At 43.1% G+C, this 288,358-nt stretch overlaps 2 long non-coding RNA genes across 2 annotated transcripts; both read right to left on the bottom strand.

Annotated features, from left to right (window-relative positions):
• Positions 1 to 53,570: 53,570 nt before the first annotated feature.
• On the bottom strand, positions 53,571 to 221,247 carry LOC132249908 (uncharacterized). The gene is made up of 4 exons (XR_009461387.1): positions 221,184 to 221,247; positions 65,661 to 65,769; positions 61,619 to 61,802; positions 53,571 to 54,242 (listed from the first exon to the last, which is right to left on the bottom strand). It is a non-coding gene; the product is annotated as an uncharacterized LOC132249908 (long non-coding RNA).
• A 40,511-nt stretch (positions 221,248 to 261,758) lies between these two features.
• Positions 261,759 to 284,248, bottom strand: LOC109281440 (uncharacterized). The gene is made up of 5 exons (XR_009462121.1): positions 283,451 to 284,248; positions 280,467 to 280,755; positions 279,854 to 280,208; positions 275,577 to 275,690; positions 261,759 to 266,019 (listed from the first exon to the last, which is right to left on the bottom strand). It is a non-coding gene; the product is annotated as an uncharacterized LOC109281440 (long non-coding RNA).
• Between the last annotated feature and the right edge of the window lie 4,110 nt (positions 284,249 to 288,358).

Genomic DNA, 288,358 nt, shown 5'->3' with positions numbered 1-288,358 from the left:
AGGCACACATGCCAATAAAGAACAGCAGTCAGAGAGCAGTGATAACAAATACAGCAACTAAATCATAGTCATGGCATTTGCAGGGCTATTATTAAAGCTGTATTCATTTTTCTATTTGCAGGTCCATTTTAAGGGTTGATAGTTGGCTTTCAAAAGGCATTCCAGACATGAACCCATGAATTAATATATTTTTTCACTATTTAAAAAACTACATTATTATAGACACACACGTGTACACATGCATATATTACAGCATAAGGTATATGCTGATGAACAAAGTAATACCAAACTGGAATAGATCCTTAGTTCATGTAAACTGCCATAGGTCTCCCCACTTCAACAGACCTACAAAAGTTTTGCACCCCTGTGGGATCCACTCTACTTTCCAGAAATCCAAAAACTAAAGAAATACTAACCCCCGCTTGAATATACCACATTCCTTACAGCTTCCCAAAGAAGACTTCTTTCCGTAACTTTCTACTCCTCTGACCTCTCAAAAACCTGCTGAGTGGGAAAAAACAAATCTATTATGATATATTAATGCAAACATCTATATGAGAAAAGTTTATCTTTTTATACCCAATGAAGGATTGTAACTTGTGCATTTCCTTATAACTTATTTTGGATGATCTAGTCCATTAATTTATTTCTTTTGGTATCTAAGCACCATTCTTGTTAAAACCAGCAAACTGTTCACCTACAGAACATATGTTATAATTGCTTTTAATTTAAAGTGTTATTGTAGGACCCATGCAGTAAATACATGTTGACAAAACAGACTTAACTCAGAAGGAATTGTCATGTCTTCTCAAGAAAACAGTTTTACAGATGTATGTTACTACAAGACTTCCCCATATGAGACACGATGGGGTCAAGTTGAGGAGTGATGGGTTTTTAATTTCTATCATTAGACGAGTCTGACCATGCAACTGTTTTAGAGTTACTAGATTATCTAACCATCAAACTGAGGCAGGCAGATGCCTTATGGTGCTAGAATAATATTCAAAGCAATTCAATTCCAGGAAAATTCATCTCTGAGTTGCACAGTATAAATGCAGCAGCCTTCTAAAAAAGACCTGTTAGCATGTGGCATCAAAGGAAGTTTTTCCTACACAAACAGAAGTCAATTTTATTCCCCATTCAAATCACTTAGGAACTTATCTCTTCTACACAGCAAAATAGCAATAGCAACTATGATCAGAGAGAGGTAGTTAGCCTGTGTCACAGAGCTCTGACCTTCTATACCAATGGTTCAGAGGCACGTACTTCAGACTGTAAAGTATTTGAAATGGCAGCTTATTTCTTCTCTTCTGCTTATTACATGTACCTGTTGTAAAGGTCTGCTCTTACACCCTTTTATTGTACCACTGGCTTTGCCAACACACCCTGATTAGTTTCCAATCCAACAACCCAGTCCCTCTGCATTGCATTGTCAACCCCAAGTGTAAAATGGGTTGAAAAAAAAGGAAGAAACCTGGGGAATTCTGGTTTGTTGATATTTTGTCTACTGCTCCATCAGAAGCAAACACCACCTTTGCACAATTTTACTTGGATACTGAAAACTATGTTATAGCACCCAGGTACTCTGCCATCAGCTGTGAAGATTGGAAGCCACCCAGACAGCAAGGCAAGGATGGCATCCTGCTGACCAAGTCCCTTGGAAGCAGAGGAACATACCCACCCACAAGCAGGGTAACAGGGCAGCCAGTAGCAAGATGGGCAGAGAACCAGCAATAAGATGGCCAGGCCACCTGCTTACCAGCTGAGCAGCTGGCCTTTCTGCCTGCCTAATTTTCTGCCAGCTTGCCAGCCCCACCAACTGGTTGGGTCAGCTGGTGGATGGGCAGGTTGCAATTTGGATAACAGAGAACCAGAGAGATACTCTGGCTAAACAAGCCATGCACATGGTTTATGTCTGTCAAAACTTTTTTCATGGGCTCAACACATTTCCAAGGAAGGCTTCAATTTTATCAAAGCAGCATTCTCCAACACTGAACTGTTACTTTGGAAAATTTACAAAGCCAGTGATCTCTTGTTAATCTCCTACATAAACATCTCTATCTTCTACCTATATTCTGGTTCTACATGTCTATTTTATTGGTGATAGACTGGTCCAGGCTAGGGAAGCAATGATATACTTGATAGAGAGGTAGGTAGATGTTTTGGCCTAAGTCAGTCAGAAGGCAGGACAGATACACACCTTTATAGACTAACTAGATATTAGTCTATAAAAGGTACATATCTCCCCTGCCTTCCTACTTGATAAAACAGTAGGCCACCTTCAGAGCCCTGCCCCACTTAATTAAAACATAAGAATATCCCTAGGTTCATAGACTACGAGGTGAGACCAGATCACTAGAATCACCAGGTCTCACCTCCTGCATTAACCTGGAATCAAGCAGGCCTTTCAGAAGAGTATCTAATTTCATTTTAAATGAAAGCAAAAACAAAAACCATATCATCTCAAGTAAATTGTTCAAATCCAAGCACACGAATCAGACCTACAATCTTCAGAGTACCAGATATGCCTTCCAACACCCACTTTCCATGAAAACATGTTGAATAATTCCCAAATTAGCCATTCCATTATTTTAGCTGGATTGACATCAGGCAAAAAAGTCTAGAGAGTTCTTTAGGTTTCATAGTGCTTAGGGTCAGAAGAGACCTAAACAGATCATCAGGTGTGACCCTCTGCCCCAGACAGGAATGAGTGCTGGGGTCATAACACCCCAGCCAAATATCTATCCAGCCTCCTCTTGGTAGGAGAGACCCCCGAGGTAGGAGAGAGCACCACCTCCCTGGGGAGTCTATTCCAGAGCCTGGCAGCCCTAACCATAAAGTAATGCCTCCTGATGTCCAGTCTGAACCTTCTCTCTAACAATTTGTGGCCATTAGTCCTAGTAACCCCCGGTGGTGCCCAGGGGAACAGAGCCTCCCCCAATTCCTGCTGGTCCCCCCTGGTGAGTTTGTAAATAGCCACCAGATCCCCTCTCAGCCTTCTCTTGTGGAGGCTGAATAGATTCAGGCCCTTTAGCCTCTCTTCGTAGGGCCTGACCTGCTGTCCCTTGACCATGCGAGTGGCCCTCCTTTGGACCCTCTCAATGCTAGCCACATCCCTCTTGAAGTGCGGCATGCAGAACTGGACACAGTACTCCAACTGCAGCCCGACTGACACCGCATCTAGGGAAGGCTCACCTCCCTGGACCTGCTAGTGATGCATCATACACGACAAGGTGTGGTTAGCCTTACTGACCACTTCCTCGCATTGGCAGCTTATGTTCATCCTGGAGTCAACAATCACTCCAAGATCCCTTTCTGCCACTGTGTTGATAAGAAGGGTTTTCTCCAGCCTATAGGTGTGTTGCTGGTTCCTACTCCCTAGATGCAATACCCTGCACTTGTCTGCATTGAATTCCCTTTTATATTTTTAAATACTGTTAAAAGTTGGCAGTCCTCACCCATCTTCTGAAATATAATAAAAAAACAACAGCAACTTTAGTAGTAGTAGTCAGGTTGTTTTGGTTTTTTATTTTTAGCAAACCTGCCTAATATTTTCATTTGTAATGGAAGGTAAGCTTTCTAGTCTGTCCACATCATCGCATGAAATGATGATGCTATCAAGAAATTATTATGCTATTCTCTAAATACATAAAATATTTATTAAATATTCCTCTTTATAGATCACTGATTAGTTTTACTATCTGTATCAGGCAATGGGCCTATATTACTCTCTAGCCTTATACGTTTAGCCCTATTAGCATAGAAATGTCATGGATTCCTTATGCTTTTCTTGTCATAGAATCAATGGACCAGAAGGGACCTGGAAGATTATCAAGTCTGGTCCCCTGCCATAGGCAGGAGGTTAATGAGCTCAAACTACCTCAACAAGGTGCTTATCCAGCCTGCTCTTAAACACCTCCAAGGATGGCGACCGCACCACCTCTGCTAGGAGTGTTCCAGGTTCTTGTTACCCTTACGGAGAAGAAGTTCTTCCTTACGTCCAGCTTAGATCTTCCCTTTGTTAGTTTGTGTCCATTGGTCCTCATTCTCCCAAGGGTTGCCTTCCTGAAGAGTTGCTCCCCTGGATCTTGGTACTCCCCCCTGACATACTTGAAGGTGGCTATTAAGTAACCTCTCAGCCTTCTCTTACTCAGACTGAACAAGCCTAGTTCCTGGAGTCTCTCCTCATGTGGCCTATTCTCCAGCCCCCTGATCATGCAGGTGGCCCTTCTCTGCACCCTCTCAAGCTTATCCACATCCTTCTTGAAGTACATTGCCCAAGACTAGGCACAGTACTCCAGCTGTGACCTCATCAAGGCTGAATAGAGAGGGAGGAGCACCTCTCTGGATCTGTTGGCAGTGCATCGGCTGATTCACACCAGAGATCTATTCGCTTTGCTGGTGGCTTCATTGCGCTGTTGGCTCATTCATCTTCCGGTCAATTGTGACCCCCAGGTCCCGTTCAGATCCTGTGCCAGCCTGTGGGCTGCTGCCTATCCTATAGTTATAGTGAAGGTTCTTCCTACCCAGATGAAGGACTCAGCATTTTTCCCTGTTGAACCTCATCTGATTCTGATCAGCCCATAGAAACAGTCTGTCTAAGACATCCTGAATCCTTCCCCTATTCTCCGGTGTGCTTGCATTTCCTCACAGCTTGGCATTGTTGTCAAACTTAATCATAGAGCATTCCACCCCTTCATCCAAGTCATTAATAAATATGTTAAAAAGCATAGGTCCAAGCTCAGTGGTGCCCTGCAGGGATCAGGAGACAGCCCTCCATGAAGATCTCAATCACAACTCTCAGGGACTGGCCTCTGAGCCAGTTATCCACCCACCTCACCAAAGGCTGGTCCCTATGGTCACCAGTACCCTCCAGTTTAATTGAGATAATTTCATGAGACACAGAGTCAAAGGCCTTACTGAAGTTGACGTAAAATGATGTCTACCTCATGCCCATGGTCCAGTCACCTACTTGTTTTAACTTGCAGTATATTAATTGCTGTTAACGTCCCCTTTTTCCTACTGTCTTATGTACTGATTTTATTTATCACTGCTTGCAGATTTCCTGTTAATGAAGATAGCATTTTTAACTAGTAACTTTGTTTGCAGAATTGTGGGGGGTTTGGGGCATTATGTTACATGTGCATAATGATTCTCTATTTTTGTTAAGGCTTCCCATTTTAAGTGTATGCATTCAGTTCATTTAGACTGGCGATTTTTTTTACACTTTTTATAATTCAAAGTATATACACTTGACTATGTGGTACTATATGCTGTTTGTACAAGTAAACCTAATGAAATCACAATTGCTGGCATACAGGCAACTGCTGGAACATGGGTCAGAAATGAACATTTCTTTGGTCTAATATTGAGAGCAGGATTTTATGTAAGAATTAAAAAAAAAAGGTTTTTTTTTCCTAAAATACTGTTATTAACAGCATGAGCTTCCTAGCAAACGTGTATGTGCTAAAGTCACTCAGGATAGCAGACTTTTCCATCCTGCACATTATAGACAGGTAGGAGCAGCTCCTCCTGTTCTCCAAAGAGATTTTGCAGTCTATACCCCTTTTTTCCCTAGTTCATAAACATCTAACATGCTGAATGATGACAACTGTGTAACAAATTAGCATCTGAAATAGCGACACACCCACATTCCATTTTCTCATTGCATCCTCATGAAACAAAGTTGTAACAATTGATTTTAACATTCGTGTTATAGAGGTCATCCTACCAAATATCAATAATATATTTCTTCTCATACATCAGTGTCTCCAACTCCTCTTATTACCTATACTCCTCATCTAAAACAATTTTAGAAATGTGTTCCATACATACCCCTTTGTGATTGGATTAGTCATATGAATTATGTTCTCCATATTTGGTTATTTGTACCATGATTGACATATTATCACAGCTAGTTTTAGGCTCTTCTGGTTAACATAATCAGTCTATTACAAAATAGAAGTACATAGCTACTACAAAAATAAAAGCTGTCAGAACTATAAAGTTCAGTCTTCCTCAAGACCAATGCTTTGCACCTTATACCACCTGCTTAATTTACTCTTCATTTCCAGTTATTTTCTCTCTTCTTCCTTTTCTAGCTCAAAGGAAAATAATGATTTCCAAGAAGATCATCTGGATATTCCTCTCCATCAGCTCCCTTCCCAGTTCCTGAATTTTTCAACAAGCCATGAAACACCACCTAATGCAGTGGCACCAGTGCCCAAGTGTCTCTCTGACTGATCTTTGATCTTCTCTATTCTTGAAGTGATGTCTTTGCCCTTGGTGCTGTAAAAGGCATCTGCCCTTCTAACTATATACATAATAGTTAGAAGGGCAACAAAGCAGATGCCTTTTATTCACTATATATTTAAGTCAATGAACAGCCCAAACACATCTTTATGCTTTGGTAGAAAGTGCTAAAAATGTAGCAAAGGGTCAAAACTAACATTCAGATCTCCTGTTAGGCCAGGGGTGGGCAAAATACAGGCCACAGGCTGGGTCCAGCCCAACAAGGGATTTTATCCAGCCTGCAGTGGACCCCTCAGCCCTGCCTGGCCCAGGAACAGGGGGCAACCTGTCTCATGGCACATGTGGCTGGTCCCACCGCCCATGGGCATACAGCAGGGCTGGAGCAGTGCAACAGCCAGATTCCATTTCCTGGCAATCCAAGCAATGGTGGATCCTTTTGATGGCTGCTGATAGCGTTGTTGCCACTGGACCCAGTCACGTTGCCCAGGCATTCTGGCCCATCCACCTCACACCCACCATTGGGGGCAGACAACAGAGTAGGTGGGTGGGTCTCTATGGAGATGGGCCCAGGACCCCTGTGGGTGGGGTACACTCAGCTGGGTGGATGGAATGAGGCCACAGGCCAGCAGAGAGCAGCATCTGGGAGCAAAATGGGTGGGTGGGTGGGTGGGGCTGGGATCACAGAGCAGTGATAGTAGGGGGCTGGAGCCAGGGCAGAGACTTTGCAGACATTCCTGTGATGGGTGCCGGTTCCACAGGCAGGGGTGCGTGGGGAATGGATTGCGGCTCTGCTTCAGGCTCCAGCACTGCACTGTCACCACCGAGTGATCCTGGCCCGTGCCAGCCTGTCCTGCTCCTGGACACTACTCCCTGCGCACCCACAGACCCATGCCATCCATCTGGCCAAATACTCCCTGTCCACAGGTGTCTCAGGCTGGCTTCCATGGAGACTGAACCCACATGCCCTGATAGGATCAATTGCCACCCCCTGCCTTCCGCTGTGCCAGGTCAGCACCACCCCACCAGCCCACAACAGCTCACCAACTCCTTAAAGTAGCCCTTCAGCCCAAATAATTGCCCAACCCTGTTTTTTAGTCCTATCAACTACTGCTGGACCCTATCAATCCAGTAACAAAATTTAACCTTTGCATTGTTTAATACACATGAAAAAAAGTGGCTAAAGATTTTTCGTAATAAATGCATGGATATTATTGTCTCGTTTTCACAGATGATGTAAACAGACAGACTAGGAGGGAGGCAAGTCCTGGGTTTTGGTCCCTGTTCTCAGATTTCTTTTTTCAGTGACTGTTGAATATAAAATGCATTCAACAGGCATGATGGTAGGGACTGAGACCTAGGATGAAAACTTTCCAGTTCAATGTCCTTAACAGTTTGTTACAGAGTGCCTATTGTTTCACTACCTTTTAGCCACATGAACCTTGCACTTGTTGGTACAGTGTCCCAAATTCACCCTGATGGATGGTGGATGCCCTCACAGGAATAGATGTGGAAAAAACTGGTTTGAATACCATCAGACTGTGGAAGGTTTGTTACATAAAAGGAACCATGGCACAACCACTTCTGGCTACATTATATATGCACAAGTCTTGTTCATCTCTTTCAAAGAATATTTGTAGTTACTTACTCTTGGGACTGAATTCCAAGCTCTGGATTCCAAGTGTGCAGAGATATCTAAGGTACAGCCCTGACCCAGATACCTCAGCTCCCAAGAGCTCCATTCCTTAGCTCTTGGCTAGCTCTAGGTAGCTCCCTTCTCAGTTTTCAGGTTTGGGAACCACGCTTCTGAAGCAACTAATGTACCCCAAGTATTGTATAGTCAGTGTTTATCCCAAACACATACATTCTCAGTTTTGGATTTCAATACAAGAGCTGCCACCTAAACTTAGCCATTACAAGCTAAAATCCTACTAAACTCTTTTGTTTTTCTAGTTTTCAAGTAGTAAATTTTAAGAGATTATTATTAAATACTATTTCTGAACTTGAAATTGACTGCTACATCATCAAAAACTACCTATGGCTCACATGCGATTTTCACTGCCACATAGAAGAACAAAGAATAATGAGACACTTTGGGGCAAAAGAAAAAAAAAAGCAATCATTAAATCTATTAATCTCTAAAAACATGTTTAATTAAAATGTTGAGGAAATGTTCTAGTTGTCAGTGATATGTAAATTAAAAGTATCGTAACAGCTTTTCTCTCCCCCTTCTTTCTTTTTTCAGTTAAAAATAAGACCAGCATTTCTCATAAACTAGTTGCAACTTTAGCTATCTTTTTCATGGTTAAAGAGCCAAGATCAGAATGCTTCTTCCTCTGCTCCAAACACACAGGCTTCTACCACTAGTTGAGGAAAACACAAACCTCTATTATGTTCAGAAACACACTTATGCTCTAAAGTACAACTGGCTAATGATGGAATATGCTCTCTCAAACACACTAATGCATGTAGCCTGGTCCGTTTCCTACTTACATAAATTACAAAAACTCTCATTGCTCACAATGGACCACAAATAGCTCAAAACAAAAGTACCTTTTTATCATTTGTTTTCTGCGAAATATATTCAATGTCTAAGACTTCATACACACACAGTTTCTCCTGGGAGAGTCACTTCACTCCCAGGAAAAACCATGAGTGTATAGATGTTCAGGCTTTTTCCTCCAGAATAAAAATGGCTTCTCCAGGAGAAAACTAACTTGAGTACAACCAGGGTTAAACCATTCCCAGGAGAGTGGATTTTTTGTTTTGTTTTTGGTTTTTTTCCCCCTGGGAGAGCTAATGTGTATACATGTCAAGTTAGAGGCAGTTTAGTTGAGGCTTTTTGAACTATCAAGTGACAAAGTGTTAAATCCAATCCAAGGTAAATGTTTAAATGAGATGCAACTCAAAAACCAGGAGCAACTTTCTTTAAAACTTCAGAAATATGTTCTATTGTCCTTAGAGTAAATCCAAAAAGTTTCATATACAATTAGTTGAAACTTATCTATGAAGAAGCTACCAACCTTGCAAAATGCATAGGCTAAACATTCTAATAAAGTACCTAAATTAGGTCCCTAAATCCATATATAGATACCTAAAACACTGGTCATAGTTTCACTTATGTGGAGCACCCTTGCATTCCTTTATTATCATTGGGAAGTGCAAATGCTTAAGAACTTAGAAAAAAATCAAGCCATGTCTGCATATGACTACTTATTATGGTTGGTTACCTTTTTTCGTTAAAACGTTTTTGATAGAAAATTGATTTTACACAAAAATGAAACTCTTTTTTGCTTATTTAATCAAAACCCATTACCCAAAAATTTCAGCTACTGACAATTAGCTAAGCAAGTTTCAAGTTCTGGAACTTGTTTTATTCTCTTTAATAAACTCTTGAAATTTTCTGCTAAAATATAGATGGAAACAAAATATTTTAATTGACCTTTCCTATAGAAAGCATAGCTTTCTACTGATCAACTCTGCTACTAGTAACTGAGACATTTACCTCTACCTGTTGCATATCTTCAAGAACCCAAGTATGAAAGTCCCACATTTTATGTATAACATACATACTTTCTTATACCAGGAACCAGTGATAAAATCCTGTTTTTTATTATTGATCTTTATTGCAATACTTTGAATGTGACTTCCCTTAAAATGTTTAACATATACTCTTTCCTTTTCCCATATTTTACTTGCTTTCTCCATTCAGCTTTATCCTCTTGTATATTTTCCTTTCTAAGTGTTTGCTTTCCTTCAGATCCTTCTTCTATGAGATGCATTATTTCATTTATCAGATTTTTCCCCCTCAACTATTTATTTTTTATACTGAATTTACATTTTCTGACTTTGCTTATTTTCATTTTTTTCTAATTTCTTCCACATTCCCCATGTCCTCTCATATTTTCCTTACCCTCACATCTCTTCTCTGGTGATCTCTATTTAGGTGCAAGATTAATTAGTTCTCTACATTTTCTGGGATGAGAAAAGCAAGGGGAAGTCTGAGAAGCAGGGTTTAGTTGGAGGGTGAAGCCAGGAAAATACTAGTTATGGAGCAGAACAAGGAAAGATCCTTTTCTAGAACAAGAAAAGGAGCCAACAAGCTTTTCCTCTAATAAGCACTGGATAAGCACATTTCTATAAACTGATATTATTATACTTCAAATTCTCTTGTTATCCTGTTCCTTCATTAAATCCCTTCATCTTTCTTTTAAATAGATTTCTTTCAACTCCACTTATCTTTCCTCTTCAAAGTTCTCTAATCCAGTAAACGATGAACTATATAACCACAGTACTCCTGCTTTCCCATTCACATTACTTTAAAACTAGAACTTACTTCTTGTATATCCATGAATTGTAGAAAATTCTCCCCTTACTATGTTTCACCCACAATCTAAAACATGAAAGAGCCTTTCAATACCTGAGCATATTCATGTACCATCTCACAGCCTAGCTCCTTTCCCTGGCGTATGCCTCTTAAAAGGATACATCAGTGGTTCTTGGTAATAAAACAGTGATAAAGCCTGCACACCAATATCACTGTCATGTTCTCCATGAGCTGAATTGATGAACTGTTGAACATAATTTTATTAAAAAGAAAGGTGCTTTATAGATAAATTGTATAGCCGTAATTTCTAAAATGCATGGTACTTTTTCCAGTGCTGCCACAGCACCTGCTGCTAAGTACAAAGATGATTAGCCACAAACTAACCCACTGCAGAATTATTATCAGTATATATTTGTGCGATGAAGAACTAATGGGAATTATGCAGATTGCATTTCCTTCCCTGCTGAAGGCAACCAACCTTCACCATCAATAGCAAAATGAAAACAGAACGCAGCTGTGGAACAATAACATAGGAAGAGATTTTATTTTATTTTCAAATATGTATTGTTGATTATTTCAAGACTTTAAGACACATGTTTCTTTTTCATGTAATTATATGACAAGTAGCCCAAGCATCATTTTTAAAGGCTCATAAAATTTACTATGCATGTTAATACCTTTAAATATGTCTGAACCATACTGCTATATGTAACATCTAGTAAACACACATCAAAGGAAACTTTGCGAATATAATCAGTATGTAGTGAAAATCACTTGACTGCCATAATCAGATTAGAAGTGCTGCTTTAAATGCTTTCTTTATAGTTAAAGTATTACCATATTTTCTTACATATACCCTGCCTGGAAAATAACACACCTAGTTTTTTTTTTTAAAGGGTAGCATGAGGAAAAAACAATCATACCAGGGGTGAGTAACTAAATAGCACCAGCTAGGGAGCCAAGGACCTGTCCCATACTTTGAGATAGAGGTGATGTAGTGGTCCAGCTGCAGGCTGACCCTGCACACCAACCTATTTGGTGCACCAGGTCTGGCGCCATAAGCCAGGTCTGGCCCCACATGCTAGGTCTGGGACTGCTGGCATTCTGGATCTGGGGCCACATGCTGGATCTGACCCCACCCACATGCTGTATCTGACATGCCAGTCTGATGTGGCATACTGGGTCAGAGTCCAGGCATCAACTCCAACTCCACATGTCAGGTCCAAGGCTGCACAAAGTGTCCAGTGGTGGATTCACCCTGTGAGTCAGCTTCACCTGGCATAGAGCGTCATGTCATCCAGCCAGAGGGCTCTGTATGAGTACAGAAATTTTCCCACAGCTGATTTGGGAGGTAGAGCATGCATGTTTTATTGAGAAAATATAGTAAAAGCCAGTTCTTGGCCCACTTCAGGCAAAGAAACTTCCTTTTCTGTAGGTCTCCTGGGGTGTTTCATATCCATCAACAACATTTTAACAGCTAAATCTTGTATAATCTGCAGTCTGATTTGCTTTTGATAGAGGGGGCTACACAAGGGGCCAGGGACACTCCCTTGCTCTGCATTCCTACAATGGTTTGCACAAAGGGGCCTCTGATCTTGGTATGGCTCTAGGTGTATGGTAATACAAATAAATATTAATTGTTCATGTAATATATCCTTATGCATTTTTGTTTGATTTTAATATAGTGCCGTAAAAAAAAATGAATTGCTGTGAATCAAGTAAAATAGATAAGAAACACTGAGCCCCTAAAAATGGAACAGTGGTATAAAGAATCCTGTTAGTAAATTCTTCTCCTAAGTAGTATTATTGAAGAGAGTGGCTGCTGGGTTTAGTTTGATCAGTTTTGATTTTCTATATCTTTAAACACATGCCAAAGGTAACTTGAATGCCAGATTAACACTTTTCAGGGGCGGGGGGTTACTTTATAACAGAAATAAACAACCCCCTCCAAATAAATAAATAGAAATACATCATAACATTCTTGAAAAACTGGGTTAAAAAGCAGTTATTTCCTCTCTCTCATATAAATAGCCACATTAAGAAAATTGTATATCTTTCTTAAAGAATTACTTAGAGGAATTGCAAGATGAAGAAACATTTTTTATTCACATGAAGAGATGTGTAATCAGTGGTTTTCTTTTGTACTGTAATTGATGTTTCACAAAATACATTTAGTTGAGTACCGGTATTTAATGTTTTAGCCTAGAAAAACAAATAGGAACAAGCAAAAACAAACACAGTGAAACACAAATCTTGAAAGTCTTAGTTGGTTGCGTAGGTCCTCTATGGTTCACTTGAACCAAACTAAATGCTTGAAATAACTTGTTTAATTCTAAAACACTTCACTCCAGTAATCTGAAGCTTTTATGCTCATTGTACGGGGCAAATCAGATTATTTAAATATATCCTTAATGAAAGTTGACTCAGGATTCCTTTAAATGGGGTTTTATAAAGCAGCATATTTAAAAGTAGCTGAGAATAATTTACTTTATTGCAGTCAATGCATCAGTTCATTATATTGTATGTACAATTTAAATTCTTTAAATAAAAGTACTGTTCTTTAGTTTAGCCTGAACTCTTTAATGACGTACAGCAACTAGAGAATGCTTTGCATATTCTGAAAACACAGACTGCTTACTGGAAAGGAAATCAAATATGCGTTTGATTAATTGATTTTGTCACGTATTAAAAACTTTTGCTTCTTATCCCATTAAAAGTAACACTAATGAGCAATGGCTGTGACCTTCAAGTAGAAAGCCACATGTGCCTCAACCCCTCAATATTTACCACCCAAATTTAATCTTTATAATGGACACCTTAAAAGGAATCTGATAGAAAATACTAAGAGCTGCTCCAAAACTAAAACACTTAAGGAAGATTTTGATTAATGCCTTGTGATTAATCAATTGATTAATATAGTTTTCAATACAGATGTTAGGACACTGTCTACTTTAATCAACCATTCTGAAAACAGTGAAGACAAATGATCTATTTTTGTGTCGATTAAAAAAAAGAGCCTATTTTAGCAGTTATGTAAATTACAACGCAAACCTTACTTAGCATGCCCAAATTTTCCCTTACATTAAAACCTTTAAACATTGGAACTGTTAATTAGATAACTGTCAACCTTTTTGGCAGGAACTTGGTATGAACCTTAAAAGGAAAAAAAAAAAAAAAATCACATTCAGCCAAATGTGTTCACTTTAGTTTTTAAAGAAATCGTTTTAGAATTACTCTATAATCCATATTCAAACTCCCTCCCATTTTTTTTATTCTGAGACTGTTTCTAATTTGTGATTATGCGTTCCACCATACTAAAACTGAAATCTTTATTCCAGTCAAAAATAATCACCCTGTAATTACTGTGACAAACTGCCCAAGCTGTATCATTGTGGCCATTTCGACTAATGATATTGTATTAGAATGCCTAGCAATAGACTTCAAATGGAAAATATAATTATGTGCATTAGTTTGTCTAAGCATTTATAAGATCACATATCTATCAGTTATCAGGTCTCATAAAAAAAGCCATACATCACTGTCACTGCTAGTTTTGTTATTGGAAATGTGGGCCTTTATGAACTCAGCTTAAGATGTGTGTCTTAAATTTCAGTTATTCTCTAGTCCAGTAAACCCACGTAAGTTGAACTACTATAAAACGAGCAGAATTTTCAACTGATAGCATAGAAGCAAACTATTGGATGGTGTAACCAAACATGAGCAAAATGTTTAAGGATTAAAGCTGCTGTATTGCAGACACTAATGCATGAGCTTAACTTTATGCACTGTCAACAAGACTAGTCAGACTACAAAGTTTCATATATGAGTACATCTTTGGAGGATGTGACCTAAACTCTTGCCTACTGAAGACTGACATTAGCAAAGGAGAATCTCTCAGGATAAGTTCCCTCTCTCCCCACCTCCATGCAACACCACCTTCCTTGGGGAGTTTAAACTGAATATTTTACATTTCAAAATGAGAATGCTTTAGCTTCAAAATTAAATGTCATTTTGTTTCCAAAAAATCCAGCCCCCAAAGTGGAAAATCAGTCCCCCCTCTCCCCCACCCCCCCAAATGGCTAGCATTAATATTTTCCTACAACAAACATTAACTACATCTTCAACTTGGAAATGTTTTCAGTCAAAAATACTAACCACTCTAAGGCGCTTTTGTCCCACCAATCATAAGCGTCAGATATAGGGGTACTTTTGTAAAAAGTTGTGTATATTTTTAACCTTAAAGCAATATGGTCTAGCAGCATGAATATGCTAGTAGGAAACCAGTGACAGGTCAATTCCCACCTCTGGCATTCTTGACCCTGGGTCACCAAAGCTAAGTCACAAGCTGTCTGTCTCTCTTCCCTCATTTCCACAATACACACAACATTCACATGCCAGCCAAAATACTGCAGGAGACAGGATCAGTTAGTTACATGTTGTTCTACTCTAAGTTTTTGGGTTTTGTTTTTTTACAAAAAGATGACCCAGTGGATAAGGTGTTAAATTATGGCAACCAGGTTGAATTCCCTGCTTCCATCACAGACTTCCTGTTCAGCTATGTCATTTAATACATATGTAAAATGAGGATTGATAATAGTATTCCCTGACCTTTCAAGGAAGCATTGGGAATTAAGTATGTTAAAGTTTAGGAAACACAAAGTGATGACAGTCATATAAGCACTAAATCTGAATGTCAATTTTTCTGAACTTTGGGAATTTAAATCTATGTTATTTAGTTTAAACACACCAAACAATTTTTTAAAAGTACACAGATATTTCCAAATTCTCTTTTAGATGGAGTGCTTAAAGCAAAACTGGGTGTTTCTCTTAAAGATATTCTCTGGTTCTACCATAAATTGTTGGGCTAAATGAAGACATTAACTAGGAAAATCGATGGCCTATGTTACAAGGGAAGCCAAAGTACAATTAGGTCCTATAGTACACTATGACAAAGTAACGATAACTGAGCCAGCTCTAAGCCTGTTAGCATGGTTATCAGAAGTAGTTGGTTGCCATAACATGGGGTGCTACCCAAGCTAATTTGCCTCTTCCAACTTACTTGGAACATATCTCAGACATTTCAGTATGTCTACTTCTACATTGCCTTGTTCTGAGTATACAGATGTAGGTTAGCTATAGCAGTTATTTCTAGTTTTTAAAAAAATAATCTAAACTTTGTACAGCAAATACACTATAATTAAAGCTCATTTAAAATGCAACTATGAGCTGTACTACAATTTACCCAAATGAAAATTAAGGAATACTTTGGGGTAGGCAGTATATAATTGCCCAAAATGGAATTTGAGTAACCAAAGCAACTTTAACTTGCTAAGAGCAGGTTGTGTACATTATTGACTGTGAAATGGAGGACCTTAATTTTTGCATCTCCCTAAAAGGCAGCCCAACTAAATCATCACTAAATGACCCCATACTGAAAAGAAAAAAAGTACCACCTTGTGAATCATCAACACCACTTTCTGCATCACCTTCTAGGAAATCATTTGTTCAAATACTGATTAGCAGGGATTCTGATTTTCCCAGATTAAAAACAATAAATAAAATAAAAAAAAAATCACAAATTCTCTGATAAAACCCCCCAAATCCATTATTAAAATTAAAAAGCCCCCACAGCCCCTTCCCCCAGCCCTGCTGGTACCCCTCACTCCACCCCCACAGCCCTGCTCATGCCCCTCACTGCCCTCCCTCACAGCCTCCCAGCCCTGCTCATGCTCCTTGCCCCACACCCACAGCCCCTGCCCCCCCCCCAGCCCTGCTGGAGGAGGCCTCCAGCTGCCAGGGCTATGGGGCCAAGGACCCAGGTCTGCAGCTCCCTGCCCTCAACAGAAGGCAGTAGCTGCTGCAGCAGAAGGAGCACAGAGCAGGCTCCCCCACTGCTGCCTACTGTGGGCTTGGGCAGGGGTGGGGCCAGCTCTCAGCTGCAGGGCACACTTTCAGGGGCCAGGGGGGACCCACATCCTCCAGATCTGTGTGGATGCTGGGGGTCCACACTGCAGGCTCATGCTCTCTGCCCTGCTGCCCTCCCCTGGGGCCTCCACAGCACAGCATGTAAGCTCTGCAAGCTCCACGCTGGCCTGGCTACACTTCCCCTGAAGACAGTGGAAGCAGTGAGTGGCACAACCCTGCACTGCTGCCGCACTGACCCTGTGCTCACAGGAGAAGTGTGGCCCAGGTAGCATGGAGCTTGCAGAGGCAAGCAGGTTTCCTGCATGGTCCTGCTGGGTCACACATGCATGCACTGCAGAGACCATAGGGGAGAGCAGCAGGGGAGGGCAGTATAGTGCACACCCACCCCGCCTCTGCCCCACACACAGATCTGGGGGGCGTGGGTCTCCGCTACCTCCCAGGAGTGCATGCTGTAGATAGGAGCCAGCCCTGCCCCCAGACAAGCCCAGCATGGCAATAACATGCCACTCCTGGTCCATGAGCCACTGATCAGCACTGCATGTGAGGCTTCCCCCAACACCTTCCCGCTCCCTTAGCCCCCAGCCACACATCAATGCCTTGCCCCCCACCTGCCCACTGGCTCTTCCCCCAGCCCTAGCAGTCACTCACACACATACCTGCCACCCAGCCCCCCCAGCCCTGCTGGTACCTCCATCCATGACCTGCAATTCTACAGCCCTGCCAGAGGTGGCCCCCAGCCCCCTGCAAACTCCACTTACCTTAGGCTCCAGGAAGAACAGTGAGCCTGAGCCAAACCTTTCCCTTTGGAAAGGCCAAAGGCCATACCCTTTGCCCCTCTCCCTCCCTCTTTGGCCAGGGTTGGGGGGTTTCCAGCCTTTTTGCAATTAGCTCTTGCAGGCTGGAACTCTGCCCATCTGCAAAAATGGGAAATCCACAGGTATCTCTGCTAAAAGGGAAAATCCATTATTTCTTTGATAAAATCAGGAAATCAGTGGTTTTCTCTGATTTTTTGTAGGAAATAGAAAACCCATATCCCTGCTGATTAGTCTCAACTCTGCTTACCTGTTGTCATGCATTAAACTTAATCCATACTAACTCTGTGGAATGTTGAGCCATGTTGATGTTCGAATGTGCTGTGAACAGTCACATATTAATAAAGGTTAATACCATTTCTTGCCTGAAGAGCTCAGGCTTGCAACTAGAGGGAAGAGGACAGCTGAGCTCTATCCGTGCTCTGGGGGGGGGGGGGAGGGGAGGGAGGCTGGGAACAGTGTATTTTGGGATCCTGAAGGACTGCATGAGCAAACTGGAATTAGCCTAACATGAACTAGGTAGCACAAGCCAGAAATAACCCTTGTCTGAAGTGGCATAAGTCTGAGACACACAGAGGGCACTTAGTGTGAGTTAATGAGCTTTAACACATAGATGCTCAAAATTTAAGTACTCTTAGTATGCTCCAAGTCAGGAACAGGCAATTATTTTGGGTGGAGGGCTCCTTACCAAAGTTGTGGCAAGCTGTTGAGCTTGGGTAGCCCTGCCCCTTGACAGGTGCCCTGCCCCCTGGTCACCATCTTGGGACCAATTTAACATGGCCAGCAGAGGTGGGGGCCAGAGCAGGGTACAGGCTGGCAGGGGTCTGTGGAGCCAGGCTGGGCTGCACCAGAAGAGAGAGGGGAGCTGACCCAGCTCCATAGAGCACCTTCCAGCTGGGATCCTGTACTCCTGCCACCCTGCTCTGGGCCCTGCTGGTGGTGGCCCTGGCCCTGGGACACGGGTGCAGGCCCTGCTCCCGCACCCACTCACCCCCAGTGCCCCCAGCCCCATAGTACAGGCAGGGGGCAGCGTACAGGCCTGACCCCCTGCTTGCAGGCAGGTTACAAGCTGGTGCTGAGCACAGGTGAAAGGCAGCCCCTTGCCCACCCCATGGCCCATGCTCCCTGCTGCAGCCACTCGTAGCCCATGTGAGGCTGTCCAGAGCAGGCACAGGCAGCCCCACACAGGCTGTGAGCAACTACAGAGTGGGGCACCAGCCACGGGGTGGGCAAGGGGCCGCTTTCCCCCCATGCTCAGCACCAGCTTGTAACCTGCCCCCACTGCCAACCTGGGCCCCGAGTGGCTCCAGGCTTACCCGTCAGGGCTGTGCATGGTGGTGGCAGCTGCAGCCCCCCCCACTTGCTGCGCTGGGCAGTGTTGGCTGCTGCTGCCGGTCCAGAGCTTGCACACTGAGCACCAGCAGCAAATGCTGCCCAGCATGGCAAGCAGGGGGGCCACAGCTTCTGCCACCACAGCACAGCCCTGATGGGTGAGCCCAGAGACAGTGCGGGGCCCAGGCTGGCAGCAGGGGTGGGTTACAAGCTGGTGCTGAGCACAGAAAAAGCAGCCCCACATCCACCCCATGCCCAGTACCCCACACTGCAGCCACTTGCGGCCCACCTGGGGCTGCCTGTGCCTGCTCCAGACAGCCCCGTGAGGGCTGTGAGTGACAGCAGCAGGGAGCTCTGGGAATGAGGTGGGGGAGGGACCACTTTTCCCCACGCTCTGCACCAGCTCGTCCCCTGCCCTCCCCCCTCCCTTTACCTGAGCTTCCCATGCCAGGCCAGCCACATGGTCCTAGGCCAGAATCCCCTGCTGGGGCTTCCGGCTGGGGGTGGGGGACCAGGGTCAGGCTCCCTGCTGTTGAAGGAGCCCTCCAGGGCTTCCCCTGGGTTCTACTGTCCTTGGTTCCTGTCATCTTTGACAGGAACCAAGGACAGATAAATTTTAATTTTCTAAATTTTTTAGGGGCCCTGCACGCCAGATAGAATGGCCTCACAGGATGGATCCGGCCTGCGGGCCATATTTTGCCCACCCCTGCTCTAAGTATAATGTCTAACTTCATCCTAACACAGTAGGAATGGTATCTGAGGATGCCCAGGTAAACCATCTGTTAAGGAAGGATTTTCCAATTACATGACATCACATGATGGCATAAGCGAGAAGCATTATTAACAGTTAACATCTTACAGTTCATTTCCATTTCCAATGTGTCAAATACCTATCTAAGCTTCCAACCCTATACTTGCTGTATTTGGTGCCTGTATAAATTTAAGCCATCCAAACAAAATTGTATATTTGAAGTGACAGAAAGTAAATTATTTGCATATGGCATAACTGATGGTCATCTCAAATCCTTGGCATATAATTCATTGGTAAATGTTTTTATGAATATCTCTTTACTCATGCCCAATTTGCTATCCAAGGATATGGCCAGATTCTTGCTTGAACATGGCAAGATGCAATCATTCTAAGAATGTTCCTCTCTGAGAACTGATTAAGCAATCAGCAGTGCTTCAGATAACTCAGACTAGAACACCATTTCCTTGTCTCTGAGGAGAAGCAAACCTTCATAGAAAATAATCTTTCGTAAAACAAGAGCTTTGTATAGGGGCTTCTTTGTTTTATAAATATAAATACATTTTAATCAATGGTTTGATGAGTCAGTAGGGAATAGCCAAATAGTCAAAATCTTCCTTTTAAAATTGCTCTTAATCTGTTTCAGAAATTTAATTTGACTAATTATTCTGCTATCTACATCTACATCATTGCTTTTCGAACACCTTCAGTATAATAACAGCAGCATACTTACAGAGGTATCCTGACATCATGGGTCTGGTTCCTCTCATGTCATTACCCTGAAGCTGCCCCAAACAACCTCTATAAAGACTGAACTGTAGAGAGATCTTTTTTGTTAGAGAGTAACCATTATCTTTTGACTCTTTCCTTAAGTATATCGCACATAACCAGCTTCCCATTAGCAGTATCAGTTGTAGGGGAAATCAAGTTATTGCTGTGGGTTACTGTAACTTTAAGAAGGGGTGACTTACACCTGTAGTAACCTAAGACTAGATTAAGGAGCAAATTATGTATTAGTCACACTTTCTCTACTTATCCCATGTTGCTCTAAGGAAGAGGTAAATTATTCCTCCAATTATACTGAGCCAATGAGAAGTAAGACAGAACTAGAGCTGCATCTATCCCTTTTTCCTTTCTCTCTGGTTTCCCAACACATCTACATGCAAAAGGGGAATATCATTTAAATAAAAGAGAAAGATAGTCTTTACCTGGAATCATAGGATAATAGAGAAATAGAGCTGGAAAGGAAGGGACCTCTAGTCCAACCACCTGCCTGAGGCAGGATCATCTCTATCCAAACTATCCCATACAAATCCTTCAGGAATAGGTGACAGCTTCTCTTTACCTGGCACTAGTTAGGTCTCATCTAGACTGTTGTGTGAAATTTGGGCTCCACATTTTTAAAAGTATGTGGAGAAATTGGAGAGGGTCAGGAGTCCAGTGACAAATTAAAGAGTTTTGAAAGACAAGCCATGAGGAGAGATTAAAGGAAATAAGCATGTTCAGCTTGCTATGAGCTAGCTAGACTGTAACTTTGAGAAGTGGTACCATTTAGATGTAATAAACTAGGAGCAGACCAGTGGCAAAGTATCGATTAGTCACTTCTACACTCCCTGAGTTAAAATCATAAAATCTTAGAATTCTTTGTAAAACAAAGAAGTCACTATGCAAAGCTCTTGTTTAAAGAGATACTATTTTATAGGAAAGTTTGCTTCTAATCAGTGATACGGAAATTGTGTTCAGGTTTATCAGTTATCCGAAACATTGCTGCTTCCTTATTCTTTTCTTAGAGAAGAGGATTCTTAAAATGATTGCTTCTTGCCTACTAACCTATTACTAAAACTACACAGTCAGCTTTATCACACAACCACAAGGAACAGCACTCTAACCTGCCACAGGTAAAGCAGGAAGACAACAACAATCAGTGTCCTGCTGCTGCAAAGGTTTATAAATATTTTTGTTTGAGAGACCCAAGGAAAAGGGCCACATCACCCACTGAAGAAAAAGGCAAGAGTATGGGGCAAAATTACTTCCTAACCTCAAATGTGGCAATCAGTCTAACCCTATATGAAGGGGCAAGACTCTCTTGCCAGAAAACTCCAGGTTTAGTTCCAGCAGAAGTATTAGTACACCCCAAACCAAATCTCCAGCTCTGACTGTAGCCAACACCCAATACTTCTTAGGAAGATGAAACCCATCCCCAACAAGTGTAGGAGGGTAAAAATATTTCTTCCCAGCTCCATACGGCAACAAGCAAAGCCCAGAAGGATGGGAAATAGCCACATAGCATAGGCATAGCTAACTGCTAGATCAAGGGTGGGAAATTATTTTGGCTGGAGGGCTGCTTACCGAGTTTTGGCAAGCCGTCAAGGGCAAAAAGGGTAGCCCTGCCCCTTGACTGGTGCCCCACCCACTGGTTGCCACCTTGGGACCAGAAGTCCCACCCCCTAATCCCTGACCTTTGCCACCAGAAGCACTCCTTTCAGCAAGGGGGTTTGTCATCTTGGAACCAGAAAAATATTGCATTCTAGTCTAAAAACCAAACATCTACTACAACATTCATTAATTTGATTTCAAAAAATATTATTGTCCAATTTATGTGTTTGCATAGTGTACATAGAGCTGATTGTATAATAGCTTAAAATGAAGTCTTACTCTTGTATATTGTGGGGGGTGGGGGTATGGGTGGGTACATATAGGTTTGTGGGGGGCTGTGGGGCTGTGGGGTAGGATGTGGGTGTGTGCAGGGTTTTGTTTGGGGATGGATAAGTGTGGAGGTATGGGGGGGTATGTAGGGTGGGGGTGCATGTGTGGGTGTGTACGTGGATGTGTGTGGTGTGGGGGGATATGGTGTGGAGGGGGAGGGTTTGCCCACAGCAGGCAGAGCCCCAGCCAGTGCTCCTCCAAGCCCAGGCTCTGTGCTCCTGCTGCTCCTGGCCCTGGGGCAGCAGTGTAGAGCCCATGCTCCCACTTCCCCCTACATCTGCCACTGCTGCCCTTCTCTATGCCACATAGAGGGGAAGAATCACCACCTGCTGCTTCCTTTTTCCCCCTCCTTGCCGCTCTGGCACTATGTCCCAGCTGTACAACCAAGACCACAGGATGCAGGAGGAGCCAGACCGGCCTGGCCAGCACTGTGTAGAGTCAGCTGAGAATTGCAGGGGCCAGACCAGCTCCTGCTGAGCCCTGCAGCTTGACACTGCAGCTGGGAGCCATGTGGTGCCAGAGCAGGGAGTGGGCAGGGGGTGGAGGGGAACTTCAGCAGTGGCCAGCAGAAAGTGGGGAAATAGCTCCAGCAGGCGGTGGGGGAGTGGCACCAAGTGGGTGCACGGAGCACAGTGAAAGCTGGATGGGAGGGCAGGTCCCACACCAGTGCACTAGGACCAGGGACAATAGGGCAACAAGAGTGCGGGGCCCAGGCCACCTGGGGCTCTAAGGAGCTGGGCTGATCTGCACCAGCAGGGAGAGGGGATGCCAACCCGGCTCCAGAGCTCCTGCTGGCCTGGGCCCCAGATTTCTGCCTGCTGCTGCTCCCCACCAGCCCCCGACCCAACACTGCTCTGGCATCATGTGGCTCCTGGCTGCAGCACCAGGACTGCTGGAGCCAGTCTGGCCCAGCCCTGAGGACTGGGGTGATCAACCTCAGTCCTCACCTGCCTTCCCCCCCCCCCACCTTCTTATCTGAATTTCCCTCATTGGCAGAGAGAAGCAGGAAGAGCCCCTGGGTCCAAGGCCAAAGGCTTCTGGCTCGGGGTGGGTGGGAGGAGGGCCAAGTGGGCCTTTCTTCTGTGGCTGCTGGGTCCTGCTGCCCCTGGGTCCTGGTACCTTTGACAGGTAGTCAGGGACAGATAAATATAAATTTTCTAATTTTCAGGGGCGGGGGGCACAGGACAGACAGAATGGCCTGGCATGCTGGATGCCGCCTGCAGGCCATATTTTGCCCACCCATGTTCTAGATCATCCCTAACCAATGCCTACCCAATTTCTTTCAAACATCTCCAGTGATGTTCCACACCTTCCCTCACTACTCTACAGTGAAGAAGTTTTTCCTGATATTCTGTATATACTTACTTTGCTGCAACTCCAAACCATTACTCCTGCTCCCTGAAACAAGAGAAAAAGAGAGTTTCACTTATAGCAGCCCTTCAGATATGTGCAGACTGCTGTCATGTCCCCTCTTAAGCACCTTTTCTGCAAGCTGAATATGCCTATTTCCTAAACATCTTCTTCTATAGTTTGCCTTCCAAACCCTTTATCATAAGTTTGTCCATCTCTGCACCCTAACTTCTGTGTCCTTTGTTAAATACAGCACCCCAAACTGTACACAATACTCTAGATGAGGCCTAACTAGTGCCAAGTAAAGAAGCACCATCACCACCCATCTTGCACCAAGCACTTCTACTGATCAGCCCATCACATTTGTTATTTGTGCACTACAGACTCCTATTCAGTTTGTGATGCACCGAGATTGCTAGATCATTCTCTGTAGTGCTACCATCCAGCCATTTGTTACCCATTTTGTATTTGTGTTTTTGATTTCATAGATTTCAAAGACTTCTAGGGTCGAAAGGGACCTATTAGAGTCCAACCCCATACTCTGGGCAGGAAAGAGTGCTAGGGTCAAGTGACCCCAGCCAGGTGCTTTTCTAATCTCTTCAACACCTCCAAGGTAGGGGAAAGCACCACCTCCCTTAGAAGTCCATTCCATATTTTGGCAACCCTCATCATAAATAATTTCTTCCTGATGTCCAATCTAAATCTACTGTCCTTCAGCTTGTTTCTAGTAATCCCGTTGTTTCTAGTAACCTTAAGGGGTGCCCTGGTAAACAGAGTATCCCCTATTCCCTGCTGAAACCCCCCCTCTCTCCTGATGAGTTTGTAGACAGCCACAAGATCACCTCTCAGCCTTTTCTTGCAGAGGCTGAAGAGATTCAGGTCCCTCAGTCTGTCTTCATAGTACCAACCTGGTTCTGGCAACAGGGGATGACCTAATCAGCGACCTAACAATCGAAGGGAAGCTGGGTGACAGTGACCACGAGCTGATCACCTTCACCATCCACCGTAAAGCTGGCAAGTCAGTCTGCAATACAGAAGTCCTCGATCTCAGGAAAGCTGACTTCAGGAGGCTTGTCAGTGAGGCCATAAAGGGCCACAACCCAAAAGAGGATGGGAGTTCAGGACAAGTGGTTACTCCTTAAGGGAGCAATCCTGGATGTGCAAGCAAAGCCTATCCTGTCTCAGAGGAGAGGCAGCAAAAGGGCACAGCAGCCCCCTTGGCTCTCCAGGGAACTAGCAGACCTCCTGTGTCTGAAAAGAAAGACCTACAAAGGATGGAGGACAGGACCCACCTCCAAGGAGGAATATTCTGCACTGGTCCAGACCTGCAGGGAGCAAACCAGGAAAGCCAAGGCTGTGACAGAACTCGAACTAGCTACAAATATTAAGCACAATAAGAAGTCCTTTTTTAGATATGTGGGGAGCCAGAGGAAAAGAAAGGGCAATGTTGGACCCCTGCTAAACCAGATGGGACAACTGACAACCAACACCCAGGAAAAAGCAAACTTGCTAAATGGGTATTTTGCATGTTTTTCACCAGTCCCATGGGACACCCGTGCCCATTATGGGACAGGGAGGCCCAGGTGAGAGAGATTCCTTACCCACCCCCATCAATGCTGACCTCATGAAGGAACACCTTGAGAGGCTGGATACCTTCAAGTCAGCTGGCCCTGACAGTTTACACCCCAGGGTAGTCAAAGAGTTGGCTAGCATCATAACTCAGCACCTGGCATGGATCTTTGAGAACTCCTGGCGTTCTGGTGAAGTGCCCAAAGATTTGAAGAAGGCCAATCTGATGCCTATCTTCAAGAAAGGGAGGAAAGTGGATCCAGCTAACTACAAGCCCATCAGCCTGACCTCTATCCTGGGGAAGGCCTTGGAAAAGATCATCAAAGAGGCCATTCTTAACAGACTAGCTGATGGCAACATCCTGAGGGATAGCCAGCATGGATTTGTTGTGGGTAGGTCTTGCTTGACCAATCTCATTTCCTTTTATGACTAGGTGACCTATCACATGGACAAGGGAAAAGAGATTGATGTCATATATCTTGACTTTAAAAAAGCCTTCAATCTGGTATCGCATGATCACCTCTTGGCAAAACTGGCTAACTGTGGCCTCAGCCTCACCACAATCTGTTGGCTGGGGAATTGGCTCTGTGGTCAGACCCAGAGGGTGGTGGTTGATGGAAGTCAATCGTTGTGGTGGGCTGTGACCAGTGGGGTCCCTCAAGGCTCTGTCCTAGGGCCTATACTATTTAATATCTTTATTAATGATGTAGACATTGGTGTGAGAAACAGCCTGGCCAAGTTTGCCGACAACACCAAACTCTGGGGTAAAGCATCCACACCTGAGGACAGGAGAGTGATCCAGGCGGACCTTGACAGGCTCAGGAAATGGGCAGATGAGAACCTGATGGTGATTAAACACCAAAAAATGCAAGGTTCTCCACCTTGGGAAGAAAAACCTGCAGCATGCTTATAGGCTTGGCAGTGCTACGCTGGCTAGCACTACAAACGAAAGGGACTTGTGGGTCATGATTGACCACAAGATGAACATGAGCCTTCAATGTGATGCTGCGGCTAGTAAAGCAAGCAAAACGCTGGCTTGTATCTATAGATGCTTCTCAAGCAAATCCCAGGACGTCATTCTCCTTGGCCTTGGTGAGGCTGCAGCTGGAAAACTGCATCCAGTTTTGGGCTCCACAATTCAAAAAGGATGTGGAGAAGCTTGAGAGGGAGCAGAGGAGAGCCACGCACATGATCAGAGGTCAGGAAAACAGATCTTACGATGAGAGGCTGAGAGCCACGGGACTCTTCAGCCTGGAAAAGCAGAGACTCAGGGATGATCTGGTGGCCACCTATAAATTTATCAGGGGTGCTCACCAGGATCTGGGGGAATGTTTGTTCACCAAAGCACCCCAAGGGATGATGAGGTCAAATGGTTACAAACTCCTCTGTGACCGATTCAGGCTGGACATAAAGAAGAATTTCTTTACTGTCCGAGCCCCTAAGGTTTGGAATAGACTGCCGCTGGAGGTGGTTTAAGCACCTACTTTGATCGCCTTCAAGAGACATTTGGATGCTTATCTTGCTGGAATCCTATGATCCCTTCTGAATTAATGCCCCTGGGGCAGGCGGCTGGACTTGATGATCTTCTGATGTCCCTTCCAGCCCTAGTGTCTATGAATCTATGAATCTTACCTGCAGGGCCTCAACCATAAGAGTAGCCCTCCTCTGAACCCTTTCCAGGTTATCCACATCCCTCTTGAAGTGCAGCGCCCAAAACTGGAGAAGGTTGTGTAAGACTCTCAAAACTCTTTCTGAAGTAAAAACACATTGTATCTTCTGCATTCCCTTCCTCCTCCCAAGTAGTTATCTTGTTGAAGGAGGAGATTAAGTTTGCTTGGAACAATCTGTACTGAGTAAATCCACATTGGCTGCTGATGTTCAGCCTTTCCTCCTTCAAATACTTGTAAATGAAATCCCTTATGATATGCTCCACTAACTTCCTGGTATCTAACTGGTGGAATTAATTCATCTATAATTTCTCAGGTATTCTTTTTCACCTTTTAAAAGAGGGACACTATGCTGGCCCTTTTTCAGTCCTCTAGTATCTTCCTCGTCTCCCACAACTTCATAAATATTATTTCCAAGGGCTCTGAGATCCTTCTGCTTATTTTTTCAGTATTCTGCATTCAGTACCCAGGGTTTAATAAGCCATGCTGAGTTGAATTCATTTAGACCCATCAAAAGATCTCTGATTGTTTCTTTTATTAATCTTAGCCCTCAGCTTGTTTTAGTCCTTATCCAAATAATCCTTATTAGCTGTCTGGATGCAGCTTAATTTTTTTTTCTAAAGACTGAGGCAAAATAGTTATTGAACAGGTCCAGTTTCTTTGCATCTTCTGTTAAGAGTTCCCCCCTGGCTAATTAACAGTGGACCCCACAGCTTCCTTGACCTTTCTTTTCTCCAAAGAATCTGGTTTGGTTTGGTTTTGTTTTGTAACTTTCCTCACCAGGGGAAGGTCTTAAAAAACAACAAAACAAACAGACAGACAAAAAACCTTTGCCTTCTCTTCATTGCATGCATCCTTTCCTTTTTCATTTGAAGAATCATAGAAGCTTCTTGGTGCAGCAACATTCATCTCATGCCATTCTTTTTGTAATCCCATTGTGTTGGAACAGCTTTTTGTTGGCTTGCCAATAGTGTGCTCTTCAGAAGCCTCCAGCCATCCTGGATACCTTTATTCTTCAGTCTGTCCTCCCATGGCACTATGTCTATTATCTTCCTGAGTCAGTCAAAATACACATTTTTGTATCAAGTGTCTTAATTTATGCTGACTTGATTCTTTCACCATCTCAGGATTATGAATTCTATCATATCATGATCACTTCCTCCGAATTTTGCCAATACCTTCAGATCCTCCACTAGTTCTTCCCTATTGGTCTGGACAAAATCCAAGACAGATAATCCCCTAGTTGTATCCTCATTTTTTTGGAGCAGAATGCTGTCCTTTACACAAGTTAAGAACTTGCTTGACATTTTATGTTTGGCTATATAGTTCTTCTAGAAGACGTCTTTAAAAATTTAAGTCTTTCATCAGCACCATCTCATAACTTTTGGATAAATTTTGTCAACTCCTTAAAGTTTGCCTTATCCATCTCCACTTTCACCCTTTATCTTCACCCAAATACATATTTTGATCTACTCCAGAAGCACAGAACAAGTGTAAGCATTATCAACATACTAGGCAATGCCACCACCTTTTCCCTCAGGCCTGTTCTTTTGAAGCATTGTGTATTTCTCAATGTTGACATTCTAGTCATACGGTTGTCCCACCAAGTCACATACCAATCAGATCATATTTTTTTTCACAGGCTGTGAATTCCATATCATCTTGTTTATTCCCCATACTTCTTGCATTTGTATACATACATCAGTCTTATTTTGCATTCTGACCTATTTGTTTCCTTTTTGCATCACTTATTGCTATCCATGGCATTCTTGCCTTTTCTGAGGGTTGAGGTGCTTCTTCCAGCTTTTTCTCTTCTGGACTGTTTGTTCTGTTGCTAGGGGGGTTTGTCTGCCATCCCCCATGGGACTTTGTTTAAAGCACTCCTTACTTGGTTGGCCAAACATCCAAAGATGCTCTTTCCAATTCTTGTCAATTTCGTCTAACCTGTTGATAGCCACGGTGCCCTCTAGAGAACATCTGCTCTCTGTCAAAGAATCCAAAGTCTTCACATCAACATCTCCATCTCAGCAATTTGTTTACTGCAATAATACAATGGTGCCTGTCTGGGCTCCTGCTGTCCATTGGGAGGATTGATGAGAACACCACTTGTGCCCCAGTTTGTCTTAAATATATTTATTATTAAAAGTCTTTTAATTATTACTTATTTTGAAGACTGATCAGAAATCCACAAAAACTTCAAATTATTGAAGTATGTTTTTCTAGAGAAACATTTTATTGAGTATAGCCAAGTTGTTAACGAAAGTTGGGTTTCATCTCCTGTTCAGTATCCTCTTTTAGGGAGAACAAACTATTCTTCTAATAACAGGTAATTAAAGTCTTATAATAGAATAGTTAATAAAAATAATATATTGTATTTGAGCTGCTATTGTGAAATTGATTACTTCAGCAGAAATATGTACAGATCTACCTGCTCTACCCCAACAAAGAGATTGGGGCCACTGTTGACAGGCTCTAGGATTTGTCTTCTTTACTAAGGGAATGAATTTAAATAGGCAATATAAATCTAAGAAATTAATTTCATATTAAGTAGTCCAGATATTTTGGGTACCTTCCTGACATTTCTCAAAATCAGAATAAATTGCACTTCCAAACCAATGTAACAGATATAAATACTAAATAAATTGCATAAATCAGAAATTTTGATGATAAAATTAAGGTGATGATATTTTAATGTTGGTACACAATCAAAGGGGCATGGATAATGCCTTCTCCAGTTCCAGTGTGATTCTGTCCTTTAATCTCTGTTCAAGAAAAAAATAGAGCATAAAAGAGAATCATTCTGTAAACAGAATGTGCTCTAACCTCGAAGGAAGTTGCTTGCAATATATTTGCACTGCTTTGCCCAAGGTGTTGAAGCAAAGCAACTAACATATTGAGGACCTGGGGTCAGAACTAGTCCTTCTTACAGTGCAAGTGTGTTACTAATACCCTAAACTGCTGTTACAAAAGATCTACTGATCTGAAAAATAGTACTGATATATTAGAACAGAGGTTCTGAAACCTTTTGTTTTTTGCATACCCCGTTCTAGATTTACCAGCTGCCCATATACCCCTACCAGCATGTTTTATACTTTAAACCCTTAAATGTCAATTATTATTTTAATGCAAATTAAATCTGCCATTACACAATTTCTCCCAGGTACCCCCCAGAGATGTCTTTATACCCCAGGTGTACACATACCACAGTTTGGGAACCCCTATATTAGAACAACTTAGCAGGCATGTGTAATGGCCCTGCCCTGTTACTAGGAGTTTGGGGGAGTGTGAACAGCCCCATACCCCAGAAGCACCTCTGCACACCCACCCCAGACCTGAGAGAATTCACCAGGGACTGGTGAACCAGGTCCTGGGATGTAGTGAGGTCCCTCAGCAAGGGAGCTGACAGGTGTGGGGAGTGAGTGAAGATTAGCCACCTGCATCTGGCCAAGGAGCAGAATGCCTGGAGCCTGGAGTTACCAGGGGTTAAGCAGCCACCAGGAGAGCCCAAAGCAGGGCTCTTCTCTGTTTGTTTGCTTGATCATTTGCTTTGTTGCACAAGTGTGCAGGCTCTGCAAAGCCTCCAATAGATACGAGGCAACCATAAGTTGAAGCCTGGAAGAACTACTGGAAGACAGCTAAGTGCTAGCTTATTTAACTTCTTCTGTTTGTTTTTCTTGGCTAACAAGCCTGGGTGGCCTCTGGGTATTAGCTACTAGCCTAGCTGCAGCAGAGGCAAGGGCTCTGAACAGTGGGTCCTCGGCCAAAGCCAGCAGCCAAAGTAAAACTGGTCAGCTCAACTAGTGTGACCAAACATACCATGCTGTGATCTGCCCAGACTCTGCCCATAGCAGCCTACAGCATGCAACCTAAAGTAGTGAGGGAAAGAAATCATGCTTGCCTAAAACATAAGTAATCCCACTGACATTGAATTTAAAGCAATCAGAATTTCACCCAAGATGATTGGTGAACATGCTATGATAAAGCATAAAAATAGGAAAGAATGAGATGTGATTTAATTTATTACTAAATACTAATTAAAAACAAAGATAATAAAAGTAAAAGAAAAAAAAAAAAAGAACCCAATAGGTCTGATCTAATGTTCCTAAATCAGGCAGAACTCTTTTGGCAGAATTTTTAATAGAAATGAGAGATGTATTGAATTCAGTGCTTGTTGGGTTCCTACCTGTCAACAGAGGTCTTGAAATTTCCACCCTTCTGGTTCAATATGAGTTGACACAAAAGGAAGAAAGGAAGGAGCAGGCCCTACTAAATATCTGCAAATGAACCAATGAAGAAGAGCTGCTTCCTCCCTAGTGACCTTTTAGATTGATTGTGAAAGGACCTCATAGATAACTCAGCTATGCTACTGTCATCTTCAGGTTCATCACAGAACACTTTCTGTGCTGTATCCTGCCTCTATGTCATGTCCCATGAAATTCCTTTTGTAGAGCAAAAGACTCAGGAGAAAACAACACAAAGTACATAGAATCCTTGAGTACAGGATTTGAAGCCCTCCTCCTACCTCCCCATTTTTGCTAATGAATCATTCTTGAGCTTCTATTCAAGTATGGTGGCTTCCAAAGTTTCAGTGGAAGAATTACTGAGTAGAACGCTTAGGGAAAAGATCTTTCTATGGCCTCCCTCAGTAGAAGAAGAAAAAACTCTTTGCCTTATTGTGCTTTTGTCAATCAGGAATTCTGCAGGAAAAAGTATTTACATATTAATTCTTCCCCCTTGTCTCCAAAAGATGAGAAGTAGAACTTACCCTCTAGAACTTCCGGATACTGGACATACCTAAGGAACATAATATTCTTAATGAATAACCATGGGAAATTTGGATTTTTTTTGTTTGTTTATTTTTAACTGATCAGGAACTGGGATTTGTCTACCACTAACAACAGAGAAGGGGGCTCGTCTTCACATACACAATAAAAGTAGCTATCTTCTTAGTAAAAGTTGCAAATCTCATGCCATTGCAAGACTAGAACTATCATCCTGTTCTGAAAGTGGTCAAAACCAATTAATACTTTGATACATAAAATGGCACCAGTTGCATAAGAAATATAAGTTGCTATTATGTTTTAAAGACAGAAAAATTTTAAGTTGAGAAAAGGTAATTAAAATGTTACAGCAAGAATTATTTTCTTCCATTATTCCAATGGAATAGCATCACAATATCTCCAAGTCTCCTTTCCGAAGCAGATATACATACCCAGCACCTTTTGATAAGACTAAGTGGAATGTATCTATTAGAAGCTATTTGAAATAACATGCCAAAGCTTTTTGGGGGGAACACTGCATAGAAGTGACTTGAGCATTCTTTGTTCAGAAGGGAACTACATAGATCCCAAAGCATCTGGTATACCAGATGTTAAGGTACTAATAGTGTCAGAGAAAGGTCATTGCGAAGAGGCTGACAAAGAAATAGAAATTTTGAATGTAATCTTCAGAAATCCTTTCAACAGTTGAGGACCCTCAGCTTTTGCTTACATTTGACTCTCAGTAAATTCAGCCTGAAGCATATGAAGATATTTAAGCAATACTGCATTTGCAACCGAGGAAGTAGTGCGCAAAAAAGGCTATCATTTATAGACTCAAAATTTTGTCCATTTCCTGCAAAGTCTACATGTTCTTTTAAAAAAAAATGCCCACCTTTCTGTTGCTTTCACATTAAACCTTAGTTTCTTATATTTCAACATCCAATTTTGCATCTTTTAATGCAAGTTTCCTGTATCCAGTCTGTGTATGTGTTACATACATATAAACACACATAAATGGCATACACAAGATATTGAGGAAAAAACTCAACCATTTGCCTCATAAGCTATATTTTTTCAAAGCCCTCTAAGAACACTAAACTCTTATAGCACTACAGCACATTTCAGACACTACAAAAGCACTCTGAACTGTCAGCATATTTTCAACAGATTGATGACTTTGAAGACCTCCAGTGTAGAGGGTAATGTTAAGGATCTGCAGTTACTCAGCTAAAGTTGAGATGAGGGATGCCTTCTTTCCAATCTTGGTTATTGAATTTGAAAACCCTCATAGGTTTTTCTGTCAAAGTTGTTGCTTAAAACAGACTGTTATAGGAACAAGTTAAAAGGGAAAGATTGGAAAAAGTTTAGAGGAAAGTGAAGATATATCTTAACTATCTCTTTCAAGTTAAAGGAGTGACAAAAAATACAGTTTCACAGAAAAGTAAAAATAATCATTGTATTAAATTCTAGTCCTTAGGATAGCTATTTCCACAGTAGAACATTCCTTAACATCAAAGTAGTGTTCCAAGTCATTTTTTATGTGGTGCTTCACATAAAGCCAGGGTTCTTGCAACTGCAAAACAAAAAAAGTATACTTGCTCATTGCAATGATAATCTGGGACTTTCATCCTCTTTCAAAGTAAAGAGCTTCTTTATAGTTCCAGACAATAATCATTATGTTAGAATTTAGATTGTAAACAAATATAAATAAAAATATACCTACAGAAATGGTAGCAATAAAAAACCCAACCTGTTTACAGTTTAGTAAGTTCTCCACTCACTCTCCCTCATCTATCCAAATCCATTTCTCTTACATATATAAGGTACAGACATCTACCTTTCCTATCCCTTGCATTCCTTCATTTATCAAATTCACTTCACTCTTCACATCACTTCTAAATTTGGCCTTCATAATATAACTCACATGCACATGGCAGAGAGTATCTTGGAAATAGCAGTACCAATTCCTCTATCAGAGTGCAATTAGTGTAAAAATGGCAAAAACTGGAATCAGAACAGATGATAAATGCTGGAACAGCTAACATAAATCTAGTACATATGCCGTGGAGCTGCCCATATGTCTATAAGTTATGGGGAAATGTAGTTCTAAGAAATACTAAGATAAATATCCCTCTGGAGACCTATGTTGTTATAATGGAAAACTAAAGATTTGTTAAAAGATAAGCAAATAACAAGTAGTGTTTTACTATGAGAAGGGAAAGTGGCCAAAAGAAGGTAATATTACTGAAGTGGAAACCTTCAGGCTAATAGGAATGATCTCAAGAAGTTCTTCTTACTTCAAGCAGCCATCTACTTTCTTAAAAATGGAAGGCTTCAGGGATTCCCTTTAACAATAAGTGCACACCTAATTTCAGATAATCAGCTCACTGTCACTTTCCAAGACTCTGATTCTGCTTAAATCTAACTCTTATTTAAATAAGAGTATTTTTAAAACAACTGAAATTGTCTCACAGGAAAGCATGGCGTTTCCTAAGGTCCTATCCAAATTAATTGTCCGGGGGCAAGTCTATTGTACAAAATGCATGTTAAGAACTAATTGATTTCTCTCTCTCTGTCTCTCACCTACAAAATGAAAAGAAAATATGTAAGTCAAAGGAATAAGCAGGTGAGAAAAAGATGAATGGAAGAAAATGGTTTTGGAAAACACTTAAGATTCATATTTCAAATCAAATGGGATTTGACATATCTTTCAGTACACTGCAGTGGAAAAATAAATTGGTGGCAATGGGACTAGTATAACAGTTCTGTTCTGTGTCCTCCTATCTGTGGTCAAAACTAAATACAACTGTAGAACATTAAATTGATTTTTATTTTGCTCACACATCAATAATCAAAAGTATGACCCAAACAAAAACCAGAGAATAGGTTATAGGAACAGATAGTCCTATAAAAAAATTGAGATATCAAAAACTGTCAGGGGCTTTACATGATCAGTTGATATACTTTGCTCTGATTATTTTTAATTTTGTTTTCTTCTTACTACAATTGGATTTACTTCTAAACACAGAAGCTCAAAGGTGATCTTTCTATTTTGACAAATATCATTGTGTCTTTGAAAAAAAAATTATCAAACTGATCTTTTCCTGTTAACTCTTTTGGCCTTGATTAATCAGAATTTTTCACCAAAAATGTTTCATCAGAAAATTTTCAAGCACCACATTCCAGCTGCACGATTTTGAAGTGACTGGGAAATGGAGAAAAATATATATAGACCATTTAGGTGAGTTTGCAACTTTGGCAATTAAAAAAAAAAAAAATATTCAAAAGTGACTAGTAAGTTTGGGTGATCAGAGGGCAGGAGAACAGGCCCTATGATGAAAGGCTGAGAGCTATGGGACTCTTCAGTATGGAAAAGCTCAGGCTCAGGGGGGACCTGGTGTCTGCCCATAAGTATATAAGGGGTGTACATCAGAACCTGGGGGAATATTTTTTCACCAGAGCACCACAACGGATGACAAGGTCAAACAGTTACAAACTCCTCCAAGACCATTTCAGGCTGGACATAAGGAACAACTTATTTACTATCTGAGCCCCCAAGGCCTGGAATAGACTGCCTCCAGAGGTAGTGGAAGCACCTACTCTGGACTCCTTTAAGAAACATTTGGACATTTATCTTGCTGGGATCCTTTGACCCCAGCTGACTTCCTGCCCCTGGGTCAGGGGGCTGGACTTGATGAACTTCCGAGGTCCCTTCCAGCCCAAATGTCTATGAAATCTATGAAATCTGTGCTGAAACTGAAATACTTTGACAGAGCCTGATTTTCAAAGGGGAAAGCTTGGGTCTTTCTAGCAAGCAGTGTCTGCAAGTGTCAAGCAGTGACACTGGACGTCTCTCAAGTTGCACTAAAAAATGGAGACATCGTGTGTGTGTGTGTGTGTGTGTGTGTGTGTGTGTGTGTGTGTGTGTGTGTGTGTGTGTAAAGTCATCACGCTTTCAGGATTATTTAAGAACATGTCAAAAACGAAAATTTCAGTTTGAAATTGAAAATGTTTTGTATGCATTTCATATGACTAATCATTCCCACAGGGAGACTTAAAGTGTCAGCTATTTTAGTGTAAGTACATGCCAAGAAAAATATAATTTCTAAACCCCAAAAATAGGTTTTGCTAATGATGCACACATTACACAGAAAAATAAAACAAAAAAAAATCTGCCTTCCTTTTAAGAAAAGAATACATTTCCCTGAAGGCTGATTAAAAATATTTGTGAATTTGAATGGAACTTGTCATATCTACAAAAATTTTCATTTCTTCTGTGATCAAAATGAAAATTTCAGCTTGAGAAAGTTGCTTTTTACCTCTAACAGATTTGCATGGACACCAGAGAAAATAAACATCAGCAGGATGCCCATCAGCTTGAATTTTTTCTTAAATTCTGATCATTTATTTATTTGAATAACACTGCTAAGGAAAGAGAGCTATAGCCACTTCTGATGTTTTCAAAGAAATGAACTTAAACATACAGTTTAGATTTCCTTGTACAGTAGCTTAACCTGCAGAGAATACAAAGGTCTTCTGGGACCTCATCCAGAATAGCTCCTACCTAATAACTTGTTTAGCAAGAATTTACATTGCTCACATCACCTCTTCCATTCCTCCATTTCTCCCCCTGTGTTCTCCAAGGAAATGCCCTTGCATTATTCAGCCACCCTAAATCTATCTCTGGTTCACAAGTACAGAAAGCAAAATGTGCACAGTATTTTCAACTGGAGAGAGTACAGAATTTCCATTGTGCTTCTTGAAGACTTCTATCCCTATTCATTCAGACACATCACATTTCAAGATATAAACTTACATAATTTCTTAAGATTATTTACTACATGTTAAGACACCACAGAGGAAGAGAGTAACTGAAAAGCTTTGATTACAGATCATTGTTAGCAATCCCTCAATTCGAGAATGATCTCTACTACTGTTCATTGATGGGTCTTGAGGTGACTTAAGAGTTCAACCCTTGTGTCACAAACTCACCTGCAGAATTTGCAGGTCCCCAGGAAAGAGTAGGCCATCGCCTGGGATTTCTCTCCTTTTTCTTCCTCCACTCTTCCTTTTCTGCTTTGAGTGCAAGACAGATTACCTCAAAGCAGACTGCTATTTGGTTGAAGTTGCAGCACTACTGGAGTCAGGTAGCAGCCAACTCCCAACTCTTGATGTTTGTGTCTGTTTCCTTGAGGTATGCCTTCAATATGTCCTTGTAATGTTTCCTCTGGCTGCTACAAGATCCCAGGCAGCAACTAAGTTGGGAGTAGAGTACTTGCACTAGGAGTTGAGTCAGGCATCTGCACACAATGTCCAGTCCAGGAAAGTGCTTGAGGATCACTGACTTGGTGCTAGTATCATTGTATCCAGAAAATCCTCTGCATCAAATGGGAAGATTGCCACACAAATGCCAGCATCCTTGTTGAAGACATTGTTAGTGCTATCTGGGCTTGAGCTGACAATGGTACATTACCCATGTTTCACATCTGTAGAGGAGAATGAGTTTAATGACTGCATTGTAGACCTGAATCTTGGCATCTTTCTGGAGATTACAATCAATAAAAACATGCCAAAGCAATTTCCTGAAAGAGGTGCTGTTACACTGGATCCTGTGATGGATCCTTCAGCAATATTTGCTCTCTGAGATAGGTGACTACCAAGGTAAGGGAAGTGCTAGACTAATTCCAGGGTCTTTCCCTAATGGGAATTTTTGAGGTCATATTCATGGCATGAAGCAGGCTGATAGAGCACTTTAGTCTCCACAATATTGAGAGAGGCCCAAAGCTCAGTAGGCTTCTGCAAATAAATCCAGGGTGGTTTGCAGGTTTTCCTCAGTGTGTACAAGCATGGTGCAGTCATCTAATTAAAGGTAAAGGACAATACTTTTGGATTCAAGCAAAACATCCCAAATTGAAGACCTCTCCATCTGTTAGGTCACAGAACTGAATATATGGATATCCAAGTTTTATTCACAAACTAGGTCAGTGGTCAGGAGTAGGGCTGTACGAAATTTCACCAGCTGTTTCATTTTGACAGTGTTTCAACTTGTTTAGAGTTCGAAACAGCAAAATCAAAACAGAATGAAGGGCTTCAAAAGCCTCAAAATGAAATGAGGGCAGTCAAAACATTTTGAAAGTTTCAAAATGTTTTGAGTTTCAAAGCTGAAGCTGGGCTTGCCTGCAAGGAAACAGAAAGTAAGGAGAGGGCAGGGAAAGAGAGGGGAAGGACTGCTCTGATACTGACTGTGACTGGTTGGCTGCCTGAGATGCTGCTGGTGCTACTGGGCTGCTAAGTTATTATCTGTTGTCGTTTCAAGTAGTGGTAGTGAGCCAGACTGGGGCTGTACAGGAGGAGAAGGCCTCATAGGGGCACACTACTCTGTTGTGTAGAGGCCCCAGTGCCAGTGAAGGCATGCCTTAACACACACACAGTCACACGTCATGAGTTTTGCTTGTCAGCAGCTTGAGGTGCAGTTTCCCAGAAACCCCTGCACCCATCTCTTTGAAACTTAGCAGGTTTCATGCCCTCAGAAGGGCCTATTATATATCTCAAAAATGAAACACTGTCCTGTTGAAACAGCAAAATGGAAGTCAAAATGAAAAAAATGCATTTTCACACAGGCCTAGTCAGCAGTCTACAGCCCATACACTGGATCCAGCCTGCAAAGAAGTCCAAACTTGCATGACATGGCACAGGGGGTCAACAGCACATAGCTGTCCCATGCCACCCAACCCCTCTGTAGCACCACCTGCAACAGCACCCTTCATGGGCAGATCTAGGATTTTGAAAAAGGAAGGTGCAGATGGTGTTGTACATTGCCACATATAACACAACACATTTTCTCCAATTAGCAAGAAACTAGATGGTTTACTAATGTGCTAGGCAGTTAGCACCATATTATTCAGTTTAAGATGAAAGCAAAAACAAATATAACTATTGATATGTGTACTATGTTGCTAAATTACACATAAAGCTTTAAAAACACACAACTAGGTTAAAAAAAAAAAATCCAAATAGGCTGTGGCAGTACCTAGAGGGAAAGCAAATCCATCACAGTCCATCCTGCTGCCCCAAGCTACCAAGCATCCTCCCAGTCCCACCTGTCTACCACACCTTGTTGGGAAAAAGAGTTGATATGGGAGGTGTCTTACCACTGCTTAAAGCAGAAAACACCTAAGGCTGGGGCTTAACACCTGGAAGAGCTCCCAGTGTTGCACAGTAGCCTCGATATCCAGGTTAGGCCATTGCCTTGCCAGCTTCCTCCTTCTCTGCCTTGCAGTCTGATTCCTTGGCCTCTACCTCTCAAGTCTAGGGCCTCAGGCTCTGGGCTACTCCAGGGTTTCCACCCCTCCAGAGTTAGAACCCAATTCTTTGGGGTCTTGCAGCCACCTTACTCAAGGTCTTGCACCACTATAGCAGGTCCCTGGGTTATTGCCTGAGCTCCAACCTTCCTTCTGGGAATAAGGTTAGACAGAGTGTTGAAATACCTTGTCCTGTGGCCTCCACATCTCCCCTTACAACTGCTTCTGGTCCACCAGGTATCCATCAAACAAAAAAAGGGAGAGGGAATCCAACTTAAAGCTATTCTCTGTCTCAGGGAGGCAGATGCAGTTCAGTTATAGGGTTTGCCCCCATGGGCCCATGATTTAACAAACCAGGAACAAAAGGATCAACCACAACAAAACCTTCCCACCCTCCTAGAGCTACTTACAACATCCATACAGCCTTTTTCTCCTTCAGGCAGAAATGAGCTGGCCTTCTTGGCTGTCAGAACTCAACTAACCCAGCAGAGAGAGAGGCAGTAATCTGGTTTGACCATTCCCCCCTTCCAGTCATGTGGTTTACTCAACCACACATGGCCCTTGCCAGTCCAAAAGGTCCTTGTCTTAAGAGGATCAGGCCCCTTTTCTGGCCTTTCTCCTTCATTGTTCATAACAGGGACTTGGCTGTCTGTTACATAGTCAAAAGATATTGTGTCATTAGTCCTGTTCACTGACTACAGTGTTTACATCTCTTCAGATTCATAAAATAAATTCTAGTCTTTTTGAGTGCCTTGACAGTCCAATACTTCACTGTCAGACATGTTTACACCTAAATTAATATTACCATACCCAAGTAAAGGTCTTTAGCTAGAGCTAAAACAGTTTGCAAGGCTGTGAAATGGAAGAGAGACATTACCAGGAATGACTAAAAGACAACAAAATTGCAAAAGAAAGAACAGTTTGACTAGTGGAATATCAAGACCATTAAAAAAGAGAGAGGTTCATTACACCTGTGGAGTGAAGAGAGATACCAGGAATCAGGTAGATTATAATGAGTCATGAAGTCATTCGCTTTTCAGAACTGCCTGATTAGGAACGCTACTGCCCCTCCTACATAGTTGGTTTTATAGCCCCATGCAATCTTATGTAATTCACTGGACCCCCCTGGCTCTCAGTTTCCTATTAAGGGGTGGGGGGTGGGGAAGGGAAGGGTGACATACTGCTAAAGGACTAGATAATCCTTCCTTCCTTCCGAGGAATGCTATAATAAAGGTTTACCTGAAAACTTTGTTTGGACCTTTGAGATTTTCTGATAGTTGCAAACAAAATGCCAAGTACTTTATTCATAGGACAATTACAAAGTTAAATAGCACTTTAGTCTCTATGCTAACATAAGGACAGAATTCAGGCCCCCAAAATATAGAGCATGGAATTGGGGGGAGGGGGATGTATATGCAACTACCATTAACTGGAACACAGATCACGTGGCTAAAACACATTTACAGTGCTTTGGTAGGTTACTTTTAGTGAAATCCTGATTACTGAGACAATAAAACTGTTGCCATGAATTCCAGTGGACCAGGATATCACCCTAGTTTGTGTCTTATTTGCTTGATAAAAAGATGGCTGTAATGAAAACAGACTGTCTAACTGAGCTTTTCAATGAGTTTTTTGCCTCAGTGTTCCTGAACAGCGCTCAAGATAATCTCCTAACAGGTTCTTAGATGGGCATCAGAGGGATACCAGCCTATCAACTGTTGATGCTGACTTAGTGCAGTCACTTGGAGGAACTGGATGTTTTCAAGTCAGCAGGCCCAGATGAGCTGCATCCAAGGGTACTGAAGGAATTGGCCGGTGTCATAGCAGAACCACTGGCACGGCTGTTTGAGCACTCATGGTCCTTGGGTCAGGTCCCAGAGGACTGGAAAAGGGCCAATGTAGTCCTTATTTTCAAGAAGGGGAGCAAGGAGGATCCAAGTAATTATAGACCAGTCAGTATCAGTTCCATCCTTGGAAGCATCTTTGAAAAGATTATGAAGGATCATATTTGTGGGAGTTCAGTGGGAAAAATAATGCAGCAGGGAAACCAGCATGGATTTTTAGCAGGTAGATCATGCCTGACCAATCTGGTTTTGTCTTATGACAGAGTCACAAAATGTTTAGATGCAGGAGTAGAGATGGATGTTGTTTTCTTGGACTTTAGCAAGGCCTTTGATATGGTATCCCTTCCTATTTTCATAAATAAATTAAGAGGCTGTGACAGAGATGTTTACACAGTCTGGTTGGTGGCAAATTGGCTTAGTGGTCACACCCAGAGAGTGATAGTAGATGGTTTGGTATCGACCTGGAAGGATGTGGGTAGTGGGGCCCCTTAAGGTTCAGTCCTTGGACCTGTCCTCTTCAATATCTTCATCAGTGACTTGGATGTGGGTGTGAAGTGTACTCTATGTTTGTGGATGATACTAAATTGTGGGGTGAAGTGCACACTCTGGAGGGTAGAGAATGATTGCAGGCAGACCTGGACAGGTTAGAAAAGTGGGCAGTACACAATAGGATCAATAGGATGCAGTACAAGAACAAGTGCAGAGTTCTGCACCTAGGGCACAAAAATATCCAGCACATCTACTGGATGGGAAGTGACCCTTTCAGCACAGAAGTGGAAAGGGATCTTGGAGTCATAATGGACTCCAAGATTAACATGAGTCGTTAGTTTCGGGTGCCATATTTCAAGACCAACGTTGATAGACTCGAGAGTCCACAGGAGGGTCACTTGTATGGTTAGGGGCTTACAGGACAAGCCCTATGAGGGAGAGACTGGATCACCCTGAGAGGTGATCTTGTGGCCGTCTACAAATTCATTAAGAGGATGCAGCAAGGGATCAGAGATGCTCTGTTCACCAGGGTGTCTCTTGGGGTAACAAGGAATGATGGTCAGAAACAGAGAGAGCAGATTTAGGCTAGATATCAAGAAAAACTTCTTTATGGTAATGGTGGCCAAAATTCAGAATGGGCTTCCAACAGAGGTGGTGATCTCCCCTACCTTGGGGGTCTTTAAAAGAAGGCTGTAGCGGCATCTGGCTGGGGTCATCTGACCCCAGTACTCTTTCCTGCTGAGGCAGGGGGTCAGACTCAATGATCTGTTGAGGTCCCTTCTGACCCTAGCATCTATGGATCTATGAAAACCACAGTTATTTGTAAGCCCAAATATTCATTATTCAGTTGTCACTATACTAGGGTGCAAACAAAACACAGTCTTCATCGAACAGATATTTTAATTTGTAAGTAAAATATAGAATTAAAAATTCCTGCCTATTTTTTAGAAAAAAATATGTATAACGGCTTGCAGACACTGCTGTGCATTCATTTGCTATGAACCTATTAGTTCCAATCAAGATTTATTTTAAAATCTCATTAAATTAAGAAATGCTGTTCCCCACCATAAGATCTAGCAAGGAATATCTCCCCTCCTGGCTCTCACTTTGAGAAGAACAGCAGCTAGAGATACTGACTCCCCAGAACTATTGCCAGAGGGAGATCTGGAAGGCTTTCTTTTGGTTAAGGGAAGGTTCATACCATAAGAAATATAAGCTTTAGTGAAAACATACTGAAGAGAGGTTCTACTGTTCTATAAAATAAATGTAGTTTTGCTGCAGGTAAAATGTATCGTTTTTACAAGCATAAGATTTTTTTACTGGGACCGCAGACTTTTTTGCTTTTTGTACTTCTTTTGTTTGCTTGTGTTTTTTTCTTCTAAGGTTTTATAGATCATCATTTACTAGGACAATGTTATATTGTGTTACATCACATTTGGGCTCACTTCTGCTATATTTGTTCTTTATTCACAATGGTTCCAGTTTAACAACCATGGACAGATGATTTCACTTGTCAAAGCCTCTTGTTCCTCCCCCAACTTTTGTCTTATTTAGCCAATTTGCAAGCTGTTTAAGACAGCCTCTCTCTCTTTCTGTGTTTATATAGGGTCTCCCATAATAGAATCAAATGCTTTTAAATGATGCTGGAATATTATATTTTCATATATTTAATAGTCATTTTATGGGAAATGGAATGTACTTCTCGAGTTCATGATACCCATTTTCCAAAAAACATTCCCAAAATTATAGGCATGTAAAAATATTTGAGGAGGTCAGATCGAGTTAAAAATGGCCAACCACTCTAAGGTAAGTCAGGATGGGAATGGCTTTTGGGGGGACTTGGGAGGATCAGGGGGGCAAGCAGGGTCTGTGGGGGGAGGTTGGGAGAATGTGGGATCCACGGGAGGGGATCGGGGGCATTTGGAGTCTGCAGTGGGGATCAAGAGGATCAAGGGTGCAATCAACAGGATCAGGGGGCAATCGGGTCCACGGCAGGGATCAGAGGGCCAAGCAGAATCTGCAGAGGGGGTGGTGAGGACTTGGAGGGTTTGGTTAGATCAGTAGGGAAAGGCAAGCAAGATCCACAAGAGGTTGGTGGGAACTAGGAGATTTTGGCAGTGTCCACATTGGGGGAGCTAAGGGGAATTGTGGGGTTCTCACCTGCTGGACTAGGAGTTATTTTTATCCCCTCACACCTCCCCCAATTAACCTACCTCCCAATCCCACCCCAAATTATTTCAATCAGCTCCCAGCACTGGGCGCAGCTTGCAGGATGGGAGGTTTGGTAGGCTCGAAAGTGGAGGGCTGGCTGGTCCACTGAGAGGGGAGAGAGACCACGGGCCTAAAAATAGCCCCATCCTAGGGGGCAGGTGTAAAAAGTGCAACCCTGGGAAAGTGTCTGAGCTTTCCCAGCCCAGAGACTGCACTTGCAACTGACCCTATTCAATTAGATCAGTCTCACCTGATCCAATTGAAGTTAAACTACCTCAGTAAGGTATTTTAACTTAGGTTGGATCAGCCATTTTTAGACCAATCTAAACGTTCTGAATGTCTATGCAGTTCTCACTTAGATCTCTAGTTGGTCAATCTAAATGTAAAGTCCACACCTGGGCAAACTAAGTTAGATCAGGTGGCCATTTTTAACATGATCTAACCTGCCCACAAATCTGTACCTAGCCTGTTAGTACTGAAAAATCTTGTTGGTAGAGTGGCATAAAAAAAAAGAAGTTAAGGACTTAATCTAGAAAGTTCAATATGCTCATACAGGTGTATCCTAAATCATAAAGATGCAGTGCAATGAGAAATTTGCATTGCTGGTAGCAATAGTGCATTTATTTTACAAACTATGGACTTTTGAGCTGACATTCAACACAATTGACTAATACTGACTTTAAAAAAATCACTATTCTCTGTATCCTACTCTCTACGTATACCTTATATACAACCTCTATATAGGCTTTAGTACTTTATGCCCATGTTACCTTCTCATGTACTTTGCTGTAATGAGTAGTAAATCTGGACAAAATCTGACAGGGAGATCAAGACAGAGAGCAAGTGTGCACATGAGAAAGCATGTGTGCTAGAGAGAGAAAAAGATAGAAAAAAAGGAGAGAAAGCAAGAATGTGAGAGAGAGAAAGAGAGAAAGTACATGCAAGAGAGCACATACAAGGCAGTGAGCAAGACTGAGCGAGTGAGGGCAAGAAAGGAAGAGGGCAAGAGAGCAAGAAAGAAAGAGTGAGTAAGAGAGGGTGCATGCATGAGAAGGCACGTGCACAAGAGTGCGAGTGAGAGAAAGCATGAGACAGAGCAAGGCAGAAGAAGCAAAGCAGAAAGAGCAAGGGTGAAAAAGGACACAGTGAAAAAGGAAGAAGGGGGGGGATGCATATAATACTATGTTTAAAACATAGCTGTCTACTGCTTTTTGTGATTTATTAAGTGAATATGGTATTGTCATATCTAGGAGCAGTGAGTCCTTGACCTGTGAGCTTCTCTCTCTTTCCTGCTCTTTCACTCTTTCTTACTGTCTCTCTTTCACTCTTTTGCTCTCTCTCATTTGCTCTTTTGCAATCTCTTTCTCTCTTCCTTCCTTTCTCTCCCCCTTTCTTTCACTCCATGTCCCTGTTCCTCTCCCCTTCCTTCCCTCCTCTGCAGGGGAAGGAGAGCAGGGCAGAGAAAGTGCACGTGCAAGAAAGGGAAAGAGAAGGAGAGCACAAGCAAGTGAGGGGAGAGGAGAAGAAAGGAAAGGGGAGAGGGAAGGCAGAGAGAACCAAGTGAAAGAGAGAAAAAGAGAAAGAGTGTAAGAACAACTAAGAGAAAGAAAGAGCAAGAAAGAGAAAGAGGGAGAGAGAGAGAGAGAAGAGAAAGAAGCTTACAGGTCAAGAATTCACATACTAATCTTAGATATGACAATACCATATTCAATTAATAAATCACAAAAAGCTGTAGACAGCCATGTTCTAAACTTAGTGTCTTATATACTAAGAGAGCAATTAATTTTGATTTACTGAGGCTGTTATAGCATGTAAATTAGATAGCATTTTTAAGTTTAATAGGTATATTTAAGTTTAATAGGTATATCTACATTTTAATTAGTTATTAAAGCAAGGATACCTATTAGCAGACAGCATATACAATTAATGCATCTGGTTACAAGGACAGATGCTCTCATCCATTTTACTCTACTTATTAAAAAATCCAGTGAAAACCTCTGTTTGACTCGTGTAGTAGTTGCATGATCTCTGGATGCGGCTATGTACAGGTGATGTACTTAACTTTCTTAGTGAAAAAGAACAATTATTGATTAAACAATAGATTTTTATACAATTGTGTAACATTATAAATAATTTTCATTTCACCAAATACATCACTATGTGTACAATGTAGTAATGAATTCCACCCCCTCCCCACTCACCCAAGTCACTTTAATAAATATATACCTCATGCTCATGATTTTCAATTCCATTTCATTTTAAAAGACATATCAGACAAGTTGGAATTCCCACACAGTTGCAGGACTAGGTTAACCCATGACCACAATTAGGCTATATAATTTTGAGTTCCCTCCTGTACTGCTACATTCTTTAAATTTGTTTAATCATGTTCCTAAATGGTGCAATGGACATAATTCAATGATTAAATGGCTTTCAGACTTTCAAAATGCTACATCAAATCTCTTCTAGTTATGCAACTCTGGTGCAACTCCCATTACCTACTATCACGCACTGCTCCTCTACCATGTTAGAAGTTCTAAACCAATCTGACCAGATTAACTGGCTAAAAAATTGCTGGATCTCTTCAGCATTGCCTTGTCTACCAAGGTCCCTTTAGTTTACATTCTCTGCTGTCCTATTGCCCGAAATAAGCATACAACACTACTCTTAATTTATTATAATTAGTAAGAAAAAAACCTGTCAGGTGCTTAAATTATGGAAGAATATTGTTTCTCTGAAGGCAATCTGCATATTTCCCCACAAGATCTCTTGCCCTGCCAAGGTCCAAAGATGACAAGAAGGAAACAGAAAATTATTCATGTAGGAACCTAAAATATTGGGAGACTCCTTCCTTTAGATATAAATTGACTGTATTTCCAGCTTAATGATTCTTTTTTTACAATGTAAATAATTTTTAACAAAAGTTATCATGAAGGGAGAATAAACTACTATGGAATATAGCTCTATTGCGGATTAAATTGATCAATATTCATAGAAACAAGATACCTTTGGAAAGGTTTGCTCTCTCTAATGACTTAACTCTGGTAAAATACTGGAGTATTGAAGCAAAACATGCAAGAACACCCAAAGTTGCCCTACTGGAACTATTCATTGCAGTGGAACACTAATCCCAATGACTAATTTCTATGACTTTGTTAATGTTTCTCTAATTTAATCAAGTGATGATTATGCAAAACTGCTAATATCCTAGCCTATCAGAGTAGTTTGAAAAAGGCATTAGCCCTTCATCCCCATCTAGTCCCTGTTAGTCTCATTCAGTAAGGAAGTCAGATGCTTTCAACTGCACACATCCCTCAGAATGTAAAAACAAGCAATATTCTGTGTCATATGGTGACAAGTACAGTTCAAAGTACCATTATCACTTGTTCTCATGGTGATAATTAATCCCATCATCATTACCATAATGAGAAACCATGTTCAGAAAATTCTGATTGAAAGACTCCAATATAAAAAATACAAGTCACTCACTGCCCTATCAGCCAAATTGATTCTTATATACTTGCTGCAGATTAGCAGTCTTCCAAATAATTTTATACCCCTATCCAAAAACTTTTCTAGTGTTCTTGTACTTCGCTTCATGATTTTTTAAAATATTCCACTCCAGATGAAGTGCTAGGATTATACATTTACTCCTTAATTTATGATTAATCTTTAGTCTTAATCAGAATCTTTGCCTGCTTTTCCTCTCTTCCGATAACGTGATCCACCCCTGAAATGAAAGAAAGAAGTCTTTAGTTATACAAGAAATGCTAAAATCCATGAACTGTCATAAATAGATATACACTTACATACTTTTCAAACAAAGAACTGGATAAAGCTGAGGATGAAACCCTCATCTCCATTCTATCCCCTTTACACAAAATAAAAGGGTAATTGTAACATAAAAGGATTATAAAAAGAGACCTACCTATTGTTGGCACTGGATTTATGACCCAGACACCTTGTTCCGGTCAGACCCAAACCCTCAGACCAACTATGACTTCATCCATTTGATAACAGACAAATGTTATTGATACACAGCGATAGCAGACAAGAATAATGCAGGCAAGGCAATCAAAATAACCCCTCTCCCTGATTCTAAATCTATTAATCCTAGGGTTCACAGAGAAAGGTACGTCCGATCAGTACGCAAGCTTCACCCTGTGGTTCTTTCTTGAATGTCAGCAGTCTTAGAGGTTGAAGGCCAAGGCTCAGCCCCCACCAGTGAGGTGGATGAGACAGGCTGGTGGTGTTCCCTCTCTCCATGGTGGCCTCAGGGACCCTTTGCTACTCTGAAATCCCTCCTTTTGTATCCTTTTTCTCCTCTGATGACTCTTCATTCCTGGGCATCATTGATTGGTCTCCCTGTGGTCATTGTACTGTCCATGTTCTGTTCTGTTGTGTATTCTTTTGTTTCCCAACCCCACCACATGCACACATTTTAATTTGGTCATTTGCTGGTTTTTTAATTTGGACATGCCCAGCCTCCTAACTTGGTCCATCCACCAAAACCAGAAATTCCCAAGGGCTCTGTAGTTGGGCACTGTGACCTGGTACCAATGCTTTAGAGTCCCTAATCTCTATTATGGGTACACTGTGCAAATTTCCCAGCCTGTTATGTCCACTCCAGACACAGTAGGCCTTAAAGGAAATGGTCACAAACAGGCTTTTGGAAACCAATTAACCCTTGCTGTTCCTCTAAACCATTGTTCTAATGCAATATCTACTTTACCTACAAGGCAATTCCCGGAAGCAAATCTCTAAATATCATTTTGTAGCCATCACCTACCTAGCCATAAGAGAATTCCTCCACTTTCAGCACATTTGATGACAGACTATACAGAACTAGGATTAGGTCTGTTTACTCCCTGTGTGACATTTAGAGGTATGCAGAGGCTCAACAAACAGCTGCATGGGACTATCGATGTGTTTTAGCTGTTTGCTGGGACTTATTTCAAAGGTGCTATTTCATCAATCAGCTGCACTGGACCCCTGATGAGCTCCAGTTGATGGGATAAGCAACACCCTTTGAAGTAAAATTTGCAAGCAAACAACCTTAATTCAGCAACCTACTGCTAATCACATGGGTTTATGAAGCACCAAGATACAAATATTCAGTTCTACTATACTTTATGAACTTTGGAAGAGGCAGGCTAAGGGTGTGCGAGGGATGACTAGAGATATCTGAGTAATAACAACTGCAGAGATTCTGTGTATGGTTGCCACCTATATGGCAGCCTTTGGAAGCTGCTGTAACTAAGGCCATGGATAGACATTACATGTGTACAGCAAATTATTCTCTTAGAGTGCTATAAAGTGTGTGTGCAGCTGTTTAAGCTGTTTGTAGAACTACAAAGGTGCTGAAGTGCTACAGCATATACTTGCAAGAGTAGCTTCTTGGTAGGGCTACATTTTGTAGCACTACTGTAATACCTGTCCAGTTACATAGCGCTAAAGGGGTGTCTAGAATGCCTTTGGGGGGGAAGGAGGGAAAGGAACTGGCTTCTTGACAGATTGTCCAGCTATAGCAGGGGTTTTCAACCTTTTTTAGTAAGTGTACCCCTGGAGGCCAGATGCAGAGTGGGTGGAGGGGGTATACTGCTGTGTGCAAGCTTCCCACCCCCCCCCCATCATCCAACCGGCCAGGCAGTGCCTGTGCAGCCTGCAGACAGGTGCCACTGCCCTCAACCCACATCAGCCCTGCCCCTGGAGGCTGCAGTGCTCCATCCCTGCCCACGCATACTCCCTAGGGCCTTCCCGCATACTCCCGGTTGACAACACTGAGCTAGTGAGCTGTTAAAGAGCCCTGATTGGACCTGTTTTCCCCCACTGGAATCCCAGGAAAATCTGTTCTTTCCACATATATAGCTCTTCCCACTGCCACAGGATGTCCCACAGGAACATCTGGATCACTTACAAGGATAGTGGGGCAGAGTGGAAACCAATCTCCTCTTTCTCCCCCATAGATAGCTATGGGCTGTGCTGGATAGTCCCAATAGTTGCTCTGGGATAGACACGAGGTCCAGGGCAGCAGCTGCAGTGGAATTCACCTGCAAGGGGTGAGGGGCAGAAAGCATACAATCTCCCCCACAAAGGATGATTAGGGGCTTTCAGCTCTGGTTACAGTACTGGACCTGGGGCAGCAGCCAGGGGTGCAAACAGATACCCCAGGTAGCCCACAGGGGTTGCAGGAGTGAAATTAGGCCATGTCAGCTCCACAGGTAGCCAGGGGCTGCCTAATGCTTGAAGTTCCTTCCAACCGATGCTCATATGGTTTCAGATGGAAAGAGCCTCCTTTTCTTCTCAGTGCCAGATAAAAGTGGATATTTGAGATGGCTGGAATATCTATCTGTCCCTACAAAGCTATACTTTTTGTAATGCTACAAAGAGCTGAAATGTTTTGTAGCACTACAAATCATTTCTAGGGCTGTGCGAAATTTCACCTGCAGTTTCATTTTGACACTGTTTTCATTAGTTTCAAGCTCGAAACAGCAAAATCAAAATGAAACAGAGAACTTAGAAACAGCCTCAAAATTAAATGAGGCAAGTCAAAATGTTTCAAAATTTTCAAAAGGTATTCAGTTTCAAAGATCAAGCTGGGCTTGCCTGCAAGGAAACAGAAACTAAAGTAAGGAGAGGCAGCAGGAAGGGTGGGGCAGGAAGGAATGCTCTCATTATTGACTGTGTAGATGGCCAGTGACTGTCATCCTTTCCTGAAGTCCCTTCCAATCCCAGTGCTCTGGGGGAGGGATGGAAAAACTGCATAAAAGTCAGCATTGTTTGAACTGACCTGCTTTCTGCCTTGGTATCACATGAGTGAGGGCACACCTTAACACATATACTGTATCACCCACCAATGTCATGAGTTTTGCCTGCCAGCAGCCAGAGGTGTAGGACCCCAGAATCCCCTGCATCTATTTCCTTGAAAGGTAGCAGGCTTCATGGTCTCAGCAGAGGCTAGCAAGCCTGCAGCTTTCACCTTGTCATGCCTTAACACACACACTGTCACCCATGTCACGTGGTTCTCTTGTCCACAGCTTGAGGTGTAGTTTCCCCCAAACCCCTCTACCTATCTCCTTGAAACTTGGCAGGCTTCATTGCCTCATCAGGGCCTAGCAAGCATGCAGTTTTGATCCTGCTGTGGCTTAACACATACACGTGACATGAGTTTTTTTGCTCTCAAGACATTGAGGTGCAGTTTCCCTGAAACCCCTGCACTTATCTCCTTGAAACTTGGCAGGCTTAATGCCCTCAGAAGGGGCTATCATTCCTGCATGTTTCATCCAAACCAGGCCAGAAATTATAATGTTATGGGCTGTTTCAAGCTTCCCCATAATAGCCTATGGGTAAAACGGTGAAACAATGTTGAAACAGTAAAACTGTTTCAACGAAACAAAACGAAACAGCAGTTTCAAATCAAAATGAAATGTTGTTCTATTGAAACATCAAAATGCAAGTTGAAACAGAATGGTGCCATTTCACACTGCCCTAGTGAATGCCTCTCCATACCCTAAGAGGTCTAACCAAGCCCATTCAGATAGCACAGTCAAAATATGCCAGGTTCTGTAAACAACAGCACACAAGGGAGTAACTAGAACTGCATGCTGAGTTTAATGCCTCCAGGATGACCCGGTACCCACAGACAGCTAGGTGGAATGGGCACAGTCTTTGATAGGAATCTCAAGCAAGGCTTGAATTCATGTCTCTGAACCTAGGGTGAGACACCTTTTTACCTTTTTGTCCCTTCACCAATCACATAAATGTTGCCATCTGACAAACTAGAAATGGTGCATGAGTAACTAAATCATCATAAATTACACAGTATGTACTTGAAATGATTGACTCAAAATGTGGACCCTGGGACCAAATTTTGTGGGCTTGCCACAGCCCTGGGCTCTAATTTCATGGGAGATTTCAGCAGACACCATCTATGCTCCTGATTGACTGGGGGAAACAGCAGACATATGTGCCACCACCATCCCACTTCCCTGGCCTGGCCCCACTCCCCGCTTAGCCCTGGCCTGTACAGTGGGAAAAGCCAGCCCTCCCCAGCCCCAGGGACAGATTGCTGCCTCCCCACACCTCCCTGTCCCCACACAGGGATGGGCTGCCCTAGCCAGCCACACACACCCCCCAGCCTGGCTCGACTCTCCTCGACCCAGCCCCACTCCCTCCACGACAGCCTGGCTATGCTGCCCTGCGCCCCGGCCCCACTGGCCCTTGGCCAGCCCTGCTGAGCCCCATCCCATCCCACCTGGGCCATGCTGCACTCCACCACCCCGGCCCTGCTTTGCTCCACTCAGCCACATCCCCCACCCTCCGCAACACCCACTTGCCGCAGGATGGGCCCAGCTCATCTAAGTGACTGTGGCTGCTGAGCAAAAAAGCAGGGCTGAGCTGACCGGGCTGCAGGGCTGAGCTGACCGGGCTGCAGGGCTAAGAGATTGCATGAGGACTCTTGCCCAATTGGCAGTTGAGGTGGCGGCAGCAGCCAGAAGAGAGAAAAAGGAAGACCATTTATTTTTACATGTAGCCCTGCTTTCCCCACTTTTTGTGTGTAGGGGGTGGGGTTTGTTTGTTTTGCTTTTGGGTTTTGTTTTTTTTTTAATTACAGAAAATGCCTGATTTTGCATTTTCTGTGAAAATCACAAAAGAGTGATTTTGATCTGTCCCTAATTGTAACATTTCATAGATTTAAATCTCAACCACAGCTGCATCACCTTTTATTATGTCCCATTCTCCTGGGACTTATTCTAAGTCCTTGAGCTATTTCCAAAGTCATCTTTGATAAAAAAAAAAACACAAAACTCAGCCCACAAAGGAAATGTTTCCTACATCCATTCACATAAATGTTTTCTTTTTCCCCCCAGTGACTGCAACCAGCATGTTTATTTTTTTTTTAAATGAACACTGTGGACTATAAAATTTCCAACCAGTTCTACCAATGTTATTTTTTCTAGACCTAAAAGAAAAAAGAAGGGGGAATTAAAAGTCTAATAGGTCATGAAGGAACAATGATCTTATGGGCTGAGATAATGGATTAGGATTCGGGCCACCTAGATGCTATTCCTGCTGCAGCCTCCTGATCTTGGACAAGTCATTTCATCCCTCTCTAACTCAACCTTGGGTTTGATATGGTTAAATGTTCTTATTAATGGCTTTGATACAAAAATTGCAGAGTTAAGGACATTCACTGATGACACAAAGTTAGGAGCCTCTGAGACTACAACATGGGATCAGTATGTAACAAGAATTAGATGACTTTCAAAGTGAGTAAAAGAAATATTATGAAGCTTAAGAGCACAAAGTGCAAGGTCAAATAGTTTGGAACTTGTAAAAGAATTTATGCTATAAGCTGGGAACTCAGTTGGAAACAACAGAAGGAGAAAGAGACCTGGGTATATTAGTCAAGCACATAAAAGCTGAGTCAATGTGATGTAGCTGTTAAAAAGGTAAATGCAATTTCAGGATGTACCAAGTAAGACATTTCTACTGAGATAGGGAAGTATTAAGGCCATTGAACAAGACTGCTAGCACCTTCCTGGGGATATTATGTATAACTCTTGTCACATATTTTCAAGAAAGATAAACAAACCAAAAATCACTCAAACAGGTACAGAGAGGGGCTACTAAATGATCAAACAACAGGAGATTCTTAAAGGAAGAAAAACAAAGCTTTTGGATTGTTTAGAGTAGCAGAATGAAGGTTGGGAGGAGAGGAGATTGCTCTTCACAAATACGTCAAAGGGTAAACATGAGGGAAGAAGTAGTATTTAAATTAATATAGAGTGCTATTATAAGTAAAGATTGGTATAAAGTCAAGGGAATTTAGACTGGAAATTCTATGACTATTTCTAACCATCAGAGTGAGGTTCTGAAACAGCATTCTGTGAAGAGTATGGGGGAAAACAATAATTAGTTTTACGATGGAGCTTGATCTCTTTGGGGACAAAATATATCATGTGGTTTCCTGTGACAGCAGAGGACTTAACTTGATAGCCCAGGAGGTCCTTTACAATTCTATCTTATGTTCCTAATTGAGTGCCCAGTTCCCAGTGACATCAATGGAGCTGGCAGCCTCACTCAGACTTACATTCCTTTAAAATTTCCAGCCACATACAAAAGAAATAGCATAGTTTAGTATAAAGTTTTCATTGTACTTGCTTGCATTGATGTGTGTCTTGACTATGTCATTCAGAAATAATGCAAACATCACAAAGTCATTCTAATAAAACCTTTATAACCTACCATATGCATATATATACATATACATATTACACACACACTTACCAGGATACATATACATACAATAAATATAAACAGAATTCACATAAAAGTCTCTATATTAGTACATTATTAATATTAGTAGATAGTATTTGTAGAAGAGTATATTTTTCTGTGTTTGCCAGTACTTTGAACAGATTTAGGTATCCTTCAGGTCTGATGCTATTAGGAACAGTTATCCAACCAGAGAGTACAGACAACCATCAACTTTAAAATAATTTTTGTAGGACTAAAATCTTCAGTGCTTTTTTCTGCAACTTACCTCATTTCCATGATCATAAGAAACTGTAATATTAAATTATAACAACAGCAATCAAAGACATGGGGAGCAAGAGGATTCTCAATTGCAGCCCATGCATCACTCTCAATATCACCATAGAAGAGATTGAAAAGCACATCAATTCACATAACTTCCTACCAGTGCCCATTGTCTTTTCAGTTCCTAATGATGCTCAAGTGTCTCCATGATTAAAATTTAAAGGTTTCCCAGTAACCAAGTAATTTGCCCAAAACTCCTTATCCAGCACTCACCATGAACACTCTAATTTTAATATACTATTAATCAAGCTCCAGCCAAGTTTACTACTGATACTTTCAATTACAGAGGAACTAACTTCATTCTTCTCAGTGTGTCAGTGAGAGACCACTTCCTTGATTAGCCATACACCCTAAAAACAGATGGATAAGAGACTCCGGGTAGATACATTTTACAGAAGGGGCAATCTGTTGTGCATTAGAGTAGAGTAAACAAAATCAGGTATTTCTATGGTGTGATAAATTACTATATGACCATAAAAGACTGACTTTTTTTTAACTTTCAAAATGTGATATTAAAATTGGAATTTATTTAATTAAATGAATTAATAAAATGATTACTTCAACAAACTAGATTTAAAAATCAGAATACATTTGCATATACGTCTAAATGTATACAAAGCCACAAATATATGCTTGATTTAAGCAGGTGGTAAGACCCACCAACTTCAATGGGGTTTCTCATGCTCAAAATAAGGCATGTGCAGATGCGACTGCAGGATCAGTTATCAGAAAATGATTCCCAGTACAATTTGTCAGAATTCCAATAGATTGCAAATAGCTATGATTTGTCACACAACATCTGGTCTCCTCCATCCACAATCAAATGGACAAATAGGGGAAAAAAAAAACCTAATACAGACTGTGAAACTGCTGCTTGTAAAAATAAAATAAATAAATAAATAAATAAATAAATAAAGTGGAAGTCACCCATACCTTCCATTGCTTCATTGGAGAAATGTACCTACTCACAATACAGGATCATCTGCTCTACTAATGAAAAATAATTTGTTTTGAGTTTAAGTTTGGCTGGGGGGGAGGGGGGGGGGAGTTGTTGGGTGTTTCTTTTTTACAAATCAATAGCTAAAGCCAAAATTTATAACCATCTACAGTCAGAGCATTTTTACAAATATTGCTGACGTGGTGCCAGGCCCTTTTACTTAGTGAGCCATGCTAATTAAAAGCAACTGTGCATCACGTGCATTGATGGCTCAGCGCATCCCCATGGTGGTACGCTTTGAATTAAAGCGCACTGAACAGACTCATTTAATCAAGTCTGCTCTGATGCACTGGATTTCCAGCACATTGGAACAGGCTCCCCAAATGTGTGCAAGTGCCCTCAGTGTTCAGGAAAAACTTAAAACTAAACAGGATACCCACCCTTGGTAATACAGGGAAAAGAACTTCAGTATTTCCCCAGGACAGAGAGTACTTGGCAAATCAGCAGCATTCAAACATGTCATAAGTTACATGTTGAACAAACTCATTTGTTTAGTTCGATGACAGAAATATTTAGGCAGAATTGTTTAAATTTACTTCCAACAAAGTTGGTTGAGAATGTCATTACATGAGTTCTAGTTCTATTTTCAAGTTGCTTGACTAAATATTTTTCAACAGGAAAGCTTTATAACACCTTCACATCTACACATCATTTTCCCAACATGTACACAGAGGAACCTCAAGCACAGACTATCCTTATCCCATTCCCATTGGCCACAGCTGGGTTGTAAAGCCATCTGAGAGGTTATACTTATAAGCATTGACTATAAAGTTCATAGCTGAATAACAGAACTTGAAGCCAAATAATAAAAATCACTTCTGAAATAACTGTTTAAATAGTCTCCATTTAAACAGTAAATTAAAAACCTTTAGGAGTCACAAGATAGCACTATGGAGAGCTGATCTGGCTATCTGAGAGCAAAGATAGTACCGGCCATGTTGCAGATTATACTTGTGTTAACTGCACTTAAAACATCAGTGTCCATGCATTCAAGCAGCAAAACGTGTGATAAATGTAATCACATCAGAGCAAAGTTACAACTTGTCATAGGAGATCTCCAGATCACGTTAAGTAATGTGTTCAGCTACCATCAGACTGCTGCACGGAGCTAATACAAGCTCAAGACTAGTGCTGGTGTGGGGCCTGGCACTCATAATCAGCTGATTGTCAGTTCTAGCCCAAGCACTGCACCAGATCCATTTCAAGACTGCCAGCAGCAGAGACCCCAGCTCATCCTGAAGATCCAGCAGCAGGTACAAATACAGCAGCAGAAATGACACCCTTTCCCAGACTCAGCTCCCCATGCCCCACTCTGCCTGCCACCAGCAGCAGAAGCCTGGCTCACCCTGGCATGTCAGGGGCAGGTGTTCCCAGGCTGGGCAGTGCTGGGCACACAGAGGGGAGGGCACAGACTCCAGGCATGGGGGCTGCATATCCTCATGTACAGACATGAGACCTACAATACCCAGTGTCAGGGTAGTGTTGGCAGGAGTGGGGCTACAGATAGCAGTAGCTCTACCCAGAGCAGGCTGAGATTTTACTAAGCATTATACCTGTGCTCTAACTTTCAATGCAGCATGGTAATGCTTACTACTACCAAATAAAACATGTACTTAGTGTCCCATGCAACAAGGCCCTGAGAAAAATGTATTATGGTGCGTTTCCTTTTCAAAGATTAACCTATTATCAATGTCTTGTAATTAAATTGGAGTCTTACTGGCAATTATTATGCATATAACTGTCTCAAGTATCCACATGTATAGGCCGTGTATAGACGAAAAAAGAGACCTGTGTGCACAACACTTTGAAGAGGGTTAAATGCTTTTGCACTACTTTAATGGTGTTGGTGTTTGCATGTGTCGGTGGCATATTGTGCAGTAATTCCAGCTGCTGTAGCAAATTCAGTGGCATAATGTGCCTTAAATGACTTGAGGCACAGCACCCTAGAACTCCCCCAAGGAGTTTTAGTTTGCTGCCCTACAGCCGCAGAGTGAAGCACCAGGCACCATGCAGCTCAGGGGCTCTGCAGGAAGCCTGTACAGGCAGCCTGGCAGCAGCCTGGGAAGGCAGGCTTTACCTTTTTTCCCTGGAGCCTGCCTGCCTGCCTGAGCTGCGTGGGGGCTCACTGCTTCCCTCTACAGCTGCAGTGCCCCCCAGGACTGCCCGAGCTGGGTGCCTGTGGGCAGGTGCCACCTGGGGGGGGAGAGGGGGGCACTGCTGCTGTGGAGGGAAACACCAGCCCCACCCCCTGCAGCCCAGGAACTGCTGTGCCCACCAGCAGCTCGCCCTCCCCTCCCTGCCACCAGACACGGGGGGGGGGGGGGCGCAGTTAAATTGAAGCGGTGTTTTTAAACACTTCAATTTAGGGCCCCCTGTTTTGATTACACAGACCACAAGCTACTTATTGGCAAAATAGTACATGTTATTAACTTTGTGACAGCAGGTTTCACATATATAACCTCACGATCAAGCATGTTTCAATGAAAGGGGGAATATTGGCCAAGATACCTGAATCAAATATGCAGCATTGTTGACATTTGGGGGAAAAAAAGGAAGGGGGGCAATAATGGGAAACAGTACATGTGCCTTGAGTTAGGCATGATATTAACAGAAAATTAAATAAAACAGGAGCTTTGGGAGGGTTTCATTTTTGCCTCACTCTATGGACACCTTTGTGTAACTGAACGGCACTCCTGCTGAAGATCCTTCAATTTCTGTTTGCAAGTACTGTGCTGTTCTAACATAATTGTCAAAAATAATTAGAGCAGTATAAAAATAGATGGGGTCTCAACAGCAGCCCAAAATTTACATCAATATCAAAAATGTTCCAAAGTTCAAGGATGTCTGAATCTAGATTTGATTCAGCCCATAATAGTTACAAAAGCCAGTTGTAAAGTATGAATCCATACAATTCTTCTTTTCAGTCCAATCTCTAAACCCATGTAATGCATTTAGATGTTTGTGAATCAAGAGCTTTTACAAGACCATCTCTAATTCTGGAATATTAATATTAGTTAGTTAAATCTTCTTTCTTTGTGACAAGTGATCAAAAGAACAGCAAAATTACTTTAAACAACAGTAAATTAAGACCACCAAAATACTAAGTATGGAGAACATTCATGAAACAAAAGATCTTGGGCAGATTTCTCTCAACTATCAAAACTCAAGTGCCATCCTGGGACACCCTAATTTGGTTCAGATTAAGCCAATGAAAACTGACTATTGGCCCTCTGAGCTAACCAAAACTCTCTTTAAAGATTAAAAATATTTGGGCAAGATCCGTCTTCCCAGTAATCACACCTCTGTTCATATTTACTAATCACAGGTTAGAGACTGAACGCAAAAGGTTCTTTTGGTGTCCCTGACCAACTGTGAAAAATCTTCTCACTAGGTATTTGGCCCAATTTTGGAGAACCATCAAACTTGGAAAAAATTAAGTAAAAAAGCCCAAGTTCTTGGTGTTTATCCAAAATCAGATTCCCAGGTTTTGAAGGTGCTTATTCCTTTTTTTTTTTTTTTTTCCAGAAATTCAAATGAACTCTCTAAAAATATAAGATGCAAGAACATTAAGAATAATCACTCTAAAACATGGAATGAAATTTTACTTTACCACAAACACATATTACCTTGGTTGCAAGATTTACAATGTTAACCAATTCTTTTCTGTCAACCAGCAATTTTTTGGCAGATCCCTGTTGCATGATTCATGAAGGACCAGTAAAAGGCTAATTGTTCAAATTAATTTGCGTAAATGACTAAGCAAGAGATAACAAAATTACATCTGCACTTGTTTGGCAAAGATTCAATAGCAGCGGCCCTGTACTGCCAGCTGCTTCCAGACAACACTCTTGCAGAAATTAAAAGCTACAAATATTAATTAATACACTTTTTTGGTACGTTAATTTGCACTGAAAGGTTCCGGAGTGCAAAACTGCTGAGAAGATGAACCATGATAATTAGAATTAATGGGATGGATGCATGTTTTTTGCAGCTGAAGTTTTAAAAACCCATGAATGGAACTGGGAACTTGAAACTGACATTCTCATAAATCTCTATGATAATGCAGCTATTAGTATTAGAAGGATTAAGTACTGTGGCTCCAGTGTTATCCATCACATGACACATTGTATCCCATCTGTCATTGCAGCAGCTAAGACATGATAGCTGTCCTTGAGGAAGCCATATGAAAAGCTTTGGGAATTCAAGGAATTGTGGTGCTGAGTGTCGGACTACAAAATGAATAGCTCAAACCTCTGACTCTCAAACAGAAATAATGGCCAGTACTCTGTACTTGTCAGCTTAGTGCTTTAACAAATACTCTAACTATGCTATCTGTATTTAAGTTAAGTTAAGCAGCCTGAATTATAGATAAATTAGGCAGAAAAAAATAACAGTTAAATGTCACAGATTTTATCTTGAATTCATTTTTAACTTTACAGGTTTGATTTCTCCAGATTAATTTTTACTGACGCCTACCTTATTAACTCTGCATATATCTCTTAGACATTACTCTACCTCTATGAAAATCATTGAAACAAGGCTAAAGTTTGACATAAAATTACTAATCACAATACTTACCTCCTTTCACAGTGTTGTGAGGATGTCTGCATATTTGAAGATGCAAATACCTACACAGATGCTTATATTATAGAAAGATTAGCAGCAAGACATAGTCTGACTTCCATTAAATCTAAATTTAATTTTAACATCTTCAAATCCTTTTTAAAATATAGTGGTATAGCTCCAGCACCCATTTATTTTTAAAATAATAAAAATAGTATGGGCATTCTTTCACTTATTTTGTGAATTAATATGAAGAATACTTATTATAACTTGGAAATAGAAGTGGGGAAAAACTTTAACGGATAAAGGAAGTCTCAAAGCATGTTTTTATTTCTATCTCATAATATTGCATGCCTGTTCAAAGTGACTAGAGACAATGCATGAAGAAGCTGAAAGACAAGGAATACTTACAGAGCGGGGGAAAAAAGGTTGAGATTGCCTTGGGGATGCGTAGCTCTGTATCACTGTATGTCTAAATATACAGTGCCCAGATCTTCAACTGGCATAAATAGGGGAAATTTACTAAGGAGCAATGAGCTTGTATTGGTTTGCATAGCTGGAAACTGAGCTTAAATGATACAAAAACCTTTAACATCTTTAGGCAGAGTGTTTTAAGGAAAGTTATTCAGAGATATGCTCCCACTATGAAACAGAAAACTTTCAAATGTTCATGGCTTGCCCATCACTAATGGACAAAACTTCAGAGCTCCCATAAAACTGACAGCATCATAGCTGAAGTCAGTGCAGTGAACTGAACACTTTACAATTCATGGAATACCAACTTTTTTTTAAAGGTAGCTGTAAAGAAGCATCATCAATTCTCGATGATTATTAAATATTGGACTGCACTGCCATTATCTGAAGATCACACATATTATTATTCCATTTTTTCCAGAATATAGAATAATCAGTCTTCGTCCATAATGATATATACCTATATTTATTCTTTATTCTTCTAAATTAAAAAATCTTGGAATATTCTATTTCTGATGTTTTCTTTCAACCAAATAAAAAAAAAATTATCCTGACCTAATGTGGGTCATCAATATTATGCAGTCAGATATGGCACAATCTTACATCCAGGAAAGTCCTTCCACTGACTTCTGAAGGCACTGGATCAGGCACAGAGCAAAGTTTCTTAGCTATAGGCTGTTCAGTGTAATGACCCATCCACAATCTGGGAGCAAGACCTCAGAATCTCAAGACATAGTCTTGTTAAACTTGCCTTAATACTATAAAAGATCCATCATAATCTACTAATAGAAAGAAATACCCATTATATGACTATCTGGACCTTCTTCATCTGTAAAAGTGCCATAATATCTGCATTCCATACTACACATCCAAAAATATATTATCTAGTAAGCTTTTTAAATTGCCATCATCTCTCCCTATACATTGAAATAACTATTTATGCTGCATTACAGTAAAGAGAGATTCAGGGGGGAAATCTTTTATATAGGAATGCAACTACCACATGGAATAAACCATTAAGAGATTTTGAATCAAGCCATACCAATAATTAAAAAGAAAATTGAATCTGACAAACCAAGAGAAAACAAGCATATGGATAATGAAAAAGAATGAGAAATAACAGTATACATCATAGAACTAATTCTTTAGATGATCTAGAATCTATTCAAATAGTTTATGAATCTATGATGTTATTGTTTTAAAATGAGTGTTTTGCATGAATATAGCATCTTCCAACCAAGGAGTTAAAAGTACTTTGCAGACATGAATTACATGAATCCAATAAAACCACTGTAAAATTATAGCAGTTTTATGGGTAGAAAGGTGGCACAGAAAAGAAAGCAATTTGCCCCAAATTGGTTAGCAAGTCAAGAGCAAAACCAGGAACTGAATTCAGGTGATCTCTTGTATTTTAGTTACACAATGAATCTCTATTTCATTGTTGGTAGGCCTGGGCAACAAATGGGTTCTGAGGCCTGGGTTTTCCTGTTACAAACATTTTTGAGTTTTCAAATATTTTCATTTCCCACATCAAAATCAAACTGAGCACCTTCAAAAATGAGAAAAAGACTCTCAGCTCTTCTGAAATAGCCAAGAACCCCGTAATCTGTTTACTTGCTCAAGGTGTGGGAGACAGAGCTCAAGTTCCTGCTACAGTGAATATTTAATTTATTTGGTGGTTAGGATACTTACTTGGGTTATAGAAGACCAAAGCTGAAATCTCTATTCTGTCTTATTCAGACCAAGGGATGTCTCCCACATATAAGGCGAGTACTTATCAAAGGTAGATCAGCGTCTCTGAATGCAAACAATAATTCTCTCTCGGACATGAGGAAATTTTTAATGAAAGATGTTTCCATGAAGAGATTGGTGTTTTCTAACAAGAAATTGTACAGGCAGACAGACAGATGAAAAACCCAATCGTCTTTAATGATAGGGTTCACAAACACAGCAACTTAAAGATCTACTATTTAATTAAATAAACTTCCTTTAAATTATAATAGGACAAGACTGAGCAGCCTTAATAAAGAATGCTTAGACTATTATTTGTCTCCTAACTTTTACTGAATCCCTTTTCTTTCCCTGAAGACAGTCCATACCTCTCCCATTTCATCAGCATCACATCCTGAAGTAGGACACGAAGCTTGTCACAATTAGTCTTATCCTCTGCTTGATGCAGATTGCAAGTTTGCTTTAACCTTGCATAATGGCAGTGATTTGTGCATTTCTCATAGCAAAAAGCAACATTGGTTATAAATACAGAACTGTCTGTAATTCAAGTAGAAATACCTTCTTGCTCCGTGCACTAACCAGAAGGAATAAGAGCTTTGGAATTATTAAACATTTCCAGAGGTCTGATAGTAGACAGTATGTAGCTGTCATCTGAAACTAGGAGAATTTGTGCCACAAGGCAGTTATGAAATAGACTACTACAGTAGTCAGTGACAAATAAGTAATGTACCTAAATATACCCATTCAATTCAGAGAACCCTTGGATGCTATGGAGATTCAGTGTGGGTGCACGGACTGATTTCTTAGCAGGAGGTTCATGGCTAAAGGCCTATTCCTTTTAGTTTAATTTTATGTGCTTTAGAAATATGCCCTGACACCAAACACAAGAGCATGATTCAAAATTCAACAAGAGAATGGAAGATCACCTATTTAAATTAAAATATATTGTGCCTAGGCATTTTTCATAAATGAAATATAAATAGGGACACATGAAGAGGAAAAAAAAAAACCTTTTAAAAACTGAAAATGCTTTGTGAAAGAGGTAAAAATAGGAAAATGTTGAACATTTTGTTAGGAATTGAGGATATCTTCCAGTTTAATAGCAACAGTTATAGATGCATACAAATTGGGTATAACTGCACATATTTTAGGCAACAAAAACTTTTCAGTGTCTGTGTAAGGTCACGTTGTCAGTATCTCATTTAGAGTTTAAGCACTACATTTTTAAAGTGGTATGAGAAGGATGTGCCTTTTTATTTTTAAATTACCTCTTTCATATAGGCATATCTACATGTCACGTTCTACCTGTTAGCCAGGGAATTAATTTCTAAAATGTATTTTCCATTCCAATTGCTAAAAGACTCACTCTTGTAGCATCACCTACCAAAGAAACAGCATCCAAAATATTGATTTATTTTGGATGCTCTGGCCTGTTACTGTCAGTCATCAATCACCCTGAACACTGGCTTGTATTTTGTTCCCTTTTCCCCACCATCACAAATCCATTTTTAGATTACAAGTCCTCCACTGACTCTTCTACCAATCTACCTACCTAATCTATGATATATCTGTACACTGTCTTATGCATTTTGTGCTCTATTATTATACTAACAATACAGTGCCAAGCTGACAGCCCTGGAAAATGAAGTTCTCTATTCATACACAAAACAGATGCAACTTTCATGCCAGCAGTTTAAGCTTCTCCAAACAGCTTACATGTCTCAATCCTGTTCTACAGGGACAGTGTCTGGGGGTGGGGTGGAAGAAATGAGCCTAGGTCCTAGGATTTATATTTGTGCATCAGACATTCTAATTCCCTCATGCCCAGTTTCAACAGAGAGACCAAGAGCTTTTGAAATATGTTGCTAATTATACATCTTATCAAAGGCTCAAACACTTATATTCATGATGAGCACAAAGCACTTGTCTACCCCACTACCTATCCCTTTCTTGGGTTCTCCTTTTTAACCATCTCTTTTATAAAGACAGTTGAGTGCTTAAATATTTTACGTCTACCAGTTTAAAAGATGTAAAACATTAAAAAATGCAAAATAGATATTTTTTTCTTCATCACTCAAGTAAAAAAAAAAATAGCGAAAGTTTTCTTAAAAAGTCTCTTTAGAGTACGAATGCCAAGTTTTAACCAAGAGGGAATTTTATTGCAGTTGTAAAGCCTTGAATATCAGGATGTGTGTGCATTTGTGTGTGTGCATGCGTATCTATCGAGAGAGAGTGAGCAAGCAAGCGAGCAAGCAAGCAAGCAAGCGAGTGAGCACGTGCGCCTGATAAACTTTAACTGTGACACTGCTACTAAGGGCTGCTATAATATCTGATGACAAAACTGACAGATTATTTCTGATGAGGATGTGGAACTCTTTTTGTTTTTAACCTGACCCTGAAGACATGTCATAACATTTGTAATATCTGCAATAAAGTGTCAACTATACTGCTGTAAGATTGCTGGAGCTCAGAGTTAAGCATTCAGTTTAGTGCTTCTATAGCTTTCAATTTAAAAGAAAAGATTCTTATTTTCCTTTTGGACAGTACAAACTTAGTATAGCCCTAATTTATCATGGTAAACATGAAGCAGTTATAGGAGACAATGGCTGCAAAAACAGAAACCCAAGGGGGAGAAGACAAAGAGACTGAGACAAAAATGTCAGCAACCTCTAAATAAGCCTCAAACATAAAGTATATTAAAAAGAGTTTTTAAAAGGACCTTGCAGTGAAGTTCATGTCAATGGCCACTTCAATAGCTGGTCTGACTTGATTTCAATCTGCTGTGAACTAAAATTCTACTATGACCGCCAAGCTAAGCAAGAATCATGTATTTTAAAATCCGTTCACGAAAGATAAAAATGTCAATAACATCTCCCATTCCCTGTAGTCTGATGCAATATTTTGCAGTCCAATAATTCAATTAGGGAAATAGATTATACTGCTCTGGTCTTACTGAACTCCTTATCTTCCATGTTTTTTTCAGTCTTGTTGTGTACCACATCAGTCACCATGATGGTAAAGAGACTAATACTTGCTGTTGATATAATATCTACTCTTTTGACTAACAGATGGTATTTCTAAATGTGTGCAACACAGAATAAAACACTCCCTCTAACCTGATAAAGTTGCCTCAGTGATAATACTTTGATATCAAAGTTACTATTGTGCAGAATTACTGGGGGGGGGGGGGGGGGGAGGGGATGAGGGGAGTTGATGGGACTCTGTTGCAATTAATATGGGCTGATTTCTTTTAATATATCATAGACTAAAAAAAAAAACTGAGCTTCATTCCCCTAGAGATAAAACATTTCATTTATTTGTGTAACTTCCTCAGACTTTATATTCTCATGTGTTTCAGGACTTCAGTAGTTGCCTTCTTGTAATATTTCAGCTTTTAAGCTGTTTTCTTGCCTCACTGAACTCACATAAGATACATCTGAAAGCTTTAGTACAAATTTACTTCGAATAAAGTCTTCAATTCATTTTCATGGCACCAAAAAGACAGCTTTAATAACTGCAATGACAAATAAACTGGAAATCATTCCAGGCCTTTTCACTTAACTGACAAGTAGAACACTCTCATAATGAGCCGCAGGTTTTACGTTTTCTCTTTGACCATAATAGCTTCATTTAAGAGCGTCAGACCCTGACACTTCATCATTTATCTACATTATTTCTCATCTTCTTTCAAATAAATTATGGAATACTAGACTGAGCACATAAAAACAAAGTGACTTGTTATCTGTAAACAGCAAGATAAATTGTCCAGAAGTTCCTCATTTAGTTCCTTTTAAATTTAAGGGCAAGTTATTGGTTGTACCTTTTTTCTATCCCAATTTTTTGCATTTTCTTACAGCCATCTTATTTTTGTTGCCAGTGGCCTTTGTTCAGTCATCCAAAGCCTGATGATAGTGCAGAAGGCATAAAATAATTCCATTATCCCAGTGTTGGCCAGTATAGTATAGAGAAGGAGAGAGGGGGAAAAATCAAACAAACAACTTACATAGATTTCTCTCTCCTTCTGTAAAATTCCTAGTCCATAATATGTCTTGTCATACTAGCAAATGTGACACATCCAGAGTAATGAAGAGTGGATCTGTAACTCTTTTAGCCTGTAGAGAGATAGCACTGATATTTACCTCTAGCATAAGGCCCCCTCCTCTGCTGAAATATATTAATGTCTGAAAGTTGTGTTGAATATTTTACTAAATTTACATTAATTTTATTTTAAAATCACATTGTTTAAAATGTAATTAGCAGTACTTCAGCAATTACATTTTAACTATTTGTGACAGGTGAGATGCAAAAAGTTTGGTTTAATAATTTTGTATTTTTAAAGCACCCTCCCCCATCTGAGAATGCTGTAGAACTACCCAAGCATTAATTAATTAACCCTTCCCATAGCCCTGTGGAAACATTTAGTTGTAATAATCCAGTTCTACAGATAGGGAAACTGAGACAAAGAAGCTAAATGGTTGGCCCACGAACACACAGCAAGTCAAGAGCAGGACTGGGAATTGAAATCAGATATCCTGACCATCAGGCCTGAGATTTTGTCTATTAAAATCTCAATGGTAGAATAACAACCAAAACACTGAAAGGACCTTTGGAATCTCTTCAGAATCAACTTCCTTTAATTTGCAAGGCTTAACTAAAAATCTCAGGCTCTCTTGAGATTCCTGCTATATTACCTTTTCATTCAATTACGTATAAAGATTGAGTTTTGAGTGGCAATTTTAGGTGGCTTTTTATTTTATCAAAAAAACTTTTTACATTCCTGTTTATCACCAGCTCTTCTTGATTAGCTCTTCTTTTTTGTGTATGCAATCATAATAAAAAACATAAGAACAATGGAAGCCCCAAAGATCCTTAAGTGAATAAACATGAAAGGTTTAGTTGGATCAAGAAAGATGACTTTCAAACTGGGCAAAAGAGACAGCCAAAGAGACAGGTAAACTAACCAAAGAAAGCGAGATGCTGAGGGACATTAAGAAATCAAGTTTTTGAAGAGGAGTGTGTCTGTATATTGTAAAAAATGTAATTGACATTGAAACTTAACTACTTAGCACTTACTGGCCTATGAAGGCATATATACATCAACCTAGCTCACTCCATGTCCATCCTTCCTGTCTTGACACACTCCAGTACATTATTCCTCACCTCTAACTCTACAGAGCTGCTAAGTTCTATAGGAGGGAAGTCCAAGTCTTAGACATGACTTGCCCTCTCAAGGCCCTTGCTGCTGTGACTGAAGCCGGGGTGGGCTTACAGCCATCTTGAAATTCAATCAAAATTATCTATACAATTATGGCAACAATAAGATAAAGACAAAAATAAGAGTTTATGCCAATGTTTCTAGTTATAAGCCTTGGTATATCAGTTATAATTCCTTATATGTAACATTTTAATTATATCTCATCTCCAGTGTAATAGTTAGATATGCCATTTGATACATTTTCTTTTATTGGAAAATTTAAATGTAACTAAATTAGCAAAAATAAAGTAATAAAAGTTAATTGAGAATTATCTACTCCAAAATAACTCTAACTAGTAAATGCTTTGTGTATTTATAAAAGGCTGATAATACAACCATATTTATGTAATGAATGTCATATTTAATTTACTGCATTTAATTGTTTTATACACCATTTTATAAATGCCTGTAAGTGAACTACATATAAGTGCTTGTATAGCTAAAAAATAACCCTCTACAAATCAGATACAGCATACAGGCAAAAATTCAACACATTTTGAAAAAAGGTAGTTATTAGCTATTATTTGCAGAAAAATTAAGGATAAACTGCATCTGTGACCTAAACACGAGAGTGTTTAGTAACATTCTATGCACTGATGGTTCATGGATAAAAGCCTCAAGATAAACACACAAGTCAACTGGCAAAGATAACTGATTGTTTAAGAACTATGATTTCTTTCCAACCCCTTCCCATTGGAATGGTATTATAACTGAATACATGATAAAATAAAGGTTGTTTCATCAGGTCTCCTTCAACAGAAAAGGGCAAAACGTTACCTTCCTGTACAGCTTTCAATTAATGTGTTTTGGACAGAGGTTTTCATGTTTTAGAATTTACAAGTCCACCCAACCAGTAATTTTCCATGTTTCCTAGTCAATTCTATTTTTAAGAACAGGCATAAGATTTTGGCTGTTGCTTAAAAAATGAATACTCCAAAACCACAATTCAACAAATTTTGCCCTGTAATTATTCAAGAACTCTAAAAACTAAATATGCTCCACATATTACAGAGGTCACTATCCAATGATAAACCTCAAAGAAGGGAGAAGAGAGGATAGGACCATTTTTTTCAAGTAGCACTTTTTTCATAAGCTTCTAGTAAACAAAAGGTCACCTACAAAACCCAGGCCAACAATAGAAAAACTCTACTCTCTCAGCAAACAAATGATTGAAGAACCATTTATTGTTGCACATGCAATTGACATGCAGGTATGCAAATTATACAAATTCTACCCTTGGATATATATTTTCAACTACCACTAAATTTGATGACAAAACTGCTTTTGCTTCAAAATTCTGCTCAAGGGCATTCTCCTTAATTGTTTATACCCACATCAAGAGAATGAGTAAAAAATGTGGCTTTATCTAGCTAGTTATACAGATTGCCAAGAAGATCTGTATTTCTATGTAAATGAATATCCATTGAGTCTCAGCCATGAACCCACTCTCCTCTGAAGCCATTCTTTTACTGGATCAGTGCAAACTTGTGTAACCCTTATGCCAGTCACTGGATGGTAATCACAAGGGCCAGGTTCAAAACCAGAAGTGTACGCTGCTTTCTATTCTGACTCAAGCCCCCCACAACTAGAGAATGATGCAGTGGAGAATGATGCAGCAAAGGAAGCTGCAGAGGAAGACATGTCCACAACAAACACCAGGCAGATTGAGTGACAACCAAGCAGCCAGAGGAAGAATGCCAGGTCATTGTGGTGGGCAACTCCCTCCTGAGAGGCACAGAGGGACTTATCAGTCAACTGGATCTCACGGCATGGGGGGTTTGCTGCCTACCTGAAGCCAGGATCCGGGACATCACTGCAGGGATTTCTGAACTCATCCGGCCCTCTGTTAACTATCCCATGGTCCTCGTCCACATGGGCACAAATGATGTGGCCAGAATTAGTCTAGACTGTGTCATGAGTGACTACAGGGCTCTGGAGGCCAGGCTTAGAAAGTTGGAGGCGCAGGTGGTCTTCTCGTCCATCCTTCTAGGCAACGGTTGCAATCAGCATCAGAACGCCTGCATCAGGGAAGTCAACCTGAGGCTCCAGAGTTGGTGGCATCATGTCGGTTTTGGCTTCTACAACCACAATCCACACTTCCATGAGAGAGGCATCCTAGGATGAGATGGTCTTCATCTCTCTTCTAAAGGTAAGAGTCTGTTCTCTTGCAGGTTGGCTAATCTCTTCCAAAGAGCTTTAAACTAGGTTCATTGGCAGACAGGGAAGCCAAGGATAGAGCAATGCACTGGATCAGCCTAGGTAAGCACTAAGATAAGCATTAAGGGAGCTGATAGACATTAGGACAGGGGGGTACCAAAAGCATCCATTGAGGGGCTTAAATGTCTGTATACTAATGCTAGGAGCATGGGGAACAAGCAGGAGGAACTTGCACTCCTGCTTGCAAGCAACAACTTCAACCTGGTTGGATTAATTAAAACCTGGTGGGACCCTCCTCACAATTGTGCAGTAGGCATTGAGGGTTACAGGTTGTACAGATGGGATAGAGCGTCGCTCTCTATGTTAAAGAACAATATACATCCTCTATAATCAAGATGGGATCAGAGGAGGGCCAAACTGAGGTACTTTGGATCAGGATACAAGGAGGTTGGAGGGAAAGGGACTTGATAGTGGGGGTCTACTATAGACCACCACACCAGGAAGATGAGCTAGACCTGGAATTCTCCAGACAGCTCTCAGAAACGGTACGGTCGACAGATATGGTTGTCATGGGTGACCTAAACTACCAGACATCTGCTGGGAGGAGCAGTCAGCCAAATCTAACCACTCACATAGGTTCTTAAGCTGCATACAGGACCTCCACCTAATGCAGGAGGTTTATGATCCCACTGGGGAAAACGCCTTGCTGCCCTTGGTGTTAGCTACAGGGGAAGACCTGATGGGGAAGCTGCAGGTACAAGGTAACCTAGGGAATAGTGACCATCGATTATTTGAATTCACTGTCTGGTGAAGGGTGGGTAAACTAACCAGTAGGGCTGAAGTGCTCGACTTCAGAAAGGCTAACTTCAGTGTGCTCAGGAGATTAGCGAGGCATTAAAGCTCGAGAGCACTGGCAAAATGGGGTCTACAAAAGGTGGTCATTCCTCAAGGTACTGATCCTATGGGCACAGAAGGAGACAATCCCATTGCACATAAAAGGGGGCAAGAAGCCCTCTTGGCTGAACAGGAAAGCCCAGGAAAGCTTAAGGGCAAAGAAAGAGGTATACAGGCTATGGAAACGGCGTAGCTACGAAGGAGAAATATACCTCCCTGCCTCGCACTTGCAGGGAATCAGTTAGGAAGGCCAAAGCAGGATTAGAACTTAGGCTGGCAACAAAATTAAGGACAATGAAAAATCCTTCTTTAGGTATATAGAGAGCAAAAGGAAGGTGCAGGGTTGCATAGGACCTCTACAAGACAAACTAGGGCAACTGGTGATGGAGTGGGGACAAAGCTGAGCTCTTCAATGAGTTCTTTGCATCTGTATTCCTAGACAGAGGTCAAGACAAATCTTCCAATTGTATCATAGATAAACACAGGAGGGACACCAGCTCACCAACTGTTAGCACAGACTTAGTGAAGGGGCACTTGGGAGGGGCTGGATGGATTCAGAACTATGGACCTGGATGAACTTCATCCAAGGGTGCTGAAGGAATTGGCCAGTGTCATAGCAGGGTCACTGGCATGGCTGTTCAAGTACTCATGGTGCTCTGGTTAGGTCCCAGAGGACAGGAAAAGGGCCAGTGTGGTCCCTGTTTTCAAGAAGGGGAGGAGGAAGGAACCAGAAAACTATAGGCCAGTTAGTCTCACCTCTATCCTTGGGAAAACTCTGGAAAAAAATCTTTAACGATCACATTTGTGGGAGCCCAGCAGGGGAAATAATGCTGAAAGGAAATCAGCACAGATTCATTGCAAGTAGATCCTGCCTGACTAACCTTGTTTCTTTTTATGACCAGGTCACAAAATGCTTAGACTCACGAGTCAAGGTAGATCTCATCTACCTAGACTTTAAGAAGGCCTTCGATATGGTATCTCACTCTGTTCTCGTAAATAAACGGACAAGCTGTGATGTAGATGATTACATGGTCAGGTGAGTGGCAAATTGGTTTAGGGGTCACACCTAGAGAGTGGTGGTGGACAGGTTGATATCAACCTGGAAAGATGAGGGCAGTGGAGTCCTGCAAGCCTCAGTCCTTGGACCTGTCCTATTCAATGTCTTCATCAGTGACTTGGACAAGGGCATAGAGGGCACCCTGTCCAAGTTCGCAGGTGATACCAAATTATGGGGCAAAGTTAACACATTGGAGGGTAGGGAATGGATCCAGGTGGATCTGGACCTGGACAGGTTGGAAAAATGGGCAGAATGAAATAGGATGCAGTTCAACAAAGACAAGTGCAAAGTGTTGCACCTCAGCAAAAAGAACCACCAACAGACTTGCAGACTGGAGGATAACCTTCTTAGCAGCATAGCAGTGAAAGGGATCATGGAATCATAGTCGACTCCAAGATGAACATGATTCATCAATGTGGCAAAGTGATCAACTAGGCTAACCGCACTTAATCATGCATTAGCAGATACATGATGAACAGGTCCAGGGAGGATATGCTTCCCCTCTATGCAGCACTGATCAGGCCACAGTTGGAGTACTGTGTCCAGTTTTGGGTGTCACACTTCAAGAGGGATGTGGAGAATCTTGAGAGGGTTAAGAGGAGGGCTATTCATATGGCCAGAGGCCTGCAGACAAGACCCTATGAGGAGAGACTGAGGGGCCTAGATCTCTTTCGCCTTCGCAAGAAAAGGCTTAGAGGTGATCTTGTAGCTGGCTATAAATTCATCAGGGGAGGCCAGCAGGGAATAGGAGATGCTCTATTTACTAGGGCACCCCCTGGAGTAACTGGGAAAGCAAATTGATGGAGAGCAGATTTAGGTTGGACATTAGAAAGAACTTCTTTACAGTAAGGGTTGCCAGAATCTGGAATGGGCTTCCAAGGGAGGTGATGCTCTCCTGTGCCCTTGGGGTCTTCAAGAGGAAACTAGACAATCACCTAGCTGGGGTCATCTGACCCCAGCACTCTTTCCTGTCCAGGGCAGGGGGTTGGACTCCATGATCTACTCTGGTCCCTTCCGACCCTAACATCTATGAATCTATGAACAAGAAACCTAGGAAAATAAATTTTAATTGGCTATTCCAAAGGACACATTTCCTCACTCACAACCAGCATTCAACTATAACATAGTTTGTTGAAGGGGAAAGAGGACAGATGCACAACTTTAAAGAAAATCTTTATTACATATTAATGGAAACCCCAAACAGTTAACAGCCTCTCTCAGAGCCATGACAGGTGTTACAGTTACTGAAGGATTAACATATTAATCATGCCATAAATTGTAACATGCTACATGCTCACCCAAAGTTATGGGACCTTAACAAGGTAAACCAACTACAAAGCTGTTCCGTATGTAACGCAGAACATCTTTAAGGCTGTTTTGAAACATGCTTTAAATTGAAAGTATAACATGTGCTTGTCATAACCCAGAGCTGACCCATATGGATCTGACCCTCAACTGAGTGATGGATCCAATACAGGTCCCTGTGCACCAGGCTTATAAAGGCCTGCCTACAACCCAGCTAGGTGGCATAAGCAGCAATTTAAAAGCCAAAGGTCCCAAGACCTGGGATCAAGGAGAACCCTTCTGGAGATATTCTCCCCATTCAGACTTCCAGTGCCTGGGGCTTTTACACATCCAAGTGTGAGGGTTGAAAAATGCAGATTGGAAGAGATGATGAGCTTCCCCCAACCTGGCACTTGCAGGCCTGTGTCCCAGGTGTCCCAGGGCTTGGGTCTGCAAGTGCCAGGAGCCCACAGATTTCCCACTCACCGCACCTTTAAATCCATGCTCCAGTCAACCCCTACAGAAGTTATACTGCTTGCCCCTTTCTGGGTTGTCCCATGTGGGTTTAAAGGTGCTAATGTGTGTGGATCCAGGGATCATGATTCCAGTTCCATGCATTCTGAATTCCATGACCTGTCCCCAATGCCAAACTCCCTGCACCAACAGTCATGCAATTGGAATATGACCCTGATCACAAAACAACCATGCATCCTGTCATGTAGGTGTGGCATGCACAATTTTTGGGATCAGAGATCAGATCCCATTGTGAAATTGAGGGCACTGACAGAAGTTATATTTGTCACATGATCAGCCCCTTGGAAGTGCTCTACGGCTGTGCCCTGACAGATGTACATGACTGCAGAGAGCTTTAAGAGTTCCTGATTTCATGACAAATTCATCCTCATTAAAGCAGAAGACCTTCATTCACTCCTGTTTGTCCCTGCATGGGAGCAGGGCTGGGCTGATGCAGCTCAGCCCTGGCTCCAGTGCTGTCACCAGCTGCCCCACTTTTGGGGGGGCTCCAATCCACCCACTCCCCCCTCTAGCACAAGCTGGCAAATCCCAGAATAGAGGTCCCTCCCATGCCTATTCCCTCTCCCATCTTGCAGACAGCACCAGAGTTTGGAGGTGGAGATGCAGGACCAAGGGAGAGAAGCTACACACAGACAGTTTCTCTCTACTGGATCAGATCCTAAGTGGAGTTAGATTCTCCCTACCCCCCTGAGCAAACAGAAAATATCAGTTGGGTTGGTGGGGAGGGGAGTCACTGAAACTCATGGTGCTTACACTGGGAAGCTGCACATCTGTCAATGGTGTAAATGAACATCTGTCATGGGCCTCAATCACTGGTAAACAAACCCAGGTGAGATGCTACCTAGCCCAGTCTGTTAGGAAGGGAAACTCACTCTGGCCTGCCATCTGGGGCCATTACCACCTATGCCAGCCAAAATGGCAAGTGCTGGGTAGGGATGTCCTTTGTAGAATTCGTTGCTGCTCCACTACTGAGGAATGCTGCACTTTCATCTCCTCCATCAGAGGTCACTGTTATGTGGTTACTAGGGGGTCTGTCACTCCTCATCACTGCCAAGGGTTGCTACCACTCCTCAGCACTGTCGCTCATGGCTGCTAGGAGTTACCATCACTCTCTGCCCCTAGGGTATGGCACTCTTTCAGGTTGCCTATGCAACTTCAGTTCTCTTAGATCTTGAACTACTCAAGAACATTCTCAGAGATTTCAGCTCTTTTAAAACTCATGGGTGACAGGCTTTCATCTGAACCCACAATAGGAACTTGTTCCTTTAAGGGGTGGATGGCTTAAAATACCACCCAAGAAGCAACTCCTATCTAGTTCCTCATGCATACTATCTATGCAATGGAACTGACTGCCACCACACTTAAGACCTCTGCATAGATCACAGAGTGCTGACCCCCCAGTGACCTTTATGCAACTTTCCATTTACAATGTGCATCTGCCCAAAACTTCACAACTTTGGAAGGGAGAGCCTGTAGACAGAAATATCAGATCCACCTGGCCCTTTGTATTTGTACACCTTATCCACCAACAAAAACAGCACCTACAAACAGCCCCCAAACCTCCAAACATGCATACTGACAGAGGTATGCAGAGAAGGAACACACAGAGTTACTATAACATAACTATATATAGTTAAATGTAGTATCTTTATACCGATTTGTCTTTTCTAGCCCACTGGATGTATGGAGTTCTCTAGATATGCAACCTACTTGTTCTTATTGTGTGTTGCATGTCAGTCAGCGGTATGTTTGGGGGGCAATGGACAGCTGGCTTAACCTAAATTATCCCTATTCCTTTCTCAAAGCCCTTTCCATTATGAGGCAATTTCATTTGATGTAACTGGCTAAGAACTGGGCTAAACACCTGGTTTCAATATTTCCAAAGAAAAATCTTGAGAAGACAAGAGCAAGGTAGAGCCACTGTCATTTTACTAAAGTGTTAGAAAAACTTCAGCTCACAATCAGCATGTTCAGATACATATCTTTCCTGGTTGAAGCCAGGCAAGCAAATACTGAACCTATTACAGTAAATTGTCAGGACCTCCCTTTGGAAATTATAAAGTCCACTGTATTTTACATTATCAATACCTTTTAAATAATATATGTATAATATTTTAATACTCTAGAGAAAGATAAATCTCAAAACTTAATACACATTATCATTAAATATATTAAACCAATACCCTTGCAAGAAAAAACAAATAGTTAAATATGAAGTAGTACACAATTTAATTTACATTATCAATTAAAAACATATTGTATTCTATCCCCCACAGCAAGAAGAAATAATACAATAATTAAAATAAAATATTTAGGTGATAGGCCTACTTAGCATTCCATTTCTAGAAGCCATTTCTTAATAGCTAATACAGTACTTCTATGGTTGAACTCAGTAATAAAGAACTTATACAAAAATAGATAATGTCATCAAGCATTTGATTCCTTATACTTGTGTCTCTATGTAAGGCACACCTAGTACAATGCAATAATAATATGCATCCTGTAAAGCCACAATTGTTTTTTGCGTAGGCAGAGAAAGGTGCAACACAAACCCAAAATTATCCATATTTCATGTTTAGAGATTAAACACACTGGACACACTTTAATGGACTCATTTCCCAATTTTTTAAATCCATGACTTTTTTTTTCCCCCAACCCCCAGTGAAAACAAAGATTTTTAACTAAATAGGAAACAATACCTTACAGATAGAAATGCAACATCAAAAATATAGCAAATACTTCAGAACATACTGTATATTAGTTGTTAACTTCCAGATTGCTAAAGGCATGAAATGCAAGAGGCAGGAGCTATGGAAGATCTATGCCCTCCCTATTCTGTATTCCCTATTCAGTTATTTCCTCCACTGTAAGGCCTTACAGAAGGTCCTGATTCTAGCCTCTCATATGATCCTATAAAAAGTGGAAACCTGGTCATAGTATTAGGGAGAAGTATAAGAGTATCATACAGGCATGTGAGCATAAATTAGGAAGTCCAAGGCACAATCTGAGATGCGGCTGGCATAATAGGCAATAAAAAAGGATTCTACAAGTATATCAAAAGTAAAAGAAATATCAAAGAAATCACAGTCCCTTATGGAATGTGGAAGCCAATATAGTTATGGATGAGGCTAAAGTATTTAATGTCATTTTTACTTCAGTTTTTTTGTTTTTTGTTTTTACAGACAGGGGCACCAGAGAACAAGTACAACAAGTACAGCAAGGACAGGAAACTAGAGTAATAGAAGGTTAGGGATTACTTAGTAAAGCTAGATACATTCAGGTTGGCAGAGTCAGATGCACCCTGGAGTACCAAAGAAATTGAGTGATATAATTTCAGAGACATTGGCTATCCTCTCTGAGAACTCATGGAGTTTGAGTGAGGTCTCAGATGACTGGAAAAGAGCAAATATAATGCCTATCTTTAAGAAAGGAAACGGAGCAGTGGACATGATACATCTTGCCCTTAGCAAGGCTTTTGACATGGTCTGCCACAACATTCTCATTAACAAGCTACGGTAATACAGACTAGAAAATAGTACTGTAAGGTGGATAAATAACTGCTTGGATCACCAGTTTCAAAGTCATTAATGGCTCAATGTCTAGTTGGGAAGAAGTATCTAGTGGAGATCCCCAGGAGTCTGTACCTGGTCTGTTATATGTTTAATGTCTTCATTAGTGATTAGGATTAAACTGGAAAAATGGTCCTGCAACAAATCAAATGAGATTTAGCAAGGACAAGTGTAACATCCTGACCTTGGGGATAAAAATAATTGCATGAATAAATACAGACTGTAAAATGACTAGTTAGGCTGCAGTCCTCCAGAGTAGGGCCTGGGTGTTACAATAGACCACAAGCTAAATATGAGCCAACAGTGTGCTCTTGTTGCAAAAAAAACAATTTAAAAAAAACCTCAGAATTCTTTGTAAGCTCATATCATGAGGTTCTGGGACTTAAGATATCTGAATATTTATGTGGGCTACACTGTGAGCTCCAAAAGGCGTAACTGACTATAGGGTAGGAAGTGCTTATCTAGAGATCATACACTAGAACAGTGGTTCTCAATTTTTTTTAGAACTGAAGAATCCCTCATTGTAATCAAAGCATCCTTTCACAACTTATTTGAATTGAGTAGCACACAATTTAAAAAAAATATTTATATATTATAGTGCTTACCACAGTAGGGGCAGGGTATGATCCAGGCAGGGACTAGCCTAAGCCTTGCTTATCTCCTTACATCTCACTTATCTCCTCAGACCTCACAGCACCCTGAACGGATCTGGCAGCACACAAGATGCACCTACACTCTGGTTGGAAATCACTAGACACTGGGTATGAACAGGCATTAATTTTCAGCAGTGAAATTCTGAGATACTTCTGAAAATAAGGCTTCCCTGACCATATTTAGCTTCCCCTAAAGCTCAAACCCTCCACAATCAGGAGAAGTCAAGCAATGGAGAAACCTCCCCATACCCTCTGCCAATTGAGCACCTCCCCCTGACCCAACCCGACCCGACCCGACCCATCTGGGGAAGGTACAAGGGAAGCTGCTACCCAACTCCTCCTGAATACAGAGGAGCCAAGCGGAAGCATACAAGTGTTCATTCTAGCAAGTAAAACTATCACAGGTGAGATCTTCTAAGTTTCAACCTAGAAGATCTATGAGAGGGCATGTTTCCACAGGGAGAAATTAAATGAATGCTTGTGAAATCCAAGCTCCTACGAGGAGCAGTAACTCTCCCAGTAGAAATGGAACACCTGCATGTGGCTACTATTTGCAGGTATATTAGATGTTAGGGCTTGGCTGTATCCAGTGTTCCCTTGGGACCAAGAAGTACTGCTAGGTACATTAACTAACTCCCTCCTAGAATTTAGAGTGTTAGGGCCTGTGTAGATGAAATGAGGGCCCTAAATTGAAGTGGTGGGTTTTAAAAAGCACCGCTTCCATTTAGGGCTGACTAAACCCCTGTGCCATGCATATACCCCGCTGACTTACCTGTCTCTCTGGCAACAGGGAGGGGAGGGTGAGCTGCCAGTGGGTAGAGCAGTCCCTGGGCTGTGGGGTGGGGACTGCTGCTTCCCTCCAGCGGCAGTCCCCACCCCAGCAGATCCAGCCTACAGGCACCCAGCTCAGGTGGTTCCATGGGGCACTGCAGCCGTGAACGGAAGCACCAGGCCCCCACACAGCTCAGAGAGGCAGGCAGGCTCAGGGGGGGAGAAGAAAAGGCTTGCTGCTTTACTTGGGTGAAGCTGCTTGCCCGGGCTGCTGCCAGGCTGCCTGCAGGGCTTCCTGAAGAGCCATGGAGCTTCACGATTCCCAGAGCTTCGCTCTGTGGCTATAGGGGCAGCAAACTAAAAATCTTGGAAGGAGTTTTAGTTTGCTGTGCCCCAAGTCATTTAAAGTACATTACGCCACCCAATTTCCTACAGAGGCTGGAATTAATGCACAATATATTGCCGAGGTGTGCAAACACTGACACCATGAAAGTGGTACAAAAGCATTTAGCTTTAAAGTGTTGTGCACACATGCCCCTCGTTTATTCTACACACAGCTTTAATTTGCTATTTTGCGTTCTGATTGGATGTACCACATAAAGAAGGCTTGCCCCTATCAAAACAAGAAAAAAAGCTTTCTGTTTTTGCAGGCTTTATAGTTAATGCTTTCCTTTTCTTTTTCACAAGAATGCTAGAAAACACACTTAGAAAAGGGAATTTTGCCTGTAATTTTGTTACTTTAGGAGCTTCAGCTTTAAGAAAATAGCAAAGGACTAAAAAACTCCTGGTCCCTTCTCCCCTCTCCCATGAAGAACAACATACCTCTGAATCAAGTTGGTAAGAAAATTATTTCACTCCCATCACTATTTTCATGATTTTCTTCATTTGTTATTTCTATAGCCCCCTTTCCTTGGGAAAAGCTAATCTGCTACACATTGGTAGGAACAACTGGCAAATCATTAGATGCTTTTAATATAAATGATGGACATCTTTCCTTCCAACTTCCCCCACATTTGCTCCAGCATGACCTGAAAATTATTTCCGTTGTCGAAATCAAGTTTCATAGATTTATTATATCAGATTAGAAGTAAAAGCTATTAATACTGGATTCTACAGGGATCTTTTGTCAAGAATTCTTAGTTTTAGTTTACTTATAAATGATCATCCTGAGGCTTGTAAAAGGGCCTTTTCTCTCTTTTATTCCAGTGACACTGTAATTTATATCCATGGTATTTCCATAAGAGAAATCAATTCAGAATTACAATTTATTTCAAGATAGCAAGAAATTAATTGGATCTGAAATTCTGCACATGACACACTATGCTATCAAAATTCCTGAAATGAATCCAACCTGCACTGACACCTAAAAACAGCTGGGTGATTTACATGTTGCAATAAGTGAACATCTATAAATCATACAATCCTCTTGTTTGAACTACTATAAAGTAGGAAGAAGAAAAACATATAGACTATTCAAGAGTTTCATCCCCAAAACTGCTGCTCTCACCTGCTGTAGACAACTTACAATTCTTTAACCTCTGATACAATTTCTCCTTACCATAAAAGGTTCTTGGAAACAAAGATGCACCCCATTCAAAAGCATGCACAGTTACAAATGTCCATTAATTTATATGACATAACCAAACCTGTCATAATCACTAGCAGCTTATTTGTGACATGAATTATATGTGAGGTTCCAAAACCCCAATTTTAAATTTGATTTTATAGTGCCAGACAGCCTGAAGGCATTTCACAGAAGTAAAACTAATATTTGATACAGAAGTATAAAACATAATAATAGAATCAAGAACAAAAATTCAGTTGACAAAGAGTACTAATGCAAACAATGAGGGCAGGCCTTGCCCCAGCCAAAATTCTCTGATATTTATAGCCTTTCAATTCAGTGCACGAACACCAGCTTGTAACACTACCCAACTTCAAGTGTTGCCACGGAAGGCCATTTAACACAGCATAATCACCAAGTGCATCATAATTACAGAAACATCTGTTCAAGATGTTTTGATGTATTGTGAAAAATAATGGTGTACAATAGCCCTCAAAAGTTTACATTTCTTATCTATAGCGGATTGATTATTATCATTATTATTTCAAGTAAAATTAGTTCTCATTAAAGGTACTTGATTGACAGTCTCAGTGACTCAAGGCCTTTATTTATTATCCACAAAATAAATAGTGCAATAGCAACAGCAAAGCAGGCTTTCACACTGCCTACTATTTAACTGAAGGAACTTCAGTTGCATTTTTGGAGGAACTTAATTTAGAGGAAAGTTTATTCTCTTCTTCACTCTGTGTTTTGCTTCTCTGCTGGCAGAACTTGGCAACAAGAAGTGTATTCGTGATATCAACACCTGTCAAACAGGTCACCCCAGAATAGCTCATCTGAATTAACAACTTAGAGACAAAATATTCCTGAAACATCTAGTACCCCAAATGTTTATACTTGTGAGCAGGCAGTTTTTGGCCGTACATTTTAAAGCTTTAAGTCATGTAGGTTCCCCTTCCACTTGGACAGTGCCAATTTGCAGCCCCAAACAATTAAAAATCTAATTGGCCATGCCTCTGAGTGACATCATTCATCTTGCTTTGATATAGTATGATAACACGGCATGAACTCCTAAATTTTGAAGAATATTCTAGACAGCAATAAGAGGAATCTTCTCAGTTTGGTAAAAACTAGCAAACCAGAAAATCACCTCTGTAACTGTACTGCAATCAAACTGGTTGATTGCACCCTATAACATCTTCCAAAAACAGTATTCCTGTTTTCATTTCTGCCCACTGTCCCAGTACAGCTGTGAAATGCAGACCTCATTAAAAGAACATCACAGGAGCAGCAGTTAGGGACTTTCTTTTGAGTACCTGAAGGAAGTAACAATTCCCTCCTCCCCTTCCTTTCCCCTCCATGGCACATCTAGTCTCTTCCATTCCTCTGCCTACTACTGTCCCTGCTGTCAGTGGCAAGCAGGGGAGGAGACAGAATGAAAGGAGATGGGATGTGCAATAAAGGAAAAAGGAGACAGAGTGGCTTCACGGCTGCTAACCTACCCCTATTTCACTTTTCCAGTTCTGAAATCTCTGCCCAAAATAGTGCCGCATTGTACATATGTTGAGGTTCTTTTAGCACAGAAATCAGAACTGGATAAATCTATGAGATATCTAAGATATGGGCGATGTGGTTATATCACCACTCTCCAAACATCACTATTTTTAATTATGAATAATGTAAAAAAAATCTAGTAAGGATTAGTTTTTAACCACCTGGTTTTTGATTTCTATAACATCCTGTATAAATCAAATGGATTGCATCTCTCTACAGAGGTAAACAGTACTTCTGTGATTCACAGTATTGTGAATCACAGTAATTCTGTAATTTTACAATACTGATTATTTGTCTGAACACGGAATATTTGGTACCAAAATACCACAAGGAAGGGCAGACTACATTTTTTTTTTTAAATAAGTCAAAATAAAACTAAGAATGTATTTTAACAGATTTTTTGGGAGGGGAGGTAATACATATGTGCCCAAAAGGAAGAGACATTCACCAGATATTAAATCAACTCACAATTGAACTCATTTTGACTCAGATCATATTATGTATCAGACCTCATATGTACATAACGTGACAGACACAGAAATTAAAAGAATATTGATTATATACTGCCTGCTGTAAAATTATTGGTTTCTTGGAACAATAAATGTCTTCCAGGGCTGTAGAATTATTTAGGAATGCCAAATATTTAAAATAAAGTATTGTAAACATCCTCTCACTAAGCATACTGGTCCTTTCATTTTGTGACATTGTGTTAGTTGCTCTAGACATGAAAATGAATCAGTGAGAAATAAAGCAATCAAGCCATGATGAGCACGAGAAGGTATGCATGCATTGCTTTCTTTTTCTCTCTCAAAACTGACACATTTCCCCTGTCCCTTGTGTTTTTAAACTGTAAAAGATTCCTGTGTTTTTCAAAGACAAAGAATGGCCCATAAAAGTCTGTCTTCTGAAGTGATGAGTTAAAGAACACTGCAGGAATACTTGCCAAATCATACCACCATTATTAATTCAAGCATGATGAAAGTGTTCATTTTAACTATAATCATGTAATTCATCAAAATACTACTAGAGCATATCATTCTGTACTATTACACTGATATAGCACCTTATTGCACCTCCACCGAAAGCAGGAAATGTATTTTTTGATGCTTATCTACTGAAAAGCAATTCAGTTTGGGATTTTGGAAGTGCTATCTCATGTTACAATAAAAGGGACATTTTGAACACATTTTCTTGTACTTCTATGATGTTGTTATGTATTTGGGTGTTTATCTTAGAGTATGAAGCTTTAAAAAATGATAGAGCACTGGAAACTAAAATAATGTGCTTGTTCTGTGTTACAGGATTGCAGTAAAATGAATATGCAATAAGTGCAAATGGTACAAAGTTTAGGTGTAGATTTTTGTCTCTTCCTATGCACACCCTTAAAACAGCTACAGAGGCCAAAATTTGCATACCATAAGAACACATAAAAAATGTAAGTACTTTGAGTTCTTTCATTGCCAAATAATTACTTGTAAAAACTGAATTTTGTGACAAATCTCAGGGTGCTAAATGGAATAATAGCAGCAGTCTAGGCTCAGTCAGAAATAAGGATTCTCAGCTCATCATCTCAAGTTGAGATTGTCCTCTCATTCTGCCTATCCATCTCTCTCTTGCTCAGCACATACTTTTGTGAACAAGTTGAAATTACAGAAAAAGAATGAAATGTGAAATTAAATAAAACCCCACTAAGTACAGGCCTTGCTGATTCTTTTCACAGATTAGCCAGCGTGCCTTTGGCACAGAGCTTGTGGGTGCTGCAGCTGTGGATACTGCTGAGTGACGCACCTAGATAATTTCCAGAGAACAAAAAGTCGTTAATTGTCCACATCAGGAAAGCTTCATTATTACAAATAAAAAAGCAAAAAGTTATCCATTCTCACTCTCAGGCAAAATCAAAGAAAGCAAGATTAATATATGCTACAGACATAAAGGGATACATTTAGAAAGTTGGCAATAAGCTTCAATTCCCAAGAATAAACATACTCCCATTGTGAACAGAAACCTGCATTTATGCATGTGAATAGGGTAACTGGGCATGCAAATAGATACATAGGCACCTGATTTGTATGCACAAATATCCATTACATGTCCACTTTTGCTTATGCAAATTAGGTATCAATCTTACAAAATTTAGAAGAGAAAACAAGTCAAAGTTTTCTATATGGATCCTAACCTTAAAATAAAGGAAAATATTTTACCCTTTGAAAAAAAATAAAATTAAACTTCAGCAGTAACAGCATAGTCACAAGTATGATACACTACATAACACTGAGGTACTGGATCAGGGTTAAGACTATGACTGCAGGGGAACAGAAATCTTTTCTAAATTGCCCCTTGTCTCTTCTACTAATACAGCCAAGCTACTGTGCTTCATCCTGTTTCATCCACTCCATTTCATACTGGCACAACACATAGATCAAAACAGATTCAACACTTTTAGTTCAAAATCAGAACAGACAATATACTAAATAAGTTTGTGTACTTAGGATTACTGGAGAGACCATGGAACACAAAGTTACATCTACACACAGAATTCTGTGATATGTTAGAAAACTAATTCCAAATTTTCAGACTGTATGTATGCTACTATTAGAAATAGTGCAGAGCAAAAATTTGTCATTTCTCCCAGGAAAGAAATCCCCGATGTATTTTCATTCCAACTTGGAAGATTTTAGAAAATAAAGATTCCAAAAAAATAAATTCAGAAGTGTTTCTACTAGGCCTGTGCAAAGCTTTGGGTGCTGATTCGAGTCAGAGGAGATTCAGCCCAATTCAACGGCCAAATCTCCAAATCCAAATTTAATTGGGAGACCAATAAAAAGGTCTGAATCAATTCAAAGCTTTCTGAATTGATTCGGACAAGATTCAAAGAGCTTTGGAGATTTGAGCAGTCCCCGCTCACCACCGCAGTGAGCTGGACCGGGACACCATGCTGGTAAGTAGGGGACAGGGACCATGGTGGGACCACCACCAGGCCCCATCCTCTGCCTGCTCCGCCAGCCCCTCTGAGCACCCCCTGACACCTGCCCACTCTCTGAGCTGTGTCCATGGCTGCCCTGCCTGGCCCCAGGATCTGGGCTCTTTAAAAAAAATTGTAAAAAAGCTCTACACTCACCGGCTGCTCCAACCACTGTCAGGGCTTCTGGGGGCTCATGGCAGAGCCTCCTTATGCAGCACAGGGCAGTGGGGGGCACCAGGGATCGCCCCCCTGCCTGCAGGAGCCGGTGAGTGTGAGTTTTATTATCATTATTACTAAGAGCCGGGACACTGGGGCTGGGTAGGGCAGCCATTGATGGAGCTGGGAGAGCGGGTGGAGGATGGGGCCTTTTGATTCAGAGAGTCAGCCAATTTGGCTGTGGCTGAATTGATTCAGAACAGTGACTCAAATCTCTGAATCGAATCACTGTCCCCTGAATTGGCCGAATCCAAATCCAAAGCGAATACTAGCCGCTTCACACAGGCCTAGTTTCTGCATATTGGCACTCCCCAAATTAAAATATATTTTATTTTGGTTTGTTAAAATGGAACTGAATCTTTTCATTTCATGTCAACTCAACTTAAACTGTGTTTTCCTATAGTGGCAAGATATGTCTTAGGAGTTACAGCATGGGAATCTAAATCAAGGGAGGCCCAGTTCCCCCCAGCCAGAATGCACCATTCATACAATGTGGCCAAGACATGTGACTAATCCCACTTACCCCTCCATTCACCTTCACTGCCTTCTCCTTTTTTCCCCAAGCTCCCTGAATCTGCCATTTAACCATCATTATCTGGAGTTTTGCTTCTCTAGTTCCACCCAGGACTCTCTTCAATCCAGCTCTCACCCTTTAACTGAAGTGTCTCTCGCACCTTCTTAACCAGAGCTCATAACAGTACTCTGTCCTCATCTTTCTTGACCCTAAGTTGCCTTTGACTCCACTAACAGTGCTTATCTTGAAATCTTATTTTCCTTTGATGTCCATTCCCAGCTCTTCACCTATCTCTTTAATTGCTGTCTTGATGTCTTCTGGGGTTCCTCCTCATCTCCCTCCAATTTTCTGTGTGGGGTTATACAGGGCTCTATCCACAGTTGCATTCTCTTCCTCTGGACAGTCTCATCCACAAACACTAGTTTGTCTACCTACTACCAAGTCTCACTAGTTCATTCTCTCTACCAGCTTGTCTCTTAAACCAAAACCTTGCCCTGTCTGATCCCTCCTAGTAGCTGCCTAGCAGACAGGAGTAACAGAGCTCTTCATCTTAGTCCTGTTTCCTTCCCATAAGCTTCTTTCATGAATTCTGTGAACAACATCACCACATGCTGTTCCCTGTGCATTTCATTTTCAAATAAGTTGTTCTACCTTCTAGGTCCTTACTTCACAGCTGTTTTAACTCATTCCCATTCTTTCTGCATAACATCTAACATATGATACTTTTATGTATCATGCAACTCTCATGCAAGGTCTCATCACCTCAGTTACCTCAGCATCATTTACTCTGGTCTTGACAAATATAAAACTTGTCCTGCTAATACCCATTAGGAATACAAGTAACAAGAACAAAAACAAAACAAAGCATGGATTTCTGCAAATATCTGGGGGGCGGGACGCAGAATCAACAAAACAGCATATCCTTTGCAAGGAGGAAAAACTGTTGTGTGGTCTCTCTGGCTGTCACATGTCCCCAGCTGCCACCAAAGCCAAGCAATCACAACTAGTGGTCATCATTGTTCCTGTGTGTGGCAGCCATTCCAGTGGCCTGGCTGTGTCTTTACACTTCTACATTGTAGTAGTAAACAGAGACAAACCAGGTTGGAGCCCAGCATGCTAAGTGTTATATACATATAAACTAAATGACAGACCCTGACCAAAGTAGCTTGCAAACTAATTTAGTTACTATAGAAGAAGATAAAGACCGGCTTTGTTTTCCATTTCCCCTAATGCATTAGTCAATGCTATAAATCCCAAAAATCCTACAGATGTCCTTGAATCAAAACCCTCCATCTTGGGGTCAAATTTTGCAGTGTGCTTCTATCTCTACTCTAGCCATGATTTATACTCTGAGTATGATTTCCATCATTAACTTTCTTCTCTTAGTTCTAATTTGGTTCTTCCAAAAGAAAGGGACAAACAATAATGATTAAAGTCAAGTATAGCACAGAGGTATAATGTGTAAGTGCCCCTGTCCCCCATACAGCTCTGCAAATACATTAAGAATGGGATTTATTATGGACATTTATAAACCAGACTGGTTTTACATGTGTATATAGTAAAGATGAACAAATAATAAATTATCCTAGGACGTGATGTTTTATGATGAATATTAAGGTAGGCTGATAACATTTGCTATTCTATTCAGTAATTATTTCAGAATTAGAAGTTAAGAGCTGTAAGCTAGGAGCTATTAAGTCTCTCTAACACCACAACTTGGATTTTATAGGATTCTTTTGTTTATTTTTGCTGTAATTGTCTTTACAGCTTCTCTTCATGCAGATAGATTCCTGCCTTTTTTACAATTTTCAAATATGACCAAAAACACAGAAAATGATTAAACCAAAAGCAAGCTTCTCTCTAACTCCAAATACGGCCAGACTTTTCCCATAGTTTTTAAAAAGTTATTTTAAGGATACTTCTTCAGATTCTTAGCTTACACACTTCCATTTTTCCCAGATTCCTCACAAAGGGAGGGATGTGCCAGTTGGCAGCTCAGAGAGAACCACCACAGGAAGTGGTTAGAAAGGTCAAACCAGCTTTCCTGAAATATGTTGATCTAAGTCAGCAGCCAGTAAAGATCAGTTTTGAATGGCACTCTAATTCTTCCTTATATAACATTTCAAGGCAAGAGAAGGCCATACCACCCACCTACAATACAATCCTACAAGAATGAGCAGAGCAGTACAGGATTAACTTTAATAACTTGACTAGTGACTGGGATGACTGGATCTGTGACAGAGGTATCACCAACAGTTAACGAAGAATGCAGCCAACAAGGGCCCCCTGTCTCAGAAAGTTACTCTGAGACAAAGTTGAACAGTATGTTTCCTGTCTTTCTGGGAAAGAGGGAAACTGAAGCAGCAGAAAGGCAGCTTTCTTTGCACCCTCTTCTAGTAGTAAATAAAAGTGTTATTGTGTTGTTAAATTGAACTCATGCTAGTATCATGCATGGCTGTGGCACGGCTAATTCATCAATAAAAGTACCATCTATGCATCCTTCTTTACTCCTAACCAAGGACAACTTTTGCTGAGAAAATACAGCCCATCCACTTTGTCCGATCATACTGATATGCCCAAAGAACCCACAAAGCCAAATAATGGTAATATTCAGTTAAGCATATATTTAAATGCCATGAGGGAGCAAGGGAAAAATACTCATTTTCAAGCCTCCAATCTTGTCACAGCAGTGAATACAACATAGCACAGAGATACCTTAGCCAGCTTTGAACTAGCTTCTCATTCTGAGAATAAGCCTGCCAACCTCCATGCTACCATAATTAGGTTACTACCTGTACTCAAGATAGCTCATTTGAACCTTCCTTGCTTGAGTGTCTCTACATGTACTGAAGTCACAGAAGAGTAGAAATACCCTACTGGATAGATCCTACTCCAGTTATTTTCACCCAGAAAAAAATTAATATAGGTGGGGAAGAGGGAAGGGGGTTTTCTCCTCTATGCTTTTTTGGGGCCTTAGTTTTAAAGCTTAAGATGCCAGCACAGTATGGAAATAGTTGCATTAATACATTTTCAAGGACTCAGACAGAGTGTAATACGATCACAGGGGCTGAAAAAATGGAGTAGGATCTGCCCCGGGTCAAGCATTAAAGTGAATATGCAACAAAAACTTAAGCATGCCTTAGTGTTAGGTTAGTCCTTATGTGCTTTCCTACATCAAGGTCTTACCAAGTCTTACACAATATCAATCATATTCTATGCTGAGGCAAGTCTTAATGTATTTGAAGGCATAATTTGGACCCAATGTATCTTAGGGTATGGATATGTGTAAGAGCAAGCAAGTTGGCGGAGGGAGGGCAGGAGTGGGTGACAAGGGGGCTCCGTTCCCCCACCACCGCCGCCACCCAGCCATGCAGGAAGAACACAGTGTCTTTTCTATCCCCTTTTTGTAACAACCTGGGAACAGGCTTGAGCCAGTGCTCATCCAAAGCAGACGAGCACTAGCCAAGGCTACCAAGGGGCCCCTAGGATGCCAGTGGAATGTGTCCTACTTTGATTCAGGACCTGGTACAGACGTTCAATAAAGCGCTCCAACCTAAAGTGCTTTAATCTGATACCATATCCATTCAGGGTTAATTTAGAGTGAGATCCACCATTTTTTAAACTCTCTGTGCATCATGAATGTCTGTTCTGTTACAGCTGCTGAGCACTTCCTGAGCTCTTACTGCATAAATGTAACATCTGTACCTAGCCATATTTTCTGTAATAACTTTGTGGCTTATCCTATTTTATCACACCATTAGTTGTATGAACATGTGGCCAGGTTACTATTTAAGACATGATTAACTGGTTAATCACAGCTTAAGTGAAATGTCTGCCAGTGCCTAAGTTTCATTTAAGTTTCTAGTTACAGTAGTTTACTTGACCTACACTGATATAGGATCAGGCATACATAACAGTTAAATCAGAAGAGTTAATGTGCTCTCCCACATAGCAAGTGCACCCTCACCTTGCAAACCCATGTACATAAGCAGCCTCAGAGGCATTTTTATGTCTCCGCTGGAATTTAAGTTCAGGAAACTTCACAGTAACAAAAAGTGATATACCTGCATTTCAGAAGAGGAATATTTTAAAGTTCAAATTCCATTTTTACCCACTGTTTTATTGTGCTCTCCCAGTTTACTGAATGCAGCAAAGTCCAGCTGTGTTAACAGTATCATTCTGAATGCCTTAGTATCAATACTCATGTGAAAGCTAAAGTATATTAACTTATACCCAAGGAAAGATATCCACGTAGGGTTGCAAATGGTCACTGGATTAAGAAATATGGGGATCTATCTATCTATCTATCTATCTATCTATCTATCTATCTATCTATCTATCTATCTATCTATCTATCTATCTATCTGATACAGCTGCATAGCTGCATTTCAGAAGAGAAACTTTTGCACCCATGCTGGGCAGTACCACAGAAAAATATAGTTATATTTCTGAGTCACAGAGGGGTATGTCTATGCTGGGATTTAAGTTGGGGAAACTTTACAATAACAAAAAGTAATATAGCTGCATTTCAGAAGAGAGAGAGATAGAGAGAGAGAGATCTATTTTTCTCTTTTGAAAAGCAACTATATCACTTTTTGTTATTGCAAAGTTTTCCCCAACTTAAATCCCAGCACAGACATATTCCCATGTGACCCAGAAGTATAGAAATATATTATATGTATATTATTTCTGGGAAATATATATATATTTCTATACTAGTGCTCAGCACAAGTGCAAAAGTTTGCCCAAAAGTTTCCAACTGTAGGTCTTAGTCTTATAGAATTAGCTGCAATCTTCTCTTGTTAATGTTAAAGAAAGAATGACAGTAGGTCAGAGAAACACTCCTGATATTTAAGCATTTGCTGAAGTTTTTCACTTGATTCTCTTTTACCAAAATATAATCTAACATTTTTAAACCATGTTATAACTATACGAGTAAAATTTCTGAAAGAGAATTTTCTATCTATCTAACTAAATAATAATGTAAATCTCATGTATTTAATATAATTCCTTTGATTTAAAATCACAACTGATCATCATCTATTTGAACTCTAACTACGTAATTTTGGCTCACATTGCAGATAACAGAGTAAATGTAATTTGTCATCAGAAATGTATTATTATTTAATCATATGAAAGTTTTGGTTTATCTTGAGCAAATATTTATAGTAGTTTTAATACACAGGAGCCATTCTTGACAGAAATGATGAAACAAATTTATCACTCTTGACAAATTATATTGCAAAATGTCCTCTCATGACTGCCCACAATAGAAATAGCAACAACATATACAAGCAGAATGTCACCTGTGATTCTCATTTTTTAACCTTTTACTGTGGCAGTCTAGAATCGCTTTTCATAGACTATACAGTACTTAGTATGTGGGTTGGCTATAAGAGTAATTGTATGAATGAATGAAACCTGTAGCCCTTTAAATCAAACTAAGTAGTGTTTTATTAAAGTGCCCAGCAAATCAATCTAAATCCAAGGATAATAAAGCCCTAATCAGGTGGTAGAAAAAATAATAGGTTGTCATGCATGAGGAAAAATAGGCAATCATGGAATGTTTTCTTTAATTAGGTCGTGTAAAGTGGAAGGACTGAGTAGGAACTGGCAAGACATTCATCATGAGCAAGGTGGGAAATTATTTAGATTACTGAGGAAGGAAAATTGAGTGTTATACACTAAGATTTGACTGGACAGAAAATTAAACCTTTTTTGCTATTCATGTCTCTTACTTTTGCTGACTTATTGACAGGTATGGGGTTTCACAGCAAAATATATCCAGCTAATCCTTGTAGTTTAGAGTTACCTGATCTAACTAACGTTTTAATAGTAATACTACACGCTAGATTCTCCCTATATCCTCCATATGAATACAGTTAACATTCATCTCCACAGAATCTTACCTGATAAAAATTTAGATTTAAGGCCTGTTCATTTTCTAGTTAGATGAAATGGTTAATTAATATGATCCCAAGTTATTTGTACACTGCCATGTACTACAGTTGCTTTACAAATTACAGCTCTCAAAACAGATTATTTAATTAGGTGTTGTATTTTTCATAGTTCCATAGTAGCTAGGGTCAGGAGGGACCTGAACAGATCATCTAGCCTGACCCCCTGCCACAGGCAGGAATGAATGCTGGGTTCACAAGACCCCAGACAGGTGATCATCCAACCTCCTCTTGAATTTGCCCAAGGTAGGGGCAAGGACCACTTCCCTGGGAAGTTGGTTCCAGATTTTGGCCACCCTAACTGTAAAATATATTGCCTTCTGATCGCTAACCTAAACCTATTCTCCATCAGCTTATGACCATTGTTCCTTGTCACCCCAGGTGGTACTGGGGAGAAAAGGGCTCTACCTATTTGCTGTTGATCTCCCCTGATGAGCTTGTAGGCAGCCACCAGGTCTCCCCTCAGCCTCTTCTTGCTGAGGCTGAACAGGTTCGGGTCCTTCAGTCTCTCCTCGTAGGGCCTGTCCTGCTGCCCTCTCACCAAGCTGGTGGCCCTCCTCTGAACCCTCTCCAGGCTGACCACATCCCTTTTGAAGTGTTGCACCCAGTACTGGATGCAGTACTCCAACTGAGGCCTGACCAAAGTCGCATAGACGGGGAGTATCACCTCTCTGGACCAGCTTGAGATGCACTTTTGGATGCATGACAAGTTATGGCTGGCCTTGCTGGCAGTGGTCTAGCATTGGCAGCTCATGTTCATCTTGGAGTCAATAATGACTCCAAGATCCCTTTCCGCCTCTGTGTTTTCAAGAAGGGAACTCCCCAGCCTGTATGTATGCTGTGGATTCCTTCTTCCAAGGTGCAGCACCCTGCATTTGTCTACGTTGAACCCCATCCTATTCTCATCTGCCCACTTTTGTAGTCTGTCTAAATCTAGTTGCAGCCTCTCTCTCCCTTCAAGTGTGTCCACCTCGCCCCACATCTTAGTGTCATCAGCAAACTTGGACAGTGTGCTTTCCACCCCCTCGCCCAAGTTGCTGATGAAGATGTTAAACAGTGTGGACCGAAGGCCCGAGCCCCGGGGTACCCCACTGCTCACATCTCGCCAGGTTGAGTACAACCCGTCCACCACTACTCTGAGTGTGCCGCATCAGCCAATTTTTTGCCCATCCAACTGTGCAGGCATCAATGTCACAGTTGCTTAATTTATTGGCGAGCATGGGGTGAGAGACAGTGTCAAAGGCCTTCTTAAAGTCTAGAAAGACTACGTCCATGGCGACACCATCATCCAAGGATTTAGTTACTTGGTCATAAAAGGCAATCAGGTTGGTCAGGCAGGACCTGTCTTTGATGAACCCATGCTGATTGTCCCCAAGCATGATCTCCCCTGCTGGCCCACATAAGGTAGAAGATAACCCAGAAATTAGGAAAGTCTATTAAGTTATCTTAAAAGTTTAAAACAGTTTATGAGAAATACGATTACTGAGGTACCTGATGCTGCTTTTCTTCTTCCCAGACTTTTTTTTCTAGAATATCAGACATTTCAGAATACTGTAATTTTAAAACACGTATTTTTAAAGTTTTTTTTTCATAATATATCTTTAAAATCTGTTTTTATGTGAAATATCTGCTCATGTTGGCAAAATTCCACCTATATATTCTCCATGTGGTTTTAATTGGTCAATATTCCTCACTTCTGCCATGCAGTTGTTATTCAGTGTTGGTGTATGCTGTTAAAAAGCTGCTTTGCAGTTCCTCCTATCCTCACTCCATCAAAACAGCACTGTAATTGCAATGCATTCTTCTAACTTTAGTATAATTAATATTAGTGAATTACAAGAGTGTCTGAATTTCAGTTTTACAAAAAGGGGAAAGGAAACACTTTTGAATTGGAGTTTTGCAGTACTGAAATTAATACAGTAAAATCCCTGTTATCCCAAATTCCACAAGCCAGAATACTGTATTAACCAGAATTTCTGGCCAGCTGGATGTGGAGGTGAGGGCAGGAAAAGCTTGCACACAGTGGCTGCCACCGCCACCACAGTTGATGTTCTGCGTGTGGCCGCCACCACCCCCCTCCCTGCCCAGCTCCACATGTGACTGCTGCCACTCCCTCCCTTCCACTCTGTGTTATCTGCCTCAGATAACAGAAATTTTTACATAACCAGCACCTGACACCCCCCACTCATGCCAGATAACAGGGATTTTACTGGATTTCATTCTGGAAACAGTGAACTATAGCATTTCCAAGACAAAACACATTCCCCAGATTCTGCTGGTGGACAATGGTGGGATCCCAGAAGCTAATGAATGAAAGTGATAGAATTCTTGTTAATGTCACGTTTACACAACACTGAATAACAGCTATGAAAATGACCAAACATTTATCAACTAAATAAGAATCCGGTCACTCTGACCACTACTACTCAACAGAGAATATCAGTGGAAATCATGAGAACTATGTCAGTTTCACTGAACAGCTACCAGGATCTCCAGGGTCCCAGACCCATGACAGGCCACCCAACCAACAAGGAATTAGAAGCCTGGAAGTACTAAGAGCAAAGTATCATGACTTTCCAGGTTCCAGGAACTGGCTAATCAGGGGTGCCAGCTGGCCTGGAAGACTCAAATACGTGATTCTGTGGTAGCTTAACTAGGATCAGTGACCCCTGGAACCATAGCATCCCCTACTCAAAAAACAAAAAAACAAAAAAAGCATTCTAATAAATATCTGCCTTTGCGCCAGCTCCCCTGAAAGTCTCTCTGACAAACAAGCTGGCAGTAAATCAGAAGTTCATCAAAACTGAACATTTCTACAGAACATGTTGGATAAATGCTAAATTCCAATGAAAATGCATTCTGTAATTATTATTTGAGCCTTTTAAGCAACTTTATTCAAACTCTAAATTAATGTTGAGTTTCTTTTGCATGTGATGTTTAAGAAAAATAAGATGGGTTTCTTGAATTATTATTATTTACAGGATTTAGACACAGAATAAAAAACATGCATTATAATTTGCTATTATTAACTAGCTTGGTACTTAGAATGGCATTCATATTTTTCTTTGATGACTGGCTGGCTGAACAAGAATGTATAAGGGTTTGCTTGATTTAGTGGTTCACAGAGCTAAGCAGAAGAGTTGCTGCTACCTCTATTCTACCATTCATGAAGAACAAACCTACAAATCACTTGTCAACAACTTTGATCTACCTTGTTTCAGGTGGTTTCCTCTCTGTCTATTATTTCTGATAAGAGACCCGTGAAAATTAAATACAGACCCCATCAATGCTTGAGTGACCTAGTGCTCCATCATAACAGCAGTGTAATAGCAATAAATCATTTCAACTTTAATCTATTGTTATTGATGAATGTACAATTATTTGTCATCTAATATGCTGAAAATGATGACCAAAGAAATAGATCAACTTTTTTTCTTCTTCCAAGTACGGCATTGATGGATTGTATCCCTAAGCTGTTATTACACTTATAATGTACTCTTCTGCAATGACAGCACAGCTAGTTTTTTAATCATTCCATAGTAATCAACTTAAGACAACATAGCAAGACTCATAACTCATGTTCTTTTCATTTTTGGCAGTGATGGGAAATGAAAATGTTTTTATTCTTTTGAAATAATTCTTACCTGACTAGGCTGAAGATTGCTTTAAAATTGTAAATAAATGGTTGTTTATTGAGCTGGAACTGAAAAGTGACATATTAAAATGCCTGTTTCTGAAGGAAAAAGATAATTTAGGCCTGAGTGGAGTTAGTTGGTAAAACAAAATACTTTGTTTTCCTTTTAACTGGTTCAGTGCTAACTAAAATCTAAAAAAAAACCCCAAAAACCAAAAAAAACCCACAAACCACAGGCAATATTTCTAACAGTACAGTATCATTTTAATCATACAGTTAAGACTTGTTGGGTCTCTTTGCAGACAAACAGACTTGTTCAGCCAGTCAAAAGGTACATTCTTAAAAAATGGCTTAGTATCTTATAAGCCTGAGACCTACTTTGATAATTACTCTAAAATTAAATAACTCCATACAAAGAAAAAAAAAATCCAAGTAGTGTCTTACTGAATGTAAGCTCTTCAGGGCAAAGAATATCTCTGGCCATAATCCCTGATAGTTGCCCTAGGCTCTATCAAAATACAAACACATAACAGTAAACCTCATAATATGAATTTCAAATAGTTACCCAGAACCAGACATAATTAACTAATTAAAGACTGCAGGCATCAGATCTTAGCATTTGAGATTTCTGCGCATGAACACTTCTGTTTTTTGTTTCCAGATACATTAGGTAAATACCCCTCTCTCATATAACTGCATAAAAAGATATTGAAGTTGGTTTAGTATGCATTTAAAAATATATGCATTTACATAGTGCTCAACACCATGACTAGGGACAGACATGACATATAAACTGGTTTAAGTGATCACAAACTGGTTTAAACCTGTAACAGAATAGATGTTAGTGAATATACCCCAGTTTGAAAATGGCTGAAACCAGTTTGAGATAAACCTGGTTGAATGTAGTATCAGACTTAACTGATTTAAGTCAAACTGAGTTATGCAATGTCTGTCCCAGACCCCTTCCTGGTTTAAGTGAAATCAGAGTCCTCCAGCATCCCAGTTGCTTTGCAGCCCTGGGTGGGGCTCTTCTCTCTGCTCCAGCCCAGCAGGGCTGGTCCCACCCCTCTGGTCCCTGACTGGAGCTCTGGCACATACAGCAGCATCTGCCTGGCTTCCTCCTGTTGCCCCCCTCCCTCTCACCACTCCCTGATCAAGCAGGGCTTGCCCCCTCCCCTCTGCCTTACACAGACACTCTCCCTGTATTAGTTAGCATACCACATGCTGGCTACAGTCCATGCTGTGGGAGACAGGACAAAGGCAGACAGAACAGTGCCAGCTTAGGGCTTTTTGGAGCTAATCAACAGGTAGCTGGTAATGTCCATCCATTCCTTCCTTTGAAAAAGTTGTTTAAGAAGAGCTTGAACTAATGGGAGAGAGGCTGTTGTTTTGTTTGATGGGCTGATAAATGCTCCCTGTGTAACACCCTGCTGTGTAACTCAATGCTCTGTTATCAACAGCAAGGCAGAAGGGGAACCCCTCCCTAATCCGAGCATCCTGCCAGGGCCAGGCCATATCCCCCTCTCAGCTAAGTACTGAGGAAGGGAAGGGAGGGATGCTTTAGCACCTAGTCTGAGCCACTGCAGGCATGTGCCTGCATTTCTTCAGTCCAGAGGGGATGTCTGCACAGTTACAAACTGGTTTAACCTAGCCAGGTTAGACTACCTGCAAAGGTTGAATCAATTCAGGCTCAGGCTTTTTTAATGCCTGACCCTAGCCCAAGAGATCTATGAGGAAAACAAGGTAACCCTGTGTCTCAGAGCTTTGTTTTGTAAACTTCAGGGGATGCAGGGCACGCAGGGATAAAAATCAGGAAGACCAAAGTGCAATTGGAGTTGCAGCTAGAAAAGGGCATGAAGGGTAACAAGAAAGGTTTGTACAAGTATGTCAGCAACAAGAGAAAGATCAGGGACAGCTGGTTCCGTTACTGAATGGGGGAGGCAACCTAGGTGACAGATGATGGAGAAAATGCTGAAGTACTCCATTTCTTTTTTACCTCAGTCTTCACAGACTACTGAACCTGGCAGCACAGTTTTGGAAGGAGGTGAGCAGCTGACAGTGGTGAAAGAACAGGTTTGGGACTATTCAGAAAATCTGGGTGTACACAAGTCCATGGATTTAGATACAATGCATCTGAGGGTGCTGAGGGAGGTGGCATATATGATTGCAGACCTGCTGACCATTATCTTTCAAAAACTCATGGTAATTGGAAGAGGTCCCTGCCAACTGGAAAAGGGCAAATGTAGTGCCCATCTTTATGAAAGGAAAGAAGGACCTGGGAAACTACAAATTGGTCAGCCTCACCTCAGGCCCTAGAAAAATCATGGGGCAAATACTCAAGGAATCCATTTCCAAGCACTTGGAAAAGAAGGTGGTGATTAGAAACAATCAGCATGGATTTACCAAGGGTAAGTCATGCCTGACCAACCCGACTGCCTTCTATGACAAGATGACTGTCTCTGTGGATGGGGAGAGATCAGTGGCTGTAATATATCTTGACTTTAGCAAGGCTTTTGATATGGTCTCCCACAACATTATCGGATGCCAGCTAAGGAAGTATAAGTTGGATGAATGGATTGTAAGACAGATAGAAAACTGGCTAGATTGTTGCACTTAGAGGATAGTGATCAACAGCTCAATTTCTGTTTGGCAGCTAGTATCAATTAGATTGAGCCAGGGGTGGTCCTGGGGACAGTTTTGTTAATATCTTCATCAGTGACCTGGAAAATGAGATGGAGCATACCTTCAGCAATTTTTGGAAGACACCAAGCTGGGTGAAATACTAGATACACTGAAGGGTAGGGCTAGGATTCAGAGAGACCTTGCCAAATTGGAGGATTGAAACAAAAGAAATCTTATATAGTTCAGTAATAGTCTCAGTTTCTAGGGTAGGAAGGGACCTGAACAGATCATCAAGTCTGACCCCCTGCCCCAGGCAGGAACGAGTGCTGGGATCATAATACCCCAGCCAGATATCTATCCAACCTCCTCTTGAAGACCCCCAAAGTAGGGGGGAGCACCACCTCCCTTGGGAGTCCATTACAGAGCCTGGCAGTCCTAACTGTAAAATAATGCCTCTTGTGGCTGTTATTCCTTGTTATCCCTGGTGGTGCCCCAGGGAACTGAGCCTCATTTATTTTCTGCTGGTCCCCCCTGGTGAGTTTATAGTGTGCGCGCCGTGTCTGACCCCGGGTCACTTTCGTCGCTCTGCACGCGGGCTGTGGCCAGCAGCCCAGGCAGGCCGGGTTGGAGAGCGAGGTCGCCGAGCTAGAATTAGGCACAGACACGTAACGGTTGATTTTAAGATTATTTTACTTACACCGAGATGGTCGTGGTGTAGGCTGAGAACTTGCTTGAGTTGCGGTTACAACAGAAAACACAAACACACATGGAGGTTGCAAGGCTCCACGCAGACAGAACACAAACAATCACGTGGAGCCTGCTAGGCTCCATGCAGACAAACTCCGGATGTCCAGGACAAGCGCACATAAAACTCGTTGTTACATCTTATAGTAGGCTCCGTTCGAAGACGGGAAGAGGTGGGCGGTGGATCAGGCCGCCAAACCCCTCTGAGCAACACACAGGGTTTCTATTACCCTGCCGCACACACCCAGAGTCCCCATGAGATGGATGCAGAGTCCTCTTCGGCTTGGGCGGAAACTGCTCAAGCCTCTTATACAGCTAGCAGGCCAATCGCTAGCCGCCACGTGTGAATAATTTAGAACTAGCCAATTGTGGGGCACAAATTTGCATACGACAAGCGGGAACTCTTTGCACCGTGCATTTCTGTGTTGCAAAGGAAATGCACCCTGCAAAGATCGCTGCAAAGTGGCGGGAACACTCCCCTGCACGCGGGTTCTCTGCGCAGCAGAACTCCTCTGTGCAATGAAGCTGTAAACCGACGGGGATAATTCTTAGTGCCGAAGCACACACAAAAAATCAGACCTTTGGGTCATGACATATAGATGGCCACCAGATCCGCTCTCAGTCTTCTCTTGTGGAGGCTGAATAGATTCAGGCCCTTTAGACTATCTTTGTAGGGCCTGGCCTGCTGCCCCCTGACCATGCGAGTGGCCCTCCTCTGGACCCTCTCAAGTTTAGCCACATCCCTCTTGAAGTGCAGCGCCCAGAACTGGACACAGTACTCCAACTGCAGCCTGACCAATGCTGCATAGAGGGGAAGGATCACCCCCCTGGACCTGCTAGTGATGCATCTGTAGATACACGACAAGGTGCAGTTAGCCTTACTGGCTGCTTCCTCGCATTGGCGGATCATCTCCATCCTGCAGTCAACAATGACTCCAAGATCCCTTTCAGTCACTGTGTTGTTGAGAAGGGTTTTCCCCAGCCTACAGGTATGGAAGTGCTGCAGCCTATAGTAAGCAGAAGTGCTGAGTCCTGCACTTAGACCAGAATGATCCCATGTACTAGTACAGGCTGGGGACTGACTAGCTAAAAAGCAGCTTTGTAGAAAAAGAACTGTGGGTTACAGTGGACAATAAGCTGAATATGAACCATCAGTATGCCCTACTTGCCAAAAAGTCTAACGGCATACTGAGCTATATTAGTAGGTGCATAGCCAGAAGATTGAGGGAAGTGATTATTCCCCTCTATTCTGCATTGCTGAGGTCACGTCCAGAGGACTGTGTCCAGTTTTGCCCCCCCCCCCGCCCCGACAAAAAGGATGTAGACAAGTTGGAAAGCGTCCAGCGGAGGGCAGCAAAAATGGTTAGGGGGCTGGAGCACATGACTTCTGAGGAGAGGCTGAGGGAACTGGGCTTATTGGGAACCTATACACATGATAGAGCCCTGCTCCAACACATGAGAATTAGCACATGGAGCAGACTAGATAAATCAAGTCAGCTGTGAGTCTGTTGGAGCACGTTATTTAGCACACTCCAGAAGCCTCCACATCACATGAATCATCATCCCCAAATGGCAGCAGAGGCACTTTAATTAGAGCTCATTGAATGAGCTTAAGTTAAAGTGCCCCCACTGCCATTTTGAAGCGTGAGATGCTGAATACACGTGATGCTGTGGGTGTACTGAATACATATGATGCTGTGCTCTCAGAGCTGCTCTAATTAAAGTGTCCCCTCCAAACTGAAGCATGTGTATAGATGCCAATTTATTTTGAAAAAAAGAAGGCTGAGGAGGGATTTAATAGCAGCGTCCAACTACCTGAAGGTGATTACAAAGAGGGTGCAGCTAGACTGTTCTCAGTCATGGCAGATCACAGAACAAGGAGCAATGAGCATGGTTTCAAGTTGCAGCAAGGGAAGTTTAGGTTAGATATTAGAAAAAAATTCTCTCACAAGGAGGGTAGTAAAACACTGGAACAGGTTTCCCAGAGAGGCTGTGGAATCTCCTCCATTTTTAGAGGATTTTTAAGACCTGCCTAGAGAAAGACTTGGCTGGGATGATCTAGTTGGGGATGGTCCTGCTTTGAGCAGTGGGTTGAACTAGATGATCTTGTGAGGTCCCTTCCAACCCTAACTTTCTAAGATTCTCTGATTTATTGTATAGTCTAATTTCTCTTGATGTTGACATATATTGTCTTGCAGCTCCAGCTGCAAACTCCAGGTAGTATCCCTTTCATATTCCATGGAATGTAGCCTTCTCTCAGCTCTGTCCCCTCTCCTTTACCTTAGTACACATCTGCCCATTTCAGGGGCAATGCCTAGGGTGTGCACATGCACCCCGTGTGTGACGGTGCACTCCCTGCAAAAAGGCGCTGCCAACAGTGTCAGCAGCACCTACAGGTAGTCACTGCTTGCCACTTTGCTGCTGGCACTGCCACGGTATCTGCAGGCAGTCCATGATCACCCCTGGCCACCACCGACACTGCCAGCAGTGCCTGCAGGTGGTTGCCGACCCCTGGTCAGCGCTCACTGCCCCCCACCCTGACAGTTGCAGCAGTGTCTGCGGGAGCTCTCTGCTCACTGCCGTTGGGCTTCTGCCTTTTCCATGTGATAATAGCCCTAATACTGCTTATGGCCCTGGATCTATTTATGCCCTTATCTTGTGTGACCTCAGTTTAAATTTACTGTGCTGAAAGTGTCACCATAGTAAGAAGTCGTCTTTACCAATTGTATGTCCTGATTAGAATTCTGTCTGTCCATTCTTGATTTGTGATGACATAATAGTCTTCCCTCATCTGTGCACACCTATGTTCCTGAATCCATTTTGCCTGTGTGATATTTAATTACTACTTTCAACTTTATCCATTACCTCCTTTTGAATGATGCCCCACTCGGTACTTCTTCAACTCAGTCCCCAGACCCTCTGTGTTCCATCTATCTGCCTCTCATGACCGTTTCAGCTATCAGGTAAGTGATTTCCATTGTAGAACCATGTTTAAGACTGAAGTTCAACATCTGTTCATAACATCTTTTTCCCTAGGTGGGTACTCTGGTAAAAAATTAAGGCCTAAAATGACTATTATGATCACCTAATCAGATCTCTTGTATAATGTAAGAAACACAATTTCACCAAGCAATTCCTACCTCAAACACATAAATTTCTGTCTGAGTTTAAACACATTTTAAAGAGGTCAAATGACAGGGAATCCAATGCATCCTGAGAGAATGCTTAATTCAAGCCTCAATTTTATCCCCAAATCATAAGTTAAATTACACCTGACTTACTTTTTCCTCCCCAAATTCCTTTGACCTCTCTCTACAATTAATTACCGAGCTATTTGCATGTCCCATCTTGAAAAATGTCCAGAATTTGCCTGTCTGACTTCAGCTTGAATCTTCATGTATTGCCATATTTTGTCCATGTCATGAATATATACACATCAGGTAAAACATATTATAATAATAATCTATTGTCTTTAAAACAGAGTTGCTTTCCAGTACCACTAATGCTATCATTGATAACACAAAAAGAACCTGAAGGCCTAAATTAAAAAAAGTTTTCTTCCATAATTCTAAATTCACTCATTTTTATATTCACATAGTGAATGGTTCATTTTCAAATTCCTATATATTAGCAAGTTTTGCAAAGTTGAAGTTACAAAACAATTCAGAGCCAACATATTTGCTCAAAAGAAAACAACTCCCCTTCAAGTTGAAGAAAAAAAAACTGTTCACCAAAACATTTCACATGTGGTAAAACACATAATAATTTTCATCTTTAAAACTTAAAACATTGGGAACTTTGTTTTCCCTAAATCAACTGAGGGTCCACATTGTTGATGTGTTTCTCTGGGTGCATCTACACGCACATTTGATCCAGGATCAGTTTACTTGCAAGTAAACTATTTGCAAGTAAACAGTCCCAGGAAGGCGTACACATGCAGGGATGTGGCAGATTTGCTGCTCTTAGCCACAAACTGGTGCCACTTCCTGTGGCCCTGCAATGAGCCCCTGCCACCACCAGGGGAGCTCAAGGCTCCAGCTGAAGCTGCCAGCAGCCATCTTGAAAAACCTGCCCTGCTCTCTGCTCCCTGGCCAGCTATTTTCTTGGCCGAGAGCAGCATGCACAGTGCAGGAGCAGCATGGGGCAGCTCTCTCCTCACCACCTCTGCCAGCCCACAACATGGCTGCTCTAGCCACTGCCCTTGGAAGCGATGACCAGCACCCAGGGCTCCTGTTTGCCACCATGCTAGACCTGCTGGCTCATCCACAGACCTGCCAGCTGGCTCACAGCTGTCTGGACCCTCCCAGGTCCCCCACATGCAGCGAAATCCTACCCAGCTACAGTGCGTCATCCAAGGACCAACCCCATCATACACCTGCCACCTGGACCCTGTCTAGCTGGCTACACCTCAGCAGGGGGAATGCCAATGATGGGCTGCTGGACATCACCACCGGGGCCACCATCCCTCTTCTCCTGGGCCTTTAGCCCTACCACTTCTGGGACTGCTGGGCAATCCAGAACTAATGGCTGCATGTCTTCCATCATACCTAGGAAGATAAGCAGTGGCTGGCAACACTCCAGATGACCCGACTCAACTTCCTGGACCTCCTGGAGCAGCAGGACACCACCATGCAGTTGCCCCTCTGATGGACACCCAACTGGCCCTCACCCTGCTCAAGCCACCAGCCTCCACTATATAGGCCATCTCTTTGGGGTTGGCAAGGGTACTGCTGGGGAGGCCATCCTGGAGATGTTTGGCACCCTCCAAGACATGCTGGGGCACATGGTGTTCCATGTGCATAACCCTGTGGCAGTGGTGGCAGGGTTCCATGACCTGGGATTCCCCCAGGCCCCATCAGGGCCCTGGATGAGATCCAAATCGCCATCACATGCCTGCCCCATGGTGACTGCCCCTGTTATAGCTGGAGGATCTTTTACTCGGTTGCGCTCCAGGCTGTCATTGACCACCATAGCACCTTCACAAACATGACTGCTGGCTGAGGTGGCACTGCCCACTATGTCAGCATATTTTGCAACTCCACCCTGCCTGACCTGGTGCAGAGCGGGTGCTGCACACCAGGAATGCCAGACCTGCAGCTGGACACCATGGTGGTCCCAACTTTCCTTATCAGGGACCCTGCCTATCCACTCCTGTCCTACACTGGTTCATGCAGCCCTGGCTCATGAAGCCCTACACTGGCCACCTGGATCCTCACGCACTTCAACCGGTATCTCAGCCCAACCTGTGCCCTGATGGAGTGTGCCTTCATCCACCTCAAGGAACAATGGCGCAACCTCATTGCCTGCCTCAAGTTCACTGAGAACAACCTCCACAGGTCATCATTGCAGCCTGCATGCTGTGTAACATATGAGATCCAGAGGGAGCTCTTCTACGAGGTCTGGGTGGAAGAGGTGTGGCAGGAGGAGGATCCCTGGCAGCAGAAGTACCACCTGTGGCAGCAGCTACAGTGACAGGCCCCACACCACCAAGGCCCTGGGCAAGCCGCACACCTTCCTCCTGGGGGCTAGGGCACCAGCTGCAAGAGGCACTGGCTGACTAGCTCCTCCTCTATTCCCCACAGTAACCTGACTAGGCAGCCACCCACAGACCCCTCCATTCCCCCTGCCCACCCCCAGCACCACACTCGCTGCCGACATGTTTCAGAAGAACACGTTTTTATTCCCCTCACATCAAACAGAACACCTCTCCCTCCTGCCTCCCCAACAAAAATGCCTCCCTTCCCCTTCCCCACCAACAAAGCCCCTCCACCACCCAACCAAGCCACCAGATAAAACATATTTCCTGTGCAAACTATTTACAATGCGGTTTGTGTGCCATCCTAAGCTGGGGAGCCATGGGGTGGGGCCACCTAGGGGGCAGAGCTCAAGGACCAGCAGCCAGCACCCCAGCCCACAGGTGCATACACCATAGCAAGTCCAGTGGGCAGGGGTTCACTCAGGGTGATGGTGGCTGGTGGTTCCCCACTGTGGGTGGTTTCCCATCTGGCAGCTGGTGTCCAGGACCAGCATGAGGTCTTGGCCCTGTTGCTGGCAGCTCTGGCTCTGCACCCTTGTGGAGCCAGGGTGAGTGGTGGACCTGGGTCCAGGTATGGGGGCTGGGTGGCAGGGGACCCAGGGTGGGGGCTTCTGGCTGGTGGAGGCAGCTCTGCACCTCCACGGTGGAGACAGCAGTGGCAACCTTGAGCCCACAGCCCAGCAGCTAGCTGTGGCCTCTCCCCTGCATGCAGCTGCAGAGCCATGGGAAAAGCTATTTGTGAGAGATTACAACATTTCTGAGGTAAAATGCTCTGTACCAGCGGTCAGGCACTGTCTGGCCTCAGATCAGGGGTTAAGCATGCACAGGTTCCAGGAACAACAGTAAATTAGCCTGGCTGGCTTGAGCTCAAGCAGCTGCCGGCCAAGACCCACATTCCCACTTACTTCGCTGGGGAAGGTGGGCCGCTGGGTGCTGGCAGCAGGCAACCAGCCTCATTCCCAGGACAGGACACAGGCCAGGTTCCTGGAATGGCTCCAGATCCCACTGGCCCCAATTCTCCTACAGGCCAGCCTGTCTCCTGTGCTGCCGCCAAATCCATGGTGCCCAGGCTTACAGGGCATGGGGCTCCTGAACAACTGGGATGTGGAGCTGCCTGCACTTCCACTCTCTGGGAAGGCACCCTGGGGCCAGACCCTCCCCATGCCAGCGCTGTGCCCCAAGCAAGCCCCCTGCTGCAGTGTCCTTGGACAGTGAAGCAAGGTGTGCAGGCACCCAGGCAGGGCGCTCCCCAGGGAGGAGCTGCCATTGCTGGCAGTGACATGGCGAGCTGCATCTTGTGGCTCAGGCTGAGGATGAAGAGCTGTCAGGGCAGGCACTGGCCCAAGCTTCCCTGAGCTGCTGATGGAGGCTGCAGGTGGGGAACTTGGCAGGACAGGCTGCTTGCAGACCAAGGGACCCTCCCCCAGTAACATGTCACTGCAGGTGCCAAGCTGGGGAAGGCCACCCATTGCTGCTGTGCACATAATGACTGCAGCCTGGGTCCTGGGGCATGAGGAACTCCATCAGTTGCCATATAAAGGGCATGGACTTGCAGGCATTCCCCAAACAACTGTTGTAGTTGGTAATGTTGATCCACTGTGCCTGCAAGGCCTTGTCCTTTATGCAGCACTACTGCACCAACTAGTCTTGCCCATGCTACCACATCTGGCCTGACAGACCCTCATACATAAGGGCATTGGAGCAACTGCCCTGCACAAATTGGTGCTGCATCTCCACCTCACCCCACAGCTCCAAAAATTCACCAGTCTCTATCGTGGACCATATAAGGCCCCAGATGGTGGGCACTGGTGTTGGCAATGACAAAGCCATCAGGGCTCCTGTACTAGCTCTCTGGGCCTCCGTGCAGCTGTCCCTGTGTTGCCAGGCGTAGGCAGCTGCCTGCAGCATCCAGGGCAGGGGAACAGCATGAGACTGGCAGCTGCATTGTATAGCAATGCCCACAGCACCTGCAGGCAGCAGCCTAGAGCAGCCTACAGGTCTGGATGGTATGGACCTGGCAGCTGCACAACACCACAGTGCCAGACCATAATGCCGGGATGCAGGCAGGCTGGTGCAGCTAGCCTGCAGCCTTTCCCAGGGGGACACAGGGGCCTGGAGTGGCCTCAGGCTCCCTGCACATGTGCCCCAGGGCTCAAAATGCCTGCAGGCTTTTAAGGGCCTGAAGCTAGGGCTGCCATAGAGCCAGCCCAGCCCTAGGGCAGCAGAGGTTCCCTGCCCTGAAGCCCTGGGTCTAGCCTCAGGCTGCCCTCCCCTCCCCCCTAGTGGCAGAGCTAACTGGGAGCAAATCTGCTCCCAGTTGGCATTGGCACACGTGTTACTGTGCAGTAACTACTCACAAGTAAATTTGCTACTTGTATTTGCAGGTAGCAATTTTACTCATGAGTAGCGTCATTTACTGCACAGTGAGCACATGCACATATAGACGTGCTCCCTTACTGTGCAGTAAACTATGCTACTGCACAGGAAAGCATCTCATGTAGATGCACCCTCCAGGAGTGAATTTATATACCATATTTCCTTGTACAAAACGCACCTTTTTTCCTAAAAACAGCTGCTAGAAATTGGAGTGTGCACTATATGAAAGAAATACAGTAAGGGCAGCTTCTGCCACTTACCAAGCAAAACTAAAAGTAAAATCTGCAAGGATCCATAGGAAGCAAAACAATGAGCAGGTGCTGCTGCAGCTGCTATTCAGTTACTAACTACAAGGAAAGATTTTTTTTTCTTTCATTCTGCCTTTCAAAAATAAGGTGCATTTTGGCGATGTTGTATGCGAGAAAATACAGTAATTGGATTTCTATCGTTATAACTTTTTTTAATCCACCCACAGTAACTAAATTCAGTTCTAAAAATCATGGAGCTTCTTCTAGCCCAGGTCACTGACCTCCTACTAACCTCCTCACCTTACTACTCATATTGGCTCTCTTTCCTGTACTTTTGCCATCTCTCCGCATTTCTACAACAGTATAAGTCTGGAATTTTGTCCATCTCCACAAAAAATATTTTAACGTTATTACATTCTTTGGAGCAGGGAAGTTGCTGTTTTATGTTTCTACAATATTTATGCATTTGCATTTGGATGATTATCTTGCTGGGGTCATCTGACCCTGGCTGACTTTCATAGACATTTGGGCTGGAAGGGACCCCGAAGGATCATTGAGTCCAGCCCCCTGCCCCAGGGCCAAAAAGTCAGCAGAATCATAGGACCCCAGCAAGATAAACATCCAAATGTGTCTTGAAGGTGTTCAGAGTGGGTGCTTGAACTACCTCTGGTGGCAGACTATTTCAAACCTTGAGGGCTTGGACAGTAAAGAAGTTCTTCCTTATGTCCAGCCTGAATCGGTCATGGCAGAGTTTGTGACCCTTCAACCTTGTCATCTCTTGGGGTGCTCTGGTCAACAGACGTTCCCCCAGATCCTGGTGAATACCCCCGATAAAACATAGGTGGCCACGAGATCGCCCCCGAGCCTGCACTTTTCCAGGCTGAAGAGTCCCATGTCTCTCAGCCTCTCACCATAAGGTCTGTTTTCCTGACCTCTGGTCATGCGCGTGGCTCTCCTCTGCACTCTCTCAAGCTTCTCCACATCCTTTTTGAATTCTGGAGCCCAAAACTGGACACAGTACTCCAGCTGTGGTCTCACCAAGGCCAAGTACAACAGAAGAATGATGTCCCGGGATTTGCTTGAGAAGCATCTATAGGTGCAAACCAGTGTTTTGATTTTTTTACTAGCCGCAGCATCACATTGAAGGCTCATGTTCATCTTGTGGTCAATCATGACCCCCAAGTCCCTTTCATCTGTAGTGCTAACCAGTGTAGCACTGCCTAGCCTATAAGGATGCTGCAGGTTTTTCTTCCCAAGGCGGAGAACCTTGCATTTTTCGGTGTTAAACACCATCAGGTTCTCATCCACCTATTTCATGAGCCTGTCAATATCTGCCTGGATCACCCTCCTGTCCTCAGGTCATTTTGGGCAGGAATGGGGCTGGACCTGATAATCTCACAAGGTCCCTTCCATCCCTAATGTCTATGAAATCTATGAAATCTACTGCTGTGCCCTACCCTAAGAAATTATAATGTAGAACGATGGCAACCCAAAAAAACTCACAGCCTTCCCTCAAGTATCACTCCGTAATTTAAGTCTGTTCTATATAAAACATTTGTACAGATGTAACTCTTAAACATGTTATTTTATATCTATATAGTTAACCAGATACACTCCCTACAGTGGATGTAGTTATACAGGTATACTTTAAAATAGTATAGGTATTTTTGTTGTGTTTTTTTTTAAACACAAATTTACTTTCATAAGATGTACTGGTAAAATGGTTCTCTCCCTTACACCAAGAGAACTGTATCCTTACTAAAGTGGGTGAAGGATTACCATTTTAACAATACAGGTTTCAAACCAATATAATTAAAATACAAGAGATAAGGTACAGAAGATAATCATTATCACTGCGTTACTCATGACAGGGCACAGTGGATCACACCATACTCACTAGTAAAATCTGGTTTGGGAACAGTAATCAAGGAGAAATAAAATGCTGTTTTCTGGGGGCCAGGAGCTCTGATTTATGGGACAGCAAACCTAAGGATAGTGTATTATTCTGGGCTATGCCCTTGGATATTCTGAATGCTATCCACAATGATTCCATGGCACTGGACCAGATCAGACACAGCCAGTGGTGGCACAGAGCTGCTGTCATAAAACTAGATTAGGTAGCTGTGAGTAAGAGTGGAAAGTGCCAATGCAGATTTATGAGCTTAAGTAAACAGCCAAAGGCATAAACATTGCATGCCCCTGGTGGCTGTGGGGGCACAGCGAGCTTCAGCAGGTGGCAGTGGTGCTGGCAGTGGTGGGAGCATGGCAGCAGTAAGCATGGAGCTCCCACAGGTGGTTGCAGCACTGTCGGAGGAGGCGAGCACTGACCAGTGGTCAGTGAGCACCTGCAGATGCCACCAGCAGCATCAGTGGCGGCCAGCAGCAATCACGGGCCGCTCACAGACACTGGCAGTGTCAGCAGTGAGGAGGGCGTGCTGAGTGGTGACTGCCCACGTGCACTGCCAGCTGTGCCTTTTTATAGAGGTGCACCACCACATTCAGGGGGTGCCCGTGCACCAGCATGCACCCCCTACATGTCGCCAATGGCCAAAGGTACAGGTCCTCTGATACTCCTGGCTACCACTGAATCCAAGTGATCCTGACTGGGTTTTTTGGTGGATGAAGACTGTTGTATAACTGAAAGCTCTGGACTTTACTACCCTGACTTGACTACTCATGATTTGGAACTCTGTGGTAGGTATCTTCTCCATACATAAATTAGGTTTTGTTCATTTTCTCAAATGGCTACATTGCTTTTATTGGCAAAATTCTTCTCTTTTGCATAAAAATGTTTTTTATGATTCCATATTCCCAAGGACTCACTCCTGCTTGTAAGCAGAGAAGGGTCATGTGCAAATATATCAATCTGGAAAAGAGAAGGCTGAAAGGGGATGTAAACAGAGGTCTATCAAATAATGAATGATGTGAACAAAATGATGCATCTACATAAGATGTTTACTGCATGGTTGCCTAATTAGCAGAAAACCTGGTTTTCTCTGTTTAAAAATTGCAAATTCTCTGAAAAAAATGGCAAATGCTCTGATTAAAACCCCAACATTTGCATTTTTCCACAATTAAAATGCGTGTGTGCAGGTATCAGTTGAACACAATGTTTTATTGGTGTATTTAGCACTAGCAAATTGCCCATCAAGAATGACGGGAGGGAAGGAACATAGGCCCACATCCGGTTTCCCCTCCCCACTCCCCCACCAGTTCAGGACTGGACCTGTTCCCCCCCTCCCTGCCAGTTCAGCTCTGGGCCCGTTCCCCGCCTTGGGCTCTGGGCCCATTCCCCCCTAAGCCAATGATGGTGGATACCAGAGAGGGTATAACAATCTCTAGGCATACCCTGTTCATATGCTCTTCCTTCTAAAACAGGGCTGTGTGACTGGCTGCCTGTGGACCACAACTGGCCCATGAGAGGCCAGCATACAGGCCACAGACTCCTAACCAGACACCACTACCCCAAATTGCTCCAGCTGCTACAGTTATGGTGACTGGAGCCTCTGGAGCAGGGATGCATAGTGGGAGGCCCAGTGAACTCACTACCTATGCATCTGCACTAAAAATGGGGGCTTAGGTACAGGACTTGCACTGTTCATGCAGCAGTGGTGGGTGCATTAGGGGAATTGCCTGCACAATGGTAGCAACATTGGAACTTATGTGGCAACAATAGTGGTGGGGGTTGTGCTGCTCACATGGGAACAACAAGGTAGGACTCACCCACAAAGTGATTGTAGCCAGGTGCTCATGCAGCAGGGATCCTAGGGAGTCTGTGTATGCAGCCCATGTGGTATGAGGACCAGGTCTTATATCCAACACAGCATCTAGCCACCAACCAGGCTGAAGTTGGGGAGCCAACTCTAACATAACATATCTGCTACTGACACTGTCAGAGATGAGTTATGGGTTAGAGAGACCACTGGTCTGACACAGTATGGCCCTTCTTATGTTCCAAACACAGAGGTTAATATTTCAATTTCACAGAGACAGAAGCAAAATTACAAACCCAGGAGAAGACTTAAGCCATAATTTTATTCAGAAAAGGTAACAAGGACCTTGCAACAGATTAAAGTCTCACCTTGTTGTTGCCATTGGCACTTGACAAAAGGGTTCCATATATTATTTCAACCTGCTAACTGGCAAACATGATCCACTTAATATAAATAATCAGGTGACAAAACAGCATCATTCTACTACCAAGGACCAGACAAGCAGGAGTCTGAAAGCAAGCCAGCCCCCTGACCTTATTTTACTCTATGCAACGCCAAGAACTTTTTCTCCTTTAATACTGCCCTCTTTATTCCTATAGGATTCCTTACTCTTCCCAAAGTCTTGCTTTCTTTTACAAACCCAGTGTCTACCATCCATGAGATGCAAATCCTCACAGGAATCCCTCTACATTAGGTGCTCACCAGTAGAGCTAATATCCCTAATGGCTATTGAGCACAAAAATGTTTACATCAATATCAATCAATCAGGAGCTTTTTGCCTGTACAAGTACAAAAGTAGAAGTCATGAACTCAGCTAGCCTTCTTGATATGGGTTCAAAAATGAAGTTTAGAGCCCCAGTACTAGATCACTTTGCCATGTGCTATAGAGTATTCTAATGTACTGCTAACTCTTCCTGTTCTCTAACAGTTGGGGAGGGGGAACGACAGTATCCTTTAGGCCCCTCAACCTGTTACATATATTACCCAATTAACTAGGCAATCAAGCAATAAATTTAAATCAGTCACAAGTACAAGGTAATGATTACACAGTTAACTGTTTAATCGCACAGTAAGTTTAGACCAGCCACAGCTGCAAAGTAATTATCATACAATGAAAATGACTATCCAGCTATAAAAAGAATCAACTAGCTATAAAGTTAGTGCTTGAAAGCATATGACAACTCTATAGCCAATTTCTAGCCAGCTGTAATTTGAAAGTGTAGCTGGGTCCTTACTATTTACCTCCCCAAATTAAACAAAATGGTCCAGAAAATATTTATATAAGGTTATTTTTGTCATCATCTACTACATCTTTAAGTCCCTGCTTTTAAGTCCATCTAGTCCTGCTTTACTCAGCTAAGACTGAGTCAGGAAAGGTCCTGGTGGAGAGCAGAGGAACAGGATCATCCTGACCAGCATACTCTGTGTTCTCTGTGATACACAAGATACACATTCAGGAGTCATTTAAAATGGAGAAAATTGAATTACACTACACTAATGTGCATTTATTCTAAGATAAAGTTAGTCGCAACTATTCTGGTGTAAATTAATTTAGTGCATAGTAATGTGTCCAGTCCCCTAGTCAGTTTGATCTCTGAATACCCATTTGCCCAATGAAACTGGTTCCCCTGCCAAACTGAGTATAACAGCAGCTCTTGGGAGCAGCTACCTTGTAAGAGCAGGTACAGTATTTGCATGTTAGTGTTTTGTTACATAGTAATTTTGGGAGGCTCCTTAAACCACTGCATTGTCCACACATTAAAACTTAAAACTAGTTTGAGGGGTGTAGGTTGAAACTAGCTTGAAGCGCTTGTTACGCAGCTCGAAGTTACATCACTCCAAGGCAGGATTATCTCTGATCCCTGTTACCCAGCTCGTGTTAAACCAAGATACAGTCACTCTAGGCTGCACCTTAGTGTAAACATTTTACCTGCTCCCCTCTCATACTGTCCCGGATCAGATCCACGGCCCCTCTTCACACTCCCCAGCACCGCAGATCCCCTCTCACTACCCTCCCCCCACAGTTTACCCCGCATCCCCTTCCCCTGTTTACTTGTGGCTATCTGTGCTATCTATTGCGGGGGGGGGGGGGCAGGAAGGGAGGGGGCAGACAGACTAATCTTTCCCTGCCTGCTCCCCTGGGATATAGACCATGGGCAGTCACAAGTAAAAGGAGGAAGCAGGAGGGAGCCAAGGGGTAGAGGGAGAGTTCTGGAGGGGGCAGGGAGGAAACCTGGAATGGGAGGAGGGGGTTACCTTTCAGTCCTCCAGGCCCCTTCTGGCCTGAACATGTGATTCCTCCAAACTCAAGCTAGCATTAATACCCAGCAAACTTTGTGCAATTCACAGTGTAAGATGCAACAAGGTCCTTACTATAGAAGAAATGTACCAAAGAGTAAGCTACAGGGAGAATTATTCTGTAGTAGTTATCATGCAGTGTGCAGGCACCCATGGGATACAAGGTAGAGCCCTGGCTATCCCAGAATAGATAGACAGGTAGCTTAAAAAAAAAAAATCACACTTACCTCTTGCCCAAGGAAAAAAAACTATAGAAAAGTCCTCTCTGGTCAGATCTGATTGTCTTCCAAGTTTGACTTTGAACTATGTTCAGTATAAGGCATACTTTTTATATGACTGCAGTTAGAAAACATTTTAAATGTCCTCAGTATGGGCACTTATTTAAAGAATCCAGTCTTTGTAATGCCAGTGATAGAGCAGTGCCAACTGAAAATATTTCATCATTTATTTTTTAATTATTGTTGGAAAAATTTTTAAAGATAGTAACAACAGACACACCCACCACCCTCTAATGCGCTCACAAAAATTAAAAACAATATTCTCAAATTACTATATAATATAACAAGAAGTACTAGGTTACCCAAAGGAAAATCTAACTTCCCAGTGCTTTAATGGTAGATCAAAACCACAACCTCAAACACTCCCTGGGCACATCTACACAAGACACTAGCAGCGCAGTAGGCTAATCCTGTGCATTAATGCAGCATGAAAAAAAAATCATGCTACTGCGCAAATACCCAGTAGATTTAGTCTACTGCATATTAGCATCATTTAAGAAGTATGCACCAGTGCTAATGCACAGTAGCACCAATTATGGAGTATTTAGTTTAGTACCTCTCCCTGCCTGCTCCCCATGGATAGACTAAACTAAATGTGCCTTAATTACAGAGGACTAATGCACATGTACACATGCCCCTGAGAAGAGAACTTATGTAGCAGCATAACCAAAAGACTAGCAAATGAAGATAAAAAAGAAAGAAATTCCACAACTGAGATTTCTTGAAAAGTACAGTTCATTTGCAGCAAATGAGCTCTAGCTTGATTGCCTCTACTGATCACAAGTATGACATAAAAGCATAAGGAGGGAAGTTAATCTTTTAAGTACTAGGTTTCAAGTTATGAAAGTCTTTAAAAGTTACAATGAAAGTCTTGAATTTCATGCAAGTGCTTCGCAGCAAACACAACGCTTCTCAGAGGACTAATATGAGGTACTCCCAGCACAGCTCCTCATTCAACAAGTCAGCCACAGCTTCTACGGATGGAAACAGACATTGCTTTCATGCCACCATAAAAATTTTAATGGAAGCACAAAGGTCAAGCAAACAGATGTCCATACCTATTGTCAGACTACAAATGCCCCAAATTTGTGGCTGCAGCATAGGTGGCCTCTTTTTTGTGGTTTCATTGTGGCAGACATCTATTAAGTTTATAGCAAGAGTGTGGCCAGCCCAGAGCTGCCCACAGTCTCCCACAACCCCAGGCACACACTCCTAGGGATTCAGGGGCCTGATCCTCCATACCCCAGGAATTCCCATTCCCAGGGTTCATGGTATCAGGGCCCCTGAAGCCCCAAGAATACCTGCCTGGGTTACCCAATTTGAGATTCCCCAGGCATCCATCGACACTCTCTTGCAGTCCAGGGGCTGGGCCTGAGTGGCAATCAATGATTGGCAGTCCCAGCCCCAGGACCACAACAGAGGGTTGAACTCACTGTCGTATGGTCTCTAGGGTGCACCTCTGTAAATGGGGAACACATCACCCATTGTCCCACAAAAATCAATGAGTGGAATAACAAGCGACGTGTTTCACATAATGAAGCAGATCAGCTGTGCTGGGACCCACCCCAACACAAGTGATCCACTTCATCTGGCAATGTCTATTTCTACCCTACATGGTCACCAACTAAAGCAGTGCTTCCCAACCTTTTCCTCAGCATACCCCATTTAAACACTGGAAATTTTTTGTGACTCCAAAATGATGCAGACAAGATCATGCAGGCAGCATGATCACAGTGGAGTCCATGAGGCTGTGCGGGGAGATGCAGGCTGCCAGCTGTGGGCTTACGGCTCCCCACCATGTGTTTGGGGCTCCCTGCCCTGCTGTCCTCCCCCTGAGTACCTCTGCAGCCCAGCACGTGGGACCCACTGAGGGAGGGCAAAGCAGAACAGGGGGGCTCAGTGCCACTGCCAGGAGTCCCATGCTAGCCACACCACCGTGGCAACGTACCCTCTGTTCACCTGGAAGTAGCAGCAGCAGAAAAATTGTGCCCCGCTGCTGCTGCTGGGCAGGCAGGGGGCACCTCACCATGTCAGTGTGGCCAACATGGGACTCCCAGAAGCAGCATCAAGTCTCCTCACCCTGCTCTGCAGTCCTATGTTGGGTCACAAAGGCTCCTGGAGGAGGGGCAGCAGGGTATGGAGCCCTGAGCCTGCAGCAGGCAGATCACATCCACCCCAACCCCACACACAAATCTGTGGGGCACATGCCCTCCCATGCCTCCCTCCCCAGAAGTGCACACAGAGGCAGGGCACCAGCCCATTCAGTCCCTCCCTCCCCTTGGGGACCTCTACCTACCCTCCCCACCATAGACTTAGCTGGAGGGAGCTGAAGGAGTTGCTCTCCATGCTGCCTGGCTACCACATGCATGTGTGCATGTGCATACACATGTGCAACCCCATCTGATCACTCTCCTCCAGCTCCCCCCAGCCCCAAGCAGCACCTTGCAGACTGGAACTCTGGCAGTCTACAAGAGGAACCCACCATTTCCTGCCTTTTTTGTGTGTGTGCGTGTGTGATTTTCATCATAATCAGTTGACACTGAGCATCTTTGCGACCCCATTTTTTATCATTCCAACCACAAATGAGGTCATGACCCCAAGGTTAGGAACCACTGAACTAGAGCAAGATGAACATTAAAGTAGTTTAATCTCAAAGGAACAAAATCATGAACATCTATATCTAAATCCATTTTGGAATGACTTGTCATGATGGCCACAAACAGACAGAAGAGTAACTGGGACATCTACTTGAACACCTAGTCACAGACTGGAGAATAACCAAACCTTGGAATTGCAATATCGAATGAAAAATACAAGTGTACTCCTCCATCTCTGAGGTTTTAGGGGCAGAAATAATGTTGACAAAACTATACTGAAACTCTGCCAACATACTAATATTGTTTCTGAAGGTCAGATAGCTGTCCCTCATCTATGCCTAGTCCCCATCAGAGCTAGAACTGAGTAGCATGCATATACTGAAGACATTTCTCCTGACTAAATTTCTTTGCATAAACATGTGAACACAAGCAGGTAAGATTAAAAAAAAAAACAAAAATCACAGCCCCTCCCCACCCTCAAGCATCAGTAGCACCCTACATGGGAGAGGCCTTGGTCAAAGAAACAGCTGTCCTTTATTCCTCCTTGGGTTCTAACCTCTTAGAGGGAATGTAGCCCCTCAAACAATGCTGCTTACCTGATTTTTCTCAGTAGTATCAAAGACAAATAATAGAATCAGTACAGGCATTTTCCTTATTCATTCCTGGGATGGGAATGTCAGCCAGCACTAGCAGTGCAGTTTCAGTTATGTATTCTGGTCTATATCTAGACCCGTCAAGAACATTTCTTGTAGTCAAGAAAATTTCACAATCCTATATGATGGCTGAACTGCTGTACCTCAAGCTTCCCAACTTCTTTCCCTTGAAATAAAGGTTCAATAGAGATCTATGTTTAGCGAGAGCATATAGTAAAGGTTTCTTGAGGAGAGAAATCATATTACTACCTTCTTGAAAACACTTGGAATCTTCCTCCTCTTCATGGAGAGGTACTCAAATAAAGTTGGACACAACAGCAAGATTCAGCAAGATTCAGAACTGGTAGTCCTTCCTTTGAATCGGTACTAAATCAATTACTTGTCTTGATGCTTGTCAAGACCTTGCGTATCAGAAGTGGTGTTAACATCAAACTTAAGCCCCGAGTACTTTAACTATTAAAAGATCCCATGTCACCTTTTGCAATAGTAGGGTACCATTGCTCAATTCCATCTTGACAAGTTAGGTACTAATTATCTAAGACACAGATCCTAAACTCAGGGAAGTGAGAAGAAGTTTCGATACTGATTACTATGGATGTTGGATTTGTTCCAAAAGTTCCTTTGTAGTTTGAATTCTTATTTAAACAAGAGTTATGTGTAGCAGTTATACTTACCATTAACGTGTGGGAAAGTGATAGTATTGGCTTTCTCTCCTCTCTCAAAATTATCAACTCCTGAGCACTATCAATACTGCGCTACACTCAGGGACAACCTGAGATTTTAAGGACTCTCTCCCAGGAGTTGTGGGAAAACTTCAGATAATCAGAAGCTTCACTTTACAGGAAAACTGTAAACCAGCTGCAAGTGCAATCAGCTGAGACTCTGAATAATTGTCAATATTAGAAAAGGTTTACAGGAAGCCAACTCTCAAAGGGAACTGAGAATTCAGTGCTACCAGGCCTGTCGCCACCAAGTAGTCTTTCTTTCTGTTGCATTTTGTTCTTTTAATAGCCCTTAAGAACATTAATCTTAATAACACAATAGTTCAGGAGTGGGCAAAATACAGCCCACAGGCCAGATCCAGCCTACCAAGGGATTTTGTCCAGACTGCAAAAGGTCCCTCAGTCACACCTAGCCCAGGCATGGGGGGTTGCCCAGGCCATGGTGCATACAATCAGTCCTGTGGCCCCCAGGTGCGTAGCAGGGCTGGGGTGGCCGAACTTGCTTCCCTGCAGCCTTAGCAGTGGTGGATCCCTCCAGAGGCCATAGTCACCAGACCCAACCCCACTGCCCAGGCACTGCAGCCCGTCTGCCCTGCATCCACCACCAGTGGGTGGGACCTGCACAGGCAGGGTGTACAGCCAGTAGATGGGGTGGGGCCACAGGTGGGTGGGAAGCAGTGTTCAGAAGTGCAACAGGCAGGTGAAGCCAGGATCGAGGGGCAAGATTGCAGGATGGTGACAGCATGGGGGCAGAGCCTTAATCTGCTGCCTGCACACCCCTGTGATGGGCCTGGTTCTGTGGGCAGGGCCAGGGCCAGGAACTTGGGGCAGTGACAGTGTGGGGCCCAGGGTAGAGCCACAATCCAGTCCCCACATGCCCCTGCCTGAAGAACCACCACCCATCGCAGGGCCATGTGTGCAGAAATCATGGTTCTATTCTAGCCCCGACCCTGCACTGCCACTGTCCCATGATCCTGGGGTCTCCCCAGCCTCACCCAATCGTTTCACTCCTAGATGCTGCTCCCTACCCACCCACGGCCCAATCCCAGCCAAGCAGGGAGCAGAGCCACTCAGGGAGTTTTGGTGAGCTGATGGTGGAGGGGATGCTAACCTGGCCTACAATAGCTCACGAAAGCTTCCTATGTGGCCCTCAGACCCAAATAATTCCCCACCTCTGCCATAGTTGAATAATGTAGGTAATCAGAAGGCAAAGAAAATCTCACTGAAAATTTGTTACCTCTCATCAAAATTGATTTATAGAAGGTAAATTTTGTTCACAAATCACAGGAAAGGAAAACAGAACTAAGAGGCTATACAGCAACCTAACTCTGCCAGATAGTGGCACCTTCAAACGCATTCTGTATAGACTGCCTCCTAAACTGGAAGCAGTGTAACCATATTCATGCAGTGCTAAACGCAGGCTAATTCACAGTCACTCAGCCATGTTAATTATAGTATTCCAGGCAGTAATCCACCACTGTATAGCACAGTAAATTTGCCATGTAGATATGGCCTCAGAGAGATGGAACCAGGATTACAAAGCAGCCAGATTTCTTACTGTCATTTCTGTGCTTAGTCCACCAGACACTCACTACTGTGGGTAGCCATAGGCTACTGTACCATTTTTACATAATCAGTTGAAATAAAACATAGAGTAACTCCAACCACAAATCAACACCCTATGGTTAGGGACAGACATTACACATAAACCAATTTAAGTGATGAGAAACTGGTTTAAACCTGTAACAGAACAGATGTTCAGTGCACCAGTTTGAAAAATGGCAGAAACTGTTTTGAGATAAACCTGGTGGAATGTAGTATTAGGCTTAACTGATTTGGGTCGAACCAGTTTATGCAATGTCTGTCCCAGACCCCTTGCTGACTTAAGATAAACCAGACACCCCCAGCATGCTCTCTAGGATGGGCAGGGCTCTCTGTGCCACAGCAGGGCTGGCCCCTCCCCTCTGCTCCCTGGCTGGAGCTCCAGTAGAGACTGCAGACACAGCAGGGTCTGCCTGGTTACCCCCTGCCCTACCCCCCTGCCTCACTGCTCACTGCTTAAGCAGGAATCCTCCCCTCCCTCCCATCTCCCACAGCACAGACACCAGCCCCATCGACCCCAGGCAAGTGGTAAGCTAGTTAAAGCTGATAGGTGTCTGTGTGTGTTTCTCTCCAATTTCACTGGGATAGGCAGACAGGACAGTGACTGCATAGGGCTATTTGGAGATAATCAACAGGTCAGCAAGTAAGCAGTTTAAGAAGAGTTTGAAGTAATAGAGAGAGCCTATTGTTTTGCTGATGAGGTGATAATCACTTTTTATCAGTCCCTTGCTGGCTTGCTCACCTGTCAGTTTGCTGCAGACAGTGTAAAGAAGCAGGGAGAGGGAGATTGAAAAGCTCCATAATATCAACAGATGCATGCACTGCACCACCCCCATCCCCACCTCAGAGTGCTAGCAGGGAGCTGGAGTCTAGCAATATTCCCACCCTTTGAGCAGCCAGCAGAGAAAAGCCTGGGACTTTACAGGCAAACCTCCCTAATCAGAGAGTCCTGTGGGGGCCTGGCCACACCCGCCTCAGCTCAGCAGTGTACAAGGGAAGGGAGGACTGCTCTAACACACCCCCCCCCCCAACTTCTAGCCAGAGCCACTTCAGGCATGTGCCTGAATTTCCTCAGTCCAGACAGAATTTCTGTCCGGTTACAAATTGGTTCAGCCTAGCCAGCTTAGACTAACCTGCAAAGACTGAATCAATTCAGGCTCAGGCATTTTGAATGTCTGTCCCTAGCCTACAAGATCAGCAATTGGTTCAGGGTTATCCAATAGCAGAGAGACTACTAGCTAGCAGTACCATGAACATCAAGAGCCAGTGCTTGACAAGAGAGTAAAAGGGAAGAAGTGGGAGAAAGTACACACTATGAGATATTTAAGGAAAAAAAATATTAAAATTTCCAACATTAGTAATTAGTTAACATTTTTAGTGCTATAAGTACAAAGGGAAGGTGAAGAATTATTTGTATATGACCCCCCCCCCCAACTCCCAATAATAGCAAAGAAAATTTTAGATTATCAAAATCTAATAGACCCACTCAATCCCAGGCTTGTTAGCTTTCAAAGCTATAATCTACCTCAGAGATGCCTGCATTGTACTACACATGAAATGGTCTCTTCCATAGATTGTAGGGTACTTCTGGTTAATTTGGATAGGTTATCATAGAAGTAAAGGGGAAAGTCTTTGTGCTAAAGAAAAAATAGGAAATGATTCTCTGTTTTATTTCATTTTCAGAAAAGTAATAGAAACACTCCATTCTGGAAAAAATACTTAAACTTTCTTGACACACTGTTTTACTTTTTTAAAATGAAACTACATTAAAATTGACACATTTCTGGAAAACATTTTACTTGCATATGAATCATCCTTTTCCAATGAAAAAGTGTTCCATCAAAAAAACGAACAGAACAAAACAAAAAACTTACAACCACCTCTTCTTTATAACCAGAAAATCTTAATTAAAAGATGTCCCTCCTCCAATGGGGATGTTGCACTTTCTGCAAACAGAAATTTGATTACCCTTTCCAGAGATGCCAAATATATTTGAAAATAGATTATCTACAAAGCACTCAAAAGCTTGGAATAGACAGAAAAGTCTGAAAACACTACTGTTACAAACCTACAATATTTTGAGGTGTTTGTGGAACTTCATGAATGTTTCCTTGAGTTTGTTTTAACTGATATGGCATATGTAGTATCTATGTATAGGTAGCATTAAGCTGTGTTCAGCCTTATCATCTGTATGTTTATATGAATTGTGGTATTTGATATGAATGCATTCTTGATATATTTTTATATTTTGACCAAGACTTCTTAGTACAGCAATGATTAACTTAAACCTTCCTTATTTATTCACACTTGGGAGAAGTAATTGCTAAAAATTAGCATCTGCCATAAGTATCTACAATGGCCAGTGAAATAGACACTTGTGGATGTGATCTGAGGGATTTGAGCCAGGCCCTTCCAGAGAATGGAAAATTTACATTTTAAAAGAAGAGACCCATAAGAATAACACCTGAGAACAGACTATTCAGGGGAGAACATTTCTCACAGATGGGGAAATTATGTGAGAGAGTACCTTTAGGCTTGGATTAGTAACCATTATGCCTGAAAGAATGTATATATATTATCCTGGTCATAATTGCAGGAGGAAAGATTTCTGATCTAGTAAATAAAGACACCCCTGAGGGGAAGGAAGTTATATGCAAAGAAGTTATATTGCTTCCCAAGGTTAGGTACAGATGTTTGGGGAGATTAGGTGGAGGTTAGATCACATTAAAAATGGACCCTGATCTAACTTAGTTTGCCCAGGTGCAGACTTTACATTACTTAGGTATATCTAAGTGCAAACTGTACAGAAGTTCAGGACATTTAGATGGGTCTAAAATAAGCAACCCAATCTAAGAACACCTGACTAGAAAGGTAACTAGTAGGGTGAAAGTGCTAGACTTTAGGAAAGCTGATCTCAATGCACTCAGGCGATTAGTCAAGGAAGCACTGCAGAGTAGGAGTTTTGATGGGATGGGAGCCCAAGAAGGGTGGCTGTGCCTAAAGCAAACGATCCTTCGGGCACAAAGCAAGATGATCCCCGAGCGAGGCAAAAAAGGGAAAGGGGCCAGGAGGCTTCCATGGCTGACCAGAGAAATCCAGGGCAGCCTAAGGGCCAAAAGGGGAGCACATAAAAAGTGGAAACAGGGCGAGATCACTAAAGATGAATATACCTCCTCTGCTCCTGCTTGTAGGGAGGCAGTTAGGCGGGCCAAAGCTACCATGGAGCTGAGGATGGCAACCCAAGTAAAAGACAACAAGAAATTGTTTTTTAGATATATTGGGAGTAAAAGGAAGGCCCAGGGAGGAATAGGACCACTGCTAAATGGGCAGAAACAATTGGTGACAGATAGGGGGGACAAGGCTGAACTCCTCAACGAGTTCTTTGCCTCAGTGTTCCTAAGTGAGGGGCACAACAAGTCTCTCACTGGGGTTGTAGAGAGGCAGCAGCAAGGCGCCAGACTTCCATGCGTAGATCCTGAGGTGGTGCAGAGTCATTTGGAAGAACTGGATGCCTTTAAATCGGCAGGCCCGGATGGGCTCCATCCGAGGGTGCTGAAGGCACTGGCCGACATCATTGCAGAGCCACTGGCAGGAATATTCGAACGCTCATGGTGCACGGGCCAAGTCCCGGAGGACTGGAAAAGGGCTAACGTGGTCCCCATTTTCAAAAAGGGGAGGAAGGAGGACCCGGGCAACTATAGGCCAATCAGTCTCACCTCCATCCTTGGTAAAGTCTTTGAAAAAATTATCAAGGCTCACATTTGTGAGAGCCCAGCAGGGCAAATTATGCTGAGGGGAAACCAGCACGGGTTTGTGGCGGGCAGATCGTGCCTGACCAACCTAGTCTCTTTCTATGACCAGGTTACGAAACGCCTGGACACAGGAGGAGGGGTGGATGTCGTATACTTAGACTTCAGGAAGGCCTTCGATATGGTATCCCACCCCATACTGGTGAACAAGTTAAGGGGCTGTGATGTGGATGACTGCACAGTCCGGTGGGTGGCAAATTGGCTAGAGGGTCGCACCCAAAGTGTCGTGGTAGATGGGTCGGTCTCGACCTGGAAGGGTGTGGGCAGTGGGGTCGCGCAGGGTTCGGTCCTTGGACCGATACTCTTTAATGTCTTCATCAGCGACTTGGACGTGGGAGTCAAATGTACTCTGTCCAAGTTTGCAGATGACACAAAGCTATGGGGAGAAGTGGACACGCCGGAGGACAGGGAACAGCTGCAGGCAGACCTGGATAGGTTAGACAAGTGGGCAGAAAACAACAGGATGCAGTTCAACAAGGAGAAATGCAAAGTGCTGCACCTAGGGAGGAAAAATGTCCAGCACACCTACAGCCTAGGGAATGACCTGCTGGGTGGCACAGAGGTGGAAAGGGATCTTGGAGTCCTAGTGGACTCCAAGATGAACATGAGCCGGCAGTGTGACGAAGCCATCAGAAAAGCCAATGGCACTTTATCGTGCATCAGCAGATGCATGACGAATAGGTCCAGGGAAGTGATACTTCCCCTCTATAGGGCGCTGGTCAGACCGCAGTTGGAGTACTGTGTGCAATTCTGGGCACCACACTTCAAGAAGGATGCGGATAACCTGGAGAGGGTCCAGAGAAGGGCAACTCGTATGGTCAAGGGCCTGCAGACCAAGCCCTACGAAGAGAGACTAGAGAAACTGGACCTTTTCAGCCTCCGCAAGAGAAGGTTGAGAGGCGACCTTGTGGCTGCCTATAAGTTCATCACGGGGGCACAGAAGGGAATTGGTGAGTATTTATTCACCAAGGCGCCCCTGGGGGTTACAAGAAATAATGGCCACAAGCTAGCAGAGAGCAGATTTAGATTGGACATTAGGAAGAACTTCTTCACAGTTCGAGTGGCCAAGGTCTGTAACGGGCTCCCAAGGGAGGTGGTGCTCTCCCCTACCCTGGGGGTCTTCAAGAGGAGGTTAGATGAGTATCTAGCTGGGGTCATCTAGACCCAGCACTCTTTCCTGCTTATGCAGGGGGTCGGACTCGATGATCTATTGAGGTCCCTTCCGACCCTAACATCTATGAATATATGAATCAGATTGGATTGGCCATTTCTAGACTGATCTAAATATCCTTAACTGGCCCATGCCCAGGGGCTGCAATTTTCTACCCTTTTCTCTGGTACCAAGCTATTTTTAGCCCCCCTGGCTCCTTCTTCTCTCCCTTCCATAGACCACGCAGCCCCACCCTCCCCTGCAAGCCTTCCAAAGCACCCAACCTGCAGCCTGCTTCTGATATCAGTTTTAACAGCAGTCACCAGTGCCAGGAGCCAAGCAAGTAAATCAGCATGGGAGAGGGGTGAGTGGGATGGGGGAGGTTGGTTCACTGGGGGTTGTTCATCTGGGGATGGGAGAAGTCGGGGGACTAAAAATAGTCCCTGGTCCCAGGGGCTGGGAAGGACAGCTTCCCATTTCCCTAAGCCCTTCACAAATACCAGGAGCTCCCCCTATCCCTCCAAACTCTCCTGGACCTCATCAATCCCCTATGGGCCCCACCTGCCCCCCGATCCTCATATGGACCCCACCTGTTGAGCTGAGTAGAAGCTGCATTCTTAGGTTTAAGATGCAGAGTAAATTCAGATTATTGTTCTGATATTTCTTTTATTTGTTTATTCTTAAATCTCTGTCTGTATCTCAACATATGATTACTAATCTCTTATATTTGATCTTGTTTTATAATGAATCCTTTGGTTATCTTCTATTGCTTATTATTGTCCATGGTAAGTGAGATTTCAAAGCATTAGAACAACAGCAGGCTTCTTCTAAGGAAGTGGGGGAAGGGGGAGACTATCATTTCTAAGTGTGTGACTGTACGGTGCAATTCTTCTAGTTGGCAAAATTTAGTCTGCTAAAAACTGGCAAGATTTAGGTGAGGCAGGTAAAATTGAGGCATTGTTGGACCCTTTAGAGCATCTCAGTCCATCTCCAGTAGCCAAGCAGCAAATGGTAGGGAAGGGTTTGGGGCTGAAGAGCACCCCCGGTGTTAGAATACACCTTAGAATCTCTTTAAGGTGCACATGACCACATCTGCGGTCAGGATGCATCACACCTACATTTGGTATTTTCTGAAAGATGTAAAAATTAAAGTTTGGTTGTTTATATTTACAAAGAATTGAAATCATAATACAGCTCTATTCATTGGTATAGAATAGAACTGGAAAATCCTCCACTTTCAGTAGAAACTTCTAATACAGTATAACTTCATAAATCTGGCATGCTTGGGACTGAGCACCTGCTGGATATTTGAAAATGCCAGGTTTCTGAAATGTAAGTAAAGTGCATGGAGCGGGGGGAGGGAGGAGGAAGGAGGGAGAGAGGTAGCAGTAGCTGGTCACTGCCCAGCTAGCTAGACACAGAGAGGGAAGCTTGCACGCTGTGGCTGCCACTGCATCCACCACTGCACCACTTCTCTGCATGCAGCCACAGCTCCGGGACCAGCTGCCACTACTCCAGGACCAGCCACCCAAGTGCCAGATTTCTGAGAATTCTGGATTTATGAGGTTATACTGTAATAGATTTATTACCTATAAAACAAATATCTTTCCTGTGTTCTCAATTAAGTGGGTTACCTAAAGATATGCATACCTTTACATACAAGTTCTTCCACTGAAGTCCAAGAGAATATTTACATGGTTGAAGTTATGCATAAATTCCATGCTGAATCAAGGTCTGTAAACAAAGGTTCATAAGCATCTGAGAATGCATTTTGTACAATACAAAGTACCGAACAGTTATTAAGTTTATATTCTGTTTCACTAGCCCTTCCTGTCCTACAAAGACATGAAGAGTTGTGTAACAGTAGCAGTTGGTGGAGTAGGATTGGACTGTGAGTCCAAGCATGTGGCTTCTTTTCTTGACACTGCCAAATGATTTGCTCTGTTGTTTAGGCCAAGTCATCTCTCAGCCTCTGTTGCCTATTGTCTTTTCTATTAAAACTGTAAGCTCTTTGGAGTGTGAAATGTCTTTATCTGGGGTTTGTACTATAGGTGGGTCACAATCTTAGCTGGGACTTTGAGGTATTACCATAAACAAACAGTCACCCATAGCAGAGATGAATTCAGGTGTTCTATGCTTTAACTACAGAAAAAATTACTTTCCACTTAATTTTTTCCTCTCATTCCAAAACAAATACCCCTAAAATGCAAATACACCAATCTATTAGTATGTTGTTGTATGTTATAGGTTCTAAATGTACACATTTCTTTTTTATGAAAGAATGCTTTAAATAACTTTCTGTAGAAAGAACGATGCCAACAAACACATACACATGAAATTAATTTGATAGAATGAATTCCAGCACAGTTTACACATGCACCCAGGACCACAGCACATTGAGCTAGGTTGCAATAGCCCCAGCTGGCAGAGGTCTGGGGTAAGGGGTGGGGTGGGAGCAGGGGGTCAAACCTCCTGCCTGGCTCAACCTCCTGCTCAGCAGAGGAACTAGCTAGGGCATGAGGGTGCTTCAGTGTGGAGGCTGTCTGCTGGCAAGCCGCACACTGTAGCACCCTCATGCTCCAGCCAGCCCCAGTTATCGTCTACACATTTGTTATGGCAGAATAAATAATTTGGCCATAGAACAGTACTTGTGCCATGCAGTACTATCTAACAGCAGAGTTAATTAGTTTACTCCAGCCTAACAGCACTGCTCATGTAGATAGTGATGCTTTACTGCTGAGCTAATTAGACCTCTCCACAGTAGGTGTCTCATGTAGATGCATCCTCTGGTATTAGCATGTCAAAGTTCCTGCAAATCCTTAGTACCTTAACTGTTGCATATGGGACACTAGGAACAATTGTCCTTTAATGTACTTGAAGATAATATATGCAGTCTATTCAAAGCCCATTTATATAACCTTATCACAAAGAAGATTACAAATAAAATAACACTTTAGGGTAAATAACTATTTCTCTTCCATAAAGGGCTATTTATTTTATATTTGTCTCTGCTTCACCCGTTGCAAATGCTGGTAAGTTAGTATCATTGTATCACTTGAACTGAATATGGCTTAATATTTATCAGCACATATTATGAAGGAAGTGGAATAAAAGAAACTCATTACAAAGAAGAACAACATTTTGGAAATTAAAAACATCGGAAGGACCTGTAGCAGCGGCATACATTGAATATACAGAGCAAAGTTGCCGTCTGTTATTAAGCTACTGGGCAGCTTTAACTGTGGCTTTTCCATGAATAATGTTTGACAAATGATTAACTACATTGCTGCCTTTTAAAAGAAAAAAAAAAAGAGACAGAACCTGTCAAAATAATGGACTAAATATATTCACCAAACACAGTGAGCCATATTTATTTTTCTGCAGTATTTGTTTAGGGAATTATGCATGTTGCTATGATGTTGCCTGGTGCTCCCAGCCTATAACCATCATTATCAGTTATCTGTAAGGGTAATCATTTTTCTTAAAATCATGACCCATTTGATATCTTAAAAACAGCAACATTAATTTTAATTTGTCACATTGTAGGGTATAAATTGACTAAATGTTAATAGCATTCTTCTTGAGTAATCAGTTCTACATGATTAACCTAAAAATTGCCAAAATGTTGTTTACTATTCATTTGTATCTGAAGAAAAAGAAGGAGAGGCATGATGAGTTAGACAGAGCTGGATTAATTTACTTTCTGATCTGTATTAAAACTTGCCACAATGATTCATAATCATTTTACCCGATATTTATCCTGACAAAACAACTTAATTTTGAGAGCTGCTCAGACAAAAAAAAGGCCATGCCAAAGGCATTTCCAAACTATACTGAACTTGTAATTTGTTTTAATATAAACACACCTAATTTTCTCTTTATATTAATATAGGTTTTAAAAAGTAGCTTTTTTTTTTTAGTAGTGCTTTTTTTTTTCCTTTTGGTAATACAAAAAGTTGTAGCCTGTGGTCTTTATCACCATCTAGTGGATCTAAGCAGTCACAGCAACTTAAAATTCTACCAAAGACCTCAAACAAAGAATCTTGAAACTGTCATGTTTAATGCTGTTTATCCATGTAAAATTAGTGTCTTAAGGAAAAAATGTATTTATCACTATTTTTGTGTTGTGTTTCCATGAATTGTAATAGGAAAAAAATATGTGTCTATTAAGAGAAATGGTCAATCTAGGTTTTAACATAATATTTAAAATAATGAATGACATATATAAGAATCTATTTCTACAATGATACATATAGCACAGTCCATATGAAAATCTGTTTTTATACTAGATAAATCATTCTGGTTTAAAAATAATTATACTTAAGATTTCAAGCTTCTGATTAATAGATTAAACCAATAAAATTACTTATTTCCCAAAGCTTCTACAATATAGTATGAAAGCCAAAGGACTCTTTAGATACATGCTTTGAAACAAAACTTATTTAATTATTGGATGAGTATTAAAAGTATATCTTGGATTTTGAGTTCACTCAGTCATTGGACAAAGATTCTGAAAGTGTATTAATACCATTTGCTACTCATTGACAAAACAGTGGGACTGGGTAGAATTGTCATAGGTATCTCAATCCTTTAGGTGCATTAAAACACTCACTTACATTATGTCTTTTATTTAAATTCTAGATATAAATTCTAAGGATAGGTACAGACATTGCACATAAACCAGTATAAGTGATTAGAAACCATTCTAAACATGTAACAGAACAGAAGTTTAGCACATGTAAGACTGGTTTCAAAATGGTGGAAGCAGGTCCAAGATAAACCTGGATAGATTTAGTGTTAGATAAGTATATCAAATTTCTGTCCCAGATTCCATACCAAATCACCTTAGTTTGCCGTCCTCCGGTATACCAGGTGCCCCACTAGCCTTGGCTGGTGCTTGTCTGCTCTGGGCAAGCACTGGGCCAGCCCTGCCTTCAGGCTATAAGACAGGAGCCAGAAAAGCCTCTATCTGCTGCCTGTGCAGGCAGGTGGGAATGGATCCCCCACCACATGGCCCCAGCTCCAAGCCAGCACAGGGGTGGCTTGCACAGTGGGAGGCTCCATTTCCCCACCCCTTTCCCTGCCTGACCCTCCTGAAAGCTGAAGCCAGAAGCCATGGCTTGCAGCCACACACTGTCTGCAGTACCAGGAACCAGGGTCAGGGAGGTGAGGAGTGGAGCCACCTGTCACACAGCCCACCCCTCAGCCTGCTGGCTCAGAGCTGGGGGAGGCCAGGGGGCCAGATCCATGCGTTGGAGGCTCCAACTCCCCCCTTCCTATCCCCAGTTCCTGTACCATGGACAGCATGCAGCTCTGAGCCACACCTCTAGGCTGCAACTGTCCAAAGGGTTGCAGAGGGGGAAGAGCTATGGGGGAATGGAGCCCCATGCCACATGGGTCCTACCAGCTGTGCTGGCTCAGAACCAAGCCCATGTGGCAAGGAGCTCCATTCACCTGACCCTCCCAACAGCTGCAGCCAGGAGCCACGGGCTTGGAGCTACACACTCCATGGCACCAGAAACCAGGGTGGGAAGAGGGGGGAGTCAAGCTTCCCACTGTGTGGACACAGCCTGGCATCCCCATCTCCAAGCCAGCAAGCTCAAGGGGGATTCCACTTCACCCCTCCCCACACCTGGTTCCCGGCACAGCAGAAAGGCGTGAGGCCTTAGCCCCCCAAAACCTGAGCCAGCATAGTTTCAGAGGCCCACACAGCAGGAGGCTCTTTCTCCCCTCACTCAGCCGAGGTTCCCTCTAAGCTGCACGTGTGCACAGCCGTGCACAATTAAAAAGCACACCATGCACCAGCTTTTTAATACTGTGCACCCACCCAGAGTGGAGCTGGGCGCGGAGTGCAGCAGAGGCACCGGGGCTGGCGTGGGACACTTATCAAAGGTAAGCTCCTCGGTCCTCATGCAGGGCAGGAAGTGGCTCTTCCCCAAGGTGAGGTGAGGCGGAGGTGGGGACAGAGACAGGGGCTGGGGTTGGCGCAGGCTCCACGAGCTCCAGGGAAGTTCCACACCCCAGTATCGCCTCAGGGACTGAGGAGGCACATGGCGTCAGGGCTGGAGAGTGGAACAGCTCCCCAGAGCCAGCAGAGACTGCATCAGCCCCCAGCCCTGCCTTGCCTCACCTCAGGGAGGAGCCGCTGCCTGCCCCGCATGACGAGTGAGGAGCTTCCCTTCGATAAGTGTCCCACACCAGGCCCAGTGCCTCCCTTTCGGTTCTATCAATTGATTGTGTCTAGCCCATGGCTGGGCCACAGCACTCCACTACGCTGCTCTGGGCAGCAGCTAGCATGGAGAAGGGTGGTGGCTGACCCCTGGACACTTACTGTGGGACACTTACCAGCAGACTGCACTGGAAGAAGGAGGTGGGACCGAAGCAGCACGCTCATGGACCGATACTCCTTAGAGGGAACCATGCCCCCAGCCACCTTGGACAGCCAACAGTGGGCAGGAGAGTGGGGCTGGAGCCATATTAGCCAATCAGGAGTGGCTGCCTGTTTGACTAAGCTCAGCAGTTTCTGGCAGCCTGCTGTGAGCACCCCCAGCCTGCCGTCCTCAGCCATTGCAGTCTGCCTGCATGCCTCCTCTCCTCTCCCCCCCCGCGGGGCAAATGTAAATTCTGCTCACTCCCAAACTAATCTAGGGCATTTAGAAAAAGCCACAAAAGTTAGTGAAAATCTGCTTCAGGCTTTTTGAACTTCTGTGTCTAGCCTAAGAGTCTGAGCATTTATTAAAAGTGTTAACATGACTCTACATAAAAAACCATTACTCATGAAAACAATGAGTTGCTTTACTTGCATCTTGATATGCCTTGAAAACCTAGGAATCAATTTTACTATGATTACAATGCATCAAGAGGTAGGATTTTTGCAGATTTATATGGATTATCACCCACTAGTTCTGATTCAAGCACCCAGAGATCCAAAATTTAATTCTGTGAATGCTACTGAGTCGCATTCTCTTATGGTGGTATAAAATTGCTTCTTTAGGACTTCGCTGCCCTCTGTTGAAGGAGATGATATCTTCTGTGGACAAAGATTCTATTTTCAATATAACTGCTAGGAATCCGAAAAAGTCACAACGTTTAGCCTTAAAATTTGCAAGGCTAAATTTGCTTTCAGAGGGATACCTATGCATGTGTGAGAGACTGAACTGAATTGAGTAGTATACATGTTTAAAGCTGTAAGGTGTCCTTAAAAAATTTCAAGACTGGAAAAAAAAATGCAAATACTGATCAAAGACAAGCTTCCTACATCCAAAGGAAGACAACAAGGGTTCTAAAAGCAAGAAAACAAGTATTTTTCAAAGAAGCATTTTTACCAACTGGAAATGGATAAAAGCCAGTTTGGTGGCACTTGATTAGGTATCCTGAGTGTTTTTGAGCTAAGTCAGTTATCTCTCTTCACCTCACTTAGCCATCTGTAAAATGAAGGAAAACCTTCTGTCCCTCACAGGGTGCTGCAAGACTTGATTCATTGAAAACTGCACTGATGAGGTGGTCGTATAACTACCTAAGGGCCTTTTTACACCTAGCTGTGAGCCACATGAAGGTTGATGAGTGTTAGTCCTAACTCAAGTTTGAAGCAGTCACAGGTTCAAAGCTAGCAAGGGCCTAGAAGAGAGAAACATAAGAATCCCTCCCCTCCTCCCATTCCAGGCTTCCCCCCTGGCCCTGATCCCCACCCCCTGCTCCCTGGGGCTCCCACCCTGCACCTTAGGCTGCTTCTGCCTTGCCCCTACTCTGGGACATTACTTAATTGTGGCTGCCTTCCTGATCTGTGCCAGCAGAGCAGGCAGGGAAAGGCTAACCTGCCAGCCCAGCCACCATTTCTGCCAGGCTGCTGCTCTTTTGGCCCAAAGAGCAGCAGCAGTAGCAGCACGTGGGCAGGCAGATGAACCCTTTCCTGCCTGCTCAATGGGACAGAAAGTGCAGGCAGCCACAAGTAAGCAGGGAGCAGGGGAACTGGGGCTCCGAGGAAGGCAGGGGGGCAGTGGGCCTGATGTGGGCCAGAAGGGAAGGGGGTTGGTGGGGTGTTTAAACTAAGGTTTAGCCTGTAGTGGCTGCACGTTAGTTTAATACTAGCCAGGGCAACACAGATCAGAGAGAATCCTGTCCTGGAGTGGCATAACCTTGAGGTTCCTAACGAGTGCTTAAAACCAGGTTTCAGGTGTTAATGTGTGGACAATCCACAGGCTAAGAGCTCCATGAGTCATCCAAAATTACAATGTGACAATGCCCTAAAACAGGGACCGAAACATTTTAGACTCTCCCAATAACAAAAACTCTGAGTACCTTACTCAGTTGGAAACAAATTTATGTTCTGCACAAAGGCACAAAGAGCCCCTTCTTCCCCACACCAGGACAAAGGTGAGGGGATTATGCTGACCACTGCAAAGCGGTGAAGGAAGGGGAGTGAGAGTGAAGTCTTCCCTGCTCCAGATTTCCACACTACAGCTCCTGTTGTAGCAACGCGGGCTCCCCCCACATTGGCCATAGCAGCCTCTCAGCATGGGCTCCCCCAGGAGATACTCCTGGTACTACCCCTTCCATCAGATACACTATAAGGAGAGAAGCTATGCCTCCCTTGGCAAAAATTCCCAGGGGCAGGTACCATTCACTCACCTCACCTGCCACCCCACCCCCCGATACACTACAGGCATGGGGCAGTGCCTGCCTGGCTACTGTGGCCAAGCAGCAGTGCAGGGCTGCAGCAGACGTAGCGAACTCGAGGGGAGAGAAGGGAGCCATTTTGGTGCTCCCTCTAATTCAGGGTGTGGGCTGGTACCAGGATCACCCCCCACTTCTACCTCCAGTTACATTACTGGTTCTGCAAGTACAAAAGGATGTATTTTTCTCCCCTTCCAAATCTGGCAAAAAGTCATTCATTAACAAGTAGCCTCCTGTGACATTTTAATGTTCTCTCCAGGCTCTGTTCTCTTCCATTCTTTAGCATACAGTGAGCAAAGCAGCAGAGAACCTGGTGTGAAGTGTGCTCTAAATTCATAAAATGTATATTCTGCTTTTCCTCCAGAAAGCTCTTCACCCCTACTCTGCACCACTGCTTCCATAAGCTTTCACAAGGAGTACAACTCCCTGGGCCAGTCTCACTGGCTGAAATTTTTCTCTCAGGACTCTATAGATTACTGGTTGAAAACATGACTTGTGCCGCTGTGGTGGTTAAGTAAAACTATGCAGGAACCACAAACCCAGCTGAGGTGGAAAAGGAGACCTGTAACATGAAAATATTTGGATCCACTGCACTAGTGAAAGTTTCCGTTGGATGGCCATGCTCTTCAGTTTTAAAGCAAACACATCTCCCCAACTTTGGGAGACAAATCTAATGGTTTCCTAAGATGTAGGCTGCTCTTTTATTGACTCTTACTAAGGTGCAGACAATGGCCCAAAGGCCTGATTTTTTTTTATAACTGCTTCTTCTCCCATCCACATTTTCTTTAGAAAAGGTAGTATTTATTTTAGAAGAAATCACAATTTACAGCAACACTTGGTAAAAGTAATCGCACCTTCCCAAGAATTCTCCTATTCCAGGGGAGCCAACCTGTGGCAGATGCATCACAAATCACAAGCGACACAGGCAACCTTTGTGTATAGCACTTGGCAGATCAGACAGGGAGTATATGACAGGGAACAGAAAGCAGAGCAGGAGATCAGGCGGGGAACAGGAATGGAGTGGCACTCAGTGCAGTGCTTAATTTGTGACCCACCTGACAAAAAGGTTGGGCCTACTCCCCTATGCCATGGACTATATATAGGGTGACCATAAATATTTTAGAGAAATCCAGAATGGGGGGGCATCAGGTGATACACAAGCACTCTCACACACATACACACGCATGCACTGGGGCAGTGGGCAGCGCCGGAGCAGTTGTTGGGAGCATGGTGCCTTTCTTACCAGAGCTGGGGCCAGGGCTGTGGGGTGGGTGCCGGCTGGGCTGGGGGCACTGTGCAGGCTCTATCTGACTCAGCTCTGGCCCTGTCCTGGCACCTGCAGCTGCATCCTGGCTGTGCACCCCTAGGCCAAGCAGGCACAGCCAAACCCTGGCCTCAGGCCCCGCTCCCCAGTTAGGGCAGGGTGCAGCCAGGCCAGGCTGGGCTTTCTGCATGAGGGCTGTTATGCAAATCAGTCCACCCAGTGCTGCACAGCCAGGATGAGTCTACAGATGCCAGGATGGGGCCAGTGCTGTGACTCAGTGTTGGCCAGACAGAGTCCATGTAGCAACCACAGCCAGGCTGGCACCCCAGCCCTGGCTCCAGCATGAACCTATCATCTCCCAGACAGTTCTGGACTTTTGCTTGAATTTTCTCCAACAGCTGGGATGCTGAGACAACCTATAAAATCTGGAACTGTCAATTCAAGACCAATGATTACCCTAAGTACATACCACTTCCTGCAATGGTGATAGTCACATAGGACCAATGACTCAGCGTACCAGCTTGATACTATTAACAAGTGTTAACTATACCTTCCACTACTAGACTACATCATTGTCAATTGTCAATCATTTCTGCTGAGTGGACTACTCCCAAGAAAAGAAAGTTTATTTATTTGCCTTCTTATTAACTTGAATTGCTTTAAATTGTGTTTTCTTATTTGGGAATTGTTTAGGGACATTCAGAAATAATGATTAGGTAGAATTTAAACTCATTTTCAAAATAATGCCAGCTGAAGTTGTCATCATGGCATTTTGGTATTTGTTTTGTGTTTCTTTTTCTCCCAAAGAGATAAAGATAGAATGTGGTCCAGTGCTAGGACTCTGACTTCAGTTACAATATTCTGTCTGCTCTTTAATCTTTGACAAGTCCCAAAGTCCCAGAGCTAATGTTTGTCCAACCATAACAATACATAAAGCATTAACCATGATGTGTCATGTACAGGGCCACATTCTCAGTTGGTATAAACTAATGTTACTGCATTGATTTTAATATGTATCAATGTATACCAAATGCAACCTACTGAAAAAGTGTGCTGTGTTCAAAGCAAGATGCTGATGATTTCTTTTCAGAAATATGAGCTATGGAATTGGCCACTCATTTTTGTTATAGCTAATAAAACAACAAACAAATTCCTCCCTTTCTTGGATCAAATAGTCTAATCCCACCATTAGCTAGAAAATACTGAGATATAACAACATCCCCTTGCTCCCCCACATCCTGACAGATACATTCCTTGTTTCCAAACAATATACATCTTGGCAAAAGGACCAACTATATCTTCTTAAATCTCAAAAAACGTTACTAAGCCAAGTTCCCAATTGCTAGAAAAGTTTTCTGTTGAATTGTTCATAGTTTTATTTTAAATTCTAGCCTTTAAAAGCAGGGTGGGGAAAGGGGAGGAGGGAAAAGAGAGAGATTGCCCCAAGCAGCCTCTCTCATTGATACCCAGTAGCCAGAACCGTGTCCTTCCTGGAAGGACCTTTGATTTTTCACCTGATTAAATAATAACTAAGGGTTAGAGTCATGCTCTTGGTGTCTCATGATTTGGTTGACTGACTGAAAATCTCCACAGGGTAGAGTGCAATTTACTTGTGTGCCCCAATTAGCACTGCTAATTGGGGCACAAAATCTGTGTAAAATTGGGCCCTATTTAAAAAAAGAAAGAAATCAGCTACTGTTCAGAGAATGGCAGGCCGCCAGTGAAACAGCAGAAGTTTTTTGTACACATCCTTTTTGATTGTTTGAAAAAAAAAAGTCATAGAAGTTGTCTTCGAATGGCAAGCACTTTCAGGTGGAAGTTTACATTGCATTGTTAAAATCAGAAAAATCAAAATTAGAATTTGTAATTGAATCCCTAGACTGTATCATATTTTACAGTACAAGATTCTTCATTACAATCTTGAAACTGTGTCTGAGCCATCAGTTACTAACAACTATGTGACTTCTACGTGGGAAGATATTACAATGTTCTGAACAGCCTGACACCCACCAGGGTGTTCTCCCAGCAAATCTTTAGATTACATGATTTGTTTGTCAGGCGTGTGTAGTCATGTAATTGATTCAATATCACATGCTCTTTGGGATCCTGGTAAATGCCATTCTAACTGTACTTTCAAGTAAGTATCAAAAATGCTAAATTACAGAGAAAAAGAACTGCAGCACACCATTTTGTTGTAATTAAGTCTACAGTGTTTCATTTTATTTTCTTAATATAACAGCAGGTTTTATAGCTTTTTGTAAACAGTACAGAATAGTGAACTAGGACATAATTCTTACAAAAAATGTGTGTACTAATACTTTGCAGTCATGTGCAATTATTTCAGATGCGTGCCAGATATCACAGGTACTAAATAAATGCTAGTAATAGCTATTTTATAATATTATTTTGGTATTTGCATATACAAATGGTCGTCTAGATGCTTACCTGCTATTACCATGCATTCATGTGTCCCTTGCATCAACAACTGTAGTTCATACATTGTGTAAGTGTAGACCCGCAATCACTTGTATGCTTTTGCACACACAAACAAGGTCTCCTTTCCCCTTTAATAGATATGTGCTAGGTCTTTTGCATCTCTAATTGCTCAGATGTTACAGATATACATCTGTTTTCAAAGGTAGAATAATACTATTTCAAAATGGACATGAGAAAGAGAGCTGAGAGAATGAGTTTTTGTATATTTTTTATTATGCCATTTGGCCGTGTTGTGAAGAGTTGCAGTATACTACCAATGCTTAAAAAGTCAATTTCAAAAGCCCAAGTTGATTTTAGGCTGAAATATTATTATAATAGAAGAACAATTATAGCTTTGTTATAAGTTTCTAACCTAAATCCTCTCATGGATATAATTCAGGCTACCAAAAATACAGTATCAGCAGAGGGTCATGTCATGCTGTTCCAGAAAATAAGCACTGAAAGGTCTAAGAACCATAAAAATACTCTGATATAAGGACATAAGAATTTGACACAATGCAATTCCTATTCCATGGTCATCAAAGCACCCATGACAACAGCACACAACCACCACTTTACAAGTTGTGGGAAATACTGCACTTTAGCCTATTGGCAACTCACCGAATGTCGGCATGCCAGCATGTCTATTGTAATAATAGTGATGGGGAACTCTGTGCTATCTCCTGGTATGTTCATTTTCCCACTACCTAATTGCTAAGTACAGAAAGTCAAAAAGTCAAAGGGTGAACTTACTCAGTCTTCACAGGTAAGTCTAACCTGCATAGATTGAATGAATAAGCAAGTGAACAGACATTCCCTTTTCATTCCGGAAATGTCCCACATGCCTGAAGCAGCCCAGGGCAGAAGCCAGGGGGTGCTAGAGCATGCCTCCCTGCTCGGCTGGACCAGACAACTTGGGCCAAGTCTAGCCCACCTACCTTGTGTGGGGGAGGGGGTGGCTGGAGAGGTACAAAGCATCCTGGGATGCAGAGGAACTGTGAGTTAACTTGAATATGGAGAGGATCTGGGTCAGAAGTTCAATAAACTGATTTAACCTGAATCAGTTAAGTCTACATCCATCCAAATTTATCTTAAACCAGTTTCAGCCATTTTGAAAATGGTTTATGTGCACTGAACTTCTGTTGTGTTACAGATTTACACTGGTTTCCAATCACTTATGCTGGTTTATGTGTAATTTCTGTCCCTAGCCTGACTTTCTCCAATCCATCAGGCCATGTGGACAATGGCTGTGGATCAACATCTGAGTACCCACAGACACAAGAATTGTAGGAATCCAGTTGCACAGCTTACTCGTGCTACCTAGTGCTAACTCAGTCATTGCTAGTTTACAGTAAACTAGGAGAGATTCTTATTCCGGTCTCCAGTAGAACATACTGTTTCTCTAACTGGCTGTTTCAGCAGAAATTCACAGCACTCCATTCTCCATGGAAATGAATACCATACCTGGCTAAAAGTGTATGCAGTCAAAAAGTTGCATGTCACTTCCAGCAGCATAAAACAGCATTTACCCAGATCAAAGCTGTCTTTGATCTGAAGACAATCGTGTAGAATCTAACTACTGGAGAGTCATCTTAAATTCATCACCCCGCTGCTATAGTGGAGAACACAGGAGGTGGGGGGGTGAGGGTCCAAATACCTGTTTCCCCCACCCCCAACTACCTATACAGTCTTCCCTGCATGTCCTCTGCCACCATGTTGTCTCCCCCATACTCCCCTGGCTGCATGCCCCCTCTCCGACCACACAATCCCGTCCAAACCCAAGACAGGTGGCAGCTCAACTATAGCTTTGGGCCTGGACCCAAAGTTGGAGTTGAGCCGCCACCTATCCTGGACAGAACTTAAATCAAAAACAGAGGCCTTTTTTAGTGAAAAAAACCTCATCTTGAATTTGAGTAAATATGGTACTACTGACACAGTTGTACTAATCCAAAGAAAAGAATGTTTGTTCGATTGTCACCAACAAGGAAGTACCCATAACTATATGCTTCAAATAAATAAATGAGAGAGAGAGAAAAGAGGCAACTTAATCAACAAATGCTCCAGCCCCAGTGTAGTACCATATATCACCATTCTGGAAATATGAACTCCAGGGGCAAGAAAGTAGACACACACCAAAAAGATCTATTATCCGTCAGTTCATCCTGGGATGATCTTTTTCTCATAAAAATCTTTATTTCTTTGCTGTTACTGAAATGACAGTCATTTATTAGGTGAAGTTATTTCAATAGTTTTGGTGCAACGTATGCTTAAATTAATTCCTATTAAAAAAAACCAAAAAACTTCAAACTTGACCTCAAGTCCCACTGAAGCTAATAAAAGTTGGGAAATGTATAACTAGATACAACCCCATGTATATCCAGTGCACCAGCCTCAGAGGAGCACATACTGAGCTTTGTAGAAGGATTTAACAAAGCATCCCAGTGGGATTCTTCAGAAACATGCCTACCCTAGTCCTACCCCAAGTTGCTTCATGGTTTCTTTCAACCCCCCTAGTGGGACCCATGCCTTAAGAACATGTTTCACTTGTCAGTTTGCAGTACATTCAGGTACACTACTAGTGAAGTAACACTTACAGCTAAATTTAAGCTAATATGACCCACAGAAAAGCTATGCACATCTTCATGCTTAAACATTTGTAATTTCTGCAGAGATGAGCAGGGTCATTGGGATAGAGGTAGTCCATAAAATAGCTGAACATCTAGACTCTCCAAAGTGAAACGAAACTAAAATCTCTTTTCTAATAGGTCACTGAACCGCCATTTTAAAAACAGAACCATTACTTCTTTCAACGTATGAAAAATTGAAACCCAGTACTTCAATTAGACATTCCACATACAATTTTCCATTACCCAAGTACTCTAGCCCCATAATATTAGCTTCAATTATACCCCTATCTTCATCAATAACCTTGTTACCCAAGCCTACGTGTATAACCTGAATAAAACTTGTGCAAACATTTTATACCACCCATATGAATATCCCTTCATTCTTATTAAAAACAATGCTGCCTTCAGTTGCAATTATTTTAAGCTCAGTAATACACTTAGTTCTGGAGACTTTTCCCCCTTCTGTAGAGGAGACCACACACCTCACCTATGCTTCAACAACTTTTCCTCAGAGATTATTTTTAATTGGTCTAAATCAAAACAACTGGCCTGTGAAGGGCCTTGCAGAAGGGTCATCATTGGCAAATATACAGCTGTGTGTTGCTGGCACAAGGTTGGTTAAGCTAATGTTTGCTAGTCGCAAGCCATTTATCAGGCAGATGATTTGGTAGGAGTCCAGATTTTTCTCACAAGACAAAAAGTGGAATTCAGACGCTGTCAACAAATTTAAACACTCTTGCCATCTGCCTATTCAATCTCCTCCTTTAAGATATAAAAGATAAACATATATATTCTGGATTGCTTCTGGTAGTTACTCTCCTCCTATTCAATGCATGCACATTGTTTTGACTTTGCTAGCCCTTTCATTTCTTTGAATAAACCAAACCAAAACCTTTTATTTAAGCTTCCTCATCTTTGAAAAAATTCGTCTCAGGATCAAATCGTAACAGATAGTGCCCATTTAAGTTTAGCAGAAAATGAGAGTTTCAAAAGACCTAAAAAGGCTAGGCCACCAATTCCCATTGACTTTCAATAAGACTTGGGTGTATAACTCCATTTTTCAGACCCCATTAAGAATGCCACTTTTTGGGGGGAGGCATCTTCACATTTCCTTATTGTGTTTCTCCTCTCTCTCTCTCTTCAGTAGTAGTTTGGTCAAAAAATATCTCCCTGACAAATTTCCAAGTCTCTTCTTCTCACATTACATCTCTTCCCCTTCCCATGAGTTACCTTCCAGAAATATTAGCTTTGTGCATTCCTTCAACAATAATCTATATTTTCTGTCATGACCATTATAAGTGCACATATTTGGAAGTCAGCTGCTATGAAGAGTGCAACGCCTAAGAGAAAGGACAACTAGATTAAATTTTCCAAAGCACCTATTTGAGCGAGTTATTTTTAAAACCCATAAATTAACATTAAAAAGAGAGGGAAGAATTGCTTAGAAGGGATTGTGAAATCAGCAAGATCACCAACAATGGTACATTTTTGTTTGTATGTTTGATAGGGACACAATAGAATTAATTACATAAAGTAAGGTGCTAACATGATACAATACAGGCCAATATCTGTGGCTTAAGGCTTGTAAAAACAGTTTCTTAAGTAAATGTAATGTTGAGGACTCTGACATTTCTCCCTGCACTTTATAATTAATTTAATCCCTTTGATGTTCCAAATAAAACTACGTTCTTCATGGAAGAACTTCACAGAAGTGGGAGATTATTTTGTTTTATTACTGTGATGTATAAGAATTTCTTATGCAAGTCATACCTGCAAAAATGTATTCAACATGACGGAGCTAATCAATGACAATACTATTGAGACTGTTGAACAGACACTTCCACAGAGACCATTCCAGGTTTATGAAAAATTCTGGGTTACAAATAATTCATTTCCCCCTTTATTAAATAAGTGGATATTAACAGAGAGCTGCTGATTAGAATGTACTAATATCATACTGTATATTTTCCCTCTTGACTTTGTCATCGAGGTCACCATACAATCCAAAACAGAAGAGGATAGAAGGGAGACAGTGTATGTGTATGGTTATATAAAGAAGCCTTTCATTAACCTTGCTGACCCTCCATAATTTCAAATGTCAGCAGCTAATCAAAGACTCACTGACATCATCAATGGATGGGCAGAAAAGATCTCCTGAGGGACCAATCTTTTCTCACAGGATGAAATATGTATTTATATGAACATGAGGTTACTTATATTCTGAAAATAAGTAACGTTGCATTTTTGAGCCCTGATGAAATATATTTTTAACACTATTGCGCATATAATTTATTACAAAAAAAGGTTTTATTTGTATAAATGAGAAAAAATGTGACTATTATTAGTCAAAATAAAAGAGAGCCCTTAGGAATCTCCTTATGCAGAATTTTCCAAACTTGCCTAACTATTCTATTTGGCTGCTAGCTCAGAAAGGGAAGACCTAAATTAGAATTAAAATTAGGAGGAAGATTTCCAGTTGCAAAAGAAAATAGATACTTAACATTTTATATTACAATTTGATATTAGTGAGAAATCTTTAGCATTATACTGCAAAGCATTCAAAATGCTATATTGATTGATCCTGTATTGCAGTCACATTACATCAGCTATCACTTTCCACGTCAGGGAAGAGCACAGGTAGAGTACATTTTAACAGTGTACTGCTGTACAACATGGGATGAAAAATACCTGTTCCAGCTGAAACTGCGTGTAAGGCAGAGTGTAATTACAAAGGCTGAAATTTGGCCAGAATATTCAGGTTAAGACACCTCACCTTCCAAATGATGCTACTGGAAATTCAGTGACAATAAATGGTCAGGTTCATCCCTCAGAAACAATACTTAAAACAGCCCCTCCAGTGCCTCTGCCTCTCCTCCTGTCCCCCTTCCTCTTGCTGTTTACACGTGCTGTGCAGTACGCTGAGGCTTCCTTTTGAAAGGGAGTGTGCTAACTGCTGCATCAGTACTACTGATCCATGTAGAAAACTGTGTTTTCCTTGAAGATTTTCTCTCTAATCTAGACCATTTTTCACCATGATCTAATGAGATTATAGCCCAGAGTATTACTGGTGAAGGGGTATTTTGAGCTTTTGTAGTGCAGGGAGTTAGCCACAAGACTCATTAATATTAATAGATAGCACATGGACAAATCACAGAAAAAATTATCAGGATTGCTATACCCTCACTCAACCTAAAATTGAAGTGGCAAGCAAAAAAAGGAGGCATTGCAAAACCACTCAGAAGATATATGACTACAAATAGTCTACTTCTTTGAACATCCTTTCTGAAGTATAATATACATCATGTATTAAATTTAATAAGAACTACTCATTTGGAAAGACAAAATGAAATACCCTCTCCCACTGTCCTAATGATATATATCACCTCTTATGATAATATAAACATTTTATATCCACTTGTTACAGTGTCCTCAAGACTAATTTGGGACAGTGTTACTCATCCATGAGGCAATCGCCCTAACAAAGGTAATAATAAAAATGTACTATACGTCTTCATTATCCTAAGAGCTGATGGGTTTTCTCCATCTGGGCCTGATTTTGCAGGATGCTGAACACCCTCACTTCCTAAGGAATGCCCTGAATGCATATGAGTTGCATGCAAAGTATTATATATGTGTGTAATACACATTATATGTAAGCACACCTAGACAAATCAGAGTTAGAACTATTATGTGCAACATGTCTTTATTAAACATGTTAATATAAATGAAGCGCAAAGTATACTAGGATGATTTTAAAAATCTATACATTAGTGTTGCACATATATATAATCCAAACAGCAATAAAATATTACATATGGATCACTGATGTCGTAATAGGTAATTTCAGACTAGTCCTAATCAAAAGAAGACCCTTTGCACATTACGTCATTTCAAAACACACCAGTTTTTCCCCCTTCCCGCCCCCTCCCCTCTATTGGATCTGAAAACAGCTAATTTTACCTTGAGAGAGAAAGGGAGAGAAAGAGGCTATTTATTTATTTTTGACTTTTTGAACCTTCATTATAAAAAAAAATCATTAGAAACAAGAAGGTGAAAGAGCAAAAGTGAGTAGCCCTCCCAGGGGCCAAGCATGAAACACTTGTCAACAACAAAATTATCATGGCTACTTACAGACATTTAAAACAAAAAAACCAAAAAACCCCCAAAAAGCACTTTACTAGAAGCAGCAGCTCATTAGTTCAACCCAGCTCCACAGCATCTGTCTAGATCGTGCACAGCAGGGCTTTTTGGCGCGTTTATCTAATAGCTGATTCAATCATCTATAAGATAAAAGCACCAAAAAAGCTCCGCTATAGTGCCCCATCTATACATATGTTGGTCGAGCAGGGTCCAACTAATGCAAAGCCTCTTCTGGGCATGCGCTAGGCTTGATGCGGGGGCTCACTAAGTTTAAAGTAAAGCACGATTTTAATTTTTTTTTTTTTTTTTTTTTTTTTAAACAGTAAGCAGCTCATATCACTAGAGACCAAAATCCCTTCCCCACCAATGCCCTTCTTGAGAACTAGCTGTCATCTTCTATCTTTCAGAGTGCCCACTCGATGGCCCTGGAAAACAGATGCTGCGGGAACAGAAATGGGATGGCCTAGTAAGAGTCCCATGTTCACACAATTGCTACTCCATATATATGGAACTAAACAAAGATTATCATTAAGGAGCAAATCACTGAACTAGATACCTTGATTTGGACACTTAGCAGCATAAGTTTCAAAGTAAATCTCTGGGAGTCAGATTTGTGTTTGTTTCTAGTTTTAGGCTCTTTGAAACATTTATTTTTATTGCACAAGCCAAAATCAGAACATAAGAGAAACAATGTCCTTGCACTACACTTGAATTTTGATGATTTCTCTGTAGAAGTCCTAATTATTATAATACACTCCATCTCAGAAGCCAGCCCTAGCCAAGCCAAGCAAAGTCAAGCCTAGAAATTCCTCAGAAACAGATTCATCGATGTGCAATTGAGTTCTATTCTTTCCATTTTTCTTTTCATTACACTGGTGTAGAATTATTTTTGCCTTTTACCACAGAAACTGTGGGACCTTGTACCACAGAAACTGAAAAAGTTCCATTATCCAAAGGTTAAAGGGAAGATGGAAGCACAGGAAGCATAAATGCCTCTGAAACCATCCCGAGGTATGCCATCTAAAAAGAAGGGTCAAATCCAATTCTTACCCAACACTTGCACAGAAAAGGGGTAAAGCCAGCAGGGAAGTATCACCAGTGCTGAAGGGGAACCTGTATCTGCTGGAAACCATCATTTTAAAAGATCCATGACATTTCCTTTTTCTTTTTTTCTCTTTTTTTTTTAAATCTTAAACCCCATTTTTTTAATCTGTGGGTACCAGGTTCCATTGGTCCCTCAGCATGGCTCCAGTATATGAGGAATTAAGTCCATTCTAAAATATGCAAAAGGCTACAATATTTGATGATCTCACATTAGTCTACCATGTTACACCTAGAATGTTATATATAATTCACCACAAAAACAGTGAACCGCTCTGACACTATTACAACGCAGTTACATTTTTGTTTATTCCAAGCTCCCCTTAAGTGCATGCAAAGAGAACTGTCATTTCCAACTCAAACACTAAGAAATCTTTGTTCCCCATTGAATCCATTCACAATTATCTTTTATATTTATTTTCTTGAAAAAGAAAATTTAAATATTGGCAAATTAAAGTAAATTACTTCCTTCAAGAAATTGTACGCTTTGTTTTGTTCCACAATACATCACTAGAAGCAAAGTCTAAGCTCCACTGACTTCCGAATATCAGCGGATCTGATTTCACACAAGAGTCTAAAATGTGAGTTTTAGTCAGTGATATTGTGAGCTAGTAGTCTGTTCCAATTTTATGATAATGCTGGCATTAAATTTTCACTTATAATTGTTTCCTCCTTAAACAGCTCCAGAGAGAGACTCTCACATCCCTTCATTACACATAATGTATCAAGGCATTAGATTTGCTTAAATTGTACTCTAGTGCTACCATACTGCTGACCCTTAAGTCTGTAAACAAATACATTTGTTCTCTATATATTTATGTTTTGTCTTCTAAATTGTGAGAAAATGAGCCTAGAATCTTCAAATTGTAATTGTATCATCAAAGCCTGTTGAGAATACGATAAAGTAACCAGAAGTTAAATTATCAATAAGAGTCATTTATTTTGCATTTTTATTTTAAAGAATACTTATGAGAATTGTGATAAATTAGCAGTGACAAACTACTTCTTGCAGGCTGATTTTGTGTGGAGAGTTTAATTAAACATTGCAGCTGTTTATCTCTATGGTGATTAAATTTTCATATGTAAATTACATGTATTAAGATCAAGATACTTATGTAAATGTCACTTGCCTTAATGTTTTGTGTTACTGTTATTAACATCTAACCATCAGCTTGTAATCTTCTTGTATTGCATTACATTGGCATGCACTACATGACTAAAATAAGTAGATTTATATCTTAATAACAAACAAGTTTTAAAAAGGAACTACATCTGACTATGTAATTAAGATGTAGATAAAAGCCAGAAATAAACTGTCAAATTCAAACTGTTGTAAATTTAGATTTTCATTGGTTAAAGCCTCATGCATTACATGCCACCCATCTACCTGCAAGCAAATATTTCAGCAGAACATAATTACAGCATGTACTAGTATCTTCAGATACAAAGAGCCAAATTCTGATTTTAGAAATATACAATCTACTATATACATTTTGGGATCCAATATTTGCTTGGATGTCAGTGGCCTAATTCTCCCCTTAAAACATCTATACCACTACCTTTTATCAATTTAGACTATAATAATTGAGACAGTTCTTCAGCATCTGATCTTTTCTTGAATATCTTCAGTGGTGATGGCTATAACTACTTCCTGTAGTTTCTGATATATGATCAAAATATTCATTAGATGTATTATATCGAATGTATTTAAAGTAAACTAGCACCACCTATCCATGTATAACCAGACACTGTCATCTTCAAGTTAAAATATTTGCTACATACAAGTTTTAAATATAAGCATCTGTCTGAACAGCTAATGGAATACCAGCAGGAGTTTTACCTCTTGTAGTTTAATCTAGGCATCTCAATCTGTTGGGAAATACAAAACTCTAAAACTCTTGGTTCAGAGGTGATGCCTTTTATTAGACCAACTAAAAACAGCAAACAAAAAATCTCTCTTTGCAACCTTTCAGGCACACGCACCTTCTTCAGGCTGAGGAGAAAACAAAGATTGTAGAAGTCCTTTTAGGTAGAAAATAAACTTCATGTTGCACAGAGAAAGTTGAGGCTGGACATATATTCCCCAGGGTCTGATAGAGTTATTTTTCAGTTGGTCTAATACAAGGTATCACCTCTGAACCAAGATTTTTAAAGTTTTGTATTTCTTTGTCTCAGACCAACATGGCTACAAAATAGATCCCTGAAACATGGAATATATTGTTTTTTAGCCGGTTTTGGAAAAATAAACTTCATTACTAAACAAGAAAAAAAGATTTCTGCACTTCCCTGACCGCTTCTCAGATCTGACACCTCCAGGGAAGAGGGCAGCCTTACCTGCACATCAAAGAGCGACTGGCACAAAAGGATTTGCAAGTCCAGCCTCAACTTCCCTTGTGCAAAATGAAGTTTATTCAGTGCAAGCCTGAAAGCTTGCAAAGAAAGAGTTTTTGTTTTTGCTATGTTTAGTCGGTCTAGCTGGCACCTGAAACAGGTACACAGGACAGTTCTACCTGCCTTGCATGCCTGTGTTAACAGGAGGTGTAATGTAGGGTTGAACTTGGAAGGACTGCAGCAGGATTGAGGGCTCCTGCCTGCTTTAATTTAATCAGAGAATCCTAATGCAAGCAGGAGAGTGTGCTAATCCCTCAGCCCTTCCCAGGCACACTGCAGCACCTCTGAAAGGGTCTTGCAGCATCCCAGCTGAGAATCAGTCACTTAGACAAAGGGAAATTTTACATTCAGACTTTAGAATTCAAAGAAAAAGAAAACACAAATTCTACCTCTTTACCTATTCTCAAAATGAGCAAATGAATCATAACCATTTGTTTAGTGCATTTATTGTGCACTATTTATTGTGCAGCTGAGCAGACAATGAAAAAAAAAAAATGTACCAGGTCACAATCCCAGATAGGCCTCCAAAGATGCTTTTCAACAATATTGCATCTCAAATAGCTTGGAAATCAGCACTTCTAAATCCAAGGTATTGTTTTTTTAGGAACAAGAGGAAACAAGTATGTTTTTTTACAGAAAAAGAAATTAGATGTGCTGTCCTCATTTAAATACCTCAGAATTTATTTTAATAAAAACCTGAGCTGGAATAAACTCATTAAAATTTAAGCATTAAATCAAAATAAGCCATAGGTGGAGTTTTATTCTTTTAAAATAAAGACAGGTAAAAGGGCAGTGCTGGTATCATTAAAGGTCAACAGATCTACAGTAGAGGTCATTTTATTGTATGGTGTGGAGCCATGGGGTGCTGAATAGGGCTGTGTGAGATTAAAGGGTCTCCTGATTTGATTCGGACTCAGAGATTCGGCCACTGAATCAGACCAAATCTCCACCGAATTGAATCAGTGACCAAAGCTTCGCGCAGCCCTAGTGCTGACCATTCCAAAATAGGAAAAAAATTCTAATGACTTTTTAAGGCAGCTTTTCTCTCTAGTGAACTCTATGACAGGGAGACTTGTGTAATCTGATATGGGGCTGTTCAATATGAAAACTTTTAGCTCAGTTGAGAACTAAATTATTGGATAAAACTAGAGTTTGTATCTCTATCAGATACAGTTATTACCTAGCAATATTTCTTGATCAGCTTATAACATTTATCCATCCCTTACCAACCATCATAATGGCTGTTTATTAGCTTTGACAGTTAAAGCAAGTAACCTCAAATGAAACAAATAGATTAGAAAGTACTATCATCAGTATTAGAATAGGACAAAGATTGTACTAGAAAAATATAGAACTCTAATAAAGAAGAGATTAATTCTGCCATTCATGTTTCAAGTCTAACCTTTAGTTGGCTCAATTTCTGGATTTTGTAAAAACAAATTAAGTAACCAAATGGCAGTTGTTAATACACAAAATGAGATAAAACTCTTTAAGATGCTTGAGAGCTTTTTTAAAGAAATAAATAATCAGAGGAATGAAGAGGCCTCATTTCCTTCTATAACCATCTGGGAAGTACATGGATCTCTATAGACTCAGCATCATTTCAAAAATCAACTCCAAGGGCAGAAGAATCCTTTGAAGATGCCCCCCAACAACTTTAAGGATCCTCTGGTGGGATGGCTAAAGATAAGCAATGTCAAGAGACTCCGATTTAGTTCAATAACTCTTATTAAAGAAAAACAACTGAGCTTTGAAGAATGAACAGTGAACTAACTTGAGAGTAAGAAATAATACTGGGATTGAGCTGTAATTTTTATCAATACTACCATCCAGTGACAGTCTCTTTGGCTTCTGGAGTGCAAAAACTGGGTTTCTCAGCTCTCTGACCTTAAATTCAATGTTTCCTTTCACTCTAGAGTCTTCTGTTATTGCTCTGGGATTATGTTGGAATGGTTACTTTCTTTCCAACCTTCCTTTCCCAAATTAAAAGTATAGTGTGTTGCTCCTTCCAGCCCCATCACGTGTCCACTGTCAGGAGATTGTTTAAATTTTGACCAACCCTATTTCTTCACAGGCCTTAATAGAGGACCTTTGAACTCTACAGTCTTTTCTTTCTGCATTGCTTCTCAATCCACAACCTTTCAAAGATTCCTTATTCTTCCAGGCTGCATGAAAGTGAGCGTACTTTGGGTAAAGAACTAGATTTCTGCTAGAAACATGATAAACTAAATAGCACATGCTAAGGTATAGAAAAAGTCAAATTTAAATAAATTCCACAAGGTGCAGTGGGGTGTAAGTGGCAGTAGACAGGAGCACAGGGTCCCAGGGCTCAGGGCCAGCAGCAGCATGAGCCAGCCGGGTTGGCTCCTGCTGCATTCTGTGGTGCCAGTGCTGCAGCCAAGAACCGCGTGGCATAGCATGGAGACAGCCAGCCTGGCCGTGCACCTCCCAGCTGTGCACAGTTGCTAGCTGCAATGCCAGGACTGCAGAACGCAAGAGACAGCCTGGACCCCACGGTCCCTAGAGGTAGCAACAGGAGCCAGCTATCACGGGAACCATGCGCCTGCAGCTCCTGTGCTGGAGCTGGCTGTCTTTCCCGCCCCATGCTATGCATGTCCAAGGGCTCTGCCAGGAGCGGAGGGAGCCCTGCCCTCTGCTTTCCTGCAGAGTCCAATACAGGGCTTCCCCTGGTGAGAGTGCAGGAGCTGTAGATGCAGAGCCCCTGTGACAGAGCTGATGGGGCAGGATGTGCCCCTCACCCCCGCATGAAGCACTGGCTGGAGCTGTGCCCTGCCATGCACCAGCATCTGCACTGGGCATAAGCTCTTGGATCCCCCACTGCCTACTGCCGGCAGCAGGAGCTGCACGCCATGTGGGAAAGTGTGTGGAGGGTTCCCACACTCCCCCAACAAACTTCACACATCCACACCCTGCCCCCACATATACACACACTCACACAATCTCCAACATATTATTCCCTCCCACTCAGCCACACCCCTTCAACTCCCCCAGACACCCCACCATACACACACTCCCACCCATACCCTCTAACACACAATATATAAAAAGAGTAAGACTTTATTTTTGAGTTATTACAGTACACAAACAAATCATGACAAATATTTTTTGTAATAAAATTAAAATGTTTTAGTAGGCATTTGACTTCTAGTGTATTATTTCTTTTATTTCTGGTTCTATAATGGCAAACTCCCCCTCCCAAAAGGAGTATTTCTGGGGGGCAAAGGGAGGGGCTTCTGGTGGCAAAGGTCTGGGGTTAGGGGGTGGGACTTCCGGTCCCAATATAGCAACCAGGGGTGGGCGCAAATGTCATGGGGCTACCCACACGGCCCTAGACAACTCACCAAAACTCATTAAGCAGTACTCCAGTGGAAATAGTTGCTTGCCCCTGCTCTAAAACAAGCTTCATCCACCCAATCCTGCTTGCATGAAGCAAACCTAAAAAATGAGCCGGGGAAGTCACTCCAGGGGCGCTCCATACAGTCCCAGTCCCAAGTTCCTTCACAGGATACCCATAGAGGAAGATTTACCAGAAATTAAATAATTTGGGGTGTTATTCAAGGAGACAACAGCAAATCTGTAAAGTGTGCTTCAGACTGATGTTCCACAGAAGTGCTGGGGACAGAAAGCAATGCCATATAAAAACCTTTTTTCCTCTAATGCAACCTAGAAGAAGGTTATGGAACAAGTGAAGGCTATTTCCTACTTTAGATGAAGGATAAATAAACAGTATAAACCTCATTTTCTACTATTATTCTTCCCCACAGGTTACTATAGCAGGAAAAAAGCTAACTTTTATAGGTAGTCACATTTCCCTTTGCAGGTTTTTCCCATTGTTAAATTGACATTGTTATAAAGTTCAGTCAGCTGTGACAGTTTCCAAAATCTCTGGCACATTGTTTCTAAAGGAAGTCTTCTCTATAACAGTGAGAAAACAGTTCTCATTTACTGAATACATATATTTGCATAATTAAGTCTCATTTGCATATGGCATCACAAACAAATACCAAATATAACAGCATGTTCATAATGTGGAGCCTATGGCCTGGTCCTGACAGCCAAGCCTTGCCTGTGTAATCTTAAGTGCCTTCCACTCATTATGGCCACCATTCAGCACTTGGAGGTGTTAAAACCACAGACTCCTCAAATCATACACCTACACAGGCAACTGATTCACTTCAACGCTGCTATTCTGGCAGCAAGGCACTGCATATCAGAATGCAGCCCTATATTCAGAAATGGTTTCAACCTATGATGCCTTTAAGTGTTTACAGGCTTTCAGTTTATCTTTATTACAACCATCCCCATGATATAAAAACTGGACTATGGTGTCATAAAAAGACAGAGACAAGAGGAACAGCCTAATTGAAAGGGGAAAAGCTTATATTTCCTCTCACAAATCGCAGTAATCATCAATAATCAGAGGGAAAGTAAGAAGTACTGAATATTTTATGGGGTTTTGCAAATTACTACATTATCATAAAAATTGCCTGAATGTCTTGGTAGCTCTTAAATGGGGATAGATAATGATGAAGTTCACCAATGGACATTTTTCTTCAATAAGAAAGAAAGCCTTGCTGTGCAGTGTTTAAGTTTAGTTTACCATAAAACTTCTTTTATTCATTGCCTTGCTGTCTACTGAAAATAACAGCCCTGAATAATAGCAATAACTAGTTTACTTGGCAGCAGATGCACTACAATTACCAAAAGTTAATTAGAATTATTAAAACAACAAACACAATGTCACTGATATTATATACATTTAATAGTAGAACCCAACAGTGCATCTGATTCATAAATTATGTTATATTATTTTAATGCCTCTTCTGGTTTAGCAGATTAAATACTGATGGATTCTCCTTTCATAATGGGTTGGTGGATTATATTATATTTATATGGACCCTAAAAATTAAGCTATGGAGCAGAACTATAAACAGCTTGCTGTCTCAGTTGAACAGTAAAGTAAATGGCAGTGCATTCTCCCTGCTAGTTTGCCTACAATATAAAATCTTAAAAGTCCAGTATCACTCTGAAAAGCAAGTGACCAAACATACTATATTTACCCACATACAGCACATCTTTTTCCCCAGAAACACAGCCCCAAAAATGGAGTGTTCATTTTAAACAGGGAAGCTGTTTTCTTTACTGGAAAAGAAGCAAACCTGGAGACACTGTGAATGCCATGTGGCTGCTAAGATGGCAGAGCACCCCGTTAGCCCTTTCACAGCCATAGCTATTAGCTGAACCATTGTAGCTTGTGCACGAGGCAGCAAGTGAGCTGCTGGTAGTAGCCTGATGAAGTTTGTGACATGGAAGCAACATAGTTTTATAGGAATATCTATGTACACACACACACACAATGTTCAGCTAACAATGTTCAGCTCTGAGAGCCACTCTAATTAAAGTGCCACCACATCTGTTTAACAAGCTTTAAATAAAAGTGGCTCCATCTCCATTTTTATGTGCGGGAACACTGATACACAAGACCCAGGATCTGCTGGAGTACAGCAATTGCCACAGTCCAGCAGATTCTATTAATAGAGTCCTACTCCGACACGCTGGAATTCCAGCATGTCCGAGCAGCCTCCGCACTCATGTATAGGCGCCCTAAGAGTCTTGCTACTTCTCTTGCAAGGGTCTGGGGCCTGTGACACAGTAAATCCACCTAAAAACATAGGCCAGGTACAAACATTACACTTTTACCAGTATAAGTGATCAGAAACCCATCTATACTTAAACAGAATAGAAGTTTGGCACACAGACTGGTTTAAAAATGGTAGAACTGGGTCCAAGATTTATTTCACCTTGCTCTAGAATAAGTTATAGTACCTTTTAAGGCATTGGTTTCTCAGCCTTTTTCAGACTGAAGGCACCCCTCAGAAAACACCAGCTTTTAGCATTCACTTATTTTCTGACTATGGAAAAATAATAGAGCAATTTTTCTGTTACAGAAACTCAGAGAGACCATTACAGAGCAGAACTTTTTTGATATTATGATTCCTTTTTAAAAGTCTCTGGGCACATCCACACATACAAGCACGTGCGCTTGCAGTAGCTCAAATAGAAGCGGTGAAAATTTGAACAGGGGCTTTTTGCCTCAGCACATGTGCTCGGACATGCACTTCATTGTGGAGCAAATTGTGCCACTTGGGGCAAAATAACCCCGCCTGGCTCCTCCTAGATCTGCAGCCAGGAGGAGCTAGAGCCTGGGGCCAGCATCTGTGCTGTCCCCAGCAATATAAAAAGCTGCCCTGGCAAGTAGCTCAAGGCTACTTGCTTTCAGGAGCTTCTGTGGCCCAGCCAATTGGTACCTAGGGACACTACCCTTTGTGCCATCTGGACTGCTGAAGCAGCCCTGAGAGTTCCCTGCACCCTTTACCCACTGTAGCAGTCTAGCAGTGGGAGCTGCTGCCTGGCTGTGACCTGCTGTGCACCTGCCAGACCCATATGGGGATTGTACAGCCAGTAGAGGCATCTGTGCCTCTGGGCCAGCTGCCAGTAGGCTGTGGTTGCAGAGTTGGCCTCTGTGTGGCACTACTGCCATGTGTGCCCTCTGCCTGGCCATCTGAGCAGCTATTGCCTGGAAGATGTTCTAGGTATGGTGGCCTACTTTGAACTGTCAAGGCGTGTCCTCCTGGCCCTAATTGGCCAGGAGGTCAGCCACAGCCAGTTGGGTCCCAGGGGCCATCTCTGAGCAGGCAGGGTTCTGCCACTGGCCTCCCGAGCAGGAATTCTGGTGTTCCCTATTGGAAAGCTGAAAAATCACTGATAAAAAAAATCCCAAAGTCACTCTTTAAAATACCCCAAAATCCATGTTCCTCCACAATTAAAACAAAAGACCACTATAAAAAGACAGATAGAGACAGCGATCAGTTGGGCAATGTTTTATTGATATATCTACAGTGTTAAAACAATGTGGAAGCCTACCAGTGTCTCTATCATAATATGAAAGTGAACTGTAAATACATGTTTCATGAATATATATTTTGCTGCCCCCACGCAGGGGCCAAATGGCCCCCACAGAGGCTACTCCCCCTGCAAGGCCCACATGCCCCATCCCAGTCCCCTGATTGCTGCCCTACCTGGCCCCATCCCCTGCTGGCTGTTGCAGTCCCCCCCCACAATAGCTGCCCCAACCAGACCTACCCCCACCCCCGCAGACCCCCCCAATGGCTGCCCCGCCCAACCCCATCCCCCACTTGCATCCCCAGGCCCCCATGGCTGCCCCCCCAACCCCAGGCACAGTCACTTTAAAAAAAAAAGGAAAAAAAAAACATTAAAAAAAGGGAGTGGGGGAGCCTCTACTTAGCCTAGAAACAGGGATCGGGGCAGACTGGGCGGGGGATGGGGATGGGCAGGGAAGGTATCGGGAGCCTCAGGGGGGCAGGTGGGCCGTGGGGCTGGGCAGGGTAGGGCTGGGGCCAGCAGGAGTCCCACCCCATAGTCCCTTCCCCCCTCTTCCAGCCCCCCCTCAGCCCCTTACTTACCAGCACTGGAGCCCTGGTGCTGAATCACGCTGCCTGGCAGACAGTGTGCTTCAGCACCAGGGCAAGGGCCAACCACAAAGATGCTCTGGCAGCCAGAGCATCTATGTGGAAGACCCAGCCTCCAGTTGCCTCACTTTTTTTAACTTCATTTTTTTTAGACCCCTGGATATCCAGGGGTCAAATTTTGCCCCTGCATTGCAAACTTGAACCACAGGGAATGTTTTTTTGTTCCTGCACGTGCCTCTTGCCCCATCTCAAAGGGGGGTTGAGACAGGGCAAGAGACATGTGTGTGCTCACCTGGATGCACCCTCTGAGTTTAATCTTATGAATAACAACATGTAGATGTTTTCACATCTAACAGTGCTAATATTGTGCAGCCCCCTACAACATCCTTAAAAGGATTTCAAGGCATCTCAGTGTTGAGAATCACTGTTCTAAGGATATCAATTATTTAAGACAAAATAAAAGTTCTGTATAATAAAAGGGCTGCTTATTTCTGGAGCTCCAGAGCCACCTGTCCTTGGCACTGTTGCGCCAAATATTCTGGGAGAATGGAATGACCTGCTTTGCTTAGTGATTAACCAAATGCCCCCACACATATAAAACTGAGAAGCCAAAACTTGCAGTCCATATAAGTGGTGCTCAGACTCTTTATTATTATTCTCTTTTAAGGTAATTTTGGTGCATTTTAACCTGTCTAACTGGTTGTCCAGCCTTAAACACATAAATGGAACCTTAGGTTGTTAAATAAGCTCTTTAATCCAACTCCCACATCATGCCCATTTATTTAGCAGTGACAAGCCTACTCCCCCAGCCTCTCTTGCATATATCATCATGATCTGGAGACAATCCAGAAAGGGATTTGACAGTCACCCCACAGTTATACCAAGCAGTATGAAAAGTAATGGGAGCCAACCAATCTCCTGTCATGCCATGTGTACAGCAAAAGATTGGAGGGGAAGGAGTGCAGGCAGCAGATACTACTATGATTGATACCACCTGTATTCTCCTCTTGTACCATAGTTACTTAAAAAAGTTCAATTCAATTTTGCAATTTAAAAAAAACTCTCTTGTAAGTCTCCAGGTCAGACCACACTCTCGTACATGTTTTCATTGTACATGCTGTAAATTTATTTATTTTTATTCATTTAACTAGTTACTGTGGCCAAACCAACTGTAAACATGCCCAAAATGTTTTATTGAAACATTAAATGAACAACAGCAATCTACACAATTCACTAGAGTACCACCCATAGCCCTGAGGTAGCCAGCACAGAAGATTGCATCTAATTTGATATGGATTCAGCAGGAACATAAACATTTTACCCAGCACAAACCATAAAATTCATCAGAGAAATTACTCCAAAAACATTAGCAATTCTGTACCCTAAAGGTTTTTAAAAGAATTGCAAAAGGTTATGCCAAGCTCTGTAACACGCACATAAGGTATTTTATAACCCCTGAAGTAACACCTGACTATACATGTGATTACTCATTAGAGTCACCATGCATGGCATGAACATGAGGACATGTGTCAACCCTAACTTACCCAGACTCCCTGGAGCCCATCCCTGCTAACTGGGGTACTTTCTGACTGTAGGGCTCAGCTAAGGAGTCCATCTGTGTCCAAATATTACTCATTGAGAAAAATCACATACCACATGATGCAGCTGGCACTCTCTCTATATACATCATGTTAACTGTGCTATCTTAGCATCCAAATAATTATGGAGGCATCTCAGTCTTGTCTCAGGTTCCCAAAAGCACATTATAAACTAAGAGTGTAATTGAATGTTTTATGCAGCCTCATACTGTTTGGATATAATCGACATAAATCATGACAGAAAAGAAGAGGTTGGATCCCCCAGAATGATGGAGGCAGCAATATCCCAATGATGACTGAGTCAAAAGAAGGCTGGCTTATCCAAGCATATAAATGTGTGATGATCAGACCCCTGGCATCATGAACCTTGCCAGGACTCCCCACATCACTGGGTTTTACCAAGTCCTGAAGAACAAGGGAGCACTGCGGTGAATATATTTACTGGCATGTTCAGGAGGACAAGCTATGGGCACATGTATGCCATCAATCACCCCAACATAGCTTAGAAATCCCATTTTATGGGATTTATTGTTATTTCAAGCTCACCTCTGATGCCGATAACCTACAGAAAACTAACTTTCATAATAGGGTGAAGCCACCCTCCGTGGCCATATTTGACTTTCAAACACATGGCTGGGTATCCATGGAGTTGACACCAATCTGTATCTGTACAAGACTTTTATGGCCTCCCTCAATCATGTGGTCCAGTACTGGAGGGGTAAAGCAATTTTCTTGCATAGGGACATGGAAGTTTCCTTCTCATGTTGAAGTTCTGGTGCCACTGTTAGACGTGATTACAAAAACTGGTTATCCAACCACTGATTCATTTCCTTGCTTCAGATATGCTATTTCACACTTGGGGATAGGGCAGCAATCTCTGTATGCAACAGGTCGTGCAACCCAGCACACACACTTCCTTAGATTCATAGACATTAGGGCTGGAAGGGACCTCAAAGATCATCAAGTCCAGCCCCCTGCCCCAGGGGCAGGAAGTCAGCTAGGGTCAAAGGACCCCAGCAAGATAAGCATCCAGATGTTTCTTGAATAAGTCCAGAGTAGATGCCTGCACCACCTCTGGAGGGAGTCTGTTCCAGGTCTTGGGGGCTCGGACAGTAAAGAATTTTTTTTTCTGATGTCCAGCCTAAAACGGTCTTGGAGGAGTTTATGACCATTGGTCCTTGTTTTTCCTTGGGGCACTCTGGTGAACAGATGTTCTCCCAGATCCTGATGAACACCCATTGCCATCATCCTTGTCCTTTTGCCTTGCCCTGTAAATCATACCTTCTAGGGTCTCTTTGCACAACTTCCTCTGACATTAACACTTGAGCTGCAATCATGAGAACTATTACCAGTAAATCCAGTTGGATCACACAGGTACAAACACACTTGACTGAAGAGTATACTGGGCCAAAGAGGTGCATAGTTTCCAAATTTTGGGGTTGCTGAAGAAAAGCAAGTTGTTGAACAATGTACCAGACCTATTCCTGCTCTATACAGCTATAGGAAACCCAAACTATCACCTGAGGCCATTGTACTGCATACAAGTTCAAAAAACACTTTTGAAAACACAGAGTAAGATGGGTATAGCACAAAATGTATATGGGGGAAGGATTAGTCACATGGCTTAAGTTGGCACACTACAGCACAGTGCACCTGGATTCTTATCAAGGTAGTATATACTCAAAGATAAAGGCCTTGTAAACTGTTGACACTTTGGGTCAAATTCTTAGCATGAAAATACACAGCACTCTATGTACTTAATAGGATTCATATGCTCACCAGAGTAAGCACTTTTGCAGTTTTCCAGTAACAAATAAAAAGCCATTGAAGCTACCCTACTCTTCTCTACAAAAAGTTGTTCCTTTTCCAATGTGCTCCTTCTGTTTGCTGTATCGAGGGATTTTTACTAATTAAATAATTTCACACCATATTATCCATAGTTAACATGAAACCAAGCTTTACTAATTTGATCTCCATATGTCTAGCACTATTCATTCATGCTCTGTCACCTACCTACAGACACACACAATATTTGACCTCTTCGTCTCTCTTCTAAAGCTGAAAGCACATTCCAAGGATATTATAAGTTAAAGGAGCCAAGTAGGGGGTTAGCTGAAATTTAGCTAACTTCTAATTTGATTTAGCTAGACACTCTGGAAAGTGGTTTAATATTTGCCATCATCACTTATTAATGTGGAGTAAGGATAAAGAATGCTTTCATTTAACATGATAGATTTAAAGTAAGTTGAGACTTAGAGAGTCAACAGCCATGGGACAAAATTGCCTAAGCAATTTTAAACAAATGTTGTTCTTTCAAGCTTAAAATGCTTAAGAGATGATAGTGTCAACTCCAATTTTATGTCCACCAAAGGAGCAGGTTTTGATCCTATTACTATCAAATATGTAATAAACTTGCTGACTCTGCCTTCATCCTAAACTTGGTCCTCCCCCTATGCAACCTTTCAAGGTTTCTAGAAATATTTTTGAAAGTGGAAGAGATATGATTTAAAAAAATGCATTTGTTTGTCATACTTAATACTTCAGATTTATCTTTTTCACTGTCCTAGTTCTGTACGTAATACAGCTTTACCTTTACTATCATGTTACTGTGACGGCCTCTATTTTAGCCAACCTAAGGGAACTTAAAATGGAGACCAAGCTTACAAGCCAAAGAGATATAACAACTAATATCTTCTCTCAGTGATCACAGGGGTAACAGAGTCACTCACCAGCAGATTACATAAGGGTATGACTGTGAGAAGTTGATTTAGTAACACAATGCTGATCAAAATTTCTAAGTCAGTATAGACAAGGGCAGGTCAGACTTCAGTGTCATATCATCTAGTCAAACATTATTAACGTAATATATGGAAACACAGAAGCATAGAAAGTTAGGGTTGGAAGGGGCTTCAGGAGTTCATTTAATCCAATCTAGTCATCCGGTCCTCAAAGCAGGACCATCCCCAACTAGATAGTCTCAGACAAGGCTTTGTCTAGCTGGTTCTTAAAAACCCCCAAAGATGGAGATTCCACCACCTCTCTGGGTAACCTGTTCCAGTGATTTACTACCCTCCTACTGAGAAAGCTTACCCAAATATCTATTATCTAACCTAAACTCCCCTTGCTGCAACTTGAGATCACTTCTCCTTGTTCTGTCATCTGTCACCATTGAGAACAGTCTAGCTGCACCCTCTTTGTAAGCACCCTTCAGGCAGCTGAAGGCTGCTATTACATCCCCCCTCAGTCTTCTCTTTTCCTGACTCAATAAGCCCAGGTCCCTCAGCCTTTCCTCAAAAACCATGTGCCCCAGCCCACTAACCATTTTTGTTGCCCTCTGCTAGACAATCTCCAATTCGTCCACATCCTTTTTCTGGTGGGGCGCCCAAAACTGGACACAGTACTCCAGATGTGGCCTCACCAGTGCTGAATAGATAGGAATAATCACTTCTCTTTGTTCTGCAGGCAATGCTCCTACTAATGAAGCCCAGTATACCATTAGCCTTCTTGGCAACAAGGGCACAGTGTTTGCTCATATTCAGCATATTGTCCCCTGTAACTCCCAGGTCTTTTTCTGCAGAGCTGCTGCTTAGCTAATCGGTCCCCAGCTTGTACCAGTGCATGGGATTGTTCCATCCTAAGTGCAGGACTTCGCATTTGTCCTTATTGCACCTCATCAGATTTCTTTTGGCCCAATCCTCCAATATGGTCACTCTGAATCCTAACCTTACCCATCAGCACATCTACTACTTCCCCTCCCCCACCCCAAGCTTGGTATCATCTGCAAACTTGTTGAGGGTGCACTCTATGCCATCTTCCAGGTTGTTGATGAAGAAATTGAACAAAACAAGTCCCAGTGCACTCACTTGATACCAGCTGCCAGCCAAATATCAAACCCTTGGTTACTAATTTTGAGCCCAACAATCCAGCCAGTTTCCTATCCACCTTACAGTCCATTCATCCAACCTGGATTTTCTTAGCTTGCTTGCAAGAATGTTGTGGGAAACCATATCAAAAAGCCTTGCTGAAATCAAGGTACATCACATCCACTGTTCCCCCTGCATCCACAGAGCCAGTAATCTCATCATAGATGGCAATCAGGTTGGTACCGCATTATTTTCCTGCCCTTGGTGAATCTATGTTGATTGTAACCAATCATCTTCTCCTGCAAGTGCTTAGAAATGGATTCCTTGAGGACCTGGCTCCATGATTTTTCCAGGAATTGAGGTGAGGCTCAGTCTGTAGCTCCCCAGGTCCTCCTCCTTCTCTTTCTTAAAGATGAGCACTATATTTGCCCACTTCCAATTGTCTGGGACATTTCCCAAATTGGCACAAGTTTTCAAAGATAATGGCCAGAGGCTCTACAAACACATCTGCCAGCTCCCTCAGCACTTCTTACTCTTCACATCCCTTGCATCAAATTGTTCTTCTGAAGACCAGGATTTATACACGCATAAGGCATCATAAATAGTGATGCCTATATTTACCCAACAGTTTCCATTATAGAGTTTGTTTTTGCTGCTTTGCTACTTTGCCAAAGTCAAAGCATTTGCACTGAAGTTCTTCATGTGTCTGCCTCATGCTAAATTTTCAGGTCATTTTTAACCTAAAATTGAGATGAAAAGATGGGGGAGGAAACATATTTTGCTCATATTTATACTCTCATGATAACAAGACAATCTAAGCAGCTCTGTATTACAAAGCAGGAAGCTTCATTCTATTCTGATCTCTGCACTGGGTCTTTTTCTTTTTCCTAAGAAAAGTCACCCAAAATTGGTCAAGTTATTGGACTCCAAAATGCTGCAGGTCTTCTGTACTCTGAAGAAACTTGCCAGAGAATTCAGCTCTCTCTGAAGACTTCATATGCAATAAGCATGCCCTGGGCCCCAACACCTCTTACAGGCCACATATATGCCAATTCTAAAAGTGACTGAGCAGGCTCCATCCCAGTGCTTTTGGAATTGAGCAAAATTCTTCGGGGCAACTACTTCTCCCAACATCTGGGGGCTGCTCTGACAGTAAACACAGGGACCTTCTCCCCTGTTCTCTCAATACCCACCCCCCAACTCCCTTAATACCTAACAGTATGGAGATGTATCTGAATAATGCAGGAAGAACTTTAAAAAAGAGAAACACCGAGCACGAATAGAAGGGGCATATGTGAGAAAAATGGAGGAAAGGAGCAGGAACCAAATTGGGCAAACATGTTAAATGGGGGTTGGGATGAGGGGAGAAAGAAGAGCTGGGTAGGGTAGGTTGGATCATAGGAGGGGCAGAGGCAGGGCAGTCATCAAACAAGTTCAAAACAAACTCAAGATCAGAGTATTTCCCCATCCAGTACCTAGAATTTAACTCATAAGCCCAAGTCTCTACATTTATCTGCGATTATCAAATACATATCAAGAATACAAAGACACTTGCATATTTTATCTTCTTGTAACCTGGCTGCACCCCAAAATGTGCTGCTCCCCCTTCAATTGGAGCAGATAGGTGGTCAGGCAGGAATGCTGCAAGAGGGGTCTGCTGTGCAGGCCAGCCTCCCCTCTAATTCTCTACAGAGTCAGGCCAGAACAGCTTAATTATTTACAGGATTATTAATATACAGGTAATAATATTTACAGGTTTATAAGAAAGAATTGGCAAATATATACAATATCCAGATCACTCAAATACCATTATGCTCTATAATCAAAGGCCTAAGGGACCACTACCTCAAGTGGGCATGGGTCCCTACACAGGTAAGCAGCTTTCAGTAACAGGTAGTATAACAAAGGCAAATAAACACAGGTATTAACAGGCAAGTTCAAACAAGAATAACAACAACAAGAAGTAAATACAGGTAAATCTTAAATAGATGACATAACCCAGGACACATTAAAGGATAACAATACATAAATAACTATTTACAATATATGAGGTGCAAGTCCCCTGTTCCAGGTACCCACATGGATGGATCCACTGAGTGGTCCTCTAGGGTGCCAAACCCTGGCACCTCCCCTAGGGGGAATAATGGGAGGGTTCCAGTACCTTCTCAGCCCCCAGTGCCCACCCCCAGTCACTGATCTCTCAGGACCCTCCTTTCAGGGCTTCCTCCCCTGTGGGGACCTATTCCCTGGGTACTTACAGATCTGGGAAGCAGACTGGAAGGAGCTCCTGGAGCCATGGGTACCTTGTCGGGGCCACCTGGGGCCCTGACTTCTGCCCTTGTTGGGGCTTAGGCCACCTTATGTGGGTCCCAATACCCAGGCCCCTCCTGGGCCCTCAGCCGCACCATGCTGGTGCCTCTAAGGTACCCGGCCTAACACCAGGTGTAACAGCTGAGAATTATCTGTGTGATAAAGGTGCTTGCTGAATGCTCTCTGAATGTGAGGATTAGACCAGGTGCTTCTTGTCGTTCACTCATGTATTAGAGCTGCATGTTGCCGATAAGAGTTTAATTAAAGTAAAAGATTAGTGAGGCCTTGTATGTAGTAGCTAGTTAAAATTAACCTTATCAGAACAATGCAAAGGCTTATACTGCTATTAGTCAGTCAAATGGAGTTCGCAGTGAGTGGCTGTGAGTCCACAGCACAGCTCAAAAGTTATAAATTGGCTAACACATCCAGAAGTTACCAGAAGAGAGATGCAGCATTGAAAGAGAAGCAACTAGTTTAGAAATGATCTGCTGACCTGGATTCAGTGCGCTCATGGATCTCAAGGAGCCTGAGGACTGAATACCAGGGCCTTTCCTGGTACCCCTCAGACAGCACAGATCAGGAACACCTGACTTTGCTGAGCTTTATAGAAGAGGAACTTGTTGTACATCAGGCATCAGAGGTCACTGCCAATAAGTTGCCAATGCAAATTGTTATTGTCTGTCATTGTTGTCTTGTTATATTATGCGTAGTTGTGGTTTTGTTAAGTGAATAAACCTTTCTTACCTTTTACTCCCAACCACACTCTCAATCCTGAACCCTCCACTGGTGGCTGGGACATAAATTGGCATTACAAACAGGATTGAGAGGCTCTGGTCCAGAGAGAAAAGGTCAGAATGGAGGGAGTTGGGTGGGCCCCATTGGTGGTTTTGCTTAAGGAAGTGACAGGGATGAAGAATAAGGTGGGATAAGGGTAGGTTGAGACCTGCCTGGAGTGACCCAGGAACCATACCCGATTACTGGGCTAAGTTTGCTGCTGGTGCCTGGGGTAAACCCAAGAAGGGGTGCCTGTTGTGGCTGCTGGCCACATGCCTGAAGTTACGGGCTGAAGAGAATGCCAGCTCCAGGAAAAGGTCACCTGGTTGAGTAAGGAGTTAGAAGACATGAGAGATTCCAACAATGTGGCGTGCGACGCTGCACGAGCTGCCCAGAGTCACTTGGAGACATTAGAACAGAGGGAGGAAAAGATTATGATTCTGCATGTGACTGCTTCCCTCCGGAAGAGGGAGCAGTTGATGCAGGCTGGGGAGCCCTCCTTCAACAAGGTCCAACAGTGCCTGTATGGAGAGAAACTGGAAGCTGAGCTCTGGGAAGATCACAGGGTGGGGACAGATGAGAGGGAGGAGATTGATGATGAGCCTGGTGCTGAACCGGCCCCGTATATCCCTGCCAGGAGGGAGGAACCTGGCCAGGCCTTCCCAGTAGTGGTGACTCACTCAGGGCCGCAAGGGGGAAATCCCCAAACAGAACTGCACTCCTTTACACATGCGGAGATTTAAGATATACAAGAGCAGCATAAATCCAAGCCGGGAGAGCCAGTAATAGTCTGGCTAGTTCAAATGTATAGTGAAGGAGCCTCTGCAATCTCAGTAAGTCATGCACAGACCGCTCAATTAGTCCTGCGCCCTGAGCTCCAGTTGAATCAGTTTGGAGGAGGTGACGAAAATGTTGCTTTGTATTCTGCTGCACTACAGGTGACCACAGCCAGTTACGGTAATATGGAAGAAGAGCTTAACCCTGCCCCTCAGGTGTGGGCCAATTTACAGGAGGCTGTCCGCTGCTTGTTTCTGTTAACACCAACTGAAATCATTCGTGCAGCAGTTTGGACTCGCACGCCAGATGCAGAAGTTGTGACAGCACCGTTGTGGAAGAGGTTTTGCCAATGAGCACCAGAGTGCTCCTCAGCCCCATTGGCCTTGGAGCCAGAGGTAGTGAATCACTTGGTAAGAAATGCGATCCGGTGATTAGTGCAGCTTTTACCCATTTTGCAGTAGCCAGGGCTTGCCAAGCCAATGAAAACTGCCAAGGCCATGGTGGTGACCTCAGCGAAAGACAAACCCCCTGCCCCCCCCCCCCCCAAATTGCTAGGAAAAGTTAGGGAAGGCCAGCCCAAGACTCCGCGAGCAAGAATGTGGAAAGACTTGTTAGCTGCTGGTTTCAATAAGGTGCAAATAGATAGACAGCTCACCAATGTCCTGAGAGGGCTGTGGGCTAAACACTGTACCAAAGGAGCAAGCCTGAAAGTGAAGCCTTCTGCGCCACTGGCAGTGTCACTGGAGGGATTCTCTGCCCTGAGGGTGGAACTGTTGATATTTTCCCAAGGCACATGCGGGGCTGTCAGCCTTTACCTTCCCTGATCGTGTGGCCTAGGAAGCCCGGCTGGCCTGACCCCCAAGGAAAGGAGCCATCCTGGGGGTGGTAGCGGGCCAGAGACCAGTATCAAAAGTTAATATTGGCCCCTTAATTCGGATACCCATACAGATTCAATTAGGTAAAAGTAAGAAGTCAATCAATATGCTATTAGACACGGGTGCCCAGATTTGCATTTTAGATTCCGTGGATTACAAGGGGTAGAAAGGAACCCCTTATCAAGTAATTAGGGTTGGAGACACTAGACGACAAGGACATCTGGTCTGAGCGACCTTAGCGCTACCTAATGGCTCCAAGGTAACAGCAGCAGCAGTAATAATTAAAGGGGGACCAAGCTTACTGGGACCTAATGTACTAAGAAGAAAGCAGTTTGCCCTTGAGTGAGAGAATTGGCAGTTTAGGTGCGCAGTTCTGGTGCCTCACCAGAAACCTGAGGAAATGGCTATAACAGCTGTAACTTGATGTAGCGTAACCCCATTAAACCTGCCTCCCATGAAAAGAGTACACTGGCCCCAGTATCAAACTCCCCCCAAGGCCACCCAACCTATCCAGTGTATTATCAGCCTGCAGTTAGAGGACCGGACTATTATCTGAACCCATTCTCCATATAACAATCCAGTGTGGCCACTGCGTAAGCCAAATGGAGGGTGGCGGCTGACTATTGACTTTCGAGCTTTAAATACTAATGCTGACCCCTTCACGGCTGCCTGGCTCAAGGGGTTCTAGCTACCATAGTTCATGAAGTTCAAGAAAAGTACCCGACCATACGCATGTGGCAGTATATAGATGCCATCATGGTGGGCAGTCAAGACAAAGAGGCAGCCACCAAGGCCTTTGAATCATTAAGAGAAAAAGTGCATACCTTCAGATTCATGCTGTCTGATCGGAAAGTCCAAGAAGTAGGGCCCCAGTGTGAATTTCTAGGAATAAATTGGCAGAATGGGGGGCCCACAATACCAACTGAAGGGATGCGGAGTATAGTAGAGACCCAGGCCCCCACTGATGTAAAAAAACTGCAGGCCCAATTAGAGCACTCAAATTTTAGCGTATGCAGGTTCCTAAGTTTAGTGTATTAGCTCGTACCTTGTATAGCCTATGCAAGGAGAGGTCTAAATGGGAATGGGGTCCTAAGCATAAATATCCCTTACAGGCCCTTAAAGAAGCAGTAACTGTCCATGCCTCCCTAGCAGCACAACGTCCAGAAGGAGTGCTTTAGCTCCATATAGGTGTCTCAGAAGGAGGACCACACTGGAGCCTGTGGCAGAAGGAGTCCTCAGAGGCAGAAGGAAAACCCCTTGGATTCTGGAGCCAAGGCTGGAGAGGGGCAAAAGCAAGTTATACTCTCTTAGAACAAATGTTGTGTGCAGCAGCGGCAGCCCTAGAAGCCACAGAAGTGCTAAGGAGAAAATTACCTACAGTTATCACTACTCCGATACCTATTCTCGGAAAGGCTCTGTCAGACCGCCAGCTGCCACCTGGGGGAAGAGCCCAAGGCACCAGAGTCCAGAAGAAGATTTATTACATCTTAAGCCAGGTGCAATGGAGTAACTCCAAAGGTATGGCCTGCATTAGTTAAAAGGGTCACAGAAAATAAAATTAATGTTTATCCCGGCAAAACAAGCTGCAGTAAACCTTCACCCATCAAGGAAGCACCTCCTTTCTCACCTGAGATAGAGGCCTCAGCCAATGTTGAAGTCTGGTTTACAAATGGGTCTGCTCGAGGTCATGCCTGGAGGGGAGTCACCTTGAAGATTCAAGATGGCAAGCAAGTAGTAGTACAAGGCCTCAGAAAAAGCACGCAGTATGCCAAGCTCAGCACTGTGCTCACCGTGGCGGAGTGGGAATTGTTGAATGGTCCACATCCGCCCATTTACATTTATAGTGACTCCTAGATGGTAGTGGAGAGATGCACTAAATGGCTACCCCTATGGAACAAGGAAAACTTTTAAAGACAAGGACAAGACATTTGAAGCCATGAACAATAGAAGACCTTGTGGAAGTTAGCCCAAGATGAGCTCCCTCTACACGTCCAACTTGTGAGTGCAGCACATGGGAATAAAGCGAGGGAAGGCCTAGAGGCAAAGTGGAATAGGTGGGTTAATCAGCTGACCAAGGAAGAGGGCAATGAAACCTTGTATGTTGAAGAAGAAAATGAAGCAGCTAGACCATTACTGCCCACTTCCTCCTCCCACCACACACCTAGAGAACGAGCCGCAGAATGGCTACATCGACAACACAGGCACCCCAGGCCCGATGCAACTGCCCACTCAGCCACATCTTAAGGCATTCATGTAACTAAAAAGAGGCACAAGAAATAGTTTACACTTGCATCACCTGCCGAGAGGTCAAGATGCATCTAAAACCTTTCCCGACTGTCTCATTGTCATTATATGGGGAAAAGGTAGCATGGCAAGTATGGCAATGTGATTTCATAGGCCCCCCTCCCTCAAACTTCCCGGAAGTGACAGTACATGTTTGTAGCTATACAAGATATTATGCGAATAACGTTTGCCCACGCCTCGGCAAGAGCTACAGCCCAAGACACTTGTGCAGCACTAGAAACTCTGCTAGTTTTGTATCCACCACCCATAGAACTACAGAGTGATAATGGCCCTCACATCCACAATCATCTTGTGTATGACTGGACCATGAAACATGGCATGTTATGGGCATATCACATCCCATACCATCCGCAGTCTAACGGATTGGTAGAGCGAGACAATGGCATCCTCAAATGCAATTTGCAGTTGGCAGCTGGCCCAGCTCTTAAGGACTGGGACTTGCACCTGAATCAGGCTGTCAGTTGAGCAAATAACTGACCTCGTCCAGGAGGTAGCCCTATACAACAAGCCTTTAGATTAAGTGGTCCCTGTGAGCCAACAGAAGAGCAACTTAGGAGTAGCAACCCAGGAATGCTCCAGGCAGGAGATCGGGTGGTAGTGAAGCATCCTCAGAAAGATAAATGGGAGGAGACACTATTAGCAAAAGGTATGCATAATACATAATAGGTATTTAAGTCAAATTCATCTAACGGGAGCCAAGTTCCTTGTTGTCTTGTTCCTACAGATTAGATCTGTCCACAAATGTGGCCATAGCCATTCCTAATTGAGCCTGTTACTAAAGACAAGTGCTATTCTATCACCTGTCTCAATCAGCTAGCACCATGAAGTGGTAAACTGTTATAACTGTATTCTTCTTACTAATGCCTTATTGTGTTTCCTAGATAGGGCATGTCTACTATCCTTCTTATTACCCAGATATTAATGAAATTGCTCCTGAAGATCTAAAAGAGTAGCCTGACCCTGAAGAGCATCCCCAAAAATGTGCTCAGATGACCTTCACATAGTCCAGCTGCAGTACCCATACTGGAAGAAACCTGCCACCCCAAAGCAAGTGAAATCATGGTATCTAAGTGAAAAAAAACAGAATAGTTGGCTGGTAAGGTAGTAACTGTCAGTGCACCTGTGGTACCAGTTATTATCTTGGGTACATTCCCTACCTGAAGGCTGGAATGGCTAACTGTGGGAGGGGAGGTAATTGTTGTAGCTCTGCTTGTTTATAGGTTTGTTGTTACATACTTCCTGAAGAAAACCCCATTGAGCTCAATGCCCCTGAGTCTGCGCCCCCAATAGTGCATTCTGCATCTGTTCAGACTGTTGAGCCGCTGCATTTATAAGAAAATCTACCCCCTCCCATTCCTATGACTGACAACACTCTCCAGCGATAGTGTGAAGCCCACCAGGTGGAAGGGCGTGTTACAGGTTAAAACAAAGTTATTACATAGTTTGTAAATCATACCTATACGGAGGCTTAGTAGAATAGTACCCACTTTAATACAACCAGAAAGAAGCTGTATCCACAAGTCTCTACCACTTATCCCCATCCTTTTATACCAGTGGAATTCCTAAAGCAAATTAATGCTATAATTCTGCCAGGGCAATGCCGTTTCACCAACCCGATAAAACATCGTCACCATAAGCGACAGTGCAAACTCTTTCACTCTCTGGGAGGTGAAGCATAGTTATGGGCTCCCAAAGAAGAAAGGATAAACGTGATCTGTGAGAGAATCGCGTGTTCACTATTATCTCTAGCCATTCCTCCCCAGGAGGCCCTGACACCCATGTATAAGTCCACACCCTGGTGAAGGTCACAGGTCAAAGTCCCAACCCCCCTAAATGCTTCCTTGTTCACTGCCCGGGTATTGTTCAGACCAGAACAATGGTATGTCTGAGCTACCTTTCCAAACTGTTTAGCAGGAGCCTGTATAGCTAAGGGGTTACTTAAGTGGGAATGGCCAACCATTTTTGATTCCATGAATACAGTTAAGTCTCACAAACAAAGAAATGCTCCGGGTTATCTTTGAGACAGACTTAACTCGGCTATGAATGTATAGAACTTAGATAAATCCCAGAAAAATACTGAAAGAGTAGCCAATCTCCAACAGACAGTAGGGCTGCTCACCAGGGGAGGCATGCTCAAAGGAAAAACTTTAGAGCACACTGATGAATTGCTAACTGATGTAAGATTAGAGACAGCCTGTCTTGCCCAAGTCATAATAGACACTGCTTGTAAAGCAAACAAAAATCAAACTTAGAGTACTGCTTGTGCACAAGTTCAGTTATCATTAAATATGCATTTTTCCCCCAAGTAATAAACAACATTAAAAATAGGGAATGGCCCCCTGGCTTAAAGCATCATACAATGCCTGCAACATTTAAAGAAAGCTACCCCTATCAAAGTAACTAGATTACCACTTGGGAAGGCTATAATAAAGAAAAGTGTTCATTCCTAGCACAGGGGGTAAAAGATAGAAACTAGACCACTGCTTATTTGCTTAGCATGAGGCTAAGAAGAAGTTGCCTTTAAGACTAGAATCTGCATGGCCCCATATGGGAGATAGTTACCCTAGATGGCCCTCGATATGTGGCACAATCCCCCTTAGTTCAAATCAGTAACACCTTAATTAGATTAGAGACCCTATGGAGAGGATAGCCTCTCAGCCCACCTAATATGACTTGTGTACACAAACTACCTAATGTGTCATATGTGACAATGGGGCAACCTTGTTTATTAGGAAAGACCAAGTCACTTACTGTATAAAAATAGTACCACCTAGGTTTTATGCAATTCACATTTCTTAGGAGCTAAAAGTAAAGCTGTTGCTCTGCTGCAATTAAGTAACCGTACTATTGCCCTGAAAGGGCCAGAAATTTCTTCTGAAACCATAACTCTCAATTTTACAATACCCACCTCATGGGTATCCAATGTACACATGCCACAGTTAAAAGATTAGAATAAAGTAAAAAATAAGCTGCAAAGCCTTGAAGCAAAAGCTCAGCAAAGAACTCAGTTAGCCCTCCTTCCTCAAGAGGATAGGTGCATCACCAGTTTAGCTGTCAACGTGCCCAAGCCATGTAAATAGTACAATGTGATTTACATTGTTCGCATGTCACCAGGTATCACCTCAACTATGTAGCTAAACATCTTAAGCCTCATAGTGCTCTGTATTGCCCTAATGGCAACAGCTAAATAGTGTTTTAAGTGTTGTTGTGGTAAAGCTGTTCATGCTATGCGAGTTAAATTTAAGATCCCTCCCCATTCCCTGGTGCAGCGCATGTAGCTTTAGCATCTCAACCGTAGCTATCACAGTGCTTAAGCAAGTAAGGGGTGGAGTATAAGAGCTAAAAATTGTCTGTGTGATAAAGGTGCTTTCTGAACGCTCTGTGAAGATTAGACCAAGTACTTCTTGTCGTTCATTCATGTATTAGAGCTGCATGTTGCCGATAAGAGTTTAATTAAAGTAAAAGATTAGTGAGGCCTTGTGTGTAGTGAAGCCTTGTAAGATTAGTGAAGCCTTGCATGTAGTAGCGCAGTTAAAATTAGCCTTAACAGAAAAATGCAAAAGCTTATACTGCTGTTAGTCAGTCAAATGGAGTTCGCAGTGAGTGGCTGCGAGTCCACAGCACAGCTCAAAAGTTATAAATCGGCTAGCACATCCAGAAATTATCAAAAAGGAGGTGCAGCATTAAAAGAGAAGCTACCAATTTAGAAATTAGCTGTTGACCTAGATTCAGTGGGCCCGTAGATCTCAAAGAACCTAAAGACAATACCAGGGCTCTTCCCGGTACCCCTCAGACAGCACAGATCAGGGATGCCTGACTTCCCTGAGCTTTATAGAAGAAGAACTTGTCGTACATCAGGCATCAGAGGAGACTGCCAATAAGTTGCCGATGTGAATTGTTATGGTCTGTCATTGTTGTCTTGTTATATTATGCGTAGTTGTGTTTTTATTAAGTTAATAAACCTTTCTTACCTTTTACTCCCAACCACACTTTCAATCCCGAACCCTCTGCTGGTGGCTAAGACAACCAGGGAGGAGGTTGCAAACCCGAGCAGCCTGGCACCACTCCCAGTGTTTGGGACACCGTGCACCACTGCATGCACCGAGTCCTCAGCCACACACTGACAGTAGCAGACCTGAGCTGCCACATGTGGCTCCCAGAATCTAGTGGCCCCATGCACCACTATCTGCACCAAGTATCCAGAGACCTGAGCTGCCTCCTGCAGCTTTCAGGGTCTGCCCCATACACCATGCTGTGCACCAGCTGGGGCTATAACCAAAGCTGCTTGGCTGTTGTCATCTCTGTCCTGTTATACAGGTGAAACTTGCATGACATTAAAATACCTGAAAGTTTGGGAACATTCAGCAATGGCTTTGGAAAATTCTCCATATTATCTGGAAGGACAAAAGAATGAATCCCAGCATTCTGTCTTGAAGTCTTCTCCAATTATAGCCACATTTCTGGAGAGCACAGGGGATAAAGAGGCATAAGCACTCACTTCTTAAGTCTTTTCTTGTTTCCTTATGTTAGTGTCTGCCATTATTCATGAGTCTTTTTTCCTTGCCTTTATCATATTCGAAGGATACCTGCGCTTGCCTTCCAAAACCTCTTGAAACTTCAAATTTAACCACAGACTATTTGCCTAACCCTTGCCTGTTTGGTATTTAAGGATATGCACAGCTTCTGTGGCTGTTATAAATAACTAGCCTGTGCAGAAGAGATCTAAGCATTTTAATTTCCTCACTTTTGATTTTAAGGTCTTTTCAAATGGCTTCGTCATTTTCTTTTTAAAAAATCTTTTTGATAAATGGTAGCATCACAGAGCCATCTTTGGTACCATTGCTCCCCAAGGATGCTGAAATTAATTGTGCTGCGTTCACTATTACTTATGTCCAATTAAGATGGCCCTTCTTTGTTTCCAAGAGAGCTTTATTGTGGTGAAAATAATTTAATTATTATACCAGATTTTGTCCCCAATTAATATTAGGTGATGTCCATGGCACCACAATTAATCTAAGCAGTTCAGAAGTTTAAAACAGTTGCCATAATGCGGGATTCCTTGCCAGATCTGGAACAGCAGGTTTTCTAAAGACATGCAATTTAGATGGGATTTAAACAACCTAAATTTGCTGCTCTGCTGGATACTCCTTGAAGTCCTCACAATTGCAGCTACTCGTTCTACTAGCACAAGATGCTGATAAACCTGTGATAGCCACGGAAGTTGTTCAGATTGCTAGCTCAAGATGGTAAGGAGAAAGAAACTATCTTCAAGTAGTTCACCAACATATTTCTACAATCAAGATGTATTAACAGTTTTCTTTCCATGAAAACACAGCCACGTGAAAATAACTTAGTCCTGACTCTTCCTAATTAACTGTTGCAATGGAAGTGATGATAAAAGCAAAAGTTTGGAACAACATTTTTTTAAATCAGAAGCTTAACCAACGATACTTTAAATGTTGATGGGCATTAGATTAGCAGCTCTATACAGCCGACAACTTGTTTTACCTAGTCAGTTAGCCACTCTGATGTAGTGGAAGGGAGTTTACTAAAAATATTTTATTCAGATGTTTAATTTGGAGAAAGAGAGAGAAAACAGGATAACAGTTTTCAAATATTAGAAGAGTTGCCATCAGAGGCAGATCCAGGGGAGGCAACTGGTGTACCTGCACTCCCCTGCCTTGTAGTGGTAGCAGCATTTCTAGTCATTCAGTGCCAAGAAAGTAAATTGACTTCATGGCTCATCATAATCCACTTGATCCCTTCTAATCTCTTCATCCCACAGGTGTAAAAAACCAATCTCCTTTTTAATGGTCTTGTTGTTCCACCAATCAAGATAGCCTTTGTTTTGCAGTTCTGCTGTCTGTTAACTGCTCCTGGTAATGAAGCTCCTATTTCACAGCCTGCAGATTGTGTTTAACCCATTCTAATGCAGTTATATTTGTTTTTGCTTCAATACTAAACTGAATAATATAGCCCTAGGCTCCTAGCATATTAGTACAGCTTCTAGTTTATTTTTAACTAGAAAAAATGTGTTATGTTATATGTGATGATGCACCTCAACATCTGCACCCCCCTTTTCAAAATTCTGCTGTAAAGAAGATGGAGAAACAGTGTTCTTCCTTGCCAAGAGGACAGAACATATGGCAAGGGGCTTAAACCATAGCAAGGCATATTTAGATGAAGTCTTAGGGGGAAAAAACTTCCCAATGGCAAATAAGGTTGAGCAATGGAAAAACGTACAGATATTTTTAAGACAAGCCTATACAGATGCCTATCTGGGATGGTTTAGGAAAAAAAGCAATCCTTTGCACAGACGCAGAATTTGCTAAAACATTCATCACTTCCACCCCTCCAATTCCTTGATGCCATACTTTCCATCACCTTGACACCTCATCATTGCCTATTTACAGCTAATAGCTCAAAAAAGGTGCCAGCAGTTCACACTCAATCATGTATACTTTTACAATATCTCTGAAGTGCTTTCTTAGGCACTTCTTTATCCAAGCCATTTCCTCTGCCACTGATCTCCTAAAGGAAAAAGATGCATTAAATATAACTGATCATCAGAGTTGTGACAGTTAATTTTAATATTAAAGATTAGATGGCAACACTAGTAGCATTTATTTGGGGGACTGGGGTTTGTGATAAAGCACATGCAGCCATACTTGCTGCTGTACTTTTAAGAACTGTATTAGTTGATATCATTTCTGCTATGAGCTAGCCCTGGTTGGCTTGGTGAAAAAGATAAGTGCTACAATTTATTGTTATTTTGCAAGGCTCCCAAACAAGTTGAGAAACCTGAACAAAGTGGCATGCTTGGAATCATCTATCATCAACTTAAACAGTGAAATTCTTGAAGTCGGGTAAAAATTCCCATCGAAATAAGTGAAGATGGCTGGATTTATAAAAGCAAACCAACCAACCAATTCCTCTCACGCACAGACACATATATTTTGAAGTCCAAAACTAGTAAATCTAGGCAAAATGCAAGAGCATGTTAACAAGTGCAATTTTCACATTACAAAAAGCACAATATGCATTCTAAGAGTCACCATGCCCATTTTATACAATTACTAAAATTAATAGCAAAGAGACCAAAACTATATTCCTATTTGGTTTTAGTAAATTTTCATCATGATGCTGCACTTGACTTTAACATTCTTTGTTACTGAGGTTCCTGCTTTTCATTAGGAATGCTGATGTTCCCACAGAGCTATTCTAATAGTATGAGATCCATTTTCCACAAAAAAAATAATCTTGAGTCCAAAGACATATCTTGAACCTCAGGAGCAGTTTACATTAGACTAAAGCTTTTGTTGAAATGCTTGGCATTGTTTACCCTAAGTGTTCCCTAGACCCATGTATAACACTTCCAATATTTTATTTATGATTTTGCTGCCCAGCTAAATTATTCCCATGTCCCTTGAAAAAAAAATTAAACTAATAATGATTCTAAACGTTCAGTCGGCTACTAGTGAAGACTCCCAGAAGCTTAATTTAGTGAAATCCTTTTTCTATGTTTTAATGGGAACTTTGTGGACAGGTTTTCCCTTCCATCTCAAATACAAATGATTAGGTGCCATGGTCTGAATCTATAAACACTCTAATGAACAGCAAGAATAAAAGAGCATGCTGTTTTCTGTCCACCAGTGTATTACTTTCCCTCTCCCAGCCTCCCAAACAGCAGAAGAAAGAGTCCCACTATAATCATTGTTTGAACAAAATTAATTGATGTTATGATGATTCACTAAGAAAAAAAAATGCTTTTCCTCCATTGTTGAATTTCATGGGAACCAGGAGATAGAGTAAGTGGTTTTGTCACCACATGAGGGTGCTCTCTCCTTAAAAATCAACAATCTTAGAAAAGGACCTCAAACAAAATTGAATCCAGACTGAATCCAGGATATTCTGCAGTGTGGGGTACAGCACTGTATGTATACCCTAAAGCTCACATCCGCTTGGTCAATTAAAAAAAAGAAAGAAAGAAAATTATCATTAGATGATGTGCACAGCAACCATGGATGGATGAAATCCAAATAATGAAACAAAGCAATTTTTGGATTATTCCCAGTTAGGCACAGTGATCACATAGGCTGCCAGAAGATAATCATAAATGTTATGCACTGGAGTGACATGATGATTCACTCCCCACATAGTACTGACTTTGAGATGACAGCAATGGTGATTCAGATGTATGGTCAGGGAGGGGAGGGAAGGGGAAGTATGGCAAGAAGAGAATAACTCACAAGAAAATAAATTGCTGCAGACATGACGTCTAAAAGGCCGCGTGAGTGCAGTGCGTGTGAACTGCCAATGGAGACTGGCCCAGAAACCTGACCGGCATGAAAGAGGCCCACACTACAAATGGCTGGAAACAAATGTCACCTTTGTAACAGCATAACTATTTTTATGGCAGCACAAAGCTGAAGCAAAAAGATGTCCATACCCTTTGTTGTGCCACAAATGCCCAATTTGTGGCCATGACAAAGGGTAGTAACAATTTGTGCTGCTTTTTCACAGCAGACATTTATTTTCTTGATGACAGGAGAATGCGGGCAATGGGGAGCTGTGTGCACCCTCCAGCTGCCCTGGGTAGGTGCTCCCAGGGCTCGTGGGGCCCAGTCCTACATTCCCCAGGAATTCCCACACAGGACTGGACCCCTCAAGCCCCAAGAGCACTGTCTAGCTTCTCCCACTTACAGAGAAATTGATCCCTAGAGATTCCCAGGGACTCATCTCTGTAGAGGGAACACATCACCCATTGCCCCACGGGATCAATAGGCAGGACAACAGGCAACATGTGTTTCACCCACCAAACTGGATCAGCTGGGCTGGGACACATTCCAGCACAGATAATTCACTTCATTTGAGACATCTATTTTTACACTTAAGCACCTTTTCTAAAGAGTTCTTATGGACTTCAAGAGATGATTCATATGTACTCTATTGGTACTATATGATCCTAAATCTTCAATACAGTCTGGTACAAGATGGCCATTGACCTGCCTGCCTCATGGTTTGATCATAGAAGTTACTTTACTAAAACCAGTAAAGGCTCAGATCAAAAAATGGATTAGTTACCCCAAGATGGAGTAATATAACTCTCAAGTTTAAGGTGTGTGACCATATAGGGAAATCGAGAATACTAAATGAGGTCTATTCTGTGCATGGGGAAAGTTAGGTGCCTCAGATTATGATCCAAAAAACCAAACATTTTGCCAGCCAGCTGCTTAGAGCTACTTGAGAACAAAGCAAACAGAGGATAGGGATATGCCTTAACTCCTGCCATCAACCTGGGACTCAGAAACCTTACTCATTACTGCCAGAGGGTGCTCTTTTCCCACAAGGGATTTGAAGTCCAGAACCCTCTACATTGTCAGTTAAAGATAAAGAGTGATAGGAGCTCCCTCTACCATTAGAAAAGGGACAAGCCTAGAAAAGATAATGGGGGCAGGGGGAAGAGGAGAGGGAGGGCAAGGACATGCAATTTATTTTATGTTCCTCAGACTATCCTTGAAACATTAGAGATAGCTATTTCTCCGACCTTAAAATATTAATATGCTACTTTATAGCATCTACAGAAACCTCATATCATCTGCAAACACTAACATAAGAACTAAGTTTAGGTATGTACTGCAGCTGCCCTCAGTAGTACAATATCATATCTTCAGTTCCTTGCTACATATAAAAACTGCATGATCCAAAAGCTGAAAGTTGACGATTTTTCAAATGCTACTAACACCTACACTTCATTCAAATTGCTCACTTATTTCAAACTGTGTATGCAAGTGTATATCACTTAACAAGGGGGTGGCAAAATGGTGAGGAAACATGCCAGTCTACCTAATACTTAGCATTAAATAGGAAAACATTCCACAAGTGCATAGAAACACACAATACACTTCTTATGAGAGGTTTCATTTTCTTCCCTTCGTTTTATTAACTAGTCATATATTTAAGATTTTTTTTTAAAGGTGGAGAAATATCTCAAATCCTAATGACAGGAGAACAAGGATTACTTTCTCTTTATTGGAGTGCTGTAGTGAACAGTTGTGCAATACGATGGATTTAAACAAAAAAAAAAAAACACACCAGAAGCAAACTATAAAAACACCAACAGACTCCAAACTATAGCATGAAACACACACTTCACCCCCATTCTTGTACTTTAACTACCTTGTTACTCCCATATCACTGAGGAGGCTTCCCCACACAGACACAACATTGCCAGTATCCAAGCATTTAGATACTTCTGTGAACCAAAACCTCAAAAATCATTTGAAGTTAGCTGAAGCTCCTGATTAATGCTGATGAAATACCACGGCAATCATAGGCTACTTTTGCTGCCAGCATACACTGAATAACAGCTAGATCAATCCCTTATTGTGCTATTGTGCCTTGCTATTATCATAAATACACATTCTGGATATTACGGAAAAGTAGCCCAAAGACTTTACTACAGAGTCTTCCTCATGTAGGATTCTTAAACATATTTCCCATCTTCTGTCTCCTTACCAAATGAATCTGCTTTTTTGCCCTGTGTCTTGCCTTTCTGTGGATCCAGGTACAGCACAAATGTATACAAGTGTAACTTCCACTAGTTTTCTATCTTGATTTAAATTATATCAGAATGCAGAAGAGAGACAAATAGTATATTTACTCAAATCTAAGATGAGAACCTCCCCTCCCAATCACCATGGGTAAAAAAAACAAAAAAACAAAAGTCTCATCTCAGATTCAAGTACCAACCCAGGGCAAGTAACAGATCAGCTCCAGCTTTGGCTGGAGGCTCAGGGCTGAGCTGCTACCTGCCCTGCGCTGAGATGGCTCATGTGGTGGGTGAGGGAGCATGTGGCAAGGGAAAGAAGACCCATTGTGTGCAGCTTTGGAAGGAGCATGGGACAGACTGCACAGCCTGCCTCCCCCACAGCCTCTTCCCAGCCCTGTCCCCCTGCTATGGCTTCCCTTCAGCTGTGGTTCCTACCCCTCTGACCCTGACCCAGCTGAACTGGGGGCACCAGTGCTGCTAACTGACCCAGAGCCAGGGCAGGGGGCAAGTAGTGGAGGGGGCAGGCAGCAGGTGCAGGCACCTGAAGGGACAAGTGACAGGTATCATATAGTGCTTTATCACTAGGTGTCAGAGCAGCAAATAATAGCCTGAGAAGATGCATACCCCAGGATAGCAAGGTTACTTTGATTCTATTCTAACCTCCATGGTACGCGGCTGGTATCCCCTCTTCAGGTGAAGGGAAGTCAGTGGGTGTGTGACTGCCTAGCTGCAGGCCAGCTTGCCTCCTTTCCCTACAGAGCAGAGCAGAGCAGAGACCAAGGACACCCAGTGATACTTAACTACTTACAGATTTAATTGTACAAAATTATTATAAAACTTATAAACATATACATGTATATACACACACATTTACATGTATATGTAAATAACATGTACATGTACAAATATAGGTCTACAAACAGAATAACTCTTATTAACCCTGAACTCAGGCACAGGCCTTGACCCTCTGTGGCCTTCTGGTCAGTATGCAGCCCCTTTCCTCAACAGCATCCTCCAGGCAGCAGGCAAGGGAACACGAAATGATAAAACACAGAAAATCAACAAAGGAAAATCTGGCGGTGATGGAATAATGACTGAACATACACAGTGAGATTACATCAAATGAGATACAAAATGTATAAAGATAACCAATACACTCAATTCAGATATAGAGCTGAGGCTGTGCTAGTAGACCCTACTAGCAGACTAAACAGAACAGTGTACAATCCTCTCATAATACAACAATAGGAATGCAAGGTTACAAGAACCCCAAAAGCATGAGGAACCAAAACACGACTATGGCACAGCAGCTATGCCCACAGAAGGACTGATACCAGGGGAAGGATCCTGTTACCTAAAGGAACACCATCGCCCTCTCCTAGGTCATTCGACTAGGAGGGGACCCATAACCATGAAATGCCCCCCTTAACAAACAGGAAGCCCTAGATTCCTCTCTACACCCAAGGGCAAATCATCCCCCTCCCCATTAGGGGCTTTCCTTTGATCACCTGAAATGGGGAAGGCCCCTCCTCCCCTGCAGAAATCCCCTTCCCAGGTAATTCATGACTCTAGCAGCTTTGGTGCATTAAGCCTGTCTATCTGTGGGTTGGATGCGGGGCATCCTCCCTCACTAGGGTGGTCGGTCCATCAGTTGCCTCTCTCTACAGGAAGGCCCCAGCTGTCCCATGCAGCCACCAGATCCGTCTGCCCTCTCAGTCCCCCGTGCACTGAAAGAGGGGTGCCTGCCTCAAATGCCCCACCAATCAGCCTGAGCCATTTTGGGCTCAAGTTAACAAAGCAGGCTGCCAGTAAGCCCACCAGCCAGCCTGCCACACTATCTTTTCCTGAAGAAGGGCACTTGTGCCCAAAAGATTGTCTAACATCTCTCCCAGCAGTACAGTTTGTTCAACAGAAGATACCACCAAAAAGCCCCTGGCTTCTCACATATTCCCTAGACCATTGTAGCTACTCCAATACTTCAACCCTACCGCCCCAGGAGACGGTCAGAAATAGCTAGAACCGCAGACATACAAAAGTTACACCTTTGTACTGGTGCTATAGATTTTTACAGATTAACTTTACACTACAGTGACTTACACCAGTAAAATGCTGCACATTGTGCATCTACTTCACTTTTATATGGGTGTAAAGGCAAACTATAGCGGTCTAACCTGGTGTCATACACTTGCACCTTTCAGTTCTCCAGTGGCTACTAATCTTCTATTAAATGTAATTGAAGCTTCTTGTTAACACCATCAAAACTCTACCAAATTTTTCTTCCCCCATTTTTTTAGCTTTGCATCAGCCCCAGCCCTTTACCTATGTCCTGCCAGCATCCCTGTACCAGGCTACCCGTTTTTCAGCTTTACACAGAATCACTAAAGTCTATTCCAGGTATGCCCTCTATGAACTCTTTTGCAAATCCTCTGCCCTCTGTATTTAAATTCATTTCCAAGACAAACACCAAATCAAGTTATTACACATAAAATGGTATGCAAATTGCCTATTATATTTCACATTCTCTTAACCTTTGTCTGTTTTTCTGTCTCTATAGTATGAGCTCTCAGAACAGGCCTAGCCTTGCTCCGTGTTTGAAGTTTGCCCAACACAAAATGGTCTCCACGATAAATAAATAAAAAAAGAGAGAGAGAGAGAGATGTTGGTGGGAAGGAGAGGAATTTAGCTTACTAGAATTTCACAAGCTATACATCAGTGTTTAACCCTTGAAAAACAGGCCGTTAGTTAACTCTTTGCCTAACAAAGCTGCAGATGTGAAAGGACAATAGTACTGGAGATATCCTGTGCAACACTGAATCCAAGTACCTTCTATCTTAGGCAACCATGCCATACTGTCCAAATCAGACACTTAGCATGAACTGTTATTACTACCACAGACAACTTGTGTTTATTTTGCCCTGGTACAACTTAGAATGCAATGAATAAAAAGATAGAGCCTGCATGAATTCATACACTTACATAATGGCAAAAAATTACTTGTCTACAGAATTTCCTCTTAACAGTTACACTTGTATGACTGCAATTATGGCTTCATCCACACACTGTTCACCCAATGCTACACAGAACCCAAGTCACATACATAGGATGTATTTTTAAACATACAATAAAATGCTACTACCAGATTATTGCAAAATTTGCAATGACAATCTAAAACAGCATCTAGAAGGGTTAACTAATCCATTCTTCTACCAGGGCAAGATGCTTCCCTGAAGTATTTTTTGTTCCCATGGAGCATGCTTGTCCCAGAGACTGACCAGTGGGAACCACATGCTATGCATGCTATGCAGATGTTCCCTGCCACCCACCACAGCACCATGCACTCCTCCTCCCCCAACAATTCCTTCAACATGCAGCCCCCATCCTCCCCCCAGATGTAACCATAAATTCACCCTTTGCTCCCTGCACTGCTGGAGTCCACCCCCCTCCCCTGGGTGGTAAAGGCAGTGACATCTGGAGAAGGGAGGAGGGAACCTGCAGACTCTGCAGCCCAAATGACAAAAGAAGCAGCCAGGTGAGAGTCCAGGTACTGCACATTAACCCATTGCAGGGTGCATGCAGCCCATGAGACATCAGTTGGATCATGAGGGTTTAAACCCTCTCAACCCCTTTAGCTATACACTTGCCATGTGCACTCACAGCCTATTTTTCAGACATGGGTGCCCAATTTGAGATCCTAAATAAGTGCTCAACTAGGGTTCTATGAGATTCGTCGGGCAGGGGGGAAGGATGCGGGGGAAGCTGTGGTGCAGGTGTCCCGGACTTAAGAACCTGACTTTGGGCACATGGATCTGACATCCCTTAAATTACATCATTCTAGAGATTAGAACACCCATGACTATGATAGGCCAACTTAAAAATGAATTATTAAAAGTAATAGAGAAAGGTAGTATTCTGCTTATTCTCCCTTCAATTTAACCTTTAGGATGCACTAGAGAATAATTCCACTGAAATCTTGAGCACCAGTTTTGGTTCTTTTAAATGAAATCCAAAACTCTCACAAAACTAAAAGGAATAAACAGTCAAACAAACCACACACACATACTGTAAAACAGGGCTATCAAACTTCTGAGTAGCTGGGGGCCATGAAGACTGCCTTTCCAACATGAAATCCCCATCCCTCCTCCACATCGCCATGCTATGTGAGTACCCAAGACCTCCAGGCTCCTTAGAACTCAAGAGCCACACACCACCCTACCACCAGGGCTGGGGTCAGGAAGCAGATGCAGGAGAAGGGAACAGGAGCCTGGAGACCCCAGCGACAGTGGCAGGAGACTGTTGAGTGAAGCATAACGCAGATCAGGAGTCTAGAGGCCATGTGTTAAGCCTTTGTGGATCACATTTGTCTTGTGGGCTGCCACTTGGACATCCCTTTTATAAATCACATTATAAAATTCACAAAAGTTGGCAACATTATTTCTGTTTCAGGGCATGACCTAAACATTAAATTAGTTGGTTGAAAAGAAACTTCTTCCATGATTAGGTTATTCAGTAATTACCAAATAACAAGTTTCTTGTACTTTTCTCTAAAGCTTTTGATAGTGACCTCTCTCACAAAGTCTCATCCTCCCCCAGTGGTAGCAATCCCTCCATTGGAGAATGATCTCTACCACAGTTCACTGGTGGGTCTTTAAATGACTTAAGAGCCAAATCCTTGAGCCAAACCCATCTGCAAAAGTTGCAGGTCTTTTCACAGGGGTGGGTAAGACACAAGCCAGAATTTCTCTTTTCCTTCCTCCACTCTGTCTTCTCTGCTTCAAGGGTGAGAAACTTTACCTAAAAATGGGTAGCCACTTGATTGAGGTTGAGGGGCCATCAATCAAGCCCATGGAAACCATTAACCACATCCTAGGACTGCATATAATGCATTAATTAATGGCTTTCATGGGCTTAATCAGGGGATTAAGCCCATGGAAGCCATTAACTGACACATTAGCAAGCCCCGGTTTGGGGCCATCTGTCAATCTCCAGGAAGGGACAGGACTTGTGGGGGTCCTTGGCCAGAGGCATGGGAGAGCACACCATGCTCTGTCTCCAGAATGGTACCTGGTGCCGCTCTTGGACAGCAAAATCAGAGGGCAGCCACACAGAATTCAGTACGTCTCTACTGATGACCCTCCATCTTAAACTCAACAAAAACCAGTATACCACCATCATCAGTGCATATGCCCTGATGCTTGATGCTAACGATGATATCAAAGAACAGTTCTACTCCAACCTTGGCCATATCCTGGCCAATTAGATAGATATGAGTCAACAGTGTACCCTGTCGGGGCCGAGGGGCTGTGGCCAGCAGCCCGGGCACGTGGGCCGGGGAAAAGGTCGGCACGGCGAACTAGAATTAGGCACTAATTTTACTTAGTTTTACTTACACCGTAGGTGGTCACTGTGCAGGCAGGAAAAACTTTCTTGAGTTGCAGTTACAAAAAGACACATGTGGAGTTTGCTAGGCTCCACAAAACAAACACGAACAGAGCTCTGGATACACACTCACGGAGTTTGCTAGGCTCCGTGGAACGACCGAAATGAGTCCGAAAGGTGACTCTCGACGAGCGCACAGGGTAGGGTACGTCGAGGGATCGTGCGGCGACTGAGAGAGAGTCTTGGTAGCTGATCAAACCACCGGTCGGCTCCGAGACACACGCAGAGTTTGTTAGGCTCTACCACGTGGCTCAGAGTTCTCCACAAGATGGATGCAGAGTCCCCCTAAATGAGGTCCTCCCCGAAGATCTCCGACTTGGGCGGAAACTGCTCAAGCCTCTTATACGGCTAGCAAGCCAATCGCTAGCCACCACATGGGAATAATTTAGAAACAGCCAATAGTGGGGTACAAATTTGCATGTGAGCGGCGGGAACTCCTTTGCACCGGGGTTCTCTCTCTGCAGCTGAGAATTGCACCATGCTAAGAAAGCTCCATGTGGCGGGAAATAATTCTACAGTGCCAAAGCACACACAAAATCATTGGGTCATGACATACCCTTGTTGCCAAGAAGGCTAACAGCATACTGGACTGCATTAACAGGAATGTTGCTAGCAGATCGAGGGAAATAATTATTCCACTCCATTTGGCACTGGTGAGGCCACTTCTGGAGTACTATGTCCATTTTTGGGGACCCCACTATATAAAGGATGCGGACAAATTGGAGAGAATTCAGCAGAGATCAATGAAAATGGATTGGGGACTGGGGCACATGACTTAGGAGGAGAGGCTGAAGGAACTGGGTTTATTTAGTCTTTAGAAGAGAAGATTGAGAGTAGATTTCATAGCAGCCTTCAACTACCTGAAAGTTGGTTCCAAAGAAGATGGAGCTAGATTGTTCTCAGTGGTGGTGAGAGATGACAGAACAAGAAGCAATGGTCTCAATTTGCATCAAGGGAAGTTTAGGCTGGACAGTAGGAAAAAAACTCTTTCACTAAGACGGTGGTGAAGCACTGGAACAGGTTACTCAGAGAGGTGGTGGAATCTCCATCTTTGGAGGTTTTTAAGATCTGGCTTGACAAAGCCCTGGCTGAAGTGATCTAGATGGGGATGATCCTGCTTTGAGCAGGGGGTTGAATTTGATGACCTCCTGAAGTCTCTTCCAACTCTAATTTTCTATGATATACCAACTAACACTTGCAAGGAGGACACGACAATTCTCCTTGGTGATTTCAGCACTAGAGTCAGATGTGACCTGGAATTTAAGTGGCAACATTGGGAAGGAAGGAGTAAGGAAAGCCAACTTCAGTGGCATCCTTCTCCTGAGCAACTGTGTCATCATGGGTCTTGTCATCATGAACATATTCTTTACTCCTGTGCCACTGAAGCCAGGAAAATCATAACATTGGCTCCAACAGATTCATGTGGAAGAACATGTTCAGATATTTGATTAGATCAATAGCAGATCCAATACATTATTGATCAGGTCATTTTCTATCAAATATATACAATTCAGTTACCTATTCTGTCACGTTGGGGTGTTTTTTTATATAAAAATAAATCATATTTACTCCAATCCAAGACAAGATCCATGTCCATTCCCCCCCCCCCCCACACACCACCACCACCGGTTAACATGGGAGGCTCTCTTTATCTTGAATTTCAGTACAAGCAGGAGAGAGCAGATGGCTGCTGAGGTTCTGACTCCAGCTCTGATCTGTCCTTGGGGTGTAGTCAAAGCAACAGCTGCTGCCTCCCCTCCTCCTCCCCCCTCTGCTATGTCACAGAGCACATGGTTGCTCTGGCCCCAACCCAGTCACAAAGCAGCAGCACCTCTGGGTATGGGGCTGAACCTGCCACCACCACCGCTATATGTCCAGGCAGGAGCCAGGGCAATCATGTGCTCTATGACCTGGGCTGAAGCTGGAGCCAGAACTACTGAATAAGCAGCAGTAATAGGGCAGGCTGGGGCTGGTAGAGGTGGCAGGAGGTGACAGGCAGCAGGGTGGGGTCAGATGGGGGAGGCACAGGTACCAGGGTGGCAGGTGCCAAGGGAGGCCAGTGGAAGGGAAAGCAGGTACCATGGGGGTGAGCAGGCAGTATGGGAAGCTAGTGGGGGGCAAGTCAGGCCACTTTACTCCCCCTTCATCTGCCCCCCCCCCCACTTGCCCCCTCACTGTTGCAATGGTGGGAGCAGAATTAATTTAAAGGTGACCCTCGAACAATTAGATTCAATAAATAGAACATTTTTTACAATTATACATTTTTCAGGTATAAAATCTTTTCTTTTTTTCCAGGGGGGAGGTTATCTTAAACTCAAAGTAGTCTTGATTTCAAGTAAAGACAGTAACATGATACATGTTCGCCATCAGAACTGAAAGGAGTGCACATGGGCAATGGAAAACAATGGTTTCAAACATTTTTTTTTGTCTGTTTTTACGTATGGGAAATTGTAGGTTTTGGGAGTCCTGTTTTGAACAGTCATGCCAGATTTCACATGGATACACATAGATAATGAGATTCTACAGCTCTGCTTTAAGCAACCATATAAATACTAAAATGCCAAAAGCACAAGGATTTGTTGACATTCACTAACTGTTATTGCAAGGATAAATCAAAATTGAGTGCTTCAATTAAAAAAGAAAAAAAACAAAAAAACTCTACTGTTACTATAAGAAGAATTTACATACTTTTAACATCTAGTCATCAGAAACCCAAATTATGCTTAAACAGTAATGAAATGTGAAAGATAAAAGTGTTACAGCCCATCAGAAAATGTAATTATAACCAATGATTTGATGTTCACAAAAAAGTCACATCTTTGGATTTCTGCATATTCTATACAAAAAATGTTTTACTCTGTGGTCTGAAAAGCAAAATTTGAGTCTAAATCAACTATGTATTTCTACTGAGACACCATGCAGGGAAAAAAAGTTGTGGCTCTAAAAACACTACTGCTGCTGACAGACCTCCACTGCTTTGAGCGAAATTCTGCCAATTTTCATCAACTGCTAGTTTGTCCCAGCCTTTATCCACAGTCTATAAAAAAAAAGGATTTGACAGCACTGCTAAAACTTCTAAGGTATTAATTTTCACACAGACATAGAAGGAAATTAGATATCTGCATGCTTCACATGTTACTGGAAGCAGGGAGGAGTACGAAATCTGAAGATTCAACAAATCTCTACAATCAAAAGGGAAGCATTTAAAATGGAAATATTACCACATACAGAGGAAATTCAGATTAGTAAACTAGGCACCTAAATCCAATTTAGGTGGAATTTAAGTGCTATCGTCATAGAAAGCACTGCAGAATGCCCCCCTACCCCAGCAAACAAACCCCTTAGGCCAGAGCTGCCCAACTAGCAGCCTGCAGGCTGCATGGGACCTACAAGATTTCACCCTGATGCCACTTCCTGCCCTCCCTCTCCCCCCTCTGTTCCCTACATCATTCTGGCTTTAAACAGCCAGTCCACAGGATCCTTCTCCCTCCTTTGAGTATTGCTTCCTGCCATCACCCCATAGAGAAGGGAGCGGAGGGAGAGTTCAGGCCTTGCATGAGTGTGTTAGGGGATGGAGAGCAAAGCTGCACATCGGGATGAGACTGCACCCATGTAAGGCAGCAGGGCATGTATTGCAGCAGTAAGGAGGTGCCCAGTGCAGTACTGGGGGGGAGGTGTCCACAAGGGTGCGTGAAGCACTCAGGAGAGGAGAGAGTGCCCATGCAGCAAACAAACCAGTGGCCTGTGGCTCACCTGGTGCTGCCCCCAAGTGGTGTGCAGCTCCCACTGGTGTGGCTCCTGGTGGCTTAGAAGTTGGACAACCCTGCCTTAAGCCTATGGTTCTCAACCTTTTTAGAGTCAAGGCACCTCTCAGAAAATGGCAGCTCTTAGCTTTCATTTGTTTTTTGACTATGGAAAAATATTACAGCAATTCTTCTGTTGCAAAGAACTCAGAAAGACCATGAGGGTCAAAATGTTTTTGATATTATGGATTCCTATTTGAACTCTCTGGGTTATCTTGTGAATCATATGTAGGTATATGCACACCTAACAGTGCTAATACTGTTCAGCATCCCAGCTGAAAATTGCTGTCTTAGACACTTATATTTGAGACCTCATAAGCACATATACAGAAACACCCCAGACTGAGCAGGTAGCTCCTACCCAAGCTCAAAAGTGATTTAGATGAAGCAGAGCAGTGCCTAAATTTCTTAGGCAAGGGTGTATGTGAGAGACCCCCAGTGGACAAGTCTGTGTTCTACCTTGATCCCACAAGTCACCAGTGAGCTCAGCTGGCATCTCCAAGGAGCCATCTCCATAGGCATCTTTCTGCTGTGCTTTACAGACACCCCTGACACCCATCCACTTTGCCAGAGGGATACCCTGGCACACACCTACACTGACTGTGCCAGATTGCATCCCCTCTTCCACCTCTTCCAGAACTTCCTACTAGGGTTCTGGCTGCACTTTTCTTGACACCTTTTCTTTTTTGCACTCCCCGCATCCACAGCCCCACCAACTTCCTGGTAAACCTCCTCTTGATTGGCCAAGCTGGCCATCTACAAGACCAGGAAGGAACCCATGCAAGAGTGGGACAGGCTTCCTCTCATCTTCTGCTCATATCTCCTGGCAGAGTTTGACTGGTCGTCATCCACAGGCTCCCTCAGTGGCTGCAGGCTGGCGTGCTCTGCTCAGTTCCCCCTTCTGGGTCTCTTCCATTGGCGATGCATAGGGGGTGCATGTGAGTGCACATACACCCCAAGATTGTCAGTGCACCCCCTGAGATTGGCCACCACCAACGATGCCAACAGCACCTGTGGGTGGTCACCACTCGCCACCCTCCTCCCTCACTGCCAATGGCATCTGTGGGTGGTCGCTGACCATCAGTCAGTGCTTACCACCCTCCCACTCCCTGCTGCCAACACCACTGTGGCCACCTGTGGGTGGTTCCCGCTCAGCCCGCCCTCACCACCAACATCAGTGCAGCTGCCCACACGCGGTCCCCACTTGCCACCACTGCTACCACCACCTGTGGGCAGTCACCATGCTCCCCAGCCTTGGGAGGCACAAGGCGTTCATGATCTCTTGTTATTAACCTGTAACCCTCACTCCCATTCCTACATTCTTTTTTATTTATCCCAAGAAGTCTGTTTTTGCATTCTCAGAGGCCTCCTTTTTAAGGGACGGTTACAATTTTTTTGGTAGACCTAGGCCTACCTTCCTCAAGTGCAATGAATAGGCCTGTGCCTCAGTCTAACCATGGCAGCACTTCAAAACAGCACACCTGTCTACAGCCTAAGTTAAATACTATTCATGCTACCAATTCATGCTAGGCAATCACTCAAAACACTTCCATTGATTTTAGGGCCTCGGTTAATTTTCTTTACAATATCTTGGTTAACAACGTAAAACAAAACACACACAGATGACATGAATCACATATTTCTAATTCAATTCCTTCAGTATGTCAAAAAACAATCTTTTCCTGGTAATTTCAATATACTGAATGTCACAGAAAGGCCGAGTGACAGATTGCCATGCTGCAGTCAGAACAACCATCCTACTGAAATGTGTTCAGTGATGTTTAGATTTTGCTCTAGTATGTGCAGCATAATATTTGGTTTGTGGGCTTTCTTTGGAATCATACTTTTTTTTTCCTTTTACATATTGAAGAAATATGTTAAAGTAACTTATGAGCTCCAGCCTCAGCCCCACAACGGGCCTAAGAGATTACATTTGGATTTAACTTAAAATCCAGTTTTATCACCTGCAAATTCACCAAAGTTCAGTGCATCAAGATCTGAATTTCCCTTTCAGATTCCTTTTTAGATGCAAGCTGCATCAGCTACAAACCAAATGCTATATCAGTAATAAACCCCATATTTATTTAGCCTCCTAAATCCCCCAATCTTCATTAGTATAGCAGAGAATGGGCTTTCTCTGTGTTCTCTCATTTAGTGACTGCTCTTTCAATTAACCTGCTAGTATCTATTTGATATGCTGTTCTTTGATGTACAGTAGGCATATTTGTTGTCGTCTGAGAACTATTTCACAATCTCACTGTTCCAAAGCTAAATAATACATACTGTACAGTTCATGTTTTAGAACTTCCATTTGCTGTTTCACGTGTACTTTTCTTCTTTACTTCCAAGTATATAGATTCAGAATAGTTAGTTCCTGAATTTCAGCCATCAGCGTGGGTGAAAGCTTTCTGAATAGCTATGCTTTTCAATTGTCAGACAGCAGTTGACTGAAATCAGGGAAAAGTTATTATTCTGTCAAGCCTTTGATATGTCATTGGCTGAAAAAAAACACTTTCTGTACTAAGTTTTCTGTCTGCCAAATATTCATTGAAGGCCTATGGCAGCTCCTTACCTGTGTGACATTTGATGCCAATTAGTTCTGCAAAATGTTAACCTTTATTATTCTGTTATAACAGTTCTCACTTTAGAAATTATAGATATGTTCTACTTTCTGAGGCAAACAGTTTATTTCAAAGGTCACATGCAAATACACACAAGGTTGTCCATATTTAGTCACATGCACAAACATTAGTAAATGCATGTCGTACCTTACACAAGAATCACATTTGAAAATAAAACTGACCTCCCTCTATATGAAGGGGACTCCAACCTAAAGTAAACATAAAAGTGAAAGTAAAAATAAAAAGGAAGAGACAGGAGGACAAAGGTTGCAATAATGAAGTCATCAGATCTGCTCTTTCTTATGCTGGCCTCTTGTTTTGAAGAACTCTTAAAACATGCAAAAAGAATAGTTGGGAATGTTAAAAAGGCAGGGTGAATATCAGTCACTTGCCTAAGCATTAAGCACATGCTACAATCTCTATGTTGGATACAACTGAGGTCAAATGATGTTCCTTGGCACTCTACTTCCCTTGTGTCTACAAATTACAATATCTTGTATATCAGTCTCCTACATGACTTTGGCATCCCAGCAGATCTTAAAGGAGCTAGAAAAATGTCTAATCAAGATGATCACAAAACGGAGCAGTAACAGACACTAGAGAAATATTTCTGCCTCTGAAAAGCAATTTATAACATACTATGGGAAACGTAACATTATAATGGTAGGTTAATATCCTAAGCATGTATGTCCACCCTGAAGCACCAAATCACAAGAACTAACCACATTTCTCATTTATACCATCCCACAGCCAAGACAAAATAGGGTTTCATAAATCTAACTATAACTATTTGCCAGTAAGATGTGCCTATGCATGTGCCTCGTTGTCAACCTGGAGAGATGTGGGCAGTGGAGTCCCCCAGGGCTCAGTTCTGGGGCCTGTACTGTTCAACATCTTTATCAGCAATCTAGATGCAGGTGTGGAATGCACGCTGTTCAGATTCACTGATGACACCAACTTGTGGGGAGAGGTAGGTACACTGGAGGGGATGGAGAGAATCCAGCTAGATCTAGACAAATTACAGAGGTGGGTGGCTGAGAATAGGATGGAGATCAACACAAAAGCGCAAGGTGCTGCATCTAGGGAAAAGGAACCTGCAACACACCTACAGGCTGGGGAACACCCTTCTGGTCAACACAGCGGTAGAAAGGGATCTTGGAATCATTGTTGACTCCAGAATAAACATGATCCACCAATGCAAGAAAGCAGTCAGTAAGGCTAACTACACCTTGTCGTGCATCTACAGATGCATCACAAGCAGGTCCAGGGAGGTGATCCTTCTCCTCTTTGCAGCATTCGTCAGGCCACAGTTGGAGCACTGTCCAGTTCTGGGTGGCGCACTTCAAGGAGGGATGTGGCTAGCATTGAGAGGTCCAGAGGAGGACCATGTGCATGGTCAAGGGGCAGCAGGACAGGCCCTACAAAGAGAGGCTAAGGAGCCTGAACCTATTCAGCCTCCACAAGAGAAGGCTGAGGGGGGATCTGATGGCCATTTACAAACTCAGTTGGGGGGGGGGGTGAGAGGAGGGGGACCAGCAGGAGTTGGGGGAGGCTCTGTACCCCTGGGCACCACCCAGGGTTACTAGGAATAATGGCCACAAATTGTTAGAAAGAAGGTTTAGGCTGGACATCAGGAGACATTACTTTACAGTTAGGGCTTCCAGGCTCTGGAATGGGATCTCAAATGAGGTGGCACTCTCTCCTACCCTGGGGGTCTTCAAGAAAAAGCTGAACAGATATTTGGCTGGGGTGATATGACCCCAGCACCCATTCCTGCCCAGGGCAGGGGGTTGGACCTAATGATCTGTTTAGGTCCCTTCCAACTGTAAGCACAATGATACTATGATTTAGCACAGTCTACACAGCTACAAGTCATGTACTTCTTACACGCATGTCTGCACAGTGTAAAGTGAAGACATGCCCTAACAGGCTAAGTACAGACAGTCAAAAAGCCTCGGGCTGAATCAATTAAATCTTTGCAGGTTTCAGTAGAGTGTGTAGATTGAACCAAGAAGCAAGTGAACAGATATTCTGGAAATGCAGCCACATGCCTGCAGTGGCTCGGGCTAGAAGGTGGGGGATGCCAGAACAAGCCTTCCATTCCCTTTAGCAGTGGCCAGAAGGCTGGAGGGAAACTGGAAGAGAAGCCCTTCAGACTTTCCACCTGCCTCATTGTCGGGGGGGGGGGGGGGGGGGGGGGGAGCATGGCCAGGACCTGGCTGGCCCATTGAGTATGACTGGGAAGGGGGGTTTAAATCCTGCCCCTGGCCTTCACAGACCCCAGCCAGGGCTCCCCCAGGAGGGGGAGGGGGGAAGCAGCCCCTGCCAGGCTTTTCCCCTGCTCCCCACTGGGGGAGAGCAGTGTGACTGACACGCTGAGGTGGAGGGGAGAAAAGGGGCATTTAAACCCCCTCCCCTGCCTGCATGCTACCCCAGCTGGGGTCTCTCTGGCAGAGGCATAGCAGCCCCTGCCTGGCTTTGCTCCACTCACCACTCCAGCAGCCGACACACAGGCAGAGGGAAGGGAGCTGGGGTTTAAACCCCCACACCTGCACAGGACTCCAGATGGGGTCTGCCTGGCAGAGGTGCAGCAGCCCTTGCCAGGCTTTTCCCTACTCATGCAGAGGAAGTGAGGGCATGTCCAGATGCTGCCCCCAGGCCTGCACACTGAGGCAGAGGGAGGGACCCCCCACTCTTCATTCTGCTTCAGCAGGCCAGCCTGGGGCCAATGTCTGGCCATGCCCCTGCCTGCTCCGCACAAGTAGGGAAGAGCCTGGCAGGGGCTGCTGCATCCCTGCTAAGCAGACCCCAGCTGGAGTCCCGTGCTTGTGGGAGATGGGGTTTAAACCCCGCTTCCCTTCCCTCTGCCTCAGCATGCTGGCCCACGGTTGGCATCTGGCCATGCCCCCCACCCCCTCTACTCAAGCAGTGAGCAGTAAAAAGCCTGAAAAGAGCTGCTGCACCCCTGCCAGGCAGACCCCAGCTGCCTTGTTCCACCAGCCTGGCCCCAGGGTCTGCCCCCCTCTCATTTGCTCCAGTGGCAAGTGGATAAAATTTTATGAGGGGCCACTCTGCCCCTACCAGGCAGACCTGACTGTGGTTCGAGCTGGGTTTCTCTACCCCCACCCCTTCTTAGCCAGTCAAGGCAGTGATAGTACTCTGCCTAGGGAGCAGAGGGGCGGAGCCAATCCTGCTCCCTGAAGCAGCCAGGATAGCCCAGCCCAGGGCTGCAAAGCATCTTTGGGCTGCTGGAGGACTTCCATAAACCCATTTGACCTAAATTAGTTAAGTCTGATATGACACTCAGCCAGATTTATCTTAAACCTGTTTGGGGCATTTTGAAAGTGGTTTATGTACACTAAACTTCTGTTCTGTTGCAGGTTTAATCTGGTTTCTGTTCACTTATACCAGGTTGTGTGTAATTTCTGTCCCTAGCCCCAATGCAAATATGCAATTGTTTCAATGCCCAGAAGTCCCCATGCCACCCCAGTACCTGTAACTCTGGGCCCCCACCCCTGCCTGATTCACAAACTAACTCTAATTAGATCAGGTGGCAATAAATTGAGACCACATGAAAGGTCATGGCAGAACAGGTTTTTGCAACATGCAATAGAGAGCAGACAGAGACTACTCTCATCTGGTGTTGCCTTTTATAATCAGCTCACCCTCCAACTAATCCCTATGCTTTCTTGAAGTGTGTAAAATTATAGCATCATAGAAAAAGTAAAGCTGTTCTTGATTACCTTATTCTTGTTTAGGTGCTTCAAAATAGATTCCTTAATGACCTGCTCCATGACCCTTTTCCACATACTGACATCAAACTAACCAGTCTATAAATATTCCTTCTTCCTTTTCTTGAAGGCAGACAATATATTTGCTCTTTTTCAATCATTGAGGACCTTACCTGACTTCCACAAGTTCTTATTACACTAGACTGCATGCCCCTCCCCCCCCCCATACCCTTGCTCCCCACTACACTCATCATGGATAATGATTAAATAATAGCATTTCTACTAGCATGATGCTGCTCTAAAGCCTGTGCCCTGCAATTGCACTCAGAAGGTAGAGCTACACACCCTTTAATATAATTTTGCATTTCACTAAGCAGGAGGGGAGGGGGAAGAGATAAAGAAAATGAGAGAAAAAAAATATATTAAATGAGCAGTTGTGCTCAACAGCATTAACAGTTGATGTCCACATCACTCCAAGAGGGCAGCTCATGAGTGGGACCAGGTTGTATTGGACAAAAGGTATTATAGAGTGCATTACTGTATTTTAGTTTCCAGAGATCATAGTCAAATCAGAGCCCCTCCAGTCAATCCAAGTATCCTTGCTCCATGGATGTAGAGGGTGCTCTATCCTTCTTTGAAGCCTCTGCTTGCCACCAAATTAGTAACTCCAAAAGTCACCATGCTAGTTGTCTGAGGCTGCATGAGGGGGCAAGAAAGCAGCCCTCCCCACAGACCAGGGAGGCCTGGCACAACTAGAGAGAATCAGTGGCCAAAAGCCCTGGCTGAGTCACCAGCAGTGGCCTGTGTTTGTAGGTGGTAGGAACACAAGAAAAATGACCTTCCAGGTCATTAAACCTATTTCCCTGCATTACAGACAACCAAGTAATAAATGTTTGTCCACAAGGGTTCATGAAATCATCCACTTCAGCCCCTTACCACAAAACACAATCACAAAGCACTACACAACAACTGTTATATCTCTGTGCAGCAGGACCTGGCTCCAGGAGTGGCTGTGATGCCTCACTGGTAGACGTTCAACTCCTACCCCATTCTAGCTCCTTGGGGGACTTCCCTTTTTCTCTCACGTGCCACACCTCGGTAGGATTATTCTAGTGTTAAATGTAGGCTGCCCCAGGTCCCAGAGCTAGCCTGTTTTGGCCAGTGGGTCCCTCCCATGCCTCTCTGTCTCCAGTCCTCCTCCTCAAGCACTAGGTGGGGGCCCTCCCAGCCCTGTCAGTGCCTCAGGGGCTATTTGAGAGCTTCTCTCTAGCTGCACCTTTCCTTCTCAGTCACTTGGAGTCCCTGACTTAGGTCAAATTGCTTGCATACCACTCAGCTTCTTGGGTCAACCCTTACAGGGTTCTATGTGGGGTGCCTTGCAGGCACCCCTGTGGCCTCCATACTGCCCCATAGCCACAGCCCTGCCCTCTAGTCTCGCACTTAAATCACAACAAAGTGAAGCAACTGCTTCACAGCCCAGAATTTACAAACTCTGGGTCCTTGCCTCACTATAAACCATAACTTCCCCTTGGCTCCCTCCTGGCAGCTGTAGAACAGCTCAGGTGCCTGCCAGTGTCTGCTGCAGGCATCTCCCTAGGGTGAGATTCAGAATACAGTCTTTGTCCATTCAGAGACCTCTAGAACTGGATGTAACCAACACCAGCTACTGTAATCTGGTGCTATGGGTAAGCTAATGAGCTCTGCCTCTTATTGGAACTAAATAATACAGACAGGTTCACATGGTGCTACAGAGACAAATTAGTTCTGTCAAGCGGCAGCATGTACGGTAGATGGTAGCACACTGTACGTGCTCAATAGAGACATTTCAAATTCACGAGAAATGAAAATGGCTAATAACACAAGGGAGTCCTTGTGGGCCCAGGACTGCTCCCCAAAGTCTGTGGCTGTTTCAGAAAATGTAAGATTACTGGTCAAGTTAGGAACAATTCTGCCCTTCTGTTCACCTACGACATGATGTTTATATAAAAAAAAAGCTCAGAATTTTTTTGGACAGTGTTCTCCACTTAATGTTTACCACAGACATTTGACAATATCAAAAAGGAAGATCTGTAATTACCAACAAAACACACACGGCCAGAGCAGATTATCTTTTAAGTAATGAACAGTCTGTTTTTACTCAGATGTCCTCACTAGGGGAGGGGGACAAAAAAAAAAATTGAGGGAAGGCAGAAGAAATAAGAAGAAAAGAATGTGATGGGGGTGACATTTCCAAAATTCATTAAGAGCTTAACTCCCCTGTGAACAAGGACGAATTGTTTCTAAATAAAAATACTAAGACATACAGCCACCCTTTTCCATGGGTATGAAGAACAGCAGTTCTAAAGTTTCATGAAAAACTTTTGTTCATTAAACAAACCTCAAGGGGGAAGTATAAATTAGAAGTGTTATATATTCAGTGTCATCAAATCAGCTAAAAACATGTTTTGTACCAGTCCATGAAAAACGCTTTTTATAGTGCCTTTGCTGTAAACACTGCCTGGCGTACATAATAAAATTAAACAAGTAACACCCGCTCTGGAGCCAGTAGCTAGCACATAAAATTTCATAGAAACAGTAAGATAAAATTCCAAACAAACACCTTGCCATTTATGAGTCTGTAAAGCAGAAGTGTTGCATGTAATTAGATGGGCAAAGAGGCGGGTTTGTTTAGCAAAAGAAGAAGCTCCTTCCTAAGGGATTCGTATCTATATGCCACCACCTGGGAAGAATCTCTCATTGCCTCCTTAGGGTTACTCTTCCTATGCATCTCATGGGCTCCCTTCCTGCTTCACTGCAGACCAGATAGATGATTACATAGATGTATCAGGAAGTGATTCACAAGTAGAAGCTGGTTCCCTTGGAAACAACTTGAACCTGGAACCCGTGCAGCTCCACTGAGAAATTTTGAGTAGATGCTGTCCAGCCCAGCTGGTGCTTGGGTAGTGAAAATTAGTCTGATAGCCAGAAAGTACTTTTGTAGAGTGTGGCACTCTAAGTAGGGTTGTGGAGGACCAAAATGATTTAGATGCAACAGCACCAATGCAATAGGCACTAGGGCAGTAACACAGAGTCAACTAACTATTCAGCCTCTCATGCAATAAGCTCTAAAAGGGCCCCAGGGTACACGGTACAAGCTGTAGCACAATACATGCGTAATTGATGGACTTTGCATTTAGACTAGTGGTTCTCAACAAGTCACCCCCCCCACCCCCCTCTTGGTAAATACTAGCTCTTAATTGTAACTCATGTATTGACTGCAGACAAATACTGGAGCAATTTTTCAGAAACAGCACAACAGATCACAATATTTTTGACATTATGGATCCTATTTGAAATTTCAGGGTTTATCTGAATATGTAGATGTTTGCACATGTTAGTGCTAATACTACATTAGCTCCTTGTTCCCTCCCCCCCCCCCCACATAGCACCTTCAGTAGGATCTTATTGCATGCTGAGGTGCCATGGCAACCTAGGTAAGAATCGCTAGGTTAGACATAAGCTATGCAGGAGGGAAAATAGTTACCACAACTTATGAGAAGACCTTAGTATTTCAGCCCAGATGCTGAATGGTACAGAATAAACCACTCTAAGCATCTTTACATGTGTGGGGGGCACTTTAATTAGAGCAGCTATTGGGAACCACTCTAATTAAAGCACCGTCAGATCTCAATTTCATGTAGTCAGCATCCCACACTTCAAAATGGCAGCAGGGGTGCATTAACTAAAACTTGTTTGATGAGCTTTAGTTAAAGTGCCCCCACCACCACCATTTTGAAGCATGGGGGCACTGAATACAAATGACACTGATGCCACTGAAGTATCCAACGCATGCTAATTAACACGCATCCGGCATGTGTATGGGTGCCTCTGTTCTCTTCCAAACTTCATATTAGCAATGTTTTTCCTTAATGAAACCACAGTAAACTAGGCTGATAATGTTTTGTTCTCTGTTTATAGGAAAAGCCCAACACCTCCTACTCTCCAGACATCAATATTCCATTAGCAAAGGAATTATAGTCTTTAGTTCTGTGTGCAGAAAAACTAAGGGGGAAGCAACCCCTAGGATTTCCTTAGAATTTGGTATTGGCAAGTTTCAAGCAATGAGACCTAGAGCATAAGGAAAAAAAGATTCACAATGCCATGATCACTAATTCCAAAAACATTTTTAAAGCACTGCACTGCCTATGTGGGAGGCAAGGAAAACCTTTCCAAACAGCAGAATTGTTCTCTTTCATGGTTGGGAAACTGGCAGTTCTCTACTGAAGCTTAATAAAATTATAATACGTAAATTAGCCAATGTAATATAACCTATCTTTTTTAGAAGAAAGTAAATACATTTCATTTAAAAACAATGGATACCAAACAAACTTGGGAAAGAGATGACATATTTCTACATTGCTCTGATTAGGTTTAAAAAAAAGTTTTGAGTACACTGTGGTTACGATCCAATGGGTATATCAACACAGAGCATATAGTATAAAGCACTGCTTTCCAATTTTTTTCTCAGCATAACCCCATTTATGGCACCATTTCCTCAGCCTGGCCCCTCACTCCCAACTCACAGTCCCCCACTCCTACAACCACATCTGCTGATGTTGTGACCCCACTGGGGTCACAACCCAGTTTGGGAACTGCTGGTATAGAGCCTGTGTCCATGGATGTATACAAATGAACTCAGATGATTATTCTTAAGTTGAAAATTCATAATACTGGAGATTTATTTTTTATTCTAGTTATGTGAATTTATTTAAAAAATATGGGCTTAAGATGATACCACAGAAGCACCACTTTACTTTTGGTCTTACAGCTACTTAAAGTGACTGACAAACAAACAGAATGAGAAATACTGAGAAAAAAAGTTAACCATCACCACAGTCCCTCATGAGACTTTGAGGTCAAATATACCAAAGAGGTCAAATATACCATAGTAATACAAACATTTCAATCTACTACCTGAAATTGGACAACTGAGAGAAAAGCAATAACTTTCAGCAAACATCTGAAGGACTTAAATAAGAACAAAATTATATGGCTTTGCTAACAGTTACTTAGGAGGGACAAGACAGTCACTCATTCAGCGTAAAAAAGATGCGTCTAATTCCGCATTCATTTTTGTATGTCTCCTCCGTGCTGCAGAAACCAAATCACACTAGACCAGAGAAAGACCACAATAGGGCAGAATGGTTTTAACACCACGGATTCCTATTTGAAATCTCTGGATTTAATCTTGTGAATCATGTTTGCACACCTAACAATGCTAACATTGCATGGTACCTCACAGCATCCTTGAAAAGGTCTCAAGGCACCCTAGGGTGCCATGGCATCCTGATAGAGAATCATTGCCCTAGACACTTTGGCTCAGACCTAGCAATTCTAAACAGTGAGAAGGATGCTTGATTTTGATTAAGATTCCCCCAACCATCACTAATGTATGAAGCCTCTAATGCTGGGAGGGAGGGGGCCCTTGTTTTTTGCAGAGCTGCAAAAATTAATTCATTCTAGAAATAATAAACACAGATTCACAATTAAACAACATAACTCACTATGCTGCCTTAATACAAGTCTCTGAGAAGTGACCCCGGCAGCATTTCCTTATCTGTAAATACCATATTTACTCACATAAACATACATACCATTTTCCTAATAAAGCAGCCCTCCAAAACTGCGGTGTATGCCTTAATCAGGGACGCTAATTTTTGCACCAGAATTGAAATATAGGGTAATCTAATGACTGCATAGGAACTCTGATTCTCTGAGGCTGCAGAAAGGGAGTGAAGGAAGAGGGTAATATACAAGAAAATTAGTATATTTCAGTAGAAGAAAGTAATCATGGATACAACTCTCAAAATACCAAAAGAAATGGATACAAAAAAGCAACAACATATTGTAAATAGAAACAATAATGACATCTTTTGAATGTCACTATTGTTCTATAGGAATCTGACACAGCCAGCCATTGTTCCTTAAATCCAATTATAACTCCTATTCTTACATTTTAAACAAAACTTCTAATTTTTTAAGCCATCTGGGTATGTTCAGATCTTTCCTCTCCATGATTCTACAGCATTACCATTAATAATAGTGTTCAGTTCTGGTGCAAAAATATCCCTTAATATATTAGCCCCAGGTGGTGGCTTGCAGAGCAGGGTTGGGTGAAACAGCAGATCCAGCAGGTGGCTGGACTCCATTTCCCAGCAGCCCCTGCCTGCACTGCTCCAGCCAATTTCCACAGAGACCCTGGGAGGGGTGGGGCCTTGACAGCACATTACCAGGGTTTCCATGGAGACTGGCCCAAGTAGCACTGGGAGGGTGGGCAGGGAGCTGCTCCAGGCCTGGGATCCTGCAATGGTGACAACGTGATCAGGAGTCCGGGCAGAGACACAAACCGCCGCTCACACAACCCAGGCAGCAGCATGTAGGCAGCAGCTCTGCCCCACGCTGTCACCACTACAAAACCCCAGCAACATAAGCAGGGACTGCTGCAAAATGGAGTCCACCATGGGCCAAATCTGGCCCACAAGCTGAACTTTGCCTTTAGCTGCTCTAGAGCCATGCTTGTGGAGGTGCTTGCACATGTGGATCTGCCCCTAGCATCATACCTCCCTAACCTGCCATTCATAGACCTGGAGAGAACAAGTCCATCAAGAAACTTAAATGCAAAAAAAAAAAAAAAATAGGGGCTGAGGAGATGTATATTTTCCCTCCCCAAACCTATATGGAAGCCACAGGAACACTAACACAAGCATGCAGTAAGTAGCTTGCCAGCCCCTCCTACTCTGAAATACCTTAAAAACATATTTCTAGGGAGAACAGAGTCTTTGAGAAATTTGTCTACTTAAGTATGTCAAGGTCTGGGTTCTGGGCAATGAATTCCTTATTCACTTGCTGCCCCTTCATGAAGTTGCTTCAATAAAAGTTTTCAGTGGAATTCCATCATTTTCTCTCCCTCCCATGTGCTTTTCTGACTTTTTGTTCCTCTATAATTAGCTTTAAATATTTACTCGCTATAATAAGTAGGTTTTGTGTTATTAGGTTTTATGTTGTTCTATGCATGATCCAGCCACAAGCATCTTGCATTTCAAAATCAATTCTTGGCAGCAGGAGAATTTATTCATGTCACCCCTAAATTCTGGAAGGCAGAAGATCAGTGGAGATTTAAGGATCAAAATAAAGATTGTTAAATCCAAACATTGTGGTTAAGATTTGCTGTCTGCCTTGTATCACATAAGAATGTATAACTCAACATCTAAAGAGTGTACATTTATAAATCTAATACATCAAACACTAGCTATCATTTCCCAGAAATCAGCCACAATGCCGTTTCTGTTATGACTACACAGCTTCAAACAAACTGAATACACACGCTGAACATTACATACTGTTCTGCCAGTTAGCTGCCCCATGTGACAGCTTCAGAACCACAGCTGCATTGGGCAGGAGATAGAACTAGGTAATACCCTAGAGTATGTGCAGACATTATGTTTAGATCAACCTAACCAGGGTTAAGTCAATCTGAATGCCAGTATGTGCAGGCATTTGAGGATATTAAATCCAGCAAAAAGTGGCAGGTCCTTTCTACCCCCTCCCCTGACAGAGTTATTTTTAGGCCTTCAGCCCTCTCACCCTCAGATGGACAACCCACCAACCCTCCCCAGCAGACCTGCCAGCCATAGGCAGCAGAAGGGGCGGAGGCTAACAGGGCTTAGCCCTCCCCAAAACACATTGCAGTGGTAAGGCCACAAGTCAGCCCAGCTATGGGCTTCCAGCAGCTGCAGCAGGTGTGGTGAGGAGTACTCAGGTAGCGGTGAGGGAGGGAGTGGTTCTGGGACAGTTACAGTACAGCCTGGGCAGGATGCGGGACTGAGCCACAAGCTGCTCATCCAAGGAGCATGGCTCCTGCTCCTACATACACCCTGGGAGGGCATGGGGGTCATGTGCCCCCAGATCTGTGCGGGGCAGGGCAGGTGGCTATTCTGGCCTGGGGGAGTGCAAAGCTCTTTCCACCTGGGCTGGGTGTGCTCGGGGCAGGTGGAAGCAGTGGTGAGAGGGGGCTATGGGGAGTGGGCAGCAGCCACCCCAAACTTTGGCATTGCCCCCCCCCCCCAAGCACTGCCACTGTCCACCACAAGCACAGTATTACCCAGCCCCCATGCCAGCCTGCAGCAGCAGCCTTCCCTGCCCCATGCAGATCCAGGGGCACATGCCCCCCATGCCTCCCGGGACACATTCACTGGTGGGAGCCACCCCCCTCCCCGCAGCTCAGTCCCATGCCCTGCCCCACCCCGGCTGTGTAGGGCTTACCCTAGCCCCTGTCCCAGGCTTTTCCCTGATCACTGCTCAAGGGGCAAGTTGTTGCCAGCCTGCAGCCCTGGGCTAGCACTCTGAGGCAAGGCGGGGTGTGCAGTGCATGCTCCTGTTGATTATATGGACCTTTTCACTCTCCCTCCCTGCTTCTGTATACTGTCTGCAGCAAATTGACAGGCAAGCAACAAGTAGGGGCGGGGGGGAAGAGCTGATAACAGTGTTTATCACCCTTATCTCAGTGTTTTTTTGCCCTATTAAGAAAACAGTGGAGAGACATTACCAACTCCTTGTAGATTCAGCACAGACCCAGCATGTGGTCTTCTGGATAATATACAGACCCCTCTGGAAGGGATGGGGGAATTTGTGCTTAGCAAAGAATGGTGAAGTGGAGCAAGGGGAGCAAACAGCTCTTCTCAAACATTTCCAAGGAAGGACATTAAACTACCTGTTGATTAGCTCCAAAAAGCCTGTCTTCCTTTGTCTCTCCCACAGCACGGACTGTAGCCATCATGTGGTCTGTTTACTAATCCAGAGGTATCTGCTATGGCAGGGGGGAATAATCCCTGCTGAGCACGGAGAAGCCAGGCAGACACAGAGGGGAGGGGCCAGCCCTGATGTGGAGCAGAGAGCCACACCCACCCCAGAGAGCATCCTGGGATGCTGCTGGTGTCTGGTTTACCTTAATCCAGCAAGGGGTCTGGGACAGATATTGCATAAACTGGTTTGAGCTAAATCAGTTAAATCTGATACTACATTCAATCAAAATTTATCTCAAACCAGTTCCAGCCATTTTCAAACTGGTTTACACGCACTGAACATCTGTTCTGCTACAGGTTTAAACTAGTTTCTGATCCCTTAAACTAGTTTACGTGTAATGTCTGTCCCTAGCCCTAGGGACTTTACAAACAGACTAAGACTGTGTAACAAAATTCACAATCCAAGAAAAAATAAATCACAAACTTAAGACATTGGATAATAAGTGAGAAAATGGAATAGGAATCCCTTGGAAAGGTGGTTTTCAAAGGAGGATTTGCAAGAGTAAAAGCAGGCCATTCCGTGAATTAGAAGCAGAAAGACTATTCTAGGTAAAGGAGGTGGATACAGCAGAATAAAACCAACTCTTTGGATGAGAAAAATCTCTAAATCTCAAAAAACACCTTGAAGCAGAAGTGGCAGTTAAGAGATTCCTCCTCCTTTTGTAATGATGACAGCGTGAACATGTTGGAAAGCAAGCAGACATGATAGTAATGGTACTTCTGGATCTGTTAGCCACCTGGCACCTACCATTGTCTTGGTGCAGGCTCTCCTTTGAAACAGTGTTCCTACTTTTGCCATCCTAACTGACAGATCCTCTACTTCCTTGTATCCAATAATGATCCAGGCTTTAAGTTTGGGAAGAAAACCTTCCCACTTTAATCCCTGTGCAACTACTCCAGCACTAATGTAACTACCGTTTGAGGCTGCAGGTAGGCATATATAAAAAAAAGAAAAAAAATATTCAACCTCTGTATATGCTTTAAATAGCTATTTGGAAGGTATGCACCATCTTGTATTGAAATCCCTCTTTCTGCAGCATGAAACAATGGTAGGCTTTAAAATGCATTTTAAGATTCTTTTCACATAAAATAAAAATCAACATACCCTTATGTTATCTGATTTGTCCTCCTGAAAAAAAAATGAAGGACATTGAAGCAATTTTGCATTAGCATACATTTGGGGATGGCTCTGTCATTTTTCATTTAGAAGAGACATGTTGTTGGAAGCTAGCAACACCATTCCATCTGAAAAAAATGCAGGTAGATTGCACTTTCCATATTTGACAACATTATGCCATTCAAATAAGCCAGTACATTGACTTACCCTAAATACATTAAAGAGATGTGCTGTCTGATAGAGCATTTTACATCAAATGTGACATTTCCTGTTGTAAAACTAGCTGTATATTTTTCCACCAGCCCCTGGAAGTGGCTATTAGTGCATAAGACAGCTTTTCAAAGTGGGATACATATGAGAATTTACACAGGCCATTTGGAATTAGTCCCTACAATGTCTGTGACCTACTAATCATAGTTAACTATGGAAAAATCACTACGGAAATATGAATGTTCAAAGAGGTAGACTGATCAGAGCAGAAGAGTTCTAACCACTGCAGAAGCAGTCAAGTTCTGATGGTCTGTCTCTCAGGCTTCTGGAAAGATTCCAGATACTTTCTAAAGGTTAAGTGGCATGTTGATAGCTCCTCCCACAGTGAACTGCATCACCTCATTAGTAAAGTACCCCAGTACTAGCAAAATGATACCTCTTTTCATGCAACACATATACATTTGGTTCAGAAGAGGGGAAAAATGTAGGGTTGTGTGAAACAGCACCGTTGTTTCGATGGAACAGCATTTCATTTTTAATTTGATTTTGATTTGAAATCACTGTTCCGTTTCATTTCATTGAAACAGTTTCACTGTTTTGATGCTGTTTTGACGTTTCACCCATAGGCTATAATGGGGATGCTCAAAACAGCCTAAACTTTGTCATTTCTGGCCTGATTTGGATGAAACTTTCAAGAATGGTAGCCACTTCTGAGGGCATGAAGGCTGCCAAGTTTCAAGGAGATAGGTGCAAGGGTTTGGGTAAAACTGCACCTCAAGCTGAGGACAAGCAAAAGTTGTGACGTGGGCGACACTGTGCGTTTTAAGGTGCACCCTCACTCAGCTGACACCAAGGCAGAAAGCAGGGCAGTTCAAACAATGCTGCCATTTATGCTGTTTTTTCCATCCCTCCCCCAGAGCACTGGGGTTGGACGGGACCTCAGGAAAGGATGACAGTCACTGGCCAGCTACGCAGTCAATAATGAGAGCAGTCCTTCCCCGGCCCCTTCTCCCCTTCCTCTCCTGACTTTAGTTTCTCTTTCCCTGTAGGCAAGCCCACTTTGAGCTTCAAAACTCGAAACATTTCGACATTTTTGAAACATTTCGACTTGCCTCATTTCATTTTGAGGCTGTTTCTAAGCAATCTGTTTCATTTCAATTTTGCAGTTTTGAGCTCAAAACGAATCGAAACATTGTCCAAATGAAAAAGCCGGCGAAATTGCACACAGCCCACAGAAAAGTGACCAGCAAATAGAACCCAAATCTTTCATAAGATAAGCCTAAGGTAGATGCATGTTGTCAGGACAGTTCAAATTGTCTTTCAGTTAACTGTCAAACTGAAATTTGCATTCTAGCACCACAATAAGTTCAGCTTTTCTAACATTCATAGTAGAAACCAGTTCCAAACAGCCTTGCCTCAGGACTTTTATACGACTTACTGGCTTGTATCAGTAGTATATTTAGTATTTATTCCAGGCTTCTTCTGACTAACCTACACACCCATTTCTGCCTCACTCATTCATCAAGACCAGTTTCCACACATCCAAAAGTCTTTGAACTTCCTTTTAAATAGCTTGAAAAATCACAATGTCAGTCTGTGAAACAGTGCATGAATAAGTTATTTCCTGCTTCAAAAACACCTCCGAGTGTATGATCCAGGATTCTTTCAAGACTTATTTCAAAAGTGCTCACTGATACAGGCTTCAAATTTGCACGTCAATCCTAAAATGGCATTTAAAATTGCTCTCTTTTCATAAGTATTCCTAAAGAATTTTATGAAGAAGTTTGTCAGCTTCAAAAGCTTTTCTTTTAATTACAAGTCTTAAAATGTTGGCTTTCCCCCTCCGTCTCAGTTAACAACGGTAAAAAAAAAAAAACACCTCAGGAAAGCTCTGATATACATCCCTTACACACAAAAGGCTACATTGCTGTACTTCAGGTAATATATCTCCATTCAAATGCAAACACTGGAGTATCAAATTTATGAATGAAATATCTAACCGCCTTGATATTCTACAACTTTGAAAGTACAACTAGATTTTACTAGATTCTAATAAATGTACTATAGTACTAATGCACAACAATGTAAGAGTCACTGGATATGCAGGTAGATACAAATAAAAGTTACCTAAATTGCAGGGGCCACTCTTGACAAGTGGAGAAAGGTAGCATTTTCGATGGTCTGAGGAGGAACTATAAATCAGTACTCTTCCTTGATTCTATTCCTGCCCCTGTTATCCCCCTCTCCAACTCACTCTATGACCTTTGTAGATGGAAAACCTGGTTTTCACAAGAAGCAGTAATGGCAAGGAGAGAAGGGAAGGGAATAATGAAAAATGATGCCAAGACTGAAAGTCTAATGAATGGGGAAACAGGGGAAAAAAAAATAGCACTCAGAGAAGAGAAAGGCGAATTTTGGGAAAAACAATAAACATTGTGACAAAAAGGTAATTCAAGCAAGCAGAAGAATATCCATAAGCAACTGGCTAAGGGGAGCAGAGATGCAACTATAAGCAGAGATACAAGGTCCAGCAGTATGTGGGCAGATCATTTCATATAGGGCCTTGTTACACATTACACTTAGCACATGCTAATGTTAAATGGTGTTAAAATTAGCACATTAAGGGCTAATACCACTGTAACATGCACTGCTCTGACCTGCCCTTAGAGGGACAGTGAACAGGGACATGGCTAAGAGACAAGCTGACTGTGCATGCCCAGTTTGCCTGCTTTCAGAGGCAGGGTAAGTAGCCCAAAACAGCAGGCTTCCAAGGTCTGGCAGGGTCCCACTGGGCCTGCAAGCCCCTGCTTAACCTGACTGGGTTCCTGCTGCTCCCACCACCCTGATCAAGCCCACCACCCCTCTGCTGGATTGAGCCCATTACTATCCCCACACCCAACACTTGAGGTTCCCTCCCTGACCCCCTCCCACTATTTGTGGCTCACCCCCACTCCCATCTCTCTATTGCCTTGTTCCCACCAATTGGCCAGCATGAAGCTTCTGCATGGGGCTGCTGCTGCAGCCCCTGGGGACCTGCTCTGCTTCCCCCATCTCCTGCTGGACCTGGGCATCAGGTAGGGAAGTGGTAGGGGCAGAGCTGCAGCTGGGCAGGAGCATGGAACATGGGCCTGGGGCTGGCGGCACCATGGTGCCTGTGCCCAGGGGAGTGGTGGCAGCGCGGAGCTCAGGTGGGCAGTGTGTGGGTGTGAAAGAGGGTGGGGGACCTCTCCACACTCCCCACATGGGGCACAGTAGCAGCAGGCAGGGTGCTCAGGGTGCAGGTGCTTAGCAGGGTGCAGGTGCTTAGCAGGGTGCAGCTCCGGCCAGTGCTGCACATCGCAGGAAGGAGTGCAACCACCACTGGGCGACCTGTATCATCGGCACTCCCTGCCACTCACACACAGCCCCCACACACACAGAATGGGAGGAAAGCAGCAGGCTTCCCTCCCCTGCAGCACAGCCATGGTGGGGAAGACAGCCGGCTCCAGTGCCTGAGGCTTCTCTCCTGTGCTGTGCAGCCCCACCAGGAAAGGCAACTGGCTTCAGCACATGGGGCTTCCCTCATGTGCTGTGCAAGCACAGGGGCAGGGAGCAACAGCGATACAGACAGCCTAGCAGAGGTTGCGCCCCTTGCTGTGATGTGCAGTGCTGGCAAGAGCTGCTCCTTGCTGGGTGCCCGCACCCTGAGAGCCCCACCTGCTGCTGCTGTGCTATGTGGGGAGTGTGGGGAGGTCCCCACACCCTGCCACCCTTCCTCACACACCCACACCCTGCCTCCACAACCCTCCACATATACACAACTCCCCAACATGCCCTATGCCCCCCACACAACCACACCCCCTTACAAACCCTGCACACACATCCCCACCATACTCCCCCATATATAAAACTAATAATTTATTTTTGAGTTATTATGCAGGCACCTCTGTACATACACTACACAAACAAATCATGACAGAAATATTCTTTGTAATAAAATTAAAATATGTTATAGTAGGTGTTTGACTTCTAGTTTATGAGTTGGGGGGGAGCGGTGGTTCTGGTTCTAAGATGGCAAACCGCCCCTCCCAAAAGGAGTATTTTCAGGGATCAAGGAATGGGACATCTGGTAGCAAAGGTCAGGGATTAGGGTTTGGGCTTCTGGTCCCAAGATGGCAACAAGAGGGCAGGACAACTGTCAAGGAGGACTACCCATGTGGCCCTTGACAGCTCACCAAAACTTGTTAGGCACCCTCCATCTGAAATAATTGCTCACCCCTGGACTAGTTCTTGCTCCTGGGCCGACTCCTCACTCATCTTCATTTCCCCTCCGATTATACTCCCCTTGGCATAGGACAATAAGACCTGATAAAAAGCTACTAAGGGCATGTCTGTGTGATAGCCAGCTACATTGCCATGGGGGAGGGCGCTGCCAACGCTAATTTAGGCCCACTGCTTGCACTGTAATTAGCTTAAAACTCCCAGCTGATATTACCATCAGCTTCACTGGTCTGGTTTGTCCCATTAGAGTACAAGTCCTAGCAAACAGAAGTAGGAAGCAAAATTTGTCCCAAAAATTCTTAAAAAAAAACATTCACTGAGTTGTGTTCAGGTCTATGAGTTACTACCTCTGCCTGCTGGCTATTTCCGCACACTGGAGTTTTAATTGGCCAAATTATTTCTTAGAATTACATGCATTGTATTCGTGTTTTACTTTCAGTCATGTGGCACATTTAAACACCAGAGGGAGCACGTAAGAAAGGCAAATTCTTTCGTCCCTTGCTTAGAAGTGGACTCTAACTAGAATACAAGTCCATTCAAATTACAGGGTTTAGTTTGAATCTCCAAAACTAAACAAGCTCCAGGAGTTCTGGCTGTAAAGCAGAAAGAGGCTAGTTTTCCACCAGTGCATTACTAGCATCCAGGTTCCTATAGAAACCCCAGCTCTATCTAATTCAATACAAACTTTTAATCTGTAATATTCATGCTTTGAAAACAGATCTCAAGTTTGCCCTCCTCAGTCCATCTTTAACGTCTACCTTTCAGAGGAATTATATATGTGTGCACAAAGTACTATGGTGAGCACTGAAAAAAACATCTAGAGGAATTGAATCATATCAAGTTCTGTCCATAATTTGTCTTATAACTGTGTGGAACATATGTTTACAAAACACAAAAATCAAGTATAATAAACATTTTCCACTGCAACTGAACCAGTTTTTTAGCCAAATCATAAATGCCCACACCGTGTCTACAAAACAAGCCCTGCAAATATATGACAAGGTGAACATGAACACAACTACTTTTTCACTCCCCAAAATGAGGGAAAAGTACATACACACACACGCATGTAAGCAGAAGTAATAAAGATTTATAAGCTAATATATTGTTAAAGTCCTTTCAGGTATAGTAGTATGCAGCACTGTAAGTAACATATTAAAGATGTCTGTGTTTTAAAACTACTATACTCAACTGTTTCCACTGAAAACAAGTATATTTCAAGGCTCTTAGAAAATTCCAGAGGCATGTACTACCCATATGAAAATCACTTTTAATTTACTACGCGTACTGCTTATTCAACAAAAACACACTAAAGTAACGGTAGAAAAAGTAACATTCACACTTTTAATTAAGTGAGAGTCACTACCATGACTAAAAAACAACTCATAAAAAGAGTGCTATCATTACTGTCTATATACACACTTTATTCTGCTTCACACTTTTTTTTGATGAAGCAGCAGAACACAATAAATTAAGTCTGATTTTCACGGAGGTGATAGTCATGATAATGACACAAAACATGTTAGAAAAAAATAGCACTGCAATATTCTTAAACTGAACCAAAATGATGGGGCAACAATTCTGACTTCATCAATTAAAACTTTGATTATTTTACATTTTTGCAATCCTAAATCTTAAACAGAACATTTTAATGTGCCCCACAGATGGAGAAATCTGTAACCAAACAGTAACAACATTCTCCTTTATCCTATTTGCTTCATATTTTGTTTCCCCAGCTATAGCAAGGAAGCCTCCATCTTGTTACCTATAAATCAGGCTTGTAAAAAGTGCACAAAAGCAACTCTAGTAATCAGAAGGAAATGCTCAGGACAGCAAGCATGCAGTGCTGAGTGTAGGTGTATGCAAGTGATTGTTTTCTATTGACAAACATACGTGTTCTTTATGTTTCTCTTGTGCTGAAGACTCATTTTAAAACATGTAACTCTTATCCTTCCTTAAATAGTCTATGGATAAAAGGGAAATTCAGAGTTTATGAATAGCTTGCTCTTATTAGGGAGAATAACTAACATAAATTTGATCTGAAATTGTTATACTTGACAACACTCTGGATTGAATAACATAATAGTTTTAAGTGTACTCCATCTGGCTGCTCACAGTGTCTACTAGCAGTGAATCTGGAGGCACTACTTACTCCCAGTCTCCTGCTAACAGCCCAGAGGCTCCTGTAACAACTGAGAAAGCTGAAGCCTTCTTCATATCACCCCAGGAAGTATGACTTTTGACCCCAAGTCTGATGTCTTTTGGGAAATGTAGTACAGTAACTGAATAACTGCCATTCTAGTGCAAATACTGTTGGCTGTGGTTAGTTCAACCAGTGAATATGGTTTTATTCAGAAAATATCAAAGTAAAGGGTCTCTTCTGATTGCTGTCAATTTTGAGAAGTGCTGTGGTACAGGTATGCTGTGGCTCTGCAGAGAGAGACTAGAAGGGTAATGCAGACTTGATTATCATAATAACCGTTACATTTCTGAGTGTGTTCAGAGGACTACATTCTACACGATTCTCTAGACATCTATTCTTGGAGTGTATCAGGGATTACTACAATACAGATGATAGGCCAACTAGGGAGGAAGCTTTTCTTGACTTGCTGCTCACAAACAGGGAAGAACTGGTTGAGAATGAGCAGCAGGGAAAGGCGCCGCTTACCTGTCCAGAATCAAGGAGACATTCTGCTTTACCCGAGTAGATACATAGTTCTTCTATATTACCAATGAGCAGTTGGCACATGGTTTAGGTACCCATGGGAGTACATTCTACTTCACCTTCCAGAACCATGCAACTCTCCCATTCATTTCAGTGGGGAGTACAGAGGCCTCTAGATCCTCAGTTACCTGGAGGTATAGAGTTCAGCATTCATTTCAATGGAGAATTTTAACCTGATTAAAATTCTACTTCCCTATGAATGCATAAGGCATACACATCTTAATTGGACATTTAACGAGCAGAAATGTACACAGGCAGCAGCATACAGATTTTCTCCCTCCTCTAATGGCTTAGTGGTTATTGAACTTGCCTACAAAAACATGAGTTCTAAGCCCCTCTCAAATTAAGGGGTTTGAACACATGACACCCATGATCCAGCAGGGCACACTAACCCTCAAGTTCTGGGGAAGACATGGCTCTGAGCACCTTCCACCCCACTCCTATAGCTGGCCCACTGAGAACATCTTGGGGCCAGGAAGAGGGGCTGTAACTCTGTGGCTAAAGGAGGTAAGCACTGCTTTAGCAAAGAGCAAGTCCTTGGTTCAAGCCCTTGCTCTCTAGGATGTTTCTGCATTTCGCCCAATGACACTTTAAAGGTTTAAATTGTCGGTTTAAATTGTCTAGGATCACTAGACAATTGCCCATCAAGAATGATGGGGGGGGATGGGAACTGAGCCCCAAGCTCCCCCCACCCCCATCTGCACCCATTCCCCCTTCCCTCCTGCTGCTTGGGGCCCAGGCCCACTCCCCATCAGCAGCTGTCTCCTGACCCCATGCAGCCTGCCAGCCCCTGCAGTATTTGCATGTGTAGACATGCCCAATGCCTACGGTATTTGCAACCCCTAATAAAATACCCTTCACTTCAACAATTTGTCTGCAGGGTTATTGGGAATATTGGTTTTGGGAACTATTAGGAATAGAGCCAATTCCATGCTAGTACCTTCAAGCAGCTAAAATTCTCTCAGCACTTGCTTCCAAATCACAACACACCCAGTGCACTTTAGAGTCCTGGTTTTCAAACTTCCTGAAGTTGTGAAACACTTTTGTATCCCTTCCTCTGCTGTGAAACCCCTGTCCCTATCGTAAAGGTTGATTGATGAAGAGCCAAGCAACCCAGCCACAGAATGGTCAGGTATTGCCTCCTGGTCCACTCCACCCTTACCCCCAACCTCTTTGTGGAACCCCTGATGACCCAGAACACACTATCTTAGAGGTCTGGTGTCCAGCAATACTGGACTGCTGTTCTGTTTGCAAGCCAAAAAATAAGAAAAAAAAATATGAGAGAAAAATGAAAGAACAAGCCTATGTAGCAGGCTTATTTTTCAGACCTGGGTTGAATCCCAGGCTTCAGATCCTGCTGTTTTGATGGGTGGAGCCCATCCACCAATCAGGAGGCAGCAAGAGAAATAACATCATACTCCTTTCCTGAGGGGAGGAAGAGATGAGTTCCCCTGGACCTGACTGAAGACTGCAAACTGTCAGGTCTGGAAGACTTCAGGGGCAGAGCCCTAGAGTGTACAAAAGGAGCTGCATGCCCAGCACGAGGGGCAGATGCATCGGGGACAGAGAAGAGAGAAGAGTGGGGCTTAGAAGAGCTGAGGAGAGCTGCTCACCAGGGCAAAGCAGTAGCCCAGGAAGACTTCTATCAGCGGGGAGTGGGGCACATGTCCAGTGGTTAGGCTCTCGGTCTACAGCACGACGCATGGCGTCCAGACCCTGGGAGCTGCATGAGGCGGCTTGGGTCTGTAACTTCTAGCATGCGGCCAGAGACATGGTGCACAGGTCGGTGCATGGAGCAGGATCTTTGGAGCCCCTGGGGCGGCTCAGGTCCTTAACCCTTGGAGCGAGGCTGGGAGCTTGGTGCAGGAGGGGCTGCACAGAGGGTGAGAGACCCTGGGAGCCGCTTGAGGTGGCTCAGGACTACATCTGCTGACATGCGGCAGCAGCTCAGTGCAGACAACGCAGCCCAGAGGGTCCAGGAACATACTGAGCCCCGATGCTGCACAAGACTGTTCAGGCCTCCAACCCCTAGCACAAAGCAAAGCATCCACTACACACAGTGGTTCATGTGGCCCTAAGCCAGGATGGCCGCAGCAGAGCCAGGCGGCAGGAAAACCCGGCAGGGACAGAGCTTGACCTGGAGAACAAGAGACAACCCTCTGGGACTATGGAGTAGTAGTAAGTTACCCTGGAGAGAGGGTCCCCACAGGGGAGACCCTCCCCCCCACCCCAAGGGTTGTGAAGGGGCACCATGTGGGTCACTCCTGGGTGATAGTGGGGGAGCTTAGGAGTCTTCCTCTTCTTTTTCTTTCCCCTCACCTCCTTTTCTGTAGCAGTACCTTGAGAGTGGAGCCCCTGCCCTGGAGGGCACCCAAGTATGTCTAAGGACTACTGATTATATTTGTGGACTATGCATTACAGTTTATGTGAATAATTTGAAGTAATAGTTTGTATATGAACAGAGTTATAAGGTTGCCCAATTAATATCCTTTGGTCTGGTTTTGTCCTATTGTTCATCTGTATTTGAAATGATAACTGGGTGTGGTAGTTAAGTAATTGATTGACTGGACCTGACTCTATACCGGACCGAAGTGGCCACTGGGCTGTTGTGTCCCTCTACAGCACACTGCCCTGCCAATAATTCCCTCAATTGGAGAGGAAAGTACAAACCCGTGTATATCCAGGCTACACCTATATAATCAGATGTTCCTTTTTGATGAGAGAAGAAAAATTAAATTGAGTATGCTTCAGTTTTCCCTAAATTCTTCTGGGCATGGTTATCATTCTGTTGTTCATCTTCTGCTCACGGCTCAGCTGGCTCCATGTATAGGAATTGGGGCCCAAAGCAATGCAGAGACTCCACATTAGCAACAGACAGGAACATCAGTGACAAGGCCTCCTTTGCAGCTCTCAGTCAGAAATCACTAAAGTCAGAATACCCAGGCTAGCTGGAAAGCCAAAGTGGAAGTTTTCAGAACGTAAATACTGCCCATACTCAATTTTAAGAACTCCCCTAAATTTTGATAACCCCTAGTTCATTCACATTTACTGCTGTACATCCAGATCATTGCTTCAGAAAATTCTTCTGTTAGCAAGATCTCCTTTTAGAAAATAGCAGTATTTTTGTCATCATATCCTGATGGAAAGCAGCATGAATAGTCACATCCTGTACCCAAAGCAACCACTTAGTCTCATATAAGTAATCGTTTTCTAACTTGCCCACTTCATTTCAGGACAAACAGTTACTACAATAAGTCACTTACTACAATACGTTATTCCAAGATTTTTTTCATATTTTTTCAGCTAGAATTTTATAAGTTACACATGTAATTCTCAACATCAATAAAAGCGGCATTTCATAAATCTTATCAACTTTTCAGAGTAGTGGCTAAGCATGTCAAAAACTACATTTTTAAATTTTATATTCCACTTCTTGGGATTATGCTTAATTACTCATATTCTTCTTAAAGTATCATTATCATAGACATTTGAAATTCGTTCCTCTCCCCTCACCACCCCAATCCCTTTTTCCCCTTAAAGCTAACATGACTGCTCCCAAGTGGAAGTTATAACTGCAGTGCAGTGTCCAAGCTGGTAAAGTTTGGTTTCATTTTCATACATTGAAATGGGTTTCAGTTTCTTTTAAATTAATTCTTAACTCTCAATTTCTTTGATTCCTAAGCCAAAATTTTCAGAAGTGACTAACTGGAGTATCTATCTTGGACACCCAAAAAATGCCCAATTTTCAGAGTGGGAATTCTGCACACACAAAAAAATAAATAAATAAATTAAAAAAAAAAATCAGTCACTGTGATCTGTTTCACAATATCGAGAATTATATTACTTTTGAAACTCAAGTTCCTAGCACTTTGGGTTGCATTTGTTTGGATAACTATGACATTCTTATTTAAAAAAAAACAAAACTTTAAGTTACTACTACAAATTCTAATTATGGAAACAAAGATATCACTTTACTATTATGAGTAGCCCCTACTTATGGTAGTAAAGTTAAGTGCGCACATAATTGTAAACTTATGACTACAGTCTTGATTTGAAACCATTTAAAAATACTTTTGTTTCATAAGAGATGTAACCAAAAACTACAGAATATAGTTTTGTGAAAATTTGAATTAATTTTCCTTCTCAATTGCAACAGAAAAAAAAAAGAATTGCCCACTTTAGGTTGGTTAAAAGGCAAGGGGAAAAAAAGACTTCAATATATTTTTGCCAATAATTACAAAAAAAAATTGGAAAAAATGTAAGCCAAGTCAACTTCGGAATTTCAGGGTACTTGTACACAAGCCAGAAAGCTGTTCTGATGCACTATAATTACAGCACATCAGATCAAACTCAATTAATTGAGTCTGCTGGAGCGTGGTAATTACAGTGCTTCAGCCAGCTTCCACATCTTGTGCATCAGTATCCCCACACTTCAAAATGGTTTTGGGGGTATTTTAAATAAGCTTGTTCAATGAGTCCCCACTGCCATCTTGAAGTGCAGGGATGCTGATACATGAGACAATCCAGGCACTTTAATTAGAGAGGCTCTTGGAACCACTCTAATTAAAGCCCCCCCGCCCCCTCCCAGAGCTCTTGTAAAAAATGCCCTCAATGACAGCTGTACAAAACTCCTTTGAAATGGCAAGGTATTTTTCTTCCTGCACCACAAGTGGGTGAACTTGGAAAATTGACTGGTCTGACTATCTAGCTGTCTAAAGCCATATCAGCCCTCTGGGATACATATTGTATTCGAGGTAGGATAGAGAGCAGAATTCATGGTACATGACTCTCACTTACTATTGTGCTGGAAATTACCTTCAGGGTTTACTCTGACCTATAAATAGTCAAGGAGCAGTTTCCCACTGATTTCAGTGAAATCTAGATCAAGTCCTTAAACCAACAATCAGTAAAGGAGAACCCTAGAACTCATGGGGCACATATAAAAAAAAGTTACATTTTTCACATGATCAGGCCCCTGAAACTGCTTTACAGCCACACCATGATACGTGCATACCTGCAGAGCACTTTTAAAGCGACTGATCACATGAAAAATTAATCCTTAAATGAGGTATCAGGTGAAGATGCTCTGCTTTAGGGTGCATTAGGAAACTTGTGTTCCCTAGGGTTGATTTTTTTTTCCTGATTGGTGCTGGGCTGATGCAGTCCAGCCTTGCACCCAGGGTTGTCATCAGGGAAGAAGGGGAAAGCCAGCAGCAACAAGCTTCACATATCAAGGATAACAAGTCCTTTTTCAGATATGTAGGGAGTCAGGGGAAAAAAGCAAGAGTAACATTGGACCCCTGCTGAACCAAATGGGACAGTTAATATCCGTTACCCAGGAAAAGGCCAATCTGCTTAACAGGTATTTCACGTCGGTCTTTCATCAGTTCAATGGGACCTGCCTAGCGAGACATGGGATGGCCAAGGTGAGGGCATATTTATATCCAGCATCGGTGTTGATCTAGTAAAGGATCACCTTAAGAGTCTGGACACCTTCAAGCTAGCTGGTCCTGACACCCTAGGGTACTCAAGGAGCTGGCAGGTGTCATAGCTCAACCATTGGCAAAAATATTCGAAAATTCATGGCGCTCAGGTGAAGTACCTGAAGACTGGAAGAAGGCCAATGTGGTACCCATCTTCAAGAAAGCGTGGAAAGTAGATCCCGGGAATTACAGGCGATCAGCTTGACCTCAAACCCTGGTAAGATTTGAGAAAATTATCAAGGAGACCCTTCTGGACAAGCTGGCTGAGGGCAACATCCTCAGGATAGCCAGCACAGATTTGTCACGGGTAGGTCTTACTTGACCAATCTCATCTCCTTCTATGACCAGGTGATGTATCACCTGGACAAGGGAGAAGAGATTGATGTCATGTACCTGGACTTTAAAAAAAGACTTTGATCTGGTGTCCCATGACCTCCTCATGGACAAACTGGCAAGCTACAGCTACACCATAGTCCGATGGCTGGGAAATTGGTTCCGAGGTTGGACCCAGAGAATAGTGGTTGATGGCAGTGAGTCATTATGGTGCTCTATAACCAGTGGCATCCCCCAAGGCTCTGTCCTTGGACCTGTTCTCTTCGACATCTTTATCAATGATGTGGACATTGGTATCAGAACTGGACTGCCTACGTTCACCAATGACACTAAAATTTGGAGCATAGCATACACACCCAAGGACAGGCTAGTGATGTAGGCTGACTTGGATAAGGTTAGTGAGTGGGCAGACACAAATCTGATGATGTTCAATGCTGATAAATGCAAGGTACTTCACCTTGGGGGGGAAAAAAAACCCTGGCATACTTATAGGCTCAGCAGTGCTACGCTTACTAGCACCACTGCTAAAAAAGACCTGGGGGTCATGATTTACCACAAGATGAACGTGAACCACCAATGTGATGTCACAGCTGGTAAAGCAAACAAAACCCTGGCTTGCATCTATAGATGCTTCTCAAGTAAATCTCAGGATGTCATCCTCCCACTGTACTCGGCCTTGGTGAGGCTGCAGCTGAAGTACTGCATCCAGTTCTGGGCTCCACAATTCAAGAAGCATGTTGAGAAGCTTGAGACAGTCCAGAGGAGAGCCAAGTGCATTATCTGAGGGCAAGAGAATAGGCCCTATGAAAAGAGGCTGAGAGCCATGGAACTCTTTAGTCTGGAAAGGCATAGGCTCAGGGGGGACCTGGTGGCTACCTGTAAGTACACAAGAGGTGTTTATCAGGATCTGGGAGAACGTCTATTCAGCAGAGTGCCCCAAGGAAAAACAAAGACCAATAGTCATAAACTCCTACAAGACTGTTTTAGGCTGGACATAAAAAAAATCTTTACTGTCTGAGCCCCCAAGACCTGCAACAGACTCCCTCCAGAGGTGGTGCAGGCACCTACTCTGGACTTATTCAAGAAACACTTGGATGCTTATCTTGCTGGGGTCCTTTGTCCCTAGCTAACTTCCTGGTCCTGGGGCAGGGGGCTGGACTTGATGATCTTTGAGGTCCCTTCCAACCCCAACGTCTATGAAGTCCTTTCACAAGCTGCTGGCTTGCCCAGCCTGAGCTGGAGTGGGGGATTGGAGCCCCCTGCTTTGTGACACACCACCCCCCCCGACAACCCCTCCATCTGGGGTACTGGTTGAGCTGGGCTGGACCTGCAAGGAGAGATGCTGCAATCCACCCCACTCCTCCAGCTCAGCCTGGGCAAGCCAGAAGCTCTTGAGAAGAGCAGCACAAGCTGCCAGCTTGTCTGGTCTGAGCAAAAGTGGGAAAAGTGAGGTGGATTAGAGCACCCCCACCTCACAGACCTCCTCAGTCTTCCTGTCTAGGCTACTGAGAGAAGCCAGGCCAGACCCAAGGCAGGGGGCACCAATACCCCACCCCCTCCCAGCTCAGACTGTGGAGCTGGCAGGTCATGAAAGGAGTAACTCACTGCTGCTGGCTTGCCTCTCCCTCCATGCTGACAGCCCTGGAGCAGGGGAGAGAGGTGACTCGTCAGCTCACTAGGCAGGTTCGAGTTCCCCACCATCACCCAACAGGTGAACGTCCATTCATTTTGTGGGGGGAGGGGAATGCACAAACTCATGATGCTTGATGTAAAGTGGTATGTGTTAGAGTGTGGGGCTTAATGTCTGTCAGTGCTCATTGCAACTCAATCACAGTTTCTCTTTGTCTACAAGTGGGTGCACCCACAAGTCATTTACTGAGCAGCTGACTAATTAGCTGCATAGTAAAACTGTCGGCATGTACACATGCACCCCTACTAGGCTGGAGCTAAATAAATTTATTCTGTGTGGCAGGGCACTTTTGGTGCCTGCTACATTAAGGGCAGAAAACAGGCAGCAGCCAGGTGCCTGATGAGGGCAATCATTTTGGACCCAGGGATACAAGCTGGGCTGCAGTTTGCTGCAGGAGGAAGAAGGTAACATCAGGCTGAGAGGCTGCTCCAGCCAGAGTCAGGAGGTAAGGGCAGGGGCTATGGGGTGGAGGTGATCGCTTGTCCTGGGTAAGATGTAAAACTTCACCCTCATGGGGAAAGGTGGTCTGGTGGGGCTCCTAGTGTCATGGGAGCCCCCAGGAAATGCCAGACCAGTTACCTCCCCAGTGGAAGGCGGGTTGGGGCACCTTAAAAACCCCAGCCCCACATCCTTGGTGGTATTCTAATGGGCAAGGGGAACCCAGGGCTAATTAAGGAGTCCTGAGGCAAAGCTCAGGCTGGAGAAGGGACCTGGGGCTGTGCCTAGACAGTAGGGTTAAGCCTGGGGGCACAAGTAAGATCCCGTGCTAGAGGGGCAATGAGCAGAGAGACCCTGTGAGTGTGGGTGAGTGAGGAAGCCCAGTGGGGGCATAGTGGCCTGGCAAGGGGCTAGGAGCCAGATAGGCCTACAATCATACAATTGCTCAGTCCTCACTCAGGTGAGGGTAGCAGGAGGCATCTGACAGACTACGCCGGGACTGACCAAGGAGAGGAGAGCTAAGCCCAACCCAGGTGAGGCTGGGCAGGATGAGCATGGCCCCTGAGAGAGGGCAGTGTGAAAGAGGATGAGTGAGAACCAGCCGAGTAAATGGGACCCCAGCGAGAGAGGGGTGGTATGCAAGTGGCCCTCTGGGGCTGTAGAAAAGAACTACAATCATGTGCCCAGTTGGCTCTGGCCATAAACCAGAGCAGTAACACCACAGTAACATCTGCAAGGCATGGGACCCACGAAGGGGAGGTCAGAGCGGGTATTAGGCCCTTGTCAGCAGGGTGACTAATGGGTAGCCTCCCACTATTAGTAACAGCTCTCATATTTTTCCATCAAGATGTGGCAGGAGAGTGAAGCAGGTGGTTACCCCAGGAGCAGGGTGGCCAGTGAATACCTGACGAGGCCACCCTGTAACGCTCTGCAGGAGGATAGTACTTATAAATACAAGAACTATCCTGCTGCAGAGTAAAATACTCCACCGCAGTGCACATGTAGATGCTGATGGGGTTGGCTGGAGCACAAGAATGCTTCAGTGTGGGGATTGCTTGCCAGCTAGCCCCACTCTGAAGTACCCTCATTCCCCAGCCAGCCCTGCTATAGCACACTGAGCCAGGGGAAGTGGTCCTAGGCTGGCAGACTGACCCTCTGTCAGCCAGGCTGCTCTGACTGGGCTCAGTGTACTGCATTCCTAGACATGAATAGCATTCTTAGAGCAATATATTCCAGTGCGATAAGCACTAGAGTTTATTGCGGCACACAAATATGCACATGTAGATGCCTTAGCATGTAGCTTACAATTCCTGGACTCCCAGCCAGTCTTTGGGCCACCAATGGCCCCATGCTCCACCTATTCCTTTGTGTGGAAGCAACCAAAACATAACCTCCTTGCTGTGTTCAAGATCCAGATTGAAATCGGATAGGACTTAATGCAGCTGTTTGGTAGGAAGAGGATACGTTTTGTTCCTGCTTACCCTTCCGTGAAGCACATTAGAGCCGATCTCAGTCCAGTTCTTATCTACTAAAACTAGTTACTACTTCTCAGTAATTTCTCCTTAAAGAAAAAAAGTAGCAGCAGGGGATTAGACTGGGAGTGAGGCAATCTAAGATGTGTTCCTATTTCTGGTTTGTAAACTCAGGCAAATCATGTCTTTTCTCTCTGCTCTTTCCCCTTCCCTAATTACTGTCTGCCAGGACTGGGATTTTCAGAAGTATGGAAACCCCAGGGTCTTTCAATGTGCCAATTTTTCTTATAAGCTTGTAAGATTTTTGCATATTAGGATATGTACAACCATTATACATAAATGGCCTGGCATGGAAGTGTTCACAGGACTTACATGGCCTAAAATGGTGCACCTGACCAAAGCTAGTTCAACTGAGAGCTTGGCAGAAGCTAACCCAGTTTAGTGAACACTTGAATGCATTCAAAGTAGAGTCCTGGGGTTAGCAAAGCCCGGCCCTAGGGCTGTGCTGATTTAACTCTCCTGGACCTGTCAGGCCCACCAGTTCCCTTGGAAGCCACAGACCCCCCACCCTCAGACCCACCAGCTCACACTGGACCTGCCAATCCCCACCTTTCTCCCCTAATCCCGTCAGCTCTTCCTCCATGCCTTACCTCCAGCAAGCACATAGCAGAACCCAACTCAGGGTTAGGCAACTCAAAGATGCCTAACCCGAGTTGTGTTGTTTGAATACTTGGTTGCAATCTTATTGTGTTTTTGAGATTTCTGTTGCACAAGAGTGCTGTGATCTGCATCAGAATCTCTAGGCACTACAGTAATATAAATAATTAAAAGAAGAAAAAAAAAAAATCAATACACAAGAAAAGACGAGCAGTGAAAGAAACATCATAGACCTGGGCCATCACATTCACCAAGTATGCAGACAGAAACTTGTTTGTCTTTCTGTTGCAACATAGTTTTTTCCATTGTCATATTTTTACAAAATCATGCATATCAAGCCATTCATATGAAGAGAGATTATTTTGACATCGTGAATATTGAATATGCTCGTCATCAGTTAGATACATTGTTAGATACATTCTAGTGAAAGGTGTTGCTTATTTAATACCTAGGCACATTTTCTCCATAGTAATTTTCCATCCTATTAGTTTTTATATCAGAAGTAATGCAGAACTGTCTGCAGACACTATTTATCTTTTTCACGCTATTGCAGTTTTGAGTTCATAAAAGTGCAAACTCGGAAAAAATTCTTAATATCTCTGTTAATTTGTCATTTGTCTAAAAACTGCACATGAGGTAGGTTTGCATATTCTCTTCTACACAGGTCTTTTGTTTTAACTGAACTATTTCTTTCCCCAGGAAATCTAATTTAGTTCAACTGTCCAGAAACAGGATTGCATTTCTTAAGTTAATTTTTTTGTACTGAAACTGATTATTCTTTGAAGAAAAAGTTATAGAATTTGCCACTCCCTTTCAAGAATGACCTATAGCACATGTAGCAGATGAGTCATTAAGAAAGTGCAGTGCCCCTCAGCACCAAGGTCTTTCAAGTCATGGTGAGCCACTGCACTGCATACATTTTTACTTTCTCTTCACTCCCACAGTTCAGCTGTGCCTTTCTTTCCCACTTCTGGTCATTCACATTTCTTCACCAGCCTTAAGTCTCTTGCAAACAGACAATGGGGCCCCAAACAGTTTATATCTGGGGATATAACAGTTTATCCAGAATCCCTTTGTTACCCCCTCTCTCAGCCTTTTGCACATGATTAATGTGGCCCTGCCCTCCATGAGATAAAGCTGGACCAGGTTGCCCTATGCCTTATTTGCATATATTTTTTGAGGATCTGAGGACTCATGACAAGACTTTCTGGTTCCAGCCATGAGTGGAAGCCAGTTAGCACACAGACACAGATGAGTGCTAAGCCGTGGGGTCACCATGGTCTTGAAATACTGTTGACTCTGTTGGGGCCCATCCCAATGAACTATATAGTAAAATCACAAGCCTTTTGGCTTTAGACTAGCATCATGCAGAGTTTGTACTGGCTATAAGTCAATACAAAAGTGCTGATAAGTGATTTATGGAGTACCTGTGCTAAAACTTGAAACTGTTGCTGCAAAGAAGGTAAAATGCATCAATTCTGGATGAATTAAGTCTATGGGTACTATATGGAAATTATCACAAACATGTTTATTTCAAGGTCAGTGTTTTCAAACTTTCCCATCACTTCCATGTGCTCAGGGAGAGCAGGGTCTGACAGGAAGGAGGTGGAGAAGGGGGCTGATGGGGAAGGAAGCTAGGGGTAGGCAGAGGGCACCTGACCACTCAGATTTTTTTCTGCTGCAGCAAATAGGAGGGGGACAAGTTACAGGAAAACTTCCAATAATTAAATTCTAGACCTGGAAAATTATAATAAGTTTATACATCTTCCATATACAGAATCTAATTATTGGAGAGGTCATCTCATATTCAAGTAAATACAGTATTTTGGAGATAACTTAAAATTAAATGATTGGTAGCTGCTGTTTTATCTTATTTACTTTCCTGTTAAAAAAAGAGTCACCTGGCTTAAGATTTCTAGGAACTTTCCCCTTCTCAGCATGTCATGTTCCTTTGCCTTGCTACCATTCCACCCACTTCCTTCCTGCCCCCTAAATTACACTCATGTCATACTCACCCACACAAACCAGTGCGCTATTATGGTGCTGCTTTCTAACCATTTTACAGCTCTCAGTGAATTTACCACTGTTTTGTCTAGTGAATGCTGCATTTCATAGGCTTAGATTTGCTGATGGTGCAAGTGAGACCAACTTCAGTGATACTTATAGAGTTGTACCTTCCTAACCCTGTAATGAACTTAATCTAGTGAGAATAAACATGTTTATGTGCAATTTCCAGTATATATTAAGAGGCAGGTGATTATGGCACAGCAGCACAGAGAAAATAGAAAACTTCCCTAATCTAACACTGGAAGATTGTCTTCCCAAAAATATCATCAGATGGTGCAAAGCAAGGATGGCTCCGTGTCACAGACACTTACTATGCAGAGGCACAGCAGGGGCCAAGAGTGTACAGGAAATGAGACTGATCGATGCACAAGGTATTTCAGCAGAACCTTAGTCCTCACTGTGGTCCCAGTTGGATCACTGAACCCAGTATGGTATAAAACAATTGTTTTGGCCCTCAGCCCAGAATCAAGAAAGCAGAAGAATTACCTTTTCTCCTTCGTTGCCTTCTGCAGCCAAAGGTTTCAGGGAATCCATTCTTCTGCTGAAGAAAATTGCTAAAGAAAACACAGAAACCTTTTGTTAAACATTTGACATTTATTCTACTCTGTACAGTGGAATAATTTCACAGTTTATGACTTTTCTGAGCAGTTTGAGTAGCCCCACTCATCTACTGCAGGTTTCAAAAGGATTGTTCAGGAAACTATTACACTGAGAAATATGCCTATTTAATCCTAGAATTTTGCTGGATTTAGTCAAAGACCAAAGTTGTTTATGTAATATACTACTCAGATTTACAACTAAAAAAGTTTCCAAGTGGTTCCAGATATAAACTTTAAAATCTGTTACTCTCCAGTAATCTGGCAGTATATGGAGTATACATCCACAGATACCACTGACATCCCTTTACAGTAGTTCTGTTTTACAAGATGAGTCACAAAAACCTTTTTCTGCAGGTATCTGTAACTTTGGAGCATTCTCTCCACCCTCTTGGTGTTATCCGAGCAGCCTCTCAAGTCTAAATACATCAGTATGCAAAATGAAGCATACAAAAGATGACAGCAGTGCTGTTCAATGGCTTAGCTAGCTTGATGTGATAAATTAATAAGAGCAAGTGAATGTTATATCTAAGTTTACAATCATTTAAGATATTTAGTTAAAGCATTGAAATCATATTCATATACTGATAGTGACTTTGGCTAGCAGGAGAAGGCCCTTAGAAACTCAAAGATGAGACCTGGAGGGATGTGGGCAGTGGGGTTCCACAGGGCTCGGTCCTCGGGCCTGCGCTGTTCAACATCTTCATCAGTGACTTGGACTAGGGGGTAAAAAGCACCCTGTTCAAATTCGCAGATGATACTAAGATGTGGTGAGAAGTGGGCACCCTAGAAGGGAAGAATAGGCTGCAATAGGACCTAGACAGGTTACAGGGGTGGGTGGATGAGAACAGGATGGGTTTCAACACTGACAAGTGCAAGGTATTGCACCTGGGGAGGAAGAACCAGGAGCAGACCTACAGGCTGGGGAACTCCCTTCTTGTCAGTGCAGAGGCAGAAAAGGATCTTGGAGTCATTATTCATGCCAAAATGAATATGGTCCGACAGTGTGGGGATGCAGTCAGGAAGGCCAACTGCACCTTGTCATGCATCCACAGATGCATTTCAAGCAGGTCAAAGGAGGTGATCCTCCTCCTGTATGCGACACTGGTCAGGCCACAGTTGGAGTACTGTGTCCAGTTCTGGACGCTGCACTTCAGGAGGGATGTGGACAACATGGAGAGGGTCCGGAGGAGGGCCACCCACATGATCAGGGGGCAGTAAGGCAGGCCCTATGAGGAGAGGCTAAGGGACCTGAACCTGTTCAGCCTCCACAAGAGAAGGCTGAGGTGGGATCTAGTGGCTGTTTACAAACTAGTCAGAGGGGACCAGCAGGCATTGGGAGAGTCCCCGTTTCCCCCTAGCACTACCAGGAGTGACAAGAAATAACGGTCACAAGCTGGCAGTGGGTAGATTCAGACTAGACATCAGGCAGTGCTACTTCAGTCAGGGTGGCTAGGATCTGGAACCAACTTCCAGGGGAAGTGGTGCTGGCTCCTACCTTGGGGGTCTTTAAGAGGAAGTTTGATAATTACCTAGCTGGGGTCATATGACCCCAGCTAACTCTCTTGCCCAGGGCAGGGGGTTGGACTTGATGATCTACTTAGGTCCCTTCCGACCCTACATCTATGAATCTATGAACCTCCAACCGATTCTGCCCCTGCCTGGCTATGAGCCCCTGGCCCTGCTTGTTCTCACCCCTAATAGGCTATGTGTCCCTGACCCTTTCTGCTCTCATCCCCTTATGCTGTGGTTCTGTTCCTCAACCTTGACCCCTATCGTTTGGGCCCTGGCCCCATTCCTGAGCCAATTGAGATGTCCATCACACCAACAGTCTCAATCCCTAAACCACCAGTCTTGCCTATGCCAGCTCAGGTGTTATTCAGGAGCCTTGCTGCAGCTCTTCTGCTCAAGATCTCCACTTTTCATGACTTCCAGGTCAGATTACCTGCCCAACTCTGGTCCTAGGCTTATATTCTTCAAGCCTGGCCCCTTTTGGCTCATGTCCTAATTGGCCTCTGCCTCACCTGCAGTCTGATTCTCCTTAAAGTAGCAGGCACCTAAGCTCCCTGCTACAAAGCACTCAATTTTACAATACACACAGAAAATATTTAAGCTTCTCAGGGATCGGATGGTACAGAAATAGCCATGTAGATTCTTATTGCCAAGTGGTACTTCACATGTAGTTTTTCCTCAATATATAAATTGGTGTCATAAATTAAGTTGTTTCCTGAACATTAGAAGAAAAAAAAAAAAAAGTGTTGAATGTTTTGGAGCACTCTCAAATCTTATTGAAGTCCTAAGTACAGACAAATCTGTTTGAAATAATCAATTCACATTTTTTAAATTAGTCAGCATTCATAAAATGTTGATGTGCTGGCCAAAGACATTTCTCATATTATGTTATAGAAATTACAAACAGAGGGTTTAATATTTGGTAATGGTTTTTTCCAAGTAGTCCTACATCTGAATGTGACATAGACATTACTATGAGCTATGTATAGACTCCCCCAGTGCAGATACATTAGAACAACTTTTTGGTTAGGCGCAGACCAAAAGCCCAAGGCAGAATTGATCTAAGTTATGTGGTTTCCTGCAAGTCAAATACCTTAGATCCATAGTGAACAGCATACACATCTGCCTTTTGTTGAGGGGTGGTGCAAATCTTAGACCTGTTTCCACCATTTTTAAACTAGTCTACATGAGCTGGTCTTCTGATCGGTTACAGGTATTGGCCAGTTTCCGAACACTCATACCAGTAAAAATGTAATGTCTGTACATGGCCTCTGAATTTGCTTCTAGCCTGTATTCTGAAAAGCCTTTTGGGTTAAAATATTCACATTTTACAAACACTGATTAAGTAAACCTATGTTCTATCTTATGTTGGCCTACATTTGAGAGTATACTAAAATAAAGGACATTATTCTACTTATTTTGTAAGTGAATTTAGGAAGGTATTGGATTAAAAGCCTTTAAAAAATACTCAATTTATACACAGAATAAATTAAAGATATAAACCCCACACCTGCAGACTTTGTGCTTAGGGGTATAAGAGATGAAGGGAATTTATGAGATGCCCACAACACTGAGCATTGTTCTGTCACTATTACCACCTGCTAAATTTACAGACTCTACAAGGGACCTGCTGCTAGCACTCCCAAGAACCAAGACAGCATCTCCTCTCCTCTCCACTCATAGCTCTTAAATATGATGCAAGCTGTCCTGTTTATCCGTAAGCTGACATAAGGGCTTTGTTTATGTTGCAAGTCTGGGAGCCCTACTAAGAATCATGTCCTACCTACTCACTCCCATTCAGTATATACCAATCCTTGGAAATTAGGCAGTGAAGCTACTTTAGCTGAGCCTAGAGTGTGAGGCGAGGAACATGCTGAGATAGAGAACCTGAGAGTGGGGCTGACATTATTCTGTCTAAGTTTTGGGCTTCAGCACATGGAGGCAGTCTACATATGTTCAAGTTCATAAGGTGGCAGGAAGAAAGGAAAGAATAAAGGAAAGTCAGTGTCATGGGGAAAGAGAAGGAAAGAATGAAAGAAAAAGTATTTGGCAGATGAAGAAAAAAAAAAGGAGGGAAAGACAAAAATATAAAAGGGTAGAAGATGGAGAAACTATAAAAATGGGGCAAGATGAACAAGCCTAGAAGAGCCAGGCCTCATTGTGACAGGTTCATGGCCACGGGGGCAGCCGTGATGCCCTGTTGTGGCCTTGCAGCTCCTGCCTGACTAAGACTCTAATGGCGCTCTCCCTAGATTCCTCGCCCACTGTGCCTTGTTCTGAAGTTTGATTAAGGGAGGCTGCTAACAGTCTCTAATCCTAATAGTTTCCCACTGGGTCTTTCATAAGGCCCCCACTAGCCTCAATCCTGTCCTCAGGACTGATAGGTCCCTCTCAGCCTTGCAAGGTCCCTGTAGCCTTAAGGGCAAGTTGTAGGGCTCCTTTTCCTCCTCTACACCACGCCCCAAGCCTCACAGATATTCTCTGTCTCTGATATTAACTCTTTGTACACTCAGCTCTGTTAGTCCCTCAGACCCCTTGCTCCCTTATGCCATCTCCCTCTGAACTCTCAGACCCCCACATGCAGTCCATCCTCCGGCCTCTCAGACCCTTTAGTCAGGCTTAGCCACCCTGGGCTTGTAGACCCTCTAGCCTGGCTCAGCCCTTTCCTGGGCACATGGACCCTCGAGCCTGGGTCTCAGCCTTTTCCTAGGCTCCTAGACCCCCTTCCTGAGTCCCACTCTTGGTCTGAGGGTGCCTGGGTCAGTGATTCTCTAAACAGGCCTTGAGCCCACCAACACAGAGCCAATGCTAAACTACCAGTGCCACTTAAACAAAAAGTACCCCAGTCCCTTGGCAGACACCCCAGCCCCTTAGGGTTGATATTTGTTATAAACAAAGGCCACTTGCCTGTAAAACCCAGTCACATTTAGCTAAATCCAGGTCCCTACAGCTGGGACCTGCTTACTCTGTGGTTGTCAGAGACAGACTACCTGACCTGGGCAGGCTCTGGGCTTATCTAGCTCTAGCCGAGCCTCTTCCAGTCAGGTGAGTTCCTCATTACCTCCCCTCTGCCACCTGTAAGCAGCCTCTCAGACTGCTGGCTCTGTTTAAGGAGCAGGCACATCCCAGCACCCTGCTACAACCATAATACAAGCTAGAAAATTCAGCATCTGGCTGAACTAATTGTAAGCAGAAAGGGAGTATAATGGAGCAAACATTGTTGTCCTTATATCTGCCTCTTGCTTTCCTGTGCCACCTGCTAATGTTACTTTCACCATGGTTCACAGACAGAGGTAAGCAGCATATTTCTGTGTGGTCCAAAAAAATCAAAATCCAAGTGTCTAAAAATCATAAGATTAGTGAAAAAGTTATGACAACTTTTTAAAAATAAAAAATGCCTGGTTATTTTTATTTGCTTCCTCCTTTTAGAACCATTAGATGTTTACCTTTTCAAGCCCTGTCCCCACAATCATGAAGATTAGGGATCTCTTTTGTTTAAAAATGAAAGCTGAGATTCTCAGATAATAGTATGGCTCCAGGGGCTGATGCTATAAAGAGAACATTAAATGTTGCAAGACTTCTAGCATAGTTGCTAGAACTGAAAATACTGCAGCCTCTGCTAGTGCCAGAGGAAAAGTAGTTTGGATTCATTCATATACCCAGTTTAAGGGGGTGCCTTAGAGACTGAGTGAGAACCAAGGAGCCCTAAAGCTATAGAGCCCTTGAGATACAGCCAAGGAGATATTAAACCCAGCTAAGTGCAGGAATAGAAACAGATGGTAAGGACCACCTATGAAGTATAGTCAAACAATGGACATGGCTTTCAATTGTGTGTTCAACTATATGGCAGACAAGGTTCTTTGGGTAGATGTGACATCTTTTATTAGACCAACTAAATAGATGGGAAAATTGTTCTTTGCAAGCTTTCAGGCACAAGTACCCTTCTTCAGGCATAGAGAGTCTGCTGGCGTTTTGTATGCTCTCCTGGGTGGACTAGGAGCCAAAATACAAAATGCATGTCTGTGAAAATGCAAATGGACAGCAGGGAGGATCAGAGGGAATGAGAGACAACAGATGTGAGACAGGTAGGTTGGGGGGAAAGGAGAGGAGTGTTAAACCGGTGATAGAAAAATGTGGCTGGTGAAATACAGACTGGTTACCTGGCTGTGGCAACATGGGAACTCCTTGACCAGCCACAGTTCTAGTCTTCCACCTGCCTCTGGGAATGCCACCCACCTGCTCACCTACCATGCCTTGTTGTTAAATAATTAGGATCTTAATTAGGTGAGAGGCTGCCCTTTGAATGCCTTGGCCTATGTATGCAGCTCCAACCACCCTTGTACAGCATCCCAAGCCTCACAGATGTTCCTAAAAGCTGTGCTCTGCTCCAGCCAGAGGCCAGGCCCAACTAATCACAGTGTTAGGCCTATCACTTTCTGCCCTGTACAGGCTGCAGTCATATTGCCTCCCTCTCACTGAGGCATCTCACTTTGCCACCTCTCACACAGTCTCTCTCACACTACCCCTTTGCATAGCCACTCTCACACCACCCCTCCTCTTTCCTGGGGCCACACTCACCCTGCCCTCACCCAGAGGGTCCTCAGGCTTCTTTCCCTGCACTCTGTGGCCAGCAAGTGCAAGGCCTTTTGGGCACTTCCCACTGCCCTTATCTGAGTGGGTGCTGGGCAGTTAATTGGCCTCCAGCCCGCCTCTGACCTCAGGCACCTGAAGGCTTACCTGGACCTAACCCAGCCCCCAAGTTAGCAGGACCTACCTTCACACCCCCTGCTCACGGGGGCCTACTTCATGCCCCTTCCTCACAGGGCCTCATCTCAGGGCCCCACATTCACAGGGCTTCGCCACTCCTGCGCAGGATGATAGGTGCCCCTCCATACCCCGCTGTGCACCTCCACCTCCTCTGAGACATACTCTGTCCCCTACACTGAGGCCCAGGGTTGAAAACCCCCACAGGCTCAGGTGCCACTCACCAGCATGTCTAGCCCACCACTCTCGCTCTCCGGGGTCTTGCACCCCACACAGCCACACCTGGGCACACCTGGTCCTCTACTGCTTCTGATGATAAATAACCCACCCAAAGGTGCAGGCTGGGGTTAAGGTGCCCCTCCTCACCTTTCACAGGGGTGATAACTGGCCTGGCATTTCTGGGGGACTGTTTCACCATGAACAGCCCCATCAGGGTGCCCATCCCCATGAGGGTGCAGTTTTAGGTCATACCCAGGACCAGGAGCTTCCAAGCCATCCCCATAAGCTCCTGCCCTCATCTCCAAGTGTTACCGGAGCAGCAGCTCCACTGGGAGATGTTGTTTCCTCAGTGCTAGGCAACAGACTGCTGTTTCTAGCTCTGCTGGCCTGAATCTTAAAATGGCCACTCATCAGAGCTGGGGCCGCACCTGCCGGTTGCCTTTTCATGCTCTTAAAGTGGCAGAAACCAAAGGTGCTCTGCCACACTGGAGTTATCAGATGTTAGACAGCTTATAATGGGCCAAAAATCCAATGTCTATATTTCTTTCATGATTTTTTGTATCCAGTAGATTTATGAAGTGAAGTTTGTAGGCTCATCTATGAAAGGTGTTTTGTAAATTCCCTTTGAGGATTAGAAATTGGAGAGAGAGTGATTGTCTTGTGAGCAGTTTGCACCCACAGGTACTTGGGTATTTTTGTCCTCAATAGATTTTTGGTGTGCGTTAATTCTGGTGCACAGTTGTTGTTTGGTTTCTCCTGCATATTTTTCATCAGGGCATTTAGTGCACTGGATGAGCTACATTACATTTCTGGAGGTACATACAACTATATGAATATTGTCGTATTTGAATGACTGGGTGAAAAATCAGGCTTCTTTAAACGTATCAGTAGTGGCTTTGCATAAAGATATTTAGATTCTAGAAGATGTTCTTCAAGTAGTCATTTAAAAGTAGGTCAAATGTGGGGCATAAATCAACTGCATATCCTTTTCAGCTCCTCAGAATACTTTTACTGTTACTTAAAAAGGAAAACCATAGAGGATAATTTGTGACCATTCCTTCATTTTTTTTAATAAGATAGTATTTTAGCTTCATAATTTACATCTTTAGCTTTGACATAAGCCTGATACTTTCCATTTGTGGATTTCAGCACATTATTAATAATCTGTAATACATAGTTAGAAGACCATAACTCAAGGATAATACAGAATCCTGTCACTGTTAGAACTGTACAATATTATGAAATACAGCAGAGCAGTACTTACTTCAGCTATTTTTCTACCTGCTCTGGGAAGAAGAGGCACCTGAGGCTATGTCTACATTATTTGCGCCACTTTGATAGATTAAATCTTTACCACAATGATGAGCTTTTAAAGACGTGCCTGTAAATGTTTCAGGATTCCACAGGTGCTTTTCCTGAGCGCAAACAAAGGCTTCTTTCTGTAGGTTGAAAACAAAATTAAAATGTAACAAAGTCCTGCAAGCTAAAATTTCGGCTTAAAACAAACCCTTGACTGGACATGTTTGGTCTATTTGTTTTTAATTGACATATTTTTGGATCTGAAAAAAATAACAAGTTTATGTGATCTAACCATGCTTCAACTAATCCGTCTGACATCTTGATTTTTCTGCTTGTGTGACACAGGCAGATTGGGACACAGGCTCCAGTCCTGCAAACATTTGCATTTAACATCTACATGTGCCTTTGCTACTGGGGCAGATGAACTCTTTGAGTAGAGGGGATATCTTTTATTAAACCAACTAAATAGTTGAAAAAAGGTTGTTATTTGCAAGTTTTCAGAATGCCATGTCCTTTATCAGGCAAAAAAATAAATTTTTAAATGGAGAGAGAAATTAAAGATGGTCAGAAATCTCTCAGTTATTAAACACACCAGTCTTGGAAAGCTGTTCTGCAGAAATGCAAATTTAGAGGAGATGCAGGAGATAAAGGCAGATTTTTTTTTTACCTGTAGGTATCAGATGTCAGGCAGGCTGGGGTGGGGGGAGAGGGGGGAAGCATAAACTCAATGTTAAAATTTTTGTCCAGGTTGTTAAAATTGGCTTTTTTTCTGCTTCTTCACATTGTGAAGCTTCCATTTCAAACAGCCAAATGTGATATCTTGCATATTTTAAGGATCTAGGCTCTAGTATGAGGTACTAAATAAATGCTTAGTAGCTGGCACTACTGTGTAGTAGCAAAGGCACGTGGTCTTTTTGTGACAATGTGCAGTAGACTAATTCTACTGCACTTTTCCTATGATGCATTAATACACAGTAGAATTAGTCTACTGTGCCTTAAGTGTCTCATGTAGACGTGCCCACATTGTTGCTATCAAATAATGCTGAGAGGATTATCATTAGTAATGATGTAATCCCTGAGATTTGGAGCTTTAGGGTACATACAAGTATTACATTTAGTTACTCCCTAACTATGGTTAATGCAATCTAAATGTCTTAGTGTACAAGCATTCACAGGGTTTAGGACACTTTAGAGATTAACTAATTTAAGATTAGCAAAGGGTTAACCTGATCTAGCAAGGGTTAACCTGGCCTAGTGAATGCATGTACACATTCACAGCACAGCTCCAGAGCTGGGAAAGCCCACTCACCACAGCCCTGGGGCGGTACAATTTTAACCTCCCTGTCCTGGGCTATTCTCTGCTCTTGAGAACCACCTCCAGCTGAGACAGCATCTCCCACCCCTACAGACCCACCAGCCACCCTTTAAAGACCTGCCAGCACCCCTCAATCCCACCATCCCCTCCGCTTTGATTTACCTTCAGGGCTAGAGCCAGCCATTCAAAAAGCCTCACCTGGCAAGCAAAGAACACTTACATGCGTGGAGCCTGACTCACTAAGCTGCCTAACCTGAGTGGGGTCCCATGAATGCTTGTTCACACCCACAGTGATTAACCACGTAAAAGCTAAGGTACTGATAAGGAGGTTATCTGTGTCCAGCTGAACCTGCTTGCTCTTGGACATTACAAATCATAACTTCCTGAGATCACTAATGTCTCTTACTTCTGGTAATTCCACTTCCAAACCCAGGACAAAGCAGGGAGATTGGCAGCCAAATAATATTGATATATTTAAAAAATACCGTAAAATTAGGGTTTTGCAAAGCTTTGGTCGCTGATTCGGTTCAGTGGAGATTTAGCTCGGGAGACCCTTTAACCTCTACAAATAGAATCAGAACCCTTTGAACTGATTCAGAGAGATTTGATGATTCAGACATAGACAAAGCTTTAAATGTTTTTTCTATATACCACAAGGTACCAAGCGACTTGTGAATGCTGAGATGCTGGGGTGGATGGAGCATCCCACGGAAGCACGGGGGGTTTCCCCAGCATGCTCAGCAGTGGCCCCCAGCTCAGCGCCTGGTGCTTCCTGGGTCTGGGGCAGTCACCCATGGCCCTCCCGCAGCATGGGAGGAGTCCCCTGTGTGCTCAGCGGTGGACCCACTTCTGGGTCTGCCACCAAGCATGAGGGGGAGCCCCCCTGCACTCCTGTGGGATACTTCATCCACTCCACCACCTCAGCATTCACAAGCCATGCCTGGTACCTCAAGATATGTAGAAAAAAACATTTAAAGCTGTGTCTATGGCCAAATCACTGATTCTCCAAACCAGTATCAGATCTTCAGATTCAGATGCGGCCAAATCGAATCAGGACAATGATCCAATTCAACTAGCTGAATCATTGTTCCCTGATTCAGGCCAAATCCAAATCAAATATGGCCTATTTGACACACCCCTATTTAAAATTATTTGGGATCAGTTATTTTTTCTCTCTTGCTTTTGTGTCATAAATTGCAGAATTTAGTGGTCTGATTTTCAGAGAACTTGCCTGTCCACTGTTTTATTCATTCAACTGATATCTGAAAATCAAGTCAATAATCTCATAGCAAGAATTATGCTTGGACAGTTATTCTGTCCTACATATGTACCTGCTATGGACAACATACAATTTGAAGGACACCACTGAATTTTAAGGCAATTAAATGCAAAGAATTAATTTTGATTTGACCTTGAGAGGCTGGATACCTTTAAGTCAGCAGGCCTTGACAATCTACACCCCAGGGTACTCAAGGGGCTGGTGAGCATCAGAGCCCAGCCTCTGGCACAGATTTTTGAGAACTCCTGGCGCTCTGGTGTAGTGCCCGAAGACTGGAAGAAGGCCAATGTGGTGCCTATTTTCAAGAAAGGGAGGAAAGTGGATCCGGCTAACTATAGGCCCTTCAGCCTGACATCTATCCCGGGGAAGGTCTTAGAAAAGTTTATTAAAGAGGCCATCTTTAATGGACTGGCTGACACCAACATTCTGAGGGATAGCCAGCATGGGTTTGTTGTGGATAGGCCTTGCTTGACCAATTTCATTTCCTTCTATGACCAGGTGACCTATCACCTGGACAAGGGAGAAGAGATTGATGTCATATATCTTGACTTCAAAAAAGCCTTCGATCTGGTATCCCATGATCACCTCTTGGTGAAACTGGTCAATTGTGGCCTTGGGTCCACCATGATCCACTGGCTGGGGAATTGGCTCTGTGGTCGGACCCAGAGGGTGGTAATTGCCGGAAGTCAATCGTCATGGTGCCCTGTGACCAGTGGGGTCCCCCAAGGCTCTGTCCTTGGACCCATATTGTTCATCACCTTCATTAACGATGTGGACATTGGAGTCAGAAATGGACTGGCCAAGTTTGCTGATGACATGAAAGTTTGAGGCAAAGCATCCACACCTGAGAACAAGAGGGCAATCCGAGCTGACCTGGAAAGGCTCAGGAAATGGGCGGACGAGAACCTGATGCTGTTTAACACCAAAAAATGCAAGGCTCTCCACCTTGGGAGGAAAAACCTGCAGTATCCTTATGGGCTCGGCAGTGCTATGCTGGCTAGCTCTATGGAAGAAAGAGACTTGGGGGTCATCATTGACCACAAAATCAACATGAGCCTTCAATGCAATGCTGTGGCTAGTAAAGTGACCAAAATGCTGGCTTGCATCCATAGATGCTTCTCAAGCAAATCCCAAGACATCATTCTCCCCTTGTACTCGGCCTTGGTGAGGCCACAGCTGGAGTACTGAATCCAGTTTTGGGCCCCACAATTCAAAAATGATGTGTAGAAGCTTGAGAGAGTCCAGAGAAGAGCCACACACATGATCAGAGGTCAGGAAAACAGACCTTATGATGACAGGCTGAGAGCTATGAGGCTCTTTAGCCTGGAAAAGCACAGTCTCAGGGATGATCTGATGGCCACCTATAAGTTTATCAGGGGTGACCACCAGTATCTGGGGGAACGTTTATTCACCAGAGTGCCCCAAGGGATGACAAGGTTGAATGGTTATAAACTACTGCAAGACTGTTTCAGGTTGGACATAAGGAAGAATTTCTTTACTGTCTGAGCCCCCAAGGTCTGGAATAGCCTGCCATTGGAGGTGGTTCAAGCACCTACCTTGAGCACCTTCAAGAAAAATATTGGATGCTTATCTTGCTGGGATCCTATGACCCCAGCTGACTTCCTGCCCTTTGGGCAGGGGGCTGGACTCAATGATCTTCCGAGGTCCCTTTCAGCCCTAGTGTCTATGAAATCTATGAATTCACATTCCAGAAAATTGTGGCAGATTTCCAGTTTTCTGTATTCATTGGTCAAACTACCACCTGAATATCTTCAAGAAAAGCTAAGTATAAAGCTTATATGTATAGGTAGGTATGTCTTTTGCCCACTTGCACAGGTTGGCATTCACCCAGAGAAGGAGGAAATACAAACTAATTAACAATAGCAAACACCATTTAATAAAATGCCTTTCACAAAATATCTTCCAGGCCTGTTTTGATATACTTACAAAAGTTCTATCACATTAGTATCTGACACTCAGATGCAAGATAATTTGACTAGCCTCACAAGAGACCATTATTTTCTTCCGTTCTCAGTGTGAATACACCAGTAGTGTTTTAGTATTTTATTTTATATTGTTTTGTAAACTGAGAATACATTTTCTTATTTTCATTCAATTCAGGAAATTGATGGTCAGGTAACATATTTTGCAATTGATCTAACATTTTTTTTTCAGATAAATAAGTCAATGAATACTTGTTTCATTAGTCACTCATTTATATAACTAAATTAAATGAATAATTAACATATACATTACATTTTTCTAACAAAAATTCCCCATTGTTGACTTTGCTCCATTCATAAGATGTTCCACAAATAAAGCTTTTATTTCAATAGTTGCCTCTGGACCATTTGCTTATGACTCATGTCCAAAGTGAGAAATGCCATCATTTGGGAAAACAGCAACAAGAAACGGAGTCAGAACTTCCTTTTCTATCATCCTGTTCCCTCCATAAACTAGTCCCAGTCCCTTTAATCTTACTTCATAACCAAACTGGTTATGACACTGTTTCATTCCCCAGCTGTTGAGCATGGTCCTCTAATTACTACCCAGTGGGTACATCTACACATGTGATTAGCATATAACAATAACCTCTGGTGCAGTTTGTGCTAGGGTTTGTTTCTACCAGGTGCAGCATAACATGTGAGCCTGGGACTGCAACCAAAGTAGAGGAGCCCCAGACTGGCTGGGAGCCCAGGGGGATCATCCTGCCAGCCCTGGGCTGCTCTGCCCTGGCTCAACATGCTGCAGAGGAGTTGGCTGGGGCACAAGGGTGCTACAATGCAGGCAGTCCCCACACTGTAGCACCATCATGTCCCAGTCAGCTCCAGTCACCATCTACACACGTTTCAGCACAATAACTACTAGGGCTGTGTGAATCTTTGGTCCCTGATTCAATTCAACCGAGATTTGGCCCGATTTGGTGGCCAAATCTCAAAATCTGAATGGAATCAGGAGACCCTTTAATCTCTTTGAATTGAATTGGAACCCTCTGAATCAATTTGGAGACATTTGGAAAGATTCAATGATTTGGACATAGACACAGCTTCAAATGTTTTTATACATATCTCAAGGTATCAGGGGGCTCATGAATGCTGTGATGGTGAGGCGGATGGAACATCCCACAGGAGAGTGGGGACTCCCCACCATGCTCAACAGCAGACCCAGAAGTGCTTCATCACTTCTGGATTCACCACCAAGCACGCAGGGGGCCCCTCTGCGCTCCTGTGAGACACTCCATCTGCCCCACCATAACCGCATTCGCAAGCCACGCCTGGTACCTCGAGGTATGTATAAAAAACCTTTAAAGTTGTGTCTATGTCTGAATCACTGATTCTCTGAATCAGCATTGAATCTTCAGATTCAGTTTCAGCCAGATTGAATCACAGACAGTGATCCAAATCAATGAATCAAATCACTGTCCCTGATTCAGGCTGAATCTGAATCAAACAGGTCCCATTTTGCACACTCCTAATAACTACCTTACTATAAGATAGTACTTGTCTCAGACACTCAGTACTATCCTACAGTGGAGTTAATTAATTTACTGTGCCCTAATACAGGTGCACATGTAGATGATGACACTACTACATAGTTAATCATTCAGCTTGTAGCAAAACCCCCCGGTTTTTCTTTTCTTTTTTTTAAATGCATTCCCTTCCCTTCCCTAACCATTTCTAGCTTTCTTTATGACCTCTCTATCCCTCATAAGTAGTTATTAGTAGTATTAGGTAAGCTAAGTTCTTATATGACAAGCCCCTTTTTTTATATATTGTAAATAGTGTTTTGCTAGGTTTGTATTGATTTTTACTGTTGTATATTGTATTATTATCATTTTTGTATTGATTTTTATTATTTCATATGGATATTGTATGCTTTAGGCTTGTGTTTGTAAGTGAACTACGGTGATGTCAAGTTTCCATTTTGAATGTCAAGCCTCCATCTTGTGTCCTCTGCTGGACGTCCCCTGTGTTGTAACTGTGACTCATGTCTACCCCTCCCATGTAAATTGGTTTCTGGATGAATGGGAATGATTTTGAATGATTGAAATACAATGGTAGCAGGCCTCTACTGAATGTCCTGTAATGACCGGGCCATCACCTTGCATTGATTCATCCAGGAACCATGGACCTCACCCAGAAACAAAGACAAGAACCCAGCATTTGAAAGACAAAAGACCCTGCAGAACTAGCAACTCTACTATTGTACCCCACCATTACAGACACCTGAAACTGCACATCCCTGCCTGGAACACACATGCTCAGTACACCAGGGACTAACCTTTGCTTGGGCATGCCTCCTGTCACTAGGGTCACACAAGATCTGCCCCTATAAAAAGGGGCAGTGAAGACAGACCCAGTAGGAATGCCATTTCTATCTGAACCAGACTAGCTCCATGTCACACTGCCTGTCCACCCCAGAGGCCCTGCTGGAGACCCACTCTGGACAACACCAAGCTGAAGAAGACCCCAACTAGCCATTGAGGACCAACTTTCAGCCTAGGATAGGTATATATCACCTGCAGATATCCTCCTCCAGTTTGGACTCTTTCTCTCTCTCCTCCCGGACATCAGCTGCTGCACCAAGCCTCTTTAACCCCTGCTACCATTGTGTCTGTGTGTGTGTATGCAAAGGAACCAATAAGATATTGTGTCACCATCTCCCCGTTCAATAAAACCACTGTCATTTGTAACCCTGAGTTGGGTTGTATTTTACTGAGCCGCGGTCCCTTCCCCATCTTAAATTCTGGTCTCTCTCTCTCTCAGCTTCCCCCCCACCCCTTCTCCTGCCACCTCTCAGCTCCTCTGTGTCCCTTCTCTGTTCCCCTGCTGCAGCCTCTTGGCCCTGTTGCTTTCTGCCATCTCTCAGTCCCATTCCTGCCATCCACCACCTTCTTCCTGCATCTTTCCACAGCCCTTCCCACCATTTCTGCCACTTCTAGCCTCCTGGCCCCGTTTCTGCTGTCCACCGCCTCCTTCCCGTGTCTCTCTGCAGCTCTTCCTGCCACTTCTAGCCTCTCAGCCCCACTCATTTCTGCCTCCTGCTTCCTCTCCCCACTCCCTATCTCTCTCTCTCCGCCTTCTGTTCCCAACCTTTCCTGCCACCCCTGTGTTCTCCAGCTTTCCCCCACACCCTCTCTAGCCACCCCTTCTCCTGTCACAGTCCTCTGGCCTGCCACCAACTTCCCTGCAGCTCCTTCAGGCTGCCCTGCAGGTGTCCCGGCAACCAGATCCCTTCTCCAGCGCCCGGCACCAACAGCCCCTCCCCCTGTAGCTTCCTGAGCAGTCCCTCTCCAGCACCCCTGGTTCCCAGACCCAGCCCCCATTTTCCTCTGCACCCTCTCTAGCGCCCCTGCACCCTCTGTCCCAGTTTCCCTCTCCCCACTTACCTTTTGGCTCCCCCGTAGCTCTGGCTTTGGTCCCAGCCTCTGTGTCGGCTTCTCTCCGGCATCACTCCCCTGTTCTGCAGGCTTTGAGCATTGTCCTTTAATCAATTAAGGTCAATTATCCTAAAGTGACCCCCAAGCCTCAGTTCTTCAGCCCAGCTCTCCCTAGTCTACTGGTTCTAATCCTGGTCCCAGCAACTTTCACTCTCTACACTTCCACTTTCTTACCTTAAGCTTTCCTCAGGTATCCCAAGTACACCAAGCACATACATACACATCACAACACCCAAGTTAGGAACTCACCTGTGTGTACGTGTAGGTGAGTGGTATGTATGTGAACTGATATACATTTATGTCACTGTGCGCATGATATACGAATTAGTGATCTGTGTATGTGTATTGAGTGTACAGGTATTGATAATTGATTCTGGTCTAATTTTTGGTCTGTATAGTGTGTGTAGGTGTTTGAACTGGTGACAGGTGTGCATATGCCTATGCTGATAATTGACTGTGTGTGTGTCAACCTAATTGATTTCTGTGTTTATGTATGTGCAATTGTACACTGCGTCCTCCTGTCTAGCAGTGCAATTTTGAGATCCTGGGAGTTGGCCTGACCCCACACGGCAACAAGGTCTGCAGTAAAGTGAACACGTATATGCACCCATTGTAAACTGTAGAGCTTTTCCCATGTTCTAAGAATGATACATGTGTGGGGATCTCCTGAACATTCGAATGTTGCTCTTTACAGCATACTCCACTTCTGAGTCACTTCTAACCAATATTTACCTAATTTCCTTTTGAAGGCCTCCAATGAAGGAGATTCCACAGCTTTCCTGGGCCGTCTATTCACCTGTCTTACTGTTTGAACAGAAAATAAGTTGTTCCTGATATCCAATCTAAACCTGTTTTGGTGCAATTTCAAGACAGCACTACACACAGTGCCCTCTAAAAATAAAAGAAGAAAAGTTTTTCTCCCTTCGATGAGCATTAGTCCTTAGTGTAGAGTCATGTGCAGATAGCTAGTCTCTTGCAATTAATCTAAGAACCAAATTAAATTAGTTAATAAGAAATTTTGAGGCACAACATAAACTGACAAAAATTTATCAAATTAGATATGGAGTGATGACAATGAATTACTTTACAAAAGATCCTGATCTGGAATTCAAATTTGAATAGGAAAATGAATATGAACCATCCTGAATACTAATTTATTCAATATATATATTAAATATATTTATTCAACTATATTTGTTAAATCAGAATACTTTGCTGACATTGTTTGCATGTAAAGAGGTATCAATCATTGTGGTATAAAACTGCTTATCATTATCATATCATTATTCAGCAAGAATAATTAGTAAAAATGCAATGCTTGCAGTTTATCACCCTCTGCTGTAATTTCCAAAGGCCAGGAATGGAACAGCTAAATGAAAGGAACTTTTCTAGAATGAATTTCTTTCTTAATGGTTGAAACTTCTTCAGGCTATGTATAAAAAAGTGATTTACTCATAACTGTAGGAACTCTTCCAACAACTAATATACTCAGCCCTCATACAATAGATCTCACAGCATTATACACGAATAGGTAACCATCTTTATTCCTGATTTACTGATGGGAAAAATTAAGTTAAAAACATTTCACAGCAAGTCAGTTGCAGAGCTGAGTAGTAAAACCAAGATGTCCTTACTCCGGAGAAACCGCTATATCTCCTAGGTAAGATTTCTCTTGCAAAACATTCTAAACTTCAAATGATGTAAATTATAAAAATAATCCCAATTTTCAGTAACATATAAGGTGCTAAAACATTCCATGAAGTGAGTCTTAGATCAGACAGTTCAGTCCTTTTTACGGTCAGTGGATGTGTTAAGCATTCTTTCAAATTCATGGAAAGGAGCAAACCAAACTTTGTATGCAATGGGACAACTAGACTGCTTGTACATGCCATGGGGGTTTACTTTGTTTTAATTCTCCCTAAATTGAAGTGGTGGGTTTTTAAAAACACTGGTTCAATTTAGGGAGAATTAAACCGAAGTAAACCCCCATGGTGTGTACACAAGGGTTGGGCCCAATCCTTACCTGCCTCTCTGGTGGCAGGGAGAGGGGGTGGTGCCAGTGGGCTGAGCAGTCCCTGAACTGTGGGGGAGCTAGTGCTTCCCTCCACAGCAGCACCCCCCAGGCAGCACCCACCTGCAGGCACCTGGCCTGAGCAGTCCTGGTGGGCACCACAGCCATGGAGGGAAGCACCAGGCCCCTATGCAGATCAGGTAGAAGAAAAAACAAAAAGATCAGACTCGCTGCTTTTTTTTTTTCTTCAGTGGAGCCTTCCTGCATGGGCTGCTGCCAGGCTGCCCACACGGGCTTCCTGCACAGCCGCTGAGCTGCATGGGGCATGGTGCTTCCCTCCACAGCTATTCCACTTTGTTAGGTAGCAAACTAAAACACCTCAGAGGTGTTTTATTTTGCTATGTCCCAAAGTCATTTAAAGCGCAATACACTGCCAACAGTGTAAACAGCAGTGCCATTAAAGCTGTGCAAAAGGGCATTTAAGCTGCTTTAAAGGCCAATTTTGTGGTGCATACAAAGGCCCTTAGAAACAGAAAGCTTCCATTCAAGATAAAAGGCCAATGGCTAGGCCTGAACAAGGCTAAAAAGATACATTATCAGGGTTTTCCCTAATTACAAACACAAGAGCAAAGAATTTAGAAAGTAGGCCACAGACAGGTATACACTTCAGAGAAATTAGACATATTTGAAATAAGAAATATAACCCAGGCACTAGAACGTACTAACCTCCTGGGCTTTTCTAAGGTTGAGGGTAGCCCAGTTCTAGCCCCCTGGCTGAAAAGCTACATAGGTGAGCTCTTTAGCCAGGGGGCATTTGAGGGCTTCTCCCTGGGCCACCCACAAGCTTAGGAAAGCCCACTGATTGACACATCTTCTTCCCTGCCTGGAAAAGCAGCAGGCAGTCCATAGGTAGCTGGCAACTGCTGAAAAGAAGCGGCTGCAACAGACCATGTCACAGCTGTCCCCCAGCCCCCACAAACCTCCTAGTGAAAATGGAGGCATGCAGGAGGCAGAGAATGAGGGAGACAGTGCTCTGCCTTGGAGGGAGGGAGAGAGGGAGGGAGAGATGGAAAGCAGAGGACTGTGGGATGCTGGGTGTCCTCCACACCTGAGAGAAGCAGACCTCCATTCCACCAGGAGGAGGAAGATCTTCCTCCTAAGTACCTGATCTTCTTACAGAAGAACCAGTTCTTTCCCATAAGAAAGCCCTTAAATGACTCTACATTCTCCATTTTTGTGCTGCGAGGAAGGATTTTCTCTTGCCACAAATGTAATGTAATGCACACAAATGTAATGCCTGCTCATGGGCTTATAGGCAGAAAGCTAACAGAAGGTCTGGAGAGCTGTAAGTGATATTCTGATGGAACACACTGGAATGAACAAGGGGACTGCATATTGTTGTCTGTCTCCAAAAGGGTAATCTTCAGAATGTGAATAGTGAGAGGCACTCAAAAAGCACAGGAAATATTCTCATTTGAAATATTCTTAGTTAGTGACAAATGGCAGAAGTCATAAATCTCTTCAGTGACATTTTTTCCTGGCTCATAAAAATGAAGATATTTTTTGCAATCATGATTTGTAGGAAAACTCTGAAAAGTATTCTTTAAAACTGTTTTGCCTACTAGTTTCACTGAAACAAGGTGACCTTCATATCCTTCACACTGTACCTTTTGATTGATTTTGTATTTCTATAGGTTTAAAGGTATTAAGTTTAACCATTGCCTGAGGCCTTATAAACAGCAAGGCATTTTTTAAATATCCATTGAATAGTCTGGATGTGGAAGCTAGTTGGAAGAGACTACAGCACTAAAAACGGGTCTGGATTTCTCAGATCTCAAATTGCCCTCTAACAGTTTTAAATGGGAAAATATCCTTTAGCCCAAGGAGGCTTTGTGCTGCAGGACAGTTACCTACCCCACACCTTCCCAAAGTGAAATGGGAGGCACGTGTGGGGTGTGGGACCATTCTCCTGTAGCTGCAAGGCTCACAGTTTCAATGGGAAAATATCCTTTAATATATTCAGTTTGTGGAATATAGCAAGTGTTCTAATGTCATGCATTTCATTTCTTGTTCTTAAGCTATTTAACAATACAAAAAATGAGGTCAAAATGAATAAAAATAGTATTGATGATAATCACTACGCCACTTTTTTAATGTGGAGAGAGGTAGTTAGCCAGGTTAGCCTGGTCAGAAGGAAGGCAGAGTACATATGCATAGATCCTTGTGCTTGTCCTTTTACAGCATCTGATGAAGCAAGCTCAAGTTCACAAAAGTTTATGCTCAACATATATCTTATTTAGTTAGTCTTTAAGTTGCCCATCTACCCTGCCCTCCCATTGTTTTAAAGTTCCACGCTGTTTAAAATATTTTGTCATAAATTCTCTGATAGCATAATGATCAGAGACTATTTAATGTACATCTTAATATATTTGAAGTAAGAAATACAAGACCAGTAGTTGACTAGAGAAAGTACTTTTAGGTTGTTTCCAGCATGTGTGTTAAATAAAAAATGTACTTTCTAAAAAAGTGCCTTCTCTCCTAGTTACCCGGGAAATTGATATCAATGTTTTTAGAAGGGCAACTTGTATCTTAACAACGACAAAAACACTTTGTAAAATTTCTGTTTTCTTGCTGTCACAGGGTAGCTAAAGCTGTAATTTAAAAAAAATGGCCATTTATTCTAGATGCCTATAATTTTAGGGTACCTGATTAGGAAACAAATAAAATGTCCCTAGTGAGCACCCAACATGATGCACCCCAATTTATTTTGAACCTCAAAAAGTTGAACCAACAAATCTTGAAGTTCTACCACTGTAGTTGTTGAAATGATCCTTCAAGAGAAAAGAGGTGAGAACAATATAATTTATGACAAAATTGTAAAAATGCCAGTTTTGCAGACATTCACTGGAAAGTTATTTCAACACAGATTTGAATGAGACATTAGGAATGGTGAGGGTCAATCCACACAGACTGTGATTTTAAGAATCCAGAGGCTTCAAACTAAATTCAGGGAAATGTGCTTTAACAGAATGGAAACCTTATCAAGTGAGCTTAAAGTACTTAATGTTCACTGAATTAACAATGAAACACTCATTATTTTATCCTTTAATGTGCCATTTTACAAATGGTTTAACTAACGTTAGGCATATCCAAAGATGTCTAACCTATCTGATGATTCTGTGAGTAAGTGGCAGACCTAAGAATTCAGGACAGTGATTCTCAACCAGGATAACCAGGCACCCTAGGGTACCTTGAGCACTTTTCAAGGGTGCTGCAGGATGTCACACAATGTTAATACTGTTAGGTGTGCAAACATGAGTCACAAAATAAATCCAGAGTTTTCAAATAGGAATTCAGAGTGTTAACAACTATCTGCCCTGTTATGGTCTTTCTGAGTGCTTTGCAATAGAAGAAGTGCTCTATTTTTTCTGTAGCCAAAAATAAGTGAAAATTAAGAGTTGGCATTTTCTAGTGAGTACTATGAGTGTAACAGGGGATGCCTTGAGCCTAAATAGGTCAAGAACCATTGGCTTACAATGTCCACATCATCTGATTTTTTTAATTTGTTGCTGTCCTAAGAATGTCTGCCTGTCCTTTTCTCCTTCTTCAGGCTTCCCTCATCTTTCCTGCAGTTTTGATGTCATGGAAGGCATCATGTGTATTTAGCATCCAGTGCTTCAAAATGGAGGCGGGGACACAGAATACACATGATGTGGAGTCTACTACAGCATGCTAATTAGCACACTCCAGCAGGCTTGCAGCAGGCTCAATTAATCAAATCGGCTCTGGCACATGCTAATTAGCATGCATCGCAGCAGAGCTCTGTCATGTGTATAGGTGCCTTTACTGACTAACTGGGTCAGGGAGGCATGAGCTTTTATAGACAACAGTCTGTTTTCACAGCTGTTGCCTATGGAAGCTCATACTTCCCTGAACAAGTGCTACCCTGCCCAACCTTTTGCCTAACTTACCACATGAATATCTAAAGCATGAGATTAATTCATTAAATTAACTTCCTAGATATTTCAAAAAGATATTCTTTTGTTGTAGGACTCTCAAAACATTTAATCATTTGTCAGTGAGAAATAACTAGCCATAAAAAATTAATAAAAGTGACTTGACAGGTAAATTCATTTTGAAAGGTTGATGACACTGTTTTAAATATTTAGAGCACTAAGAATATGAGAAATGAAAAACAACATGGAACTCACCTTTGCATGATAATACAATGTTACTTCTCTTTATCTTTCAAAGTTGCATCCAAATTACACAAGACTGTTAAAAATATTGCATATCAATTTACTTATTTTTGTATCAACTCTGAAAAATGCATTTTTTTCTGGATTTTTTTTTTCCTGAGTAGCCTTTTGTTTTTCCTTTTTCACTAGAGTAATCAATAAATAGATAAGTCATGGCTATCAATCTTCAAACTACCTAGTGATATTTTATTTTCAAGCTGAAAGCTTCATATGATGAATTATAATCATTAGGCAGCATGATAGTGTGTTACAATAGCTCCAGACCACTCATAAGTAACTAAGCTGCTACCAGTATCAAGTGGGAGGATTTGAGTCTAAGTTTTACATCTGAGATGCAAATATTATAAGAATATGCAACTTTTCCTGACAAGCCATCAGAACAAAACTGTAACTTTCCCCAAACATCTGAAATTAGATATCAAGGGTATTTTAGTTATATGTTGCTATTGAACTTGAAAGGTTTTTAATGCGTATGAATCTTTAAACATTTGGAGATGTATTTATTAGTTGTGTTAGGAGAATGGTAAATATCATCTGCAGTGTTTTTCTACTGTCCAAGTACATTAGAGGACATCACAAAGCCAAATTCTTCACTATAATACAAGTGCTGCTTAGTCATCTCATTTAGAAAGCTAGCGGAAGATTAGCAGTGCCAGATTATGACACATGCTAAGGCCCTAAACTATGCCCAATTTAAAAGGCGCCTTATGATAAAAATAATCCACGAAATCCACAAAAGTGGATTTCGACGAAATGTTAAGATGAATTATTGTTATGTCTGCACAAATTCATGAACTCAATATGAATAATAAATGTGGAGCCATCTATATGTATATTTTTGTCATATTAGAATGAAAATGTCCAGGGTTTTTTTGTGTTTTTTTTTTATTTAGAGGCCCCTCATATTGAGCATCTTCAAAATGTTTAGGTAACAACTTTTTGTCAAATAATGAGACTGTAACAGTAGTTGCTTTAAGTGTTTTGAAAATATCAAGCTAACTAATGATTGTTCTTCAAAATTAAATGTTGTCCTGAAGTAAAAATTAAACTACTGACTTTTTAAGTTTCTGGTAGGGTTGATTCCATATTAAAGTATTGAGTCAATGATATCCAGTTGAGCACTAAGGTTTCAAGTCTACTTTATTATAACCTGCTATAGTTAGACACACAAAATGTCAATTTTTTCAGTACAGTGAACAGAATTTAAAAGCACAATATTCGCATTCTTACATACAAATTCTCAATAACTGCATGTACTCGGAGAATCTCTTTTCCTCAGCAGTTAAAACACAAAAACAACAACAAAACCCCCCCTTGCCTCACTCATGGCTAAACAAATTTCATTCTTACAATGTGTTTGTATCCTAACCCCACAAGTAACAGCTGATACAGTATAGGTTACAAATCTTAATACATAATTCCTATTCTCTGTCCTGGCTCCTCTCCGATTCTACATGCAACTTAAGTAACAATAACTGGAAATGATCATCAAGGAATCCATTTCTAAGCACTTGGAGGAGAAGAAGGTGATTAGGAACAGTCAGCATGGATTTACCAAGGGCAAGTCATGCCTGACCAACCTGATTGCCTTCTATGACAAAATGAGGCTCTATGGGGGTAAGGAGAGCAGTGGACATGATATACCTTGACTTTAGCAAAGCTTCTGATATGATCTCCCACAACATTCTTACAAGTTAAGTATGGGTTGAATGAAAAGACTGTAAGGTGAATAGAAAACTGGCTGGATCATCAGGCTTAAAGGGTAGTAATCAATGGCTGAATATCCAGTTGGCAGCAGGTATCAAAAGGGGTCAGTCCTGGGGCTGGTTTTGTTCAATATCTTCAGCTATGATCTGGAAGATGGGATGGAATGTAGCAAGTATGCAGATGACACCGGGCTTGGGGAAGTAGTATATAAACTGGAGGGTAAGGCTAAGATTCTGAGACACCTAGAAAAATACGAGGATTGGACCTAAAGAAATTTCATGAAGTTCAGTAAGGACGAGTGCAAAGTCCTGGACTTAGGATGAAACAATCCCATGCACCAGTACAGACTGGGGACTGACTGGTTAAGCAGCAGCTCTGCAGAAAAGGATCTGGGGGTTACAATGGAGAATAAGTTGAATATGAGCCAACAGTGTGCCTTTGTTGCCAAGAAAGCTAACAGCATACTGAGCTGCATTAGTAGGTGTATTGCCAGTAGACTGAGGGAAGTGATTATTCGCCTCTCTTCTGCACTGGTGAAGTCACATCTGGAGTACTGTCTCCAGTTCTGGGCCCCCCACTACAGAAGGGATGAGGACAACTGAGATGAAGAGAGTCTAGCTGAGGGCAACAAAACTGCTTAGAGCAGGGGTGAGCAAAATATGGCTTGCAGGCCGGATGTGACCCACAAGGCCATTCAATCCAACCTGCAAAGCCCCTAAAGATTTAGAAAATTAACATTGATCTTTCATTGCTTCCTGTCAAAAATGACAGGAACCAGAGGTGGTAGGACCCAGGAGAATCCTGGCTGGCTCCTGCAACAGCAGGGCCCGCCCGGCCCTGCCCCCTCAGCTGGAAACCCCAGCAGGGGCTTCTGGCCTGGAACCACATGGCTGCCCCAGTACAGGAACCTCAGGTAAGGGGGGCAGGGGCAGGAGAGGATCCCAGGCAGGGAAGGAGCCCAGGGAAAAGCAGCCCCTCACCCACCCTGTGGCTGGTGCTCCGATTCACAGCCTGCACAGGGCTGTTCTAAGCATAGATTCATAGATTCATAGATGTTAGGGTCGGAAGGGACCTCAATAGATCATCGAGTCCGACCCCCTGCATAAGCAGGAAAGAGTGCTGGGTCTAGATGACCCCAGCTAGATGCTCATCTAACCTTGTCTTGAAAACCCCCAGGGTAGGGGAGAGCACCACCTCCCTTGGGAGCCCGTTACAGACCTTGGCCACTCGAACTGTGAAGAAGTTCTTCCTAATGTCCAATCTAAATCTGCTCTCTGCTAGCTTGTGGCCATTATCTCTTATAACCCCCAGGGGTGCCTTGGTGAATAAATACTCACCAATTCCCTTCTGTGCCCCCGTGATGAACTTATAGGCAGCCACAAGGTCCCCTCTCAACCTTCTCTTGCGGAGGCTGAAAAGGTCCAGTTTCTCTAGTCTCTCCTCGTAGGGCTTGGTCTGTAGGCCCTTAACCATACGAGTGGCTCTTCTCTGGACCCTCTCCAGGTTATCTGCATCCTTCTTGAAGTGCGGCGCCCAGAATTGCAGGCAGTACTCCAACTGCGGTCTGACCAGCACCTGATAGAGGGGAAGTATCACCTGCTTGGACCTATTCGTCATGCATCTGCTGATGCACGATAAAGTGCCATTGGCTTTTTTGATGGCTTCGTCACACTGCCGACTCATGTTCATCTTGGGGTCCACTAGGACTCCAAGATCCCTTTCCACCTCTGTGCCACCCAGCAGGTCATTCCCTAGGCTGTAGGTGTGCTGGACATTTTTCCTCCCTAGGTGCAGCACTTTGCATTTCTCCTTGTTGAACTGCATCCTGTTGTTTTCTGCCCACTTGTCCAACCTATCCAGGTCTGCTTGCAGCTGTTCCCTGCCCTCTGGCGTGTCCACATCTCCCCATAGCTTTGTGTCATCCGCAAACTTGGACAGAGTACATTTCACTCCCTCGTCCAAGTCACTGATGAAGATATTAAAGAGTATCGGTCCAAGGACCGAGCCCTGTGGGACCCCACTGCCCACACCCTTCCAAGTCGAGACCGACCCATCCACCATGACTCTCTGGGTGCGACCCTCTAGCCAATTTGCCACCCACTGGACTGTGTAGTCATCCATGTCACAGCCTCTTAACTTGTTCACCAGTATGGGGTGGGATACCGTATCGAAGGCTTTCCTGAAGTCTAAGTATACGACATCCACCCCTCCTCCTGTGTCCAGGCATTTCGTAACCTGGTCATAGAAAAAGACTAGATTGGTCAGGCACGATCTGCCCACCACAAACCCGTGCTGGTTTCCCCTCAGCATAATTTGTCCTGCTGGGCTCTCACAAATGTGAGCCTTGATAATTTTTTCAAAGACTTTACCAAGGATGGAGGTGAGACTAACTGGCCTATAGTTGCCTGGGTCCTCCTTCCTCCCCTTTTTGAAAATGGGGACCACATGGAGGCACAGGCAGCCCCATGTGGGCTGCAGCAGCTTGTAACCCACCTCTGCTGCCAGCCTGGGTCCTGTGCCAGCTCCAGGCTCACCTGTTGGGGCTGGTCCATGCCAGCAGCAGCCACACCCCACCCCGCTTACCATGCCAGGCAGTGTTGGCTGCTGCTGCCTGCCCAGAGCTCAAGCACTGGGCAGCCTAGAGGCAGTGGTGGCAGCTGCACACTGCCCAGCATGGCAAGTGGGGGGACCGCAGCTGCTGCTGTTGCAGCACAGCCCTGGTGGGTGAGCCCAGAGCCGGTACAGGGCTCAGGCTGGCAGCAAGCTGGGTTACAAGCTGGTGCTGAGTGCAGGGGGAAAAAGTGGCCCCTTGCCTGCCCCGTGGCTGGCACCCTGCACTGCAGCCACTTGCAGCCTGCATAGGGCTGCCTGTGCCTGCTCAGGACAGCCCAATGCGGGCTGCAAGTGACTGCAACAGAGAGCACCAGCCATGGGGCAGGTGAGGGGCCACTTTCCCCTGCACTCAGCACCAGCTCCTTCCCTGCCCCAGAGCAGGGCTCAGGGCTGCACACTGCCCCCCACCTGTACTACAGGGCTGAGGGTACTGGGAGTGAGTGGGAGAGTGGAGCCCGCACTGGTGTCCTGGGTCCAGCACCAATGGAGCCCAGAGGAGGGCAGCAGGAGTACAGGGTCCTGGCTGACAGGAGCTGGGCCAGCTCCCCCTCTCCCTGCTGGTGCAGCCTAGCCAGGCTCCAAAGGCCCCTGCTAGCCTGCACCCTGGTCTGGGCCCCACCGGTGCTGGCCCTAAGACATTGGTCCCAAGACATTAGGACACTGGTCCCAAGATGGTGACCAGGGGGTGGGGCACCTGTCAAGGGGTGGGGCTACCCATGTGGCCCTCAACAGCTTGCCAAAACTAGGTAAGTGGCCCTCCACCCAAAATAATTGCCTGCCCCTGTGTTAGAGGCTAGGGAAAAATGATTTATAGGGAGAAGTTGAGGGAACATGTTTAACTGAGTCTCTTCATTCAAAGATTGATGAATCTGTAGCCATACTACAAGCCCACCAAGCTAACGAGACTGCTCAGAAAGCACTTAACAACCCTGCTGGGGTTCCAGGTGTTTAATATGTGAGTTCCTTGCAAAATAAATTCTTGTAACTTTTTGTCAAATGTAGTAGCTGATAAAACAAAGGATGCATAATTTGGTAATATTCCTAGAAAGCTTGCCCTCACTTAAATTGGGTGGACTTAGTTGACTCCAAGATGAACATGAGCAGGCAGTGTAACAAAGCCATCAACAAAGCCAATTGCACCTTATCATGCATTAGCAGATGCATGACCAACAGATCGAGGGAGATGATGCTCCCGCTCTGTGAGGCACTGGTCAGGCCACAGTTGGAGTACTGTGTCCAGTTCTGGGGGCTGCACTTCAAGAAGGATGCAGAGAATCTGAAGAGAGGCCTGAGAAGGGCCACTCATATGATTAGTGGCCTCTGTATAATACCCTACAAGAGAAGGGTGAAGGATCTTGCTGGAACCATCATCACTTGCTGGAATTCATCATCCAGCGCAGGGTGACAAGGGCCTGCAGCAAGGCAGTAGCCCTAGACTCCAAGAGGGCCAACTTCAGAGAGTAGAGGAGATTGGTGGGAGAGGCGCTGGGGTTCTCGAGGGCAGGGGAACTCAGTGCCCAAGATGAGTGGTCATTCCTTAAGGAGATGATACTCAGGGCCCAAGGGGTGATGATCCCAACAAGAAGCAAGGGGGGCAAGAGTGCCCAAAAGCCTCCCTGGCTTACCAAGGACGTCCAGGAATGCCTGGTTGCCAAAAAAGTGGTGTACACCTGGTGGAAGGGGGGGGGCGATCTCCAAAGAGGAGTATACCTCCACTGCTCAGGCCTGTATGGGGGCTGTTAGGAAGGCTAAGGTGGACATAGAGCTAGGACTAACATCCAAGATCAAAGATAATAAAAAAGTCCTTTTTCAAATATATAGGGAGGATGAAGAAGGCACCAGGAAATGTGGGGACCCTGCAAGATACGCTGGGCAATCTGGTGGTTGCACCAGAGGAGAAGGCAGACCTCTTTAACAAATTCTTCACCTCCATTTTCTTGTGCAGGGACTGGGACTCCCCCACCGTGATTCAAGACATACTCGAGGGGAAAGCCTCCAGACCTAAGGTTGAGGAGGACCTGGTTAGAGTGCTTCTGGAGGGGCTAGACATGTTCAAATCACCAGGTCCAGATGCTCTCCACCCCAGGGTGTTGAGGGAGCTAGGAGGGGTTATTGCAGGGCCCTTGGCATGGCTTTACAAGCACTCATGGTGCTTGGGCCAGGTGACAGATGATTGGAAGACAGTCAATGTGGTCCCCATCTTTAAAAAAGGGAGGAGGGAGGACCCGGGCAACTATAGGCCCGTCAGTCTTACCTCAATCCTGGGGAAACTCTTTGAGAAGATTATCAAGGAGCACATCTGTGATGGGCTGGCATTGGGGATGATGCTCAAGGGCAACCAGCATGGTTTCATTAGGGGCAGGTCATGTCAGACCAACCTGATTGCCTTTTATGATCAGGTCACAAAAGCATTGGATGCAGGTGTCGCCATGGATGTAGTCTTTCTGGACTTCAGCAAGGCCTTTGACACTGTCAACCACCCCATCCTCATTAAAAAACTAGGTGACTGTGGCATCGATGCCTACACGGTCAGCTGGATTGTGAATTGGCTGAAGAGTCATACTCAGAGGGTGGTGGTGGACGGGTCATATTTGACCTGGGGGGAAGTGGGCAGCGGAGTCCCCCAGGGCTCAGTCCTTGGGCCAGCACTGTTCAATTTCTTTATCAGCAATTTGGACGACAGGGTGAAAAGCAACCTGTTCAAATTTGCTGATGATACCAAAATTTGGGGTGAGGTGGGCACGTTAGCAGAGGGGGAAAGACTGCAGAAAGACCTGGATAGGTTGCAGGGGTGGGCTAACAAAAACAGGATGCGTTTCAATACTGACAAGTGCAGGGTGCTGCGCTTGGGCAGCAGTAACCAGCAGCACACTTATAAGATGGGAAACTCCCTTCTTGAGAGCACGGAGGCAGAAAGGGATCTTGGAGTCATCATTGACTCCAAGATGAACAAGGGCCAATAATGTGAGGTCAAGGTCGGCAGGGCTAACCGGACCTTATCATGCATCCACAGGTGCATCTCAATTAGGTCCAAGGAGGTGATCCTCCCCCTCTACGCGACACTGGTCAGGCCACAGCTGGAGTACTGTGTCCAGTTCTGGGCACCCCACTTCAAGAGGGATGTGGACAACATGGAGAGGGTCCAGAGGAGGGCCACCCACATGATCTGGGGACAGCTGGGCAGACCCTACAATGAGAGGCTATGGGACCTGAACCTGTTCAGCCTTCACAAGAGAAGGCTGAGGGGGGACCTGGTGACCATCTATAAACTCACTAGGGGGGACCAGAAGGGTTTGGGGGAGACCTTGTTTCCCCTAGCACCCCCCGGGATAACAAGGAATAACAGCCACAAGTTGTTGGAGAGTAGGTTTAGATTAGACATCCGTAAAACTACTTCGCAGTTAGGGCAGCTAGGATCTGGAACCAACTTCCAAGGGAAGTGATGCTGGCTCCTACCCTGGGGATCTTTAAGAAGCGGCTTGATGCCTACCTGGCTGGGGTCATTTGAGCCCAGTTTTCTTCCTGCCCAGGCAGGGGGTTGGACTGGAAGATCTACAAGGTCCCTTCCAACCCTACTTCTATGATTCTATGATCTGGATCTCTTCAGCCTTCACAAGAGATGACTGAGGGGAGACCTTGTAGCAGACTATAATTTTACCAAGGGATGACAACAGAGAGCTGGAGATGCACTATTTACCAGGAAACCCCTTGGAGTAACTAGGAATAATGAGTATGAACTAGTGGAGAGTAGATTCAGGTTAGACATTAGAAACAAATTTTTCACAGTAAGGGTGGCCAGAATCTGGAACCGGCTGCCAAGAGAGGTAGGTACTATTATCACCTAACTTGGAAGTCTTCAAGAGGAGGCTAGATAGGCACCTGGCTGGGGTTGTCTGACCTCGGTCCTTTTTCTGCCTGTGGCAGGGGATCGGACACGATCCTTTGGGGTCCCTTCCAACTCTACAATCTATGAATCTGTGAAACTGCATAGAGGGGAGGGGCCTTTAATAAGGGAGTCCAGGTGCAGGGGTGAGCCTTGGGGTGTGATGTGTCCCACCCACCATGGTCCTTGTAGTAGTCTGGCTACTACTTGCAGACCCTTGGCTACAGCTCAGTGCCCAGAGCCTCAGGTCCTTCTGCTTGCCCTCCCACATGAACTCCCATGCTAACTCATTCACTGAGCAGACAAGTGCACCTGTTTGCATGTCCTGTTTGCGCAGCTCCCTGGGGGAATGGGCAAAATAGGAGCTGGGGCAGGGCAAGACCCTCCTCATCTTCTCTCAGCTGCCTCCCCACTGCTGGCTAGCCTGTCCCACCACAGGCCCTGCTTACCTCCAGCTCTGCTGGGGGTCAGGCAGGGGTCCTCTGCAGTTGCTGGGGGATGCTGGGGGGCTTTGAGGTGTGGGGGCATAATGGGCCTTCACCTATGCATCTCTCACTGCTTCTGCAGTCCAACTGCCTAGGAGTTGTTGTTTGCCTCCAGGGTATAACTCATCAGTAAGCAAAAGAACATTCTTGGTAAAAGCTCCTCAGCACTATAATTTGAGTTTGGTGATTATTTGACAACATGGTACAGACATATCTATAATCTCTGAAATATTCATAAAATGGGTCTTTAACCAGATTACACTGTCTGTAGTTTTAAAACCCTTCTGCATTTTCCCAGTAATTGATCTAGGCCCATTTTACATTTTTTATGTCTTAGTAATTACATTTTTATGTGAAAGAGGCAGTTAAAATATTTTTATGAAATATAAATACTTCAATAATCATTTTATGTACTGATAAACCCAGTAGCATTACCAGAAGTAGGTGAGTAGGGCAAGAGTCCCATGTGCCAATTTAGAGGAAATACCAGAACAGTGGCCCACTGCAGAGTTTGCACCATGGCAGTTGCAGCCAAAGCCGTTGAGAACCCACACTGAGTTAATGGTCAGTGAGAATGTATCTGCCACTTAGCCCTCACCCACTCTCCAGCATCTGTCCCCAGGGCACCACAATTACTAGCTATGCCTCTGGATAGACAACAGTACAGGGGTAGGCATGTTTTCCAGCAGGTGGGCCAGAATAACCCAGGTCTGGTCAGAGACGGGCAGACATTAGGACCCCACCACTGCTGTCACTTCTCCCTGCCAATCAGATGCAACTCAGCTCTGCCAGAATCTATGTTGCCTAACTGCATACAGAACATGCAGAGCTCCCTCTTTACCAGAAGCCCAGACAGCTGACTGTAGCATAACACAGAAGAGATTCCCTCCACTGTTGCCCCAGGTAGGTGACTGTGGCATGGCCATCACCAAATGCTGCTGTAGGCACAGCTCTGCCACAGGTTGTTCACCTCCATCATAGTGTCATCAAAAGAATTACAATTATCTTCAGTTTCCTCATCCCCTGTTATCTGACACTTTGACACATAACATGGAAAAGGTATTTCACTTTGTTCTTTGGCAGTGACTATTTAATATAGGCCCAGTTTCTCAAACGTTTACTCTCAAGTATAATCCTTACTACCTGAAGTAGTTCTATTGGTTTCAAAGGGCCTAGTTTATATAATAGGAACTCCATGCAGTAACATATGTTTGAAAGGCTGGGTGTTAAAATAACTTGATATGGTTAAAAGAGTCTTTTTGTTTGTTGCATTCAATATATTTCTCAAAGGAAAATATATACTTTTAATGTTGTAGGAAAAAAAAATCATGGTTTGGACATCTTTTCCCTTTGTATGTACCTTGAGCTTTAAAATGGGTGTAAAGCAGCCCAAAAAGAGTGCTGATGGGCCCATGTTAGAAATCAGAAGTAAATAAATAATCTAAGTCTAACATGTTAACCCAATTTCTTAGCCATTTGTTAGAGAAATAGATGCAAAGAAATAAGAAGTGACAAAATTCCATCCCTGGTTACTCAGAAATTCTGGTAGGATGGTGCTGGGAAAGAAAGCAAAGGAGACACATCCACTTGCTCCTTCCATGTGATTAATAGGCAAATTGTACATCATCAATAATCCCCCAACATTCAAAATTGTGTCTTGCTAGCTCTATTGGGTATGTATCTTCATATGCCAAATAACTGCCAAAACTTCAACACTCTCCATTCAGAGGATTAAATTTAATCAAAATATTGTTATATGAAAAAATGTGTGTGCTATGGGGCATTGAATCTCTTGATTTTATGCAGTCTGAAAATCTTACAAGGGATATTGGAAGTGTGGAATGGACACTGTATGTAAGTTAACAAGGTCATGGGCATGAGGTTTCAAAAGGACAGATCTACAACTATAAGATTAACACGTATTGGTGCCCTTTCATATTTTGAAGCTCATTTGTTTTCTTTGTCACTTTAATTTTGTTTGTTATGGTTTGTTTTAGCTGGATGTGAAAAGGCACCAGAGAACACCGCAAAATAAACACTTTAGCATCAGTTGAATCAAATAGGTTTAATTTCATTTAATTATCACTACTGATCTCTATACAGATTATTAATGTCATTAATATAAGTTATGGATTATATATCTCTGTAGAAAGCTGAATGGCCTGGAATGATCATTGGGTCAGGAGTCATGATGTAAAGAATTCTAATCATTAGGAGTGTGCAAAATGGGTCGTATTCAATTTGGATTCGGATTTGGCCTGAATCAGGGACAGTGATTCAATTAGTTGATTTGGATCACTGTCCTGCCAACATCTCTGCAGGTTGAAAATGACCCGTCCACCACCACTCTCTGGGTGTGGCCCTCCAGCTAATTTGTGACCCAACTGACTGTGTAGGCGTCGACACCACAGACGCCTAATTTTTTAATGAGGATGGGGTGAGAGACAGTTTCGAAGGCCTTCTTAAAGTCCAGGAAGACTACGTCCACCGCAACACCTGCATCCAAGGCTTTTCTGACTTGGTCATAGAAGGCCACGAGGTTGGTCTGACAGGACCTGCCTGTAATGAACCCATGTTGATTGCCCCTAAGCATAAACTCCCCTGCTGGTCCTTCGCAGATGTGCTCCTGGATAATTTTCTGAAAGAGCTTCCCCAGGACCGGGGTAAGACTGATGGGCCTATACTTTCCTGGGTCCTCTTTCCTCCCTTTTTTGAAAATGGGGACCACACTGCCCCTTTTTCAGTCATCAGGCACCTCACCAGAGCATCAGGAGTGCTCGTAAGCTGTCTTAGTAAATCAAATTGCTTGGTTTATATTTATATGAGGTTTTCAATTTAAAGTGGACTTGGATACTGTGGAAATGAGCACCATGGAAACTTTGCTCATATCTGAATTTGAAGTTTCTTAGCATTCAGGAATATCCAGATTCAGTGTCTTCCAGTTCAGCTGTTCAAAGCACAAAGGACAAGACCTTCAGTGTCCATGGGGCCTATCCAGGCTTACATTTGCAGTTCATACACATCTCTTCCTCCCAGACTCCCTGAATAAATCAAAATTATCTAATCACCTAGGTCATTTTCTTTTTTATTTAGGGGAGATTCTCTATCCCTGCATTCTACCTGCAAGGATTTAGCATCAAGAAAACCACCAGAGCTTGACTGAAAACACATTTTGATCTGTAAATATCATATTTAAAATAAAAAAGAAACAAAACCCTACTTTTATAGCCTTATTTTCATGGTGACAGTTTAATTGCATTTGTTGCATTGTAAACCAAGTAAAGCGCAGCAATAAAACATCTGCAATCTGTAGAAGTAATAGCAGGAATGTCTCATAAACAAGATAAGTTGTTTCTTGCCAATATTGCTACACTTCATAAATATAAACTCAAGTCTGTTCTGTGTTTTCTAGATCAGTAGAAGACTTTTATTTTAATTAAACACAACATATAAAATATTCATTTATGAAACAAACATCATTGTTTTAAAAAACATTATATTAAATTAAATTATAGTGCTTTTGCCATAAAGCCCTTGCACAATGGAACCATTTTGAATTTTAAGTGGATTGATACAGTTCAAGTGTCCATCAATAAAAACTGTATTAGGAACACTCTAACAGTCCTATGAATAAATGAACTATTTATATTTCCTGATAATGTAAGTGCTTATATGAACTCATTCCAATTTCCAAACACTAGTCATTTCAGCTATGGTTGTAATTAAGAAACTATAATATCCAGAGTAGAAAGGTAGATGCTGCCAATGCCATTTTATACATTGCAGTTCTAAATGTTTTACTCCATAAATGGCATAATTTATAGCCCTGTTTTATTTGAACCAGATAACAGTGGTAGAGCCAAGTGCAAGTGGTTCTCTCTTAAAATCATTTTAGTTTTTGCATCCTACATATCTGAGTTCAGCTTGTGCAGGCCTGTAAAATATGGCTACAGTAGTAGGCATCAATTACAATCCCATTCAGTGAAATTACTACTACTTCTGGCTCCCATACAGTGCTATCCAGGATTTAGCATGGAACCCAGAGATGCTTACTCATACACAGCCTGTACATATAGTTTCTTTATTAGCACAGAGATTGAGCAAACAATTGGGAACATATTTAGAGACACTATTGTTTAGTAGTGTAACCTGTGTGGTACTCAGACAAGGTACCTCCTCTCCAACTAAAGGGATTTAGTGGGTGCTAGTACACTATGGGAGGTGTAACCATTTATTGGGAGCAGCTCTCCTCCTATACCCTATAGAGACACCAGTTGGAACTTAACCACATACAATTTAATAAGGGAAGAACCAGGTTGGGGTATGGCTTATGTGCAGGAGAGTATGGGGGATCCTGGATAATAAGGGTACAATCCTCTTAGTACGCATGGGGTGGGGAACCAGGGGAGCAAGACAGGATTCAGTAAAGGTTAGGTACACATACACATCTAGCAGAGACAAATCAACATCAAAGCTTAAGGTGTGGGGTTTCACAGAATATGACACAGGGTTTCCCAAAATATGAGGTGCTGATCCCACAAAATTTGAGGTGCATGCACCCCAGAGAGGCAGGCAAAAGAGGCAAGGAGAATCCTTCTCCCCAATGGGGACTCCCTTTTCCTGGTAACTCACCCCTCTGGTGCCTTTGCCAGGGGTCAAACCCTGCTCTTCCACAAAACAGGCAAGAACAGTACCACTGAGTCATTAATGCCTAGGCTACTGCCTGCAGCTCCAGGCCTGTAGTCCTTCCAGGATCCTCCATGTGCTGTCTGCATGCCAAGCCAGCCACCTGGCATCATGCCAGTGATCAAAAGAAAAAGGAAAAAAGGGGCCAAGCTGCTACCTGCAGCTTCGGTCTTGGATAGCTCCCGAACCCGCCACCCCCCCCCCACATGTGCCAAGCCAAGTTGTTGCCCCAGCTCCAAGGGTTATGCTCCTGCCTGGACCCCTCTGTGCACTGTCCTGTGCACCATGGCAGCTGAGACGAGCCACCTTCTGTGGCTCCAGGCTCAGGATCCCCCACCAGAGACTCACCATGCACCACCCTGTATGCCAAGCGGGCTGAGCCAAGCTGCCTCTTGTGGCTCCCAGGCTCTGGGTCCCAGCCGGAGACTCTCTGCGCACCACCCTGTGCACCAAGCAACCAAACCAAGCTGCCTCCTGTGGCTCCCAGGGCTCTTCTTGGGCAACTGCTCTACCCTGCTGGCCAGCTCTCACCATCTCTTCAGGACTCCTCTCCTTCATCCCTCATTGTCTCTCCCCAGAACCAGATGTGATGCCCCTTTTGTCCCCTCTCCCACCCTCCAGGTGGCTGACACGACCAGTCAGGAGACATGAGAGGTGAGTCTTCACTCAGGTCCAGTTTCTCTACCTAGCCCAATGGTGAAGGGTGGGAGCAGCCTTCTCCTTTTCCAGGGGCCTGGTTGGTGGGGAAAAGGGAATCCCCCCACCAGTCATTTTTGAACTTTTCAAAATCCCTGGGCTAACCCACCACTGGCTAGCTTGTCACATCCTCCCCTGTGGAACCTTTCACCATCCCCAGTAAAGTGCAGACCCCAAGCTTAGGGACTATTGGGCCCAAGGGGTGGAGATGGGAATCTCCCCTGGCACTCCTGGGGTATTGTAGGTGAAGTGGCAGACTGGTCGTTGCTCATGCCTTGGCTGTGGGGTGCGGTCTGGGGCAGTACTCCATGAGCGTCCTGGTGACTCAAGTTCCTTCTCACTCAATGAGTCTTTCCCATTTGCAGGTGAAGGCATGGGGAGGGTTCCCCTTTCAGAGCCCACCAGTGGGTCATTCCCTTCTTCAGCCCTACTAAGCAAGTCACCATGGACTGTATCTCCCAAGTCTCTCTCACCTTCAGGAGCAGAGGCCCCTAAACTTGGGTGAAATTTGGTAGGGTACCACCAGTTGTGGTCAGAGTCTGAAAGTGACTCTTCTGAAGGAGCTGCCGGTGCAGGGTTGTTGGCAAGAGGCCTCACTTTATGTGGCAGTCAGGACCTCTCTTCTCGCAGCTCGACCTCAAGCAGGGAGGGACCCACTAATTCACCAATGGGCAGCAGGAGGTTCTGATGGACCACATGACTCTGGCCAGGTCTGGACTCCACAGTATAGGGGTTGAGCCACCAGCAATCAGCCAGGCCTTGGCCCCCATTCCACTTCTTTGTACTGATTTGACTATTTAAAGCTGTGACAATTGTTTTGTTGTAATATTTCTAGGTAAATGTGTTTATGTTCTAATAATGCTGCATGGCTCACTTTCCCAGACTATCTTATAATGGGGGAAGGAAGGGGTTAAGAGATTTGAAGCGAGAGTTGTCTGCCCACATGACAAAAGCCACATCAATCAGCAGGGAATTGAATGTCTAATCAACTGACACTTCATCAAGGTGGGATTGCTGACATCCTTTGTTACAAAATCAACAGACAAGACAAGGAAGGACCTCTGTTTTTTACCTATGGTTCCCAGCTTAAATACCTTGGACGCATCATTAATAATCTTCAGTCTCTCCTGGAAAGTGATGACCCTCTCAAGGCAGCCATGGGGGTAAACCTGTCCTAGCTTACAGACAGCCAACCAACCTCAAACACTGTCTCTTAAGCAATAGGCTACCTCACTCCTAGTCTCACTGACTCACCAAGCCTTGCAACAGACCCAGATGCAAGCTATGCCCCTTCAGCATCACAAAGACCACATAATCACTGGACCAAATAACACAGATTAAAACATCTGGGTTCACTCACCTGCTCTACTATGGTTGTCATATATGCTGTCACCGGCTTACAGCGTGCCTCCACTGTCTACATTGGACAGACAGGGCAATCTATACATGAAAGAATGAGGAGACACTTATCTAACATGAAGTACAAAAACACACAAAAGCCTGTGGCAGAACACTTTAACCTAACTGGACAGGGCTGACTTCTGAGTAGCTGTTCTTCAAAAGTAGAACTTTAAAAGATGAGTTGAACACAAAATTGCATAACAAGAAATCATTCAAAGACAGGACTGTGTTAACTATGGTCCAAACAGGGAGTACAGATTTTTATCCCATTACTTAGATGAGTTTTTTTTGACCCCTATGGTCTCATCCAGACATGCGTGCATGTGCCTCTTGCCCCATCTCAAACCCCTTTGAGACAGGGCAAGAGGCACATGCAGGAACGAAAAAAATGTTCCCTGTGCTGCAAACTTGCAAACAAATGGCCCCCACAGGGGCTAAGACCCCCCAACAGGGGCTACGCCCCCCCAACAAAGGCCTTAGGGGCTCACAAATTCTCCAGCCAGATTTAAATATCTTTCAGTTAAGTTATTACAAGCCTGAAAAACAGGTTATTTAATTCTGAGATTAACAAATCTAAAACATGTTTGAGAAAGTTGTATAGACTATCCTCATTCCTATTATAGATTATAAAAAAATAACATTTTAGGTCACTACAACCCTCCTCAACATCTCAGAATATATTGCAGAGTTGTTCTTCATTTTTTCCTTCCTTTTCCTCTACTTGTATTTTCCCTCCCCTCCTTTCTCATTCTCTTTTGTACCATCCAAAACTTTGGCACACATCTCCAGAGATATGCATACCCCTCTTTCAGTAGCTCTGCTTTAAATAGACAACTCCTTTCCAGAAGGAGAACATTGCAAAGTTAAAACTGTAAACAAGAAACTAGAGAATTATATTTTATTGCAACTCAGATAAATTCTGATTCCAGACATGTTTCCTGTTCATCTTTTACTAGCAATGGAAAACTATTAATGTTCTGAGATACTACGATAACAGATCTGTAAAATCTATCACCTCACTGTCTTATATAGTCCAGCAATAAAATCACCAGATGGAATTTTATTTGCTTATGATTAAAACTTGAAGAAGATTCTTTAAAAATAAATTATAAGCCATGAAGTGGCACTGAAAGGACTGAGGCAGTGTCACTTCATTTTGCACTTCACTGGTCTATAATTGAATTCTGGTTTTTCTACCTTTTTAAAAAAATGTGTAAACCTGGAGCTCATGAAAATGAGGGACTAACAGTACTAGCTAACCCAAGCATAGTAGAAGCACATACTGTAGCTTGCCAAAATAGCTCAGTACTAACAGTCCTCTTGTTAGGGCGTCACAAATAGAAAATGCTCAGGGGATTAAATTGTATTTTGTGATCTAAACTGTAAACAAATGTCCACAGAGAAGTGATGACTGAACAGATATTCATTTGAAAAGTAAGATACGATTTCAACCTGAGTGCCCCCATGAGAAAGGTTAATGCATAGCATAGTATGCTATGGAACGAGGATCATTAATACTTTCCTCTCCTCTTTTCATACTAGATAGCTTTTTTGGGAACTACCATTTTTGTCTCATAAAAACTTGAACAAAATGTTGCAATTTTTTAAGCCAGGATTTTGATTTGGTTAAAAAAAAAAGCCAGTACATATGGTGTGCTGCTTAGTGTGGCTTCATTTTACAAAACAACAACCTGATGAGCTTTTCTACACACCAATTGTTGGCTTAGACATGGGATTTTAAAGGTTGTTTTTGTTGGGAATTGGCTTATAGTTAAGATAGATATATTGTAAGTGTTCAAGATGGACAGCAGGGATTAATTGATTTCTAAAGAGCTTGGGTCTCACACACAAAGTTTCTCATGGCCCTGGAAGCAAACAGGCTGTCTAACACAACAAGGCCAACAAAGCTGGGACCTGAGGGAGTATGTGCCATACTGCCCATAACACAACATAAGTGGTACCAGCTAACAAGGCCTCAGAGCAGGGGCATCTGAGTCCTGGTTTTGGGCGAAACAGACCAAATTAGGAGAAGGCCTGGAAAGCTATGTGGACTGTGACAACAGCATGGAGTGACCAACCAGAGATAGACATTGATCAAGAGACATCAGGAGGGAAAGAGACTATAAAAGAAGAGACTGGAAAATAACAAAGGGTCCCTCCCTTTGTCTCATCCTTTCCTTTGTCTCATCCCTCCCTCCCTCCCCTATCCCCAACCCCCAGGAAGGGTCCCTGAGGCCACTATGGGGGGCGCACACCCAGCCCATCTCATACACTTCCTGGAGGTGGGTATGGGCCTCAGCATCCCACCTCCAGACTGCTGACATTTGACACCTAGGGGAGAGCCTCAGTGTGGAGACTGCATCCTGGCCAGATGTATTTTGATTCTGGTGACAGCCCTAAGATTTGGTAGATATATAGAATTGTTTGATTGCTTGTACTTTTTTTTTTCCTGTTATGAGTGTGTGCCATTAAATTGACCTATTATTGAATGGAAAAGCCATGGTCGGTCAGAACCAGAGGCCTTGTTCCCCCTGGAATAAGGCCTGTGTCCTAAATCCAGAGCCAACAACAATAACATTTCATTCTCAGACTCACATGCTTTTCAGTACAATTTCCTTTAACCGTTTTTCAGTAACCACATCCCTTCATCTCTGCCTCTTCATTGGGCACAGTGCTCTTTATAGGTAGTGTTTCACATAGCATATATTTGGAGCATGTGGAAGAGAACTCTCAAAAGAGATCTGAATATAAAGTAAAATTATTATTTATATGCAAGGTTTTCCTCAATGTAATATACTAGCTTCCAGAAGACATGGGGGTGAATCATGGCATCCTTAAAGTCAGTGAAAGTTTTGCTGAGGTTTCAGTATCTAAAATAATTTATTTAACTCATCACTCCAAGGCTTAAAATTTTATTTTGGCCTGTTGAAATGTATTGAGAAAAATATATTTTGGAAATTTCTAATATATTCCATATGATATACATGTCAAAATATAAAGATCTATTGAAGAGTTGCTTCCCCATGCAGTAGTCACTGTTAAAAATGTTGCATTATTTTGCCACCATACAAGATACAGTTGCACTGTATTCTAAACAAAAACACACCACCAATCATAAATGTAAAATCACAATTTTAAAAATTGAAACTATGTTTTAGCTTTAACTGCAGAAAGATATAAAACCAATTGTACAGCACATCAATGATAAACTAAATTGCATCCCAAAGCAATTTTAACCTCTTTGTTATAGGCATTTGATAAAGATGGTAACAATGGAAATACTACCATGTCTTAAGTCATGTGTTCAATGGAAGCACTACTATGTTTATGCTGACATAATCAAACTGGAGCAAATTACTCTGCTTTAGTGATGATTATTCATCTCAAGTGGCTATAAACTCTATTTATGCCAAACAAAGGAATAACTGTTCTAAATAACAACAACTAAATTAACTTGGGTGTTTCAATTAGAATGGCAAGGACCTTGACCTCTTTATTTTACAATAATGCAAATAACATTTTTGCTTAAATCCTTTATAGTAATGCTTTTAATATGCTAGCATTTGCATAGCACTGTACAAATTCAAGTTGCTGTGCAAACATTAACGGTTTTTTTCCTCAGAATATAACCAGCAGGTAAATTAATAATAATATCCCATTTTATATTTGGGAGCACTGCCAGTGGGTAAAGAGCTTGCTTTGACACACACAGTGAGTCAGTTACAGAATTGAGATTAGATATTACATCAATGGGACCTAACAAAGATTAAATTAATCACCTCTATTAAATTATGTACTTATGTACCTTTACTTTAGTGAGGTGAACACGATTTGCCCTTTATTTTCACATTAACAAACTGTAAAATATTTTATTAAAATGTATGATAAAAGTGCCAAAGTAAATGCTTTACAAGTATATTAAACAATGTTGAAATGTCTACGTAAATTTTAAGTCAATATTTTTTTATTTTTCGTAAAGATCTATGCTGTGTATCAAATGTACCATGGAAGTCTCCTAAATAACCCTATATTCGGTTATGCATATTAAAGTTTGACAATGTGAAATGCATTAGAGAAGGGCCACACTGGCCCTAAGCAGAGGCCAGGTAAATGCAGACCTCTTTCTCATGTCACTCTTTAGGATCAGAAATATAACAGCTACCCAAATGGAGATAAAAGCCATTTCATCAGGCTGGTTACAATGCTTCTACAGCACAGGTCACAGTATGACTATAAAGGATTGCACTGCAGGATCAAGGAGTAATATTAATATTTTCCAGGTGGGCCAAAGTCCTCATTAAGCAACATTTTCTAAAGTTAAAACATTTACTTCAAGCAATTTTAAATACCCATAGAGCTAAATAAAGTAAACCTTAACTTGAAAAATCACAGCTAAAGCTAATATACACTCTGCAACAGTCGGTGCACCAGCTGTGGATCAAAATGTGCTGAAAAGTAGAACATTTTGTTTCTTTTCATTTATCAAACATTCAACTACAAATTCATGGTAATCTGTTTAGGAAGAGCTAGAATCTATTAAAATGATTCATTACATAATTTTGCTAGTCTAAATCACAGTTCTCTATGGTTTTTAATTCAATAAGAGAAATTATATCAAATTCTCAGGAATCTTTTTTATGTATAATACTTTCAAATACAAAACAACTTTACTCATCAGATGTCATTAAGGTTCCTTTTAGTGTCTTGCTTTTTGTTGTTGTTGTCAGCAGGCTGTTGACAGAAGGATGACATTCTTCAGTAAATCGGAAACTCATCAATGAGTCCATAGTCCACCAAGGACTCTGATGAGATCTGCACATTCACCTGCAGGTGTGGCAAACAGTTCTGGGTGGAAGAAGTAGATCCTGGTTATGTTAGGTCACAGCTGTCTTTACATATCTCTCTCATGTATCCACCTCCATAATGAGGTGAGTTTTCGTAAAATGATCAATGCTACATCATGGCACCACTGCAGACAATTCAGTTCTTGAGTGTCCAGGTATTGATGTTAATGTCACATTTCTTCAGATTGGTCTTTAAGGTGTCCTTAAATCTCTTCTTTTGCCCACTTCTACAGTGCTGACCACCAGTGAATTGAGAGTATAGGATATGTTTTGGGAGCGGGTTGTCAGGCATCCTTATGACATCCTGTCCAATGGAGCTGGTGCCACAAACATGACTTCCATGCTTGTGGTGTTTGCTTGAGCCAGAACACTGACATTCATTCTTCTGTCCTCCCAACTGATATAAAGGATTTTCCAAAGACACTGCTTATGCCATGGTCATGTTCCAGAGCTATCAGGTGTTTCTGATATGTCGTCCAAGTTTCACCTCCATGCAACAGGGCACAAATTGTGGCAAGAGGCTTGGTGTTTCTGCCACTTTAAGAAGCAGGCAGGCTAGTGTTGGGGCAGCCTGCAGGTGTGGCCAGGGTTGATTATGGAGTTATCTGACCCTGCCGGAAGGCTGGGCTAAGGTAGGAGATAAGCCCAGACCTGAGTGGAGCCAGCAGTAACAGGTTGGAGCCTGCTGAGAAAGCATTGATTGCTTCAGTAGGATGGCTAAAGCTCCAGAAGGTCAACATGGAGGGTAATACCTAAAGCAGTCTGGAGGTTTGGGGAGGAACAAAGGGGAGGGGGAGGTTCCTAGGGACACAGGGAAGGGTCCAGAGCCCAGATTAAGGGGCTGAGAGTGTGGGACCAGTGAGGGTCCAGGAACCTATTGAGGGGAATGTGGAACCAGATAGGGTCCAGGAGCCCCCAGAGGAAGGGCCAAGTGAAGAGAACATCAATGAGGATGCCATCTGCAAGACATGGGGCATGGTATAGGGTAAGAAGAGAGCTATGCAACTAGTCCATAAGGCAGTAACTATGGGTGCCTGGTGGTCATTTGAGATACCAATTTGGGAAGCCCTGTTGATTGAATCAAAGGGCTTAGTTTGTTCAGTGAAGACCCTGTGAAGATCTCTGTGTTGCTTGTGACATTTCTTCTGCAGCTGTCTAGCAACAAAGATCATATCTACTGTACCTCTGAGTGGTCCAAACCACCTTGGGACTTGGGTGAAATCTTCTCAGTGAGGAAACTGAGTCTATTGTGGAGAATGCAGACAAGGATCTTCCCAGCTCTGGATAGGAGCGCAATACCTTAATTGCTTTAGTCTGATCTATCTTGAATAGGATAATGATTCTGGCATCACTGTAAATCTGTTCATGTTTCCAGACTTTCATAATAATAATGTATATTTTGTGAGAGCTTTTTTCCACCTTGCTTATAAATTTCAGCTCGTATTCCATCAAGATCACATGCTTTGTTGTTCTTCATCTGCTTAATGGCTTTCAAGGCCTCTTTATAAGTTGATGGATCTTCAAAGTAGTCCTTAATGGGATGTTGCAGAATGACTTTGATGATTTTGTCTTGCAATATTGGTTGCACTGAGGAAAGTATAAACATCATGGTTGTCAGAAAACTTTCAAATCACTTTTGCTTTGTCCTCCCACCACGTTTTCTTTCATTTTCAAATTTTCTTCTGGATCTCAGCTTTAATATGATAACAAATGTCTATCTCCTGTTTGGATCTGATGTCATTTTGCCAAGCTTTGAAGGCTCTTTTTCTGTCAGTGAATGCTTGAATTCCTCTATCATTCTCATCAAACCATTCCTGATGTTTCTTTGTGGAGAAGCCTAGAGATTTTTCACATACCTAATGGATGACTTTCTTGAGGCTGTTCCAGTGATAAATGGTGTCAGGATCATCATGGAGATCAGAGTTTTTCATTGAGGCACTCTTGGAGATGATCACTTTTAGCAGGATATTTGAAGTACTTGATATCAGGCCTCTTCCTTAGTTGCTTTGTTTGCTTATATTATTTTGGGGCAATATGGATGGATATGATGGAATGCACCATCCATCATTCCTCTCCATAGCTTGGAGACCCTTCCCACTCTAGCACTGACATCATTGAGAAGAGTTATCTTATCTTCCTTGGGGACTTGGTCAGATTTACAATAGAATTTTCTTTTGTTTTGTCACCTGCATCAAAGGTTAGACATACACACTGATGACTGTATCATGTTGCCTGTTGGTCTTTTGAAGATGAAGAGCCCTGATGCTCATTGAAGCCAACTGGACATTCAGTATCTGAGTACCAATCTTGGTCCTGATAAAAAAAACAAACAATACCATGGATGCATCTGTCCTTTTCAGCTTTTCCTTTTAAAAAAGGTATAATTACCACCATGCTCTGTGAGCTGCCCTTCATCTGCACTCCTGATCTCATTAAGTGCAGCAATGTCAATATTAAGTCATTCAAAGTCTCTGGCCATGAGTGCTAACTTTGCTCTGCTTGTTCCCCATTAGGGTTTCCATCAAGGTGAGAACATTCCAGGTTGAAACTTCATTACTTGATTTGGACCACAGATAAAGTGATCACAATGGTTTTCAATCAAATGAAATGAGACAGACTATGGTTTAGGACACTTTTTTTAGCTCCCTACACATATGGGGTGAGCAAAGAGGATTCTAAATAGGCCTGCACTGTCATGATTGATCTGCTGAACTTCACACTTGTCTCCGTTCTAAGTACAAAATGATTATCACACAATCATCGTTTCCATGCAAGTTCATGACTCAGAGCTTCTAGAAATTACAAGCACCTGCCCTCATTGCCACTTGACCATCACTGTAGGACTTGTTATTGAAGAAATATCCCTCCACGTGTCTTCTTTTAACGTGGAAGTGCCATTGTGCATGAGCACCCAAACACCATAGTTCACAGGAAGGAAAACTTAAACCAATGACAAGGAAAACTTAGGGTTTTCAATTCTACTGCAACCTTCATCCACCTTTGCAGTCATTCTGAAGTATTCTTTCTTCATCCACCTGCTCTACCACTGAGGACTTATTTGTATTTTTGGATTAATCTGGAAACCTTGCTCCCAATGTTGCCACCATGGGTGACTGCACCAGGAGTACACAATTCCAGACAGCAAGCCTCAGGATCATTGGTAGTACACAAGCCATGTCAAGACTGTGATCCCTGGAAGTTAAAGACTATTTTCAGAGCAAAATAATAAATCCATATAACTGCAGACAAATTCAGATCATGATTATGACTGTTATTTTTCTAGTGTGTTTTTTATGTTTAACAAAAAATCTTGATATGATTGTGGGCAGATTGTAATATCTGTCAACATTAATATCTGTACATTTCATAGGGAAGAACCTATACACTTCTGTCTTGATCTATAGATTGGCATTTCAGTAATTCCCCAATTAAGGTCATTGGTTGGTATACATCTGCCTCTATCGAAGTCTGTGAGCATTCTCCCATTGAATTCTATGGAACCAGGATTTGTTCTACTCAAGTCCATGACAATTTATCCATAAGACAGGTGTATGAGCATGTGCTTGTGTGGCAACTTGTTGTGCTCCAGCCAGGGAGCCACATATGCCAGCCCCTGTGCTCAGTTTTTTTGTAGTGCTACATGCTGGTGCTATCTTTGAGGTGGATTTCTCACTAAGTCCTCATTCCAGGATATATCTAAATCTTTCCAATTCTTTCTGCATATTATATCAGACATATAATCTTTCCTTTTCATCCATGTGAGTAAAATATGAGAAAGAGGCAACTTCCTTTTCCCTGGCCATGATAAATGCACTACTATATGTCTGGGATGCTGCAAATTTCATTCTAGCCAATCCATTTAAACAGGTCACTTTTTTTTTACATCCCTCCATTGTTTCTTCCATCTCTATTATGTGAAATGAACTCGTCTTCACCTTGAAAGCTGTCAACTGCACATGTCTGCCTACCTATCATCACTCATTCAGCTCTGAGAGCTTGGTTCCTGCCTCCATTTTGCCCAGCTTGCTAATCTCCATTGCTCACTTGCTAGATTTTCCAACAAACACCTTTGCGCTTCCTTTCATGCTGCTCCACAGGCTTGCAAGAAACTATTTGTAAGTGTCCAGAGAGTTACATTACCTTTTTTCCAGATCCTTCCTTAACACTATCTCTTGCTATGAAGCCTACAAAAACGTTGACAAAATGAGCATGCCACCATGCTCACAAATACTGGCTTATGATTTTTATCCTGTTCTTACCCATTTTCATAAGACAAAAACCAACAGATGGATGCTTAGATTAAGAACCCTTTGGGACCACAGCTGCCTGTTTGTTCTGTTTGAATAATATCTTGTAGAATGGATCCTGGTCTGTGAGCTCCTAAACACTTTAACAACCACTCCACTCCCACTACTCACGTAATGGAGTTAAGATATAGATGTTTTCTAAAGTTTAGAGATTGTCAATTGGGGCAGTTTTGATTCTGTCCTATTTGTACCAAACATGTGCTTCTGATTTGTGTGAAGCACATGATTGGAGCTGTGGGTACTAAAACATAGGCCACACATGTAGAAAAGAAATATACTTCATTCAGGTCAATGTAAAGCACAGTCCACCTGATGAAATGTGTTTGCTTTCTTTATCAAGAACTGCTTCACTTTTTTTTCCCCGAGGGAAGTGTTTTATATGGTTACAATATCTTTTATTTTCCTTTTCCTCCCAAGCTGAGACTCCAGACAGCTAGAGGTGTTTAAAGGAAAAGAAATGCATATTTTTTCAACAATACATAGAATTTATATTCTTATATTAGTTTATATTCTTACTAAGCAGCTAGAGCTGAAATTTGAGTTCCACTGCAGTGCCCCTACTAATTGCCTTGAATAATTCAAATTTTTACCACTCTCAAGGGCACAACTGGAGCCAGACTGTTGTAAGCCACATTTGTTACTGTAGAACCAACAGAATAAGTACAGTTTATGCTGCAGAGCATGCTGAGCTTAAGTTACACAGTTTTTTTGTTTCAAATTCAAATAAGTGAAAGAATTACTGTGGGTTGGCTTGTCAAGGGATGCTACCAGTAAGCACAAAACAACCCAGATTTTACTTTCAAAGCAGCAGGAATATTTCAAAATCACAGTGTAACATAAAGATTGTGTTTTACTAAACAAAATTAGATAAAGCCTTAACTGCAGGATCACTCTTTTTGGCTCAAGAGACAAATTCTAAAGCTGCTGATGACTTGAAATAGGTCCTGATGAGAAGGAAGGAAGGAAATTAGATTTTTTTTTAACTTACAAAACTGTCTTGCCTATGTAATAACATTGAGCATGACTGTCACTCTGAAGACGTATTAGCTCATTTAGGTAATTAGTGTGAGCAGCATGTTTCCCTACTTATTCCATTCAATTATAGGGTGCTCACTTTGTCATTACTGGAGTATCTTAATGTGACTTGTAATTAGTGTAATTACAATCCAATGTTAATTATATCTGCCACTTAGACATAATTTTATATAGTAATGGTCTCTAGTCTCAATAACCTTATTATGTTGTTTATTCAAACAGGAATTTAGTCTTCTTTCATGCGTCAAATATGGAGATTACAAAAAGTACTGCTTGTCATTTTTGTAGTTATGACTGGGAATCATTGCTGTAGCAAAATCATATTTGGGACAATCAATGAATGTGAAAACTGAATTACAGCAGACACTGATTGTTAGAGACATGCTGAACTAACAAAAATAATTTGCACAATAGGCAAACATTAAGAACTGGGTAGAGGTCAATGTCTGTAAGCAAACAAGAGGAACAGGAGACTGACAGAAGGTGCAGAAGTTACTGCCTGGTTTATCCATCTGTATCTTTTTTACTGGCCGCATCTACATGAGACGCTGACTGCGCAGTAGCTCAATACTACCGTACAGTAACATCATGTGGCACAAAGTGTAATGCGATGCTACTGAGCGGTAGTAACGAGCTATTGCACAGTCAGAGTCGCTAAGAAGCTGTGTGGGGATGCTACTGCGCAGTAATAACAGTTCCTGTGCAGTCATTTAGTACTTGTGTATGCAAGTACTAAATGACTGAACAGTAACAACTGCACAGTCAGTGTCTCATGTAGACATGTCCACTGTTACTTCTTTTACTCCCAATAAAGTGAAATACTGAAATTGGACTTAAATTGTAATCAGGGAATAAAATCTTATCAAGGGGAGATGACACTTAACCCCGGAGCTCATCTTTCTGGTAGGTCACTGGGCTTTTTTCCATTGCTTCATTCCTGTCACAAACCACAGATGACAACTACTTATTTCGGGCACAGAAGAACATTCCACAGTAGGGAAGAAGATCATCTGTGCAGAAGACAGGAGCCTGGTCCAAAACTGGAATGGACTCCTTAATAAATTAAAGACTATTGCAAATGTCTCTACCTTCTGCACTTCTTCAAAGAGCAAAGTGCATATGTTTGCAATAATCTGCTATTATTGCAGTCTTCTCTAATGTAAACATATACAAGCATGCATATTTGTTTTAAAACACACCAAGAAGTCCAGTGAGGAAAAAAAAAGAAAATACTCTGCTAAAATAAGGCAGTTGATTACCACATACTTTCCCATACTGGAGTTGATGGTAATCATCAACTTAGATGGATAAACAAATACTTGGTGTTAGCAGCTAGGATGAAGTATCAAAATCTTAAATCCTCAGTTAGGCCATATTTTTCATCTGGCTCCCTGTTGCCTGTAAGCTTTTCTTTTGACTCCCTATATATGTATCATCCTTCCCAAAACAGTTCTTTGCTTTGTTACCTAATACAGTACCTCTTCCTAGATATACACCTTCAATATTAAGATGTATATGAGTCTAGCCAGGAAGTCATTTTTGTTCCTACACTAATACAACAGTTATTTCTTCAGTGCAACACCTGGAAGTTAATCACTCCTTAAGCTCTGGCAGAATATTTATTGTAGCAAATTCTGACAGAACCCCAAACATTCCTAAATTAACAGTTTTCTCTTCTTTACTTGACAGTATCACTTCAAAGGACTTTTTGGTATGCTCTCTCAGCTATTACCTATTAAAATGAATGAATCAGGTTTATAGATAGTTTGAAAGCTGATCTGTGAAGAGAGATATTGGGCTGCTGACATATTTCATGTTAATTACAAGGTGACCTAAGGGTTGCAAGTTTCTAAAATGTCTAAAGTTGCCAATGATGAATTCAGAGTATGATTGTGTAATAAGCTAAGACCACATGAGTTATTTTTAACAAAACTGCTCCTACATCTGTGGATGGAAACATTATGATCAGATTTAACGGTATCATAAATATCAGCAATTCTCTAATACTCATTTCTTTTAGAATACATCTGATGTAGTCCAAATGTTCCTTGTTTCACTTTACATTAAGTCATAACATTTCTAAATATACTATATAGTGACTAAATGGGTTTAGTGTACTCTTACTGCCCTATAAATAATAATATAATTCTTGCCTAAGCAGAGATTCCTTGCTTACTGTTGGTTAAATCATTCTCATGTTAGTAATGCCAAGTAAATAGATGGCCAGCCTTTTTTTTCTTACTTTATATATAAATTCCATTTACTAATAGCAGGTAGTACATTTCTAGCAGATTATTGCAATTCTCAGGTGGTTAAAGTCACTCAGCCATCAGCCCTTCAACTCATAACACCAGTTGAGGAGTGTTGCAATCACCTAGAAATGCACTGCCTGTAGTGTTTTATTGCTTAATAAATACAACCAGCAGGGGCATCTTTGGAATGTGTATTCAAACCAGTCCTAGTCATTAAATATTAATTAGCAGCTATTCTAACTTTTTTGTTTTATTTTTTTTATAACTACTTAGTCTTTGTGCTGAAGAAGAAAGAACGCGAGCTTTGCCCTGTAAGAAAGAATTGTTTTACACAACTTGCTCAATGGTTTGCCTTATTAAAACAGGGCAAAGCTAAACCTGATATTATTTGTCTAACTTTTGGTCTTTTTATAAGGAAGCACCATCACATGAGCTACATCCTCAGGGTCAGTTAAGTTTAGAAGTAGACTTGATATGGGAGACTCAAGATATTTTAGACCAGGTTCTGCAATTTTTACATATACACTCTTAGTTCTGGGATTGAGAGGGAGTCAGCTCAGACTCCTGCTCTAAGTTACCCCAACCTGAGGGTTCACATAGGGCAGGGGTTTTCAATCTTTTTGGATCAGTGTACTCCTGGCAGCTGGATGCAGAGCATGGGGGGGTGGAATGAGGATGCTGAGTGGGGAGGGGGGATAGGGTGGTGCACGGCCGGACACAAGAGTGAAGACAGCCACCACATACAAGCTTCCCCTGCTCCCCATGTCCAGCTGGGTGGGTGGCACCTGCATGGCAGCGCAGGACGTTGCATGACACTGCTCTGTCCCTGCCCTGCGTACCCACAGTTGACAACCCCTGACCTAGAAGTACAGTTAATTCCTGCTCAGGTGTACTGCGTAAGTGAGGAAGGGAAAGGTGAAAGGTGAACAGAGAACAGCCACCTAAAACTGTTGCTACTCAAAAGGAATCTTCCACTGGACCTTTAGGAAATAGCCCTTCAGTAGCCACTTTGAAGGATTCCTGTAATTCACTGAAATGAAGATGAAAGTGAAACCAGTGCAAACTTTGATGCAAATAGGGCTGCCTATTTTTGTTGTGGTTTAGGCCTTCATCCCTATGTTCTATTCCCTCGTCCAGTCAACATCAGTAGCTAGCTAAAGCCTTGGCTCCAGTCTTCAAATAATTTTGGAACTGGTTCAAGCAATTGCAGAAGCTAGGAATGTAGAACCAGAAAATATCTCCCAAGCTATTGAATCAATTGCCCCAAGTTTCAGGTAAACATTTGCCCAAAAATATCTACAGGAATGACTACTGTGGCCTTTCTTGTACATTGTAGCTTGAAAACACACAACATGGCTTCATCTGTCCAGGGTCTGTAAGAGACTCCCCCGAGAGGTGGTGCAAGCACTTACTCTGGACTTTTCCAAAAAGCATTTGGATGATTATCTTGCTGGGATCATTTGACCCCTGCAGACTTCCTGCCTAAGGCAGGGGGGCTGGACTCGATGATCTCATGAGGTCCCTTACAGCCCCTCATGTCTATAAATCTATGAACCATCTAGATAGTTTTATCCCATGGGAGACTGCAGGTAGTAAAGACCAGAATGATGCAAAAGTCAGAGATAAGAACACAAGAACTACCAGACCGGGTCAGAACAATGGTTCATATAGCCCAGTATCTTGTCTCCAACAGTGGTACAGGTGGATGAGTTAGAGGGAAATCACTGAATTGGGTATATCTAGAGTGATCTATCCCCTTTTCATTACCATCTACCACTACTGGTTTAGAGATGCAAGAAGAAACATCACCAACCATTCTGTTCAACACTATTAACGGATCCATTATCCATGAATTTTTGTAGTCTTTTTTTGAACCTGGCTATGCTATCTGTCTCTACCACCACCTGTGGCAATGAGTTCCACAGGTTAACTACATATTGCAGAAAAAAGGTACTTCTCTTGTTAGTTTTAGGCCCATCTCCTACTCACTTCAGTAGGTGCCTCCTAGTTCTAGTATTCTGGGACTTGGTGAATAACAGTTCTTTATTCACTTGTGTAACAGGGCTGAGCCCTGTTACTATGGGTGCAGGGAAGCCTGAACAGCCCCACTCCCTAGGAACACTTCCCCACTCCCACCCCAGACATGGAAGGACTCACTGAAGGTCCAGGGATGCAGCAAGGCGACCAGCAAGGGAGCTAGCCCAAGTGTCGTGAAAGAGGAAGAGCCAGCCGCATGGACCAGCAGAAGGGGAGAATAAAAGATACTGAAAGCAAGGCTGCCAAAGGCAAGGCTTCTCTTTTGTTTGTTTGTTTGCACAAGCCCTGCCTCCCTTCAAAGCCTCTGAAAGATAAGACCAGAAAATGAAGCCTGGGAAAAGCCTAGCAAGGTGGAGGTAGGAACCCAGCAAGGAGCTAAGTGGCAGTTTATTTGTTTAACTTTGTTTATTTTGAATGTCTTACAAGCCCTGGGTGGCCACATCAGGTTATCTACTACCTCTGCTGCAGCAGAGGCAAGGGCCCTGAACAGGGTCCTTAGCCAAAGCCAGTAGCAAAAGTAAAAGTGGTCAGGTTTCTTGGTGAGATCTTGGTCAGTAACAACAAACCAAATACACCTGGCTGATCTGCCCAAAAGTTACCCATAGTAGTGTATAAATTGGTCCAAACTCTTCATAATTTTATAGACCTCTATCATATCCCCCTCAGCCTTCTCTTTTTCAGACTGAGGCAAGTCTAGAACTCAGGCTAGTGTCAGGGATTAAGGACAATAAAAAGTCCTTCTTTAGGTATGTTGGGAGCAAAAAGAGGGTGCTGGGTAGCATAGGACCCATACAGGATGGGCAGGGGGGCTTAAGTGATGGATAGCAGGGACAAGGTTGAGCTCTTCAATGAGTTTTTTGCCTCTGTCTACTTAAATGGGAATCTAGACGAACCCTCAACATACAACATGGACACCAACAAAGGGAACATCAGCCCACCAATGGTCAGTGCCGACATGGTAAAAAGATACTTGGAGGGACTGGACGTATTCAAATCACCAGGGTTGGAGGGACTTCACCCACAGGTAATGAAGGAATTATCAGGGGTGATAGCTGATCCACTGGCAAGGATATATGAGTGCTCATGGTGCTCAGGTCAGGTTGTGGAGGATTGGAAGAGGGCTAATGTCATCCCAATCTTTAAGAAGGGGAGGAAGGAGAACCCAGGGAACTATAGACCAGTCAGCCTTATCTCTATCCTGGGGAAAATCCTAGAAACAAATATCAAGGAGCACATCTGTGGGAGCCTTCTGGCTAATGTGATGTGGAGGGGTAACCAACATGGGTTTTTAGCAGGCAGGTCCTGCCTGACTAACCTAGTTTCCTTTTACAACAAGGCCACCAAATGTTTAGATGCAGGAGTAGAGATGGATGTTATCTATCTGGATTTCAAGGAGGCCTTTAACAAGGTATCCCATACCATCCTTATAAATAAACTGAGGGGATTTGCCTTGGATGATTACATGGTAGAATGGGTAGCAAATTGGCTTAAGGGACACACTCAGAGGGTGGTAGTGGATGGGTTGGTGTCAACCTGGAAAGATGTGGGCAGTGGAGTCCCTCAGGGCCCAGAGGCAATGATACTACAATGATACTGCAGTGGTGCCTGAGAGATGAAAAAAATGATCATTAAAGCACCTCCTAGCACACAGTTGCAGCTCTAGTCTGAAAAGAAGAGGCACATAAAAGAAAACCAGAGCTGTCAGTAGGAGAGTATGAGCCAACCTGGTCAACAATCTGCACTCTGGAGTGCTGAATACTTTTGCTCCTCTGGCAGCTCACAATAACCATAATGTCAAGTCAGAACAAGTGATAAATTAGGTCAATTACTGTACTGTAGACATGCAAGTCACACTAGTGCTTTGTAAATATACTGCTATTTTAATTATGGCTATAGATATGTACATTTGTTTTTCTTTGTCATTTAAACATTACAGTGTAGTTAATACTGTTATCTGTTTTCCAGTTAAGTGCAATTTAATTTTCTTTCTTAAGAGAGTTGGATATTTTTCAAAATGAAACATATATATCTCTTTCACTAATATTTTTTTTCTTTTTTTTAATTCCATGCTTTCTTGGTCTCAACCCTCGGACATGAAATCTTTTCCTTGCTGTATATATGCTTTTAGTAACTACTGTTATTCTATTAACATTTTTAAAAGTTAATTAACATTTTATTTGTCATTATTTCACTCATATTTGCTAGTTTTGATCATTCTTAATGTGACCAGCAAAGTTACCTGAGCACCTTAATGGCAGAAGAACTGACACAAGAAAGCCAAGAACTCAGGCAGGACTTGTACATCCAGTGTTTTAGCTGATATAGTCCCAAAATCAAAATCTGAAGGAACTTCCTGTAAAAAAAAAAAAAAAAAAAATCTATAAAAAAGTCTATATCTTACATGTAACAGAAGAGAGTTTTGTAAAGCTGCAAGAATGAGAGAAAATATTGTAATCAAAGCCCTGGTGGAACTAGTCCAACCCCACATTTATATGCACGTGCATTTGGAATCTAAGCAACTTCCCTTGGCATCCATTCTCTAATGTAATTCATGGCAGCATGAGGAGATGGTTTGTAAATTTAAATTTCTTCTACCATTTAATGTTTATTATTAACTGAGTTGACATAGTCCAGCAAGATTTTTTCACCTCATGGAAATTGTTACAATCATCTCAGCCTGTATCTTTCTATACTAATCAGTTTTCAAAGAATGGTACTGATGGGAAAAGTTGCAGGAATGAAAAGTATTTCAGTACACATTAAGTTCTGATATATTGCAGTTTCTTCTACTGGCTATTATAAATTATACACTAACTAGGAAGATATTTGCAACAAGAAATCTAAACAACAAGGTGAATTTGATTTGCATTGTTAAGGAAAAGTTTTATTTTTTCTTTTTATTTATTTATTTTACAAGTGGTGCAAGAAATATATGCACATTAAGAAACAAATCAACCAGCAATATTTCAGTATGTGTTTGTAGGTGCTTTTGGTACACTGAACAAACATACTGTGCTTTTAACTGGATTACTAACACTAGATTTTTTCCATTTATAGTGTTCTATGCTTATGAAATAATTTGGAAAAAGAAGATCTTTTTAAATCTCATTTGTCAATTCAAATCCTATTTAATATTATACAGCTCTTGGTAGGATTGGGAAATGAGTAAACATTATTAGTTTCCTTGTAAATTTGACAGGAACACAGGTTTTCTCTTCCAAAAATCGGTCTGATATGCCGCTTTTTCCTTTCCTTTGTGTCACTAGTAGAGCTGTTACAGTAGTGAAAAATCTAGATGCAAATATTTATTCAAAAAAGTTGGCATCAGCTGATCCAGATTCACAATCATCTATATTTACTTAGTTCAAACACTGGAACTTTTATTAGCACAAATGCTTATAAAAAGGAATTGGTTGAGTTTAAATGGTCAAATACACTTCCAAAGGAAATTCTGATTTCATAACTAATCCCGCCAAATGCTAAGAGAAAGCCAAAATCAGCATTATCTCCTGAAGTGCAATCCTCTTGTTCTGAGTGAGGAACTACAACCTTTGGAGCAGCACAAGTACAGAGAGTCTCTGGGGGTTACAAGCAAAGGTGACTGCCAACTATGTCAGCATTGCTTGTGTGTGTCCAGCTAGGTATCAGCAGGCCCTACCTTCTCTCCACTATTTACTAGAAAGTAGACAGCCCTGTATTTTTACTTTGGGGGGATATTTTTCTCTGTCCTCTCAACCTGGGTTTTACTTTTCACTTCAGAATTAAAGGAAGCCCAAAGCCTCAAAACATAACTACTGAATTTCAACAGGTTTCACTATGATACTGAAAAAAAATCCTGGCTTTCACAGCCATTCAGTGCAAAATCATTGACTAGGCACATCATGGCTCATTAAGTTTGCTAAGGAACAAATACTTTTCAATGACTCCAGTCTGTATAATAAACTTTAAGACCCTGGCAATTTCAGCACTGACATTTTTGCACTAAAGAAGTAGGCATTCAAAAACATAAATTACATTAATATCTTTAGCTCCTTCTGATACCAAAACGGGACACTGTAGCAGGACCAGACCCTGGCCCCAAGTTCCACTGTCCTGGACCTCTGCTTCTGGATCCCAGCCCTTGCCTCGCACTCTGGGCCCCTGACCCCAGTCCTCAGGGTCATTTACCCAGACCAGGCCACCCTCACTGTCTCTGCCCTCGGCCCTCTGGTTCCAGACCCTAGACTGAGCTGACTAATGCCGAGTGCCCTACCAGGCACCACCAGTGTCCTCCTCGTCTCCTCCACAGCCACAATCCTGTCCTCCAGGTCTAAACAAACATTTGCATAAGCATAACAAATATCAGCAGATGGCTTCTACAAAATCCTTCCCCACTCTGGGTCAATACCCTACCCAAGCTATACTTTCATAGATTCATAGATGTTAGGGTCGGAAGGGACCTCAATAGATCATCGAGTCCGACCCCCTGCATAAGCAGGAAAGAGTGCTGGGTCTAGATGACCCCAGCTAGATGCCTATCTAACTTCCTTTTCAAGACCCCCAGGGTAGGGGAGAGCACCACCTCCCTTGGGAGCCCATTCCAGATTTTGGCCACTCTAACTGTGAAGAAGTTCCTCCTAACATCCAGTCTAAATCTGCTCTCTGCTAGCTTATAGCCCTTATTACTTGTAACTCCCAGGGGCGCCTTGGTGAGTAAAACGTCACCAATTCCCTTCTGTAACCCCATGATGAACTTATAGGCAGCCACAAGTTCGCCTCTCAACCTCCTTTTGCAGAGGCTGAAGAGATCCAGGTGCCCTAGTCTCGCCTCATAGGCATGATCTACCTGCTACGAACCTGTGCTGATTTCCCCTCAGCATAATTTTTCCTGCCGGACTCTCGCAAATATGAGCCTTGATAATTTTTTCAAAGACTTTGCCAAGGATGGAGGTGAGACTGACTGGCCTATAGTTGCCCGGGTCCTCCTTCCTCCCCTTCTTGAAAATGGGGACCACATTGGCCCTTTTCCAGTTCTCTGGGACCTGGCCCGTGCGCCATGAGTGTTCAAATATTCCTACCAGTGGCTCTGCAATGACGTCAGCCAGTGCCTTCAGTACCCTCGGATGGAGCTGATCCGGGCCTGCCAACTTAAATGCATCCAGTTTCTCCAAGTGCCTCTGTACCATCTCAGGGTCTACGCTTGGTAGTCTGGCGCCTTGCTGCTGCCTCTCTACTATCCCAGTAAGAGCCTTGTCCTGCCCCTCACTTAGGAACACTGAGGCAAATAACCCATCGAGGAGTTCAGCCTTGTCCCCCCTGTCCATCACCAATTTCTTATGCCCATTTAGTAGGGGTCCTATTCCACCCTGGGCCTTCCTTTTACTCCCTATATATCTAAAAAACATTTTTTTGTTATCCTTAACTTGGGATGCCATCCTCAGCTCCATGGTAGCTTTGGCCTGTCTAACTGCCTCCCTACAAGTGCGAGCAGAGGAGGTATATTCCTCTTTAGTAATCACTCCCCGTTTCCACTTTTTATATGCCCCCCTTTTTGCCCGTAGGCTGCTCTGGATTTCTCTGGTCAGCCAAGGAAGCCTCTTGGCCCCTTTGCCCCTTTTTCCCCACATCAGGATCGTCTCCCTCTGTGCCCGAATGATCATTCCTTAAGGCACAGCCACCCTTCCTGGACTCCTATCTCTTCAAAACTCTTACTCTGCAGTGTGTCCTTGACTAAACGCCTGAGTTCATTGAAATCAGCTTTCCTAAAGTCTAGCACTTTCACCCTACTAGTTACCTTACCCACTAGATGTCTTAAGATGAATTCTATTATTTGGTGATCACTGTCCACGAGGTGACCACCGATCTGTAGGTCCCCTACCATGTCATCCCCCATTGCCAACACCAGGTCCAGCAAGGCACTCCCCCTAGTGGGACCATGTACCTCCTGCGTCAGGTGGAGGTCCTGTACACAGGATAGGAACCTACGTGAACGGTGGGACTTTGCTGTCTGCGTCTCCCAGCAGATGTCTGGGTAGTTTAGGTCCCCCACGACTACCGCCTCCCTAGTTTTTATGGTCTCTGAGACCTGCCTCAGGAGTCCCAAATCTAGTTCTTCCCCTGGTGTGGGGGTCTGTAGCAGACCCCCACCACCAAATCCCTTTCTCCTTGAGCTCCATGTAACCTAACCCACAATCCTTCTACTTTCTCCTCCTCTGATTCCATTTTGATAAAGGTCGATGTATATCGCTCATTGACATAGAGCACAACCCCTCCCCCTCTCTTCCCCACCCTGTCCTTTCTGTACAGCTTATAACCCTCAATGTGTACCGCCCAGTCATGGGAAGAATCCCACCAGGTTTCTGTTAGCCCCACTAAGTCATAGGTGTTTTCTGCAAGCAGGAGTGCTAGTTCATCCTGCTTGCTCCCCATGCTCCTAGCATTAGTGTATAGGCACTTGAGCCCTGTGACTGGTGCCTTTGTTGCCCCCCGGCTCTGATGCCCAAAGGGCCCCTTATTGATTACCTGCTTATTGCTTACCTGTGCTGTACTGCTGGCCGCCCCATGGATTGCAGGTTCCCGATGTTCTCCTTCTTCAGGCTGGACTGTCCTTGTGAGTGCCACATGGTTTGGTGGTCCATGGCTTCCCCCGCCCTCATCTTCCCCTCCCCCTGATGAGCCTAGTTTAAATCCAGCTGGAGGAGATCTGCCAACCTAGAAGAGAACACATGCTTACCTTTGGGGGACAGGTGAAGCCCATCCCAACTGAGCGTGTCTCTCGTCGTGATGTGCGGGTCATTGTCAAGGAAGCCGAAGCCTGCCTTGAGACACCATTGCCAAAGCCACCAGTTGGTCTCTCTAATGTAGTTCTCGTGTCATCTGCCATGTCCACTCACTGGTAGGACAGAAGAGAATACCACCTGTGCACCTATTTCCCTCAGTACGCCGCCCAGAGCATGGTAGTCCATCATCACATGATCGGGGCTTCTCCTGGCCGCATCATGAGTACCCACATGGACTAGGACCATGAGGTAGTAATCGGTGGGCTGAATCATGGCCTGGATCATTCCCGTCACATCCCGAATCTTTGCTCTGGGCAGGCAGTAGACCTTTCGTGTTGAGGGGTCCTGGTGACAAATGGGTCCTTCCGTACCTCTCAGGATGGGGTCGCCTATGACGATCACTCGACGCCACCTCCTCTGGGTCTGCTTGGTTCCCTTGATCTGTTTGGAGTGTGGAGAATGTGGCATTGCTTCCTGCCCAGAGGTTTCCTCCTCTCCTTCCATCTCCTGCAGCGTCGCCAGGGCCTCATACCTGTTCTCCAGTTGGACTGGAGGAACTGGTACTGGTATGCTACGAGCAGCCCTGGTCCTGGATGTGACCGTCTGCCACTCTGCTGTGGAGGGCACCTCCTGGGGTGCTTCTTCCTTGGGTGCCTGGTCCTGTAGGGAAAGGAAATAACTGTCAATTTCATCCTCCGCCTCCCTGATCCCCCTCAGCCTGCTAACCTCCTACCAGAGCTCCCTCACCTGCGCCTCCAGAGCCCTAAGACGGGCACCTGCCGGACAGGTGTGGGGGGCCCCCAATCTCTGCCCCCCCGGCCCTGCTGGGGATCCCCCACAGGCCAGGAGGCAAGGGGACACCAGCCCTCCCATGGGCTCAGTCTGGGTGGAGGCCTCAGACCAGCCCCAGGTAGGCATGGCCCCCTGGTCAGAGGCCCTAGCAGCACTCCGCATCGACACCATTGTAGAAGCTGCTGTTTGTTAGTTCTGTGTGGTGTCTATGCCCTAACCTTGCAGGAGTCTCCCTCCTCCTGGCCCTTCCTGCCTGCCCGCTAGCGCAAACGTCTGTGCAAATGCCGGCGTGCTCTTACACAGCGCCCCTGTTTGCGCGCTCTGTTCACGCCTCGCAGCTCAGGAGTGTGGCTCCCTACCAGCTCAGCTATAAGGGACCAGGGGGGCTTCCCCTCCGGATCCAGCTCAGCTGGGCCGGGTCCCTCCACCCCACTTACCTTCAGGGATCAGCTGTTGCTGCCCCCGCTGCTGATTCCTCTGCTGCTGCTGCTTCCGCCTCCGCCTAGGGTCAGTAAGTTAGTAAGGGGGCACACGTATGTGCAAGACACACGTGTGCCTGGATCCTCTCCTCCCCGCTGCTGTCTCAGTCCTAGGCCCACTGTCACAGGTATCTTGGGTAACCAAGGGACTCCTTCCTGCCATCAGTTTCCTTAGGGGCGCCTCTCCCTACAGCATGCAGGGTTTGGCTGCCCCCTCTGGCTCAGGTCCTGGGCTTATATGCCTTGTAGCCCCACCCTTTCCTGTCATGTGGCTCCCCAGCCATGCTTGGCAGTTTCCCCTTTATAGTTAAGGGCCACCCTGTGCTCCTGCTGCTGGTGCCCCACCTCCCGCACACAAGCAGCCAGCTTAGCCTGCTGCCTTTTTAAAGTAACAGGAACCCTCTGGCTCTCTATTACAGACACCTAAGTGCCATTAATGCTTTTGAAAATCTTACCATAATAGCCAATCTCAGTTATATAAGTAGACGGGGAATGTACATGATTTATAAAAATTAAAAGTGTCTGCCATGCATACTGAGTGGTCAGTTCTCACAGATATTTTAGCTTTTAAAAACATTCCTATATTTCAAAATCCCATAGAGATCTTAAGAATGAACAGCATGGAAATTTTACTTCACCGTTTAAAATAAATTTCGGCAATAATGTATCTGAGAGCCAACCCACGCAAAATGTATTTTAACATGTAGTACTTAACAGTGGTTTAGCACCTCCCAAACCTGGCCCAAGAAAAACTTCTGGAATCTCTATCCGTTTGGCTACCTGTGCCTTTCTTGATTTGTCAGCCAGCCTTTTATATTCTTTAGCTGACAGAATATTATGTATAGTGGTCTCAAGTGACTGCAGCATAAATTCCACTGAATCAGTGAGAGAAATACCTCAAGTACCAAGATCCAGAATGTGCATAAAGTCTAGGCCATCTTAAATGTGCCACTTACTGCCTGGTTTGTGTTTGTGATTGGGGAGGGGATGCGTGCATGAGCATAAATGGTGTTTTTTTATTATCCAGATATTTTCTCCATAGACTTGATGAAATCCCAAGAGTTTCACTCCATCTTCCTTAACTCCAGAGGCAACTTACTTGACTCTCATAGCTGAAGAGGAGTTGAATACTCTGAACCCCAAATAGCCAGAGGCTTACACAGGGGTAGCCTACCTGCAGCACACATGCCAGAAGTGTTGTAGGCTGCTTCTATATATGGTACACAGGAGAGGGGACAGACAGCACAGCTGAAGCTACAGCAGGAAGCAGAAAACAAAGCAGCAGATCTGGCAGAAGAAAGAGATCAGAGCGGTACTTGGGGAGAATGCAGGTGTGGTACACCTGCCACTGGTGCTTACAGCAGTGGTGTCATGGTCAGAGTGCCAGGAATGTTTCTCAAACCCTGCATAGTTGTGCTGGTAGCAAAAAAATCCAAGCCTCTTTCCACACAGGCCGCTCACTTGAACTGAGCACTTAAAAGAAAATTTGGGCCTTTTTCCAGTATTCTGCTTAAGATGAAGGGAAAAATGTGACTGTAACTAAAACTTTTTTCTCCTTTGACACCAACAATTGAATACTTAGGCTCTGACTAGCAGCCTGTACAATACAAAAAGCACTTCTTAAGTAATGACAATTCCAACTTTCCAGCTGAGACTATAACAAGTTAGCTGCCTTCGTTCTGTTGAGCATTTCTAGAAACATGTTTCACATTCTGTATGGGGGATCAGATTTAAAAATTGCCAGTCCAAACTTGTGCAAGATTCTGCCCCCCACAGTTTTCTAAATAGCCTTTTACTTTTTTCTGATTTGACATGGGCCACTACTGATGTCACAAAGAACAACATTTTCATTGATAAACTGGAAAGCTTTTTCAACCTTTCTTGTTCTGGGGAATCCAAGAAAAGAACTGAAGCACCTCTAATTGATCCAAAGTCTCCACTCTCCTCAGTACTGAAAATAAATGAATTCTTTGAGTGAATAACAGCCCATGGACCTGGTACATGCCACCTAGAAATGAGAAGCACAAGCAGCAATAGAGGAGAAAGAAAACCAATACCATAGGTATCAAAAAAGTTACACTCACCATAATTTTATCTGCAGCTCTCATAATCTGATAAAATCTACCAGTAATATAACTAACAAATCAGTCTTCCTCTTCTGGCACCAAAAAGGACTTTTCACACTCCAAACACTCTTCCATAACTGCTTGTTAATTGTAGACTGATGCTTAGCATTCCCAAGGTAATAAACTTCAATACCAAGTATTATGAATTAACTATGTTTGTTAAGTTTTATGTTTGCATCCTAATAAAATAGGCCAAGAACATGGAAGTCTCTTCCTGCAAAAAATGTCACCTTTTTGAAGATATTTTTATCCCAAGTTGGAATGAAAAAAAAATGCAAATTGTTTTCACATGAAGGGATTTCTGGGAAAAAAATTAATTCAGGAGACTCAAAATAGAACTTTTTCACTTCCTAATGCCTCCTTGGAAACATCTTGTCATTTTTGTGTAGAAAATGCTAGGTTAGTGGAAGAAACCATCTTCAATGGGAAAATAATTCTGATGGAAAAATTCCAACTAAAAGCCCGGTCACACATTCACTTGCCACAAATCAATGGAATGTTGTGATGTTTTGAAGTTAATAAGTGTCAATGTGGTGGCACACATTCACTTGCAAAAGTTGTAAATCATTGGAAAGTAGTGACCTATTAAAGTTAGTAGGTCTTAGGAGATAACTCTGTCCTGAAAGGGAACAACTACACCAACTCTGCAATGGTACTTAACACATGTAAACTGCTTGAATGTGTGTCTCCTTTCCTTTTAACTGTACTTAGTGGGTGCATCCAGATGAGCAAGCATGTGCCTGTTGCAGCATCTCAAAGCAATCTGAGATGCCACAAGAGGCACACTGGGAACAAAAAAATGTTCCCCACACTACATATTTGTGCCACAGACTCTAAATCTGATACCAGGAAATCCCAGTATAAAAAAACCCATGCAGACAAAAAGTGGTGCAGGCCACACTCCTGGAGCATGTCCTGAAGAAACTGGAGGCTGGGTCCACCGTAGAAATGCTCTAGCACCCGCCAGAGCATATCTATGGCTGCCGTGTGTCACTGCTCCTCCAGCATGCTGCCTCAGTGTGCTAGGGAAAATAGGAGTGGGGCAAGGATGCAGCTGTGGATAGGACCCAGGCTCTGTCCCCAGTAAGTAGGGACCTGGGGGTGGAGGGGCTGTGGGGTTTGTGGGTGGGTGTGGGGGGGGATGTGGGAGGTGTGGGGTGTGCAGGTGGGTGTATGGGTGTGGTGTTTGTGGCTGCCACATACCTACCCCTCCACACAGGCTGCCAAATGCCTGCCCCCCCCCCCACTTACCCTCTGCAGCACACAGCCCCCAGCACTGGTAGTAACACCCAGTGGGACCAATGGGGCCATGGCTTACTGCAGACACAGCCCCGTAGCAATGCAGCACTATGGGGCCCATACACACTAAGAGGGCAGGCTGGGCTAGGCCAGGGCAGGCCAGCTCCCTCCAACATGTGCAAACTCTGGGTCACATGGCACTGCTCCACCACAGGGTGATGCCTGCAGTGGGCCATGGCCCTGATGGCCCAGGTGGCTGCTGATGCCAGTGCCAGGGCCTGTGCATTGCAGGCAGTGGATAGCGGGGTGGGTGGATGGTGCCTCTCCTCTCAAGCCCCCTCACAAACCCCACACCCACAAACCCCTCCACAAACCCCATATACCTACCCACACCCCCCACACCCAACCAACCACCTACTTACCCACCCACCCACCCACAAACCCCTCACCCCCATCCCCACACACCCCAAACCCCACATTCCCCTAGACCCACCCCCACACACACCCACACCCCTCCTGAAAACCCCACATCCCCCCCCACCACCATATCTTACATACGGCATACCCAACTGGTAGACAGGCTGGGACCTAGTGGTGGGAGCTGTGACTGCATGGGCAGCTGTCCCCATATCCTCGTTAGTGAAGGGGTCAGGGGAAGCTCTTATTTTTCCATGATAAGAAAACCAAAACCGAACACCAAAGCATATAGCTTTTTGGTATTTATTTTATGATGATAGAGGCACTGGTAGGCTTCCAAATGGCTTTAAAATTGTAAATAGATCAATAAAATATTTCCCAACTGATTTCTCTCTCTCTCATGGTATTTCATTTTAATCATAGAAGAACACAGACTTTGGTGTATTTTAAAGGGTGAATTTGGGATTTTTTATCAGGGAATTTGCAATTTTAAATGAAGAACACCAGGATTCCTGCTGCTGAGGCAACTGGCGGTACCCAGGCAGAGGATCCTGCTCAGTGCTGGCACCGGGGGCCCAACTGGAGGGTAAATGTAGTGGCTGACCTCCTGGCCATTTGGGTCCAGGAGGACATGCTTTGACAGTTCAAAGCGGGCCACCACAATAAGCATATCTTCCAGGCAATCGCTGCCCAAATGGTAGGGTGGGGGCACAAATGGCAGCAGTCCCACATAAAGGCTAACTCTGCAGCCACCGCCCACCCACTGGCAGCTGGCTTAGAGGTGCAGACAGCTCTGCTGCAGTGCTCAGGCCACAGCCGAGGCATCTGTGTGGTCCAGGTCTGGCAAGCATACAGAAATGGGGCTTCAGGTCCAATGGGACAAATGCTATCACAGGTGGCAGCAGGTCACAGCCAGGCAGCAGCCCCTGCTGTCAGATTACTGCAGTGGGTATAGGGTGCAGGGGCCACTCTAGGTCAGGGCTTCTGCAGCAGTCCAGCTGATACAGGGACTAGTCTCCCCAGATACCAACTGGCTGGGCCTCAGAAACTCCTGAGAGCAAGTAGCCCTGAGTTGGTCACCAGTGCAGTTTTTTATATTGCCAGAGCCAGCACAGGTGCTGGCCCCAGCCTTCAGCTACTCCTGGCTGTAGATCTGAGAGGAACTGGGCAGTCAGCTTGCCCCAAGTGGCACAATTTGCCCCAAAGTTTATGTTCAGGCACGTGTGCTGATGTACAAATCTTTGGCACAAATTTGCGCCACTGCTATTTGAGCTGCTGCAAGTGCATATGCCTTCATGTGTGGATGCACCCACTGGGTGAATCCACACATGGAATAAATACAGAGCAATAAACTCCAGTGCAGTTCATGCCAGAGTCAGCAGTTCTTGGGTGCAGTGTTCACAGATGCACCTGGGATGGCAGCTGTTAGAACCAGGCAGGCCAGGCGCAGGCTGGCAGCAAGCTTGGGGGAGGTTGTGGGGGTCAGTCCCAGGCTCTGGGTTATGGCATCAGGCAGTGGAGGGGCTGGCTGTGGCATAAGGATGCTACAGTGCAGGGCTAACCATCAAGCAGCCCCTCCACTGTAGCACCCCCATGCCCCTGCCAGCCCCAGTCACCATCTACATGTGCTGAAGCAGTGTAAATTACTCCACCGTAGATTAGTACTTATCTCAAACTGTACTATCCTACAGCATAGCTAATTAGTTTACTCCGTCCTAAGACAGGCACATGTGTAGGTGGTGCTGCTTTACTGTGGAGCTAATTAGTCATCTCCACAGTAAAGTGCACATCTAGATGTACCCAGTAAGTGTTAAGTTGACCATGAATGTGTGACAGCACCCCAACTCTAAGTGGGGTGCTTCTGGATCTACACAGATCCTGTACCCATATATATGCAATTAAAGAATCATGTCCATAATGATTAACAATATCACTATGTATAGACTTGTCTGGTATTGACTATTATGGCTGTGGTACGATTTTTTGGAGGGAAAATATAGCTTCTGTTTGCTTAGAACTGTTTTAAAATTAGTTAAATTTAGAACATTATACTAAAAAGACTTACTAACAAGAATATAGTGTTTACTAATAAGTTTATTGGGAAGTATACAGAAAACCCATGGACCACCACATGTATATTCACAAAGCACCCCTGACATGCCAAGAAAGCCATAACCTCTCTGCACTTCACACATAATAATTACTGTCTTCTTGAATGATCCCATTCTATCACTACCTAGATTGCTTATTTTGCCGCTTTTATAAAGGCTCTTGTTAACACCCTTTCATAGCCCTCCTTCACTCCTCCAAGCTGACTGCTTGTATTTGCATGGAGTCTTTTTTCTGATATTTAACTCCACCTACATTTGCTTCTTTCTCAAACCTTTCTCAGTCATCACTCGATGACTGAATGCATGTGCAAAATCTCTCCCAACTATACAGGTGGTCCATCAAAAGATATCACAGAAAGTCCTTGCCTCTCATACTAAGCAGGAGGCATTAACATTTATAAGAAAGTTTGTGAATTATATACTTACAGGCAATCATAAGAAAGGTATTCATAAAACTGAACTGAATATATTTTATACAGCATAGGCAAGTTTATACTTCTCTCCTACCCACTCAGTAACCCTGGTCTTGCTGTGAGTTCTGCATAGGCAATCTTGAATGCTTGCATTAAGCATCCTTGTAGTATCAAGGTCACAACTCATAGAATCATAGAAAATTAGGGTTGGAAGAGACCTCAGGAGGTCATCTAGTCCAACCCCCTGCTCAAAGCAAGACCATCCCCAACTAGACCATTACAGCCAAGGCTTTGTCTAGCCAGGTCTTAAAACACTCCAAGGAGGGAGATTCCACAACCTCTCTGGGTAACCTGTTCCAGTGTTTTAGTACCCTTCCAGTGAGAAAAATTCTTCCTAATAGCTAACTTAAATTCCCTAGCTGCAACTTGAGACCATTGCTCCTTGTTCTCTCATCTGGCACTACTGACAATAGTCTAGCTCCATCCTCTTTTGGAACCCCACTTCAGGTAGTTGAAGGCTGCTATTAAATCCCCTCTGTAGAAGAGCAGGGGGAGTCAGAGGGAGGAGATCCTCACTGTCTCCCTTCCCCTCAGTGTCTGGAAGGCAAGCTGCCCTGCTAGTGATGGGACAAGCCTCAGGAGCAGCTGGAGTAGGGGAGCTGGAGAGCCCATCCTGATGCAGCATT

This window comes from Alligator mississippiensis, chromosome 4, assembly GCF_030867095.1.
Source record: "Alligator mississippiensis isolate rAllMis1 chromosome 4, rAllMis1, whole genome shotgun sequence".
In the NCBI taxonomy this organism is placed as follows: domain Eukaryota; kingdom Metazoa; phylum Chordata; order Crocodylia; family Alligatoridae; genus Alligator; species Alligator mississippiensis.
This window is presented reverse-complemented; position numbering and strand designations above follow the sequence as displayed.